Here is a 288358-nt window from a genome sequence, read left to right on the forward strand (position 1 = left end):
AATCTGCATGTGTTTATTTGGAGTTCTTTGAGGCCTATGCTGGAAAAGGAAATATCTTCATATAAAAACTAGATGGAAGCATTCTCAGAAGCTTCTTCGTGATGAGTTCATTCAACTCACAGAGTTGAACCTACCAATTGATAGAGAAGTTTGGAAACACTCTTTTTGTAGAATCTGCAAGTGGATATTTGGAGCCGTTTGAGGCCTGTGTTGGAAAAGGAAATATCTTCACATAAAAACTGAACAGAAGCATTCTCAGAAACTTCTTTGTGTTGAGTGCATTCAACTCACAGACTTGAACTTACCTATAGAAAGAGCAGTTTTGAAACACTCTTTTGGTAAAATCTGCAAGTGGTTATTTGGAGCACTTCCAGGCCTGTGCTGGGTTTTGGAATATCTTCACCTAAAAACTACAGAGAAGCATTCTCAGAAAGTTCTTCATGATGCATTCATTCAACTCACAGAGTTGAACCTTCCTTTTGATAGAACAGTTTTGAAACACTCTTTTTGTAGAATCTGCAAGAGGATATTTGGAGCGTTTTGAGGCCTATGCTGGAAAAGGAAATATCTTCACATAAAAACTGGACAGAAGCATTCTCAGAAACTTCTGTGTGATGAGTGCATTCAACTCACAGACCTGAACGTTCCTCTCGAAAGAGCAGTTTTGAAACACTCATTTTGTAGAATCTGCAAGTGTTTATTTGTAGCGATTTGAGGCCTATGTTGGAAAAGGAAATATCTTCACATAAAAACTAGACAGAAGCATTCTCAGAAACTTCTTTGTGATGAGTGCATTCTACTCACGGTGTTGAAGCTTGCTTTTGATAGAGCAGTTTTGAAACACTCTTTTTGTAGAATCTGCAAGTGGATATTTGGAGCGCTTTGAGGCCTATGCTGGAAAAGGAAATGTCTTCACATAAAAACTAGACAGAAGCATTCCAGGAAACTTCTGTATGATAAGTGCATTCAACTCACAGACTTGAACGTTCCTTTTGATAGAACTCTTTTGAAACACTCCTTTTGTAGAATTTGCAAGTGTTTATTTGGAGCGCTTTGAGGCCTATGCTGGAAAAGGAAATATCTTCACGTAAGAACTAGACAGAAGCATTCTCAGAAACTTCTTTGTGATGAGTGCATTCTACTCACAGTGTTGAAGCTTGCTTTTGATAGAGCAGTTTTGAAACCCTCTTTTTGTAGAATCTGCAAGTGGATATTTGGAGCGCTTTGAGGCCTATGCTGGAAAAGGAAATGTCTTCACATACAAACTAGACAGAAACATTCCAGGAAACTTCTGTATGATAAGTGCATTCAACTCACAGACTTGAACGTTCCTTTTGATAGAACTCTTTTGAAACACTCCTTTTGTAGAATTTGCAAGTGTTTATTTGGAGCGCTTTGAGGCCTAAGCTGGAAAAGGAAATATCTTCACGTAAGAACTAGACAGAAGCATTCTCAGAAACTTCTTTCTGATGAGTCCATTCAACACACAGACTTGAACCTTGCTTTTGAAAGAGCAGCTTTGAAACACACTTTTCGTAGAATCTGCAAGTGGATATTTGGAGCGCTTTGGGGCCTATGCTGGGAAATGAAATCTCTTCACCTAAAAACTAGACAGAAGCATTCTGAGAAACTTCTGTGTGATGAGTGCATTCAACTCACAGACTTGAACGTTCCCTTTGATAGAACAGTTTGGTAACACTCCTTTTATAGAATCTGCATGTGTTTATTTGGAGTTCTTTGAGGCCTATGCTGGAAAAGGAAATATCTTCATATAAAAACTAGATGGAAGCATTCTCAGAAGCTTCCTTGTGATGAGTTCATTCAACTCACAGAGTTGAACCTACCAATTGATAGAGAAGTTTGGAAACACTCTTTTTGTAGAATCTGCAAGTGGATATTTGGAGCCGTTTGAGGCCTGTGTTGGAAAAGGAAATATCTTCACATAAAAACTGAACAGAAGCATTCTCAGAAACTTCTTTGTGTTGAGTGCATTCAACTCACAGACTTGAACTTACCTATAGAAAGAGCAGTTTTGAAACACTCTTTTGGTAAAATCTGCAAGTGGTTATTTGGAGCACTTCCAGGCCTGTGCTGGGTTTTGGAATATCTTCACCTAAAAACTACAGAGAAGCATTCTCAGAAAGTTCTTCATGATGCATTCATTCAACTCACAGAGTTGAACCTTCCTTTTGATAGAACAGTTTTGAAACACTCTTTTTGTAGAATCTGCAAGAGGATATTTGGAGCGTTTTGAGGCCTATGCTGGAAAAGGAAATATCTTCACATAAAAACTGGACAGAAGCATTCTCAGAAACTTCTGTGTGATGAGTGCATTCAACTCACAGACCTGAACGTTCCTCTCGAAAGAGCAGTTTTGAAACACTCCTTTTGTAGAATCTGCAAGTGTTTATTTGGAGCGATTTGAGGCCTATGTTGGAAAAGGAAATATCTTCACATAAAAACTAGACAGAAGCATTCTCAGAAACTTCTTTGTGATGAGTGCATTCTACTCACAGTGTTGAAGCTTGCTTTTGATAGAGCAGTTTTGAAACACTCTTTTTGTAGAATCTGCAAGTGGATATTTGGAGCGCTTTGAGGCCTATGCTGGGAAAGGAAATGTCTTCACATAAAAACTAGACAGAAGCATTCCAGGAAACTTCTGTATGATAAGTGCATTCAACTCACAGACTTGAACGTTCCTTTTGATAGAACTCTTTTGAAACACTCCTTTTGTAGAATTTGCAAGTGTTTATTTGGAGCGCTTTGAGGCCTAAGCTGGAAAAGGAAATATCTTCACGTAAGAACTAGACAGAAGCATTCTCAGAAACTTCTTTGTGATGAGTGCATTCGACTCACAGTGTTGAAGCTTGCTTTTGATAGAGCAGTTTTGAAACACTCTTTTTGTAGAATCTGCAAGTGGATATTTGGAGCGCTTTGAGGCCTATGCTGGAAAAGGAAATGTCTTCACATAAAAACTAGACAGAAACATTCCAGGAAACTTCTGTAGGATAAGTGCATTCAACTCACAGACTTGAACGTTCCTTTTGATAGAACTCTTTTGAAACACTCCTTTTGTAGAATTTGCAAGTGTTTATTTGGAGCGCTTTGAGGCCTAAGCTGGAAAAGGAAATATCTTCACGTAAGAACTAGACAGAAGCATTCTCAGAAACTTCTTTGTGATGAGTGCATTCTACTCACAGTGTTGAAGCTTGCTTTTGATAGAGCAGTTTTGAAACACTCTTTTTGTAGAATCTGCAAGTGGATATTTGGAGCGCTTTGAGGCCTTTGCTGGAAAAGGAAATGTCTTCACATAAAAACTAGACAGAAACATTCCAGGAAACTTCTGTATGATAAGTGCATTCAACTCACAGACTTGAACGTTCCTTTTGATAGAACTCTTTTGAAACACTCCTTTTGTAGAATTTGCAAGTGTTTATTTGGAGCGCTTTGAGGCCTAAGCTGGAAAAGGAAATATCTTCACGTAAGAACTAGACAGAAGCATTCTCAGAAACTTCTTTGTGATGAGTGCATTCTACTCACAGTGTTGAAGCTTGCTTTTCATAGAGCAGTTTTGAAACACTCTTTTTGTAGAATCTGCAAGTGGATATTTGGAGCGCTTTGAGGCCTATGCTGGAAAAGGAAATGTCTTCACATAAAAACTAGACAGAAACATTCCAGGAAACTTCTGTATGATAAGTGCATTCAACTCACAGACTTGAACGTTCCTTTTGATAGAACTCTTTTGAAACACTCCTTTTGTAGAATTTGCAAGTGTTTATTTGGAGCGCTTTGAGGCCTAAGCTGGAAAAGGAAATATCTTCACCTAAGAACTAGACAGAAGCATTCTCAGAAACTTCTTTCTGATGAGTCCATTCAACACACAGACTTGAAACTTGCTTTTGAAAGAGCAGCTTTGAAACACACTTTTCGTAGAATCTGCAAGTGGATATTTGGAGCGCTTTGGGGCCTCTGCTGGGAAATGAAATCTCTTCACCTAAAAACTAGACAGAAGCATTCTGAGAAACTTCTGTGTGATGAGTGCATTCAACTCACAGACTTGAACGTTCCCTTTGATAGAACAGTTTGGAAACACTCCTTTTATAGAATCTGCATGTGTTTATTTGGAGTTCTTTGAGGCCTATGCTGGAAAAGGAAATATCTTCATATAAAAACTAGATGGAAGCATTCTCAGAAACTTCTTTGTGATGAGTTCATTCAACTCACAGAGTTGAACCTACCAATTGATAGAGAAGTTTGGAAACATTCTTTTTGTAGAATCTGCAAGTGGATATTTGGAGCCGTTTGAGGCCTGTGTTGGAAAAGGAAATATCTTCACATAAAAACTGAACAGAAGCATTCTCAGAAACTTCTTTGTGTTGAGTGCATTCAACTCACAGACTTGAACTTACCTATAGAAAGAGCAGTTTTGAAACACTCTTTTGGTAAACTCTGCAAGTGGTTATTTGGAGCACTTCGAGGCCTGTGCTGGGTTTTGGAATATCTTCACCTAAAAACTACAGAGAAGCATTCTCAGAAAGTTCTTCATGATGCATTCATTCAACTCACAGAGTTGAACCTTCCTTTTGATAGAACAGTTTTGAAACACTCTTTTTGTAGAATCTGCAAGAGGATATTTGGAGCGTTTTGAGGCCTATGCTGGAAAAGGAAATATCTTCACATAAAAACTAGACAGAAGCATTCTCAGATACTTCTGTGTGATGAGTGCATTCAACTCACAGACCTGAACGTTCGTCTCGAAAGAGCAGTTTTGAAACACTCCTTTTGTAGAATCTGCAAGTGTTTATTTGTAGCGATTTGAGGCCTATGTTTGAAAAGGAAATATCTTCACATAAAAACTAGACAGAAGCATTCTCAGAAACTTCTTTGTGATGAGTGCATTCTACTCACAGTGTTGAAGCTTGCTTTTGATAGAGCAGTTTTGAAACACTCTTTTTGTAGAATCTGCAAGTGGATATTTGGAGCGCTTTGAGGCCTATGCTGGAAAAGGAAATGTCTTCACATAAAAACTAGACAGAAGCATTCCAGGAAACTTCTGTATGATAAGTGCATTCAACTCACAGACTTGAACGTTCCTTTTGATAGAACTCTTTTGAAACACTCCTTTTGTAGAATTTGCAAGTGTTTATTTGGAGCGCTTTGAGGCCTAAGCTAGAAAAGGAAATATCTTCACCTAAGAACTAGACAGAAGCATTCTCAGAAACTTCTTTCTGATGAGTCCATTCAACACACAGACTTGAACCTTGCTTTTGAAAGAGCAGCTTTGAAACACACTTTTCGTAGAATCTGCAAGTGGATATTTGGAGCGCTTTGGGGCCTATGCTGGGAAATGAAATCTCTTCACCTAAAAACTAGACAGAAGCATTCTGAGAAACTTCTGTGAGATGAGTGCATTCAACTCACAGACTTGAACGTTCCCTTTGATAGAACAGTTTGGTAACACTCCTTTTATAGAATCTGCATGTGTTTATTTGGAGTTCTTTTAGGCCTATGCTGGAAAAGGAAATATCTTCATATAAAAACTAGATGGAAGCCTTCTCAGAAGCTTCTTTGTGATGAGTTCATTCAACTCACAGAGTTGAACCTACCAATTGATAGAGAAGTTTGGAAACACTCTTTATGTAGAATCTGCAAGTGGATATTTGGAGCCGTTTGAGGCCTGTGTTGGAAAAGGAAATATCTTCACATAAAAACTGAACAGAAACATTCTCAGAAACTTCTTTGTGTTGAGTGCATTCAACTCACAGACTTGAACTTACCTATAGAAAGAGCAGTTTTGAAACACTCTTTTGGTAAAATCTGCAAGTGGTTATTTGGAGCACTTCGAGGCCTGTGCTGGGTTTTGGAATATCTTCACCTAAAAACTACAGAGAAGCATTCTCAGAAAGTTCTTCATGATGCATTCATTCAACTCACAGTGTTGAACCTTCCTTTTGATAGAACAGTTTTGAAACACTCTTTTTGTAGAATCTGCAAGAGGATATTTGGAGCGTTTTGAGGCCTATGCTGGAAAAGGAAATATCTTCACATAAAAACTAGACAGAAGCATTCTCAGAAACTTCTGTGTGATGAGTGCATTCAACACACAGACCTGAACGTTCCTCTCGAAAGAGCAGTTTTGAAACACTCCTTTTGTAGAATCTGCAAGTGTTTATTTGGAGCGATTTGAGGCCTATGTTGGAAAAGGAAATATCTTCACATAAAAACTAGACAGAAGCATTCTCAGAAACTTCTTTGTGATGAGTGCATTCTACTCACAGTGTTGAAGCTTGCTTTTGATAGAGCAGTTTTGAAACACTCTTTTTGTAGAATCTGCAAGTGGATATTTGGAGCGCTTTGAGGCCTATGCTGGGAAAGGAAATGTCTTCACATAAAAACTAGACAGAAGCATTCCAGGAAACTTCTGTATGATAAGTACATTCAACTCACAGACTTGAACGTTCCTTTTGATAGAACTCTTTTGAAACACTCCTTTTGTAGAATTTGCAAGTGTTTATTTGGAGCGCTTTGAGGCCTAAGCTGGAAAAGGAAATATCTTCACGTAAGAACTAGACAGAAGCATTCTCAGCAACTTCTTTGTGATGAGTGCATTCGACTCACAGTGTTGAAGCTTGCTTTTGATAGAGCAGTTTTGAAACACTCTTTTTGTAGAATCTGCAAGTGGATATTTGGAGCGCTTTGAGGCCTTTGCTGGAAAAGGAAATGTCTTCACATAAAAACTAGACAGAAACATTCCAGGAAACTTCTGTATGATAAGTGCATTCAACTCACAGACTTGAACGTTCCTTTTGATAGAACTCTTTTGAAACACTCCTTTTGTAGAATTTGCAAGTGTTTATTTGGAGCGCTTTGAGGCCTAAGCTGGAAAAGGAAATATCTTCACGTAAGAACTAGACAGAAGCATTCTCAGAAACTTCTTTGTGATGAGTGCATTCTACTCACAGTGTTGAAGCTTGCTTTTCATAGAGCAGTTTTGAAACACTCTTTTTGTAGAATCTGCAAGTGGATATTTGGAGCGCTTTGAGGCCTATGCTGGAAAAGGAAATGTCTTCACATAAAAACTAGACAGAAACATTCCAGGAAACTTCTGTATGATAAGTGCATTCAACTCACAGACTTGAACGTTCCTTTTGATAGAACTCTTTTGAAACACTCCTTTTGTAGAATTTGCAAGTGTTTATTTGGAGCGCTTTGAGGCCTAAGCTGGAAAAGGAAATATCTTCACCTAAGAACTAGACAGAAGCATTCTCAGAAACTTCTTTCTGATGAGTCCATTCAACACACAGACTTGAAACTTGCTTTTGAAAGAGCAGCTTTGAAACACACTTTTCGTAGAATCTGCAAGTGGATATTTGGAGCGCTTTGGGGCCTCTGCTGGGAAATGAAATCTCTTCACCTAAAAACTAGACAGAAGCATTCTGAGAAACTTCTGTGTGATGAGTGCATTCAACTCACAGACTTGAACGTTCCCTTTGATAGAACAGTTTGGAAACACTCCTTTTATAGAATCTGCATGTGTTTATTTGGAGTTCTTTGAGGCCTATGCTGGAAAAGGAAATATCTTCATATAAAAACTAGATGGAAGCATTCTCAGAAACTTCTTTGTGATGAGTTCATTCAACTCACAGAGTTGAACCTACCAATTGATAGAGAAGTTTGGAAACATTCTTTTTGTAGAATCTGCAAGTGGATATTTGGAGCCGTTTGAGGCCTGTGTTGGAAAAGGAAATATCTTCACATAAAAACTGAACAGAAGCATTCTCAGAAACTTCTTTGTGTTGAGTGCATTCAACTCACAGACTTGAACTTACCTATAGAAAGAGCAGTTTTGAAACACTCTTTTGGTAAACTCTGCAAGTGGTTATTTGGAGCACTTCGAGGCCTGTGCTGGGTTTTGGAATATCTTCACCTAAAAACTACAGAGAAGCATTCTCAGAAAGTTCTTCATGATGCATTCATTCAACTCACAGAGTTGAACCTTCCTTTTGATAGAACAGTTTTGAAACACTCTTTTTGTAGAATCTGCAAGAGGATATTTGGAGCGTTTTGAGGCCTATGCTGGAAAAGGAAATATCTTCACATAAAAACTAGACAGAAGCATTCTCAGATACTTCTGTGTGATGAGTGCATTCAACTCACAGACCTGAACGTTCGTCTCGAAAGAGCAGTTTTGAAACACTCCTTTTGTAGAATCTGCAAGTGTTTATTTGTAGCGATTTGAGGCCTATGTTTGAAAAGGAAATATCTTCACATAAAAACTAGACAGAAGCATTCTCAGAAACTTCTTTGTGATGAGTGCATTCTACTCACAGTGTTGAAGCTTGCTTTTGATAGAGCAGTTTTGAAACACTCTTTTTGTAGAATCTGCAAGTGGATATTTGGAGCGCTTTGAGGCCTATGCTGGAAAAGGAAATGTCTTCACATAAAAACTAGACAGAAGCATTCCAGGAAACTTCTGTATGATAAGTGCATTCAACTCACAGACTTGAACGTTCCTTTTGATAGAACTCTTTTGAAACACTCCTTTTGTAGAATTTGCAAGTGTTTATTTGGAGCGCTTTGAGGCCTATGCTGGAAAAGGAAATATCTTCACGTAAGAACTAGACAGAAGCATTCTCAGAAACTTCTTTGTGATGAGTGCATTCTACTCACAGTGTTGAAGCTTGCTTTTGATAGAGCAGTTTTGAAACCCTCTTTTTGTAGAATCTGCAAGTGGATATTTGGAGCGCTTTGAGGCCTATGCTGGAAAAGGAAATGTCTTCACATACAAACTAGACAGAAACATTCCAGGAAACTTCTGTATGATAAGTGCATTCAACTCACAGACTTGAACGTTCCTTTTGATAGAACTCTTTTGAAACACTCCTTTTGTAGAATTTGCAAGTGTTTATTTGGAGCGCTTTGAGGCCTAAGCTGGAAAAGGAAATATCTTCACGTAAGAACTAGACAGAAGCATTCTCAGAAACTTCTTTCTGATGAGTCCATTCAACACACAGACTTGAACCTTGCTTTTGAAAGAGCAGCTTTGAAACACACTTTTCGTAGAATCTGCAAGTGGATATTTGGAGCGCTTTGGGGCCTATGCTGGGAAATGAAATCTCTTCACCTAAAAACTAGACAGAAGCATTCTGAGAAACTTCTGTGTGATGAGTGCATTCAACTCACAGACTTGAACGTTCCCTTTGATAGAACAGTTTGGAAACACTCCTTTTATAGAATCTGCATGTGTTTATTTGGAGTTCTTTGAGGCCTATGCTGGAAAAGGAAATATCTTCATATAAAAACTAGATGGAAGCATTCTCAGAAACTTCTTTGTGATGAGTTCATTCAACTCACAGAGTTGAACCTACCAATTGATAGAGAAGTTTGGAAACACTCTTTTTGTAGAATCTGCAAGTGGATATTTGGAGCCGTTTGAGGCCTGTGTTGGAAAAGGAAATATCTTCACATAAAAACTGAACAGAAGCATTCTCAGAAACTTCTTTGTGTTGAGTGCATTCAACTCACAGACTTGAACTTACCTATAGAAAGAGCAGTTTTGAAACACTCTTTTGGTAAAATCTGCAAGTGGTTATTTGGAGCACTTCGAGGCCTGTGCTGGGTTTTGGAATATCTTCACCTAAAAACTACAGAGAAGCATTCTCAGAAAGTTCTTCATGATGCATTCATTCAACTCACAGAGTTGAACCTTCCTTTTGATAGAACAGTTTTGAAACACTCTTTTTGTAGAATCTGCAAGAGGATATTTGGAGCGTTTTGAGGCCTATGCTGGAAAAGGAAATATCTTCACATAAAAACTAGACAGAAGCATTCTCAGAAACTTCTGTGTGATGAGTGCATTCAACTCACAGACCTGAACGTTCCTCTCGAAAGAGCAGTTTTGAAACACTCTTTTGTAGAATCTGCAAGTGTTTATTTGGAGCGATTTGAGGCCTATGTTGGAAAAGGAAATATCCTCACATAAAAACTAGACAGAAGCATTCTCAGAAACTTCTTTGTGATGGGTGCATTCTACTCACAGTGTTGAAGCTTGCTTTTGATAGAGCAGTTTTGAAACACTCTTTTTGTAGAATCTGCAAGTGGATATTTGGAGCGCTTTGAGACCTATGCTGGAAAAGGAAATGTCTTCACATAAAAACTAGACAGAAGCATTCCAGGAAACTTCTGTATGATAAGTGCATTCAACTCACAGACTTGAACGTTCCTTTTGATAGAACTCTTTTGAAACACTCCTTTTGTAGAATTTGCAAGTGTTTATTTGGAGCGCTTTGAGGCCTAAGCTGGAAAAGGAAATATCTTCACGTAAGAACTAGACAGAAGCATTCTCAGAAACTTCTTTGTGATGAGTGCATTCTACTCACAGTGTTGAAGCTTGCTTTTGATAGAGCAGTTTTGAAACACTCTTTTTGTAGAATCTGCAAGTGGATATTTGGAGCGCTTCGAGGCCTTTGCTGGAAAAGGAAATGTCTTCACATAAAAACTAGACAGAAACATTCCAGGAAACTTCTGTATGATAAGTGCATTCAACTCACAGACTTGAACGTTCCTTTTGATAGAACTCTTTTGAAACACTCCTTTTGTAGAATTTGCAAGTGTTTACTTGGAGCGCTTTGAGGCCTAAGCTGGAAAAGGAAATATCTTCACGTAAGAACTAGACAGAAGCATTCTCAGAAACTTCTTTGTGATGAGTGCATTCTACTCACAGTGTTGAAGCTTGCTTTTGATAGAGCAGTTTTGAAACACTCTTTTTGTAGAATCTGCAAGTGGATACTTGGAGCGCTTTGAGGCCTATGCTGGAAAAGGAAATGTCTTCACATAAAAACTAGACAGAAACATTCCAGGAAACCTCTGTATGATAAGTGCATTCAACTCACGGACTTGAACGTTCCTTTTGATAGAACTCTTTTGAAACACTCCTTTTGTAGAATTTGCAAGTGTTTATTTGGAGCGCTTTGAGGCCTAAGCTGGAAAAGGAAATATCTTCACGTAAGAACTAGACAGAAGCATTCTCAGAAACTTCTTTGTGATGAGTGCATTCTACTCACAGTGTTGAAGCTTGCTTTTCATAGAGCAGTTTTGAAACACTCTTTTTGTAGAATCTGCAAGTGGATATTTGGAGCGCTTTGAGGCCTATGCTGGAAAAGGAAATGTCTTCACATAAAAACTAGACAGAAACATTCCAGGAAACTTCTGTATGATAAGTGCATTCAACTCACAGACTTGAACGTTCCTTTTGATAGAACTCTTTTGAAACACTCCTTTTGTAGAATTTGCAAGTGTTTATTTGGAGCGCTTTGAGGCCTAAGCTGGAAAAGGAAATATCTTCACCTAAGAACTAGACAGAAGCATTCTCAGAAACTTCTTTCTGATGAGTCCATTCAACACACAGACTTGAACCTTGCTTTTGAAAGAGCAGCTTTGAAACACACTTTTCGTAGAATCTGCAAGTGGATATTTGGAGCGCTTTGGGGCCTCTGCTGGGAAATGAAATCTCTTCACCTAAAAACTAGACAGAAGCATTCTGAGAAACTTCTGTGTGATGAGTGCATTCAACTCACAGACTTGAACGTTCCCTTTGATAGAACAGTTTGGAAACACTCCTTTTATAGAATCTGCATGTGTTTATTTGGAGTTCTTTGAGGCCTATGCTGGAAAAGGAAATATCTTCATATAAAAACTAGATGGAAGCATTCTCAGAAACTTCTTTGTGATGAGTTCATTCAACTCACAGAGTTGAACCTACCAATTGATAGAGAAGTTTGGAAACATTCTTTTTGTAGAATCTGCAAGTGGATATTTGGAGCCGTTTGAGGCCTGTGTTGGAAAAGGAAATATCTTCACATAAAAACTGAACAGAAGCATTCTCAGAAACTTCTTTGTGTTGAGTGCATTCAACTCACAGACTTGAACTTACCTATAGAAAGAGCAGTTTTGAAACACTCTTTTGGTAAACTCTGCAAGTGGTTATTTGGAGCACTTCGAGGCCTGTGCTGGGTTTTGGAATATCTTCACCTAAAAACTACAGAGAAGCATTCTCAGAAAGTTCTTCATGATGCATTCATTCAACTCACAGAGTTGAACCTTCCTTTTGATAGAACAGTTTTGAAACACTCTTTTTGTAGAATCTGCAAGAGGATATTTGGAGCGTTTTGAGGCCTATGCTGGAAAAGGAAATATCTTCACATAAAAACTAGACAGAAGCATTCTCAGATACTTCTGTGTGATGAGTGCATTCAACTCACAGACCTGAACGTTCCTCTCGAAAGAGCAGTTTTGAAACACTCCTTTTGTAGAATCTGCAAGTGTTTATTTGTAGCGATTTGAGGCCTATGTTTGAAAAGGAAATATCTTCACATAAAAACTAGACAGAAGCATTCTCAGAAACTTCTTTGTGATGAGTGCATTCTACTCACAGTGTTGAAGCTTGCTTTTGATAGAGCAGTTTTGAAACACTCTTTTTGTAGAATCTGCAAGTGGATATTTGGAGCGCTTTGAGGCCTATGCTGGAAAAGGAAATGTCTTCACATAAAAACTAGACAGAAGCATTCCAGGAAACTTCTGTATGATAAGTGCATTCAACTCACAGACTTGAACGTTCCTTTTGATAGAACTCTTTTGAAACACTCCTTTTGTAGAATTTGCAAGTGTTTATTTGGAGCGCTTTGAGGCCTATGCTGGAAAAGGAAATATCTTCACGTAAGAACTAGACAGAAGCATTCTCAGAAACTTCTTTGTGATGAGTGCATTCTACTCACAGTGTTGAAGCTTGCTTTTGATAGAGCAGTTTTGAAACCCTCTTTTTGTAGAATCTGCAAGTGGATATTTGGAGCGCTTTGAGGCCTATGCTGGAAAAGGAAATGTCTTCACATACAAACTAGACAGAAACATTCCAGGAAACTTCTGTATGATAAGTGCATTCAACTCACAGACTTGAACGTTCCTTTTGATAGAACTCTTTTGAAACACTCCTTTTGTAGAATTTGCAAGTGTTTATTTGGAGCGCTTTGAGGCCTAAGCTGGAAAAGGAAATATCTTCACCTAAGAACTAGACAGAAGCATTCTCAGAAACTTCTTTCTGATGAGTCCATTCAACACACAGACTTGAACCTTGCTTTTGAAAGAGCAGCTTTGAAACACACTTTTCGTAGAATCTGCAAGTGGATATTTGGAGCGCTTTGGGGCCTATGCTGGGAAATGAAATCTCTTCACCTAAAAACTAGACAGAAGCATTCTGAGAAACTTCTGTGTGATGAGTGCATTCAACTCACAGACTTGAACGTTCCCTTTGATAGAACAGTTTGGAAACACTCCTTTTATAGAATCTGCATGTGTTTATTTGGAGTTCTTTGAGGCCTATGCTGGAAAAGGAAATATCTTCATATAAAAACTAGATGGAAGCATTCTCAGAAACTTCTTTGTGATGAGTTCATTCAACTCACAGAGTTGAACCTACCAATTGATAGAGAAGTTTGGAAACACTCTTTTTGTAGAATCTGCAAGTGGATATTTGGAGCCGTTTGAGGCCTGTGTTGGAAAAGGAAATATCTTCACATAAAAACTGAACAGAAGCATTCTCAGAAACTTCTTTGTGTTGAGTGCATTCAACTCACAGACTTGAACTTACCTATAGAAAGAGCAGTTTTGAAACACTCTTTTGGTAAAATCTGCAAGTGGTTATTTGGAGCACTTCGAGGCCTGTGCTGGGTTTTGGAATATCTTCACCTAAAAACTACAGAGAAGCATTCTCAGAAAGTTCTTCATGATGCATTCATTCAACTCACAGAGTTGAACCTTCCTTTTGATAGAACAGTTTTGAAACACTCTTTTTGTAGAATCTGCAAGAGGATATTTGGAGCGTTTTGAGGCCTATGCTGGAAAAGGAAATATCTTCACATAAAAACTAGACAGAAGCATTCTCAGAAACTTCTGTGTGATGAGTGCATTCAACTCACAGACCTGAACGTTCCTCTCGAAAGAGCAGTTTTGAAACACTCTTTTGTAGAATCTGCAAGTGTTTATTTGGAGCGATTTGAGGCCTATGTTGGAAAAGGAAATATCCTCACATAAAAACTAGACAGAAGCATTCTCAGAAACTTCTTTGTGATGGGTGCATTCTACTCACAGTGTTGAAGCTTGCTTTTGATAGAGCAGTTTTGAAACACTCTTTTTGTAGAATCTGCAAGTGGATATTTGGAGCGCTTTGAGACCTATGCTGGAAAAGGAAATGTCTTCACATAAAAACTAGACAGAAGCATTCCAGGAAACTTCTGTATGATAAGTGCATTCAACTCACAGACTTGAACGTTCCTTTTGATAGAACTCTTTTGAAACACTCCTTTTGTAGAATTTGCAAGTGTTTATTTGGAGCGCTTTGAGGCCTAAGCTGGAAAAGGAAATATCTTCACGTAAGAACTAGACAGAAGCATTCTCAGAAACTTCTTTGTGATGAGTGCATTCTACTCACAGTGTTGAAGCTTGCTTTTGATAGAGCAGTTTTGAAACACTCTTTTTGTAGAATCTGCAAGTGGATATTTGGAGCGCTTCGAGGCCTTTGCTGGAAAAGGAAATGTCTTCACATAAAAACTAGACAGAAACATTCCAGGAAACTTCTGTATGATAAGTGCATTCAACTCACAGACTTGAACGTTCCTTTTGATAGAACTCTTTTGAAACACTCCTTTTGTAGAATTTGCAAGTGTTTACTTGGAGCGCTTTGAGGCCTAAGCTGGAAAAGGAAATATCTTCACGTAAGAACTAGACAGAAGCATTCTCAGAAACTTCTTTGTGATGAGTGCATTCTACTCACAGTGTTGAAGCTTGCTTTTGATAGAGCAGTTTTGAAACACTCTTTTTGTAGAATCTGCAAGTGGATACTTGGAGCGCTTTGAGGCCTATGCTGGAAAAGGAAATGTCTTCACATAAAAACTAGACAGAAACATTCCAGGAAACCTCTGTATGATAAGTGCATTCAACTCACGGACTTGAACGTTCCTTTTGATAGAACTCTTTTGAAACACTCCTTTTGTAGAATTTGCAAGTGTTTATTTGGAGCGCTTTGAGGCCTAAGCTGGAAAAGGAAATATCTTCACCGAAGAACTAGACAGAAGCATTCTCAGAAACTTCTTTCTGATGAGTCCATTCAACACACAGACTTGAACCTTGCTTTTGAAGGAACAGCTTTGAAACACACTTTTCGTAGAATCTGCAAGTGGATATTTGGAGCGCTTTGGGGCCTATGCTGGGAAATGAAATCTCTTCACTTAAAAACTAGACAGAAGCATTCTGAGAAACTTCTGTGTGATGAGTGCATTCAACTCACAGACTTGAACGTTCCCTTTGATAGAACAGTTTGGAAACACTCCTTTTATAGAATCTGCATGTGTTTATTTGGAGTTCTTTGAGGCCTATGCTGGAAAAGGAAATATCTTCATATAAAAACTAGATGGAAGCATTCTCAGAAGCTTCTTTGTGATGAGTTCATTCAACTCACAGAGTTGAACCTACCAATTGATAGAGAAGTTTGGAAACACTCTTTTTGTAGAATCTGCAAGTGGATATTTGGAGCCGTTTGAGGCCTGTGTTGGAAAAGGAAATATCTTCACATAAAAACTGAACAGAAGCATTCTCAGAAACTTCTTTGTGTTGAGTGCATTCAACTCACAGACTTGAACTTACCTATAGAAAGAGCAGTTTTGAAACACTCTTTTGGTAAAATCTGCAAGTGGTTATTTGGAGCACTTCCAGGCCTGTGCTGGGTTTTGGAATATCTTCACCTAAAAACTACAGAGAAGCATTCTCAGAAAGTTCTTCATGATGCATTCATTCAACTCACAGAGTTGAACCTTCCTTTTGATAGAACAGTTTTGAAACACTCTTTTTGTAGAATCTGCAAGAGGATATTTGGAGCGTTTTGAGGCCTATGCTGGAAAAGGAAATATCTTCACATAAAAACTGGACAGAAGCATTCTCAGAAACTTCTGTGTGATGAGTGCATTCAACTCACAGACCTGAACGTTCCTCTCGAAAGAGCAGTTTTGAAACACTCCTTTTGTAGAATCTGCAAGTGTTTATTTGGAGCGATTTGAGGCCTATGTTGGAAAAGGAAATATCTTCACATAAAAACTAGACAGAAGCATTCTCAGAAACTTCTTTGTGATGAGTGCATTCTACTCACAGTGTTGAAGCTTGCTTTTGATAGAGCAGTTTTGAAACACTCTTTTTGTAGAATCTGCAAGTGGATATTTGGAGCGCTTTGAGGCCTATGCTGGGAAAGGAAATGTCTTCACATAAAAACTAGACAGAAGCATTCCAGGAAACTTCTGTATGATAAGTGCATTCAACTCACAGACTTGAACGTTCCTTTTGATAGAACTCTTTTGAAACACTCCTTTTGTAGAATTTGCAAGTGTTTATTTGGAGCGCTTTGAGGCCTATGCTGGAAAAGGAAATATCTTCACGTAAGAACTAGACAGAAGCATTCTCAGAAACTTCTTTGTGATGAGTGCATTCGACTCACAGTGTTGAAGCTTGCTTTTGATAGAGCAGTTTTGAAACACTCTTTTTGTAGAATCTGCAAGTGGATATTTGGAGCGCTTTGAGGCCTATGCTGGAAAAGGAAATGTCTTCACATAAAAACTAGACAGAAACATTCCAGGAAACTTCTGTAGGATAAGTGCATTCAACTCACAGACTTGAACGTTCCTTTTGATAGAACTCTTTTGAAACACTCCTTTTGTAGAATTTGCAAGTGTTTATTTGGAGCGCTTTGAGGCCTAAGCTGGAAAAGGAAATATCTTCACGTAAGAACTAGACAGAAGCATTCTCAGAAACTTCTTTGTGATGAGTGCATTCTACTCACAGTGTTGAAGCTTGCTTTTGATAGAGCAGTTTTGAAACACTCTTTTTGTAGAATCTGCAAGTGGATATTTGGAGCGCTTGGAGGCCTTTGCTGGAAAAGGAAATGTCTTCACATAAAAACTAGACAGAAACATTCCAGGAAACTTCTGTATGATAAGTGCATTCAACTCACAGACTTGAACGTTCCTTTTGATAGAACTCTTTTGAAACACTCCTTTTGTAGAATTTGCAAGTGTTTATTTGGAGCGCTTTGAGGCCTAAGCTGGAAAAGGAAATATCTTCACGTAAGAACTAGACAGAAGCATTCTCAGAAACTTCTTTGTGATGAGTGCATTCTACTCACAGTGTTGAAGCTTGCTTTTCATAGAGCAGTTTTGAAACACTCTTTTTGTAGAATCTGCAAGTGGATATTTGGAGCGCTTTGAGGCCTATGCTGGAAAAGGAAATGTCTTCACATAAAAACTAGACAGAAACATTCCAGGAAACTTCTGTATGATAAGTGCATTCAACTCACAGACTTGAACGTTCCTTTTGATAGAACTCTTTTGAAACACTCCTTTTGTAGAATTTGCAAGTGTTTATTTGGAGCGCTTTGAGGCCTAAGCTGGAAAAGGAAATATCTTCACCTAAGAACTAGACAGAAGCATTCTCAGAAACTTCTTTCTGATGAGTCCATTCAACACACAGACTTGAACCTTGCTTTTGAAAGAGCAGCTTTGAAACACACTTTTCGTAGAATCTGCAAGTGGATATTTGGAGCACTTTGGGGCCTCTGCTGGGAAATGAAATCTCTTCACCTAAAAACTAGACAGAAGCATTCTGAGAAACTTCTGTGTGATGAGTGCATTCAACTCACAGACTTGAACGTTCCCTTTGATAGAACAGTTTGGAAACACTCCTTTTATAGAATCTGCATGTGTTTATTTGGAGTTCTTTGAGGCCTATGCTGGAAAAGGAAATATCTTCATATAAAAACTAGATGGAAGCATTCTCAGAAACTTCTTTGTGATGAGTTCATTCAACTCACAGAGTTGAACCTACCAATTGATAGAGAAGTTTGGAAACATTCTTTTTGTAGAATCTGCAAGTGGATATTTGGAGCCGTTTGAGGCCTGTGTTGGAAAAGGAAATATCTTCACATAAAAACTGAACAGAAGCATTCTCAGAAACTTCTTTGTGTTGAGTGCATTCAACTCACAGACTTGAACTTACCTATAGAAAGAGCAGTTTTGAAACACTCTTTTGGTAAACTCTGCAAGTGGTTATTTGGAGCACTTCGAGGCCTGTGCTGGGTTTTGGAATATCTTCACCTAAAAACTACAGAGAAGCATTCTCAGAAAGTTCTTCATGATGCATTCATTCAACTCACAGAGTTGAACCTTCCTTTTGATAGAACAGTTTTGAAACACTCTTTTTGTAGAATCTGCAAGAGGATATTTGGAGCGTTTTGAGGCCTATGCTGGAAAAGGAAATATCTTCACATAAAAACTAGACAGAAGCATTCTCAGATACTTCTGTGTGATGAGTGCATTCAACTCACAGACCTGAACGTTCCTCTCGAAAGAGCAGTTTTGAAACACTCCTTTTGTAGAATCTGCAAGTGTTTATTTGTAGCGATTTGAGGCCTATGTTGGAAAAGGAAATATCTTCACATAAAAACTAGACAGAAGCATTCTCAGAAACTTCTTTGTGATGAGTGCATTCTACTCACAGTGTTGAAGCTTGCTTTTGATAGAGCAGTTTTGAAACACTCTTTTTGTAGAATCTGCAAGTGGATATTTGGAGCGCTTTGAGGCCTATGCTGGAAAAGGAAATGTCTTCACATAAAAACTAGACAGAAGCATTCCAGGAAACTTCTGTATGATAAGTGCATTCAACTCACAGACTTGAACGTTCCTTTTGATAGAACTCTTTTGAAACACTCCTTTTGTAGAATTTGCAAGTGTTTATTTGGAGCGCTTTGAGGCCTATGCTGGAAAAGGAAATATCTTCACGTAAGAACTAGACAGAAGCATTCTCAGAAACTTCTTTGTGATGAGTGCATTCTACTCACAGTGTTGAAGCTTGCTTTTGATAGAGCAGTTTTGAAACCCTCTTTTTGTAGAATCTGCAAGTGGATATTTGGAGCGCTTTGAGGCCTATGCTGGAAAAGGAAATGTCTTCACATACAAACTAGACAGAAACATTCCAGGAAACTTCTGTATGATAAGTGCATTCAACTCACAGACTTGAACGTTCCTTTTGATAGAACTCTTTTGAAACACTCCTTTTGTAGAATTTGCAAGTGTTTATTTGGAGCGCTTTGAGGCCTAAGCTGGAAAAGGAAATATCTTCACCTAAGAACTAGACAGAAGCATTCTCAGAAACTTCTTTCTGATGAGTCCATTCAACACACAGACTTGAACCTTGCTTTTGAAAGAGCAGCTTTGAAACACACTTTTCGTAGAATCTGCAAGTGGATATTTGGAGCGCTTTGGGGCCTATGCTGGGAAATGAAATCTCTTCACCTAAAAACTAGACAGAAGCATTCTGAGAAACTTCTGTGTGATGAGTGCATTCAACTCACAGACTTGAACGTTCCCTTTGATAGAACAGTTTGGAAACACTCCTTTTATAGAATCTGCATGTGTTTATTTGGAGTTCTTTGAGGCCTATGCTGGAAAAGGAAATATCTTCATATAAAAACTAGATGGAAGCATTCTCAGAAACTTCTTTGTGATGAGTTCATTCAACTCACAGAGTTGAACCTACCAATTGATAGAGAAGTTTGGAAACACTCTTTTTGTAGAATCTGCAAGTGGATATTTGGATCCGTTTGAGGCCTGTGTTGGAAAAGGAAATATCTTCACATAAAAACTGAACAGAAGCATTCTCAGAAACTTCTTTGTGTTGAGTGCATTCAACTCACAGACTTGAACTTACCTATAGAAAGAGCAGTTTTGAAACACTCTTTTGGTAAAATCTGCAAGTGGTTATTTGGAGCACTTCGAGGCCTGTGCTGGGTTTTGGAATATCTTCACCTAAAAACTACAGAGAAGCATTCTCAGAAAGTTCTTCATGATGCATTCATTCAACTCACAGAGTTGAACCTTCCTTTTGATAGAACAGTTTTGAAACACTCTTTTTGTAGAATCTGCAAGAGGATATTTGGAGCGTTTTGAGGCCTATGCTGGAAAAGGAAATATCTTCACATAAAAACTAGACAGAAGCATTCTCAGAAACTTCTGTGTGATGAGTGCATTCAACTCACAGACCTGAACGTTCCTCTCGAAAGAGCAGTTTTGAAACACTCTTTTGTAGAATCTGCAAGTGTTTATTTGGAGCGATTTGAGGCCTATGTTGGAAAAGGAAATATCCTCACATAAAAACTAGACAGAAGCATTCTCAGAAACTTCTTTGTGATGGGTGCATTCTACTCACAGTGTTGAAGCTTGCTTTTGATAGAGCAGTTTTGAAACACTCTTTTTGTAGAATCTGCAAGTGGATATTTGGAGCGCTTTGAGACCTATGCTGGAAAAGGAAATGTCTTCACATAAAAACTAGACAGAAGCATTCCAGGAAACTTCTGTATGATAAGTGCATTCAACTCACAGACTTGAACGTTCCTTTTGATAGAACTCTTTTGAAACACTCCTTTTGTAGAATTTGCAAGTGTTTATTTGGAGCGCTTTGAGGCCTAAGCTGGAAAAGGAAATATCTTCACGTAAGAACTAGACAGAAGCATTCTCAGAAACTTCTTTGTGATGAGTGCATTCTACTCACAGTGTTGAAGCTTGCTTTTGATAGAGCAGTTTTGAAACACTCTTTTTGTAGAATCTGCAAGTGGATATTTGGAGCGCTTCGAGGCCTTTGCTGGAAAAGGAAATGTCTTCACATAAAAACTAGACAGAAACATTCCAGGAAACTTCTGTATGATAAGTGCATTCAACTCACAGACTTGAACGTTCCTTTTGATAGAACTCTTTTGAAACACTCCTTTTGTAGAATTTGCAAGTGTTTACTTGGAGCGCTTTGAGGCCTAAGCTGGAAAAGGAAATATCTTCACGTAAGAACTAGACAGAAGCATTCTCAGAAACTTCTTTGTGATGAGTGCATTCTACTCACAGTGTTGAAGCTTGCTTTTGATAGAGCAGTTTTGAAACACTCTTTTTGTAGAATCTGCAAGTGGATACTTGGAGCGCTTTGAGGCCTATGCTGGAAAAGGAAATGTCTTCACATAAAAACTAGACAGAAACATTCCAGGAAACCTCTGTATGATAAGTGCATTCAACTCACGGACTTGAACGTTCCTTTTGATAGAACTCTTTTGAAACACTCCTTTTGTAGAATTTGCAAGTGTTTATTTGGAGCGCTTTGAGGCCTAAGCTGGAAAAGGAAATATCTTCACCTAAGAACTAGACAGAAGCATTCTCAGAAACTTCTTTCTGATGAGTCCATTCAACACACAGACTTGAACCTTGCTTTTGAAGGAACAGCTTTGAAACACACTTTTCGTAGAATCTGCAAGTGGATATTTGGAGCGCTTTGGGGCCTATGCTGGGAAATGAAATCTCTTCACTTAAAAACTAGACAGAAGCATTCTGAGAAACTTCTGTGTGATGAGTGCATTCAACTCACAGACTTGAACGTTCCCTTTGATAGAACAGTTTGGAAACACTCCTTTTATAGAATCTGCATGTGTTTATTTGGAGTTCTTTGAGGCCTATGCTGGAAAAGGAAATATCTTCATATAAAAACTAGATGGAAGCATTCTCAGAAACTTCTTTGTGATGAGTTCATTCAACTCACAGAGTTGAACCTACCAATTGATAGAGAAGTTTGGAAACATTCTTTTTGTAGAATCTGCAAGTGGATATTTGGAGCCGTTTGAGGCCTGTGTTGGAAAAGGAAATATCTTCACATAAAAACTGAACAGAAGCATTCTCAGAAACTTCTTTGTGTTGAGTGCATTCAACTCACAGACTTGAACTTACCTATAGAAAGAGCAGTTTTGAAACACTCTTTTGGTAAAATCTGCAAGTGGTTATTTGGAGCACTTCGAGGCCTGTGCTGGGTTTTGGAATATCTTCACCTAAAAACTACAGAGAAGCATTCTCAGAAAGTTCTTCATGATGCATTCATTCAACTCACAGAGTTGAACCTTCCTTTTGATAGAACAGTTTTGAAACACTCTTTTTGTAGAATCTGCAAGAGGATATTTGGAGCGCTTTGAGGCCTATGCTGGAAAAGGAAATATCTTCACATAAAAACTAGACAGAAGCATTCTCAGAAACTTCTGTGTGATCAGTGCATTCAACTCACAGACCTGAACGTTCCTCTCGAAAGAGCAGTTTTGAAACACTCCTTTTGTAGAATCTGCAAGTGTTTATTTGGAGCGATTTGAGGCCTATATTGGAAAAGGAAATATCTTCACATAAAAACTAGACAGAAGCATTCTCAGAAACTTCTTTGTGATGAGTGCATTCTACTCACAGTGTTGAAGCTTGCTTTTGATAGAGCAGTTTTGAAACACTCTTTTTGTAGAATCTGCAAGTGGATATTTGGAGCGCTTTGAGGCCTATGCTGGAAAAGGAAATGTCTTCACATAAAAACTAGACAGAAGCATTCCAGGAAACTTCTGTATGATAAGTGCATTCAACTCACAGACTTGAACGTTCCTTTTGATAGAACTCTTTTGAAACACTCCTTTTGTAGAATTTGCAAGTGTTTATTTGGAGCGCTTTGAGGCCTATGCTGGAAAAGGAAATATCTTCACGTAAGAACTAGACAGAAGCATTCTCAGAAACTTCTTTGTGATGAGTGCATTCTACTCACAGTGTTGAAGCTTGCTTTTGATAGAGCAGTTTTGAAACCCTCTTTTTGTAGAATCTGCAAGTGGATATTTGGAGCGCTTTGAGGCCTATGCTGGAAAAGGAAATGTCTTCACATACAAACTAGACAGAAACATTCCAGGAAACTTCTGTATGATAAGTGCATTCAACTCACAGACTTGAACGTTCCTTTTGATAGAACTCTTTTGAAACACTCCTTTTGTAGAATTTGCAAGTGTTTATTTGGAGCGCTTTGAGGCCTAAGCTGGAAAAGGAAATATCTTCACCTAAGAACTAGACAGAAGCATTCTCAGAAACTTCTTTCTGATGAGTCCATTCAACACACAGACTTGAACCTTGCTTTTGAAAGAGCAGCTTTGAAACACACTTTTCGTAGAATCTGCAAGTGAATATTTGGAGCGCTTTGGTGCCTATGCTGGGAAATGAAATCTCTTCACCTAAAAACTAGACAGAAGCATTCTGAGAAACTTCTGTGTGATGAGTGCATTCAACTCACAGACTTGAACGTTCCCTTTGATAGAACAGTTTGGTAACACTCCTTTTATAGAATCTGCATGTGTTTATTTGGAGTTCTTTGAGGCCTATGCTGGAAAAGGAAATATCTTCATATAAAAACTAGATGGAAGCATTCTCAGAAGCTTCTTTGTGATGAGTTCATTCAACTCACAGAGTTGAACCTACCAATTGATAGAGAAGTTTGGAAACACTCTTTTTGTAGAATCTGCAAGTGGATATTTGGAGCCGTTTGAGGCCTGTGTTGGAAAAGGAAATATCTTCACATAAAAACTGAACACAAGCATTCTCAGAAACTTCTTTGTGTTGAGTGCATTCAACTCACAGACTTGAACTTACCTATAGAAAGAGCAGTTTTGAAACACTCTTTTGGTAAAATCTGCAAGTGGTTATTTGGAGCACTTCCAGGCCTGTGCTGGGTTTTGGAATATCTTCACCTAAAAACTACAGAGAAGCATTCTCAGAAAGTTCTTCATGATGCATTCATTCAACTCACAGAGTTGAACCTTCCTTTTGATAGAACAGTTTTGAAACACTCTTTTTGTAGAATCTGCAAGAGGATATTTGGAGCGTTTTGAGGCCTATGCTGGAAAAGGAAATATCTTCACATAAAAACTAGACAGAAGCATTCTCAGAAACTTCTGTGTGATGAGTGCATTCAACTCACAGACCTGAACGTTCCTCTCGAAAGAGCAGTTTTGAAACACTCCTTTTGTAGAATCTGCAAGTGTTTATTTGGAGCGATTTGAGGCCTATGTTGGAAAAGGAAATATCTTCACATAAAAACTAGACAGAAGCATTCTCAGAAACTTCTTTGTGATGAGTGCATTCTACTCACAGTGTTGAAGCTTGCTTTTGATAGAGCAGTTTTGAAACACTCTTTTTGTAGAATCTGCAAGTGGATACTTGGAGCGCTTTGAGGCCTATGCTGGGAAAGGAAATGTCTTCACATAAAAACTAGACAGAAGCATTCCAGGAAACTTCTGTATGATAAGTGCATTCAACTCACAGACTTGAACGTTCCTTTTGATAGAACTCTTTTGAAACACTCCTTTTGTAGAATTTGCAAGTGTTTATTTGGAGCGCTTTGAGGCCTAAGCTGGAAAAGGAAATATCTTCACGTAAGAACTAGACAGAAGCATTCTCAGAAACTTCTTTGTGATGAGTGCATTCTACTCACAGTGTTGAAGCTTGCTTTTGATAGAGCAGTTTTGAAACACTCTTTTTGTAGAATCTGCAAGTGGATATTTGGAGCGCTTTGAGGCCTATGCTGGAAAAGGAAATGTCTTCACATAAAAACTAGACAGAAACATTCCAGGAAACTTCTGTAGGATAAGTGCATTCAACTCACAGACTTGAACGTTCCTTTTGATAGAACTCTTTTGAAACACTCCTTTTGTAGAATTTGCAAGTGATTATTTGGAGCGCTTTCAGGCCTAAGCTGGAAAAGGAAATATCTTCACGTAAGAACTAGACAGAAGCATTCTCAGAAACTTCTTTGTGATGAGTGCATTCTACTCACAGTGTTGAAGCTTGCTTTTGATAGAGCAGTTTTGAAACACTCTTTTTGTAGAATCTGCAAGTGGATATTTGGAGCGCTTTGAGGCCTTTGCTGGAAAAAGAAATGTCTTCACATAAAAACTAGACAGAAACATTCCAGGAAACTTCTGTATGATAAGTGCATTCAACTCACAGACTTGAACGTTCCTTTTGATAGAACTCTTTTGAAACACTCCTTTTGTAGAATTTGCAAGTGTTTATTTGGAGCGCTTTGAGGCCTAAGCTGGAAAAGGAAATATCTTCACGTAAGAACTAGACAGAAGCATTCTCAGAAACTTCTTTGTGATGAGTGCATTCTACTCACAGTGTTGAAGCTTGCTTTTGATAGAGCAGTTTTGAAACACTCTTTTTGTAGAATCTGCAAGTGGATATTTGGAGCGCTTTGAGGCCTATGCTGGAAAAGGAAATGTCTTCACATAAAAACTAGACAGAAACATTCCAGGAAACTTCTGTATGATAAGTGCATTCAACTCACAGACTTGAACGTTCCTTTTGATAGAACTCTTTGAAACACTCCTTTTGTAGAATTTGCAAGTGTTTATTTGGAGCGCTTTGAGGCCTAAGCTGGAAAAGGAAATATCTTCACCTAAGAACTAGACAGAAGCATTCTCAGAAACTTCTTTCTGATGAGTCCATTCAACACACAGACTTGAACCTTGCTTTTGAAAGAGCAGCTTTTAAACCCACTTTTCGTAGAATCTGCAAGTGGATATTTGGAGCGCTTTGGGGCCTATGCTGGGAAATGAAATCTCTTCACCTAAAAACTAGACAGAAGCATTCTGAGAAACTTCTGTGTGATGAGTGCATTCAACTCACAGACTTGAACGTTCCCTTTGATAGAACAGTTTGGAAACACTCCTTTTATAGAATCTGCATGTGTTTATTTGGAGTTCTTTGAGGCCTATGCTGGAAAAGGAAATATCTTCATATAAAAACTAGATGGAAGCATTCTCAGAAACTTCTTTGTGATGAGTTCATTCAACTCACAGAGTTGAACCTACCAATTGATAGAGAAGTTTGGAAACACTCTTTTTGTAGTATCTGCAAGTGGATATTTGGAGCCGTTTGAGGCCTGTGTTGGAAAAGGAAATATCTTCACATAAAAACTGAACAGAAGCATTCTCAGAAACTTCTTTGTGTTGAGTGCATTCAACTCACAGACTTGAACTTACCTATAGAAAGAGCAGTTTTGAAACACTCTTTTGGTAAAATCTGCAAGTGGTTATTTGGAGCACTTCGAGGCCTGTGCTGGGTTTTGGAATATCTTCACCTAAAAACTACAGAGAAGCATTCTCAGAAAGTTCTTCATGATGCATTCATTCAACTCACAGAGTTGAACCTTCCTTTTGATAGAACAGTTTTGAAACACTCTTTTTGTAGAATCTGCAAGAGGATATTTGGAGCGTTTTGAGGCCTATGCTGGAAAAGGAAATATCTTCACATAAAAACTAGACAGAAGCATTCTCAGAAACTTCTGTGTGATGAGTGCATTCAACTCACAGACCTGAACGTTCCTCTCGAAAGAGCAGTTTTGAAACACTCTTTTGTAGAATCTGCAAGTGTTTATTTGGAGCGATTTGAGGCCTATGTTGGAAAAGGAAATATCCTCACATAAAAACTAGACAGAAGCATTCTCAGAAACTTCTTTGTGATGGGTGCATTCTACTCACAGTGTTGAAGCTTGCTTTTGATAGAGCAGTTTTGAAACACTCTTTTTGTAGAATCTGCAAGTGGATATTTGGAGCGCTTTGAGACCTATGCTGGAAAAGGAAATGTCTTCACATAAAAACTAGACAGAAGCATTCCAGGAAACTTCTGTATGATAAGTGCATTCAACTCACAGACTTGAACGTTCCTTTTGATAGAACTCTTTTGAAACACTCCTTTTGTAGAATTTGCAAGTGTTTATTTGGAGCGCTTTGAGGCCTAAGCTGGAAAAGGAAATATCTTCACGTAAGAACTAGACAGAAGCATTCTCAGAAACTTCTTTGTGATGAGTGCATTCTACTCACAGTGTTGAAGCTTGCTTTTGATAGAGCAGTTTTGAAACACTCTTTTTGTAGAATCTGCAAGTGGATATTTGGAGCGCTTCGAGGCCTTTGCTGGAAAAGGAAATGTCTTCACATAAAAACTAGACAGAAACATTCCAGGAAACTTCTGTATGATAAGTGCATTCAACTCACAGACTTGAACGTTCCTTTTGATAGAACTCTTTTGAAACACTCCTTTTGTAGAATTTGCAAGTGTTTACTTGGAGCGCTTTGAGGCCTAAGCTGGAAAAGGAAATATCTTCACGTAAGAACTAGACAGAAGCATTCTCAGAAACTTCTTTGTGATGAGTGCATTCTACTCACAGTGTTGAAGCTTGCTTTTGATAGAGCAGTTTTGAAACACTCTTTTTGTAGAATCTGCAAGTGGATACTTGGAGCGCTTTGAGGCCTATGCTGGAAAAGGAAATGTCTTCACATAAAAACTAGACAGAAACATTCCAGGAAACCTCTGTATGATAAGTGCATTCAACTCACGGACTTGAACGTTCCTTTTGATAGAACTCTTTTGAAACACTCCTTTTGTAGAATTTGCAAGTGTTTATTTGGAGCGCTTTGAGGCCTAAGCTGGAAAAGGAAATATCTTCACCTAAGAACTAGACAGAAGCATTCTCAGAAACTTCTTTCTGATGAGTCCATTCAACACACAGACTTGAACCTTGCTTTTGAAGGAACAGCTTTGAAACACACTTTTCGTAGAATCTGCAAGTGGATATTTGGAGCGCTTTGGGGCCTATGCTGGGAAATGAAATCTCTTCACTTAAAAACTAGACAGAAGCATTCTGAGAAACTTCTGTGTGATGAGTGCATTCAACTCACAGACTTGAACGTTCCCTTTGATAGAACAGTTTGGAAACACTCCTTTTATAGAATCTGCATGTGTTTATTTGGAGTTCTTTGAGGCCTATGCTGGAAAAGGAAATATCTTCATATAAAAACTAGATGGAAGCATTCTCAGAAACTTCTTTGTGATGAGTTCATTCAACTCACAGAGTTGAACCTACCAATTGATAGAGAAGTTTGGAAACACTCTTTTTGTAGAATCTGCAAGTGGATATTTGGAGCCGTTTGAGGCCTGTGTTGGAAAAGGAAATATCTTCACATAAAAACTGAACAGAAGCATTCTCAGAAACTTCTTTGTGTTGAGTGCATTCAACTCACAGACTTGAACTTACCTATAGAAAGAGCAGTTTTGAAACACTCTTTTGGTAAAATCTGCAAGTGGTTATTTGGAGCACTTCGAGGCCTGTGCTGGGTTTTGGAATATCTTCACCTAAAAACTACAGAGAAGCATTCTCAGAAAGTTCTTCATGATGCATTCATTCAACTCACAGAGTTGAACCTTCCTTTTGATAGAACAGTTTTGAAACACTCTTTTTCTAGAATCTGCAAGAGGATATTTGGAGCGTTTTGAGGCCTATGCTGGAAAAGGAAATATCTTCACATAAAAACTAGACAGAAGCATTCTCAGAAACTTCTGTGTGATGAGTGCATTCAACTCACAGACCTGAACGTTCCTCTCAAAAGAGCAGTTTTGAAACACTCCTTTTGTAGAATCTGCAAGTGTTTATTTGGAGCGATTTGAGGCCTATGTTGGAAAAGGAAATATCTTCACATAAAAACTAGACAGAAGCATTCTCAGAAACTTCTTTGTGATGAGTGCATTCTACTCACAGTGTTGAAGCTTGCTTTTGATAGAGCAGTTTTGAAACACTCTTTTTGTAGAATCTGCAAGTGGATATTTGGAGCGCTTTGAGGCCTATGCTGGGAAAGGAAATGTCTTCACATAAAAACTAGACAGAAGCATTCCAGGAAACTTCTGTATGATAAGTGCATTCAACTCACAGACTTGAACGTTCCTTTTGATAGAACTCTTTTGAAACACTCCTTTTGTAGAATTTGCAAGTGTTTATTTGGAGCGCTTTGAGGCCTAAGCTGGAAAAGGAAATATCTTCACGTAAGAACTAGATAGAAGCATTCTTAGCAACTTCTTTGTGATGAGTGCATTCTACTCACAGTGTTGAAGCTTGCTTTTGATAGAGCAGTTTTGATACACTCTTTTTGTAGAATCTGCATTGGATATTTGGAGCGCTTTGAGGCCTATGCTGGAAAAGGAAATGTCTTCACATAAAAACTAGACAGAAACATTCCAGGAAACTTCTGTAGGATAAGTGCATTCAACTCACAGACTTGAACGTTCCTTTTGATAGAACTCTTTTGAAACACTCCTTTTGTAGAATTTGCAAGTGTTTATTTGGAGCGCTTTGAGGCCTAAGCTGGAAAAGGAAATATCTTCACGTAAGAACTAGACAGAAGCATTCTCAGAAACTTCTTTGTGATGAGTGCATTCTACTCACAGTGTTGAAGCTTGCTTTTGATAGAGCAGTTTTGAAACACTCTTTTTGTAGAATCTGCAAGTGGATATTTGGAGCGCTTTGAGGCCTTTGCTGGAAAAGGAAATGTCTTCACATAAAAACTAGACAGAAACATTCCAGGAAACTTCTGTATGATAAGTGCATTCAACTCACAGACTTGAACGTTCCTTTTGATAGAACTCTTTTGAAACACTCCTTTTGTAGAATTTGCAAGTGTTTATTTGGAGCGCTTTGAGGCCTAAGCTGGAAAAGGAAATATCTTCACGTAAGAACTAGACAGAAGCATTCTCAGAAACTTCTTTGTGATGAGTGCATTCTACTCACAGTGTTGAAGCTTGCTTTTGATAGAGCAGTTTTGAAACACTCTTTTTGTAGAATCTGCAAGTGGATATTTGGAGCGCTTTGAGGCCTATGCTGGAAAAGGAAATGTCTTCACATAAAAACTAGACAGAAACATTCCAGGAAACTTCTGTATGATAAGTGCATTCAACTCACAGACTTGAACGTTCCTTTTGATAGAACTCTTTTGAAACACTCCTTTTGTAGAATTTGCAAGTGTTTATTTGGAGCGCTTTGAGGCCTAAGCTGGAAAAGGAAATATCTTCACGTAAGAACTAGACAGAAGCATTCTCAGAAACTTCTTTCTGATGAGTCCATTCAACACACAGACTTGAACCTTGCTTTTGAAAGAGCAGCTTTGAAACACACTTTTCGTAGAATCTGCAAGTGGATATTTGGAGCGCTTTGGGGCCTCTGCTGGGAAATGAAATCTCTTCACCTAAAAACTAGACAGAAGCATTCTGAGAAACTTCTGTGTGATGAGTGCATTCAACTCACAGACTTGAACGTTCCCTTTGATAGAACAGTTTGGAAACACTCCTTTTATAGAATCTGCATGTGTTTATTTGGAGTTCTTTGAGGCCTATGCTGGAAAAGGAAATATCTTCATATAAAAACTAGATGGAAGCATTCTCAGAAACTTCTTTGTGATGAGTTCATTCAACTCACAGAGTTGAACCTACCAATTGATAGAGAAGTTTGGAAACATTCTTTTTGTAGAATCTGCAAGTGGATATTTGGAGCCGTTTGAGGCCTGTGTTGGAAAAGGAAATATCTTCACATAAAAACTGAACAGAAGCATTCTCAGAAACTTCTTTGTGTTGAGTGCATTCAACTCACAGACTTGAACTTACCTATAGAAAGAGCAGTTTTGAAACACTCTTTTGGTAAAATCTGCAAGTGGTTATTTGGAGCACTTTGAGGCCTGTGCTGGGTTTTGGAATATCTTCACCTAAAAACTACAGAGAAGCATTGTCAGAAAGTTCTTCATGATGCATTCATTCAACTCACAGAGTTGAACCTTCCTTTTGATAGAACAGTTTTGAAACACTCTTTTTGTAGAATCTGCAAGAGGATATTTGGAGCGTTTTGAGGCCTATGCTGGAAAAGGAAATATCTTCACATAAAAACTAGACAGAAGCATTCTCAGAAACTTCTGTGTGATGAGTGCATTCAACTCACAGACCTGAACGTTCCTCTCGAAAGAGCAGTTTTGAAACACTCCTTTTGTAGAATCTGCAAGTGTTTATTTGGAGCGATTTGAGGCCTATGTTGGAAAAGGAAATATCTTCACATAAAAACTAGACAGAAGCATTCTCAGAAACTTCTTTGTGATGAGTGCGCATTCTACTCACAGTGTTGAAGCTTGCTTTTGATAGAGCAGTTTTGAAACACTCTTTTTGTAGAATCTGCAAGTGGTTATTTGGAGCGATTTGAGGCCTATGCTGGAAAAGGAAATGTCTTCACATAAAAACTAGACAGAAGCATTCCAGGAAACTTCTGTATGATAAGTGCATTCAACTCACAGACTTGAACGTTCCTTTTGATAGAACTCTTTTGAAACACTCCTTTTGTAGAATTTGCAAGTGTTTATTTGGAGCGCTTTGAGGCCTAAGCTGGAAAAGCAAATATCTTCACGTAAGAACTAGACAGAAGCATTCTCAGAAACTTCTTTGTGATGAGTGCATTCTACTCACAGTGTTGAAGCTTGCTTTTGATAGAGCAGTTTTGAAACACTCTTTTTGTAGAATCTTCAAGTGGATATTTGGAGCGCTTTGAGGCCTATGCTGGAAAAGGAAATGTCTTCACATAAAAACTAGACAGAAGCATTCCAGGAAACTTCTGTATGATAAGTGCATTCAACTCACAGACTTGAACGTTCCTTTTGATAGAACTCTTTTGAAACACTCCTTTTGTAGAATTTGCAAGTGTTTATTTGGAGCGCTTTGAGGCCTATGCTGGAAAAGGAAATATCTTCACGTAAGAACTAGACAGAAGCATTCTCAGAAACTTCTTTGTGATGAGTGCATTCTACTCACAGTGTTGAAGCTTGCTTTTGATAGAGCAGTTTTGAAACACGCTTTTTGTAGAATCTGCAAGTGGATATTTGGAGCGCTTTGAGGCCTTTGCTGGAAAAGGAAATGTCTTCACATAAAAACTAGACAGAAACGTTCCAGGAAACTTCTGTATGATAAGTGCATTCAACTCACAGAATTGAACGTTCCTTTCGATAGAACTCTTTTGAAACACTCCTTTTGTAGAATTTGCAAGTGTTTATTTGGAGCGCTTTGAGGCCTAAGCTGGAAAAGGAAATATCTTCACGTAAGAACTAGACAGAAGCATTCTCAGAAACTTCTTTGTGATGAGTGCTTTCTACTCACAGGGTTGAAGCTTGCTTTTGATAGAGCAGTTTTGAAACACTCTTTTTGTAGAATCTGCAAGTGGATATTTGGAGCGCTTTGAGGCCTATGCTGGAAAAGGAAATGTCTTCACGTAAAAACTATACAGAAACATTCCAGGAAACTTCTGTATGATAAGTGCATTCAACTCACAGACTTGAACGTTCCTTTTGATAGAACTCTTTTGAAACACTCCTTTTGTAGAATTTGCAAGTGTTTATTTGGAGCGCTTTGAGGCCTAAGCTGGAAAAGGAAATATCTTCACGTAAGAACTAGACAGAAGCATTCTCAGAACCTTCTTTCTGATGAGTCCATTCAACACACAGACTTGAACCTTGCTTTTGAAAGAGCAGCTTTGAAACACACTTTTCGTAGAATCTGCAAGTGTATATTTGGAGCGCTTTGGGGCCTATGCTGGGAAATGAAATCTCTTCACCTAAAAACTAGACAGAAGCATTCTGAGAAACTTCTGTGTGATGAGTGCATTCAACTCACAGACTTGAACGTTCCCTTTGATAGAACAGTTTGGAAACACTCCTTTTATAGAATCTGCATGTGTTTATTTGGAGTTCTTTGAGGCCTATGCTGGAAAAGGAAATATCTTCATATAAAAACTAGATGGAAGCATTCTCAGAAACTTCTTTGTGATGAGTTCATTCAACTCACAGAGTTGAACCTACCAATTGATAGAGAAGTTTGGAAACACTCTTTTTGTAGAATCTGCAAGTGGATATTTGGAGCCGTTTGAGGCCTGTGTTGGAAAAGGAAATATCTTCACATAAAAACTGAACAGAAGCATTCTCAGAAACTTCTTTGTGTTGAGTGCATTCAACTCACAGACTTGAACTTACCTATAGAAAGAGCAGTTTTGAAACACTCTTTTGGTAAAATCTGCAAGTGGTTATTTGGAGCACTTCGAGGCCTGTGCTGGGTTTTGGAATATCTTCACCTAAAAACTACAGAGAAGCATTCTCAGAAAGTTCTTCATGATGCATTCATTCAACTCACAGAGTTGAACCTTCCTTTTGATAGAACAGTTTTGAAACACTCTTTTTGTAGAATCTGCAAGAGGATATTTGGAGCGTTTTGAGGCCTATGCTGGAAAAGGAAATATCTTCACATAAAAACTAGACAGAAGCATTCTCAGAAACTTCTGTGTGATGAGTGCATTCAACTCACAGACCTGAACGTTCCTCTCGAAAGAGCAGTTTTGAAACCCTCCTTTTGTAGAATCTGCAAGTGTTTATTTGGAGCGATTTGAGGCCTATGTTGGAAAAGGAAATATCCTCACATAAAAACTAGACAGAAGCATTCTCAGAAACTTCTTTGTGATGGGTGCATTCTACTCACAGTGTTGAAGCTTGCTTTTGATAGAGCAGTTTTGAAACACTCTTTTTGTAGAATCTGCAAGTGGATATTTGGAGCGCTTTGAGACCTATGCTGGAAAAGGAAATGTCTTCACATAAAAACTAGACAGAAGCATTCCAGGAAACTTCTGTATGATAAGTGCATTCAACTCACAGACTTGAACGTTCCTTTTGATAGAACTCTTTTGAAACACTCCTTTTGTAGAATTTGCAAGTGTTTATTTGGAGCGCTTTGAGGCCTAAGCTGGAAAAGGAAATATCTTCACGTAAGAACTAGACAGAAGCATTCTCAGAAACTTCTTTGTGATGAGTGCATTCTACTCACAGTGTTGAAGCTTGCTTTTGATAGAGCAGTTTTGAAACACTCTTTTTGTAGAATCTGCAAGTGGATATTTGGAGCGCTTTGAGGCCTATGCTGGAAAAGGAAATGTCTTCACGTAAAAACTAGACAGAAACATTCCAGGAAACTTCTGTATGATAAGTGCATTCAACTCACGGACTTGAACGTTCCTTTTGATAGAACTCTTTTGAAACACTCCTTTTGTAGAATTTGCAAGTGTTTATTTGGAGCGCTTTGAGGCCTAAGCTGGAAAAGGAAATATCTTCACCTAAGAACTAGACAGAAGCATTCTCAGAAACTTCTTTCTGATGAGTCCATTCAACACACAGACTTGAACCTTGCTTTTGAAGGAACAGCTTTGAAACACACTTTTCGTAGAATCTGCAAGTGGATATTTGGAGCGCTTTGGGGCCTATGCTGGGAAATGAAATCTCTTCACCTAAAAACTAGACAGAAGCATTCTGAGAAACTTCTGTGTGATGAGTGCATTCAACTCACAGACTTGAACGTTCCCTTTGATAGAACAGTTTGGAAACACTCCTTTTATAGAATCTGCATGTGTTTATTTGGAGTTCTTTGAGGCCTATGCTGGAAAAGGAAATATCTTCATATAAAAACTAGATGGAAGCATTCTCAGAAACTTCTTTGTGATGAGTTCATTCAACTCACAGAGTTGAACCTACCAATTGATAGAGAAGTTTGGAAACATTCTTTTTGTAGAATCTGCAAGTGGATATTTGGAGCCGTTTGAGGCCTGTGTTGGAAAAGGAAATATCTTCACATAAAAACTGAACAGAAGCATTCTCAGAAACTTCTTTGTGTTGAGTGCATTCAACTCACAGACTTGAACTTACCTATAGAAAGAGCAGTTTTGAAACACTCTTTTGGTAAACTCTGCAAGTGGTTATTTGGAGCACTTCGAGGCCTGTGCTGGGTTTTGGAATATCTTCACCTAAAAACTACAGAGAAGCATTCTCAGAAAGTTCTTCATGATGCATTCATTCAACTCACAGAGTTGAACCTTCCTTCTGATAGAACAGTTTTGAAACACTCTTTTTGTAGAATCTGCAAGAGGATATTTGGAGCGTTTTGAGGCCTATGCTGGAAAAGGAAATATCTTCACATAAAAACTAGACAGAAGCATTCTCAGATACTTCTGTGTGATGAGTGCATTCAACTCACAGACCTGAACGTTCCTCTCGAAAGAGCAGTTTTGAAACACTCCTTTTGTAGAATCTGCAAGTGTTTATTTGTAGCGATTTGAGGCCTATGTTGGAAAAGGAAATATCTTCACATAAAAACTAGACAGAAGCATTCTCAGAAACTTCTTTGTGATGAGTGCATTCTACTCACAGTGTTGAAGCTTGCTTTTGATAGAGCAGTTTTGAAACACTCTTTTTGTAGAATCTGCAAGTGGATATTTGGAGCGCTTTGAGGCCTATGCTGGAAAAGGAAATGTCTTCACATAAAAACTAGACAGAAGCATTCCAGGAAACTTCTGTATGATAAGTGCATTCAACTCACAGACTTGAACGTTCCTTTTGATAGAACTCTTTTGAAACACTCCTTTTGTAGAATTTGCAAGTGTTTATTTGGAGCGCTTTGAGGCCTATGCTGGAAAAGGAAATATCTTCACGTAAGAACTAGACAGAAGCATTCTCAGAAACTTCTTTGTGATGAGTGCATTCTACTCACAGTGTTGAAGCTTGCTTTTGATAGAGCAGTTTTGAAACCCTCTTTTTGTAGAATCTGCAAGTGGATATTTGGAGCGCTTTGAGGCCTATGCTGTAAAAGGAAATGTCTTCACATACAAACTAGACAGAAACATTCCAGGAAACTTCTGTATGATAAGTGCATTCAACTCACAGACTTGAACGTTCCTTTTGATAGAACTCTTTTGAAACACTCCTTTTGTAGAATTTGCAAGTGTTTATTTGGAGCGCTTTGAGGCCTAAGCTGGAAAAGGAAATATCTTCACCTAAGAACTAGACAGAAGCATTCTCAGAAACTTCTTTCTGATGAGTCCATTCAACACACAGACTTGAACCTTGCTTTTGAAAGAGCAGCTTTGAAACACACTTTTCGTAGAATCTGCAAGTGGATATTTGGAGCGCTTTGGGGCCTATGCTGGGAAATGAAATCTCTTCACCTAAAAACTAGACAGAAGCATTCTGAGAAACTTCTGTGTGATGAGTGCATTCAACTCACAGACTTGAACGTTCCCTTTGATAGAACAGTTTGGAAACACTCCTTTTATAGAATCTGCATGTGTTTATTTGGAGTTCTTTGAGGCCTATGCTGGAAAAGGAAATATCTTCATATAAAAACTAGATGGAAGCATTCTCAGAAACTTCTTTGTGATGAGTTCATTCAACTCACAGAGTTGAACCTACCAATTGATAGAGAAGTTTGGAAACACTCTTTTTGTAGAATCTGCAAGTGGATATTTGGATCCGTTTGAGGCCTGTGTTGGAAAAGGAAATATCTTCACATAAAAACTGAACAGAAGCATTCTCAGAAACTTCTTTGTGTTGAGTGCATTCAACTCACAGACTTGAACTTACCTATAGAAAGAGCAGTTTTGAAACACTCTTTTGGTAAAATCTGCAAGTGGTTATTTGGAGCACTTCGAGGCCTGTGCTGGGTTTTGGAATATCTTCACCTAAAAACTACAGAGAAGCATTCTCAGAAAGTTCTTCATGATGCATTCATTCAACTCACAGAGTTGAACCTTCCTTTTGATAGAACAGTTTTGAAACACTCTTTTTGTAGAATCTGCAAGAGGATATTTGGAGCGTTTTGAGGCCTATGCTGGAAAAGGAAATATCTTCACATAAAAACTAGACAGAAGCATTCTCAGAAACTTCTGTGTGATGAGTGCATTCAACTCACAGACCTGAACGTTCCTCTCGAAAGAGCAGTTTTGAAACACTCTTTTGTAGAATCTGCAAGTGTTTATTTGGAGCGATTTGAGGCCTATGTTGGAAAAGGAAATATCCTCACATAAAAACTAGACAGAAGCATTCTCAGAAACTTCTTTGTGATGGGTGCATTCTACTCACAGTGTTGAAGCTTGCTTTTGATAGAGCAGTTTTGAAACACTCTTTTTGTAGAATCTGCAAGTGGATATTTGGAGCGCTTTGAGACCTATGCTGGAAAAGGAAATGTCTTCACATAAAAACTAGACAGAAGCATTCCAGGAAACTTCTGTATGATAAGTGCATTCAACTCACAGACTTGAACGTTCCTTTTGATAGAACTCTTTTGAAACACTCCTTTTGTAGAATTTGCAAGTGTTTATTTGGAGCGCTTTGAGGCCTAAGCTGGAAAAGGAAATATCTTCACGTAAGAACTAGACAGAAGCATTCTCAGAAACTTCTTTGTGATGAGTGCATTCTACTCACAGTGTTGAAGCTTGCTTTTGATAGAGCAGTTTTGAAACACTCTTTTTGTAGAATCTGCAAGTGGATATTTGGAGCGCTTCGAGGCCTTTGCTGGAAAAGGAAATGTCTTCACATAAAAACTAGACAGAAACATTCCAGGAAACTTCTGTATGATAAGTGCATTCAACTCACAGACTTGAACGTTCCTTTTGATAGAACTCTTTTGAAACACTCCTTTTGTAGAATTTGCAAGTGTTTACTTGGAGCGCTTTGAGGCCTAAGCTGGAAAAGGAAATATCTTCACGTAAGAACTAGACAGAAGCATTCTCAGAAACTTCTTTGTGATGAGTGCATTCTACTCACAGTGTTGAAGCTTGCTTTTGATAGAGCAGTTTTGAAACACTCTTTTTGTAGAATCTGCAAGTGGATACTTGGAGCGCTTTGAGGCCTATGCTGGAAAAGGAAATGTCTTCACATAAAAACTAGACAGAAACATTCCAGGAAACCTCTGTATGATAAGTGCATTCAACTCACGGACTTGAACGTTCCTTTTGATAGAACTCTTTTGAAACACTCCTTTTGTAGAATTTGCAAGTGTTTATTTGGAGCGCTTTGAGGCCTAAGCTGGAAAAGGAAATATCTTCACCTAAGAACTAGACAGAAGCATTCTCAGAAACTTCTTTCTGATGAGTCCATTCAACACACAGACTTGAACCTTGCTTTTGAAGGAACAGCTTTGAAACACACTTTTCGTAGAATCTGCAAGTGGATATTTGGAGCGCTTTGGGGCCTATGCTGGGAAATGAAATCTCTTCACTTAAAAACTAGACAGAAGCATTCTGAGAAACTTCTGTGTGATGAGTGCATTCAACTCACAGACTTGAACGTTCCCTTTGATAGAACAGTTTGGAAACACTCCTTTTATAGAATCTGCATGTGTTTATTTGGAGTTCTTTGAGGCCTATGCTGGAAAAGGAAATATCTTCATATAAAAACTAGATGGAAGCATTCTCAGAAACTTCTTTGTGATGAGTTCATTCAACTCACAGAGTTGAACCTACCAATTGATAGAGAAGTTTGGAAACATTCTTTTTGTAGAATCTGCAAGTGGATATTTGGAGCCGTTTGAGGCCTGTGTTGGAAAAGGAAATATCTTCACATAAAAACTGAACAGAAGCATTCTCAGAAACTTCTTTGTGTTGAGTGCATTCAACTCACAGACTTGAACTTACCTATAGAAAGAGCAGTTTTGAAACACTCTTTTGGTAAAATCTGCAAGTGGTTATTTGGAGCACTTCGAGGCCTGTGCTGGGTTTTGGAATATCTTCACCTAAAAACTACAGAGAAGCATTCTCAGAAAGTTCTTCATGATGCATTCATTCAACTCACAGAGTTGAACCTTCCTTTTGATAGAACAGTTTTGAAACACTCTTTTTGTAGAATCTGCAAGAGGATATTTGGAGCGCTTTGAGGCCTATGCTGGAAAAGGAAATATCTTCACATAAAAACTAGACAGAAGCATTCTCAGAAACTTCTGTGTGATCAGTGCATTCAACTCACAGACCTGAACGTTCCTCTCGAAAGAGCAGTTTTGAAACACTCCTTTTGTAGAATCTGCAAGTGTTTATTTGGAGCGATTTGAGGCCTATATTGGAAAAGGAAATATCTTCACATAAAAACTAGACAGAAGCATTCTCAGAAACTTCTTTGTGATGAGTGCATTCTACTCACAGTGTTGAAGCTTGCTTTTGATAGAGCAGTTTTGAAACACTCTTTTTGTAGAATCTGCAAGTGGATATTTGGAGCGCTTTGAGGCCTATGCTGGAAAAGGAAATGTCTTCACATAAAAACTAGACAGAAGCATTCCAGGAAACTTCTGTATGATAAGTGCATTCAACTCACAGACTTGAACGTTCCTTTTGATAGAACTCTTTTGAAACACTCCTTTTGTAGAATTTGCAAGTGTTTATTTGGAGCGCTTTGAGGCCTATGCTGGAAAAGGAAATATCTTCACGTAAGAACTAGACAGAAGCATTCTCAGAAACTTCTTTGTGATGAGTGCATTCTACTCACAGTGTTGAAGCTTGCTTTTGATAGAGCAGTTTTGAAACCCTCTTTTTGTAGAATCTGCAAGTGGATATTTGGAGCGCTTTGAGGCCTATGCTGGAAAAGGAAATGTCTTCACATACAAACTAGACAGAAACATTCCAGGAAACTTCTGTATGATAAGTGCATTCAACTCACAGACTTGAACGTTCCTTTTGATAGAACTCTTTTGAAACACTCCTTTTGTAGAATTTGCAAGTGTTTATTTGGAGCGCTTTGAGGCCTAAGCTGGAAAAGGAAATATCTTCACCTAAGAACTAGACAGAAGCATTCTCAGAAACTTCTTTCTGATGAGTCCATTCAACACACAGACTTGAACCTTGCTTTTGAAAGAGCAGCTTTGAAACACACTTTTCGTAGAATCTGCAAGTGAATATTTGGAGCGCTTTGGTGCCTATGCTGGGAAATGAAATCTCTTCACCTAAAAACTAGACAGAAGCATTCTGAGAAACTTCTGTGTGATGAGTGCATTCAACTCACAGACTTGAACGTTCCCTTTGATAGAACAGTTTGGTAACACTCCTTTTATAGAATCTGCATGTGTTTATTTGGAGTTCTTTGAGGCCTATGCTGGAAAAGGAAATATCTTCATATAAAAACTAGATGGAAGCATTCTCAGAAGCTTCTTTGTGATGAGTTCATTCAACTCACAGAGTTGAACCTACCAATTGATAGAGAAGTTTGGAAACACTCTTTTTGTAGAATCTGCAAGTGGATATTTGGAGCCGTTTGAGGCCTGTGTTGGAAAAGGAAATCTCTTCACATAAAAACTGAACAGAAGCATTCTCAGAAACTTCTTTGTGTTGAGTGCATTCAACTCACAGACTTGAACTTACCTATAGAAAGAGCAGTTTTGAAACACTCTTTTGGTAAAATCTGCAAGTGGTTATTTGGAGCACTTCCAGGCCTGTGCTGGGTTTTGGAATATCTTCACCTAAAAACTACAGAGAAGCATTCTCAGAAAGTTCTTCATGATGCATTCATTCAACTCACAGAGTTGAACCTTCCTTTTGATAGAACAGTTTTGAAACACTCTTTTTGTAGAATCTGCAAGAGGATATTTGGAGCGTTTTGAGGCCTATGCTGGAAAAGGAAATATCTTCACATAAAAACTAGACAGAAGCATTCTCAGAAACTTCTGTGTGATGAGTGCATTCAACTCACAGACCTGAACGTTCCTCTCGAAAGAGCAGTTTTGAAACACTCCTTTTGTAGAATCTGCAAGTGTTTATTTGGAGCGATTTGAGGCCTATGTTGGAAAAGGAAATATCTTCACATAAAAACTAGACAGAAGCATTCTCAGAAACTTCTTTGTGATGAGTGCATTCTACTCACAGTGTTGAAGCTTGCTTTTGATAGAGCAGTTTTGAAACACTCTTTTTGTAGAATCTGCAAGTGGATACTTGGAGCGCTTTGAGGCCTATGCTGGGAAAGGAAATGTCTTCACATAAAAACTAGACAGAAGCATTCCAGGAAACTTCTGTATGATAAGTGCATTCAACTCACAGACTTGAACGTTCCTTTTGATAGAACTCTTTTGAAACACTCCTTTTGTAGAATTTGCAAGTGTTTATTTGGAGCGCTTTGAGGCCTAAGCTGGAAAAGGAAATATCTTCACGTTAGAACTAGACAGAAGCATTCTCAGAAACTTCTTTGTGATGAGTGCATTCTACTCACAGTGTTGAAGCTTGCTTTTGATAGAGCAGTTTTGAAACACTCTTTTTGTAGAATCTGCAAGTGGATATTTGGAGCGCTTTGAGGCCTATGCTGGAAAAGGAAATGTCTTCACATAAAAACTAGACAGAAACATTCCAGGAAACTTCTGTAGGATAAGTGCATTCAACTCACAGACTTGAACGTTCCTTTTGATAGAACTCTTTTGAAACACTCCTTTTGTAGAATTTGCAAGTGATTATTTGGAGCGCTTTCAGGCCTAAGCTGGAAAAGGAAATATCTTCACGTAAGAACTAGACAGAAGCATTCTCAGAAACTTCTTTGTGATGAGTGCATTCTACTCACAGTGTTGAAGCTTGCTTTTGATAGAGCAGTTTTGAAACACTCTTTTTGTAGAATCTGCAAGTGGATATTTGGAGCGCTTTGAGGCCTTTGCTGGAAAAAGAAATGTCTTCACATAAAAACTAGACAGAAACATTCCAGGAAACTTCTGTATGATAAGTGCATTCAACTCACAGACTTGAACGTTCCTTTTGATAGAACTCTTTTGAAACACTCCTTTTGTAGAATTTGCAAGTGTTTATTTGGAGCGCTTTGAGGCCTAAGCTGGAAAAGGAAATATCTTCACGTAAGAACTAGACAGAAGCATTCTCAGAAACTTCTTTGTGATGAGTGCATTCTACTCACAGTGTTGAAGCTTGCTTTTGATAGAGCAGTTTTGAAACACTCTTTTTGTAGAATCTGCAAGTGGATATTTGGAGCGCTTTGAGGCCTATGCTGGAAAAGGAAATGTCTTCACATAAAAACTAGACAGAAACATTCCAGGAAACTTCTGTATGATAAGTGCATTCAACTCACAGACTTGAACGTTCCTTTTGATAGAACTCTTTGAAACACTCCTTTTGTAGAATTTGCAAGTGTTTATTTGGAGCGCTTTGAGGCCTAAGCTGGAAAAGGAAATATCTTCACCTAAGAACTAGACAGAAGCATTCTCAGAAACTTCTTTCTGATGAGTCCATTCAACACACAGACTTGAACCTTGCTTTTGAAAGAGCAGCTTTTAAACCCACTTTTCGTAGAATCTGCAAGTGGATATTTGGAGCGCTTTGGGGCCTATGCTGGGAAATGAAATCTCTTCACCTAAAAACTAGACAGAAGCATTCTGAGAAACTTCTGTGTGATGAGTGCATTCAACTCACAGACTTGAACGTTCCCTTTGATAGAACAGTTTGGAAACACTCCTTTTATAGAATCTGCATGTGTTTATTTGGAGTTCTTTGAGGCCTATGCTGGAAAAGGAAATATCTTCATATAAAAACTAGATGGAAGCATTCTCAGAAACTTCTTTGTGATGAGTTCATTCAACTCACAGAGTTGAACCTACCAATTGATAGAGAAGTTTGGAAACACTCTTTTTGTAGTATCTGCAAGTGGATATTTGGAGCCGTTTGAGGCCTGTGTTGGAAAAGGAAATATCTTCACATAAAAACTGAACAGAAGCATTCTCAGAAACTTCTTTGTGTTGAGTGCATTCAACTCACAGACTTGAACTTACCTATAGAAAGAGCAGTTTTGAAACACTCTTTTGGTAAAATCTGCAAGTGGTTATTTGGAGCACTTCGAGGCCTGTGCTGGGTTTTGGAATATCTTCACCTAAAAACTACAGAGAAGCATTCTCAGAAAGTTCTTCATGATGCATTCATTCAACTCACAGAGTTGAACCTTCCTTTTGATAGAACAGTTTTGAAACACTCTTTTTGTAGAATCTGCAAGAGGATATTTGGAGCGTTTTGAGGCCTATGCTGGAAAAGGAAATATCTTCACATAAAAACTAGACAGAAGCATTCTCAGAAACTTCTGTGTGATGAGTGCATTCAACTCACAGACCTGAACGTTCCTCTCGAAAGAGCAGTTTTGAAACACTCTTTTGTAGAATCTGCAAGTGTTTATTTGGAGCGATTTGAGGCCTATGTTGGAAAAGGAAATATCCTCACATAAAAACTAGACAGAAGCATTCTCAGAAACTTCTTTGTGATGGGTGCATTCTACTCACAGTGTTGAAGCTTGCTTTTGATAGAGCAGTTTTGAAACACTCTTTTTGTAGAATCTGCAAGTGGATATTTGGAGCGCTTTGAGACCTATGCTGGAAAAGGAAATGTCTTCACATAAAAACTAGACAGAAGCATTCCAGGAAACTTCTGTATGATAAGTGCATTCAACTCACAGACTTGAATGTTCCTTTTGATAGAACTCTTTTGAAACACTCCTTTTGTAGAATTTGCAAGTGTTTATTTGGAGCGCTTTGAGGCCTAAGCTGGAAAAGGAAATATCTTCACGTAAGAACTAGACAGAAGCATTCTCAGAAACTTCTTTGTGATGAGTGCATTCTACTCACAGTGTTGAAGCTTGCTTTTGATAGAGCAGTTTTGAAACACTCTTTTTGTAGAATCTGCAAGTGGATATTTGGAGCGCTTCGAGGCCTTTGCTGGAAAAGGAAATGTCTTCACATAAAAACTAGACAGAAACATTCCAGGAAACTTCTGTATGATAAGTGCATTCAACTCACAGACTTGAACGTTCCTTTTGATAGAACTCTTTTGAAACACTCCTTTTGTAGAATTTGCAAGTGTTTACTTGGAGCGCTTTGAGGCCTAAGCTGGAAAAGGAAATATCTTCACGTAAGAACTAGACAGAAGCATTCTCAGAAACTTCTTTGTGATGAGTGCATTCTACTCACAGTGTTGAAGCTTGCTTTTGATAGAGCAGTTTTGAAACACTCTTTTTGTAGAATCTGCAAGTGGATACTTGGAGCGCTTTGAGGCCTATGCTGGAAAAGGAAATGTCTTCACATAAAAACTAGACAGAAACATTCCAGGAAACCTCTGTATGATAAGTGCATTCAACTCACGGACTTGAACGTTCCTTTTGATAGAACTCTTTTGAAACACTCCTTTTGTAGAATTTGCAAGTGTTTATTTGGAGCGCTTTGAGGCCTAAGCTGGAAAAGGAAATATCTTCACCTAAGAACTAGACAGAAGCATTCTCAGAAACTTCTTTCTGATGAGTCCATTCAACACACAGACTTGAACCTTGCTTTTGAAAGAGCAGCTTTGAAACACACTTTTCGTAGAATCTGCAAGTGAATATTTGGAGCGCTTTGGTGCCTATGCTGGGAAATGAAATCTCTTCACCTAAAAACTAGACAGAAGCATTCTGAGAAACTTCTGTGTGATGAGTGCATTCAACTCACAGACTTGAACGTTCCCTTTGATAGAACAGTTTGGTAACACTCCTTTTATAGAATCTGCATGTGTTTATTTGGAGTTCTTTGAGGCCTATGCTGGAAAAGGAAATATCTTCATATAAAAACTAGATGGAAGCATTCTCAGAAGCTTCTTTGTGATGAGTTCATTCAACTCACAGAGTTGAACCTACCAATTGATAGAGAAGTTTGGAAACACTCTTTTTGTAGAATCTGCAAGTGGATATTTGGAGCCGTTTGAGGCCTGTGTTGGAAAAGGAAATCTCTTCACATAAAAACTGAACAGAAGCATTCTCAGAAACTTCTTTGTGTTGAGTGCATTCAACTCACAGACTTGAACTTACCTATAGAAAGAGCAGTTTTGAAACACTCTTTTGGTAAAATCTGCAAGTGGTTATTTGGAGCACTTCCAGGCCTGTGCTGGGTTTTGGAATATCTTCACCTAAAAACTACAGAGAAGCATTCTCAGAAAGTTCTTCATGATGCATTCATTCAACTCACAGAGTTGAACCTTCCTTTTGATAGAACAGTTTTGAAACACTCTTTTTGTAGAATCTGCAAGAGGATATTTGGAGCGTTTTGAGGCCTATGCTGGAAAAGGAAATATCTTCACATAAAAACTAGACAGAAGCATTCTCAGAAACTTCTGTGTGATGAGTGCATTCAACTCACAGACCTGAACGTTCCTCTCGAAAGAGCAGTTTTGAAACACTCCTTTTGTAGAATCTGCAAGTGTTTATTTGGAGCGATTTGAGGCCTATGTTGGAAAAGGAAATATCTTCACATAAAAACTAGACAGAAGCATTCTCAGAAACTTCTTTGTGATGAGTGCATTCTACTCACAGTGTTGAAGCTTGCTTTTGATAGAGCAGTTTTGAAACACTCTTTTTGTAGAATCTGCAAGTGGATACTTGGAGCGCTTTGAGGCCTATGCTGGGAAAGGAAATGTCTTCACATAAAAACTAGACAGAAGCATTCCAGGAAACTTCTGTATGATAAGTGCATTCAACTCACAGACTTGAACGTTCCTTTTGATAGAACTCTTTTGAAACACTCCTTTTGTAGAATTTGCAAGTGTTTATTTGGAGCGCTTTGAGGCCTAAGCTGGAAAAGGAAATATCTTCACGTTAGAACTAGACAGAAGCATTCTCAGAAACTTCTTTGTGATGAGTGCATTCTACTCACAGTGTTGAAGCTTGCTTTTGATAGAGCAGTTTTGAAACACTCTTTTTGTAGAATCTGCAAGTGGATATTTGGAGCGCTTTGAGGCCTATGCTGGAAAAGGAAATGTCTTCACATAAAAACTAGACAGAAACATTCCAGGAAACTTCTGTAGGATAAGTGCATTCAACTCACAGACTTGAACGTTCCTTTTGATAGAACTCTTTTGAAACACTCCTTTTGTAGAATTTGCAAGTGATTATTTGGAGCGCTTTCAGGCCTAAGCTGGAAAAGGAAATATCTTCACGTAAGAACTAGACAGAAGCATTCTCAGAAACTTCTTTTTGATGAGTGCATTCTACTCACAGTGTTGAAGCTTGCTTTTGATAGAGCAGTTTTGAAACACTCTTTTTGTAGAATCTGCAAGTGGATATTTGGAGCGCTTTGAGGCCTTTGCTGGAAAAAGAAATGTCTTCACATAAAAACTAGACAGAAACATTCCAGGAAACTTCTGTATGATAAGTGCATTCAACTCACAGACTTGAACGTTCCTTTTGATAGAACTCTTTTGAAACACTCCTTTTGTAGAATTTGCAAGTGTTTATTTGGAGCGCTTTGAGGCCTAAGCTGGAAAAGGAAATATCTTCACGTAAGAACTAGACAGAAGCATTCTCAGAAACTTCTTTGTGATGAGTGCATTCTACTCACAGTGTTGAAGCTTGCTTTTGATAGAGCAGTTTTGAAACACTCTTTTTGTAGAATCTGCAAGTGGATATTTGGAGCGCTTTGAGGCCTATGCTGGAAAAGGAAATGTCTTCACATAAAAACTAGACAGAAACATTCCAGGAAACTTCTGTATGATAAGTGCATTCAACTCACAGACTTGAACGTTCCTTTTGATAGAACTCTTTGAAACACTCCTTTTGTAGAATTTGCAAGTGTTTATTTGGAGCGCTTTGAGGCCTAAGCTGGAAAAGGAAATATCTTCACCTAAGAACTAGACAGAAGCATTCTCAGAAACTTCTTTCTGATGAGTCCATTCAACACACAGACTTGAACCTTGCTTTTGAAAGAGCAGCTTTGAAACCCACTTTTCGTAGAATCTGCAAGTGGATATTTGGAGCGCTTTGGGGCCTATGCTGGGAAATGAAATCTCTTCACCTAAAAACTAGACAGAAGCATTCTGAGAAACTTCTGTGTGATGAGTGCATTCAACTCACAGACTTGAACGTTCCCTTTGATAGAACAGTTTGGAAACACTCCTTTTATAGAATCTGCATGTGTTTATTTGGAGTTCTTTGAGGCCTATGCTGGAAAAGGAAATATCTTCATATAAAAACTAGATGGAAGCATTCTCAGAAACTTCTTTGTGATGAGTTCATTCAACTCACAGAGTTGAACCTACCAATTGATAGAGAAGTTTGGAAACACTCTTTTTGTAGTATCTGCAAGTGGATATTTGGAGCCGTTTGAGGCCTGTGTTGGAAAAGGAAATATCTTCACATAAAAACTGAACAGAAGCATTCTCAGAAACTTCTTTGTGTTGAGTGCATTCAACTCACAGACTTGAACTTACCTATAGAAAGAGCAGTTTTGAAACACTCTTTTGGTAAAATCTGCAAGTGGTTATTTGGAGCACTTCGAGGCCTGTGCTGGGTTTTGGAATATCTTCACCTAAAAACTACAGAGAAGCATTCTCAGAAAGTTCTTCATGATGCATTCATTCAACTCACAGAGTTGAACCTTCCTTTTGATAGAACAGTTTTGAAACACTCTTTTTGTAGAATCTGCAAGAGGATATTTGGAGCGTTTTGAGGCCTATGCTGGAAAAGGAAATATCTTCACATAAAAACTAGACAGAAGCATTCTCAGAAACTTCTGTGTGATGAGTGCATTCAACTCACAGACCTGAACGTTCCTCTCGAAAGAGCAGTTTTGAAACACTCTTTTGTAGAATCTGCAAGTGTTTATTTGGAGCGATTTGAGGCCTATGTTGGAAAAGGAAATATCCTCACATAAAAACTAGACAGAAGCATTCTCAGAAACTTCTTTGTGATGGGTGCATTCTACTCACAGTGTTGAAGCTTGCTTTTGATAGAGCAGTTTTGAAACACTCTTTTTGTAGAATCTGCAAGTGGATATTTGGAGCGCTTTGAGACCTATGCTGGAAAAGGAAATGTCTTCACATAAAAACTAGACAGAAGCATTCCAGGAAACTTCTGTATGATAAGTGCATTCAACTCACAGACTTGAATGTTCCTTTTGATAGAACTCTTTTGAAACACTCCTTTTGTAGAATTTGCAAGTGTTTATTTGGAGCGCTTTGAGGCCTAAGCTGGAAAAGGAAATATCTTCACGTAAGAACTAGACAGAAGCATTCTCAGAAACTTCTTTGTGATGAGTGCATTCTACTCACAGTGTTGAAGCTTGCTTTTGATAGAGCAGTTTTGAAACACTCTTTTTGTAGAATCTGCAAGTGGATATTTGGAGCGCTTCGAGGCCTTTGCTGGAAAAGGAAATGTCTTCACATAAAAACTAGACAGAAACATTCCAGGAAACTTCTGTATGATAAGTGCATTCAACTCACAGACTTGAACGTTCCTTTTGATAGAACTCTTTTGAAACACTCCTTTTGTAGAATTTGCAAGTGTTTACTTGGAGCGCTTTGAGGCCTAAGCTGGAAAAGGAAATATCTTCACGTAAGAACTAGACAGAAGCATTCTCAGAAACTTCTTTGTGATGAGTGCATTCTACTCACAGTGTTGAAGCTTGCTTTTGATAGAGCAGTTTTGAAACACTCTTTTTGTAGAATCTGCAAGTGGATACTTGGAGCGCTTTGAGGCCTATGCTGGAAAAGGAAATGTCTTCACATAAAAACTAGACAGAAACATTCCAGGAAACCTCTGTATGATAAGTGCATTCAACTCACGGACTTGAACGTTCCTTTTGATAGAACTCTTTTGAAACACTCCTTTTGTAGAATTTGCAAGTGTTTATTTGGAGCGCTTTGAGGCCTAAGCTGGAAAAGGAAATATCTTCACCTAAGAACTAGACAGAAGCATTCTCAGAAACTTCTTTCTGATGAGTCCATTCAACACACAGACTTGAACCTTGCTTTTGAAGGAACAGCTTTGAAACACACTTTTCGTAGAATCTGCAAGTGGATATTTGGAGCGCTTTGGGGCCTATGCTGGGAAATGAAATCTCTTCACTTAAAAACTAGACAGAAGCATTCTGAGAAACTTCTGTGTGATGAGTGCATTCAACTCACAGACTTGAACGTTCCCTTTGATAGAACAGTTTGGAAACACTCCTTTTATAGAATCTGCATGTGTTTATTTGGAGTTCTTTGAGGCCTATGCTGGAAAAGGAAATATCTTCATATAAAAACTAGATGGAAGCATTCTCAGAAACTTCTTTGTGATGAGTTCATTCAACTCACAGAGTTGAACCTACCAATTGATAGAGAAGTTTGGAAACACTCTTTTTGTAGAATCTGCAAGTGGATATTTGGAGCCGTTTGAGGCCTGTGTTGGAAAAGGAAATATCTTCACATAAAAACTGAACAGAAGCATTCTCAGAAACTTCTTTGTGTTGAGTGCATTCAACTCACAGACTTGAACTTACCTATAGAAAGAGCAGTTTTGAAACACTCTTTTGGTAAAATCTGCAAGTGGTTATTTGGAGCACTTCGAGGCCTGTGCTGGGTTTTGGAATATCTTCACCTAAAAACTACAGAGAAGCATTCTCAGAAAGTTCTTCATGATGCATTCATTCAACTCACAGAGTTGAACCTTCCTTTTGATAGAACAGTTTTGAAACACTCTTTTTCTAGAATCTGCAAGAGGATATTTGGAGCGTTTTGAGGCCTATGCTGGAAAAGGAAATATCTTCACATAAAAACTAGACAGAAGCATTCTCAGAAACTTCTGTGTGATGAGTGCATTCAACTCACAGACCTGAACGTTCCTCTCAAAAGAGCAGTTTTGAAACACTCCTTTTGTAGAATCTGCAAGTGTTTATTTGGAGCGATTTGAGGCCTATGTTGGAAAAGGAAATATCTTCACATAAAAACTAGACAGAAGCATTCTCAGAAACTTCTTTGTGATGAGTGCATTCTACTCACAGTGTTGAAGCTTGCTTTTGATAGAGCAGTTTTGAAACACTCTTTTTGTAGAATCTGCAAGTGGATATTTGGAGCGCTTTGAGGCCTATGCTGGGAAAGGAAATGTCTTCACATAAAAACTAGACAGAAGCATTCCAGGAAACTTCTGTATGATAAGTGCATTCAACTCACAGACTTGAACGTTCCTTTTGATAGAACTCTTTTGAAACACTCCTTTTGTAGAATTTGCAAGTGTTTATTTGGAGCGCTTTGAGGCCTAAGCTGGAAAAGGAAATATCTTCACGTAAGAACTAGATAGAAGCATTCTTAGCAACTTCTTTGTGATGAGTGCATTCTACTCACAGTGTTGAAGCTTGCTTTTGATAGAGCAGTTTTGATACACTCTTTTTGTAGAATCTGCATTGGATATTTGGAGCGCTTTGAGGCCTATGCTGGAAAAGGAAATGTCTTCACATAAAAACTAGACAGAAACATTCCAGGAAACTTCTGTAGGATAAGTGCATTCAACTCACAGACTTGAACGTTCCTTTTGATAGAACTCTTTTGAAACACTCCTTTTGTAGAATTTGCAAGTGTTTATTTGGAGCGCTTTGAGGCCTAAGCTGGAAAAGGAAATATCTTCACGTAAGAACTAGACAGAAGCATTCTCAGAAACTTCTTTGTGATGAGTGCATTCTACTCACAGTGTTGAAGCTTGCTTTTGATAGAGCAGTTTTGAAACACTCTTTTTGTAGAATCTGCAAGTGGATATTTGGAGCGCTTTGAGGCCTTTGCTGGAAAAGGAAATGTCTTCACATAAAAACTAGACAGAAACATTCCAGGAAACTTCTGTATGATAAGTGCATTCAACTCACAGACTTGAACGTTCCTTTTGATAGAACTCTTTTGAAACACTCCTTTTGTAGAATTTGCAAGTGTTTATTTGGAGCGCTTTGAGGCCTAAGCTGGAAAAGGAAATATCTTCACGTAAGAACTAGACAGAAGCATTCTCAGAAACTTCTTTGTGATGAGTGCATTCTACTCACAGTGTTGAAGCTTGCTTTTGATAGAGCAGTTTTGAAACACTCTTTTTGTAGAATCTGCAAGTGGATATTTGGAGCGCTTTGAGGCCTATGCTGGAAAAGGAAATGTCTTCACATAAAAACTAGACAGAAACATTCCAGGAAACTTCTGTATGATAAGTGCATTCAACTCACAGACTTGAACGTTCCTTTTGATAGAACTCTTTTGAAACACTCCTTTTGTAGAATTTGCAAGTGTTTATTTGGAGCGCTTTGAGGCCTAAGCTGGAAAAGGAAATATCTTCACCTAAGAACTAGACAGAAGCATTCTCAGAAACTTCTTTCTGATGAGTCCATTCAACACACAGACTTGAACCTTGCTTTTGAAAGAGCAGCTTTGAAACACACTTTTCGTAGAATCTGCAAGTGGATATTTGGAGCGCTTTGGGGCCTCTGCTGGGAAATGAAATCTCTTCCCCTAAAAACTAGACAGAAGCATTCTGAGAAACTTCTGTGTGATGAGTGCATTCAACTCACAGACTTGAACGTTCCCTTTGATAGAACAGTTTGGAAACACTCCTTTTATAGAATCTGCATGTGTTTATTTGGAGTTCTTTGAGGCCTATGCTGGAAAAGGAAATATCTTCATATAAAAACTAGATGGAAGCATTCTCAGAAACTTCTTTGTGATGAGTTCATTCAACTCACAGAGTTGAACCTACCAATTGATAGAGAAGTTTGGAAACATTCTTTTTGTAGAATCTGCAAGTGGATATTTGGAGCCGTTTGAGGCCTGTGTTGGAAAAGGAAATATCTTCACATAAAAACTGAACAGAAGCATTCTCAGAAACTTCTTTGTGTTGAGTGCATTCAACTCACAGACTTGAACTTACCTATAGAAAGAGCAGTTTTGAAACACTCTTTTGGTAAAATCTGCAAGTGGTTATTTGGAGCACTTCGAGGCCTGTGCTGGGTTTTGGAATATCTTCACCTAAAAACTACAGAGAAGCATTGTCAGAAAGTTCTTCATGATGCATTCATTCAACTCACAGAGTTGAACCTTCCTTTTGATAGAACAGTTTTGAAACACTCTTTTTGTAGAATCTGCAAGAGGATATTTGGAGCGTTTTGAGGCCTATGCTGGAAAAGGAAATATCTTCACATAAAAACTAGACAGAAGCATTCTCAGAAACTTCTGTGTGATGAGTGCATTCAACTCACAGACCTGAACGTTCCTCTCGAAAGAGCAGTTTTGAAACACTCCTTTTGTAGAATCTGCAAGTGTTTATTTGGAGCGATTTGAGGCCTATGTTGGAAAAGGAAATATCTTCACATAAAAACTAGACAGAAGCATTCTCAGAAACTTCTTTGTGATGAGTGCGCATTCTACTCACAGTGTTGAAGCTTGCTTTTGATAGAGCAGTTTTGAAACACTCTTTTTGTAGAATCTGCAAGTGGTTATTTGGAGCGATTTGAGGCCTATGCTGGAAAAGGAAATGTCTTCACATAAAAACTAGACAGAAGCATTCCAGGAAACTTCTGTATGATAAGTGCATTCAACTCACAGACTTGAACGTTCCTTTTGATAGAACTCTTTTGAAACACTCCTTTTGTAGAATTTGCAAGTGTTTATTTGGAGCGCTTTGAGGCCTAAGCTGGAAAAGCAAATATCTTCACGTAAGAACTAGACAGAAGCATTCTCAGAAACTTCTTTGTGATGAGTGCATTCTACTCACAGTGTTGAAGCTTGCTTTTGATAGAGCAGTTTTGAAACACTCTTTTTGTAGAATCTTCAAGTGGATATTTGGAGCGCTTTGAGGCCTATGCTGGAAAAGGAAATGTCTTCACATAAAAACTAGACAGAAGCATTCCAGGAAACTTCTGTATGATAAGTGCATTCAACTCACAGACTTGAACGTTCCTTTTGATAGAACTCTTTTGAAACACTCCTTTTGTAGAATTTGCAAGTGTTTATTTGGAGCGCTTTGAGGCCTATGCTGGAAAAGGAAATATCTTCACGTAAGAACTAGACAGAAGCATTCTCAGAAACTTCTTTGTGATGAGTGCATTCTACTCACAGTGTTGAAGCTTGCTTTTGATAGAGCAGTTTTGAAACACGCTTTTTGTAGAATCTGCAAGTGGATATTTGGAGCGCTTTGAGGCCTTTGCTGGAAAAGGAAATGTCTTCACATAAAAACTAGACAGAAACGTTCCAGGAAACTTCTGTATGATAAGTGCATTCAACTCACAGAATTGAACGTTCCTTTTGATAGAACTCTTTTGAAACACTCCTTTTGTAGAATTTGCAAGTGTTTATTTGGAGCGCTTTGAGGCCTAAGCTGGAAAAGGAAATATCTTCACGTAAGAACTAGACAGAAGCATTCTCAGAAACTTCTTTGTGATGAGTGCTTTCTACTCACAGGGTTGAAGCTTGCTTTTGATAGAGCAGTTTTGAAACACTCTTTTTGTAGAATCTGCAAGTGGATATTTGGAGCGCTTTGAGGCCTATGCTGGAAAAGGAAATGTCTTCACATAAAAACTAGACAGAAACATTCCAGGAAACTTCTGTATGATAAGTGCATTCAACTCACAGACTTGAACGTTCCTTTTGATAGAACTCTTTGAAACACTCCTTTTGTAGAATTTGCAAGTGTTTATTTGGAGCGCTTTGAGGCCTAAGCTGGAAAAGGAAATATCTTCACCTAAGAACTAGACAGAAGCATTCTCAGAAACTTCTTTCTGATGAGTCCATTCAACACACAGACTTGAACCTTGCTTTTGAAAGAGCAGCTTTTAAACCCACTTTTCGTAGAATCTGCAAGTGGATATTTGGAGCGCTTTGGGGCCTATGCTGGGAAATGAAATCTCTTCACCTAAAAACTAGACAGAAGCATTCTGAGAAACTTCTGTGTGATGAGTGCATTCAACTCACAGACTTGAACGTTCCCTTTGATAGAACAGTTTGGAAACACTCCTTTTATAGAATCTGCATGTGTTTATTTGGAGTTCTTTGAGGCCTATGCTGGAAAAGGAAATATCTTCATATAAAAACTAGATGGAAGCATTCTCAGAAACTTCTTTGTGATGAGTTCATTCAACTCACAGAGTTGAACCTACCAATTGATAGAGAAGTTTGGAAACACTCTTTTTGTAGAATCTGCAAGTGGATATTTGGAGCCGTTTGAGGCCTGTGTTGGAAAAGGAAATATCTTCACATAAAAACTGAACAGAAGCATTCTCAGAAACTTCTTTGTGTTGAGTGCATTCAACTCACAGACTTGAACTTACCTATAGAAAGAGCAGTTTTGAAACACTCTTTTGGTAAAATCTGCAAGTGGTTATTTGGAGCACTTCGAGGCCTGTGCTGGGTTTTGGAATATCTTCACCTAAAAACTACAGAGAAGCATTCTCAGAAAGTTCTTCATGATGCATTCATTCAACTCACAGAGTTGAACCTTCCTTTTGATAGAACAGTTTTGAAACACTCTTTTTGTAGAATCTGCAAGAGGATATTTGGAGCGTTTTGAGGCCTATGCTGGAAAAGGAAATATCTTCACATAAAAACTAGACAGAAGCATTCTCAGAAACTTCTGTGTGATGAGTGCATTCAACTCACAGACCTGAACGTTCCTCTCGAAAGAGCAGTTTTGAAACCCTCCTTTTGTAGAATCTGCAAGTGTTTATTTGGAGCGATTTGAGGCCTATGTTGGAAAAGGAAATATCCTCACATAAAAACTAGACAGAAGCATTCTCAGAAACTTCTTTGTGATGGGTGCATTCTACTCACAGTGTTGAAGCTTGCTTTTGATAGAGCAGTTTTGAAACACTCTTTTTGTAGAATCTGCAAGTGGATATTTGGAGCGCTTTGAGACCTATGCTGGAAAAGGAAATGTCTTCACATAAAAACTAGACAGAAGCATTCCAGGAAACTTCTGTATGATAAGTGCATTCAACTCACAGACTTGAACGTTCCTTTTGATAGAACTCTTTTGAAACACTCCTTTTGTAGAATTTGCAAGTGTTTATTTGGAGCGCTTTGAGGCCTAAGCTGGAAAAGGAAATATCTTCACGTAAGAACTAGACAGAAGCATTCTCAGAAACTTCTTTGTGATGAGTGCATTCTACTCACAGTGTTGAAGCTTGCTTTTGATAGAGCAGTTTTGAAACACTCTTTTTGTAGAATCTGCAAGTGGATATTTGGAGCGCTTTGAGGCCTATGCTGGAAAAGGAAATGTCTTCACGTAAAAACTAGACAGAAACATTCCAGGAAACTTCTGTATGATAAGTGCATTCAACTCACGGACTTGAACGTTCCTTTTGATAGAACTCTTTTGAAACACTCCTTTTGTAGAATTTGCAAGTGTTTATTTGGAGCGCTTTGAGGCCTAAGCTGGAAAAGGAAATATCTTCACCTAAGAACTAGACAGAAGCATTCTCAGAAACTTCTTTCTGATGAGTCCATTCAACACACAGACTTGAACCTTGCTTTTGAAGGAACAGCTTTGAAACACACTTTTCGTAGAATCTGCAAGTGGATATTTGGAGCGCTTTGGGGCCTATGCTGGGAAATGAAATCTCTTCACCTAAAAACTAGACAGAAGCATTCTGAGAAACTTCTGTGTGATGAGTGCATTCAACTCACAGACTTGAACGTTCCCTTTGATAGAACAGTTTGGAAACACTCCTTTTATAGAATCTGCATGTGTTTATTTGGAGTTCTTTGAGGCCTATGCTGGAAAAGGAAATATCTTCATATAAAAACTAGATGGAAGCATTCTCAGAAACTTCTTTGTGATGAGTTCATTCAACTCACAGAGTTGAACCTACCAATTGATAGAGAAGTTTGGAAACACTCTTTTTGTAGAATCTGCAAGTGGATATTTGGAGCCGTTTGAGGCCTGTGTTGGAAAAGGAAATATCTTCACATAAAAACTGAACAGAAGCATTCTCAGAAACTTCTTTGTGTTGAGTGCATTCAACTCACAGACTTGAACTTACCTATAGAAAGAGCAGTTTTGAAACACTCTTTTGGTAAAATCTGCAAGTGGTTATTTGGAGCACTTCGAGGCCTGTGCTGGGTTTTGGAATATCTTCACCTAAAAACTACAGAGAAGCATTCTCAGAAAGTTCTTCATGATGCATTCATTCAACTCACAGAGTTGAACCTTCCTTTTGATAGAACAGTTTTGAAACACTCTTTTTGTAGAATCTGCAAGAGGATATTTGGAGCGCTTTGAGGCCTATGCTGGAAAAGGAAATATCTTCACATAAAAACTAGACAGAAGCATTCTCAGAAACTTCTGTGTGATGAGTGCATTCAACTCACAGACCTGAACGTTCCTCTCGAAAGAGCAGTTTTGAAACACTCCTTTTGTAGAATCTGCAAGTGTTTATTTGGAGCGATTTGAGGCCTATGTTGGAAAAGGAAATATCTTCACATAAAAACTAGACAGAAGCATTCTCAGAAACTTCTTTGTGATGAGTGCATTCTACTCACAGTGTTGAAGCTTGCTTTTGATAGAGCAGTTTTGAAACACTCTTTTTGTAGAATCTGCAAGTGGATATTTGGAGCGCTTTGAGGCCTATGCTGGGAAAGGAAATGTCTTCACATAAAAACTAGACAGAAGCATTCCAGGAAACTTCTGTATGATAAGTGCATTCAACTCACAGACTTGAACGTTCCTTTTGATAGAACTCTTTTGAAACACTCCTTTTGTAGAATTTGCAAGTGTTTATTTGGAGCGCTTTGAGGCCTAAGCTGGAAAAGGAAATATCTTCACCTTAGAACTAGACAGAAGCATTCTCAGAAACTTCTTTCTGATGAGTCCATTCAACACACAGACTTGAACCTTGCTTTTGAAAGAGCAGCTTTGAAACACACTTTTCGTGGAATCTGCAAGTGGATATTTGGAGCGCTTTGGGGCCTATGCTGGGAAATGAAATCTCTTCACCTAAAAACTAGACAGAAGCATTCTGAGAAACTTCTGTGTGATGAGTGCATTCAACTCACAGACTTGAAAGTTCCCTTTGATAGAACAGTTTGGAAACACTCCTTTTATAGAATCTGCATGTGTTTATTTGGAGTTCTTTGAGGCCTATGCTGGAAAAGGAAATATCTTCATATAAAAACTAGATGGAAGCATTCTCAGAAACTTCTTTGTGATGAGTTCATTCAACTCACAGAGTTGAACCTACCAATTGATAGAGAAGTTTGGAAACACTCTTTTTGTAGAATCTGCAAGTGGATATTTGGAGCCGTTTGAGGCCTTTGTTGGAAAAGGAAATATCTTCACATAAAAACTGAACAGAAGCATTCTCAGAAACTTCTTTGTGTTGAGTGCATTCAACTCACAGACTTGAACTTACCTATAGAAAGAGCAGTTTTGAAACACTCTTTTGGTAAAATCTGCAAGTGGTTATTTGGAGCACTTCGAGGCCTGTGCTGGGTTTTGGAATATCTTCACCTAAAAACTACAGAGAAGCATTCTCAGAAAGTTCTTCATGATGCATTCATTCAACTCACAGAGTTGAACCTTCCTTTTGATAGAACAGTTTTGAAACACTCTTTTTGTAGAATCTGCAAGAGGATATTTGGAGCGTTTTGAGGCCTATGCTGGAAAAGGAAATATTTTCACATAAAAACTAGACAGAAGCATTCTCAGAAACTTCTTTCTGATGAGTGCATTCAACACACAGACTTGAACCTTGCTTTTGAAAGAGCAGCTTTGAAACACACTTTTCGTAGAATCTGCAAGTGGATATTTGGAGCGCTTTGGGGCGTATGCTGGGAAATGAAATCTCTTCACCTAAAAACTAGACAGAAGCATTCTGAGAAACTTCTTTGTGATGAGTGCATTCAACTCACAGACTTGAACGTTCCCTTTGATAGAACAGTTTGGAAACACTCCTTTTATAGAATCTGCATGTGTTTATTTGGAGTTCTTTGAGGCCTATGCTGGAAAAGGAAATATCTTCATATAAAAACTAGATGTTAGCATTCTCAGAAACTTCTTTGTGATGAGTTCATTCAACTCACAGAGTTGAACCTACCAATTGATAGAGAAGTTTGGAAACACTCTTTTTGTAGAATCTGCAAGTGGATATTTGGAGCCGTTTGAGGCCTGTGTTGGAAAAGGAAATATCTTCACATAAAAACTGAACAGAAGCATTCTCAGAAACTTCTTTGTGTTGAGTGCATTCAACTCACAGACTTGAACTTACCTATAGAAAGAGCAGTTTTAAACACTCTTTTGGTAAAATCTGCAAGTGGTTATTTGGAGCACTTCGAGGCCTGTGCTGGGTTTTGGAATATCTTCACCTAAAAACTACAGAGAAGTATTCTCAGAAAGTTCTTCATGATGCATTCATTCAACTCACAGAGTTGAACCTTCCTTTTGATAGAACAGTTTTGAAACACTCTTTTTGTAGAATCTGCAAGAGGATATTTGGAGCGTTTTGAGGCCTATGCTGGAAAAGGAAATATCTTCACATAAAAACTAGACAGAAGCATTCTCAGAAACTTCTGTGTGATGAGTGCATTCAACTCACAGACCTGAACGTTCCTCTCGAAAGAGCAGTTTTGAAACACTCCTTTTGTAGAATCTGCAAGTGTTTATTTGGAGCGATTTGAGGCCTATGTTGGAAAAGGAAATATCTTCACATAAAAACTAGACAGAAGCATTCTCAGAAACTTCTTTGTGATGAGTGCATTCTACTCACAGTGTTGAAGCTTGCTTTTGATAGAGCAGTTTTGAAACACTCTTTTTGTAGAATCTGCAAGTGGATATTTGGAGCGCTTTGAGGCCTATGCTGGGAAAGGAAATGTTTTCACATAAAAACTAGACAGAAGCATTCCAGGAAACTTCTGTATGATAAGTGCATTCAACTCACAGACTTGAACGTTCCTTTTGATAGAACTCTTTTGAAACACTCCTTTTGTAGAATTTGCAAGTGTTTACTTGGAGCGCTTTGAGGCCTAAGCTGGAAAAGGAAATATCTTCACGTAAGAACTAGACAGAAGCATTCTCAGAAACTTCTTTGTGATGAGTGCATTCTACTCACAGTGTTGAAGCTTGCTTTTGATAGAGCAGTTTTGAAACACTCTTTTTGTAGAATCTGCAAGTGGATATTTGGAGCGCTTTGAGGCCTATGCTGGAAAAGGAAATGTCTTCACATAAAAACTAGACAGAAACATTCCAGGAAACTTCTGTATGATAAGTGCATTCAACTCACAGACTTGAACGTTCCTTTTGATAGAACTCTTTTGAAACACTCCTTTTGTAGAATTTGCAAGTGTTTATTTGGAGCGCTTTGAGGCCTAAGCTGGAAAAGGAAATATCTTCACCTAAGAACTAGACAGAAGCATTCTCAGAAACTTCTTTCTGATGAGTCCATTCAACACACAGACTTGAACCTTGCTTTTGAAAGAGCAGCTTTGAAACACACTTTTCGTGGAATCTGCAAGTGGATATTTGGAGCGCTTTGGGGCCTATGCTGGGAAATGAAATCTCTTCACCTAAAAACTAGACAGAAGCATTCTGAGAAACTTCTGTGTGATGAGTGCATTCAACTCACAGACTTGAAAGTTCCCTTTGATAGAACAGTTTGGAAACACTCCTTTTATAGAATCTGCATGTGTTTATTTGGAGTTCTTTGAGGCCTATGCTGGAAAAGGAAATATCTTCATATAAAAACTAGATGGAAGCATTCTCAGAAACTTCTTTGTGATGAGTTCATTCAACTCACAGAGTTGAACCTACCAATTGATAAAGAAGTTTGGAAACACTCTTTTTGTAGAATCTGCAAGTGGATATTTGGAGCCGTTTGAGGCCTTTGTTGGAAAAGGAAATATCTTCACATAAAAACTGAACAGAAGCATTCTCAGAAACTTCTTTGTGTTGAGTGCATTCAACTCACAGACTTGAACTTACCTATAGAAAGAGCAGTTTTGAAACACTCTTTTGGTAAAATCTGCAAGTGGTTATTTGGAGCACTTCGAGGCCTGTGCTGGGTTTTGGAATATCTTCACCTAAAAACTACAGAGAAGCATTCTCAGAAAGTTCTTCATGATGCATTCATTCAACTCACAGAGTTGAACCTTCCTTTTGATAGAACAGTTTTGAAACACTCTTTTTGTAGAATCTGCAAGAGGATATTTGGAGCGTTTTGAGGCCTATGCTGGAAAAGGAAATATTTTCACATAAAAACTAGACAGAAGCATTCTCAGAAACTTCTTTCTGATGAGTGCATTCAACACACAGACTTGAACCTTGCTTTTGAAAGAGCAGCTTTGAAACACACTTTTCGTAGAATCTGCAAGTGGATATTTGGAGCGCTTTGGGGCGTATGCTGGGAAATGAAATCTCTTCACCTAAAAACTAGACAGAAGCATTCTGAGAAACTTCTTTGTGATGAGTGCATTCAACTCACAGACTTGAACGTTCCCTTTGATAGAACAGTTTGGAAACACTCCTTTTATAGAATCTGCATGTGTTTATTTGGAGTTCTTTGAGGCCTATGCTGGAAAAGGAAATATCTTCATATAAAAACTAGATGTTAGCATTCTCAGAAACTTCTTTGTGATGAGTTCATTCAACTCACAGAGTTGAACCTACCAATTGATAGAGAAGTTTGGAAACACTCTTTTTGTAGAATCTGCAAGTGGATATTTGGAGCCGTTTGAGGCCTGTGTTGGAAAAGGAAATATCTTCACATAAAAACTGAACAGAAGCATTCTCAGAAACTTCTTTGTGTTGAGTGCATTCAACTCACAGACTTGAACTTACCTATAGAAAGAGCAGTTTTAAACACTCTTTTGGTAAAATCTGCAAGTGGTTATTTGGAGCACTTCGAGGCCTGTGCTGGGTTTTGGAATATCTTCACCTAAAAACTACAGAGAAGTATTCTCAGAAAGTTCTTCATGATGCATTCATTCAACTCACAGAGTTGAACCTTCCTTTTGATAGAACAGTTTTGAAACACTCTTTTTGTAGAATCTGCAAGAGGATATTTGGAGCGTTTTGAGGCCTATGCTGGAAAAGGAAATATCTTCACATAAAAACTAGACAGAAGCATTCTCAGAAACTTCTGTGTGATGAGTGCATTCAACTCACAGACCTGAACGTTCCTCTCGAAAGAGCAGTTTTGAAACACTCCTTTTGTAGAATCTGCAAGTGTTTATTTGGAGCGATTTGAGGCCTATGTTGGAAAAGGAAATATCTTCACATAAAAACTAGACAGAAGCATTCTCAGAAACTTCTTTGTGATGAGTGCATTCTACTCACAGTGTTGAAGCTTGCTTTTGATAGAGCAGTTTTGAAACACTCTTTTTGTAGAATCTGCAAGTGGATATTTGGAGCGCTTTGAGGCCTATGCTGGGAAAGGAAATGTCTTCACATAAAAACTAGACAGAAGCATTCCAGGAAACTTCTGTATGATAAGTGCATTCAACTCACGGACTTGAACGTTCCTTTTGATAGAACTCTTTTGAAACACTCCTTTTGTAGAATTTGCAAGTGTTTACTTGGAGCGCTTTGAGGCCTAAGCTGGAAAAGGAAATATCTTCACGTAAGAACTAGACAGAAGCATTCTCAGAAACTTCTTTGTGATGAGTGCATTCTACTCACAGTGTTGAAGCTTGCTTTTGATAGAGCAGTTTTGAAACACTCTTTTTGTAGAATCTGCAAGTGGATATTTGGAGCGCTTTGAGGCCTATGCTGGAAAAGGAAATGTCTTCACATAAAAACTAGACAGAAACATTCCAGGAAACTTCTGTATGATAAGTGCATTCAACTCACAGACTTGAACGTTCCTTTTGATAGAACTCTTTTGAAACACTCCTTTTGTAGAATTTGCAAGTGTTTATTTGGAGCGCTTTGAGGCCTAAGCTGGAAAAGGAAATATCTTCACCTAAGAACTAGACAGAAGCATTCTCAGAAACTTCTTTCTGATGAGTCCATTCAACACACAGACTTGAACCTTGCTTTTGAAAGAGCAGCTTTGAAACACACTTTTCGTAGAATCTGCAAGTGGATATTTGGAGCGCTTTGGGGCCTATGCTGGGAAATGAAATCTCTTCACCTAAAAACTAGACAGAAGCATTCTGAGAAACTTCTGTGTGATGAGTGCATTCAACTCACAGACTTGAACGTTGCCTTTGATAGAACAGTTTGGAAACACTCCTTTTATAGAATCTGCATGTGTTTATTTGGAGTTCTTTGAGGCCTATGCTGGAAAAGGAAATATCTTCATATAAAAACTAGATGGAAGCATTCTCAGAAACTTCTTTGTGATGAGTTCATTCAACTCACAGAGTTGAACCTACCAATTGATAGAGAAGTTTGGAAACATTCTTTTTGTAGAATCTGCAAGTGGATATTTGGAGCCGTTTGAGGCCTGTGTTGGAAAAGGAAATATCTTCACATAAAAACTGAACAGAAGCATTCTCAGAAACTTCTTTGTGTTGAGTGCATTCAACTCACAGACTTGAACTTACCTATAGAAAGAGCAGTTTTGAAACACTCTTTTGGTAAAATCTGCAAGTGGTTATTTGGAGCACTTCGAGGCCTGTGCTGGGTTTTGGAATATCTTCACCTAAAAAGTACAGAGAAGCATTCTCAGAAAGTTCTTCATGATGCATTCATTCAACTCACAGAGTTGAACCTTCCTTTTGATAGACAGAAGCATTCTCAGAAACTTCTTTGTGATGAGTGCATTCTACTCACAGTGTTGAAGCTTGCTTTTGATAGAGCAGTTTTGAAACACTCTTTTTGTAGAATCTGCAAGTGGATATTTGGAGCGCTTTGAGGCCTATGCTGGGAAAGGAAATGTCTTCACATAAAAACTAGACAGAAGCATTCCAGGAAACTTCTGTATGATAAGTGCATTCAACTCACAGACTTGAACGTTCCTTTTGATAGAACTCTTTTGAAACACTCCTTTTGTAGAATTTGCAAGTGTTTATTTGGAGCGCTTTGAGGCCTAAGCTGGAAAAGGAAATATCTTCACGTAAGAACTAGACAGAAGCATTCTCAGCAACTTCTTTGTGATGAGTGCATTCTACTCACAGTGTTGAAGCTTGCTTTTGATAGAGCAGTTTTGAAACACTCTTTTTGTAGAATCTGCAAGTGGATATTTGGAGCGCTTTGAGGCCTATGCTGGAAAGGGAAATGTCTTCAAATAAAAACTAGACAGAAACATTCCAGGAGACTTCTGTATGATAAGTGCATTCAACTCACAGACTTGAACGTTCCTTTTGATAGAACTCTTTTGAAACACTCCTTTTGTAGAATTTGCAAGTGTTTATTTGGAGCGCTTTGAGGCCTAAGCTGGAAAAGGAAATATCTTCACGTAAGAACTAGACAGAAGCATTCTCAGAAACTTCTTTGTGATGAGTGCATTCTACTCACAGTGTTGAAGCTTGCTTTTGATAGAGCAGTTTTGAAACACTCTTTTTGTAGGATCTGCAAGTGGATATTTGGAGCGCTTTGAGGCCTATGCTGGAAAAGGAAATGTCTTCACATAAAAACTAGACAGAAACATTCCAGGAAACTTCTGTATGATAAGTGCATTCAACTCACAGACTTGAACGTTCCTTTTGATAGAACTCTTTTGAAACACTCCTTTTGTAGAATTTGCAAGTGTTTATTTGGAGCGCTTTGAGGCCTAAGCTGGAAAAGGAAATATCTTCACCTAAGAACTAGACAGAAGCATTCTCAGAAACTTCTTTCTGATGAGTCCATTCAACACACAGACTTGAACCTTGCTTTTGAAAGAGCAGCTTTGAAACACACTTTTCGTAGAATCTGCAAGTGGATATTTGGAGCGCTTTGTGGCCTATGCTGGGAAATGAAATCTCTTCACCTAAAAACTAGACAGAAGCATTCTGAGAAACTTCTGTGTGATGAGTGCATTCAACTCACAGACTTGAACGTTCCCTTTGATAGAACAGTTTGGAAACACTCCTTTTATAGAATCTGCATGTGTTTATTTGGAGTTCTTTGAGGCCTATGCTGGAAAAGGAAATATCTTCATATAAAAACTAGATGGAAGCATTCTCAGAAACTTCTTTGTGATGAGTTCATTCAACTCACAGAGTTGAACCTACCAATTGATAGAGAAGTTTGGAAACATTCTTTTTGTAGAATCTGCAAGTGGATATTTGGAGCCGTTTGAGGCCTGTGTTGGAAAAGGAAATATCTTCACATAAAAACTGAACAGAAGCATTCTCAGAAACTTCTTTGTGTTGAGTGCATTCAACTCACAGACTTGAACTTACCTATAGAAAGAGCAGTTTTGAAACACTCTTTTGGTAAAATCTGCAAGTGGTTATTTGGAGCACTTCGAGGCCTGTGCTGGGTTTTGGAATATCTTCACCTAAAAACTACAGAGAAGCATTCTCAGAAAGTTATTCATGATGCATTCATTCAACTCACAGAGTTGAACCTTCCTTTTGATAGAACAGTTTTGAAACACTCTTTTTGTAGAATCTGCAAGAGGATATTTGGAGCGTTTTGAGGCCTATGCTGGAAAAGGAAATATCTTCACATAAAAACTAGACAGAAGCATTCTCAGATACTTCTGTGTGATGAGTGCATTCAACTCACAGACCTGAACGTTCCTCTCGAAAGAGCAGTTTTGAAACACTCCTTTTGTAGAATCTGCAAGTGTTTATTTGTAGCGATTTGAGGCCTATGTTGGAAAAGGAAATATCTTCACATAAAAACTAGACAGAAGCATTCTCAGAAACTTCTTTGTGATGAGTGCATTCTACTCACAGTGTTGAAGCTTGCTTTTGATAGAGCAGTTTTGAAACACTCTTTTTGTAGAATCTGCAAGTGGATATTTGGAGCGCTTTGAGGCCTATGCTGGAAAAGGAAATGTCTTCACATAAAAACTAGACAGAAGCATTCCAGGAAACTTCTGTATGATAAGTGCATTCAACTCACAGACTTGAACGTTCCTTTTGATAGAACTCTTTTGAAACACTCCTTTTGTAGAATTTGCAAGTGTTTATTTGGAGCGCTTTGAGGCCTATGCTGGAAAAGGAAATATCTTCACGTAAGAACTAGACAGAAGCATTCTCAGAAACTTCCTTGTGATGAGTGCATTCTACTCACAGTGTTGAAGCTTGCTTTTGATAGAGCAGTTTTGAAACCCTCTTTTTGTAGAATCTGCAAGTGGATATTTGGAGCGCTTTGAGGCCTATGCTGGAAAAGGAAATGTCTTCACATACAAACTAGACAGAAACATTCCAGGAAACTTCTGTATGATAAGTGCATTCAACTCACAGACTTGAACGTTCCTTTTGATAGAACTCTTTTGAAACACTCCTTTTGTAGAATTTGCAAGTGTTTATTTGGAGCGCTTTGAGGCCTAAGCTGGAAAAGGAAATATCTTCACGTAAGAACTAGACAGAAGCATTCTCAGAAACTTCTTTCTGATGAGTCCATTCAACACACAGACTTGAACCTTGCTTTTGAAAGAGCAGCTTTGAAACACACTTTTCGTAGAATCTGCAAGTGGATATTTGGAGCGCTTTGGGGCCTATGCTGGGAAATGAAATCTCTTCACCTAAAAACTAGACAGAAGCATTCTGAGAAACTTCTGTGTGATGAGTGCATTCAACTCACAGACTTGAACGTTCCCTTTGATAGAACAGTTTGGTAACACTCCTTTTATAGAATCTGCATGTGTTTATTTGGAGTTCTTTGAGGCCTATGCTGGAAAAGGAAATATCTTCATATAAAAACTAGATGGAAGCATTCTCAGAAGCTTCTTTGTGATGAGTTCATTCAACTCACAGAGTTGAACCTACCAATTGATAGAGAAGTTTGGAAACACTCTTTTTGTAGAATCTGCAAGTGGATATTTGGAGCCGTTTGAGGCCTGTGTTGGAAAAGGAAATATCTTCACATAAAAACTGAACAGAAGCATTCTCAGAAACTTCTTTGTGTTGAGTGCATTCAACTCACAGACTTGAACTTACCTATAGAAAGAGCAGTTTTGAAACACTCTTTTGGTAAAATCTGCAAGTGGTTATTTGGAGCACTTCCAGGCCTGTGCTGGGTTTTGGAATATCTTCACCTAAAAACTACAGAGAAGCATTCTCAGAAAGTTCTTCATGATGCATTCATTCAACTCACAGAGTTGAACCTTCCTTTTGATAGAACAGTTTTGAAACACTCTTTTTGTAGAATCTGCAAGAGGATATTTGGAGCGTTTTGAGACCTATGCTGGAAAAGGAAATATCTTCACATAAAAACTAGACAGAAGCATTCTCAGAAACTTCTGTGTGATGAGTGCATTCAACTCACAGACCTGAACGTTCCTCTCGAAAGAGCAGTTTTGAAACACTCCTTTTGTAGAATCTGCAAGTGTTTATTTGGAGCGATTTGAGGCCTATGTTGGAAAAGGAAATATCTTCACATAAAAACTAGACAGAAGCATTCTCAGAAACTTCTTTGTGATGAGTGCATTCTACTCACAGTGTTGAAGCTTGCTTTTGATAGAGCAGTTTTGAAACACTCTTTTTGTAGAATCTGCAAGTGGATATTTGGAGCGCTTTGAGGCCTATGCTGGAAAAGGAAATGTCTTCACATAAAAACTAGACAGAAACATTCCAGGAAACTTCTGTATGATAAGTGCATTCAACTCACAGACTTGAACGTTCCTTTTGATAGAACTCTTTTGAAACACTCCTTTTGTAGAATTTGCAAGTGTTTATTTGGAGCGCTTTGAGGCCTAAGCTGGAAAAGGAAATATCTTCACCTAAGAACTAGACAGAAGCATTCTCAGAAACTTCTTTCTGATGAGTCCATTCAACACACAGACTTGAACCTTGCTTTTGAAAGAGCAGCTTTGAAACACACTTTTCGTAGAATCTGCAAGTGGATATTTGGAGCGCTTTGGGGCCTATGCTGGGAAATGAAATCTCTTCACCTAAAAACTAGACAGAAGCATTCTGAGAAACTTCTGTGTGATGAGTGCATTCAACTCACAGACTTGAACGTTGCCTTTGATAGAACAGTTTGGAAACACTCCTTTTATAGAATCTGCATGTGTTTATTTGGAGTTCTTTGAGGCCTATGCTGGAAAAGGAAATATCTTCATATAAAAACTAGATGGAAGCATTCTCAGAAACTTCTTTGTGATGAGTTCATTCAACTCACAGAGTTGAACCTACCAATTGATAGAGAAGTTTGGAAACATTCTTTTTGTAGAATCTGCAAGTGGATATTTGGAGCCGTTTGAGGCCTGTGTTGGAAAAGGAAATATCTTCACATAAAAACTGAACAGAAGCATTCTCAGAAACTTCTTTGTGTTGAGTGCATTCAACTCACAGACTTGAACTTACCTATAGAAAGAGCAGTTTTGAAACACTCTTTTGGTAAAATCTGCAAGTGGTTATTTGGAGCACTTCGAGGCCTGTGCTGGGTTTTGGAATATCTTCACCTAAAAAGTACAGAGAAGCATTCTCAGAAAGTTCTTCATGATGCATTCATTCAACTCACAGAGTTGAACCTTCCTTTTGATAGACAGAAGCATTCTCAGAAACTTCTTTGTGATGAGTGCATTCTACTCACAGTGTTGAAGCTTGCTTTTGATAGAGCAGTTTTGAAACACTCTTTTTGTAGAATCTGCAAGTGGATATTTGGAGCGCTTTGAGGCCTATGCTGGGAAAGGAAATGTCTTCACATAAAAACTAGACAGAAGCATTCCAGGAAACTTCTGTATGATAAGTGCATTCAACTCACAGACTTGAACGTTCCTTTTGATAGAACTCTTTTGAAACACTCCTTTTGTAGAATTTGCAAGTGTTTATTTGGAGCGCTTTGAGGCCTAAGCTGGAAAAGGAAATATCTTCACGTAAGAACTAGACAGAAGCATTCTCAGCAACTTCTTTGTGATGAGTGCATTCTACTCACAGTGTTGAAGCTTGCTTTTGATAGAGCAGTTTTGAAACACTCTTTTTGTAGATTCTGCAAGTGGATATTTGGAGCGCTTTGAGGCCTATGCTGGAAAGGGAAATGTCTTCAAATAAAAACTAGACAGAAACATTCCAGGAGACTTCTGTATGATAAGTGCATTCAACTCACAGACTTGAACGTTCCTTTTGATAGAACTCTTTTGAAACACTCCTTTTGTAGAATTTGCAAGTGTTTATTTGGAGCGCTTTGAGGCCTAAGCTGGAAAAGGAAATATCTTCACGTAAGAACTAGACAGAAGCATTCTCAGAAACTTCTTTCTGATGAGTCCATTCAACACACAGACTTGAACCTTGCTTTTGAAAGAGCAGCTTTGAAACACACTTTTCGTAGAATCTGCAAGTGGATATTTGGAGCGCTTTGGGGCCTATGCTGGGAAATGAAATCTCTTCACCTAAAAACTAGACAGAAGCATTCTGAGAAACTTCTTTGTGATGAGTGCATTCAACTCACAGACTTGAACGTTCCCTTTGATAGAACAGTTTGGAAACACTCCTTTTATAGAATCTGCATGTGTTTATTTGGAGTTCTTTGAGGCCTATGCTGGAAAAGGAAATATCTTCATATAAAAACTAGATGTTAGCATTCTCAGAAACTTCTTTGTGATGAGTTCATTCAACTCACAGAGTTGAACCTACCAATTGATAGAGAAGTTTGGAAACACTCTTTTTGTAGAATCTGCAAGTGGATATTTGGAGCCGTTTGAGGCCTGTGTTGGAAAAGGAAATATCTTCACATAAAAACTGAACAGAAGCATTCTCAGAAACTTCTTTGTGTTGAGTGCATTCAACTCACAGACTTGAACTTACCTATAGAAAGAGCAGTTTTGAAACACTCTTTTGGTAAAATCTGCAAGTGGTTATTTGGAGCACTTCCAGGCCTGTGCTGGGTTTTGGAATATCTTCACCTAAAAACTACAGAGAAGCATTCTCAGAAAGTTCTTCATGATGCATTCATTCAACTCACAGAGTTGAACCTTCCTTTTGATAGAACAGTTTTGAAACACTATTTTTGTAGAATCTGCAAGAGGATATTTGGAGCGTTTTGAGGCCTATGCTGGAAAAGGAAATATCTTCACATAAAAACTAGACAGAAGCATTCTCAGAAACTTCTGTGTGATGAGTGCATTCAACTCACAGACCTGAACGTTCCTCTCGAAAGAGCAGTTTTGAAACACTCCTTTTGTAGAATCTGCAAGTGTTTATTTGGAGCGATTTGAGGCCTATGTTGGAAAAGGAAATATCTTCACATAAAAACTAGACAGAAGCATTCTCAGAAACTTCTTTGTGATGAGTGCATTCTACTCACAGTGTTGAAGCTTGCTTTTGATAGAGCAGTTTTGAAACACTCTTTTTGTAGAATCTGCAAGTGGATATTTGGAGCGCTTTGAGGCCTATGCTGGGAAAGGAAATGTCTTCACATAAAAACTAGACAGAAGCATTCCAGGAAACTTCTGTATGATAAGTGCATTCAACTCACAGACTTGAACGTTCCTTTTGATAGAACTCTTTTGAAACACTCCTTTTGTAGAATTTGCAAGTGTTTATTTGGAGCGCTTTGAGGCCTAAGCTGGAAAAGGAAATATCTTCACGTAAGAACTAGACAGAAGCATTCTCAGCAACTTCTTTGTGATGAGTGCATTCGACTCACAGTGTTGAAGCTTGCTTTTGATAGAGCAGTTTTGAAACACTCTTTTTGTAGAATCTGCAAGTGGATATTTGGAGCGCTTTGAGGCCTATGCTGGAAAAGGAAATGTCTTCACATAAAAACTAGACAGAAACATTCCAGGAAACTTCTATAGGATAAGTGCATTCAACTCACAGACTTGAACGTTCCTTTTGATAGAACTCTTTTGAAACACTCCTTTTGTAGAATTTGCAAGTGTTTATTTGGAGCGCTTTGAGGCCTAAGCTGGAAAAGGAAATATCTTCACGTAAGAACTAGACAGAAGCATTCTCAGAAACTTCTTTGTGATGAGTGCATTCTACTCACAGCGTTGAAGCTTGCTTTTGATAGAGCAGTTTTGAAACACTCTTTTTGTAGAATCTGCAAGTGGATATTTGGAGCGCTTTGAGGCCTTTGCTGGAAAAGGAAATGTCTTCACATAAAAACTAGACAGAAACATTCCAGGAAACTTCTGTATGATAAGTGCATTCAACTCACAGACTTGAACGTTCCTTTTGATAGAACTCTTTTGAAACACTCCTTTTGTAGAATTTGCAAGTGTTTATTTGGAGCGCTTTGAGGCCTAAGCTGGAAAAGGAAATATCTTCACGTAAGAACTAGACAGAAGCATTCTCAGAAACTTCTTTGTGATGAGTGCATTCTACTCACAGTGTTGAAGCTTGCTTTTGATAGAGCAGTTTTGAAACACTCTTTTTGTAGGATCTGCAAGTGGATATTTGGAGCGCTTTGAGGCCTATGCTGGAAAAGGAAATGTCTTCACATAAAAACTAGACAGAAACATTCCAGGAAACTTCTGTATGATAAGTGCATTCAACTCACAGACTTGAACGTTCCTTTTGATAGAACTCTTTTGAAACACTCCTTTTGTAGAATTTGCAAGTGTTTATTTGGAGCGCTTTGAGGCCTAAGCTGGAAAAGGAAATATCTTCACCTAAGAACTAGACAGAAGCATTCTCAGAAACTTCTTTCTGATGAGTCCATTCAACACACAGACTTGAACCTTGCTTTTGAAAGAGCAGCTTTGAAACACACTTTTCGTAGAATCTGCAAGTGGATATTTGGAGCGCTTTGGGGCCTATGCTGGGAAATGAAATCTCTTCACCTAAAAACTAGACAGAAGCATTCTGAGAAACTTCTGTGTGATGAGTGCATTCAACTCACAGACTTGAACGTTCCCTTTGATAGAACAGTTTGGAAACACTCCTTTTATAGAATCTGCATGTGTTTATTTGGAGTTCTTTGAGGCCTATGCTGGAAAAGGAAATATCTTCATATAAAAACTAGATGGAAGCATTCTCAGAAACTTCTTTGTGATGAGTTCATTCAACTCACAGAGTTGAACCTACCAATTGATAGAGAAGTTTGGAAACATTCTTTTTGTAGAATCTGCAAGTGGATATTTGGAGCCGTTTGAGGCCTGTGTTGGAAAAGGAAATATCTTCACATAAAAACTGAACAGAAGCATTCTCAGAAACTTCTTTGTGTTGAGTGCATTCAACTCACAGACTTGAACTTACCTATAGAAAGAGCAGTTTTGAAACACTCTTTTGGTAAAATCTGCAAGTGGTTATTTGGAGCACTTCGAGGCCTGTGCTGGGTTTTGGAATATCTTCACCTAAAAACTACAGAGAAGCATTCTCAGAAAGTTCTTCATGATGCATTCATTCAACTCACAGAGTTGAACCTTCCTTTTGATAGAACAGTTTTGAAACACTCTTTTTGTAGAATCTGCAAGAGGATATTTGGAGCGTTTTGAGGCCTATGCTGGAAAAGGAAATATCTTCACATAAAAACTAGACAGAAGCATTCTCAGATACTTCTGTGTGATGAGTGCATTCAACTCACAGACCTGAACGTTCCTCTCGAAAGAGCAGTTTTGAAACACTCCTTTTGTAGAATCTGCAAGTGTTTATTTGTAGCGATTTGAGGCCTATGTTGGAAAAGGAAATATCTTCACATAAAAACTAGACAGAAGCATTCTCAGAAACTTCTTTGTGATGAGTGCATTCTACTCACAGTGTTGAAGCTTGCTTTTGATAGAGCAGTTTTGAAACACTCTTTTTGTAGAATCTGCAAGTGGATATTTGGAGCGCTTTGAGGCCTATGCTGGAAAAGGAAATGTCTTCACATAAAAACTAGACAGAAGCATTCCAGGAAACTTCTGTATGATAAGTGCATTCAACTCACAGACTTGAACGTTCCTTTTGATAGAACTCTTTTGAAACACTCCTTTTGTAGAATTTGCAAGTGTTTATTTGGAGCGCTTTGAGGCCTATGCTGGAAAAGGAAATATCTTCACGTAAGAACTAGACAGAAGCATTCTCAGAAACTTCCTTGTGATGAGTGCATTCTACTCACAGTGTTGAAGCTTGCTTTTGATAGAGCAGTTTTGAAACCCTCTTTTTGTAGAATCTGCAAGTGGATATTTGGAGCGCTTTGAGGCCTATGCTGGAAAAGGAAATGTCTTCACATACAAACTAGACAGAAACATTCCAGGAAACTTCTGTATGATAAGTGCATTCAACTCACAGACTTGAACGTTCCTTTTGATAGAACTCTTTTGAAACACTCCTTTTGTAGAATTTGCAAGTGTTTATTTGGAGCGCTTTGAGGCCTAAGCTGGAAAAGGAAATATCTTCACGTAAGAACTAGACAGAAGCATTCTCAGAAACTTCTTTCTGATGAGTCCATTCAACACACAGACTTGAACCTTGCTTTTGAAAGAGCAGCTTTGAAACACACTTTTCGTAGAATCTGCAAGTGGATAATTGGAGCGCTTTGGGGCCTATGCTGGGAAATGAAATCTCTTCACCTAAAAACTAGACAGAAGCATTCTGAGAAACTTCTGTGTGATGAGTGCATTCAACTCACAGACTTGAACGTTCCCTTTGATAGAACAGTTTGGTAACACTCCTTTTATAGAATATGCATGTGTTTATTTGGAGTTCTTTGAGGCCTATGCTGGAAAAGGAAATATCTTCATATAAAAACTAGATGGAAGCATTCTCAGAAGCTTCTTTGTGATGAGTTCATTCAACTCACAGAGTTGAACCTACCAATTGATAGAGAAGTTTGGAAACACTCTTTTTGTAGAATCTGCAAGTGGATATTTGGAGCCGTTTGAGGCCTGTGTTGGAAAAGGAAATATCTTCACATAAAAACTGAACAGAAGCATTCTCAGAAACTTCTTTGTGTTGAGTGCATTCAACTCACAGACTTGAACTTACCTATAGAAAGAGCAGTTTTGAAACACTCTTTTGGTAAAATCTGCAAGTGGTTATTTGGAGCACTTCCAGGCCTGTGCTGGGTTTTGGAATATCTTCACCTAAAAACTACAGAGAAGCATTCTCAGAAAGTTCTTCATGATGCATTCATTCAACTCACAGAGTTGAACCTTCCTTTTGATAGAACAGTTTTGAAACACTCTTTTTGTAGAATCTGCAAGAGGATATTTGGAGCGTTTTGAGGCCTATGCTGGAAAAGGAAATATCTTCACATAAAAACTAGACAGAAGCATTCTCAGAAACTTCTGTGTGATGAGTGCATTCAACTCACAGACCTGAACGTTCCTCTCGAAAGAGCAGTTTTGAAACACTCCTTTTGTAGAATCTGCAAGTGTTTATTTGGAGCGATTTGAGGCCTATGTTGGAAAAGGAAATATCTTCACATAAAAACTAGACAGAAGCATTCTCAGAAACTTCTTTGTGATGAGTGCATTCTACTCACAGTGTTGAAGCTTGCTTTTGATAGAGCAGTTTTGAAACACTCTTTTTGTAGAATCTGCAAGTGGATATTTGGAGCGCTTTGAGGCCTATGCTGGGAAAGGAAATGTCTTCACATAAAAACTAGACAGAAGCATTCCAGGAAACTTCTGTATGATAAGTGCATTCAACTCACAGACTTGAACGTTCCTTTTGATAGAACTCTTTTGAAACACTCCTTTTGTAGAATTTGCAAGTGTTTATTTGGAGCGCTTTGAGGCCTAAGCTGGAAAAGGAAATATCTTCACGAAAGAACTAGACAGAAGCATTCTCAGCAACTTCTTTGTGATGAGTGCATTCGACTCACAGTGTTGAAGCTTGCTTTTGATAGAGCAGTTTTGAAACACTCTTTTTGTAGAATCTGCAAGTGGATATTTGGAGCGCTTTGAGGCCTATGCTGGAAAAGGAAATGTCTTCACATAAAAACTAGACAGAAACATTCCAGGAAACTTCTGTAGGATAAGTGCATTCAACTCACAGACTTGAACGTTCCTTTTGATAGAACTCTTTTGAAACACTCCTTTTGTAGAATTTGCAAGTGTTTATTTGGAGCGCTTTGAGGCCTAAGCTGGAAAAGGAAATATCTTCACCTAAGAACTAGACAGAAGCATTCTCAGAAACTTCTTTCTGATGAGTCCATTCAACACACAGACTTGAACCTTGCTTTTGAAAGAGCAGCTTTGAAACACACTTTTCGTAGAATCTGCAAGTGGATATTTGGAGCGCTTTGGGGCCTATGCTGGGAAATGAAATCTCTTCACCTAAAAACTAGACAGAAGCATTCTGAGAAACTTCTGTGTGATGAGTGCATTCAACTCACAGACTTGAACGTTCCCTTTGATAGAACAGTTTGGTAACACTCCTTTTATAGAATCTGCATGTGTTTATTTGGAGTTCTTTGAGGCCTATGCTGGAAAAGGAAATATCTTCATATAAAAACTAGATGGAAGCATTCTCAGAAGCTTCTTTGTGATGAGTTCATTCAACTCACAGAGTTGAACCTACCAATTGATAGAGAAGTTTGGAAACACTCTTTTTGTAGAATCTGCAAGTGGATATTTGGAGCCGTTTGAGGCCTGTGTTGGAAAAGGAAATATCTTCACATAAAAACTGAACAGAAGCATTCTCAGAAACTTCTTTGTGTTGAGTGCATTCAACTCACAGACTTGAACTTACCTATAGAAAGAGCAGTTTTGAAACACTCTTTTGGTAAAATCTGCAAGTGGTTATTTGGAGCACTTCCAGGCCTGTGCTGGGTTTTGGAATATCTTCACCTAAAAACTACAGAGAAGCATTCTCAGAAAGTTCTTCATGATGCATTCATTCAACTCACAGAGTTGAACCTTCCTTTTGATAGAACAGTTTTGAAACACTCTTTTTGTAGAATCTGCAAGAGGATATTTGGAGCGTTTTGAGGCCTATGCTGGAAAAGGAAATATCTTCACATAAAAACTAGACAGAAGCATTCTCAGAAACTTCTGTGTGATGAGTGCATTCAACTCACAGACCTGAACGTTCCTCTCGAAAGAGCAGTTTTGAAACACTCCTTTTGTAGAATCTGCAAGTGTTTATTTGGAGCGATTTGAGGCCTATGTTGGAAAAGGAAATATCTTCACATAAAAACTAGACAGAAGCATTCTCAGAAACTTCTTTGTGATGAGTGCATTCTACTCACAGTGTTGAAGCTTGCTTTTGATAGAGCAGTTTTGAAACACTCTTTTTGTAGAATCTGCAAGTGGATATTTGGAGCGCTTTGAGGCCTATGCTGGGAAAGGAAATGTCTTCACATAAAAACTAGACAGAAGCATTCCAGGAAACTTCTGTATGATAAGTGCATTCAACTCACAGACTTGAACGTTCCTTTTGATAGAACTCTTTTGAAACACTCCTTTTGTAGAATTTGCAAGTGTTTATTTGGAGCGCTTTGAGGCCTAAGCTGGAAAAGGAAATATCTTCACGTAAGAACTAGACAGAAGCATTCTCAGCAACTTCTTTGTGATGAGTGCATTCGACTCACAGTGTTGAAGCTTGCTTTTGATAGAGCAGTTTTGAAACACTCTTTTTGTAGAATCTGCAAGTGGATATTTGGAGCGCTTTGAGGCCTATGCTGGAAAAGGAAATGTCTTCACATAAAAACTAGACAGAAACATTCCAGGAAACTTCTGTAGGATAAGTGCATTCAACTCACAGACTTGAACGTTCCTTTTGATAGAACTCTTTTGAAACACTCCTTTTGTAGAATTTGCAAGTGTTTATTTGGAGCGCTTTGAGGCCTAAGCTGGAAAAGGAAATATCTTCACGTAAGAACTAGACAGAAGCATTCTCAGAAACTTCTTTGTGATGAGTGCATTCTACTCACAGTGTTGAAGCTTGCTTTTGATAGAGCAGTTTTGAAACACTCTTTTTATAGAATCTGCAAGTGGATATTTGGAGCGCTTTGAGGCCTTTGCTGGAAAAGGAAATGTCTTCACATAAAAACTAGACAGAAACATTCCAGGAAACTTCTGTATGATAAGTGCATTCAACTCACAGACTTGAACGTTCCTTTTGATAGAACTCTTTTGAAACACTCCTTTTGTAGAATTTGCAAGTGTTTATTTGGAGCGCTTTGAGGCCTAAGCTGGAAAAGGAAATATCTTCACGTAAGAACTAGACAGAAGCATTCTCAGAAACTTCTTTGTGATGAGTGCATTCTACTCACAGTGTTGAAGCTTGCTTTTGATAGAGCAGTTTTGAAACACTCTTTTTGTAGAATCTGCAAGTGGATATTTGGAGCGCTTTGAGGCCTATGCTGGAAAAGGAAATGTCTTCACATAAAAACTAGACAGAAACATTCCAGGAAACTTCTGTATGATAAGTGCATTCAACTCACAGACTTGAACGTTCCTTTTGATAGAACTCTTTTGAAACACTCCTTTTGTAGAATTTGCAAGTGTTTATTTGGAGCGCTTTGAGGCCTAAGCTGGAAAAGGAAATATCTTCACCTAAGAACTAGACAGAAGCATTCTCAGAAACTTCTTTCTGATGAGTCCATTCAACACACAGACTTGAACCTTGCTTTTGAAAGAGCAGCTTTGAAACACACTTTTCGTAGAATCTGCAAGTGGATATTTGGAGCGCTTTGGGGCCTCTGCTGGGAAATGAAATCTCTTCACCTAAAAACTAGACAGAAGCATTCTGAGAAACTTCTGTGTGATGAGTGCATTCAACTCACAGACTTGAACGTTCCCTTTGATAGAACAGTTTGGAAACACTCCTTTTATAGAATCTGCATGTGTTTATTTGGAGTTCTTTGAGGCCTATGCTGGAAAAGGAAATATCTTCATATAAAAACTAGATGGAAGCATTCTCAGAAACTTCTTTGTGATGAGTTCATTCAACTCACAGAGTTGAACCTACCAATTGATAGAGAAGTTTGGAAACATTCTTTTTGTAGAATCTGCAAGTGGATATTTGGAGCCGTTTGAGGCCTGTGTTGGAAAAGGAAATATCTTCACATAAAAACTGAACAGAAGCATTCTCAGAAACTTCTTTGTGTTGAGTGCATTCAACTCACAGACTTGAACTTACCTATAGAAAGAGCAGTTTTGAAACAATCTTTTGGTAAAATCTGCAAGTGGTTATTTGGAGCACTTCGAGGCCTGTGCTGGGTTTTGGAATATCTTCACCTAAAAACTACAGAGAAGCATTCTCAGAAAGTTCTTCATGATGCATTCATTCAACTCACAGAGTTGAACCTTCCTTTTGATAGAACAGTTTTGAAACACTCTTTTTGTAGAATCTGCAAGAGGATATTTGGAGCGTTTTGAGGCCTATGCTGGAAAAGGAAATATCTTCACATAAAAACTAGACAGAAGCATTCTCAGATACTTCTGTGTGATGAGTGCATTCAACTCACAGACCTGAACGTTCCTCTCGAAAGAGCAGTTTTGAAACACTCCTTTTGTAGAATCTGCAAGTGTTTATTTGTAGCGATTTGAGGCCTATGTTGGAAAAGGAAATATCTTCACATAAAAACTAGACAGAAGCATTCTCAGAAACTTCTTTGTGATGAGTGCATTCTACTCACAGTGTTGAAGCTTGCTTTTGATAGAGCAGTTTTGAAACCCTCTTTTTGTAGAATCTGCAAGTGGATATTTGGAGCGCTTTGAGGCCTATGCTGGAAAAGGAAATGTCTTCACATACAAACTAGACAGAAACATTCCAGGAAACTTCTGTATGATAAGTGCATTCAACTCACAGACTTGAACGTTCCTTTTGATAGAACTCTTTTGAAACACTCCTTTTGTAGAATTTGCAAGTGTTTATTTGGAGCGCTTTGAGGCCTAAGCTGGAAAAGGAAATATCTTCACGTAAGAACTAGACAGAAGCATTCTCAGAAACTTCTTTCTGATGAGTCCATTCAACACACAGACTTGAACCTTGCTTTTGAAAGAGCAGCTTTGAAACACACTTTTCGTAGAATCTGCAAGTGGATATTTGGAGCGCTTTGGGGCCTATGCTGGGAAATGAAATCTCTTCACCTAAAAACTAGACAGAAGCATTCTGAGAAACTTCTGTGTGATGAGTGCATTCAACTCACAGACTTGAACGTTCCCTTTGATAGAACAGTTTGGTAACACTCCTTTTATAGAATCTGCATGTGTTTATTTGGAGTTCTTTGAGGCCTATGCTGGAAAAGGAAATATCTTCATATAAAAACTAGATGGAAGCATTCTCAGAAGCTTCTTTGTGATGAGTTCATTCAACTCACAGAGTTGAACCTACCAATTGATAGAGAAGTTTGGAAACACTCTTTTTGTAGAATCTGCAAGTGGATATTTGGAGCCGTTTGAGGCCTGTGTTGGAAAAGGAAATATCTTCACATAAAAACTGAACAGAAGCATTCTCAGAAACTTCTTTGTGTTGAGTGCATTCAACTCACAGACTTGAACTTACCTATAGAAAGAGCAGTTTTGAAACACTCTTTTGGTAAAATCTGCAAGTGGTTATTTGGAGCACTTCCAGGACTGTGCTGGGTTTTGGAATATCTTCACCTAAAAACTACAGAGAAGCATTCTCAGAAAGTTCTTCATGATGCATTCATTCAACTCACAGAGTTGAACCTTCCTTTTGATAGAACAGTTTTGAAACACTCTTTTTGTAGAATCTGCAAGAGGATATTTGGAGCGTTTTGAGGCCTATGCTGGAAAAGGAAATATCTTCACATAAAAACTAGACAGAAGCATTCTCAGAAACTTCTGTGTGATGAGTGCATTCAACTCACAGACCTGAACGTTCCTCTCGAAAGAGCAGTTTTGAAACACTCCTTTTGTAGAATCTGCAAGTGTTTATTTGGAGCGATTTGAGGCCTATGTTGGAAAAGGAAATATCTTCACATAAAAACTAGACAGAAGCATTCTCAGAAACTTCTTTGTGATGAGTGCATTCTACTCACAGTGTTGAAGCTTGCTTTTGATAGAGCAGTTTTGAAACACTCTTTTTGTAGAATCTGCAAGTGGATATTTGGAGCGCTTTGAGGCCTATGCTGGGAAAGGAAATGTCTTCACATAAAAACTAGACAGAAGCATTCCAGGAAACTTCTGTATGATAAGTGCATTCAACTCACAGACTTGAACGTTCCTTTTGATAGAACTCTTTTGAAACACTCCTTTTGTAGAATTTGCAAGTGTTTATTTGGAGCGATTTGAGGCCTATGTTGGAAAAGGAAATATCTTCACATAAAAACTAGACAGAAGCATTCTCAGAAACTTCTTTGTGATGAGTGCATTCTACTCACAGTGTTGAAGCTTGCTTTTGATAGAGCAGTTTTGAAACACTCTTTTTGTAGAATCTGCAAGTGGATATTTGGAGCGCTTTGAGGCCTATGCTGGAAAAGGAAATGTCTTCACATAAAAACTAGACAGAAACATTCCAGGAAACTTCTGTAGGATAAGTGCATTCAACTCACAGACTTGAACGTTCCTTTTGATAGAACTCTTTTGAAACACTCCTTTTGTAGAATTTGCAAGTGTTTATTTGGAGCGCTTTGAGGCCTAAGCTGGAAAAGGAAATATCTTCACGTAAGAACTAGACAGAAGCATTCTCAGAAACTTCTTTGTGATGAGTGCATTCTACTCACAGTGTTGAAGCTTGCTTTTGATAGAGCAGTTTTGAAACACTCTTTTTATAGAATCTGCAAGTGGATATTTGGAGCGCTTTGAGGCCTTTGCTGGAAAAGGAAATGTCTTCACATAAAAACTAGACAGAAACATTCCAGGAAACTTCTGTATGATAAGTGCATTCAACTCACAGACTTGAACGTTCCTTTTGATAGAACTCTTTTGAAACACTCCTTTTGTAGAATTTGCAAGTGTTTATTTGGAGCGCTTTGAGGCCTAAGCTGGAAAAGGAAATATCTTCACGTAAGAACTAGACAGAAGCATTCTCAGAAACTTCTTTGTGATGAGTGCATTCTACTCACAGTGTTGAAGCTTGCTTTTGATAGAGCAGTTTTGAAACACTCTTTTTGTAGAATCTGCAAGTGGATATTTGGAGCGCTTTGAGGCCTATGCTGGAAAAGGAAATGTCTTCACATAAAAACTAGACAGAAACATTCCAGGAAACTTCTGTATGATAAGTGCATTCAACTCACAGACTTGAACGTTCCTTTTGATAGAACTCTTTTGAAACACTCCTTTTGTAGAATTTGCAAGTGTTTATTTGGAGCGCTTTGAGGCCTAAGCTGGAAAAGGAAATATCTTCACCTAAGAACTAGACAGAAGCATTCTCAGAAACTTCTTTCTGATGAGTCCATTCAACACACAGACTTGAACCTTGCTTTTGAAAGAGCAGCTTTGAAACACACTTTTCGTAGAATCTGCAAGTGGATATTTGGAGCGCTTTGGGGCCTCTGCTGGGAAATGAAATCTCTTCACCTAAAAACTAGACAGAAGCATTCTGAGAAACTTCTGTGTGATGAGTGCATTCAACTCACAGACTTGAACGTTCCCTTTGATAGAACAGTTTGGAAACACTCCTTTTATAGAATCTGCATGTGTTTATTTGGAGTTCTTTGAGGCCTATGCTGGAAAAGGAAATATCTTCATATAAAAACTAGATGGAAGCATTCTCAGAAACTTCTTTGTGATGAGTTCATTCAACTCACAGAGTTGAACCTACCAATTGATAGAGAAGTTTGGAAACATTCTTTTTGTAGAATCTGCAAGTGGATATTTGGAGCCGTTTGAGGCCTGTGTTGGAAAAGGAAATATCTTCACATAAAAACTGAACAGAAGCATTCTCAGAAACTTCTTTGTGTTGAGTGCATTCAACTCACAGACTTGAACTTACCTATAGAAAGAGCAGTTTTGAAACAATCTTTTGGTAAAATCTGCAAGTGGTTATTTGGAGCACTTCGAGGCCTGTGCTGGGTTTTGGAATATCTTCACCTAAAAACTACAGAGAAGCATTCTCAGAAAGTTCTTCATGATGCATTCATTCAACTCACAGAGTTGAACCTTCCTTTTGATAGAACAGTTTTGAAACACTCTTTTTGTAGAATCTGCAAGAGGATATTTGGAGCGTTTTGAGGCCTATGCTGGAAAAGGAAATATCTTCACATAAAAACTAGACAGAAGCATTCTCAGATACTTCTGTGTGATGAGTGCATTCAACTCACAGACCTGAACGTTCCTCTCGAAAGAGCAGTTTTGAAACACTCCTTTTGTAGAATCTGCAAGTGTTTATTTGTAGCGATTTGAGGCCTATGTTGGAAAAGGAAATATCTTCACATAAAAACTAGACAGAAGCATTCTCAGAAACTTCTTTGTGATGAGTGCATTCTACTCACAGTGTTGAAGCTTGCTTTTGATAGAGCAGTTTTGAAACCCTCTTTTTGTAGAATCTGCAAGTGGATATTTGGAGCGCTTTGAGGCCTATGCTGGAAAAGGAAATGTCTTCACATACAAACTAGACAGAAACATTCCAGGAAACTTCTGTATGATAAGTGCATTCAACTCACAGACTTGAACGTTCCTTTTGATAGAACTCTTTTGAAACACTCCTTTTGTAGAATTTGCAAGTGTTTATTTGGAGCGCTTTGAGGCCTAAGCTGGAAAAGGAAATATCTTCACGTAAGAACTAGACAGAAGCATTCTCAGAAACTTCTTTCTGATGAGTCCATTCAACACACAGACTTGAACCTTGCTTTTGAAAGAGCAGCTTTGAAACACACTTTTCGTAGAATCTGCAAGTGGATATTTGGAGCGCTTTGGGGCCTATGCTGGGAAATGAAATCTCTTCACCTAAAAACTAGACAGAAGCATTCTGAGAAACTTCTGTGTGATGAGTGCATTCAACTCACAGACTTGAACGTTCCCTTTGATAGAACAGTTTGGTAACACTCCTTTTATAGAATCTGCATGTGTTTATTTGGAGTTCTTTGAGGCCTATGCTGGAAAAGGAAATATCTTCATATAAAAACTAGATGGAAGCATTCTCAGAAGCTTCTTTGTGATGAGTTCATTCAACTCACAGAGTTGAACCTACCAATTGATAGAGAAGTTTGGAAACACTCTTTTTGTAGAATCTGCAAGTGGATATTTGGAGCCGTTTGAGGCCTGTGTTGGAAAAGGAAATATCTTCACATAAAAACTGAACAGAAGCATTCTCAGAAACTTCTTTGTGTTGAGTGCATTCAACTCACAGACTTGAACTTACCTATAGAAAGAGCAGTTTTGAAACACTCTTTTGGTAAAATCTGCAAGTGGTTATTTGGAGCACTTCCAGGCCTGTGCTGGGTTTTGGAATATCTTCACCTAAAAACTACAGAGAAGCATTCTCAGAAAGTTCTTCATGATGCATTCATTCAACTCACAGAGTTGAACCTTCCTTTTGATAGAACAGTTTTGAAACACTCTTTTTGTAGAATCTGCAAGAGGATATTTGGAGCGTTTTGAGGCCTATGCTGGAAAAGGAAATATCTTCACATAAAAACTAGACAGAAGCATTCTCAGAAACTTCTGTGTGATGAGTGCATTCAACTCACAGACCTGAACGTTCCTCTCGAAAGAGCAGTTTTGAAACACTCCTTTTGTAGAATCTGCAAGTGTTTATTTGGAGCGATTTGAGGCCTATGTTGGAAAAGGAAATATCTTCACATAAAAACTAGACAGAAGCATTCTCAGAAACTTCTTTGTGATGAGTGCATTCTACTCACAGTGTTGAAGCTTGCTTTTGATAGAGCAGTTTTGAAACACTCTTTTTGTAGAATCTGCAAGTGGATATTTGGAGCGCTTTGAGGCCTATGCTGGGAAAGGAAATGTCTTCACATAAAAACTAGACAGAAGCATTCCAGGAAACTTCTGTATGATAAGTGCATTCAACTCACAGACTTGAACGTTCCTTTTGATAGAACTCTTTTGAAACACTCCTTTTGTAGAATTTGCAAGTGTTTATTTGGAGCGCTTTGAGGCCTAAGCTGGAAAAGGAAATATCTTCACGTAAGAACTAGACAGAAGCATTCTCAGCAACTTCTTTGTGATGAGTGCATTCGACTCACAGTGTTGAAGCTTGCTTTTGATAGAGCAGTTTTGAAACACTCTTTTTGTAGAATCTGCAAGTGGATATTTGGAGCGCTTTGAGGCCTATGCTGGAAAAGGAAATGTCTTCACATAAAAACTAGACAGAAACATTCCAGGAAACTTCTGTAGGATAAGTGCATTCAACTCACAGACTTGAACGTTCCTTTTGATAGAACTCTTTTGAAACACTCCTTTTGTAGAATTTGCAAGTGTTTATTTGGAGCGCTTTGAGGCCTAAGCTGGAAAAGGAAATATCTTCACGTAAGAACTAGACAGAAGCATTCTCAGAAACTTCTTTGTGATGAGTGCATTCTACTCACAGTGTTGAAGCTTGCTTCTGATAGAGCAGTTTTGAAACACTCTTTTTGTAGAATCTGCAAGTGGATATTTGGAGCGCTTTGAGGCCTTTGCTGGAAAAGGAAATGTCTTCACATAAAAACTAGACAGAAACATTCCAGGAAACTTCTGTATGATAAGTGCATTCAACTCACAGACTTGAACGTTCCTTTTGATAGAACTCTTTTGAAACACTCCTTTTGTAGAATTTGCAAGTGTTTATTTGGAGCGCTTTGAGGCCTAAGCTGGAAAAGGAAATATCTTCACGTAAGAACTAGACAGAAGCATTCTCAGAAACTTCTTTGTGATGAGTGCATTCTACTCACAGTGTTGAAGCTTGCTTTTGATAGAGCAGTTTTGAAACACTCTTTTTGTAGAATCTGCAAGTGGATATTTGGAGCGCTTTGAGGCCTATGCTGGAAAAGGAAATGTCTTCACATAAAAACTAGACAGAAACATTCCAGGAAACTTCTGTATGATAAGTGCATTCAACTCACAGACTTGAACGTTCCTTTTGATAGAACTCTTTTGAAACACTCCTTTTGTAGAATTTGCAAGTGTTTATTTGGAGCGCTTTGAGGCCTAAGCTGGAAAAGGAAATATCTTCACCTAAGAACTAGACAGAAGCATTCTCAGAAACTTCTTTCTGATGAGTCCATTCAACACACAGACTTGAACCTTGCTTTTGAAAGAGCAGCTTTGAAACACACTTTTCGTAGAATCTGCAAGTGGATATTTGGAGCGCTTTGGGGCCTCTGCTGGGAAATGAAATCTCTTCACCTAAAAACTAGACAGAAGCATTCTGAGAAACTTCTGTGTGATGAGTGCATTCAACTCACAGACTTGAACGTTCCCTTTGATAGAACAGTTTGGAAACACTCCTTTTATAGAATCTGCATGTGTTTATTTGGAGTTCTTTGAGGCCTATGCTGGAAAAGGAAATATCTTCATATAAAAACTAGATGGAAGCATTCTCAGAAACTTCTTTGTGATGAGTTCATTCAACTCACAGAGTTGAACCTACCAATTGATAGAGAAGTTTGGAAACATTCTTTTTGTAGAATCTGCAAGTGGATATTTGGAGCCGTTTGAGGCCTGTGTTGGAAAAGGAAATATCTTCACATAAAAACTGAACAGAAGCATTCTCAGAAACTTCTTTGTGTTGAGTGCATTCAACTCACAGACTTGAACTTACCTATAGAAAGAGCAGTTTTGAAACACTCTTTTGGTAAAATCTGCAAGTGGTTATTTGGAGCACTTCGAGGCCTGTGCTGGGTTTTGGAATATCTTCACCTAAAAACTACAGAGAAGCATTCTCAGAAAGTTCTTCATGATGCATTCATTCAACTCACAGAGTTGAACCTTCCTTTTGATAGAACAGTTTTGAAACACTCTTTTTGTAGAATCTGCAAGAGGATATTTGGAGCGTTTTGAGGCCTATGCTGGAAAAGGAAATATCTTCACATAAAAACTAGACAGAAGCATTCTCAGATACTTCTGTGTGATGAGTGCATTCAACTCACAGACCTGAACGTTCCTCTCGAAAGAGCAGTTTTGAAACACTCCTTTTGTAGAATCTGCAAGTGTTTATTTGGAGCGATTTGAGGCCTATGTTGGAAAAGGAAATATCTTCACATAAAAACTAGACAGAAGCATTCTCAGAAACTTCTTTGTGATGAGTGCATTCTACTCACAGTGTTGAAGCTTGCTTTTGATAGAGCAGTTTTGAAACACTCTTTTTGTAGAATCTGCAAGTGGATATTTGGAGCGCTTTGAGGCCTATGCTGGAAAAGGAAATGTCTTCACATAAAAACTAGACAGAAGCATTCCAGGAAACTTCTGTATGATAAGTGCATTCAACTCACAGACTTGAACGTTCCTTTTGATAGAACTCTTTTGAAACACTCCTTTTGTAGAATTTGCAAGTGTTTATTTGGAGCGCTTTGAGGCCTATGCTGGAAAAGGAAATATCTTCACGTAAGAACTAGACAGAAGCATTCTCAGAAACTTCTTTGTGATGAGTGCATTCTACTCACAGTGTTGAAGCTTGCTTTTGATAGAGCAGTTTTGAAACCCTCTTTTTGTAGAATCTGCAAGTGGATATTTGGAGCGCTTTGAGGCCTATGCTGGAAAAGGAAATGTCTTCACATACAAACTAGACAGAAACATTCCAGGAAACTTCTGTATGATAAGTGCATTCAACTCACAGACTTGAACGTTCCTTTTGATAGAACTCTTTTGAAACACTCCTTTTGTAGAATTTGCAAGTGTTTATTTGGAGCGCTTTGAGGCCTAAGCTGGAAAAGGAAATATCTTCACGTAAGAACTAGACAGAAGCATTCTCAGAAACTTCTTTCTGATGAGTCCATTCAACACACAGACTTGAACCTTGCTTTTGAAAGAGCAGCTTTGAAACACACTTTTCGTAGAATCTGCAAGTGGATATTTGGAGCGCTTTGGGTCCTATGCTGGGAAATGAAATCTCTTCACCTAAAAACTAGACAGAAGCATTCTGAGAAACTTCTGTGTGATGAGTGCATTCAACTCACAGACTTGAACGTTCCCTTTGATAGAACAGTTTGGTAACACTCCTTTTATAGAATCTGCATGTGTTTATTTGGAGTTCTTTGAGGCCTATGCTGGAAAAGGAAATATCTTCATATAAAAACTAGATGGAAGCATTCTCAGAAGCTTCTTTGTGATGAGTTCATTCAACTCACAGAGTTGAACCTACCAATTGATAGAGAAGTTTGGAAACACTCTTTTTGTAGAATCTGCAAGTGGATATTTGGAGCCGTTTGAGGCCTGTGTTGGAAAAGGAAATATCTTCACATAAAAACTGAACAGAAGCATTCTCAGAAACTTCTTTGTGTTGAGTGCATTCAACTCACAGACTTGAACTTACCTATAGAAAGAGCAGTTTTGAAACACTCTTTTGGTAAAATCTGCAAGTGGTTATTTGGAGCACTTCGAGGCCTGTGCTGGGTTTTGGAATATCTTCACCTAAAAACTACAGAGAAGCATTCTCAGAAAGTTCTTCATGATGCATTCATTCAACTCACAGAGTTGAACCTTCCTTTTGATAGAACAGTTTTGAAACACTCTTTTTGTAGAATCTGCAAGAGGATATTTGGAGCGCTTTGAGGCCTATGCTGGAAAAGGAAATATCTTCACATAAAAACTAGACAGAAGCATTCTCAGAAACTTCTGTGTGATGAGTGCATTCAACTCACAGACCTGAACGTTCCTCTCGAAAGAGCAGTTTTGAAACACTCCTTTTGTAGAATCTGCAAGTGTTTATTTGGAGCGATTTGAGGCCTATGTTGGAAAAGGAAATATCTTCACATAAAAACTAGACAGAAGCATTCTCAGAAACTTCTTTGTGATGAGTGCATTCTACTCACAGTGTTGAAGCTTGCTTTTGATAGAGCAGTTTTGAAACACTCTTTTTGTAGAATCTGCAAGTGGATATTTGGAGCGCTTTGAGGCCTATGCTGGGAAAGGAAATGTCTTCACATAAAAACTAGACAGAAGCATTCCAGGAAACTTCTGTATGATAAGTGCATTCAACTCACAGACTTGAACGTTCCTTTTGATAGAACTCTTTTGAAACACTCCTTTTGTAGAATTTGCAAGTGTTTATTTGGAGCGCTTTGAGGCCTAAGCTGGAAAAGGAAATATCTTCACCTAAGAACTAGACAGAAGCATTCTCAGAAACTTCTTTCTGATGAGTCCATTCAACACACAGACTTGAACCTTGCTTTTGAAAGAGCAGCTTTGAAACACACTTTTCGTGGAATCTGCAAGTGGATATTTGGAGCGCTTTGGGGCCTATGCTGGGAAATGAAATCTCTTCACCTAAAAACTAGACAGAAGCATTCTGAGAAACTTCTGTGTGATGAGTGCATTCAACTCACAGACTTGAAAGTTCCCTTTGATAGAACAGTTTGGAAACACTCCTTTTATAGAATCTGCATGTGTTTATTTGGAGTTCTTTGAGGCCTATGCTGGAAAAGGAAATATCTTCATATAAAAACTAGATGGAAGCATTCTCAGAAACTTCTTTGTGATGAGTTCATTCAACTCACAGAGTTGAACCTACCAATTGATAGAGAAGTTTGGAAACACTCTTTTTGTAGAATCTGCAAGTGGATATTTGGAGCCGTTTGAGGCCTTTGTTGGAAAAGGAAATATCTTCACATAAAAACTGAACAGAAGCATTCTCAGAAACTTCTTTGTGTTGAGTGCATTCAACTCACAGACTTGAACTTACCTATAGAAAGAGCAGTTTTGAAACACTCTTTTGGTAAAATCTGCAAGTGGTTATTTGGAGCACTTCGAGGCCTGTGCTGGGTTTTGGAATATCTTCACCTAAAAACTACAGAGAAACATTCTCAGAAAGTTCTTCATGATGCATTCATTCAACTCACAGAGTTGAACCTTCCTTTTGATAGAACAGTTTTGAAACACTCTTTTTGTAGAATCTGCAAGAGGATATTTGGAGCGTTTTGAGGCCTATGCTGGAAAAGGAAATATTTTCACATAAAAACTAGACAGAAGCATTCTCAGAAACTTCTTTCTGATGAGTGCATTCAACACACAGACTTGAACCTTGCTTTTGAAAGAGCAGCTTTGAAATACACTTTTCGTAGAATCTGCAAGTGGATATTTGGAGCGCTTTGGGGCGTATGCTGGGAAATGAAATCTCTTCACCTAAAAACTAGACAGAAGCATTCTGAGAAACTTCTTTGTGATGAGTGCATTCAACTCACAGACTTGAACGTTCCCTTTGATAGAACAGTTTGGAAACACTCCTTTTATAGAATCTGCATGTGTTTATTTGGAGTTCTTTGAGGCCTATGCTGGAAAAGGAAATATCTTCATATAAAAACTAGATGTTAGCATTCTCAGAAACTTCTTTGTGATGAGTTCATTCAACTCACAGAGTTGAACCTACCAATTGATAGAGAAGTTTGGAAACACTCTTTTTGTAGAATCTGCAAGTGGATATTTGGAGCCGTTTGAGGCCTGTGTTGGAAAAGGAAATATCTTCACATAAAAACTGAACAGAAGCATTCTCAGAAACTTCTTTGTGTTGAGTGCATTCAACTCACAGACTTGAACTTACCTATAGAAAGAGCAGTTTTAAACACTCTTTTGGTAAAATCTGCAAGTGGTTATTTGGAGCACTTCGAGGCCTGTGCTGGGTTTTGGAATATCTTCACCTAAAAACTACAGAGAAGTATTCTCAGAAAGTTCTTCATGATGCATTCATTCAACTCACAGAGTTGAACCTTCCTTTTGATAGAACAGTTTTGAAACACTCTTTTTGTAGAATCTGCAAGAGGATATTTGGAGCGTTTTGAGGCCTATGCTGGAAAAGGAAATATCTTCACATAAAAACTAGACAGAAGCATTCTCAGAAACTTCTGTGTGATGAGTGCATTCAACTCACAGACCTGAACGTTCCTCTCGAAAGAGCAGTTTTGAAACACTCCTTTTGTAGAATCTGCAAGTGTTTATTTGGAGCGATTTGAGGCCTATGTTGGAAAAGGAAATATCTTCACATAAAAACTAGACAGAAGCATTCTCAGAAACTTCTTTGTGATGAGTGCATTCTACTCACAGTGTTGAAGCTTGCTTTTGATAGAGCAGTTTTGAAACACTCTTTTTGTAGAATCTGCAAGTGGATATTTGGAGCGCTTTGAGGCCTATGCTGGGAAAGGAAATGTTTTCACATAAAAACTAGACAGAAGCATTCCAGGAAACTTCTGTATGATAAGTGCATTCAACTCACAGACTTGAACGTTCCTTTTGATAGAACTCTTTTGAAACACTCCTTTTGTAGAATTTGCAAGTGTTTACTTGGAGCGCTTTGAGGCCTAAGCTGGAAAAGGAAATATCTTCACGTAAGAACTAGACAGAAGCATTCTCAGAAACTTCTTTGTGATGAGTGCATTCTACTCACAGTGTTGAAGCTTGCTTTTGATAGAGCAGTTTTGAAACACTCTTTTTGTAGAATCTGCAAGTGGATATTTGGAGCGCTTTGAGGCCTATGCTGGAAAAGGAAATGTCTTCACATAAAAACTAGACAGAAACATTCCAGGAAACTTCTGTATGATAAGTGCATTCAACTCACAGACTTGAACGTTCCTTTTGATAGAACTCTTTTGAAACACTCCTTTTGTAGAATTTGCAAGTGTTTATTTGGAGCGCTTTGAGGCCTAAGCTGGAAAAGGAAATATCTTCACCTAAGAACTAGACAGAAGCATTCTCAGAAACTTCTTTCTGATGAGTCCATTCAACACACAGACTTGAACCTTGCTTTTGAAAGAGCAGCTTTGAAACACACTTTTCGTGGAATCTGCAAGTGGATATTTGGAGCGCTTTGGGGCCTATGCTGGGAAATGAAATCTCTTCACCTAAAAACTAGACAGAAGCATTCTGAGAAACTTCTGTGTGATGAGTGCATTCAACTCACAGACTTGAAAGTTCCCTTTGATAGAACAGTTTGGAAACACTCCTTTTATAGAATCTGCATGTGTTTATTTGGAGTTCTTTGAGGCCTATGCTGGAAAAGGAAATATCTTCATATAAAAACTAGATGGAAGCATTCTCAGAAACTTCTTTGTGATGAGTTCATTCAACTCACAGAGTTGAACCTACCAATTGATAAAGAAGTTTGGAAACACTCTTTTTGTAGAATCTGCAAGTGGATATTTGGAGCCGTTTGAGGCCTTTGTTGGAAAAGGAAATATCTTCACATAAAAACTGAACAGAAGCATTCTCAGAAACTTCTTTGTGTTGAGTGCATTCAACTCACAGACTTGAACTTACCTATAGAAAGAGCAGTTTTGAAACACTCTTTTGGTAAAATCTGCAAGTGGTTATTTGGAGCACTTCGAGGCCTGTGCTGGGTTTTGGAATATCTTCACCTAAAAACTACAGAGAAGCATTCTCAGAAAGTTCTTCATGATGCATTCATTCAACTCACAGAGTTGAACCTTCCTTTTGATAGAACAGTTTTGAAACACTCTTTTTGTAGAATCTGCAAGAGGATATTTGGAGCGTTTTGAGGCCTATGCTGGAAAAGGAAATATTTTCACATAAAAACTAGACAGAAGCATTCTCAGAAACTTCTTTCTGATGAGTGCATTCAACACACAGACTTGAACCTTGCTTTTGAAAGAGCAGCTTTGAAACACACTTTTCGTAGAATCTGCAAGTGGATATTTGGAGCGCTTTGGGGCGTATGCTGGGAAATGAAATCTCTTCACCTAAAAACTAGACAGAAGCATTCTGAGAAACTTCTTTGTGATGAGTGCATTCAACTCACAGACTTGAACGTTCCCTTTGATAGAACAGTTTGGAAACACTCCTTTTATAGAATCTGCATGTGTTTATTTGGAGTTCTTTGAGGCCTATGCTGGAAAAGGAAATATCTTCATATAAAAACTAGATGGAAGCATTCTCAGAAACTTCTTTGTGATGAGTTCATTCAACTCACAGAGTTGAACCTACCAATTGATAGAGAAGTTTGGAAACACTCTTTTTGTAGAATCTGCAAGTGGATATTTGGAGCCGTTTGAGGCCTGTGTTGGAAAAGGAAATATCTTCACATAAAAACTGAACAGAAGCATTCTCAGAAACTTCTTTGTGTTGAGTGCATTCAACTCACAGACTTGAACTTACCTATAGAAAGAGCAGTTTTAAACACTCTTTTGGTAAAATCTGCAAGTGGTTATTTGGAGCACTTCGAGGCCTGTGGTGGGTTTTGGAATATCTTCACCTAAAAACTACAGAGAAGTATTCTCAGAAAGTTCTTCATGATGCATTCATTCAACTCACAGAGTTGAACCTTCCTTTTGATAGAACAGTTTTGAAACACTCTTTTTGTAGAATCTGCAAGAGGATATTTGGAGCGTTTTGAGGCCTATGCTGGAAAAGGAAATATCTTCACATAAAAACTAGACAGAAGCATTCTCAGAAACTTCTGTGTGATGAGTGCATTCAACTCACAGACCTGAACGTTCCTCTCGAAAGAGCAGTTTTGAAACACTCCTTTTGTAGAATCTGCAAGTGTTTATTTGGAGCGATTTGAGGCCTATGTTGGAAAAGGAAATATCTTCACATAAAAACTAGACAGAAGCATTCTCAGAAACTTCTTTGTGATGAGTGCATTCTACTCACAGTGTTGAAGCTTGCTTTTGATAGAGCAGTTTTGAAACACTCTTTTTGTAGAATCTGCAAGTGGATATTTGGAGCGCTTTGAGGCCTATGCTGGGAAAGGAAATGTCTTCACATAAAAACTAGACAGAAGCATTCCAGGAAACTTCTGTATGATAAGTGCATTCAACTCACGGACTTGAACGTTCCTTTTGATAGAACTCTTTTGAAACACTCCTTTTGTAGAATTTGCAAGTGTTTACTTGGAGCGCTTTGAGGCCTAAGCTGGAAAAGGAAATATCTTCACGTAAGAACTAGACAGAAGCATTCTCAGAAACTTCTTTGTGATGAGTGCATTCTACTCACAGTGTTGAAGCTTGCTTTTGATAGAGCAGTTTTGAAACACTCTTTTTGTAGAATCTGCAAGTGGATATTTGGAGCGCTTTGAGGCCTATGCTGGAAAAGGAAATGTCTTCACATAAAAACTAGACAGAAACATTCCAGGAAACTTCTGTATGATAAGTGCATTCAACTCACAGACTTGAACGTTCCTTTTGATAGAACTCTTTTGAAACACTCCTTTTGTAGAATTTGCAAGTGTTTATTTGGAGCGCTTTGAGGCCTAAGCTGGAAAAGGAAATATCTTCACGTAAGAACTAGACAGAAGCATTCTCAGAAACTTCTTTCTGATGAGTCCATTCAACACACAGACTTGAACCTTGCTTTTGAAAGAGCAGCTTTGAAACACACTTTTCGTAGAATCTGCAAGTGGATATTTGGAGCGCTTTGGGGCCTCTGCTGGGAAATGAAATCTCTTCACCTAAAAACTAGACAGAAGCATTCTGAGAAACTTCTGTGTGATGAGTGCATTCAACTCACAGACTTGAACGTTGCCTTTGATAGAACAGTTTGGAAAAACTCCTTTTATAGAATCTGCATGTGTTTATTTGGAGTTCTTTGAGGCCTATGCTGGAAAAGGAAATATCTTCATATAAAAACTAGATGGAAGCATTCTCAGAAACTTCTTTGTGATGAGTTCATTCAACTCACAGAGTTGAACCTACCAATTGATAGAGAAGTTTGGAAACATTCTTTTTGTAGAATCTGCAAGTGGATATTTGGAGCCGTTTGAGGCCTGTGTTGGAAAAGGAAATATCTTCACATAAAAACTGAACAGAAGCATTCTCAGAAACTTCTTTGTGTTGAGTGCATTCAACTCACAGACTTGAACTTACCTATAGAAAGAGCAGTTTTGAAACACTCTTTTGGTAAAATCTGCAAGTGGTTATTTGGAGCACTTCGAGGCCTGTGCTGGGTTTTGGAATATCTTCACCTAAAAAGTACAGAGAAGCATTCTCAGAAAGTTCTTCATGATGCATTCATTCAACTCACAGAGTTGAACCTTCCTTTTGATAGACAGAAGCATTCTCAGAAACTTCTTTGTGATGAGTGCATTCTACTCACAGTGTTGAAGCTTGCTTTTGATAGAGCAGTTTTGAAACACTCTTTTTGTAGAATCTGCAAGTGGATATTTGGAGCGCTTTGAGGCCTATGCTGGGAAAGGAAATGTCTTCACATAAAAACTAGACAGAAGCATTCCAGGAAACTTCTGTATGATAAGTGCATTCAACTCACAGACTTGAACGTTCCTTTTGATAGAACTCTTTTGAAACACTCCTTTTGTAGAATTTGCAAGTGTTTATTTGGAGCGCTTTGAGGCCTAAGCTGGAAAAGGAAATATCTTCACGTAAGAACTAGACAGAAGCATTCTCAGCAACTTCTTTGTGATGAGTGCATTCTACTCACAGTGTTGAAGCTTGCTTTTGATAGAGCAGTTTTGAAACACTCTTTTTGTAGAATCTGCAAGTGGATATTTGGAGCGCTTTGAGGCCTATGCTGGAAAGGGAAATGTCTTCAAATAAAAACTAGACAGAAACATTCCAGGAGACTTCTGTATGATAAGTGCATTCAACTCACAGACTTGAACGTTCCTTTTGATAGAACTCTTTTGAAACACTCCTTTTGTAGAATTTGCAAGTGTTTATTTGGAGCGCTTTGAGGCCTAAGCTGGAAAAGGAAATATCTTCACGTAAGAACTAGACAGAAGCATTCTCAGAAACTTCTTTGTGATGAGTGCATTCTACTCACAGTGTTGAAGCTTGCTTTTGATAGAGCAGTTTTGAAACACTCTTTTTGTAGGATCTGCAAGTGGATATTTGGAGCGCTTTGAGGCCTATGCTGGAAAAGGAAATGTCTTCACATAAAAACTAGACAGAAACATTCCAGGAAACTTCTGTATGATAAGTGCATTCAACTCACAGACTTGAACGTTCCTTTTGATAGAACTCTTTTGAAACACTCCTTTTGTAGAATTTGCAAGTGTTTATTTGGAGCGCTTTGAGGCCTAAGCTGGAAAAGGAAATATCTTCACCTAAGAACTAGACAGAAGCATTCTCAGAAACTTCTTTCTGATGAGTCCATTCAACACACAGACTTGAACCTTGCTTTTGAAAGAGCAGCTTTGAAACACACTTTTCGTAGAATCTGCAAGTGGATATTTGGAGCGCTTTGTGGCCTATGCTGGGAAATGAAATCTCTTCACCTAAAAACTAGACAGAAGCATTCTGAGAAACTTCTGTGTGATGAGTGCATTCAACTCACAGACTTGAACGTTCCCTTTGATAGAACAGTTTGGAAACACTCCTTTTATAGAATCTGCATGTGTTTATTTGGAGTTCTTTGAGGCCTATGCTGGAAAAGGAAATATCTTCATATAAAAACTAGATGGAAGCATTCTCAGAAACTTCTTTGTGATGAGTTCATTCAACTCACAGAGTTGAACCTACCAATTGATAGAGAAGTTTGGAAACATTCTTTTTGTAGAATCTGCAAGTGGATATTTGGAGCCGTTTGAGGCCTGTGTTGGAAAAGGAAATATCTTCACATAAAAACTGAACAGAAGCATTCTCAGAAACTTCTTTGTGTTGAGTGCATTCAACTCACAGACTTGAACTTACCTATAGAAAGAGCAGTTTTGAAACACTCTTTTGGTAAAATCTGCAAGTGGTTATTTGGAGCACTTCGAGGCCTGTGCTGGGTTTTGGAATATCTTCACCTAAAAACTACAGAGAAGCATTCTCAGAAAGTTCTTCATGATGCATTCATTCAACTCACAGAGTTGAACCTTCCTTTTGATAGAACAGTTTTGAAACACTCTTTTTGTAGAATCTGCAAGAGGATATTTGGAGCGTTTTGAGGCCTATGCTGGAAAAGGAAATATCTTCACATAAAAACTAGACAGAAGCATTCTCAGATACTTCTGTGTGATGAGTGCATTCAACTCACAGACCTGAACGTTCCTCTCGAAAGAGCAGTTTTGAAACACTCCTTTTGTAGAATCTGCAAGTGTTTATTTGTAGCGATTTGAGGCCTATGTTGGAAAAGGAAATATCTTCACATAAAAACTAGACAGAAGCATTCTCAGAAACTTCTTTGTGATGAGTGCATTCTACTCACAGTGTTGAAGCTTGCTTTTGATAGAGCAGTTTTGAAACACTCTTTTTGTAGAATCTGCAAGTGGATATTTGGAGCGCTTTGAGGCCTATGCTGGAAAAGGAAATGTCTTCACATAAAAACTAGACAGAAGCATTCCAGGAAACTTCTGTATGATAAGTGCATTCAACTCACAGACTTGAACGTTCCTTTTGATAGAACTCTTTTGAAACACTCCTTTTGTAGAATTTGCAAGTGTTTATTTGGAGCGCTTTGAGGCCTATGCTGGAAAAGGAAATATCTTCACGTAAGAACTAGACAGAAGCATTCTCAGAAACTTCCTTGTGATGAGTGCATTCTACTCACAGTGTTGAAGCTTGCTTTTGATAGAGCAGTTTTGAAACCCTCTTTTTGTAGAATCTGCAAGTGGATATTTGGAGCGCTTTGAGGCCTATGCTGGAAAAGGAAATGTCTTCACATACAAACTAGACAGAAACATTCCAGGAAACTTCTGTATGATAAGTGCATTCAACTCACAGACTTGAACGTTCCTTTTGATAGAACTCTTTTGAAACACTCCTTTTGTAGAATTTGCAAGTGTTTATTTGGAGCGCTTTGAGGCCTAAGCTGGAAAAGGAAATATCTTCACGTAAGAACTAGACAGAAGCATTCTCAGAAACTTCTTTCTGATGAGTCCATTCAACACACAGACTTGAACCTTGCTTTTGAAAGAGCAGCTTTGAAACACACTTTTCGTAGAATCTGCAAGTGGATATTTGGAGCGCTTTGGGGCCTATGCTGGGAAATGAAATCTCTTCACCTAAAAACTAGACAGAAGCATTCTGAGAAACTTCTGTGTGATGAGTGCATTCAACTCACAGACTTGAACGTTCCCTTTGATAGAACAGTTTGGTAACACTCCTTTTATAGAATCTGCATGTGTTTATTTGGAGTTCTTTGAGGCCTATGCTGGAAAAGGAAATATCTTCATATAAAAACTAGATGGAAGCATTCTCAGAAGCTTCTTTGTGATGAGTTCATTCAACTCACAGAGTTGAACCTACCAATTGATAGAGAAGTTTGGAAACACTCTTTTTGTAGAATCTGCAAGTGGATATTTGGAGCCGTTTGAGGCCTGTGTTGGAAAAGGAAATATCTTCACATAAAAACTGAACAGAAGCATTCTCAGAAACTTCTTTGTGTTGAGTGCATTCAACTCACAGACTTGAACTTACCTATAGAAAGAGCAGTTTTGAAACACTCTTTTGGTAAAATCTGCAAGTGGTTATTTGGAGCACTTCCAGGCCTGTGCTGGGTTTTGGAATATCTTCACCTAAAAACTACAGAGAAGCATTCTCAGAAAGTTCTTCATGATGCATTCATTCAACTCACAGAGTTGAACCTTCCTTTTGATAGAACAGTTTTGAAACACTCTTTTTGTAGAATCTGCAAGAGGATATTTGGAGCGTTTTGAGACCTATGCTGGAAAAGGAAATATCTTCACATAAAAACTAGACAGAAGCATTCTCAGAAACTTCTGTGTGATGAGTGCATTCAACTCACAGACCTGAACGTTCCTCTCGAAAGAGCAGTTTTGAAACACTCCTTTTGTAGAATCTGCAAGTGTTTATTTGGAGCGATTTGAGGCCTATGTTGGAAAAGGAAATATCTTCACATAAAAACTAGACAGAAGCATTCTCAGAAACTTCTTTGTGATGAGTGCATTCTACTCACAGTGTTGAAGCTTGCTTTTGATAGAGCAGTTTTGAAACACTCTTTTTGTAGAATCTGCAAGTGGATATTTGGAGCGCTTTGAGGCCTATGCTGGAAAAGGAAATGTCTTCACATAAAAACTAGACAGAAACATTCCAGGAAACTTCTGTATGATAAGTGCATTCAACTCACAGACTTGAACGTTCCTTTTGATAGAACTCTTTTGAAACACTCCTTTTGTAGAATTTGCAAGTGTTTATTTGGAGCGCTTTGAGGCCTAAGCTGGAAAAGGAAATATCTTCACCTAAGAACTAGACAGAAGCATTCTCAGAAACTTCTTTCTGATGAGTCCATTCAACACACAGACTTGAACCTTGCTTTTGAAAGAGCAGCTTTGAAACACACTTTTCGTAGAATCTGCAAGTGGATATTTGGAGCGCTTTGGGGCCTATGCTGGGAAATGAAATCTCTTCACCTAAAAACTAGACAGAAGCATTCTGAGAAACTTCTGTGTGATGAGTGCATTCAACTCACAGACTTGAACGTTGCCTTTGATAGAACAGTTTGGAAACACTCCTTTTATAGAATCTGCATGTGTTTATTTGGAGTTCTTTGAGGCCTATGCTGGAAAAGGAAATATCTTCATATAAAAACTAGATGGAAGCATTCTCAGAAACTTCTTTGTGATGAGTTCATTCAACTCACAGAGTTGAACCTACCAATTGATAGAGAAGTTTGGAAACATTCTTTTTGTAGAATCTGCAAGTGGATATTTGGAGCCGTTTGAGGCCTGTGTTGGAAAAGGAAATATCTTCACATAAAAACTGAACAGAAGCATTCTCAGAAACTTCTTTGTGTTGAGTGCATTCAACTCACAGACTTGAACTTACCTATAGAAAGAGCAGTTTTGAAACACTCTTTTGGTAAAATCTGCAAGTGGTTATTTGGAGCACTTCGAGGCCTGTGCTGGGTTTTGGAATATCTTCACCTAAAAAGTACAGAGAAGCATTCTCAGAAATTTCTTCATGATGCATTCATTCAACTCACAGAGTTGAACCTTCCTTTTGATAGACAGAAGCATTCTCAGAAACTTCTTTGTGATGAGTGCATTCTACTCACAGTGTTGAAGCTTGCTTTTGATAGAGCAGTTTTGAAACACTCTTTTTGTAGAATCTGCAAGTGGATATTTGGAGCGCTTTGAGGCCTATGCTGGGAAAGGAAATGTCTTCACATAAAAACTAGACAGAAGCATTCCAGGAAACTTCTGTATGATAAGTGCATTCAACTCACAGACTTGAACGTTCCTTTTGATAGAACTCTTTTGAAACACTCCTTTTGTAGAATTTGCAAGTGTTTATTTGGAGCGCTTTGAGGCCTAAGCTGGAAAAGGAAATATCTTCACGTAAGAACTAGACAGAAGCATTCTCAGCAACTTCTTTGTGATGAGTGCATTCTACTCACAGTGTTGAAGCTTGCTTTTGATAGAGCAGTTTTGAAACACTCTTTTTGTAGATTCTGCAAGTGGATATTTGGAGCGCTTTGAGGCCTATGCTGGAAAGGGAAATGTCTTCAAATAAAAACTAGACAGAAACATTCCAGGAGACTTCTGTATGATAAGTGCATTCAACTCACAGACTTGAACGTTCCTTTTGATAGAACTCTTTTGAAACACTCCTTTTGTAGAATTTGCAAGTGTTTATTTGGAGCGCTTTGAGGCCTAAGCTGGAAAAGGAAATATCTTCACGTAAGAACTAGACAGAAGCATTCTCAGAAACTTCTTTCTGATGAGTCCATTCAACACACAGACTTGAACCTTGCTTTTGAAAGAGCAGCTTTGAAACACACTTTTCGTAGAATCTGCAAGTGGATATTTGGAGCGCTTTGGGGCCTATGCTGGGAAATGAAATCTCTTCACCTAAAAACTAGACAGAAGCATTCTGAGAAACTTCTTTGTGATGAGTGCATTCAACTCACAGACTTGAACGTTCCCTTTGATAGAACAGTTTGGAAACACTCCTTTTATAGAATCTGCATGTGTTTATTTGGAGTTCTTTGAGGCCTATGCTGGAAAAGGAAATATCTTCATATAAAAACTAGATGTTAGCATTCTCAGAAACTTCTTTGTGATGAGTTCATTCAACTCACAGAGTTGAACCTACCAATTGATAGAGAAGTTTGGAAACACTCTTTTTGTAGAATCTGCAAGTGGATATTTGGAGCCGTTTGAGGCCTGTGTTGGAAAAGGAAATATCTTCACATAAAAACTGAACAGAAGCATTCTCAGAAACTTCTTTGTGTTGAGTGCATTCAACTCACAGACTTGAACTTACCTATAGAAAGAGCAGTTTTGAAACACTCTTTTGGTAAAATCTGCAAGTGGTTATTTGGAGCACTTCCAGGCCTGTGCTGGGTTTTGGAATATCTTCACCTAAAAACTACAGAGAAGCATTCTCAGAAAGTTCTTCATGATGCATTCATTCAACTCACAGAGTTGAACCTTCCTTTTGATAGAACAGTTTTGAAACACTATTTTTGTAGAATCTGCAAGAGGATATTTGGAGCGTTTTGAGGCCTATGCTGGAAAAGGAAATATCTTCACATAAAAACTAGACAGAAGCATTCTCAGAAACTTCTGTGTGATGAGTGCATTCAACTCACAGACCTGAACGTTCCTCTCGAAAGAGCAGTTTTGAAACACTCCTTTTGTAGAATCTGCAAGTGTTTATTTGGAGCGATTTGAGGCCTATGTTGGAAAAGGAAATATCTTCACATAAAAACTAGACAGAAGCATTCTCAGAAACTTCTTTGTGATGAGTGCATTCTACTCACAGTGTTGAAGCTTGCTTTTGATAGAGCAGTTTTGAAACACTCTTTTTGTAGAATCTGCAAGTGGATATTTGGAGCGCTTTGAGGCCTATGCTGGGAAAGGAAATGTCTTCACATAAAAACTAGACAGAAGCATTCCAGGAAACTTCTGTATGATAAGTGCATTCAACTCACAGACTTGAACGTTCCTTTTGATAGAACTCTTTTGAAACACTCCTTTTGTAGAATTTGCAAGTGTTTATTTGGAGCGCTTTGAGGCCTAAGCTGGAAAAGGAAATATCTTCACGTAAGAACTAGACAGAAGCATTCTCAGCAACTTCTTTGTGATGAGTGCATTCGACTCACAGTGTTGAAGCTTGCTTTTGATAGAGCAGTTTTGAAACACTCTTTTTGTAGAATCTGCAAGTGGATATTTGGAGCGCTTTGAGGCCTATGCTGGAAAAGGAAATGTCTTCACATAAAAACTAGACAGAAACATTCCAGGAAACTTCTGTAGGATAAGTGCATTCAACTCACAGACTTGAACGTTCCTTTTGATAGAACTCTTTTGAAACACTCCTTTTGTAGAATTTGCAAGTGTTTATTTGGAGCGCTTTGAGGCCTAAGCTGGAAAAGGAAATATCTTCACGTAAGAACTAGACAGAAGCATTCTCAGAAACTTCTTTGTGATGAGTGCATTCTACTCACAGCGTTGAAGCTTGCTTTTGATAGAGCAGTTTTGAAACACTCTTTTTGTAGAATCTGCAAGTGGATATTTGGAGCGCTTTGAGGCCTTTGCTGGAAAAGGAAATGTCTTCACATAAAAACTAGACAGAAACATTCCAGGAAACTTCTGTATGATAAGTGCATTCAACTCACAGACTTGAACGTTCCTTTTGATAGAACTCTTTTGAAACACTCCTTTTGTAGAATTTGCAAGTGTTTATTTGGAGCGCTTTGAGGCCTAAGCTGGAAAAGGAAATATCTTCACGTAAGAACTAGACAGAAGCATTCTCAGAAACTTCTTTGTGATGAGTGCATTCTACTCACAGTGTTGAAGCTTGCTTTTGATAGAGCAGTTTTGAAACACTCTTTTTGTAGGATCTGCAAGTGGATATTTGGAGCGCTTTGAGGCCTATGCTGGAAAAGGAAATGTCTTCACATAAAAACTAGACAGAAACATTCCAGGAAACTTCTGTATGATAAGTGCATTCAACTCACAGACTTGAACGTTCCTTTTGATAGAACTCTTTTGAAACACTCCTTTTGTAGAATTTGCAAGTGTTTATTTGGAGCGCTTTGAGGCCTAAGCTGGAAAAGGAAATATCTTCACCTAAGAACTAGACAGAAGCATTCTCAGAAACTTCTTTCTGATGAGTCCATTCAACACACAGACTTGAACCTTGCTTTTGAAAGAGCAGCTTTGAAACACACTTTTCGTAGAATCTGCAAGTGGATATTTGGAGCGCTTTGGGGCCTATGCTGGGAAATGAAATCTCTTTACCTAAAAACTAGACAGAAGCATTCTGAGAAACTTCTGTGTGATGAGTGCATTCAACTCACAGACTTGAACGTTCCCTTTGATAGAACAGTTTGGAAACACTCCTTTTATAGAATCTGCATGTGTTTATTTGGAGTTCTTTGAGGCCTATGCTGGAAAAGGAAATATCTTCATATAAAAACTAGATGGAAGCATTCTCAGAAACTTCTTTGTGATGAGTTCATTCAACTCACAGAGTTGAACCTACCAATTGATAGAGAAGTTTGGAAACATTCTTTTTGTAGAATCTGCAAGTGGATATTTGGAGCCGTTTGAGGCCTGTGTTGGAAAAGGAAATATCTTCACATAAAAACTGAACAGAAGCATTCTCAGAAACTTCTTTGTGTTGAGTGCATTCAACTCACAGACTTGAACTTACCTATAGAAAGAGCAGTTTTGAAACACTCTTTTGGTAAAATCTGCAAGTGGTTATTTGGAGCACTTCGAGGCCTGTTCTGGGTTTTGGAATATCTTCACCTAAAAACTACAGAGAAGCATTCTCAGAAAGTTCTTCATGATGCATTCATTCAACTCACAGAGTTGAACCTTCCTTTTGATAGAACAGTTTTGAAACACTCTTTTTGTAGAATCTGCAAGAGGATATTTGGAGCGTTTTGAGGCCTATGCTGGAAAAGGAAATATCTTCACATAAAAACTAGACAGAAGCATTCTCAGATACTTCTGTGTGATGAGTGCATTCAACTCACAGACCTGAACGTTCCTCTCGAAAGAGCAGTTTTGAAACACTCCTTTTGTAGAATCTGCAAGTGTTTATTTGTAGCGATTTGAGGCCTATGTTGGAAAAGGAAATATCTTCACATAAAAACTAGACAGAAGCATTCTCAGAAACTTCTTTGTGATGAGTGCATTCTACTCACAGTGTTGAAGCTTGCTTTTGATAGAGCAGTTTTGAAACACTCTTTTTGTAGAATCTGCAAGTGGATATTTGGAGCGCTTTGAGGCCTATGCTGGAAAAGGAAATGTCTTCACATAAAAACTAGACAGAAGCATTCCAGGAAACTTCTGTATGATAAGTGCATTCAACTCACAGACTTGAACGTTCCTTTTGATAGAACTCTTTTGAAACACTCCTTTTGTAGAATTTGCAAGTGTTTATTTGGAGCGCTTTGAGGCCTATGCTGGAAAAGGAAATATCTTCACGTAAGAACTAGACAGAAGCATTCTCAGAAACTTCCTTGTGATGAGTGCATTCTACTCACAGTGTTGAAGCTTGCTTTTGATAGAGCAGTTTTGAAACCCTCTTTTTGTAGAATCTGCAAGTGGATATTTGGAGCGCTTTGAGGCCTATGCTGGAAAAGGAAATGTCTTCACATACAAACTAGACAGAAACATTCCAGGAAACTTCTGTATGATAAGTGCATTCAACTCACAGACTTGAACGTTCCTTTTGATAGAACTCTTTTGAAACACTCCTTTTGTAGAATTTGCAAGTGTTTATTTGGAGCGCTTTGAGGCCTAAGCTGGAAAAGGAAATATCTTCACGTAAGAACTAGACAGAAGCATTCTCAGAAACTTCTTTCTGATGAGTCCATTCAACACACAGACTTGAACCTTGCTTTTGAAAGAGCAGCTTTGAAACACACTTTTCGTAGAATCTGCAAGTGGATAATTGGAGCGCTTTGGGGCCTATGCTGGGAAATGAAATCTCTTCACCTAAAAACTAGACAGAAGCATTCTGAGAAACTTCTGTGTGATGAGTGCATTCAACTCACAGACTTGAACGTTCCCTTTGATAGAACAGTTTGGTAACACTCCTTTTATAGAATCTGCATGTGTTTATTTGGAGTTCTTTGAGGCCTATGCTGGAAAAGGAAATATCTTCATATAAAAACTAGATGGAAGCATTCTCAGAAGCTTCTTTGTGATGAGTTCATTCAACTCACAGAGTTGAACCTACCAATTGATAGAGAAGTTTGGAAACACTCTTTTTGTAGAATCTGCAAGTGGATATTTGGAGCCGTTTGAGGCCTGTGTTGGAAAAGGAAATATCTTCACATAAAAACTGAACAGAAGCATTCTCAGAAACTTCTTTGTGTTGAGTGCATTCAACTCACAGACTTGAACTTACCTATAGAAAGAGCAGTTTTGAAACACTCTTTTGGTAAAATCTGCAAGTGGTTATTTGGAGCACTTCCAGGCCTGTGCTGGGTTTTGGAATATCTTCACCTAAAAACTACAGAGAAGCATTCTCAGAAAGTTCTTCATGATGCATTCATTCAACTCACAGAGTTGAACCTTCCTTTTGATAGAACAGTTTTGAAACACTCTTTTTGTAGAATCTGCAAGAGGATATTTGGAGCGTTTTGAGGCCTATGCTGGAAAAGGAAATATCTTCACATAAAAACTAGACAGAAGCATTCTCAGAAACTTCTGTGTGATGAGTGCATTCAACTCACAGACCTGAACGTTCCTCTCGAAAGAGCAGTTTTGAAACACTCCTTTTGTAGAATCTGCAAGTGTTTATTTGGAGCGATTTGAGGCCTATGTTGGAAAAGGAAATATCTTCACATAAAAACTAGACAGAAGCATTCTCAGAAACTTCTTTGTGATGAGTGCATTCTACTCACAGTGTTGAAGCTTGCTTTTGATAGAGCAGATTTGAAACACTCTTTTTGTAGAATCTGCAAGTGGATATTTGGAGCGCTTTGAGGCCTATGCTGGGAAAGGAAATGTCTTCACATAAAAACTAGACAGAAGCATTCCAGGAAACTTCTGTATGATAAGTGCATTCAACTCACAGACTTGAACGTTCCTTTTGATAGAACTCTTTTGAAACACTCCTTTTGTAGAATTTGCAAGTGTTTATTTGGAGCGCTTTGAGGCCTAAGCTGGAAAAGGAAATATCTTCACGAAAGAACTAGACAGAAGCATTCTCAGCAACTTCTTTGTGATGAGTGCATTCGACTCACAGTGTTGAAGCTTGCTTTTGATAGAGCAGTTTTGAAACACTCTTTTTGTAGAATCTGCAAGTGGATATTTGGAGCGCTTTGAGGCCTATGCTGGAAAAGGAAATGTCTTCACATAAATACTAGACAGAAACATTCCAGGAAACTTCTGTAGGATAAGTGCATTCAACTCACAGACTTGAACGTTCCTTTTGATAGAACTCTTTTGAAACACTCCTTTTGTAGAATTTGCAAGTGTTTATTTGGAGCGCTTTGAGGCCTAAGCTGGAAAAGGAAATATCTTCACGTAAGAACTAGACAGAAGCATTCTCAGAAACTTCTTTCTGATGAGTCCATTCAACACACAGACTTGAACCTTGCTTTTGAAAGAGCAGCTTTGAAACACACTTTTCGTAGAATCTGCAAGTGGATATTTGGAGCGCTTTGGGGCCTATGCTGGGAAATGAAATCTCTTCACCTAAAAACTAGACAGAAGCATTCTGAGAAACTTCTGTGTGATGAGTGCATTCAACTCACAGACTTGAACGTTCCCTTTGATAGAACAGTTTGGTAACACTCCTTTTATAGAATCTGCATGTGTTTATTTGGAGTTCTTTGAGGCCTATGCTGGAAAAGGAAATATCTTCATATAAAAACTAGATGGAAGCATTCTCAGAAGCTTCTTTGTGATGAGTTCATTCAACTCACAGAGTTGAACCTACCAATTGATAGAGAAGTTTGGAAACACTCTTTTTGTAGAATCTGCAAGTGGATATTTGGAGCCGTTTGAGGCCTGTGTTGGAAAAGGAAATATCTTCACATAAAAACTGAACAGAAGCATTCTCAGAAACTTCTTTGTGTTGAGTGCATTCAACTCACAGACTTGAACTTACCTATAGAAAGAGCAGTTTTGAAACACTCTTTTGGTAAAATCTGCAAGTGGTTATTTGGAGCACTTCCAGGCCTGTGCTGGGTTTTGGAATATCTTCACCTAAAAACTACAGAGAAGCATTCTCAGAAAGTTCTTCATGATGCATTCATTCAACTCACAGAGTTGAACCTTCCTTTTGATAGAACAGTTTTGAAACACTCTTTTTGTAGAATCTGCAAGAGGATATTTGGAGCGTTTTGAGGCCTATGCTGGAAAAGGAAATATCTTCACATAAAAACTAGACAGAAGCATTCTCAGAAACTTCTGTGTGATGAGTGCATTCAACTCACAGACCTGAACGTTCCTCTCGAAAGAGCAGTTTTGAAACACTCCTTTTGTAGAATCTGCAAGTGTTTATTTGGAGCGATTTGAGGCCTATGTTGGAAAAGGAAATATCTTCACATAAAAACTAGACAGAAGCATTCTCAGAAACTTCTTTGTGATGAGTGCATTCTACTCACAGTGTTGAAGCTTGCTTTTGATAGAGCAGTTTTGAAACACTCTTTTTGTAGAATCTGCAAGTGGATATTTGGAGCGCTTTGAGGCCTATGCTGGGAAAGGAAATGTCTTCACATAAAAACTAGACAGAAGCATTCCAGGAAACTTCTGTATGATAAGTGCATTCAACTCACAGACTTGAACGTTCCTTTTGATAGAACTCTTTTGAAACACTCCTTTTGTAGAATTTGCAAGTGTTTATTTGGAGCGCTTTGAGGCCTAAGCTGGAAAAGGAAATATCTTCACGTAAGAACTAGACAGAAGCATTCTCAGCAACTTCTTTGTGATGAGTGCATTCGACTCACAGTGTTGAAGCTTGCTTTTGATAGAGCAGTTTTGAAACACTCTTTTTGTAGAATCTGCAAGTGGATATTTGGAGCGCTTTGAGGCCTATGCTGGAAAAGGAAATGTCTTCACATAAAAACTAGACAGAAACATTCCAGGAAACTTCTGTAGGATAAGTGCATTCAACTCACAGACTTGAACGTTCCTTTTGATAGAACTCTTTTGAAACACTCCTTTTGTAGAATTTGCAAGTGTTTATTTGGAGCGCTTTGAGGCCTAAGCTGGAAAAGGAAATATCTTCACGTAAGAACTAGACAGAAGCATTCTCAGAAACTTCTTTGTGATGAGTGCATTCTACTCACAGTGTTGAAGCTTGCTTTTGATAGAGCAGTTTTGAAACACTCTTTTTATAGAATCTGCAAGTGGATATTTGGAGCGCTTTGAGGCCTTTGCTGGAAAAGGAAATGTCTTCACATAAAAACTAGACAGAAACATTCCAGGAAACTTCTGTATGATAAGTGCATTCAACTCACAGACTTGAACGTTCCTTTTGATAGAACTCTTTTGAAACACTCCTTTTGTAGAATTTGCAAGTGTTTATTTGGAGCGCTTTGAGGCCTAAGCTGGAAAAGGAAATATCTTCACGTAAGAACTAGACAGAAGCATTCTCAGAAACTTCTTTGTGATGAGTGCATTCTACTCACAGTGTTGAAGCTTGCTTTTGATAGAGCAGTTTTGAAACACTCTTTTTGTAGAATCTGCAAGTGGATATTTGGAGCGCTTTGAGGCCTATGCTGGAAAAGGAAATGTCTTCACATAAAAACTAGACAGAAACATTCCAGGAAACTTCTGTATGATAAGTGCATTCAACTCACAGACTTGAACGTTCCTTTTGATAGAACTCTTTTGAAACACTCCTTTTGTAGAATTTGCAAGTGTTTATTTGGAGCGCTTTGAGGCCTAAGCTGGAAAAGGAAATATCTTCACCTAAGAACTAGACAGAAGCATTCTCAGAAACTTCTTTCTGATGAGTCCATTCAACACACAGACTTGAACCTTGCTTTTGAAAGAGCAGCTTTGAAACACACTTTTCGTAGAATCTGCAAGTGGATATTTGGAGCGCTTTGGGGCCTCTGCTGGGAAATGAAATCTCTTCACCTAAAAACTAGACAGAAGCATTCTGAGAAACTTCTGTGTGATGAGTGCATTCAACTCACAGACTTGAACGTTCCCTTTGATAGAACAGTTTGGAAACACTCCTTTTATAGAATCTGCATGTGTTTATTTGGAGTTCTTTGAGGCCTATGCTGGAAAAGGAAATATCTTCATATAAAAACTAGATGGAAGCATTCTCAGAAACTTCTTTGTGATGAGTTCATTCAACTCACAGAGTTGAACCTACCAATTGATAGAGAAGTTTGGAAACACTCTTTTTGTAGAATCTGCAAGTGGATATTTGGAGCCGTTTGAGGCCTGTGTTGGAAAAGGAAATATCTTCACATAAAAACTGAACAGAAGCATTCTCAGAAACTTCTTTGTGTTGAGTGCATTCAACTCACAGACTTGAACTTACCTATAGAAAGAGCAGTTTTGAAACACTCTTTTGGTAAAATCTGCAAGTGGTTATTTGGAGCACTTCGAGGCCTGTGCTGGGTTTTGGAATATCTTCACCTAAAAACTACAGAGAAGCATTCTCAGAAAGTTCTTCATGATGCATTCATTCAACTCACAGAGTTGAACCTTCCTTTTGATAGAACAGTTTTGAAACACTCTTTTTGTAGAATCTGCAAGAGGATATTTGGAGCGTTTTGAGGCCTATGCTGGAAAAGGAAATATCTTCACATAAAAACTAGACAGAAGCATTCTCAGATACTTCTGTGTGATGAGTGCATTCAACTCACAGACCTGAACGTTCCTCTTGAAAGAGCAGTTTTGAAACACTCCTTTTGTAGAATCTGCAAGTGTTTATTTGTAGCGATTTGAGGCCTATGTTGGAAAAGGAAATATCTTCACATAAAAACTAGACAGAAGCATTCTCAGAAACTTCTTTGTGATGAGTGCATTCTACTCACAGTGTTGAAGCTTGCTTTTGATAGAGCAGTTTTGAAACCCTCTTTTTGTAGAATCTGCAAGTGGATATTTGGAGCGCTTTGAGGCCTATGCTGGAAAAGGAAATGTCTTCACATACAAACTAGACAGAAACATTCCAGGAAACTTCTGTATGATAAGTGCATTCAACTCACAGACTTGAACGTTCCTTTTGATAGAACTCTTTTGAAACACTCCTTTTGTAGAATTTGCAAGTGTTTATTTGGAGCGCTTTGAGGCCTAAGCTGGAAAAGGAAATATCTTCACGTAAGAACTAGACAGAAGCATTCTCAGAAACTTCTTTCTGATGAGTCCATTCAACACACAGACTTGAACCTTGCTTTTGAAAGAGCAGCTTTGAAACACACTTTTCGTAGAATCTGCAAGTGGATATTTGGAGCGCTTTGGGGCCTATGCTGGGAAATGAAATCTCTTCACCTAAAAACTAGACAGAAGCATTCTGAGAAACTTCTGTGTGATGAGTGCATTCAACTCACAGACTTGAACGTTCCCTTTGATAGAACAGTTTGGTAACACTCCTTTTATAGAATCTGCATGTGTTTATTTGGAGTTCTTTGAGGCCTATGCTGGAAAAGGAAATATCTTCATATAAAAACTAGATGGAAGCATTCTCAGAAGCTTCTTTGTGATGAGTTCATTCAACTCACAGAGTTGAACCTACCAATTGATAGAGAAGTTTGGAAACACTCTTTTTGTAGAATCTGCAAGTGGATATTTGGAGCCGTTTGAGGCCTGTGTTGGAAAAGGAAATATCTTCACATAAAAACTGAACAGAAGCATTCTCAGAAACTTCTTTGTGTTGAGTGCATTCAACTCACAGACTTGAACTTACCTATAGAAAGAGCAGTTTTGAAACACTCTTTTGGTAAAATCTGCAAGTGGTTATTTGGAGCACTTCCAGGACTGTGCTGGGTTTTGGAATATCTTCACCTAAAAACTACAGAGAAGCATTCTCAGAAAGTTCTTCATGATGCATTCATTCAACTCACAGAGTTGAACCTTCCTTTTGATAGAACAGTTTTGAAACACTCTTTTTGTAGAATCTGCAAGAGGATATTTGGAGCGTTTTGAGGCCTATGCTGGAAAAGGAAATATCTTCACATAAAAACTAGACAGAAGCATTCTCAGAAACTTCTGTGTGATGAGTGCATTCAACTCACAGACCTGAACGTTCCTCTCGAAAGAGCAGTTTTGAAACACTCCTTTTGTAGAATCTGCAAGTGTTTATTTGGAGCGATTTGAGGCCTATGTTGGAAAAGAAAATATCTTCACATAAAAACTAGACAGAAGCATTCTCAGAAACTTCTTTGTGATGAGTGCATTCTACTCACAGTGTTGAAGCTTGCTTTTGATAGAGCAGTTTTGAAACACTCTTTTTGTAGAATCTGCAAGTGGATATTTGGAGCGCTTTGAGGCCTATGCTGGGAAAGGAAATGTCTTCACATAAAAACTAGACAGAAGCATTCCAGGAAACTTCTGTATGATAAGTGCATTCAACTCACAGACTTGAACGTTCCTTTTGATAGAACTCTTTTGAAACACTCCTTTTGTAGAATTTGCAAGTGTTTATTTGGAGCGCTTTGAGGCCTAAGCTGGAAAAGGAAATATCTTCACGTAAGAACTAGACAGAAGCATTCTCAGCAACTTCTTTGTGATGAGTGCATTCGACTCACAGTGTTGAAGCTTGCTTTTGATAGAGCAGTTTTGAAACCCTCTTTTTGTAGAATCTGCAAGTGGATATTTGGAGCGCTTTGAGGCCTATGCTGGAAAAGGAAATGTCTTCACATAAAAACTAGACAGAAACATTCCAGGAAACTTCTGTATGATAAGTGCATTCAACTCACAGACTTGAACGTTCCTTTTGATAGAACTCTTTTGAAACACTCCTTTTGTAGAATTTGCAAGTGTTTATTTGGAGCGCTTTGAGGCCTAAGCTGGAAAAGGAAATATCTTCACCTAAGAACTAGACAGAAGCATTCTCAGAAACTTCTTTCTGATGAGTCCATTCAACACACAGACTTGAACCTTGCTTTTGAAAGAGCAGCTTTGAAACACACTTTTCGTAGAATCTGCAAGTGGATATTTGGAGCGCTTTGGGGCCTATGCTGGGAAATGAAATCTCTTCACCTAAAAACTAGACAGAAGCATTCTGAGAAACTTCTGTGTGATGAGTGCATTCAACTCACAGACTTGAACGTTGCCTTTGATAGAACAGTTTGGAAACACTCCTTTTATAGAATCTGCATGTGTTTATTTGGAGTTCTTTGAGGCCTATGCTGGAAAAGGAAATATCTTCATATAAAAACTAGATGGAAGCATTCTCAGAAACTTCTTTGTGATGAGTTCATTCAACTCACAGAGTTGAACCTACCAATTGATAGAGAAGTTTGGAAACATTCTTTTTGTAGAATCTGCAAGTGGATATTTGGAGCCGTTTGAGGCCTGTGTTGGAAAAGGAAATATCTTCACATAAAAACTGAACAGAAGCATTCTCAGAAACTTCTTTGTGTTGAGTGCATTCAACTCACAGACTTGAACTTACCTATAGAAAGAGCAGTTTTGAAACACTCTTTTGGTAAAATCTGCAAGTGGTTATTTGGAGCACTTCGAGGCCTGTGCTGGGTTTTGGAATATCTTCACCTAAAAAGTACAGAGAAGCATTCTCAGAAAGTTCTTCATGATGCATTCATTCAACTCACAGAGTTGAACCTTCCTTTTGATAGACAGAAGCATTCTCAGAAACTTCTTTGTGATGAGTGCATTCTACTCACAGTGTTGAAGCTTGCTTTTGATAGAGCAGTTTTGAAACACTCTTTTTGTAGAATCTGCAAGTGGATATTTGGAGCGCTTTGAGGCCTATGCTGGGAAAGGAAATGTCTTCACATAAAAACTAGACAGAAGCATTCCAGGAAACTTCTGTATGATAAGTGCATTCAACTCACAGACTTGAACGTTCCTTTTGATAGAACTCTTTTGAAACACTCCTTTTGTAGAATTTGCAAGTGTTTATTTGGAGCGCTTTGAGGCCTAAGCTGGAAAAGGAAATATCTTCACGTAAGAACTAGACAGAAGCATTCTCAGCAACTTCTTTGTGATGAGTGCATTCTACTCACAGTGTTGAAGCTTGCTTTTGATAGAGCAGTTTTGAAACACTCTTTTTGTAGATTCTGCAAGTGGATATTTGGAGCGCTTTGAGGCCTATGCTGGAAAGGGAAATGTCTTCAAATAAAAACTAGACAGAAACATTCCAGGAGACTTCTGTATGATAAGTGCATTCAACTCACAGACTTGAACGTTCCTTTTGATAGAACTCTTTTGAAACACTCCTTTTGTAGAATTTGCAAGTGTTTATTTGGAGCGCTTTGAGGCCTAAGCTGGAAAAGGAAATATCTTCACGTAAGAACTAGACAGAAGCATTCTCAGAAACTTCTTTCTGATGAGTCCATTCAACACACAGACTTGAACCTTGCTTTTGAAAGAGCAGCTTTGAAACACACTTTTCGTAGAATCTGCAAGTGGATATTTGGAGCGCTTTGGGGCCTATGCTGGGAAATGAAATCTCTTCACCTAAAAACTAGACAGAAGCATTCTGAGAAACTTCTTTGTGATGAGTGCATTCAACTCACAGACTTGAACGTTCCCTTTGATAGAACAGTTTGGAAACACTCCTTTTATAGAATCTGCATGTGTTTATTTGGAGTTCTTTGAGGCCTATGCTGGAAAAGGAAATATCTTCATATAAAAACTAGATGTTAGCATTCTCAGAAACTTCTTTGTGATGAGTTCATTCAACTCACAGAGTTGAACCTACCAATTGATAGAGAAGTTTGGAAACACTCTTTTTGTAGAATCTGCAAGTGGATATTTGGAGCCGTTTGAGGCCTGTGTTGGAAAAGGAAATATCTTCACATAAAAACTGAACAGAAGCATTCTCAGAAACTTCTTTGTGTTGAGTGCATTCAACTCACAGACTTGAACTTACCTATAGAAAGAGCAGTTTTGAAACACTCTTTTGGTAAAATCTGCAAGTGGTTATTTGGAGCACTTCCAGGCCTGTGCTGGGTTTTGGAATATCTTCACCTAAAAACTACAGAGAAGCATTCTCAGAAAGTTCTTCATGATGCATTCATTCAACTCACAGAGTTGAACCTTCCTTTTGATAGAACAGTTTTGAAACACTATTTTTGTAGAATCTGCAAGAGGATATTTGGAGCGTTTTGAGGCCTATGCTGGAAAAGGAAATATCTTCACATAAAAACTAGACAGAAGCATTCTCAGAAACTTCTGTGTGATGAGTGCATTCAACTCACAGACCTGAACGTTCCTCTCGAAAGAGCAGTTTTGAAACACTCCTTTTGTAGAATCTGCAAGTGTTTATTTGGAGCGATTTGAGGCCTATGTTGGAAAAGGAAATATCTTCACATAAAAACTAGACAGAAGCATTCTCAGAAACTTCTTTGTGATGAGTGCATTCTACTCACAGTGTTGAAGCTTGCTTTTGATAGAGCAGTTTTGAAACACTCTTTTTGTAGAATCTGCAAGTGGATATTTGGAGCGCTTTGAGGCCTATGCTGGGAAAGGAAATGTCTTCACATAAAAACTAGACAGAAGCATTCCAGGAAACTTCTGTATGATAAGTGCATTCAACTCACAGACTTGAACGTTCCTTTTGATAGAACTCTTTTGAAACACTCCTTTTGTAGAATTTGCAAGTGTTTATTTGGAGCGCTTTGAGGCCTAAGCTGGAAAAGGAAATATCTTCACGTAAGAACTAGACAGAAGCATTCTCAGCAACTTCTTTGTGATGAGTGCATTCGACTCACAGTGTTGAAGCTTGCTTTTGATAGAGCAGTTTTGAAACACTCTTTTTGTAGAATCTGCAAGTGGATATTTGGAGCGCTTTGAGGCCTATGCTGGAAAAGGAAATGTCTTCACATAAAAACTAGACAGAAACATTCCAGGAAACTTCTGTAGGATAAGTGCATTCAACTCACAGACTTGAACGTTCCTTTTGATAGAACTCTTTTGAAACACTCCTTTTGTAGAATTTGCAAGTGTTTATTTGGAGCGCTTTGAGGCCTAAGCTGGAAAAGGAAATATCTTCACGTAAGAACTAGACAGAAGCATTCTCAGAAACTTCTTTGTGATGAGTGCATTCTACTCACAGCGTTGAAGCTTGCTTTTGATAGAGCAGTTTTGAAACACTCTTTTTGTAGAATCTGCAAGTGGATATTTGGAGCGCTTTGAGGCCTTTGCTGGAAAAGGAAATGTCTTCACATAAAAACTAGACAGAAACATTCCAGGAAACTTCTGTATGATAAGTGCATTCAACTCACAGACTTGAACGTTCCTTTTGATAGAACTCTTTTGAAACACTCCTTTTGTAGAATTTGCAAGTGTTTATTTGGAGCGCTTTGAGGCCTAAGCTGGAAAAGGAAATATCTTCACGTAAGAACTAGACAGAAGCATTCTCAGAAACTTCTTTGTGATGAGTGCATTCTACTCACAGTGTTGAAGCTTGCTTTTGATAGAGCAGTTTTGAAACACTCTTTTTGTAGGATCTGCAAGTGGATATTTGGAGCGCTTTGAGGCCTATGCTGGAAAAGGAAATGTCTTCACATAAAAACTAGACAGAAACATTCCAGGAAACTTCTGTATGATAAGTGCATTCAACTCACAGACTTGAACGTTCCTTTTGATAGAACTCTTTTGAAACACTCCTTTTGTAGAATTTGCAAGTGTTTATTTGGAGCGCTTTGAGGCCTAAGCTGGAAAAGGAAATATCTTCACCTAAGAACTAGACAGAAGCATTCTCAGAAACTTCTTTCTGATGAGTCCATTCAACACACAGACTTGAACCTTGCTTTTGAAAGAGCAGCTTTGAAACACACTTTTCGTAGAATCTGCAAGTGGATATTTGGAGCGCTTTGGGGCCTATGCTGGGAAATGAAATCTCTTCACCTAAAAACTAGACAGAAGCATTCTGAGAAACTTCTGTGTGATGAGTGCATTCAACTCACAGACTTGAACGTTCCCTTTGATAGAACAGTTTGGAAACACTCCTTTTATAGAATCTGCATGTGTTTATTTGGAGTTCTTTGAGGCCTATGCTGGAAAAGGAAATATCTTCATATAAAAACTAGATGGAAGCATTCTCAGAAACTTCTTTGTGATGAGTTCATTCAACTCACAGAGTTGAACCTACCAATTGATAGAGAAGTTTGGAAACATTCTTTTTGTAGAATCTGCAAGTGGATATTTGGAGCCGTTTGAGGCCTGTGTTGGAAAAGGAAATATCTTCACATAAAAACTGAACAGAAGCATTCTCAGAAACTTCTTTGTGTTGAGTGCATTCAACTCACAGACTTGAACTTACCTATAGAAAGAGCAGTTTTGAAACACTCTTTTGGTAAAATCTGCAAGTGGTTATTTGGAGCACTTCGAGGCCTGTGCTGGGTTTTGGAATATCTTCACCTAAAAACTACAGAGAAGCATTCTCAGAAAGTTCTTCATGATGCATTCATTCAACTCACAGAGTTGAACCTTCCTTTTGATAGAACAGTTTTGAAACACTCTTTTTGTAGAATCTGCAAGAGGATATTTGGAGCGTTTTGAGGCCTATGCTGGAAAAGGAAATATCTTCACATAAAAACTAGACAGAAGCATTCTCAGATACTTCTGTGTGATGAGTGCATTCAACTCACAGACCTGAACGTTCCTCTCGAAAGAGCAGTTTTGAAACACTCCTTTTGTAGAATCTGCAAGTGTTTATTTGTAGCGATTTGAGGCCTATGTTGGAAAAGGAAATATCTTCACATAAAAACTAGACAGAAGCATTCTCAGAAACTTCTTTGTGATGAGTGCATTCTACTCACAGTGTTGAAGCTTGCTTTTGATAGAGCAGTTTTGAAACACTCTTTTTGTAGAATCTGCAAGTGGATATTTGGAGCGCTTTGAGGCCTATGCTGGAAAAGGAAATGTCTTCACATAAAAACTAGACAGAAGCATTCCAGGAAACTTCTGTATGATAAGTGCATTCAACTCACAGACTTGAACGTTCCTTTTGATAGAACTCTTTTGAAACACTCCTTTTGTAGAATTTGCAAGTGTTTATTTGGAGCGCTTTGAGGCCTATGCTGGAAAAGGAAATATCTTCACGTAAGAACTAGACAGAAGCATTCTCAGAAACTTCCTTGTGATGAGTACATTCTACTCACAGTGTTGAAGCTTGCTTTTGATAGAGCAGTTTTGAAACCCTCTTTTTGTAGAATCTGCAAGTGGATATTTGGAGCGCTTTGAGGCCTATGCTGGAAAAGGAAATGTCTTCACATACAAACTAGACAGAAACATTCCAGGAAACTTCTGTATGATAAGTGCATTCAACTCACAGACTTGAACGTTCCTTTTGATAGAACTCTTTTGAAACACTCCTTTTGTAGAATTTGCAAGTGTTTATTTGGAGCGCTTTGAGGCCTAAGCTGGAAAAGGAAATATCTTCACGTAAGAACTAGACAGAAGCATTCTCAGAAACTTCTTTCTGATGAGTCCATTCAACACACAGACTTGAACCTTGCTTTTGAAAGAGCAGCTTTGAAACACACTTTTCGTAGAATCTGCAAGTGGATAATTGGAGCGCTTTGGGGCCTATGCTGGGAAATGAAATCTCTTCACCTAAAAACTAGACAGAAGCATTCTGAGAAACTTCTGTGTGATGAGTGCATTCAACTCACAGACTTGAACGTTCCCTTTGATAGAACAGTTTGGTAACACTCCTTTTATAGAATATGCATGTGTTTATTTGGAGTTCTTTGAGGCCTATGCTGGAAAAGGAAATATCTTCATATAAAAACTAGATGGAAGCATTCTCAGAAGCTTCTTTGTGATGAGTTCATTCAACTCACAGAGTTGAACCTACCAATTGATAGAGAAGTTTGGAAACACTCTTTTTGTAGAATCTGCAAGTGGATATTTGGAGCCGTTTGAGGCCTGTGTTGGAAAAGGAAATATCTTCACATAAAAACTGAACAGAAGCATTCTCAGAAACTTCTTTGTGTTGAGTGCATTCAACTCACAGACTTGAACTTACCTATAGAAAGAGCAGTTTTGAAACACTCTTTTGGTAAAATCTGCAAGTGGTTATTTGGAGCACTTCCAGGCCTGTGCTGGGTTTTGGAATATCTTCACCTAAAAACTACAGAGAAGCATTCTCAGAAAGTTCTTCATGATGCATTCATTCAACTCACAGAGTTGAACCTTCCTTTTGATAGAACAGTTTTGAAACACTCTTTTTGTAGAATCTGCAAGAGGATATTTGGAGCGTTTTGAGGCCTATGCTGGAAAAGGAAATATCTTCACATAAAAACTAGACAGAAGCATTCTCAGAAACTTCTGTGTGATGAGTGCATTCAACTCACAGACCTGAACGTTCCCCTCGAAAGAGCAGTTTTGAAACACTCCTTTTGTAGAATCTGCAAGTGTTTATTTGGAGCGATTTGAGGCCTATGTTGGAAAAGGAAATATCTTCACATAAAAACTAGACAGAAGCATTCTCAGAAACTTCTTTGTGATGAGTGCATTCTACTCACAGTGTTGAAGCTTGCTTTTGATAGAGCAGTTTTGAAACACTCTTTTTGTAGAATCTGCAAGTGGATATTTGGAGCGCTTTGAGGCCTATGCTGGGAAAGGAAATGTCTTCACATAAAAACTAGACAGAAGCATTCCAGGAAACTTCTGTATGATAAGTGCATTCAACTCACAGACTTGAACGTTCCTTTTGATAGAACTCTTTTGAAACACTCCTTTTGTAGAATTTGCAAGTGTTTATTTGGAGCGCTTTGAGGCCTAAGCTGGAAAAGGAAATATCTTCACGAAAGAACTAGACAGAAGCATTCTCAGCAACTTCTTTGTGATGAGTGCATTCGACTCACAGTGTTGAAGCTTGCTTTTGATAGAGCAGTTTTGAAACACTCTTTTTGTAGAATCTGCAAGTGGATATTTGGAGCGCTTTGAGGCCTATGCTGGAAAAGGAAATGTCTTCACATAAAAACTAGACAGAAACATTCCAGGAAACTTCTGTAGGATAAGTGCATTCAACTCACAGACTTGAACGTTCCTTTTGATAGAACTCTTTTGAAACACTCCTTTTGTAGAATTTGCAAGTGTTTATTTGGAGCGCTTTGAGGCCTAAGCTGGAAAAGGAAATATCTTCACCTAAGAACTAGACAGAAGCATTCTCAGAAACTTCTTTCTGATGAGTCCATTCAACACACAGACTTGAACCTTGCTTTTGAAAGAGCAGCTTTGAAACACACTTTTCGTAGAATCTGCAAGTGGATATTTGGAGCGCTTTGGGGCCTATGCTGGGAAATGAAATCTCTTCACCTAAAAACTAGACAGAAGCATTCTGAGAAACTTCTGTGTGATGAGTGCATTCAACTCACAGACTTGAACGTTCCCTTTGATAGAACAGTTTGGTAACACTCCTTTTATAGAATCTGCATGTGTTTATTTGGAGTTCTTTGAGGCCTATGCTGGAAAAGGAAATATCTTCATATAAAAACTAGATGGAAGCATTCTCAGAAGCTTCTTTGTGATGAGTTCATTCAACTCACAGAGTTGAACCTACCAATTGATAGAGAAGTTTGGAAACACTCTTTTTGTAGAATCTGCAAGTGGATATTTGGAGCCGTTTGAGGCCTGTGTTGGAAAAGGAAATATCTTCACATAAAAACTGAACAGAAGCATTCTCAGAAACTTCTTTGTGTTGAGTGCATTCAACTCACAGACTTGAACTTACCTATAGAAAGAGCAGTTTTGAAACACTCTTTTGGTAAAATCTGCAAGTGGTTATTTGGAGCACTTCCAGGCCTGTGCTGGGTTTTGGAATATCTTCACCTAAAAACTACAGAGAAGCATTCTCAGAAAGTTCTTCATGATGCATTCATTCAACTCACAGAGTTGAACCTTCCTTTTGATAGAACAGTTTTGAAACACTCTTTTTGTAGAATCTGCAAGAGGATATTTGGAGCGTTTTGAGGCCTATGCTGGAAAAGGAAATATCTTCACATAAAAACTAGACAGAAGCATTCTCAGAAACTTCTGTGTGATGAGTGCATTCAACTCACAGACCTGAACGTTCCTCTCGAAAGAGCAGTTTTGAAACACTCCTTTTGTAGAATCTGCAAGTGTTTATTTGGAGCGATTTGAGGCCTATGTTGGAAAAGGAAATATCTTCACATAAAAACTAGACAGAAGCATTCTCAGAAACTTCTTTGTGATGAGTGCATTCTACTCACAGTGTTGAAGCTTGCTTTTGATAGAGCAGTTTTGAAACACTCTTTTTGTAGAATCTGCAAGTGGATATTTGGAGCGCTTTGAGGCCTATGCTGGGAAAGGAAATGTCTTCACATAAAAACTAGACAGAAGCATTCCAGGAAACTTCTGTATGATAAGTGCATTCAACTCACAGACTTGAACGTTCCTTTTGATAGAACTCTTTTGAAACACTCCTTTTGTAGAATTTGCAAGTGTTTATTTGGAGCGCTTTGAGGCCTAAGCTGGAAAAGGAAATATCTTCACGTAAGAACTAGACAGAAGCATTCTCAGCAACTTCTTTGTGATGAGTGCATTCGACTCACAGTGTTGAAGCTTGCTTTTGATAGAGCAGTTTTGAAACACTCTTTTTGTAGAATCTGCAAGTGGATATTTGGAGCGCTTTGAGGCCTATGCTGGAAAAGGAAATGTCTTCACATAAAAACTAGACAGAAACATTCCAGGAAACTTCTGTAGGATAAGTGCATTCAACTCACAGACTTGAACGTTCCTTTTGATAGAACTCTTTTGAAACACTCCTTTTGTAGAATTTGCAAGTGTTTATTTGGAGCGCTTTGAGGCCTAAGCTGGAAAAGGAAATATCTTCACGTAAGAACTAGACAGAAGCATTCTCAGAAACTTCTTTGTGATGAGTGCATTCTACTCACAGTGTTGAAGCTTGCTTTTGATAGAGCAGTTTTGAAACACTCTTTTTATAGAATCTGCAAGTGGATATTTGGAGCGCTTTGAGGCCTTTGCTGGAAAAGGAAATGTCTTCACATAAAAACTAGACAGAAACATTCCAGGAAACTTCTGTATGATAAGTGCATTCAACTCACAGACTTGAACGTTCCTTTTGATAGAACTCTTTTGAAACACTCCTTTTGTAGAATTTGCAAGTGTTTATTTGGAGCGCTTTGAGGCCTAAGCTGGAAAAGGAAATATCTTCACGTAAGAACTAGACAGAAGCATTCTCAGAAACTTCTTTGTGATGAGTGCATTCTACTCACAGTGTTGAAGCTTGCTTTTGATAGAGCAGTTTTGAAACACTCTTTTTGTAGAATCTGCAAGTGGATATTTGGAGCGCTTTGAGGCCTATGCTGGAAAAGGAAATGTCTTCACATAAAAACTAGACAGAAACATTCCAGGAAACTTCTGTATGATAAGTGCATTCAACTCACAGACTTGAACGTTCCTTTTGATAGAACTCTTTTGAAACACTCCTTTTGTAGAATTTGCAAGTGTTTATTTGGAGCGCTTTGAGGCCTAAGCTGGAAAAGGAAATATCTTCACCTAAGAACTAGACAGAAGCATTCTCAGAAACTTCTTTCTGATGAGTCCATTCAACACACAGACTTGAACCTTGCTTTTGAAAGAGCAGCTTTGAAACACACTTTTCGTAGAATCTGCAAGTGGATATTTGGAGCGCTTTGGGGCCTCTGCTGGGAAATGAAATCTCTTCACCTAAAAACTAGACAGAAGCATTCTGAGAAACTTCTGTGTGATGAGTGCATTCAACTCACAGACTTGAACGTTCCCTTTGATAGAACAGTTTGGAAACACTCCTTTTATAGAATCTGCATGTGTTTATTTGGAGTTCTTTGAGGCCTATGCTGGAAAAGGAAATATCTTCATATAAAAACTAGATGGAAGCATTCTCAGAAACTTCTTTGTGATGAGTTCATTCAACTCACAGAGTTGAACCTACCAATTGATAGAGAAGTTTGGAAACATTCTTTTTGTAGAATCTGCAAGTGGATATTTGGAGCCGTTTGAGGCCTGTGTTGGAAAAGGAAATATCTTCACATAAAAACTGAACAGAAGCATTCTCAGAAACTTCTTTGTGTTGAGTGCATTCAACTCACAGACTTGAACTTACCTATAGAAAGAGCAGTTTTGAAACAATCTTTTGGTAAAATCTGCAAGTGGTTATTTGGAGCACTTCGAGGCCTGTGCTGGGTTTTGGAATATCTTCACCTAAAAACTACAGAGAAGCATTCTCAGAAAGTTCTTCATGATGCATTCATTCAACTCACAGAGTTGAACCTTCCTTTTGATAGAACAGTTTTGAAACACTCTTTTTGTAGAATCTGCAAGAGGATATTTGGAGCGTTTTGAGGCCTATGCTGGAAAAGGAAATATCTTCACATAAAAACTAGACAGAAGCATTCTCAGATACTTCTGTGTGATGAGTGCATTCAACTCACAGACCTGAACGTTCCTCTCGAAAGAGCAGTTTTGAAACACTCCTTTTGTAGAATCTGCAAGTGTTTATTTGTAGCGATTTGAGGCCTATGTTGGAAAAGGAAATATCTTCACATAAAAACTAGACAGAAGCATTCTCAGAAACTTCTTTGTGATGAGTGCATTCTACTCACAGTGTTGAAGCTTGCTTTTGATAGAGCAGTTTTGAAACCCTCTTTTTGTAGAATCTGCAAGTGGATATTTGGAGCGCTTTGAGGCCTATGCTGGAAAAGGAAATGTCTTCACATACAAACTAGACAGAAACATTCCAGGAAACTTCTGTATGATAAGTGCATTCAACTCACAGACTTGAACGTTCCTTTTGATAGAACTCTTTTGAAACACTCCTTTTGTAGAATTTGCAAGTGTTTATTTGGAGCGCTTTGAGGCCTAAGCTGGAAAAGGAAATATCTTCACGTAAGAACTAGACAGAAGCATTCTCAGAAACTTCTTTCTGATGAGTCCATTCAACACACAGACTTGAACCTTGCTTTTGAAAGAGCAGCTTTGAAACACACTTTTCGTAGAATCTGCAAGTGGATATTTGGAGCGCTTTGGGGCCTATGCTGGGAAATGAAATCTCTTCACCTAAAAACTAGACAGAAGCATTCTGAGAAACTTCTGTGTGATGAGTGCATTCAACTCACAGACTTGAACGTTCCCTTTGATAGAACAGTTTGGTAACACTCCTTTTATAGAATCTGCATGTGTTTATTTGGAGTTCTTTGAGGCCTATGCTGGAAAAGGAAATATCTTCATATAAAAACTAGATGGAAGCATTCTCAGAAGCTTCTTTGTGATGAGTTCATTCAACTCACAGAGTTGAACCTACCAATTGATAGAGAAGTTTGGAAACACTCTTTTTGTAGAATCTGCAAGTGGATATTTGGAGCCGTTTGAGGCCTGTGTTGGAAAAGGAAATATCTTCACATAAAAACTGAACAGAAGCATTCTCAGAAACTTCTTTGTGTTGAGTGCATTCAACTCACAGACTTGAACTTACCTATAGAAAGAGCAGTTTTGAAACACTCTTTTGGTAAAATCTGCAAGTGGTTATTTGGAGCACTTCCAGGACTGTGCTGGGTTTTGGAATATCTTCACCTAAAAACTACAGAGAAGCATTCTCAGAAAGTTCTTCATGATGCATTCATTCAACTCACAGAGTTGAACCTTCCTTTTGATAGAACAGTTTTGAAACACTCTTTTTGTAGAATCTGCAAGAGGATATTTGGAGCGTTTTGAGGCCTATGCTGGAAAAGGAAATATCTTCACATAAAAACTAGACAGAAGCATTCTCAGAAACTTCTGTGTGATGAGTGCATTCAACTCACAGACCTGAACGTTCCTCTCGAAAGAGCAGTTTTGAAACACTCCTTTTGTAGAATCTGCAAGTGTTTATTTGGAGCGATTTGAGGCCTATGTTGGAAAAGGAAATATCTTCACATAAAAACTAGACAGAAGCATTCTCAGAAACTTCTTTGTGATGAGTGCATTCTACTCACAGTGTTGAAGCTTGCTTTTGATAGAGCAGTTTTGAAACACTCTTTTTGTAGAATCTGCAAGTGGATATTTGGAGCGCTTTGAGGCCTATGCTGGGAAAGGAAATGTCTTCACATAAAAACTAGACAGAAGCATTCCAGGAAACTTCTGTATGATAAGTGCATTCAACTCACAGACTTGAACGTTCCTTTTGATAGAACTCTTTTGAAACACTCCTTTTGTAGAATTTGCAAGTGTTTATTTGGAGCGCTTTGAGGCCTAAGCTGGAAAAGGAAATATCTTCACGTAAGAACTAGACAGAAGCATTCTCAGCAACTTCTTTGTGATGAGTGCATTCGACTCACAGTGTTGAAGCTTGCTTTTGATAGAGCAGTTTTGAAACACTCTTTTTGTAGAATCTGCAAGTGGATATTTGGAGCGCTTTGAGGCCTATGCTGGAAAAGGAAATGTCTTCACATAAAAACTAGACAGAAACATTCCAGGAAACTTCTGTAGGATAAGTGCATTCAACTCACAGACTTGAACGTTCCTTTTGATAGAACTCTTTTGAAACACTCCTTTTGTAGAATTTGCAAGTGTTTATTTGGAGCGCTTTGAGGCCTAAGCTGGAAAAGGAAATATCTTCACGTAAGAACTAGACAGAAGCATTCTCAGAAACTTCTTTGTGATGAGTGCATTCTACTCACAGTGTTGAAGCTTGCTTCTGATAGAGCAGTTTTGAAACACTCTTTTTGTAGAATCTGCAAGTGGATATTTGGAGCGCTTTGAGGCCTTTGCTGGAAAAGGAAATGTCTTCACATAAAAACTAGACAGAAACATTCCAGGAAACTTCTGTATGATAAGTGCATTCAACTCACAGACTTGAACGTTCCTTTTGATAGAACTCTTTTGAAACACTCCTTTTGTAGAATTTGCAAGTGTTTATTTGGAGCGCTTTGAGGCCTAAGCTGGAAAAGGAAATATCTTCACGTAAGAACTAGACAGAAGCATTCTCAGAAACTTCTTTGTGATGAGTGCATTCTACTCACAGTGTTGAAGCTTGCTTTTGATAGAGCAGTTTTGAAACACTCTTTTTGTAGAATCTGCAAGTGGATATTTGGAGCGCTTTGAGGCCTATGCTGGAAAAGGAAATGTCTTCACATAAAAACTAGACAGAAACATTCCAGGAAACTTCTGTATGATAAGTGCATTCAACTCACAGACTTGAACGTTCCTTTTGATAGAACTCTTTTGAAACACTCCTTTTGTAGAATTTGCAAGTGTTTATTTGGAGCGCTTTGAGGCCTAAGCTGGAAAAGGAAATATCTTCACCTAAGAACTAGACAGAAGCATTCTCAGAAACTTCTTTCTGATGAGTCCATTCAACACACAGACTTGAACCTTGCTTTTGAAAGAGCAGCTTTGAAACACACTTTTCGTAGAATCTGCAAGTGGATATTTGGAGCGCTTTGGGGCCTCTGCTGGGAAATGAAATCTCTTCACCTAAAAACTAGACAGAAGCATTCTGAGAAACTTCTGTGTGATGAGTGCATTCAACTCACAGACTTGAACGTTCCCTTTGATAGAACAGTTTGGAAACACTCCTTTTATAGAATCTGCATGTGTTTATTTGGAGTTCTTTGAGGCCTATGCTGGAAAAGGAAATATCTTCATATAAAAACTAGATGGAAGCATTCTCAGAAACTTCTTTGTGATGAGTTCATTCAACTCACAGAGTTGAACCTACCAATTGATAGAGAAGTTTGGAAACATTCTTTTTGTAGAATCTGCAAGTGGATATTTGGAGCCGTTTGAGGCCTGTGTTGGAAAAGGAAATATCTTCACATAAAAACTGAACAGAAGCATTCTCAGAAACTTCTTTGTGTTGAGTGCATTCAACTCACAGACTTGAACTTACCTATAGAAAGAGCAGTTTTGAAACATTCTTTTGGTAAAATCTGCAAGTGGTTATTTGGAGCACTTCGAGGCCTGTGCTGGGTTTTGGAATATCTTCACCTAAAAACTACAGAGAAGCATTCTCAGAAAGTTCTTCATGATGCATTCATTCAACTCACAGAGTTGAACCTTCCTTTTGATAGAACAGTTTTGAAACACTCTTTTTGTAGAATCTGCAAGAGGATATTTGGAGCGTTTTGAGGCCTATGCTGGAAAAGGAAATATCTTCACATAAAAACTAGACAGAAGCATTCTCAGATACTTCTGTGTGATGAGTGCATTCAACTCACAGACCTGAACGTTCCTCTCGAAAGAGCAGTTTTGAAACACTCCTTTTGTAGAATCTGCAAGTGTTTATTTGGAGCGATTTGAGGCCTATGTTGGAAAAGGAAATATCTTCACATAAAAACTAGACAGAAGCATTCTCAGAAACTTCTTTGTGATGAGTGCATTCTACTCACAGTGTTGAAGCTTGCTTTTGATAGAGCAGTTTTGAAACACTCTTTTTGTAGAATCTGCAAGTGGATATTTGGAGCGCTTTGAGGCCTATGCTGGAAAAGGAAATGTCTTCACATAAAAACTAGACAGAAGCATTCCAGGAAACTTCTGTATGATAAGTGCATTCAACTCACAGACTTGAACGTTCCTTTTGATAGAACTCTTTTGAAACACTCCTTTTGTAGAATTTGCAAGTGTTTATTTGGAGCGCTTTGAGGCCTATGCTGGAAAAGGAAATATCTTCACGTAAGAACTAGACAGAAGCATTCTCAGAAACTTCTTTGTGATGAGTGCATTCTACTCACAGTGTTGAAGCTTGCTTTTGATAGAGCAGTTTTGAAACCCTCTTTTTGTAGAATCTGCAAGTGGATATTTGGAGCGCTTTGAGGCCTATGCTGGAAAAGGAAATGTCTTCACATACAAACTAGACAGAAACATTCCAGGAAACTTCTGTATGATAAGTGCATTCAACTCACAGACTTGAACGTTCCTTTTGATAGAACTCTTTTGAAACACTCCTTTTGTAGAATTTGCAAGTGTTTATTTGGAGCGCTTTGAGGCCTAAGCTGGAAAAGGAAATATCTTCACGTAAGAACTAGACAGAAGCATTCTCAGAAACTTCTTTCTGATGAGTCCATTCAACACACAGACTTGAACCTTGCTTTTGAAAGAGCAGCTTTGAAACACACTTTTCGTAGAATCTGCAAGTGGATATTTGGAGCGCTTTGGGTCCTATGCTGGGAAATGAAATCTCTTCACCTAAAAACTAGACAGAAGCATTCTGAGAAACTTCTGTGTGATGAGTGCATTCAACTCACAGACTTGAACGTTCCCTTTGATAGAACAGTTTGGTAACACTCCTTTTATAGAATCTGCATGTGTTTATTTGGAGTTCTTTGAGGCCTATGCTGGAAAAGGAAATATCTTCATATAAAAACTAGATGGAAGCATTCTCAGAAGCTTCTTTGTGATGAGTTCATTCAACTCACAGAGTTGAACCTACCAATTGATAGAGAAGTTTGGAAACACTCTTTTTGTAGAATCTGCAAGTGGATATTTGGAGCCGTTTGAGGCCTGTGTTGGAAAAGGAAATATCTTCACATAAAAACTGAACAGAAGCATTCTCAGAAACTTCTTTGTGTTGAGTGCATTCAACTCACAGACTTGAACTTACCTATAGAAAGAGCAGTTTTGAAACACTCTTTTGGTAAAATCTGCAAGTGGTTATTTGGAGCACTTCGAGGCCTGTGCTGGGTTTTGGAATATCTTCACCTAAAAACTACAGAGAAGCATTCTCAGAAAGTTCTTCATGATGCATTCATTCAACTCACAGAGTTGAACCTTCCTTTTGATAGAACAGTTTTGAAACACTCTTTTTGTAGAATCTGCAAGAGGATATTTGGAGCGCTTTGAGGCCTATGCTGGAAAAGGAAATATCTTCACATAAAAACTAGACAGAAGCATTCTCAGAAACTTCTGTGTGATGAGTGCATTCAACTCACAGACCTGAACGTTCCTCTCGAAAGAGCAGTTTTGAAACACTCCTTTTGTAGAATCTGCAAGTGTTTATTAGGAGCGATTTGAGGCCTATGTTGGAAAAGGAAATATCTTCACATAAAAACTAGACAGAAGCATTCTCAGAAACTTCTTTGTGATGAGTGCATTCTACTCACAGTGTTGAAGCTTGCTTTTGATAGAGCAGTTTTGAAACACTCTTTTTGTAGAATCTGCAAGTGGATATTTGGAGCGCTTTGAGGCCTATGCTGGGAAAGGAAATGTCTTCACATAAAAACTAGACAGAAGCATTCCAGGAAACTTCTGTATGATAAGTGCATTCAACTCACAGACTTGAACGTTCCTTTTGATAGAACTCTTTTGAAACACTCCTTTTGTAGAATTTGCAAGTGTTTATTTGGAGCGCTTTGAGGCCTAAGCTGGAAAAGGAAATATCTTCACCTAAGAACTAGACAGAAGCATTCTCAGAAACTTCTTTCTGATGAGTCCATTCAACACACAGACTTGAACCTTGCTTTTGAAAGAGCAGCTTTGAAACACACTTTTCGTGGAATCTGCAAGTGGATATTTGGAGCGCTTTGGGGCCTATGCTGGGAAATGAAATCTCTTCACCTAAAAACTAGACAGAAGCATTCTGAGAAACTTCTGTGTGATGAGTGCATTCAACTCACAGACTTGAAAGTTCCCTTTGATAGAACAGTTTGGAAACACTCCTTTTATAGAATCTGCATGTGTTTATTTGGAGTTCTTTGAGGCCTATGCTGGAAAAGGAAATATCTTCATATAAAAACTAGATGGAAGCATTCTCAGAAACTTCTTTGTGATGAGTTCATTCAACTCACAGAGTTGAACCTACCAATTGATAGAGAAGTTTGGAAACACTCTTTTTGTAGAATCTGCAAGTGGATATTTGGAGCCGTTTGAGGCCTTTGTTGGAAAAGGAAATATCTTCACATAAAAACTGAACAGAAGCATTCTCAGAAACTTCTTTGTGTTGAGTGCATTCAACTCACAGACTTGAACTTACCTATAGAAAGAGCAGTTTTGAAACACTCTTTTGGTAAAATCTGCAAGTGGTTATTTGGAGCACTTCGAGGCCTGTGCTGGGTTTTGGAATATCTTCACCTAAAAACTACAGAGAAGCATTCTCAGAAAGTTCTTCATGATGCATTCATTCAACTCACAGAGTTGAACCTTCCTTTTGATAGAACAGTTTTGAAACACTCTTTTTGTAGAATCTGCAAGAGGATATTTGGAGCGTTTTGAGGCCTATGCTGGAAAAGGAAATATTTTCACATAAAAACTAGACAGAAGCATTCTCAGAAACTTCTTTCTGATGAGTGCATTCAACACACAGACTTGAACCTTGCTTTTGAAAGAGCAGCTTTGAAACACACTTTTCGTAGAATCTGCAAGTGGATATTTGGAGCGCTTTGGGGCGTATGCTGGGAAATGAAATCTCTTCACCTAAAAACTAGACAGAAGCATTCTGAGAAACTTCTTTGTGATGAGTGCATTCAACTCACAGACTTGAACGTTCCCTTTGATAGAACAGTTTGGAAACACTCCTTTTATAGAATCTGCATGTGTTTATTTGGAGTTCTTTGAGGCCTATGCTGGAAAAGGAAATATCTTCATATAAAAACTAGATGTTAGCATTCTCAGAAACTTCTTTGTGATGAGTTCATTCAACTCACAGAGTTGAACCTACCAATTGATAGAGAAGTTTGGAAACACTCTTTTTGTAGAATCTGCAAGTGGATATTTGGAGCCGTTTGAGGCCTGTGTTGGAAAAGGAAATATCTTCACATAAAAACTGAACAGAAGCATTCTCAGAAACTTCTTTGTGTTGAGTGCATTCAACTCACAGACTTGAACTTACCTATAGAAAGAGCAGTTTTAAACACTCTTTTGGTAAAATCTGCAAGTGGTTATTTGGAGCACTTCGAGGCCTGTGCTGGGTTTTGGAATATCTTCACCTAAAAACTACAGAGAAGTATTCTCAGAAAGTTCTTCATGATGCATTCATTCAACTCACAGAGTTGAACCTTCCTTTTGATAGAACAGTTTTGAAACACTCTTTTTGTAGAATCTGCAAGAGGATATTTGGAGCGTTTTGAGGCCTATGCTGGAAAAGGAAATATCTTCACATAAAAACTAGACAGAAGCATTCTCAGAAACTTCTGTGTGATGAGTGCATTCAACTCACAGACCTGAACGTTCCTCTCGAAAGAGCAGTTTTGAAACACTCCTTTTGTAGAATCTGCAAGTGTTTATTTGGAGCGATTTGAGGCCTATGTTGGAAAAGGAAATATCTTCACATAAAAACTAGACAGAAGCATTCTCAGAAACTTCTTTGTGATGAGTGCATTCTACTCACAGTGTTGAAGCTTGCTTTTGATAGAGCAGTTTTGAAACACTCTTTTTGTAGAATCTGCAAGTGGATATTTGGAGCGCTTTGAGGCCTATGCTGGGAAAGGAAATGTTTTCACATAAAAACTAGACAGAAGCATTCCAGGAAACTTCTGTATGATAAGTGCATTCAACTCACAGACTTGAACGTTCCTTTTGATAGAACTCTTTTGAAACACTCCTTTTGTAGAATTTGCAAGTGTTTACTTGGAGCGCTTTGAGGCCTAAGCTGGAAAAGGAAATATCTTCACGTAAGAACTAGACAGAAGCATTCTCAGAAACTTCTTTGTGATGAGTGCATTCTACTCACAGTGTTGAAGCTTGCTTTTGATAGAGCAGTTTTGAAACACTCTTTTTGTAGAATCTGCAAGTGGATATTTGGAGCGCTTTGAGGCCTATGCTGGAAAAGGAAATGTCTTCACATAAAAACTAGACAGAAACATTCCAGGAAACTTCTGTATGATAAGTGCATTCAACTCACAGACTTGAACGTTCCTTTTGATAGAACTCTTTTGAAACACTCCTTTTGTAGAATTTGCAAGTGTTTATTTGGAGCGCTTTGAGGCCTAAGCTGGAAAAGGAAATATCTTCACCTAAGAACTAGACAGAAGCATTCTCAGAAACTTCTTTCTGATGAGTCCATTCAACACACAGACTTGAACCTTGCTTTTGAAAGAGCAGCTTTGAAACACACTTTTCGTGGAATCTGCAAGTGGATATTTGGAGCGCTTTGGGGCCTATGCTGGGAAATGAAATCTCTTCACCTAAAAACTAGACAGAAGCATTCTGAGAAACTTCTGTGTGATGAGTGCATTCAACTCACAGACTTGAAAGTTCCCTTTGATAGAACAGTTTGGAAACACTCCTTTTATAGAATCTGCATGTGTTTATTTGGAGTTCTTTGAGGCCTATGCTGGAAAAGGAAATATCTTCATATAAAAACTAGATGGAAGCATTCTCAGAAACTTCTTTGTGATGAGTTCATTCAACTCACAGAGTTGAACCTACCAATTGATAAAGAAGTTTGGAAACACTCTTTTTGTAGAATCTGCAAGTGGATATTTGGAGCCGTTTGAGGCCTTTGTTGGAAAAGGAAATATCTTCACATAAAAACTGAACAGAAGCATTCTCAGAAACTTCTTTGTGTTGAGTGCATTCAACTCACAGACTTGAACTTACCTATAGAAAGAGCAGTTTTGAAACACTCTTTTGGTAAAATCTGCAAGTGGTTATTTGGAGCACTTCGAGGCCTGTGCTGGGTTTTGGAATATCTTCACCTAAAAACTACAGAGAAGCATTCTCAGAAAGTTCTTCATGATGCATTCATTCAACTCACAGAGTTGAACCTTCCTTTTGATAGAACAGTTTTGAAACACTCTTTTTGTAGAATCTGCAAGAGGATATTTGGAGCGTTTTGAGGCCTATGCTGGAAAAGGAAATATTTTCACATAAAAACTAGACAGAAGCATTCTCAGAAACTTCTTTCTGATGAGTGCATTCAACACACAGACTTGAACCTTGCTTTTGAAAGAGCAGCTTTGAAACACACTTTTCGTAGAATCTGCAAGTGGATATTTGGAGCGCTTTGGGGCGTATGCTGGGAAATGAAATCTCTTCACCTAAAAACTAGACAGAAGCATTCTGAGAAACTTCTTTGTGATGAGTGCATTCAACTCACAGACTTGAACGTTCCCTTTGATAGAACAGTTTGGAAACACTCCTTTTATAGAATCTGCATGTGTTTATTTGGAGTTCTTTGAGGCCTATGCTGGAAAAGGAAATATCTTCATATAAAAACTAGATGTTAGCATTCTCAGAAACTTCTTTGTGATGAGTTCATTCAACTCACAGAGTTGAACCTACCAATTGATAGAGAAGTTTGGAAACACTCTTTTTGTAGAATCTGCAAGTGGATATTTGGAGCCGTTTGAGGCCTGTGTTGGAAAAGGAAATATCTTCACATAAAAACTGAACAGAAGCATTCTCAGAAACTTCTTTGTGTTGAGTGCATTCAACTCACAGACTTGAACTTACCTATAGAAAGAGCAGTTTTAAACACTCTTTTGGTAAAATCTGCAAGTGGTTATTTGGAGCACTTCGAGGCCTGTGCTGGGTTTTGGAATATCTTCACCTAAAAACTACAGAGAAGTATTCTCAGAAAGTTCTTCATGATGCATTCATTCAACTCACAGAGTTGAACCTTCCTTTTGATAGAACAGTTTTGAAACACTCTTTTTGTAGAATCTGCAAGAGGATATTTGGAGCGTTTTGAGGCCTATGCTGGAAAAGGAAATATCTTCACATAAAAACTAGACAGAAGCATTCTCAGAAACTTCTGTGTGATGAGTGCATTCAACTCACAGACCTGAACGTTCCTCTCGAAAGAGCAGTTTTGAAACACTCCTTTTGTAGAATCTGCAAGTGTTTATTTGGAGCGATTTGAGGCCTATGTTGGAAAAGGAAATATCTTCACATAAAAACTAGACAGAAGCATTCTCAGAAACTTCTTTGTGATGAGTGCATTCTACTCACAGTGTTGAAGCTTGCTTTTGATAGAGCAGTTTTGAAACACTCTTTTTGTAGAATCTGCAAGTGGATATTTGGAGCGCTTTGAGGCCTATGCTGGGAAAGGAAATGTCTTCACATAAAAACTAGACAGAAGCATTCCAGGAAACTTCTGTATGATAAGTGCATTCAACTCACGGACTTGAACGTTCCTTTTGATAGAACTCTTTTGAAACACTCCTTTTGTAGAATTTGCAAGTGTTTACTTGGAGCGCTTTGAGGCCTAAGCTGGAAAAGGAAATATCTTCACGTAAGAACTAGACAGAAGCATTCTCAGAAACTTCTTTGTGATGAGTGCATTCTACTCACAGTGTTGAAGCTTGCTTTTGATAGAGCAGTTTTGAAACACTCTTTTTGTAGAATCTGCAAGTGGATATTTGGAGCGCTTTGAGGCCTATGCTGGAAAAGGAAATGTCTTCACATAAAAACTAGACAGAAACATTCCAGGAAACTTCTGTATGATAAGTGCATTCAACTCACAGACTTGAACGTTCCTTTTGATAGAACTCTTTTGAAACACTCCTTTTGTAGAATTTGCAAGTGTTTATTTGGAGCGCTTTGAGGCCTAAGCTGGAAAAGGAAATATCTTCACGTAAGAACTAGACAGAAGCATTCTCAGAAACTTCTTTCTGATGAGTCCATTCAACACACAGACTTGAACCTTGCTTTTGAAAGAGCAGCTTTGAAACACACTTTTCGTAGAATCTGCAAGTGGATATTTGGAGCGCTTTGGGGCCTCTGCTGGGAAATGAAATCTCTTCACCTAAAAACTAGACAGAAGCATTCTGAGAAACTTCTGTGTGATGAGTGCATTCAACTCACAGACTTGAACGTTGCCTTTGATAGAACAGTTTGGAAAAACTCCTTTTATAGAATCTGCATGTGTTTATTTGGAGTTCTTTGAGGCCTATGCTGGAAAAGGAAATATCTTCATATAAAAACTAGATGGAAGCATTCTCAGAAACTTCTTTGTGATGAGTTCATTCAACTCACAGAGTTGAACCTACCAATTGATAGAGAAGTTTGGAAACATTCTTTTTGTAGAATCTGCAAGTGGATATTTGGAGCCGTTTGAGGCCTGTGTTGGAAAAGGAAATATCTTCACATAAAAACTGAACAGAAGCATTCTCAGAAACTTCTTTGTGTTGAGTGCATTCAACTCACAGACTTGAACTTACCTATAGAAAGAGCAGTTTTGAAACACTCTTTTGGTAAAATCTGCAAGTGGTTATTTGGAGCACTTCGAGGCCTGTGCTGGGTTTTGGAATATCTTCACCTAAAAAGTACAGAGAAGCATTCTCAGAAAGTTCTTCATGATGCATTCATTCAACTCACAGAGTTGAACCTTCCTTTTGATAGACAGAAGCATTCTCAGAAACTTCTTTGTGATGAGTGCATTCTACTCACAGTGTTGAAGCTTGCTTTTGATAGAGCAGTTTTGAAACACTCTTTTTGTAGAATCTGCAAGTGGATATTTGGAGCGCTTTGAGGCCTATGCTGGGAAAGGAAATGTCTTCACATAAAAACTAGACAGAAGCATTCCAGGAAACTTCTGTATGATAAGTGCATTCAACTCACAGACTTGAACGTTCCTTTTGATAGAACTCTTTTGAAACACTCCTTTTGTAGAATTTGCAAGTGTTTATTTGGAGCGCTTTGAGGCCTAAGCTGGAAAAGGAAATATCTTCACGTAAGAACTAGACAGAAGCATTCTCAGCAACTTCTTTGTGATGAGTGCATTCTACTCACAGTGTTGAAGCTTGCTTTTGATAGAGCAGTTTTGAAACACTCTTTTTGTAGAATCTGCAAGTGGATATTTGGAGTGCTTTGAGGCCTATGCTGGAAAGGGAAATGTCTTCAAATAAAAACTAGACAGAAACATTCCAGGAGACTTCTGTATGATAAGTGCATTCAACTCACAGACTTGAACGTTCCTTTTGATAGAACTCTTTTGAAACACTCCTTTTGTAGAATTTGCAAGTGTTTATTTGGAGCGCTTTGAGGCCTAAGCTGGAAAAGGAAATATCTTCACGTAAGAACTAGACAGAAGCATTCTCAGAAACTTCTTTGTGATGAGTGCATTCTACTCACAGTGTTGAAGCTTGCTTTTGATAGAGGAGTTTTGAAACACTCTTTTTGTAGGATCTGCAAGTGGATATTTGGAGCGCTTTGAGGCCTATGCTGGAAAAGGAAATGTCTTCACATAAAAACTAGACAGAAACATTCCAGGAAACTTCTGTATGATAAGTGCATTCAACTCACAGACTTGAACGTTCCTTTTGATAGAACTCTTTTGAAACACTCCTTTTGTAGAATTTGCAAGTGTTTATTTGGAGCGCTTTGAGGCCTAAGCTGGAAAAGGAAATATCTTCACCTAAGAACTAGACAGAAGCATTCTCAGAAACTTCTTTCTGATGAGTCCATTCAACACACAGACTTGAACCTTGCTTTTGAAAGAGCAGCTTTGAAACACACTTTTCGTAGAATCTGCAAGTGGATATTTGGAGCGCTTTGTGGCCTATGCTGGGAAATGAAATCTCTTCACCTAAAAACTAGACAGAAGCATTCTGAGAAACTTCTGTGTGATGAGTGCATTCAACTCACAGACTTGAACGTTCCCTTTGATAGAACAGTTTGGAAACACTCCTTTTATAGAATCTGCATGTGTTTATTTGGAGTTCTTTGAGGCCTATGCTGGAAAAGGAAATATCTTCATATAAAAACTAGATGGAAGCATTCTCAGAAACTTCTTTGTGATGAGTTCATTCAACTCACAGAGTTGAACCTACCAATTGATAGAGAAGTTTGGAAACATTCTTTTTGTAGAATCTGCAAGTGGATATTTGGAGCCGTTTGAGGCCTGTGTTGGAAAAGGAAATATCTTCACATAAAAACTGAACAGAAGCATTCTCAGAAACTTCTTTGTGTTGAGTGCATTCAACTCACAGACTTGAACTTACCTATAGAAAGAGCAGTTTTGAAACACTCTTTTGGTAAAATCTGCAAGTGGTTATTTGGAGCACTTCGAGGCCTGTGCTGGGTTTTGGAATATCTTCACCTAAAAACTACAGAGAAGCATTCTCAGAAAGTTCTTCATGATGCATTCATTCAACTCACAGAGTTGAACCTTCCTTTTGATAGAACAGTTTTGAAACACTCTTTTTGTAGAATCTGCAAGAGGATATTTGGAGCGTTTTGAGGCCTATGCTGGAAAAGGAAATATCTTCACATAAAAACTAGACAGAAGCATTCTCAGATACTTCTGTGTGATGAGTGCATTCAACTCACAGACCTGAACGTTCCTCTCGAAAGAGCAGTTTTGAAACACTCCTTTTGTAGAATCTGCAAGTGTTTATTTGTAGCGATTTGAGGCCTATGTTGGAAAAGGAAATATCTTCACATAAAAACTAGACAGAAGCATTCTCAGAAACTTCTTTGTGATGAGTGCATTCTACTCACAGTGTTGAAGCTTGCTTTTGATAGAGCAGTTTTGAAACACTCTTTTTGTAGAATCTGCAAGTGGATATTTGGAGCGCTTTGAGGCCTATGCTGGAAAAGGAAATGTCTTCACATAAAAACTAGACAGAAGCATTCCAGGAAACTTCTGTATGATAAGTGCATTCAACTCACAGACTTGAACGTTCCTTTTGATAGAACTCTTTTGAAACACTCCTTTTGTAGAATTTGCAAGTGTTTATTTGGAGCGCTTTGAGGCCTATGCTGGAAAAGGAAATATCTTCACGTAAGAACTAGACAGAAGCATTCTCAGAAACTTCCTTGTGATGAGTGCATTCTACTCACAGTGTTGAAGCTTGCTTTTGATAGAGCAGTTTTGAAACCCTCTTTTTGTAGAATCTGCAAGTGGATATTTGGAGCGCTTTGAGGCCTATGCTGGAAAAGGAAATGTCTTCACATACAAACTAGACAGAAACATTCCAGGAAACTTCTGTATGATAAGTGCATTCAACTCACAGACTTGAACGTTCCTTTTGATAGAACTCTTTTGAAACACTCCTTTTGTAGAATTTGCAAGTGTTTATTTGGAGCGCTTTGAGGCCTAAGCTGGAAAAGGAAATATCTTCACGTAAGAACTAGACAGAAGCATTCTCAGAAACTTCTTTCTGATGAGTCCATTCAACACACAGACTTGAACCTTGCTTTTGAAAGAGCAGCTTTGAAACACACTTTTCGTAGAATCTGCAAGTGGATATTTGGAGCGCTTTGGGGCCTATGCTGGGAAATGAAATCTCTTCACCTAAAAACTAGACAGAAGCATTCTGAGAAACTTCTGTGTGATGAGTGCATTCAACTCACAGACTTGAACGTTCCCTTTGATAGAACAGTTTGGTAACACTCCTTTTATAGAATCTGCATGTGTTTATTTGGAGTTCTTTGAGGCCTATGCTGGAAAAGGAAATATCTTCATATAAAAACTAGATGGAAGCATTCTCAGAAGCTTCTTTGTGATGAGTTCATTCAACTCACAGAGTTGAACCTACCAATTGATAGAGAAGTTTGGAAACACTCTTTTTGTAGAATCTGCAAGTGGATATTTGGAGCCGTTTGAGGCCTGTGTTGGAAAAGGAAATATCTTCACATAAAAACTGAACAGAAGCATTCTCAGAAACTTCTTTGTGTTGAGTGCATTCAACTCACAGACTTGAACTTACCTATAGAAAGAGCAGTTTTGAAACACTCTTTTGGTAAAATCTGCAAGTGGTTATTTGGAGCACTTCCAGGCCTGTGCTGGGTTTTGGAATATCTTCACCTAAAAACTACAGAGAAGCATTCTCAGAAAGTTCTTCATGATGCATTCATTCAACTCACAGAGTTGAACCTTCCTTTTGATAGAACAGTTTTGAAACACTCTTTTTGTAGAATCTGCAAGAGGATATTTGGAGCGTTTTGAGACCTATGCTGGAAAAGGAAATATCTTCACATAAAAACTAGACAGAAGCATTCTCAGAAACTTCTGTGTGATGAGTGCATTCAACTCACAGACCTGAACGTTCCTCTCGAAAGAGCAGTTTTGAAACACTCCTTTTGTAGAATCTGCAAGTGTTTATTTGGAGCGATTTGAGGCCTATGTTGGAAAAGGAAATATCTTCACATAAAAACTAGACAGAAGCATTCTCAGAAACTTCTTTGTGATGAGTGCATTCTACTCACAGTGTTGAAGCTTGCTTTTGATAGAGCAGTTTTGAAACACTCTTTTTGTAGAATCTGCAAGTGGATATTTGGAGCGCTTTGAGGCCTATGCTGGAAAAGGAAATGTCTTCACATAAAAACTAGACAGAAACATTCCAGGAAACTTCTGTATGATAAGTGCATTCAACTCACAGACTTGAACGTTCCTTTTGATAGAACTCTTTTGAAACACTCCTTTTGTAGAATTTGCAAGTGTTTATTTGGAGCGCTTTGAGGCCTAAGCTGGAAAAGGAAATATCTTCACCTAAGAACTAGACAGAAGCATTCTCAGAAACTTCTTTCTGATGAGTCCATTCAACACACAGACTTGAACCTTGCTTTTGAAAGAGCAGCTTTGAAACACACTTTTCGTAGAATCTGCAAGTGGATATTTGGAGCGCTTTGGGGCCTATGCTGGGAAATGAAATCTCTTCACCTAAAAACTAGACAGAAGCATTCTGAGAAACTTCTGTGTGATGAGTGCATTCAACTCACAGACTTGAACGTTGCCTTTGATAGAACAGTTTGGAAACACTCCTTTTATAGAATCTGCATGTGTTTATTTGGAGTTCTTTGAGGCCTATGCTGGAAAAGGAAATATCTTCATATAAAAACTAGATGGAAGCATTCTCAGAAACTTCTTTGTGATGAGTTCATTCAACTCACAGAGTTGAACCTACCAATTGATAGAGAAGTTTGGAAACATTCTTTTTGTAGAATCTGCAAGTGGATATTTGGAGCCGTTTGAGGCCTGTGTTGGAAAAGGAAATATCTTCACATAAAAACTGAACAGAAGCATTCTCAGAAACTTCTTTGTGTTGAGTGCATTCAACTCACAGACTTGAACTTACCTATAGAAAGAGCAGTTTTGAAACACTCTTTTGGTAAAATCTGCAAGTGGTTATTTGGAGCACTTCGAGGCCTGTGCTGGGTTTTGGAATATCTTCACCTAAAAAGTACAGAGAAGCATTCTCAGAAAGTTCTTCATGATGCATTCATTCAACTCACAGAGTTGAACCTTCCTTTTGATAGACAGAAGCATTCTCAGAAACTTCTTTGTGATGAGTGCATTCTACTCACAGTGTTGAAGCTTGCTTTTGATAGAGCAGTTTTGAAACACTCTTTTTGTAGAATCTGCAAGTGGATATTTGGAGCGCTTTGAGGCCTATGCTGGGAAAGGAAATGTCTTCACATAAAAACTAGACAGAAGCATTCCAGGAAACTTCTGTATGATAAGTGCATTCAACTCACAGACTTGAACGTTCCTTTTGATAGAACTCTTTTGAAACACTCCTTTTGTAGAATTTGCAAGTGTTTATTTGGAGCGCTTTGAGGCCTAAGCTGGAAAAGGAAATATCTTCACGTAAGAACTAGACAGAAGCATTCTCAGCAACTTCTTTGTGATGAGTGCATTCTACTCACAGTGTTGAAGCTTGCTTTTGATAGAGCAGTTTTGAAACACTCTTTTTGTAGATTCTGCAAGTGGATATTTGGAGCGCTTTGAGGCCTATGCTGGAAAGGGAAATGTCTTCAAATAAAAACTAGACAGAAACATTCCAGGAGACTTCTGTATGATAAGTGCATTCAACTCACAGACTTGAACGTTCCTTTTGATAGAACTCTTTTGAAACACTCCTTTTGTAGAATTTGCAAGTGTTTATTTGGAGCGCTTTGAGGCCTAAGCTGGAAAAGGAAATATCTTCACGTAAGAACTAGACAGAAGCATTCTCAGAAACTTCTTTCTGATGAGTCCATTCAACACACAGACTTGAACCTTGCTTTTGAAAGAGCAGCTTTGAAACACACTTTTCGTAGAATCTGCAAGTGGATATTTGGAGCGCTTTGGGGCCTATGCTGGGAAATGAAATCTCTTCACCTAAAAACTAGACAGAAGCATTCTGAGAAACTTCTTTGTGATGAGTGCATTCAACTCACAGACTTGAACGTTCCCTTTGATAGAACAGTTTGGAAACACTCCTTTTATAGAATCTGCATGTGTTTATTTGGAGTTCTTTGAGGCCTATGCTGGAAAAGGAAATATCTTCATATAAAAACTAGATGTTAGCATTCTCAGAAACTTCTTTGTGATGAGTTCATTCAACTCACAGAGTTGAACCTACCAATTGATAGAGAAGTTTGGAAACACTCTTTTTGTAGAATCTGCAAGTGGATATTTGGAGCCGTTTGAGGCCTGTGTTGGAAAAGGAAATATCTTCACATAAAAACTGAACAGAAGCATTCTCAGAAACTTCTTTGTGTTGAGTGCATTCAACTCACAGACTTGAACTTACCTATAGAAAGAGCAGTTTTGAAACACTCTTTTGGTAAAATCTGCAAGTGGTTATTTGGAGCACTTCCAGGCCTGTGCTGGGTTTTGGAATATCTTCACCTAAAAACTACAGAGAAGCATTCTCAGAAAGTTCTTCATGATGCATTCATTCAACTCACAGAGTTGAACCTTCCTTTTGATAGAACAGTTTTGAAACACTCTTTTTGTAGAATCTGCAAGAGGATATTTGGAGCGTTTTGAGGCCTATGCTGGAAAAGGAAATATCTTCACATAAAAACTAGACAGAAGCATTCTCAGATACTTCTGTGTGATGAGTGCATTCAACTCACAGACCTGAACGTTCCTCTCGAAAGAGCAGTTTTGAAACACTCCTTTTGTAGAATCTGCAAGTGTTTATTTGTAGCGATTTGAGGCCTATGTTGGAAAAGGAAATATCTTCACATAAAAACTAGACAGAAGCATTCTCAGAAACTTCTTTGTGATGAGTGCATTCTACTCACAGTGTTGAAGCTTGCTTTTGATAGAGCAGTTTTGAAACACTCTTTTTGTAGAATCTGCAAGTGGATATTTGGAGCGCTTTGAGGCCTATGCTGGAAAAGGAAATGTCTTCACATAAAAACTAGACAGAAGCATTCCAGGAAACTTCTGTATGATAAGTGCATTCAACTCACAGACTTGAACGTTCCTTTTGATAGAACTCTTTTGAAACACTCCTTTTGTAGAATTTGCAAGTGTTTATTTGGAGCGCTTTGAGGCCTATGCTGGAAAAGGAAATATCTTCACGTAAGAACTAGACAGAAGCATTCTCAGAAACTTCCTTGTGATGAGTGCATTCTACTCACAGTGTTGAAGCTTGCTTTTGATAGAGCAGTTTTGAAACCCTCTTTTTGTAGAATCTGCAAGTGGATATTTGGAGCGCTTTGAGGCCTATGCTGGAAAAGGAAATGTCTTCACATACAAACTAGACAGAAACATTCCAGGAAACTTCTGTATGATAAGTGCATTCAACTCACAGACTTGAACGTTCCTTTTGATAGAACTCTTTTGAAACACTCCTTTTGTAGAATTTGCAAGTGTTTATTTGGAGCGCTTTGAGGCCTAAGCTGGAAAAGGAAATATCTTCACGTAAGAACTAGACAGAAGCATTCTCAGAAACTTCTTTCTGATGAGTCCATTCAACACACAGACTTGAACCTTGCTTTTGAAAGAGCAGCTTTGAAACACACTTTTCGTAGAATCTGCAAGTGGATATTTGGAGCGCTTTGGGGCCTATGCTGGGAAATGAAATCTCTTCACCTAAAAACTAGACAGAAGCATTCTGAGAAACTTCTGTGTGATGAGTGCATTCAACTCACAGACTTGAACGTTCCCTTTGATAGAACAGTTTGGTAACACTCCTTTTATAGAATCTGCATGTGTTTATTTGGAGTTCTTTGAGGCCTATGCTGGAAAAGGAAATATCTTCATATAAAAACTAGATGGAAGCATTCTCAGAAGCTTCTTTGTGATGAGTTCATTCAACTCACAGAGTTGAACCTACCAATTGATAGAGAAGTTTGGAAACACTCTTTTTGTAGAATCTGCAAGTGGATATTTGGAGCCGTTTGAGGCCTGTGTTGGAAAAGGAAATATCTTCACATAAAAACTGAACAGAAGCATTCTCAGAAACTTCTTTGTGTTGAGTGCATTCAACTCACAGACTTGAACTTACCTATAGAAAGAGCAGTTTTGAAACACTCTTTTGGTAAAATCTGCAAGTGGTTATTTGGAGCACTTCCAGGCCTGTGCTGGGTTTTGGAATATCTTCACCTAAAAACTACAGAGAAGCATTCTCAGAAAGTTCTTCATGATGCATTCATTCAACTCACAGAGTTGAACCTTCCTTTTGATAGAACAGTTTTGAAACACTCTTTTTGTAGAATCTGCAAGAGGATATTTGGAGCGTTTTGAGACCTATGCTGGAAAAGGAAATATCTTCACATAAAAACTAGACAGAAGCATTCTCAGAAACTTCTGTGTGATGAGTGCATTCAACTCACAGACCTGAACGTTCCTCTCGAAAGAGCAGTTTTGAAACACTCCTTTTGTAGAATCTGCAAGTGTTTATTTGGAGCGATTTGAGGCCTATGTTGGAAAAGGAAATATCTTCACATAAAAACTAGACAGAAGCATTCTCAGAAACTTCTTTGTGATGAGTGCATTCTACTCACAGTGTTGAAGCTTGCTTTTGATAGAGCAGTTTTGAAACACTCTTTTTGTAGAATCTGCAAGTGGATATTTGGAGCGCTTTGAGGCCTATGCTGGAAAAGGAAATGTCTTCACATAAAAACTAGACAGAAACATTCCAGGAAACTTCTGTATGATAAGTGCATTCAACTCACAGACTTGAACGTTCCTTTTGATAGAACTCTTTTGAAACACTCCTTTTGTAGAATTTGCAAGTGTTTATTTGGAGCGCTTTGAGGCCTAAGCTGGAAAAGGAAATATCTTCACCTAAGAACTAGACAGAAGCATTCTCAGAAACTTCTTTCTGATGAGTCCATTCAACACACAGACTTGAACCTTGCTTTTGAAAGAGCAGCTTTGAAACACACTTTTCGTAGAATCTGCAAGTGGATATTTGGAGCGCTTTGGGGCCTATGCTGGGAAATGAAATCTCTTCACCTAAAAACTAGACAGAAGCATTCTGAGAAACTTCTGTGTGATGAGTGCATTCAACTCACAGACTTGAACGTTGCCTTTGATAGAACAGTTTGGAAACACTCCTTTTATAGAATCTGCATGTGTTTATTTGGAGTTCTTTGAGGCCTATGCTGGAAAAGGAAATATCTTCATATAAAAACTAGATGGAAGCATTCTCAGAAACTTCTTTGTGATGAGTTCATTCAACTCACAGAGTTGAACCTACCAATTGATAGAGAAGTTTGGAAACATTCTTTTTGTAGAATCTGCAAGTGGATATTTGGAGCCGTTTGAGGCCTGTGTTGGAAAAGGAAATATCTTCACATAAAAACTGAACAGAAGCATTCTCAGAAACTTCTTTGTGTTGAGTGCATTCAACTCACAGACTTGAACTTACCTATAGAAAGAGCAGTTTTGAAACACTCTTTTGGTAAAATCTGCAAGTGGTTATTTGGAGCACTTCGAGGCCTGTGCTGGGTTTTGGAATATCTTCACCTAAAAAGTACAGAGAAGCATTCTCAGAAAGTTCTTCATGATGCATTCATTCAACTCACAGAGTTGAACCTTCCTTTTGATAGACAGAAGCATTCTCAGAAACTTCTTTGTGATGAGTGCATTCTACTCACAGTGTTGAAGCTTGCTTTTGATAGAGCAGTTTTGAAACACTCTTTTTGTAGAATCTGCAAGTGGATATTTGGAGCGCTTTGAGGCCTATGCTGGGAAAGGAAATGTCTTCACATAAAAACTAGACAGAAGCATTCCAGGAAACTTCTGTATGATAAGTGCATTCAACTCACAGACTTGAACGTTCCTTTTGATAGAACTCTTTTGAAACACTCCTTTTGTAGAATTTGCAAGTGTTTATTTGGAGCGCTTTGAGGCCTAAGCTGGAAAAGGAAATATCTTCACGTAAGAACTAGACAGAAGCATTCTCAGCAACTTCTTTGTGATGAGTGCATTCTACTCACAGTGTTGAAGCTTGCTTTTGATAGAGCAGTTTTGAAACACTCTTTTTGTAGATTCTGCAAGTGGATATTTGGAGCGCTTTGAGGCCTATGCTGGAAAGGGAAATGTCTTCAAATAAAAACTAGACAGAAACATTCCAGGAGACTTCTGTATGATAAGTGCATTCAACTCACAGACTTGAACGTTCCTTTTGATAGAACTCTTTTGAAACACTCCTTTTGTAGAATTTGCAAGTGTTTATTTGGAGCGCTTTGAGGCCTAAGCTGGAAAAGGAAATATCTTCACGTAAGAACTAGACAGAAGCATTCTCAGAAACTTCTTTCTGATGAGTCCATTCAACACACAGACTTGAACCTTGCTTTTGAAAGAGCAGCTTTGAAACACACTTTTCGTAGAATCTGCAAGTGGATATTTGGAGCGCTTTGGGGCCTATGCTGGGAAATGAAATCTCTTCACCTAAAAACTAGACAGAAGCATTCTGAGAAACTTCTTTGTGATGAGTGCATTCAACTCACAGACTTGAACGTTCCCTTTGATAGAACAGTTTGGAAACACTCCTTTTATAGAATCTGCATGTGTTTATTTGGAGTTCTTTGAGGCCTATGCTGGAAAAGGAAATATCTTCATATAAAAACTAGATGTTAGCATTCTCAGAAACTTCTTTGTGATGAGTTCATTCAACTCACAGAGTTGAACCTACCAATTGATAGAGAAGTTTGGAAACACTCTTTTTGTAGAATCTGCAAGTGGATATTTGGAGCCGTTTGAGGCCTGTGTTGGAAAAGGAAATATCTTCACATAAAAACTGAACAGAAGCATTCTCAGAAACTTCTTTGTGTTGAGTGCATTCAACTCACAGACTTGAACTTACCTATAGAAAGAGCAGTTTTGAAACACTCTTTTGGTAAAATCTGCAAGTGGTTATTTGGAGCACTTCCAGGCCTGTGCTGGGTTTTGGAATATCTTCACCTAAAAACTACAGAGAAGCATTCTCAGAAAGTTCTTCATGATGCATTCATTCAACTCACAGAGTTGAACCTTCCTTTTGATAGAACAGTTTTGAAACACTATTTTTGTAGAATCTGCAAGAGGATATTTGGAGCGTTTTGAGGCCTATGCTGGAAAAGGAAATATCTTCACATAAAAACTAGACAGAAGCATTCTCAGAAACTTCTGTGTGATGAGTGCATTCAACTCACAGACCTGAACGTTCCTCTCGAAAGAGCAGTTTTGAAACACTCCTTTTGTAGAATCTGCAAGTGTTTATTTGGAGCGATTTGAGGCCTATGTTGGAAAAGGAAATATCTTCACATAAAAACTAGACAGAAGCATTCTCAGAAACTTCTTTGTGATGAGTGCATTCTACTCACAGTGTTGAAGCTTGCTTTTGATAGAGCAGTTTTGAAACACTCTTTTTGTAGAATCTGCAAGTGGATATTTGGAGCGCTTTGAGGCCTATGCTGGGAAAGGAAATGTCTTCACATAAAAACTAGACAGAAGCATTCCAGGAAACTTCTGTATGATAAGTGCATTCAACTCACAGACTTGAACGTTCCTTTTGATAGAACTCTTTTGAAACACTCCTTTTGTAGAATTTGCAAGTGTTTATTTGGAGCGCTTTGAGGCCTAAGCTGGAAAAGGAAATATCTTCACGTAAGAACTAGACAGAAGCATTCTCAGCAACTTCTTTGTGATGAGTGCATTCGACTCACAGTGTTGAAGCTTGCTTTTGATAGAGCAGTTTTGAAACACTCTTTTTGTAGAATCTGCAAGTGGATATTTGGAGCGCTTTGAGGCCTATGCTGGAAAAGGAAATGTCTTCACATAAAAACTAGACAGAAACATTCCAGGAAACTTCTGTAGGATAAGTGCATTCAACTCACAGACTTGAACGTTCCTTTTGATAGAACTCCTTTGAAACACTCCTTTTGTAGAATTTGCAAGTGTTTATTTGGAGCGCTTTGAGGCCTAAGCTGGAAAAGGAAATATCTTCACGTAAGAACTAGACAGAAGCATTCTCAGAAACTTCTTTGTGATGAGTGCATTCTACTCACAGCGTTGAAGCTTGCTTTTGATAGAGCAGTTTTGAAACACTCTTTTTGTAGAATCTGCAAGTGGATATTTGGAGCGCTTTGAGGCCTTTGCTGGAAAAGGAAATGTCTTCACATAAAAACTAGACAGAAACATTCCAGGAAACTTCTGTATGATAAGTGCATTCAACTCACAGACTTGAACGTTCCTTTTGATAGAACTCTTTTGAAACACTCCTTTTGTAGAATTTGCAAGTGTTTATTTGGAGCGCTTTGAGGCCTAAGCTGGAAAAGGAAATATCTTCACGTAAGAACTAGACAGAAGCATTCTCAGAAACTTCTTTGTGATGAGTGCATTCTACTCACAGTGTTGAAGCTTGCTTTTGATAGAGCAGTTTTGAAACACTCTTTTTGTAGGATCTGCAAGTGGATATTTGGAGCGCTTTGAGGCCTATGCTGGAAAAGGAAATGTCTTCACATAAAAACTAGACAGAAACATTCCAGGAAACTTCTGTATGATAAGTGCATTCAACTCACAGACTTGAACGTTCCTTTTGATAGAACTCTTTTGAAACACTCCTTTTGTAGAATTTGCAAGTGTTTATTTGGAGCGCTTTGAGGCCTAAGCTGGAAAAGGAAATATCTTCACCTAAGAACTAGACAGAAGCATTCTCAGAAACTTCTTTCTGATGAGTCCATTCAACACACAGACTTGAACCTTGCTTTTGAAAGAGCAGCTTTGAAACACACTTTTCGTAGAATCTGCAAGTGGATATTTGGAGCGCTTTGGGGCCTATGCTGGGAAATGAAATCTCTTCACCTAAAAACTAGACAGAAGCATTCTGAGAAACTTCTGTGTGATGAGTGCATTCAACTCACAGACTTGAACGTTCCCTTTGATAGAACAGTTTGGAAACACTCCTTTTATAGAATCTGCATGTGTTTATTTGGAGTTCTTTGAGGCCTATGCTGGAAAAGGAAATATCTTCATATAAAAACTAGATGGAAGCATTCTCAGAAACTTCTTTGTGATGAGTTCATTCAACTCACAGAGTTGAACCTACCAATTGATAGAGAAGTTTGGAAACATTCTTTTTGTAGAATCTGCAAGTGGATATTTGGAGCCGTTTGAGGCCTGTGTTGGAAAAGGAAATATCTTCACATAAAAACTGAACAGAAGCATTCTCAGAAACTTCTTTGTGTTGAGTGCATTCAACTCACAGACTTGAACTTACCTATAGAAAGAGCAGTTTTGAAACACTCTTTTGGTAAAATCTGCAAGTGGTTATTTGGAGCACTTCGAGGCCTGTGCTGGGTTTTGGAATATCTTCACCTAAAAACTACAGAGAAGCATTCTCAGAAAGTTCTTCATGATGCATTCATTCAACTCACAGAGTTGAACCTTCCTTTTGATAGAACAGTTTTGAAACACTCTTTTTGTAGAATCTGCAAGAGGATATTTGGAGCGTTTTGAGGCCTATGCTGGAAAAGGAAATATCTTCACATAAAAACTAGACAGAAGCATTCTCAGATACTTCTGTGTGATGAGTGCATTCAACTCACAGACCTGAACGTTCCTCTCGAAAGAGCAGTTTTGAAACACTCCTTTTGTAGAATCTGCAAGTGTTTATTTGTAGCGATTTGAGGCCTATGTTGGAAAAGGAAATATCTTCACATAAAAACTAGACAGAAGCATTCTCAGAAACTTCTTTGTGATGAGTGCATTCTACTCACAGTGTTGAAGCTTGCTTTTGATAGAGCAGTTTTGAAACACTCTTTTTGTAGAATCTGCAAGTGGATATTTGGAGCGCTTTGAGGCCTATGCTGGAAAAGGAAATGTCTTCACATAAAAACTAGACAGAAGCATTCCAGGAAACTTCTGTATGATAAGTGCATTCAACTCACAGACTTGAACGTTCCTTTTGATAGAACTCTTTTGAAACACTCCTTTTGTAGAATTTGCAAGTGTTTATTTGGAGCGCTTTGAGGCCTATGCTGGAAAAGGAAATATCTTCACGTAAGAACTAGACAGAAGCATTCTCAGAAACTTCCTTGTGATGAGTGCATTCTACTCACAGTGTTGAAGCTTGCTTTTGATAGAGCAGTTTTGAAACCCTCTTTTTGTAGAATCTGCAAGTGGATATTTGGAGCGCTTTGAGGCCTATGCTGGAAAAGGAAATGTCTTCACATACAAACTAGACAGAAACATTCCAGGAAACTTCTGTATGATAAGTGCATTCAACTCACAGACTTGAACGTTCCTTTTGATAGAACTCTTTTGAAACACTCCTTTTGTAGAATTTGCAAGTGTTTATTTGGAGCGCTTTGAGGCCTAAGCTGGAAAAGGAAATATCTTCACGTAAGAACTAGACAGAAGCATTCTCAGAAACTTCTTTCTGATGAGTCCATTCAACACACAGACTTGAACCTTGCTTTTGAAAGAGCAGCTTTGAAACACACTTTTCGTAGAATCTGCAAGTGGATAATTGGAGCGCTTTGGGGCCTATGCTGGGAAATGAAATCTCTTCACCTAAAAACTAGACAGAAGCATTCTGAGAAACTTCTGTGTGATGAGTGCATTCAACTCACAGACTTGAACGTTCCCTTTGATAGAACAGTTTGGTAACACTCCTTTTATAGAATCTGCATGTGTTTATTTGGAGTTCTTTGAGGCCTATGCTGGAAAAGGAAATATCTTCATATAAAAACTAGATGGAAGCATTCTCAGAAGCTTCTTTGTGATGAGTTCATTCAACTCACAGAGTTGAACCTACCAATTGATAGAGAAGTTTGGAAACACTCTTTTTGTAGAATCTGCAAGTGGATATTTGGAGCCGTTTGAGGCCTGTGTTGGAAAAGGAAATATCTTCACATAAAAACTGAACAGAAGCATTCTCAGAAACTTCTTTGTGTTGAGTGCATTCAACTCACAGACTTGAACTTACCTATAGAAAGAGCAGTTTTGAAACACTCTTTTGGTAAAATCTGCAAGTGGTTATTTGGAGCACTTCCAGGCCTGTGCTGGGTTTTGGAATATCTTCACCTAAAAACTACAGAGAAGCATTCTCAGAAAGTTCTTCATGATGCATTCATTCAACTCACAGAGTTGAACCTTCCTTTTGATAGAACAGTTTTGAAACACTCTTTTTGTAGAATCTGCAAGAGGATATTTGGAGCGTTTTGAGGCCTATGCTGGAAAAGGAAATATCTTCACATAAAAACTAGACAGAAGCATTCTCAGAAACTTCTGTGTGATGAGTGCATTCAACTCACAGACCTGAACGTTCCTCTCGAAAGAGCAGTTTTGAAACACTCCTTTTGTAGAATCTGCAAGTGTTTATTTGGAGCGATTTGAGGCCTATGTTGGAAAAGGAAATATCTTCACATAAAAACTAGACAGAAGCATTCTCAGAAACTTCTTTGTGATGAGTGCATTCTACTCACAGTGTTGAAGCTTGCTTTTGATAGAGCAGTTTTGAAACACTCTTTTTGTAGAATCTGCAAGTGGATATTTGGAGCGCTTTGAGGCCTATGCTGGAAAAGGAAATGTCTTCACATAAAAACTAGACAGAAACATTCCAGGAAACTTCTGTATGATAAGTGCATTCAACTCACAGACTTGAACGTTCCTTTTGATAGAACTCTTTTGAAACACTCCTTTTGTAGAATTTGCAAGTGTTTATTTGGAGCGCTTTGAGGCCTAAGCTGGAAAAGGAAATATCTTCACCTAAGAACTAGACAGAAGCATTCTCAGAAACTTCTTTCTGATGAGTCCATTCAACACACAGACTTGAACCTTGCTTTTGAAAGAGCAGCTTTGAAACACACTTTTCGTAGAATCTGCAAGTGGATATTTGGAGCGCTTTGGGGCCTATGCTGGGAAATGAAATCTCTTCACCTAAAAACTAGACAGAAGAATTCTGAGAAACTTCTGTGTGATGAGTGCATTCAACTCACAGACTTGAACGTTGCCTTTGATAGAACAGTTTGGAAACACTCCTTTTATAGAATCTGCATGTGTTTATTTGGAGTTCTTTGAGGCCTATGCTGGAAAAGGAAATATCTTCATATAAAAACTAGATGGAAGCATTCTCAGAAACTTCTTTGTGATGAGTTCATTCAACTCACAGAGTTGAACCTACCAATTGATAGAGAAGTTTGGAAACATTCTTTTTGTAGAATCTGCAAGTGGATATTTGGAGCCGTTTGAGGCCTGTGTTGGAAAAGGAAATATCTTCACATAAAAACTGAACAGAAGCATTCTCAGAAACTTCTTTGTGTTGAGTGCATTCAACTCACAGACTTGAACTTACCTATAGAAAGAGCAGTTTTGAAACACTCTTTTGGTAAAATCTGCAAGTGGTTATTTGGAGCACTTCGAGGCCTGTGCTGGGTTTTGGAATATCTTCACCTAAAAAGTACAGAGAAGCATTCTCAGAAAGTTCTTCATGATGCATTCATTCAACTCACAGAGTTGAACCTTCCTTTTGATAGACAGAAGCATTCTCAGAAACTTCTTTGTGATGAGTGCATTCTACTCACAGTGTTGAAGCTTGCTTTTGATAGAGCAGTTTTGAAACACTCTTTTTGTAGAATCTGCAAGTGGATATTTGGAGCGCTTTGAGGCCTATGCTGGGAAAGGAAATGTCTTCACATAAAAACTAGACAGAAGCATTCCAGGAAACTTCTGTATGATAAGTGCATTCAACTCACAGACTTGAACGTTCCTTTTGATAGAACTCTTTTGAAACACTCCTTTTGTAGAATTTGAAAGTGTTTATTTGGAGCGCTTTGAGGCCTAAGCTGGAAAAGGAAATATCTTCACGTAAGAACTAGACAGAAGCATTCTCAGCAACATCTTTGTGATGAGTGCATTCTACTCACAGTGTTGAAGCTTGCTTTTGATAGAGCAGTTTTGAAACACTCTTTTTGTAGATTCTGCAAGTGGATATTTGGAGCGCTTTGAGGCCTATGCTGGAAAGGGAAATGTCTTCAAATAAAAACTAGACAGAAACATTCCAGGAGACTTCTGTATGATAAGTGCATTCAACTCACAGACTTGAACGTTCCTTTTGATAGAACTCTTTTGAAACACTCCTTTTGTAGAATTTGCAAGTGTTTATTTGGAGCGCTTTGAGGCCTAAGCTGGAAAAGGAAATATCTTCACGTAAGAACTAGACAGAAGCATTCTCAGAAACTTCTTTCTGATGAGTCCATTCAACACACAGACTTGAACCTTGCTTTTGAAAGAGCAGCTTTGAAACACACTTTTCGTAGAATCTGCAAGTGGATATTTGGAGCGCTTTGGGGCCTATGCTGGGAAATGAAATCTCTTCACCTAAAAACTAGACAGAAGCATTCTGAGAAACTTCTTTGTGATGAGTGCATTCAACTCACAGACTTGAACGTTCCCTTTGATAGAACAGTTTGGAAACACTCCTTTTATAGAATCTGCATGTGTTTATTTGGAGTTCTTTGAGGCCTATGCTGGAAAAGGAAATATCTTCATATAAAAACTAGATGTTAGCATTCTCAGAAACTTCTTTGTGATGAGTTCATTCAACTCACAGAGTTGAACCTACCAATTGATAGAGAAGTTTGGAAACACTCTTTTTGTAGAATCTGCAAGTGGATATTTGGAGCCGTTTGAGGCCTGTGTTGGAAAAGGAAATATCTTCACATAAAAACTGAACAGAAGCATTCTCAGAAACTTCTTTGTGTTGAGTGCATTCAACTCACAGACTTGAACTTACCTATAGAAAGAGCAGTTTTGAAACACTCTTTTGGTAAAATCTGCAAGTGGTTATTTGGAGCACTTCCAGGCCTGTGCTGGGTTTTGGAATATCTTCACCTAAAAACTACAGAGAAGCATTCTCAGAAAGTTCTTCATGATGCATTCATTCAACTCACAGAGTTGAACCTTCCTTTTGATAGAACAGTTTTGAAACACTATTTTTGTAGAATCTGCAAGAGGATATTTGGAGCGTTTTGAGGCCTATGCTGGAAAAGGAAATATCTTCACATAAAAACTAGACAGAAGCATTCTCAGAAACTTCTGTGTGATGAGTGCATTCAACTCACAGACCTGAACGTTCCTCTCGAAAGAGCAGTTTTGAAACACTCCTTTTGTAGAATCTGCAAGTGTTTATTTGGAGCGATTTGAGGCCTATGTTGGAAAAGGAAATATCTTCACATAAAAACTAGACAGAAGCATTCTCAGAAACTTCTTTGTGATGAGTGCATTCTACTCACAGTGTTGAAGCTTGCTTTTGATAGAGCAGTTTTGAAACACTCTTTTTGTAGAATCTGCAAGTGGATATTTGGAGCGCTTTGAGGCCTATGCTGGGAAAGGAAATGTCTTCACATAAAAACTAGACAGAAGCATTCCAGGAAACTTCTGTATGATAAGTGCATTCAACTCACAGACTTGAACGTTCCTTTTGATAGAACTCTTTTGAAACACTCCTTTTGTAGAATTTGCAAGTGTTTATTTGGAGCGCTTTGAGGCCTAAGCTGGAAAAGGAAATATCTTCACGTAAGAACTAGACAGAAGCATTCTCAGCAACTTCTTTGTGATGAGTGCATTCGACTCACAGTGTTGAAGCTTGCTTTTGATAGAGCAGTTTTGAAACACTCTTTTTGTAGAATCTGCAAGTGGATATTTGGAGCGCTTTGAGGCCTATGCTGGAAAAGGAAATGTCTTCACATAAAAACTAGACAGAAACATTCCAGGAAACTTCTGTAGGATAAGTGCATTCAACTCACAGACTTGAACGTTCCTTTTGATAGAACTCTTTTGAAACACTCCTTTTGTAGAATTTGCAAGTGTTTATTTGGAGCGCTTTGAGGCCTAAGCTGGAAAAGGAAATATCTTCACGTAAGAACTAGACAGAAGCATTCTCAGAAACTTCTTTGTGATGAGTGCATTCTACTCACAGCGTTGAAGCTTGCTTTTGATAGAGCAGTTTTGAAACACTCTTTTTGTAGAATCTGCAAGTGGATATTTGGAGCGCTTTGAGGCCTTTGCTGGAAAAGGAAATGTCTTCACATAAAAACTAGACAGAAACATTCCAGGAAACTTCTGTATGATAAGTGCATTCAACTCACAGACTTGAACGTTCCTTTTGATAGAACTCTTTTGAAACACTCCTTTTGTAGAATTTGCAAGTGTTTATTTGGAGCGCTTTGAGGCCTAAGCTGGAAAAGGAAATATCTTCACGTAAGAACTAGACAGAAGCATTCTCAGAAACTTCTTTGTGATGAGTGCATTCTACTCACAGTGTTGAAGCTTGCTTTTGATAGAGCAGTTTTGAAACACTCTTTTTGTAGGATCTGCAAGTGGATATTTGGAGCGCTTTGAGGCCTATGCTGGAAAAGGAAATGTCTTCACATAAAAACTAGACAGAAACATTCCAGGAAACTTCTGTATGATAAGTGCATTCAACTCACAGACTTGAACGTTCCTTTTGATAGAACTCTTTTGAAACACTCCTTTTGTAGAATTTGCAAGTGTTTATTTGGAGCGCTTTGAGGCCTAAGCTGGAAAAGGAAATATCTTCACCTAAGAACTAGACAGAAGCATTCTCAGAAACTTCTTTCTGATGAGTCCATTCAACACACAGACTTGAACCTTGCTTTTGAAAGAGCAGCTTTGAAACACACTTTTCGTAGAATCTGCAAGTGGATATTTGGAGCGCTTTGGGGCCTATGCTGGGAAATGAAATCTCTTCACCTAAAAACTAGACAGAAGCATTCTGAGAAACTTCTGTGTGATGAGTGCATTCAACTCACAGACTTGAACGTTCCCTTTGATAGAACAGTTTGGAAACACTCCTTTTATAGAATCTGCATGTGTTTATTTGGAGTTCTTTGAGGCCTATGCTGGAAAAGGAAATATCTTCATATAAAAACTAGATGGAAGCATTCTCAGAAACTTCTTTGTGATGAGTTCATTCAACTCACAGAGTTGAACCTACCAATTGATAGAGAAGTTTGGAAACATTCTTTTTGTAGAATCTGCAAGTGGATATTTGGAGCCGTTTGAGGCCTGTGTTGGAAAAGGAAATATCTTCACATAAAAACTGAACAGAAGCATTCTCAGAAACTTCTTTGTGTTGAGTGCATTCAACTCACAGACTTGAACTTACCTATAGAAAGAGCAGTTTTGAAACACTCTTTTGGTAAAATCTGCAAGTGGTTATTTGGAGCACTTCGAGGCCTGTGCTGGGTTTTGGAATATCTTCACCTAAAAACTACAGAGAAGCATTCTCAGAAAGTTCTTCATGATGCATTCATTCAACTCACAGAGTTGAACCTTCCTTTTGATAGAACAGTTTTGAAACACTCTTTTTGTAGAATCTGCAAGAGGATATTTGGAGCGTTTTGAGGCCTATGCTGGAAAAGGAAATATCTTCACATAAAAACTAGACAGAAGCATTCTCAGATACTTCTGTGTGATGAGTGCATTCAACTCACAGACCTGAACGTTCCTCTCGAAAGAGCAGTTTTGAAACACTCCTTTTGTAGAATCTGCAAGTGTTTATTTGTAGCGATTTGAGGCCTATGTTGGAAAAGGAAATATCTTCACATAAAAACTAGACAGAAGCATTCTCAGAAACTTCTTTGTGATGAGTGCATTCTACTCACAGTGTTGAAGCTTGCTTTTGATAGAGCAGTTTTGAAACACTCTTTTTGTAGAATCTGCAAGTGGATATTTGGAGCGCTTTGAGGCCTATGCTGGAAAAGGAAATGTCTTCACATAAAAACTAGACAGAAGCATTCCAGGAAACTTCTGTATGATAAGTGCATTCAACTCACAGACTTGAACGTTCCTTTTGATAGAACTCTTTTGAAACACTCCTTTTGTAGAATTTGCAAGTGTTTATTTGGAGCGCTTTGAGGCCTAAGCTGGAAAAGGAAATATCTTCACGTAAGAACTAGACAGAAGCATTCTCAGCAACTTCTTTGTGATGAGTGCATTCGACTCACAGTGTTGAAGCTTGCTTTTGATAGAGCAGTTTTGAAACACTCTTTTTGTAGAATCTGCAAGTGGATATTTGGAGCGCTTTGAGGCCTATGCTGGAAAAGGAAATGTCTTCACATAAAAACTAGACAGAAACATTCCAGGAAACTTCTGTAGGATAAGTGCATTCAACTCACAGACTTGAACGTTCCTTTTGATAGAACTCTTTTGAAACACTCCTTTTGTAGAATTTGCAAGTGTTTATTTGGAGCGCTTTGAGGCCTAAGCTGGAAAAGGAAATATCTTCACGTAAGAACTAGACAGAAGCATTCTCAGAAACTTCTTTGTGATGAGTGCATTCTACTCACAGCGTTGAAGCTTGCTTTTGATAGAGCAGTTTTGAAACACTCTTTTTGTAGAATCTGCAAGTGGATATTTGGAGCGCTTTGAGGCCTTTGCTGGAAAAGGAAATGTCTTCACATAAAAACTAGACAGAAACATTCCAGGAAACTTCTGTATGATAAGTGCATTCAACTCACAGACTTGAACGTTCCTTTTGATAGAACTCTTTTGAAACACTCCTTTTGTAGAATTTGCAAGTGTTTATTTGGAGCGCTTTGAGGCCTAAGCTGGAAAAGGAAATATCTTCACGTAAGAACTAGACAGAAGCATTCTCAGAAACTTCTTTGTGATGAGTGCATTCTACTCACAGTGTTGAAGCTTGCTTTTGATAGAGCAGTTTTGAAACACTCTTTTTGTAGGATCTGCAAGTGGATATTTGGAGCGCTTTGAGGCCTATGCTGGAAAAGGAAATGTCTTCACATAAAAACTAGACAGAAACATTCCAGGAAACTTCTGTATGATAAGTGCATTCAACTCACAGACTTGAACGTTCCTTTTGATAGAACTCTTTTGAAACACTCCTTTTGTAGAATTTGCAAGTGTTTATTTGGAGCGCTTTGAGGCCTAAGCTGGAAAAGGAAATATCTTCACCTAAGAACTAGACAGAAGCATTCTCAGAAACTTCTTTCTGATGAGTCCATTCAACACACAGACTTGAACCTTGCTTTTGAAAGAGCAGCTTTGAAACACACTTTTCGTAGAATCTGCAAGTGGATATTTGGAGCGCTTTGGGGCCTATGCTGGGAAATGAAATCTCTTCACCTAAAAACTAGACAGAAGCATTCTGAGAAACTTCTGTGTGATGAGTGCATTCAACTCACAGACTTGAACGTTCCCTTTGATAGAACAGTTTGGAAACACTCCTTTTATAGAATCTGCATGTGTTTATTTGGAGTTCTTTGAGGCCTATGCTGGAAAAGGAAATATCTTCATATAAAAACTAGATGGAAGCATTCTCAGAAACTTCTTTGTGATGAGTTCATTCAACTCACAGAGTTGAACCTACCAATTGATAGAGAAGTTTGGAAACATTCTTTTTGTAGAATCTGCAAGTGGATATTTGGAGCCGTTTGAGGCCTGTGTTGGAAAAGGAAATATCTTCACATAAAAACTGAACAGAAGCATTCTCAGAAACTTCTTTGTGTTGAGTGCATTCAACTCACAGACTTGAACTTACCTATAGAAAGAGCAGTTTTGAAACACTCTTTTGGTAAAATCTGCAAGTGGTTATTTGGAGCACTTCGAGGCCTGTGCTGGGTTTTGGAATATCTTCACCTAAAAACTACAGAGAAGCATTCTCAGAAAGTTCTTCATGATGCATTCATTCAACTCACAGAGTTGAACCTTCCTTTTGATAGAACAGTTTTGAAACACTCTTTTTGTAGAATCTGCAAGAGGATATTTGGAGCGTTTTGAGGCCTATGCTGGAAAAGGAAATATCTTCACATAAAAACTAGACAGAAGCATTCTCAGATACTTCTGTGTGATGAGTGCATTCAACTCACAGACCTGAACGTTCCTCTCGAAAGAGCAGTTTTGAAACACTCCTTTTGTAGAATCTGCAAGTGTTTATTTGTAGCGATTTGAGGCCTATGTTGGAAAAGGAAATATCTTCACATAAAAACTAGACAGAAGCATTCTCAGAAACTTCTTTGTGATGAGTGCATTCTACTCACAGTGTTGAAGCTTGCTTTTGATAGAGCAGTTTTGAAACACTCTTTTTGTAGAATCTGCAAGTGGATATTTGGAGCGATTTGAGGCCTATGCTGGAAAAGGAAATGTCTTCACATAAAAACTAGACAGAAGCATTCCAGGAAACTTCTGTATGATAAGTGCATTCAACTCACAGACTTGAACGTTCCTTTTGATAGAACTCTTTTGAAACACTCCTTTTGTAGAATTTGCAAGTGTTTATTTGGAGCGCTTTGAGGCCTATGCTGGAAAAGGAAATATCTTCACGTAAGAACTAGACAGAAGCATTCTCAGAAACTTCCTTGTGATGAGTGCATTCTACTCACAGTGTTGAAGCTTGCTTTTGATAGAGCAGTTTTGAAACCCTCTTTTTGTAGAATCTGCAAGTGGATATTTGGAGCGCTTTGAGGCCTATGCTGGAAAAGGAAATGTCTTCACATACAAACTAGACAGAAACATTCCAGGAAACTTCTGTATGATAAGTGCATTCAACTCACAGACTTGAACGTTCCTTTTGATAGAACTCTTTTGAAACACTCCTTTTGTAGAATTTGCAAGTGTTTATTTGGAGCGCTTTGAGGCCTAAGCTGGAAAAGGAAATATCTTCACGTAAGAACTAGACAGAAGCATTCTCAGAAACTTCTTTCTGATGAGTCCATTCAACACACAGACTTGAACCTTGCTTTTGAAAGAGCAGCTTTGAAACACACTTTTCGTAGAATCTGCAAGTGGATAATTGGAGCGCTTTGGGGCCTATGCTGGGAAATGAAATCTCTTCACCTAAAAACTAGACAGAAGCATTCTGAGAAACTTCTGTGTGATGAGTGCATTCAACTCACAGACTTGAACGTTCCCTTTGATAGAACAGTTTGGTAACACTCCTTTTATAGAATCTGCATGTGTTTATTTGGAGTTCTTTGAGGCCTATGCTGGAAAAGGAAATATCTTCATATAAAAACTAGATGGAAGCATTCTCAGAAGCTTCTTTGTGATGAGTTCATTCAACTCACAGAGTTGAACCTACCAATTGATAGAGAAGTTTGGAAACACTCTTTTTGTAGAATCTGCAAGTGGATATTTGGAGCCGTTTGAGGCCTGTGTTGGAAAAGGAAATATCTTCACATAAAAACTGAACAGAAGCATTCTCAGAAACTTCTTTGTGTTGAGTGCATTCAACTCACAGACTTGAACTTACCTATAGAAAGAGCAGTTTTGAAACACTCTTTTGGTAAAATCTGCAAGTGGTTATTTGGAGCACTTCCAGGCCTGTGCTGGGTTTTGGAATATCTTCACCTAAAAACTACAGAGAAGCATTCTCAGAAAGTTCTTCATGATGCATTCATTCAACTCACAGAGTTGAACCTTCCTTTTGATAGAACAGTTTTGAAACACTCTTTTTGTAGAATCTGCAAGAGGATATTTGGAGCGTTTTGAGGCCTATGCTGGAAAAGGAAATATCTTCACATAAAAACTAGACAGAAGCATTCTCAGAAACTTCTGTGTGATGAGTGCATTCAACTCACAGACCTGAACGTTCCTCTCGAAAGAGCAGTTTTGAAACACTCCTTTTGTAGAATCTGCAAGTGTTTATTTGGAGCGATTTGAGGCCTATGTTGGAAAAGGAAATATCTTCACATAAAAACTAGACAGAAGCATTCTCAGAAACTTCTTTGTGATGAGTGCATTCTACTCACAGTGTTGAAGCTTGCTTTTGATAGAGCAGTTTTGAAACACTCTTTTTGTAGAATCTGCAAGTGGATATTTGGAGCGCTTTGAGGCCTATGCTGGGAAAGGAAATGTCTTCACATAAAAACTAGACAGAAGCATTCCAGGAAACTTCTGTATGATAAGTGCATTCAACTCACAGACTTGAACGTTCCTTTTGATAGAACTCTTTTGAAACACTCCTTTTGTAGAATTTGCAAGTGTTTATTTGGAGCGCTTTGAGGCCTAAGCTGGAAAAGGAAATATCTTCACGAAAGAACTAGACAGAAGCATTCTCAGCAACTTCTTTGTGATGAGTGCATTCGACTCACAGTGTTGAAGCTTGCTTTTGATAGAGCAGTTTTGAAACACTCTTTTTGTAGAATCTGCAAGTGGATATTTGGAGCGCTTTGAGGCCTATGCTGGAAAAGGAAATGTCTTCACATAAAAACTAGACAGAAACATTCCAGGAAACTTCTGTAGGATAAGTGCATTCAACTCACAGACTTGAACGTTCCTTTTGATAGAACTCTTTTGAAACACTCCTTTTGTAGAATTTGCAAGTGTTTATTTGGAGCGCTTTGAGGCCTAAGCTGGAAAAGGAAATATCTTCACGTAAGAACTAGACAGAAGCATTCTCAGAAACTTCTTTCTGATGAGTCCATTCAACACACAGACTTGAACCTTGCTTTTGAAAGAGCAGCTTTGAAACACACTTTTCGTAGAATCTGCAAGTGGATATTTGGAGCGCTTTGGGGCCTATGCTGGGAAATGAAATCTCTTCACCTAAAAACTAGACAGAAGCATTCTGAGAAACTTCTGTGTGATGAGTGCATTCAACTCACAGACTTGAACGTTCCCTTTGATAGAACAGTTTGGTAACACTCCTTTTATAGAATCTGCATGTGTTTATTTGGAGTTCTTTGAGGCCTATGCTGGAAAAGGAAATATCTTCATATAAAAACTAGATGGAAGCATTCTCAGAAGCTTCTTTGTGATGAGTTCATTCAACTCACAGAGTTGAACCTACCAATTGATAGAGAAGTTTGGAAACACTCTTTTTGTAGAATCTGCAAGTGGATATTTGGAGCCGTTTGAGGCCTGTGTTGGAAAAGGAAATATCTTCACATAAAAACTGAACAGAAGCATTCTCAGAAACTTCTTTGTGTTGAGTGCATTCAACTCACAGACTTGAACTTACCTATAGAAAGAGCAGTTTTGAAACACTCTTTTGGTAAAATCTGCAAGTGGTTATTTGGAGCACTTCCAGGCCTGTGCTGGGTTTTGGAATATCTTCACCTAAAAACTACAGAGAAGCATTCTCAGAAAGTTCTTCATGATGCATTCATTCAACTCACAGAGTTGAACCTTCCTTTTGATAGAACAGTTTTGAAACACTCTTTTTGTAGAATCTGCAAGAGGATATTTGGAGCGTTTTGAGGCCTATGCTGGAAAAGGAAATATCTTCACATAAAAACTAGACAGAAGCATTCTCAGAAACTTCTGTGTGATGAGTGCATTCAACTCACAGACCTGAACGTTCCTCTCGAAAGAGCAGTTTTGAAACACTCCTTTTGTAGAATCTGCAAGTGTTTATTTGGAGCGATTTGAGGCCTATGTTGGAAAAGGAAATATCTTCACATAAAAACTAGACAGAAGCATTCTCAGAAACTTCTTTGTGATGAGTGCATTCTACTCACAGTGTTGAAGCTTGCTTTTGATAGAGCAGTTTTGAAACACTCTTTTTGTAGAATCTGCAAGTGGATATTTGGAGCGCTTTGAGGCCTATGCTGGGAAAGGAAATGTCTTCACATAAAAACTAGACAGAAGCATTCCAGGAAACTTCTGTATGATAAGTGCATTCAACTCACAGACTTGAACGTTCCTTTTGATAGAACTCTTTTGAAACACTCCTTTTGTAGAATTTGCAAGTGTTTATTTGGAGCGCTTTGAGGCCTAAGCTGGAAAAGGAAATATCTTCACGTAAGAACTAGACAGAAGCATTCTCAGCAACTTCTTTGTGATGAGTGCATTCGACTCACAGTGTTGAAGCTTGCTTTTGATAGAGCAGTTTTGAAACACTCTTTTTGTAGAATCTGCAAGTGGATATTTGGAGCGCTTTGAGGCCTATGCTGGAAAAGGAAATGTCTTCACATAAAAACTAGACAGAAACATTCCAGGAAACTTCTGTAGGATAAGTGCATTCAACTCACAGACTTGAACGTTCCTTTTGATAGAACTCTTTTGAAACACTCCTTTTGTAGAATTTGCAAGTGTTTATTTGGAGCGCTTTGAGGCCTAAGCTGGAAAAGGAAATATCTTCACGTAAGAACTAGACAGAAGCATTCTCAGAAACTTCTTTGTGATGAGTGCATTCTACTCACAGTGTTGAAGCTTGCTTTTGATAGAGCAGTTTTGAAACACTCTTTTTATAGAATCTGCAAGTGGATATTTGGAGCGCTTTGAGGCCTTTGCTGGAAAAGGAAATGTCTTCACATAAAAACTAGACAGAAACATTCCAGGAAACTTCTGTATGATAAGTGCATTCAACTCACAGACTTGAACGTTCCTTTTGATAGAACTCTTTTGAAACACTCCTTTTGTAGAATTTGCAAGTGTTTATTTGGAGCGCTTTGAGGCCTAAGCTGGAAAAGGAAATATCTTCACGTAAGAACTAGACAGAAGCATTCTCAGAAACTTCTTTGTGATGAGTGCATTCTACTCACAGTGTTGAAGCTTGCTTTTGATAGAGCAGTTTTGAAACACTCTTTTTGTAGAATCTGCAAGTGGATATTTGGAGCGCTTTGAGGCCTATGCTGGAAAAGGAAATGTCTTCACATAAAAACTAGACAGAAACATTCCAGGAAACTTCTGTATGATAAGTGCATTCAACTCACAGACTTGAACGTTCCTTTTGATAGAACTCTTTTGAAACACTCCTTTTGTAGAATTTGCAAGTGTTTATTTGGAGCGCTTTGAGGCCTAAGCTGGAAAAGGAAATATCTTCACCTAAGAACTAGACAGAAGCATTCTCAGAAACTTCTTTCTGATGAGTCCATTCAACACACAGACTTGAACCTTGCTTTTGAAAGAGCAGCTTTGAAACACACTTTTCATAGAATCTGCAAGTGGATATTTGGAGCGCTTTGGGGCCTCTGCTGGGAAATGAAATCTCTTCACCTAAAAACTAGACAGAAGCATTCTGAGAAACTTCTGTGTGATGAGTGCATTCAACTCACAGACTTGAACGTTCCCTTTGATAGAACAGTTTGGAAACACTCCTTTTATAGAATCTGCATGTGTTTATTTGGAGTTCTTTGAGGCCTATGCTGGAAAAGGAAATATCTTCATATAAAAACTAGATGGAAGCATTCTCAGAAACTTCTTTGTGATGAGTTCATTCAACTCACAGAGTTGAACCTACCAATTGATAGAGAAGTTTGGAAACATTCTTTTTGTAGAATCTGCAAGTGGATATTTGGAGCCGTTTGAGGCCTGTGTTGGAAAAGGAAATATCTTCACATAAAAACTGAACAGAAGCATTCTCAGAAACTTCTTTGTGTTGAGTGCATTCAACTCACAGACTTGAACTTACCTATAGAAAGAGCAGTTTTGAAACAATCTTTTGGTAAAATCTGCAAGTGGTTATTTGGAGCACTTCGAGGCCTGTGCTGGGTTTTGGAATATCTTCACCTAAAAACTACAGAGAAGCATTCTCAGAAAGTTCTTCATGATGCATTCATTCAACTCACAGAGTTGAACCTTCCTTTTGATAGAACAGTTTTGAAACACTCTTTTTGTAGAATCTGCAAGAGGATATTTGGAGCGTTTTGAGGCCTATGCTGGAAAAGGAAATATCTTCACATAAAAACTAGACAGAAGCATTCTCAGATACTTCTGTGTGATGAGTGCATTCAACTCACAGACCTGAACGTTCCTCTCGAAAGAGCAGTTTTGAAACACTCCTTTTGTAGAATCTGCAAGTGTTTATTTGTAGCGATTTGAGGCCTATGTTGGAAAAGGAAATATCTTCACATAAAAACTAGACAGAAGCATTCTCAGAAACTTCTTTGTGATGAGTGCATTCTACTCACAGTGTTGAAGCTTGCTTTTGATAGAGCAGTTTTGAAACCCTCTTTTTGTAGAATCTGCAAGTGGATATTTGGAGCGCTTTGAGGCCTATGCTGGAAAAGGAAATGTCTTCACATACAAACTAGACAGAAACATTCCAGGAAACTTCTGTATGATAAGTGCATTCAACTCACAGACTTGAACGTTCCTTTTGATAGAACTCTTTTGAAACACTCCTTTTGTAGAATTTGCAAGTGTTTATTTGGAGCGCTTTGAGGCCTAAGCTGGAAAAGGAAATATCTTCACGTAAGAACTAGACAGAAGCATTCTCAGAAACTTCTTTCTGATGAGTCCATTCAACACACAGACTTGAACCTTGCTTTTGAAAGAGCAGCTTTGAAACACACTTTTCGTAGAATCTGCAAGTGGATATTTGGAGCGCTTTGGGGCCTATGCTGGGAAATGAAATCTCTTCACCTAAAAACTAGACAGAAGCATTCTGAGAAACTTCTGTGTGATGAGTGCATTCAACTCACAGACTTGAACGTTCCCTTTGATAGAACAGTTTGGTAACACTCCTTTTATAGAATCTGCATGTGTTTATTTGGAGTTCTTTGAGGCCTATGCTGGAAAAGGAAATATCTTCATATAAAAACTAGATGGAAGCATTCTCAGAAGCTTCTTTGTGATGAGTTCATTCAACTCACAGAGTTGAACCTACCAATTGATAGAGAAGTTTGGAAACACTCTTTTTGTAGAATCTGCAAGTGGATATTTGGAGCCGTTTGAGGCCTGTGTTGGAAAAGGAAATATCTTCACATAAAAACTGAACAGAAGCATTCTCAGAAACTTCTTTGTGTTGAGTGCATTCAACTCACAGACTTGAACTTACCTATAGAAAGAGCAGTTTTGAAACACTCTTTTGGTAAAATCTGCAAGTGGTTATTTGGAGCACTTCCAGGACTGTGCTGGGTTTTGGAATATCTTCACCTAAAAACTACAGAGAAGCATTCTCAGAAAGTTCTTCATGATGCATTCATTCAACTCACAGAGTTGAACCTTCCTTTTGATAGAACAGTTTTGAAACACTCTTTTTGTAGAATCTGCAAGAGGATATTTGGAGCGTTTTGAGGCCTATGCTGGAAAAGGAAATATCTTCACATAAAAACTAGACAGAAGCATTCTCAGAAACTTCTGTGTGATGAGTGCATTCAACTCACAGACCTGAACGTTCCTCTCGAAAGAGCAGTTTTGAAACACTCCTTTTGTAGAATCTGCAAGTGTTTATTTGGAGCGATTTGAGGCCTATGTTGGAAAAGGAAATATCTTCACATAAAAACTAGACAGAAGCATTCTCAGAAACTTCTTTGTGATGAGTGCATTCTACTCACAGTGTTGAAGCTTGCTTTTGATAGAGCAGTTTTGAAACACTCTTTTTGTAGAATCTGCAAGTGGATATTTGGAGCGCTTTGAGGCCTATGCTGGGAAAGGAAATGTCTTCACATAAAAACTAGACAGAAGCATTCCAGGAAACTTCTGTATGATAAGTGCATTCAACTCACAGACTTGAACGTTCCTTTTGATAGAACTCTTTTGAAACACTCCTTTTGTAGAATTTGCAAGTGTTTATTTGGAGCGCTTTGAGGCCTAAGCTGGAAAAGGAAATATCTTCACGTAAGAACTAGACAGAAGCATTCTCAGCAACTTCTTTGTGATGAGTGCATTCGACTCACAGTGTTGAAGCTTGCTTTTGATAGAGCAGTTTTGAAACACTCTTTTTGTAGAATCTGCAAGTGGATATTTGGAGCGCTTTGAGGCCTATGCTGGAAAAGGAAATGTCTTCACATAAAAACTAGACAGAAACATTCCAGGAAACTTCTGTAGGATAAGTGCATTCAACTCACAGACTTGAACGTTCCTTTTGATAGAACTCTTTTGAAACACTCCTTTTGTAGAATTTGCAAGTGTTTATTTGGAGCGCTTTGAGGCCTAAGCTGGAAAAGGAAATATCTTCACGTAAGAACTAGACAGAAGCATTCTCAGAAACTTCTTTGTGATGAGTGCATTCTACTCACAGTGTTGAAGCTTGCTTCTGATAGAGCAGTTTTGAAACACTCTTTTTGTAGAATCTGCAAGTGGATATTTGGAGCGCTTTGAGGCCTTTGCTGGAAAAGGAAATGTCTTCACATAAAAACTAGACAGAAACATTCCAGGAAACTTCTGTATGATAAGTGCATTCAACTCACAGACTTGAACGTTCCTTTTGATAGAACTCTTTTGAAACACTCCTTTTGTAGAATTTGCAAGTGTTTATTTGGAGCGCTTTGAGGCCTAAGCTGGAAAAGGAAATATCTTCACGTAAGAACTAGACAGAAGCATTCTCAGAAACTTCTTTGTGATGAGTGCATTCTACTCACAGTGTTGAAGCTTGCTTTTGATAGAGCAGTTTTGAAACACTCTTTTTGTAGAATCTGCAAGTGGATATTTGGAGCGCTTTGAGGCCTATGCTGGAAAAGGAAATGTCTTCACATAAAAACTAGACAGAAACATTCCAGGAAACTTCTGTATGATAAGTGCATTCAACTCACAGACTTGAACGTTCCTTTTGATAGAACTCTTTTGAAACACTCCTTTTGTAGAATTTGCAAGTGTTTATTTGGAGCGCTTTGAGGCCTAAGCTGGAAAAGGAAATATCTTCACCTAAGAACTAGACAGAAGCATTCTCAGAAACTTCTTTCTGATGAGTCCATTCAACACACAGACTTGAACCTTGCTTTTGAAAGAGCAGCTTTGAAACACACTTTTCGTAGAATCTGCAAGTGGATATTTGGAGCGCTTTGGGGCCTCTGCTGGGAAATGAAATCTCTTCACCTAAAAACTAGACAGAAGCATTCTGAGAAACTTCTGTGTGATGAGTGCATTCAACTCACAGACTTGAACGTTCCCTTTGATAGAACAGTTTGGAAACACTCCTTTTATAGAATCTGCATGTGTTTATTTGGAGTTCTTTGAGGCCTATGCTGGAAAAGGAAATATCTTCATATAAAAACTAGATGGAAGCATTCTCAGAAACTTCTTTGTGATGAGTTCATTCAACTCACAGAGTTGAACCTACCAATTGATAGAGAAGTTTGGAAACATTCTTTTTGTAGAATCTGCAAGTGGATATTTGGAGCCGTTTGAGGCCTGTGTTGGAAAAGGAAATATCTTCACATAAAAACTGAACAGAAGCATTCTCAGAAACTTCTTTGTGTTGAGTGCATTCAACTCACAGACTTGAACTTACCTATAGAAAGAGCAGTTTTGAAACACTCTTTTGGTAAAATCTGCAAGTGGTTATTTGGAGCACTTCGAGGCCTGTGCTGGGTTTTGGAATATCTTCACCTAAAAACTACAGAGAAGCATTCTCAGAAAGTTCTTCATGATGCATTCATTCAACTCACAGAGTTGAACCTTCCTTTTGATAGAACAGTTTTGAAACACTCTTTTTGTAGAATCTGCAAGAGGATATTTGGAGCGTTTTGAGGCCTATGCTGGAAAAGGAAATATCTTCACATAAAAACTAGACAGAAGCATTCTCAGATACTTCTGTGTGATGAGTGCATTCAACTCACAGACCTGAACGTTCCTCTCGAAAGAGCAGTTTTGAAACACTCCTTTTGTAGAATCTGCAAGTGTTTATTTGGAGCGATTTGAGGCCTATGTTGGAAAAGGAAATATCTTCACATAAAAACTAGACAGAAGCATTCTCAGAAACTTCTTTGTGATGAGTGCATTCTACTCACAGTGTTGAAGCTTGCTTTTGATAGAGCAGTTTTGAAACACTCTTTTTGTAGAATCTGCAAGTGGATATTTGGAGCGCTTTGAGGCCTATGCTGGAAAAGGAAATGTCTTCACATAAAAACTAGACAGAAGCATTCCAGGAAACTTCTGTATGATAAGTGCATTCAACTCACAGACTTGAACGTTCCTTTTGATAGAACTCTTTTGAAACACTCCTTTTGTAGAATTTGCAAGTGTTTATTTGGAGCGCTTTGAGGCCTATGCTGGAAAAGGAAATATCTTCACGTAAGAACTAGACAGAAGCATTCTCAGAAACTTCTTTGTGATGAGTGCATTCTACTCACAGTGTTGAAGCTTGCTTTTGATAGAGCAGTTTTGAAACCCTCTTTTTGTAGAATCTGCAAGTGGATATTTGGAGCGCTTTGAGGCCTATGCTGGAAAAGGAAATGTCTTCACATACAAACTAGACAGAAACATTCCAGGAAACTTCTGTATGATAAGTGCATTCAACTCACAGACTTGAACGTTCCTTTTGATAGAACTCTTTTGAAACACTCCTTTTGTAGAATTTGCAAGTGTTTATTTGGAGCGCTTTGAGGCCTAAGCTGGAAAAGGAAATATCTTCACGTAAGAACTAGACAGAAGCATTCTCAGAAACTTCTTTCTGATGAGTCCATTCAACACACAGACTTGAACCTTGCTTTTGAAAGAGCAGCTTTGAAACACACTTTTCGTAGAATCTGCAAGTGGATATTTGGAGCGCTTTGGGTCCTATGCTGGGAAATGAAATCTCTTCACCTAAAAACTAGACAGAAGCATTCTGAGAAACTTCTGTGTGATGAGTGCATTCAACTCACAGACTTGAACGTTCCCTTTGATAGAACAGTTTGGTAACACTCCTTTTATAGAATCTGCATGTGTTTATTTGGAGTTCTTTGAGGCCTATGCTGGAAAAGGAAATATCTTCATATAAAAACTAGATGGAAGCATTCTCAGAAGCTTCTTTGTGATGAGTTCATTCAACTCACAGAGTTGAACCTACCAATTGATAGAGAAGTTTGGAAACACTCTTTTTGTAGAATCTGCAAGTGGATATTTGGAGCCGTTTGAGGCCTGTGTTGGAAAAGGAAATATCTTCACATAAAAACTGAACAGAAGCATTCTCAGAAACTTCTTTGTGTTGAGTGCATTCAACTCACAGACTTGAACTTACCTATAGAAAGAGCAGTTTTGAAACACTCTTTTGGTAAAATCTGCAAGTGGTTATTTGGAGCACTTCCAGGCCTGTGCTGGGTTTTGGAATATCTTCACCTAAAAACTACAGAGAAGCATTCTCAGAAAGTTCTTCATGATGCATTCATTCAACTCACAGAGTTGAACCTTCCTTTTGATAGAACAGTTTTGAAACACTCTTTTTGTAGAATCTGCAAGAGGATATTTGGAGCGTTTTGAGGCCTATGCTGGAAAAGGAAATATCTTCACATAAAAACTAGACAGAAGCATTCTCAGAAACTTCTGTGTGATGAGTGCATTCAACTCACAGACCTGAACGTTCCTCTCGAAAGAGCAGTTTTGAAACACTCCTTTTGTAGAATCTGCAAGTGTTTATTTGGAGCGATTTGAGGCCTATGTTGGAAAAGGAAATATCTTCACATAAAAACTAGACAGAAGCATTCTCAGAAACTTCTTTGTGATGAGTGCATTCTACTCACAGTGTTGAAGCTTGCTTTTGATAGAGCAGTTTTGAAACACTCTTTTTGTAGAATCTGCAAGTGGATATTTGGAGCGCTTTGAGGCCTATGCTGGAAAAGGAAATGTCTTCACATAAAAACTAGACAGAAACATTCCAGGAAACTTCTGTAGGATAAGTGCATTCAACTCACAGACTTGAACGTTCCTTTTGATAGAACTCTTTTGAAACACTCCTTTTGTAGAATTTGCAAGTGTTTATTTGGAGCGCTTTGAGGCCTAAGCTGGAAAAGGAAATATCTTCACGTAAGAACTAGACAGAAGCATTCTCAGAAACTTCTTTGTGATGAGTGCATTCTACTCACAGCGTTGAAGCTTGCTTTTGATAGAGCAGTTTTGAAACCCTCTTTTTGTAGAATCTGCAAGTGGATATTTGGAGCGCTTTGAGGCCTATGCTGGAAAAGGAAATGTCTTCACATACAAACTAGACAGAAACATTCCAGGAAACTTCTGTATGATAAGTGCATTCAACTCACAGACTTGAACGTTCCTTTTGATAGAACTCTTTTGAAACACTCCTTTTGTAGAATTTGCAAGTGTTTATTTGGAGCGCTTTGAGGCCTAAGCTGGAAAAGGAAATATCTTCACGTAAGAACTAGACAGAAGCATTCTCAGAAACTTCTTTGTGATGAGTGCATTCTACTCACAGTGTTGAAGCTTGCTTTTGATAGAGCAGTTTTGAAACACTCTTTTTGTAGGATCTGCAAGTGGATATTTGGAGTGCTTTGAGGCCTATGCTGGAAAAGGAAATGTCTTCACATAAAAACTAGACAGAAACATTCCAGGAAACTTCTGTATGATAAGTGCATTCAACTCACAGACTTGAACGTTCCTTTTGATAGAACTCTTTTGAAACACTCCTTTTGTAGAATTTGCAAGTGTTTATTTGGAGCGCTTTGAGGCCTAAGCTGGAAAAGGAAATATCTTCACCTAAGAACTAGACAGAAGCATTCTCAGAAACTTCTTTCTGATGAGTCCATTCAACACACAGACTTGAACCTTGCTTTTGAAAGAGCAGCTTTGAAACACACTTTTCGTAGAATCTGCAAGTGGATATTTGGAGCGCTTTGGGGCCTATGCTGGGAAATGAAATCTCTTCACCTAAAAACTAGACAGAAGCATTCTGAGAAACTTCTGTGTGATGAGTGCATTCAACTCACAGACTTGAACGTTCCCTTTGATAGAACAGTTTGGAAACACTCCTTTTATAGAATCTGCATGTGTTTATTTGGAGTTCTTTGAGGCCTATGCTGGAAAAGGAAATATCTTCATATAAAAACTAGATGGAAGCATTCTCAGAAACTTCTTTGTGATGAGTTCATTCAACTCACAGAGTTGAACCTACCAATTGATAGAGAAGTTTGGAAACATTCTTTTTGTAGAATCTGCAAGTGGATATTTGGAGCCGTTTGAGGCCTGTGTTGGAAAAGGAAATATCTTCACATAAAAACTGAACAGAAGCATTCTCAGAAACTTCTTTGTGTTGAGTGCATTCAACTCACAGACTTGAACTTACCTATAGAAAGAGCAGTTTTGAAACACTCTTTTGGTAAAATCTGCAAGTGGTTATTTGGAGCACTTCGAGGCCTGTGCTGGGTTTTGGAATATCTTCACCTAAAAACTACAGAGAAGCATTCTCAGAAAGTTCTTCATGATGCATTCATTCAACTCACAGAGTTGAACCTTCCTTTTGATAGAACAGTTTTGAAACACTCTTTTTGTAGAATCTGCAAGAGGATATTTGGAGCGTTTTGAGGCCTATGCTAGAAAAGGAAATATCTTCACATAAAAACTAGACAGAAGCATTCTCAGATACTTCTGTGTGATGAGTGCATTCAACTCACAGACCTGAAAGTTCCTCTCGAAAGAGCAGTTTTGAAACACTCCTTTTGTAGAATCTGCAAGTGTTTATTTGTAGCGATTTGAGGCCTATGTTGGAAAAGGAAATATCTTCACATAAAAACTAGACAGAAGCATTCTCAGAAACTTCTTTGTGATGAGTGCATTCTACTCACAGTGTTGAAGCTTGCTTTTGATAGAGCAGTTTTGAAACACTCTTTTTGTAGAATCTGCAAGTGGATATTTGGAGCGCTTTGAGGCCTATGCTGGAAAAGGAAATGTCTTCACATAAAAACTAGACAGAAGCATTCCAGGAAACTTCTGTATGATAAGTGCATTCAACTCACAGACTTGAACGTTCCTTTTGATAGAACTCTTTTGAAACACTCCTTTTGTAGAATTTGCAAGTGTTTATTTGGAGCGCTTTGAGGCCTATGCTGGAAAAGGAAATATCTTCACGTAAGAACTAGACAGAAGCATTCTCAGAAACTTCCTTGTGATGAGTGCATTCTACTCACAGTGTTGAAGCTTGCTTTTGATAGAGCAGTTTTGAAACCCTCTTTTTGTAGAATCTGCAAGTGGATATTTGGAGCGCTTTGAGGCCTATGCTGGAAAAGGAAATGTCTTCACATACAAACTAGACAGAAACATTCCAGGAAACTTCTGTATGATAAGTGCATTCAACTCACAGACTTGAACGTTCCTTTTGATAGAACTCTTTTGAAACACTCCTTTTGTAGAATTTGCAAGTGTTTATTTGGAGCGCTTTGAGGCCTAAGCTGGAAAAGGAAATATCTTCACGTAAGAACTAGACAGAAGCATTCTCAGAAACTTCTTTCTGATGAGTCCATTCAACACACAGACTTGAACCTTGCTTTTGAAAGAGCAGCTTTGAAACACACTTTTCGTAGAATCTGCAAGTGGATATTTGGAGCGCTTTGGGGCCTATGCTGGGAAATGAAATCTCTTCACCTAAAAACTAGACAGAAGCATTCTGAGAAACTTCTGTGCGATGAGTGCATTCAACTCACAGACTTGAACGTTCCCTTTGATAGAACAGTTTGGTAACACTCCTTTTATAGAATCTGCATGTGTTTATTTGGAGTTCTTTGAGGCCTATGCTGGAAAAGGAAATATCTTCATATAAAAACTAGATGGAAGCATTCTCAGAAGCTTCTTTGTGATGAGTTCATTCAACTCACAGAGTTGAACCTACCAATTGATAGAGAAGTTTGGAAACACTCTTTTTGTAGAATCTGCAAGTGGATATTTGGAGCCGTTTGAGGCCTGTGTTGGAAAAGGAAATATCTTCACATAAAAACTGAACAGAAGCATTCTCAGAAACTTCTTTGTGTTGAGTGCATTCAACTCACAGACTTGAACTTACCTATAGAAAGAGCAGTTTTGAAACACTCTTTTGGTAAAATCTGCAAGTGGTTATTTGGAGCACTTCGAGGCCTGTGCTGGGTTTTGGAATATCTTCACCTAAAAACTACAGAGAAGCATTCTCAGAAAGTTCTTCATGATGCATTCATTCAACTCACAGAGTTGAACCTTCCTTTTGATAGAACAGTTTTGAAACACTCTTTTTGTAGAATCTGCAAGAGGATATTTGGAGCGTTTTGAGGCCTATGCTGGAAAAGGAAATATCTTCACATAAAAACTAGACAGAAGCATTCTCAGAAACTTCTGTGTGATGAGTGCATTCAACTCACAGACCTGAACGTTCCTCTCGAAAGAGCAGTTTTGAAACACTCCTTTTGTAGAATCTGCAAGTGTTTATTTGGAGCGATTTGAGGCCTATGTTGGAAAAGGAAATATCTTCACATAAAAACTAGACAGAAGCATTCTCAGAAACTTCTTTGTGATGAGTGCATTCTACTCACAGTGTTGAAGCTTGCTTTTGATAGAGCAGTTTTGAAACACTCTTTTTGTAGAATCTGCAAGTGGATATTTGGAGCGCTTTGAGGCCTATGCTGGGAAAGGAAATGTCTTCACATAAAAACTAGACAGAAGCATTCCAGGAAACTTCTGTATGATAAGTGCATTCAACTCACAGACTTGAACGTTCCTTTTGATAGAACTCTTTTGAAACACTCCTTTTGTAGAATTTGCAAGTGTTTATTTGGAGCGCTTTGAGGCCTAAGCTGGAAAAGGAAATATCTTCACGTAAGAACTAGACAGAAGCATTCTCAGCAACTTCTTTGTGATGAGTGCATTCGACTCACAGTGTTGAAGCTTGCTTTTGATAGAGCAGTTTTGAAACACTCTTTTTGTAGAATCTGCAAGTGGATATTTGGAGCGCTTTGAGGCCTATGCTGGAAAAGGAAATGTCTTCACATAAAAACTAGACAGAAACATTCCAGGAAACTTCTGTAGGATAAGTGCATTCAACTCACAGACTTGAACGTTCCTTTTGATAGAACTCTTTTGAAACACTCCTTTTGTAGAATTTGCAAGTGTTTATTTGGAGCGCTTTGAGGCCTAAGCTGGAAAAGGAAATATCTTCACGTAAGAACTAGACAGAAGCATTCTCAGAAACTTCTTTGTGATGAGTGCATTCTACTCACAGTGTTGAAGCTTGCTTTTGATAGAGCAGTTTTGAAACACTCTTTTTGTAGAATCTGCAAGTGGATATTTGGAGCGCTTTGAGGCCTTTGCTGGAAAAGGAAATGTCTTCACATAAAAACTAGACAGAAACATTCCAGGAAACTTCTGTATGATAAGTGCATTCAACTCACAGACTTGAACGTTCCTTTTGATAGAACTCTTTTGAAACACTCCTTTTGTAGAATTTGCAAGTGTTTATTTGGAGCGCTTTGAGGCCTAAGCTGGAAAAGGAAATATCTTCACGTAAGAACTAGACAGAAGCATTCTCAGAAACTTCTTTGTGATGAGTGCATTCTACTCACAGTGTTGAAGCTTGCTTTTGATAGAGCAGTTTTGAAACACTCTTTTTGTAGAATCTGCAAGTGGATATTTGGAGCGCTTTGAGGCCTATGCTGGAAAAGGAAATGTCTTCACATAAAAACTAGACAGAAACATTCCAGGAAACTTCTGTATGATAAGTGCATTCAACTCACAGACTTGAACGTTCCTTTTGATAGAACTCTTTTGAAACACTCCTTTTGTAGAATTTGCAAGTGTTTATTTGGAGCGCTTTGAGGCCTAAGCTGGAAAAGGAAATATCTTCACGTAAGAACTAGACAGAAGCATTCTCAGAAACTTCTTTCTGATGAGTCCATTCAACACACAGACTTGAACCTTGCTTTTGAAAGAGCAGCTTTGAAACACACTTTTCGTAGAATCTGCAAGTGGATATTTGGAGCGCTTTGGGGCCTCTGCTGGGAAATGAAATCTCTTCACCTAAAAACTAGACAGAAGCATTCTGAGAAACTTCTGTGTGATGAGTGCATTCAACTCACAGACTTGAACGTTCCCTTTGATAGAACAGTTTGGAAACACTCCTTTTATAGAATCTGCATGTGTTTATTTGGAGTTCTTTGAGGCCTATGCTGGAAAAGGAAATATCTTCATATAAAAACTAGATGGAAGCATTCTCAGAAACTTCTTTGTGATGAGTTCATTCAACTCACAGAGTTGAACCTACCAATTGATAGAGAAGTTTGGAAACATTCTTTTTGTAGAATCTGCAAGTGGATATTTGGAGCCGTTTGAGGCCTGTGTTGGAAAAGGAAATATCTTCACATAAAAACTGAACAGAAGCATTCTCAGAAACTTCTTTGTGTTGAGTGCATTCAACTCACAGACTTGAACTTACCTATAGAAAGAGCAGTTTTGAAACACTCTTTTGGTAAAATCTGCAAGTGGTTATTTGGAGCACTTCGAGGCCTGTGCTGGGTTTTGGAATATCTTCACCTAAAAACTACAGAGAAGCATTCTCAGAAAGTTCTTCATGATGCATTCATTCAACTCACAGAGTTGAACCTTCCTTTTGATAGAACAGTTTTGAAACACTCTTTTTGTAGAATCTGCAAGAGGATATTTGGAGCGTTTTGAGGCCTATGCTGGAAAAGGAAATATCTTCACATAAAAACTAGACAGAAGCATTCTCAGATACTTCTGTGTGATGAGTGCATTCAACTCACAGACCTGAACGTTCCTCTCGAAAGAGCAGTTTTGAAACACTCCTTTTGTAGAATCTGCAAGTGTTTATTTGTAGCGATTTGAGGCCTATGTTGGAAAAGGAAATATCTTCACATAAAAACTAGACAGAAGCATTCTCAGAAACTTCTTTGTGATGAGTGCATTCTACTCACAGTGTTGAAGCTTGCTTTTGATAGAGCAGTTTTGAAACACTCTTTTTGTAGAATCTGCAAGTGGATATTTGGAGCGCTTTGAGGCCTATGCTGGAAAAGGAAATGTCTTCACATAAAAACTAGACAGAAGCATTCCAGGAAACTTCTGTATGATAAGTGCATTCAACTCACAGACTTGAACGTTCCTTTTGATAGAACTCTTTTGAAACACTCCTTTTGTAGAATTTGCAAGTGTTTATTTGGAGCGCTTTGAGGCCTAAGCTGGAAAAGGAAATATCTTCACGTAAGAACTAGACAGAAGCATTCTCAGAAACTTCTTTGTGATGAGTGCATTCTACTCACAGTGTTGAAGCTTGCTTTTGATAGAGCAGTTTTGAAACACTCTTTTTGTAGAATCTGCAAGTGGATATTTGGAGCGCTTTGAGGCCTATGCTGGAAAAGGAAATGTCTTCACATACAAACTAGACAGAAACATTCCAGGAAACTTCTGTATGATAAGTGCATTCAACTCACAGACTTGAACGTTCCTTTTGATAGAACTCTTTTGAAACACTCCTTTTGTAGAATTTGCAAGTGTTTATTTGGAGCGCTTTGAGGCCTAAGCTGGAAAAGGAAATATCTTCACCTAAGAACTAGACAGAAGCATTCTCAGAAACTTCTTTCTGATGAGTCCATTCAACACACAGACTTGAACCTTGCTTTTGAAAGAGCAGCTTTGAAACACACTTTTCGTAGAATCTGCAAGTGGATATTTGGAGCGCTTTGGGGCCTATGCTGGGAAATGAAATCTCTTCACCTAAAAACTAGACAGAAGCATTCTGAGAAACTTCTGTGTGATGAGTGCATTCAACTCACAGACTTGAACGTTCCCTTTGATAGAACAGTTTGGTAACACTCCTTTTATAGAATCTGCATGTGTTTATTTGGAGTTCTTTGAGGCCTATGCTGGAAAAGGAAATATCTTCATATAAAAACTAGATGGAAGCATTCTCAGAAGCTTCTTTGTGATGAGTTCATTCAACTCACAGAGTTGAACCTACCAATTGATAGAGAAGTTTGGAAACACTCTTTTTGTAGAATCTGCAAGTGGATATTTGGAGCCGTTTGAGGCCTGTGTTGGAAAAGGAAATATCTTCACATAAAAACTGAACAGAAGCATTCTCAGAAACTTCTTTGTGTTGAGTGCATTCAACTCACAGACTTGAACTTACCTATAGAAAGAGCAGTTTTGAAACACTCTTTTGGTAAAATCTGCAAGTGGTTATTTGGAGCACTTCCAGGCCTGTGCTGGGTTTTGGAATATCTTCACCTAAAAACTACAGAGAAGCATTCTCAGAAAGTTCTTCATGATGCATTCATTCAACTCACAGAGTTGAACCTTCCTTTTGATAGAACAGTTTTGAAACACTCTTTTTGTAGAATCTGCAAGAGGATATTTGGAGCGTTTTGAGGCCTATGCTGGAAAAGGAAATATCTTCACATAAAAACTAGACAGAAGCATTCTCAGAAACTTCTGTGTGATGAGTGCATTCAACTCACAGACCTGAACGTTCCTCTCAAAAGAGCAGTTTTGAAACACTCCTTTTGTAGAATCTGCAAGTGTTTATTTGGAGCGATTTGAGGCCTATGTTGGAAAAGGAAATATCTTCACATAAAAACTAGACAGAAGCATTCTCAGAAACTTCTTTGTGATGAGAGCATTCTACTCACAGTGTTGAAGCTTGCTTTTGATAGAGCAGTTTTGAAACACTCTTTTTGTAGAATCTGCAAGTGGATATTTGGAGCGCTTTGAGGCCTATGCTGGGAAAGGAAATGTCTTCACATAAAAACTAGACAGAAGCATTCCAGGAAACTTCTGTATGATAAGTGCATTCAACTCACAGACTTGAACGTTCCTTTTGATAGAACTCTTTTGAAACACTCCTTTTGTAGAATTTGCAAGTGTTTATTTGGAGCGCTTTGAGGCCTAACCTGGAAAAGGAAATAGCTTCACGTAAGAACTAGACAGAAGCATTCTCAGCAACTTCTTTGTGATGAGTGCATTCTACTCACAGTGTTGAAGCTTGCTTTTGATAGAGCAGTTTTGAAACACTCTTTTTGTAGAATCTGCAAGTGGATATTTGGAGTGCTTTGAGGCCTATGCTGGAAAAGCAAATGTCTTCACATACAAACTAGACAGAAACATTCCAGGAAACTTCTGTAGGATAAGTGCATTCAACTCACAGACTTGAACGTTCCTTTTGATAGAACTCTTTTGAAACACTCCTTTTGTAGAATTTGCAAGTGTTTATTTGGAGCGCTTTGAGGCCTAAGCTGGAAAAGGAAATATCTTCACCTAAGAACTAGACAGAAGCATTCTCAGAAACTTCTTTCTGATGAGTCCATTCAACACACAGACTTGAACCTTGCTTTTGAAAGAGCAGCTTTGAAACACACTTTTCGTAGAATCTGCAAGTGGATATTTGGAGCGCTTTGGGGCCTATGCTGGGAAATGAAATCTCTTCACCTAAAAACTAGACAGAAGCATTCTGAGAAACTTCTGTGTGATGAGTGCATTCAACTCACAGACTTGAACGTTCCCTTTGATAGAACAGTTTGGTAACACTCCTTTTATAGAATCTGCATGTGTTTATTTGGAGTTCTTTGAGGCCTATGCTGGAAAAGGAAATATCTTCATATAAAAACTAGATGGAAGCATTCTCAGAAGCTTCTTTGTGATGAGTTCATTCAACTCACAGAGTTGAACCTACCAATTGATAGAGAAGTTTGGAAACACTCTTTTTGTAGAATCTGCAAGTGGATATTTGGAGCCGTTTGAGGCCTGTGTTGGAAAAGGAAATATCTTCACATAAAAACTGAACAGAAGCATTCTCAGAAACTTCTTTGTGTTGAGTGCATTCAACTCACAGACTTGAACTTACCTATAGAAAGAGCAGTTTTGAAACACTCTTTTGGTAAAATCTGCAAGTGGTTATTTGGAGCACTTCCAGGCCTGTGCTGGGTTTTGGAATATCTTCACCTAAAAACTACAGAGAAGCATTCTCAGAAAGTTCTTCATGATGCATTCATTCAACTCACAGAGTTGAACCTTCCTTTTGATAGAACAGTTTTGAAACACTCTTTTTGTAGAATCTGCAAGAGGATATTTGGAGCGTTTTGAGGCCTATGCTGGAAAAGGAAATATCTTCACATAAAAACTAGACAGAACCATTCTCAGAAACTTCTGTGTGATGAGTGCATTCAACTCACAGACCTGAACGTTCCTCTCGAAAGAGCAGTTTTGAAACACTCCTTTTGTAGAATCTGCAAGTGTTTATTTGGAGCGATTTGAGGCCTATGTTGGAAAAGGAAATATCTTCACATAAAAACTAGACAGAAGCATTCTCAGAAACTTCTTTGTGATGAGTGCATTCTACTCACAGTGTTGAAGCTTGCTTTTGATAGAGCAGTTTTGAAACACTCTTTTTGTAGAATCTGCAAGTGGATATTTGGAGCGCTTTGAGGCCTATGCTGGGAAAGGAAATGTCTTCACATAAAAACTAGACAGAAGCATTCCAGGAAACTTCTGTATGATAAGTGCATTCAACTCACAGACTTGAACGTTCCTTTTGATAGAACTCTTTTGAAACACTCCTTTTGTAGAATTTGCAAGTGTTTATTTGGAGCGCTTTGAGGCCTAACCTGGAAAAGGAAATAGCTTCACGTAAGAACTAGACAGAAGCATTCTCAGCAACTTCTTTGTGATGAGTGCATTCTACTCACAGTGTTGAAGCTTGCTTTTGATAGAGCAGTTTTGAAACACTCTTTTTGTAGAATCTGCAAGTGGATATTTGGAGCGCTTTGAGGCCTATGCTGGAAAAGCAAATGTCTTCACATAAAAACTAGACAGAAACATTCCAGGAAACTTCTGTAGGATAAGTGCATTCAACTCACAGACTTGAACGTTCCTTTTGATAGAACTCTTTTGAAACACTCCTTTTGTAGAATTTGCAAGTGTTTATTTGGAGCGCTTTGAGGCCTAAGCTGGAAAAGGAAATATCTTCACCTAAGAACTAGACAGAAGCATTCTCAGAAACTTCTTTCTGATGAGTCCATTCAACACACAGACTTGAACCTTGCTTTTGAAAGAGCAGCTTTGAAACACACTTTTCGTAGAATCTGCAAGTGGATATTTGGAGCGCTTTGTGGCCTATACTGGGAAATGAAATCTCTTCACCTTAAAACTAGACAGAAGCATTCTGAGAAACTTCTGTGTGATGAGTGCATTCAACTCACAGACTTGAACGTTCCCTTTGATAGAACAGTTTGGAAACACTCCTTTTATAGAATCTGCATGTGTTTATTTGGAGTTCTTTGAGGCCTATGCTGGAAAAGGATATATCTTCATATAAAAACTAGATGGAAGCATTCTCAGAAACTTCTTTGTCATGAGTTCATTCAACTCACAGAGTTGAACCTACCAATTGATAGAGAAGTTTGGAAACACTCTTTTTGTAGAATCTGCAAGTGGATATTTGGAGCCGTTTGAGGCCTGTGTTGGAAAAGGAAATATCTTCACATAAAAACTGAACAGAAGCATTCTCAGAAACTTCTTTGTGTTGAGTGCATTCAACTCACAGACTTGAACTTACCTATAGAAAGAGCAGTTTTGAAACACTCTTTTGGTAAAATCTGCAAGTGGTTATTTGGAGCACTTCGAGGCCTGTGCTGGGTTTTGGAATATCTTCACCTAAAAACTACAGAGAAGCATTCTCAGAAAGTTCTTCATGATGCATTCATTCAACTCACAGAGTTGAACCTTCCTTTTGATAGAACAGTTTTGAAACACTCTTTTTGTAGAATCTGCAAGAGGATATTTGGAGCGTTTTGAGGCCTATGCTGGAAAAGGAAATATCTTCACATAAAAACTAGACAGAAGCATTCTCAGAAACTTCTGTGTGATGAGTGCATTCAACTCACAGACCTGAACGTTCCTCTCGAAAGAGCAGTTTTGAAACACTCCTTTTGTAGAATCTGCAAGTGTTTATTTGGAGCGATTTGAGGCCTATGTTGGAAAAGGAAATATCTTCACATAAAAACTAGACAGAAGCATTCTCAGAAACTTCTTTGTGATGAGTGCATTCTACTCACAGTGTTGAAGCTTGCTTTTGATAGAGCAGTTTTGAAACACTCTTTTTGTAGAATCTGCAAGTGGATATTTGGAGCGCTTTGAGGCCTTTGCTGGAAAAGGAAATGTCTTCACATAAAAACTAGACAGAAGCATTCCAGGAAACTTCTGTATGATAAGTGCATTCAACTCACAGACTTGAACGTTCCTTTTGATAGAACTCTTTTGAAACACTCCTTTTGTAGAATTTGCAAGTGTTTATTTGGAGCGCTTTGAGGCCTAAGCTGGAAAAGGAAATATCTTCACGTAAGAACTAGACAGAAGCATTCTCAGAAACTTCTTTGTGATGAGTGCATTCTACTCACAGTGTTGAAGCTTGCTTTTGATAGAGCAGTTTTGAAACCCTCTTTTTGTAGAATCTGCAAGTGGATATTTGGAGCGCTTTGAGGCCTATGCTGGAAAAGGAAATGTCTTCACATACAAACTAGACAGAAACATTCCAGGAAACTTCTGTATGATAAGTGCATTCAACTCACAGACTTGAACGTTCCTTTTGATAGAACTCTTTTGAAACACTCCTTTTGTAGAATTTGCAAGTGTTTATTTGGAGCGCTTTGAGGCCTAACTGGAAAAGGAAATATCTTCACGTAAGAACTAGACAGAAGCATTCTCAGAAACTTCTTCCTGATGAGTCCATTCAACACACAGACTTGAACCTTGCTTTTGAAAGAGCAGCTTTGAAACACACTTTTCGTAGAATCTGCAAGTGGATATTTGGAGCGCTTTGGGGCCTATGCTGGGAAATGAAATCTCTTCACCTAAAAACTAGACAGAAGCATTCTGAGAAACTTCTGTGTGATGAGTGCATTCAACTCACAGACTTGAACGTTCCCTTTGATAGAACAGTTTGGTAACACTCCTTTTATAGAATCTGCATGTGTTTATTTGGAGTTCTTTGAGGCCTATGCTGGAAAAGGAAATATCTTCATATAAAAAGTAGATGGAAGCATTCTCAGAAGCTTCTTTGTGATGAGTTCATTCAACTCACAGAGTTGAACCTACCAATTGATAGAGAAGTTTGGAAACACTCTTTTTGTAGAATCTGCAAGTGGATATTTGGAGCCGTTTGAGGCCTGTGTTGGAAAAGCAAATATCTTCACATAAAAACTGAACAGAAGCATTCTCAGAAACTTCTTTGTGTTGAGTGCATTCAACTCACAGACTTGAACTTACCTATAGAAAGAGCAGTTTTGAAACACTCTTTTGGTAAAATCTGCAAGTGGTTATTTGGAGCACTTCGAGGCCTGTGCTGGGTTTTGGAATATCTTCACCTAAAAACTACAGAGAAGCATTCTCAGAAAGTTCTTCATGATGCATTCATTCAACTCACAGAGTTGAACCTTCCTTTTGATAGAACAGTTTTGAAACACTCTTTTTGTAGAATCTGCAAGAGGATATTTGGAGCGTTTTGAGGCCTATGCTGGAAAAGGAAATATCTTCACATAAAAACTAGACAGAAGCATTCTCAGAAACTTCTGTGTGATGAGTGCATTGAACTCACAGACCTGAACGTTCCTCTCGAAAGAGCAGTTTTGAAACACTCCTTTTGTAGAATCTGCAAGTGTTTATTTGGAGCGATTTGAGGCCTATGTTGGAAAAGGAAATATCTTCACATAAAAACTAGACAGAAGCATTCTCAGAAACTTCTTTGTGATGAGTGCATTCTACTCACAGTGTTGAAGCTTGCTTTTGATAGAGCAGTTTTGAAACACTCTTTTTGTAGAATCTGCAAGTGGATATTTGGAGCGCTTTGAGGCCTATGCTGGGAAAGGAAATGTCTTCACATAAAAACTAGACAGAAGCATTCCAGGAAACTTCTGTATGATAAGTGCATTCAACTCACAGACTTGAACGTTCCTTTTGATAGAACTCTTTTGAAACACTCCTTTTGTAGAATTTGCAAGTGTTTATTTGGAGCGCTTTGAGGCCTAAGCTGGAAAAGGAAATATCTTCACGTAAGAACTAGACAGAAGCATTCTCAGCAACTTCTTTGTGATGAGTGCATTCGACTCACAGTGTTGAAGCTTGCTTTTGATAGAGCAGTTTTGAAACACTCTTTTTGTAGAATCTGCAAGTGGATATTTGGAGCGCTTTGAGGCCTATGCTGGAAAAGGAAATGTCTTCACATAAAAACTAGACAGAAACATTCCAGGAAACTTCTGTAGGATAAGTGCATTCAACTCACAGACTTGAACGTTCCTTTTGATAGAACTCTTTTGAAACACTCCTTTTGTAGAATTTGCAAGTGTTTATTTGGAGCGCTTTGAGGCCTAAGCTGGGAAAGGAAATATCTTCACGTAAGAACTAGACAGAAGCATTCTCAGAAACTTCTTTGTGATGAGTGCATTCTACTCACAGCGTTGAAGCTTGCTTTTGATAGAGCAGTTTTGAAACACACTTTTCGTAGAATCTGCAAGTGGATATTTGGAGCGCTTTGGGGCCTATGCTGGGAAATGAAATCTCTTCACCTAAAAACTAGACAGAAGCATTCTGAGAAACTTCTGTGTGATGAGTGCATTCAACTCACAGACTTGAACGTTCCCTTTGATAGAACAGTTTGGTAACACTCCTTTTATAGAATCTGCATGTGTTTATTTGGAGTTCTTTGAGGCCTATGCTGGAAAAGGAAATATCTTCATATAAAAACTAGATGGAAGCATTCTCAGAAGCTTCTTTGTGATGAGTTCATTCAACTCACAGAGTTGAACCTACCAATTGATAGAGAAGTTTGGAAACACTCTTTTTGTAGAATCTGCAAGTGGATATTTGGAGCCGTTTGAGGCCTGTGTTGGAAAAGGAAATATCTTCACATAAAAACTGAACAGAAGCATTCTCAGAAACTTCTTTGTGTTGAGTGCATTCAACTCACAGACTTGAACTTACCTATAGAAAGAGCAGTTTTGAAACACTCTTTTGGTAAAATCTGCAAGTGGTTATTTGGAGCACTTCCAGGCCTGTGCTGGGTTTTGGAATATCTTCACCTAAAAACTACAGAGAAGCATTCTCAGAAAGTTCTTCATGATGCATTCATTCAACTCACAGAGTTGAACCTTCCTTTTGATAGAACAGTTTTGAAACACTCTTTTTGTAGAATCTGCAAGAGGATATTTGGAGCGTTTTGAGGCCTATGCTGGAAAAGGAAATATCTTCACATAAAAACTAGACAGAAGCATTCTCAGAAACTTCTGTGTGATGAGTGCATTCAACTCACAGACCTGAACGTTCCTCTCGAAAGAGCAGTTTTGAAACACTCCTTTTGTAGAATCTGCAAGTGTTTATTTGGAGCGATTTGAGGCCTATGTTGGAAAAGGAAATATCTTCACATAAAAACTAGACAGAAGCATTCTCAGAAACTTCTTTGTGATGAGTGCATTCTACTCACAGTGTTGAAGCTTGCTTTTGATAGAGCAGTTTTGAAACACTCTTTTTGTAGAATCTGCAAGTGGATATTTGGAGCGCTTTGAGGCCTATGCTGGGAAAGGAAATGTCTTCACATAAAAACTAGACAGAAGCATTCCAGGAAACTTCTGTATGATAAGTGCATTCAACTCACAGACTTGAACGTTCCTTTTGATAGAACTCTTTTGAAACACTCCTTTTGTAGAATTTGCAAGTGTTTATTTGGAGCGCTTTGAGGCCTAAGCTGGAAAAGGAAATATCTTCACGTAAGAACTAGACAGAAGCATTCTCAGCAACTTCTTTGTGATGAGTGCATTCGACTCACAGTGTTGAAGCTTGCTTTTGATAGAGCAGTTTTGAAACACTCTTTTTGTAGAATCTGCAAGTGGATATTTGGAGCGCTTTGAGGCCTATGCTGGAAAAGGAAATGTTTTCACATAAAAACTAGACAGAAACATTCCAGGAAACTTCTGTAGGATAAGTGCATTCAACTCACAGACTTGAACGTTCCTTTTGATAGAACTCTTTTGAAACACTCCTTTTGTAGAATTTGCAAGTGTTTATTTGGAGCGCTTTGAGGCCTAAGCTGGAAAAGGAAATATCTTCAAGTAAGAACTAGACAGAAGCATTCTCAGAAACTTCTTTGTGATGAGTGCATTCTACTCACAGTGTTGAAGCTTGCTTTTGATAGAGCAGTTTTGAAACACTCTTTTTGTAGAATCTGCAAGTGGATATTTGGAGCGCTTTGAGGCCTTTGCTGGAAAAGGAAATGTCTTCACATAAAAACTAGACAGAAACATTCCAGGAAACTTCTGTATGATAAGTGCATTCAACTCACAGACTTGAACGTTCCTTTTGATAGAACTCTTTTGAAACACTCCTTTTGTAGAATTTGCAAGTGTTTATTTGGAGCGCTTTGAGGCCTAAGCTGGAAAAGGAAATATCTTCACGTAAGAACTAGACAGAAGCATTCTCAGAAACTTCTTTGTGATGAGTGCATTCTACTCACAGTGTTGAAGCTTGCTTTTGATAGAGCAGTTTTGAAACACTCTTTTTGTAGAATCTGCAAGTGGATATTTGGAGCGCTTTGAGGCCTATGCTGGAAAAGGAAATGTCTTCACATAAAAACTAGACAGAAACATTCCAGGAAACTTCTGTATGATAAGTTCATTCAACTCACAGACTTGAACGTTCCTTTTGATAGAACTCTTTTGAAACACTCCTTTTGTAGAATTTGCAAGTGTTTATTTGGAGCGCTTTGAGGCCTAAGCTGGAAAAGGAAATATCTTCACCTAAGAACTAGACAGAAGCATTCTCAGAAACTTCTTTCTGATGAGTCCATTCAACACACAGACTTGAACCTTGCTTTTGAAAGAGCAGCTTTGAAACACACTTTTCGTAGAATCTGCAAGTGGATATTTGGAGCGCTTTTGGGCCTATGCTGGGAAATGAAATCTGTTCACCTAAAAACTAGACAGAAGCATTCTGAGAAACTTCTGTGTGATGAGTGCATTCAACTCACAGACTTGAACGTTCCCTTTGATAGAACAGTTTGGAAACACTCCTTTTATAGAATCTGCATGTGTTTATTTGGAGTTCTTTGAGGCCTATGCTGGAAAAGGAAATATCTTCATATAAAAACTAGATGGAAGCATTCTCAGAAACTTCTTTGTGATGAGTTCATTCAACTCACAGAGTTGAACCTACCAATTGATAGAGAAGTTTGGAAACATTCTTTTTGTAGAATCTGCAAGTGGATATTTGGAGCCGTTTGAGGCCTGTGTTGGAAAAGGAAATATCTTCACATAAAAACTGAACAGAAGCATTCTCAGAAACTTCTTTGTGTTGAGTGCATTCAACTCACAGACTTGAACTTACCTATAGAAAGAGCAGTTTTGAAACACTCTTTTGGTAAAATCTGCAAGTGGTTATTTGGAGCACTTCGAGGCCTGTGCTGGGTTTTGGAATATCTTCACCTAAAAACTACAGAGAAGCATTCTCAGAAAGTTCTTCATGATGCATTCATTCAACTCACAGAGTTGAACCTTCCTTTTGATAGAACAGTTTTGAAACACTCTTTTTGTAGAATCTGCAAGAGGATATTTGGAGCGTTTTGAGGCCTATGCTGGAAAAGGAAATATCTTCACATAAAAACTAGACAGAAGCATTCTCAGATACTTCTGTGTGATGAGTGCATTCAACTCACAGACCTGAACGTTCCTCTCGAAAGAGCAGTTTTGAAACACTCCTTTTGTAGAATCTGCAAGTGTTTATTTGTAGCGATTTGAGGCCTATGTTGGAAAAGGAAATATCTTCACATAAAAACTAGACAGAAGCATTCTCAGAAACTTCTTTGTGATGAGTGCATTCTACTCACAGTGTTGAAGCTTGCTTTTGATAGAGCAGTTTTGAAACACTCTTTTTGTAGAATCTGCAAGTGGATATTTGGAGCGCTTTGAGGCCTATGCTGGAAAAGGAAATGTCTTCACATAAAAACTAGACAGAAGCATTCCAGGAAACTTCTGTATGATAAGTGCATTCAACTCACAGACTTGAACGTTCCTTTTGATAGAACTCTTTTGAAACACTCCTTTTGTAGAATTTGCAAGTGTTTATTTGGAGCGCTTTGAGGCCTATGCTGGAAAAGGAAATATCTTCACGTAAGAACTAGACAGAAGCATTCTCAGAAACTTCTTTGTGATGAGTGCATTCTACTCACAGTGTTGAAGCTTGCTTTTGATAGAGCAGTTTTGAAACCCTCTTTTTGTAGAATCTGCAAGTGGATATTTGGAGCGCTTTGAGGCCTATGCTGGAAAAGGAAATGTCTTCACATACAAACTAGACAGAAACATTCCAGGAAACTTCTGTATGATAAGTGCATTCAACTCACAGACTTGAACGTTCCTTTTGATAGAACTCTTTTGAAACACTCCTTTTGTAGAATTTGCAAGTGTTTATTTGGAGCGCTTTGAGGCCTAAGCTGGAAAAGGAAATATCTTCACCTAAGAACTAGACAGAAGCATTCTCAGAAACTTCTTTCTGATGAGTCCATTCAACACACAGACTTGAACCTTGCTTTTGAAAGAGCAGCTTTGAAACACACTTTTCGTAGAATCTGCAAGTGGATATTTGGAGCGCTTTGGGGCCTATGCTGGGAAATGAAATCTCTTCACCTAAAAACTAGACAGAAGCATTCTGAGAAACTTCTGTGTGATGAGTGCATTCAACTCACAGACTTGAACGTTCCCTTTGATAGAACAGTTTGGTAACACTCCTTTTATAGAATCTGCATGTGTTTATTTGGAGTTCTTTGAGGCCTATGCTGGAAAAGGAAATATCTTCATATAAAAACTAGATGGAAGCCTTCTCAGAAGCTTCTTTGTGATGAGTTCATTCAACTCACAGAGTTGAACCTACCAATTGATAGAGAAGTTTGGAAACACTCTTTTTGTAGAATCTGCAAGTGGATATTTGGAGCCGTTTGAGGCCTGTGTTGGAAAAGGAAATATCTTCACATAAAAACTGAACAGAAGCATTCTCAGAAACTTCTTTGTGTTGAGTGCATTCAACTCACAGACTTGAACTTACCTATAGAAAGAGCAGTTTTGAAACACTCTTTTGGTAAAATCTGCAAGTGGTTATTTGGAGCACTTCCAGGCCTGTGCTGGGTTTTGGAATATCTTCACCTAAAAACTACAGAGAAGCATTCTCAGAAAGTTCTTCATGATGCATTCATTCAACTCACAGAGTTGAACCTTCCTTTTGATAGAACTGTTTTGAAACACTCTTTTTGTAGAATCTGCAAGAGGATATTTGGAGCGTTTTGAGGCCTATGCTGGAAAAGGAAATATCTTCACATAAAAACTAGACAGAAGCATTCTCAGAAACTTCTGTGTGATGAGTGCATTCAACTCACAGACCTGAACGTTCCTCTCGAAAGAGCAGTTTTGAAACACTCCTTTTGTAGAATCTGCAAGTGTTTATTTGGAGCGATTTGAGGCTTATGTTGGAAAAGGAAATATCTTCACATAAAAACTAGACAGAAGCATTCTCAGAAACTTCTTTGTGATGAGTGCATTCTACTCACAGTGTTGAAGCTTGCTTTTGATAGAGCAGTTTTGAAACACTCTTTTTGTAGAATCTGCAAGTGGATATTTGGAGCGCTTTGAGGCCTATGCTGGGAAAGGAAATGTCTTCACATAAAAACTAGACAGAAGCATTCCAGGAAACTTCTGTATGATAAGTGCATTCAACTCACAGACTTGAACGTTCCTTTTGATAGAACTCTTTTGAAACACTCCTTTTGTAGAATTTGCAAGTGTTTATTTGGAGCGCTTTGAGGCCTAAGCTGGAAAAGGAAATATCTTCAATTAAGAACTAGACAGAAGCATTCTCAGCAACTTCTTTGTGATGAGTGCATTCGACTCACAGTGTTGAAGCTTGCTTTTGATAGAGCAGTTTTGAAACACTCTTTTTGTAGAATCTGCAAGTGGATATTTGGAGCGCTTTGAGGCCTATGCTGGAAAAGGAAATGTCTTCACATAAAAACTAGACAGAAACATTCCAGGAAACTTCTGTAGGATAAGTGCATTCAACTCACAGACTTGAACGTTCCTTTTGATAGAACTCTTTTGAAACACTCCTTTTGTAGAATTTGCAAGTGTTTATTTGGAGCGCTTTGAGGCCTAAGCTGGAAAAGGAAATATCTTCACGTAAGAACTAGACAGAAGCATTCTCAGAAACTTCTTTGTGATGAGTGCATTCTACTCACAGTGTTGAAGCTTGCTTTTGATAGTGCAGTTTTGAAACACTCTTTTTGTAGAATCTGCAAGTGGATATTTGAAGCGCTTTGAGGCCTTTGCTGGAAAAGGAAATGTCTTCACATAAAAACTAGACAGAAACATTCCAGGAAACTTCTGTATGATAAGTGCATTCAACTCACAGACTTGAACGTTCCTTTTGATAGAACTCTTTTGAAACACTCCTTTTGTAGAATTTGCAAGTGTTTATTTGGAGCGCTTTGAGGCCTAAGCTGGAAAAGGAAATATCTTCACGTAAGAACTAGACAGAAGCATTCTCAGAAACTTCTTTGTGATGAGTGCATTCTACTCACAGTGTTGAAGCTTGCTTTTGATAGAGCAGTTTTGAAACACTCTTTTTGTAGAATCTGCAAGTGGATATTTGGAGCGCTTTGAGGCCTATGCTGGAAAAGGAAATGTCTTCACATAAAAACTAGACAGAAACATTCCAGGAAACTTCTGTATGATAAGTGCATTCAACTCACAGACTTGAACGTTCCTTTTTATAGAACTCTTTTGAAACACTCCTTTTGTAGAATTTGCAAGTGTTTATTTGGAGCGCTTTGAGGCCTAAGCTGGAAAAGGAAATATCTTCACCTAAGAACTAGACAGAAGCATTCTCAGAAACTTCTTTCTGATGAGTCCATTCAACACACAGACTTGAACCTTGCTTTTGAAAGAGCAGCTTTGAAACACACTTTTCGTAGAATCTGCAAGTGGATATTTGGAGCGCTTTGGGGCCTATGCTGGGAAATGAAATCTCTTCACCTAAAAACTAGACAGAAGCATTCTGAGAAACTTCTGTGTGATGAGTGCATTCAACTCACAGACTTGAACGTTCCCTTTGATAGAACAGTTTGGTAACACTCCTTTTATAGAATCTGCATGTGTTTATTTGGAGTTCTTTGAGGCCTATGCTGGAAAAGGAAATATCTTCATATAAAAACTAGATGGAAGCATTCTCAGAAACTTCTTTGTGATGAGTTCATTCAACTCACAGAGTTGAACCTACCAATTGATAGAGAAGTTTGGAAACATTCTTTTTGTAGAATCTGCAAGTGGATATTTGGAGCCGTTTGAGGCCTGTGTTGGAAAAGGAAATATCTTCACATAAAAACTGAACAGAAGCATTCTCAGAAACTTCTTTGTGTTGAGTGCATTCAACTCACAGACTTGAACTTACCTATAGAAAGAGCAGTTTTGAAACACTCTTTTGGTAAAATCTGCAAGTGGTTATTTGGAGCACTTCGAGGCCTGTGCTGGGTTTTGGAATATCTTCACCTAAAAACTACAGAGAAGCATTCTCAGAAAGTTCTTCATGATGCATTCATTCAACTCACAGAGTTGAACCTTCCTTTTGAGAGAACAGTTTTGAAACACTCTTTTTGTAGAATCTGCAAGAGGATATTTGGAGCGTTTTGAGGCCTATGCTGGAAAAGGAAATATCTTCACATAAAAACTAGACAGAAGCATTCTCAGATACTTCTGTGTGATGAGTGCATTCAACTCACAGACCTGAACGTTCCTCTCGAAAGAGCAGTTTTGAAACACTCCTTTTGTAGAATCTGCAAGTGTTTATTTGTAGCGATTTGAGGCCTATGTTGGAAAAGGAAATATCTTCACATAAAAACTAGACAGAAGCATTCTCAGAAACTTCTTTGTGATGAGTGCATTCTACTCACAGTGTTGAAGCTTGCTTTTGATAGAGCAGTTTTGAAACACTCTTTTTGTAGAATCTGCAAGTGGATATTTGGAGCGCTTTGAGGCCTATGCTGGAAAAGGAAATGTCTTCACATAAAAACTAGACAGAAGCATTCCAGGAAACTTCTGTATGATAAGTGCATTCAACTCACAGACTTGAACGTTCCTTTTGATAGAACTCTTTTGAAACACTCCTTTTGTAGAATTTGCAAGTGTTTATTTGGAGCGCTTTGAGGCCTATGCTGGAAAAGGAAATATCTTCACGTAAGAACTAGACAGAAGCATTCTCAGAAACTTCTTTGTGATGAGTGCATTCTACTCACAGTGTTGAAGCTTGCTTTTGATAGAGCAGTTTTGAAACCCTCTTTTTGTAGAATCTGCAAGTGGATATTTGGAGCGCTTTGAGGCCTATGCTGGAAAAGGAAATGTCTTCACATACAAACTAGACAGAAACATTCCAGGAAACTTCTGTATGATAAGTGCATTCAACTCACAGACTTGAACGTTCCTTTTGATAGAACTCTTTTGAAACACTCCTTTTGTAGAATTTGCAAGTGTTTATTTGGAGCGCTTTGAGGCCTAAGCTGGAAAAGGAAATATCTTCATCTAAGAACTAGACAGAAGCATTCTCAGAAACTTCTTTCTGATGAGTCCATTCAACACACAGACTTGAACCTTGCTTTTGAAAGAGCAGCTTTGAAACACACTTTTCGTAGAATCTGCAAGTGGATATTTGGAGCGCTTTGGGGCCTATGCTGGGAAATGAAATCTCTTCACCTAAAAACTAGACAGAAGCATTCTGAGAAACTTCTGTGTGATGAGTGCATTCAACTCACAGACTTGAACGTTCCCTTTGATAGAACAGTTTGGTAACACTCCTTTTATAGAATCTGCATGTGTTTATTTGGAGTTCTTTGAGGCCTATGCTGGAAAAGGAAATATCTTCATATAAAAACTAGATGGAAGCCTTCTCAGAAGCTTCTTTGTGATGAGTTCATTCAACTCACAGAGTTGAACCTACCAATTGATAGAGAAGTTTGGAAACACTCTTTTTGTAGAATCTGCAAGTGGATATTTGGAGCCGTTTGAGGCCTGTGTTGGAAAAGGAAATATCTTCACATAAAAACTGAACAGAAGCATTCTCAGAAACTTCTTTGTGTTGAGTGCATTCAACTCACAGACTTGAACTTACCTATAGAAAGAGCAGTTTTGAAACACTCTTTTGGTAAAATCTGCAAGTGGTTATTTGGAGCACTTCCAGGCCTGTGCTGGGTTTTGGAATATCTTCACCTAAAAACTACAGAGAAGCATTCTCAGAAAGTTCTTCATGATGCATTCATTCAACTCACAGAGTTGAACCTTCCTTTTGATAGAACAGTTTTGAAACACTCTTTTTGTAGAATCTGCAAGAGGATATTTGGAGCGTTTTGAGGCCTATGCTGGAAAAGGAAATATCTTCACATAAAAACTAGACAGAAGCATTCTCAGAAACTTCTGTGTGATGAGTGCATTCAACTCACAGACCTGAACGTTCCTCTCGAAAGAGCAGTTTTGAAACACTCCTTTTGTAGAATCTGCAAGTGTTTATTTGGAGCGATTTGAGGCCTATGTTGGAAAAGGAAATATCTTCACATAAAAACTAGACAGAAGCATTCTCAGAAACTTCTTTGTGATGAGTGCATTCTACTCACAGTGTTGAAGCTTGCTTTTGATAGAGCAGTTTTGAAACACTCTTTTTGTAGAATCTGCAAGTGGATATTTGGAGCGCTTTGAGGCCTATGCTGGGAAAGGAAATGTCTTCACATAAAAACTAGACAGAAGCATTCCAGGAAACTTCTGTATGATAAGTGCATTCAACTCACAGACTTGAACGTTCCTTTTGATAGAACTCTTTTGAAACACTCCTTTTGTAGAATTTGCAAGTGTTTATTTGGAGCGCTTTGAGGCCTAAGCTGGAAAAGGAAATATCTTCACGTAAGAACTAGACAGAAGCATTCTCAGAAACTTCTTTGTGATGAGTGCATTCGACTCACAGTGTTGAAGCTTGCTTTTGATAGAGCAGTTTTGAAACACTCTTTTTGTAGAATCTGCAAGTGGATATTTGGAGCGCTTTGAGGCCTATGCTGGAAAAGGAAATGTCTTCACATAAAAACTAGACAGAAACATTCCAGGAAACTTCTGTAGGATAAGTGCATTCAACTCACAGACTTGAACGTTCCTTTTGATAGAACTCTTTTGAAACACTCCTTTTGTAGAATTTGCAAGTGTTTATTTGGAGCGCTTTGAGGCCTAAGCTGGAAAAGGAAATATCTTCACGTAAGAACTAGACAGAAGCATTCTCAGAAACTTCTTTGTGATGAGTGCATTCTACTCACAGTGTTGAAGCTTGCTTTTGATAGAGCAGTTTTGAAACACTCTTTTTGTAGAATCTGCAAGTGGATATTTGGAGCGCTTTGAGGCCTTTGCTGGAAAAGGAAATGTCTTCACATAAAAACTAGACAGAAACATTCCAGGAAACTTCTGTATGATAAGTGCATTCAACTCACAGACTTGAACGTTCCTTTTGATAGAACTCTTTTGAAACACTCCTTTTGTAGAATTTGCAAGTGTTTATTTGGAGCGCTTTGAGGCCTAAGCTGGAAAAGGAAATATCTTCACGTAAGAACTAGACAGAAGCATTCTCAGAAACTTCTTTGTGATGAGTGCATTCTACTCACAGTGTTGAAGCTTGCTTTTGATAGAGCAGTTTTGAAACCCTCTTTTTGTAGAATCTGCAAGTGGATATTTGGAGCGCTTTGAGGCCTATGCTGGAAAAGGAAATGTCTTCACATAAAAACTAGACAGAAACATTCCAGGAAACTTCTGTATGATAAGTGCATTCAACTCACAGACTTGAACGTTCCTTTTGATAGAACTCTTTTGAAACACTCCTTTTGTAGAATTTGCAAGTGTTTATTTGGAGCGCTTTGAGGCCTAAGCTGGAAAAGGAAATATCTTCACCTAAGAACTAGACAGAAGCATTCTCAGAAACTTCTTTCTGATGAGTCCATTCAACACACAGACTTGAACCTTGCTTTTGAAAGAGCAGCTTTGAAACACACTTTTCGTAGAATCTGCAAGTGGATATTTGGAGCGCTTTGGGGCCTATGCTGGGAAATGAAATCTCTTCACCTAAAAACTAGACAGAAGCATTCTGAGAAACTTCTGTGTGATGAGTGCATTCAACTCACAGACTTGAACGTTCCCTTTGATAGAACAGTTTGGTAACACTCCTTTTATAGAATCTGCATGTGTTTATTTGGAGTTCTTTGAGGCCTATGCTGGAAAAGGAAATATCTTCATATAAAAACTAGATGGAAGCATTCTCAGAAGCTTCTTTGTGATGAGTTCATTCAACTCACAGAGTTGAACCTACCAATTGATAGAGAAGTTTGGAAACACTCTTTTTGTAGAATCTGCAAGTGGATATTTGGAGCCGTTTGAGGCCTGTGTTGGAAAAGGAAATATCTTCACATAAAAACTGAACAGAAGCATTCTCAGAAACTTCTTTGTGTTGAGTGCATTCAACTCACAGACTTGAACTTACCTATAGAAAGAGCAGTTTTGAAACACTCTTTTGGTAAAATCTGCAAGTGGTTATTTGGAGCACTTCCAGGCCTGTGCTGGGTTTTGGAATATCTTCACCTAAAAACTACAGAGAAGCATTCTCAGAAAGTTCTTCATGATGCATTCATTCAACTCACAGAGTTGAACCTTCCTTTTGATAGAACAGTTTTGAAACACTCTTTTTGTAGAATCTGCAAGAGGATATTTGGAGCGTTTTGAGGCCTATGCTGGAAAAGGAAATATCTTCACATAAAAACTAGACAGAAGCATTCTCAGAAACTTCTGTGTGATGAGTGCATTCAACTCACAGACCTGAACGTTCCTCTCGAAAGAGCAGTTTTGAAACACTCCTTTTGTAGAATCTGCAAGTGTTTATTTGGAGCGATTTGAGGCCTATGTTGGAAAAGGAAATATCTTCACATAAAAACTAGACAGAAGCATTCTCAGAAACTTCTTTGTGATGAGTGCATTCTACTCACAGTGTTGAAGCTTGCTTTTGATAGAGCAGTTTTGAAACACTCTTTTTGTAGAATCTGCAAGTGGATATTTGGAGCGCTTTGAGGCCTATGCTGGGAAAGGAAATGTCTTCACATAAAAACTAGACAGAAGCATTCCAGGAAACTTCTGTATGATAAGTGCATTCAACTCACAGACTTGAACGTTCCTTTTGATAGAACTCTTTTGAAACACTCCTTTTGTAGAATTTGCAAGTGTTTATTTGGAGCGCTTTGAGGCCTAAGCTGGAAAAGGAAATATCTTCACGTAAGAACTAGACAGAAGCATTCTCAGCAACTTCTTTGTGATGAGTGCATTCGACTCACAGTGTTGAAGCTTGCTTTTGATAGAGCAGTTTTGAAACACTCTTTTTGTAGAATCTGCAAGTGGATATTTGGAGCGCTTTGAGGCCTATGCTGGAAAAGGAAATGTCTTCACATAAAAACTAGACAGAAACATTCCAGGAAACTTCTGTAGGATAAGTGCATTCAACTCACAGACTTGAACGTTCCTTTTGATAGAACTCTTTTGAAACACTCCTTTTGTAGAATTTGCAAGTGTTTATTTGGAGCGCTTTGAGGCCTAAGCTGGAAAAGGAAATATCTTCACGTAAGAACTAGACAGAAGCATTCTCAGAAACTTCTTTGTGATGAGTGCATTCTACTCACAGTGTTGAAGCTTGCTTTTGATAGAGCAGTTTTGAAACACTCTTTTTGTAGAATCTGCAAGTGGATATTTGGAGCGCTTTGAGGCCTTTGCTGGAAAAGGAAATGTCTTCACATAAAAACTAGACAGAAACATTCCAGGAAACTTCTGTATGATAAGTGCATTCAACTCACAGACTTGAACGTTCCTTTTGATAGAACTCTTTTGAAACACTCCTTTTGTAGAATTTGCAAGTGTTTATTTGGAGCGCTTTGAGGCCTAAGCTGGAAAAGGAAATATCTTCACGTAAGAACTAGACAGAAGCATTCTCAGAAACTTCTTTGTGATGAGTGCATTCTACTCACAGTGTTGAAGCTTGCTTTTGATAGAGCAGTTTTGAAACACTCTTTTTGTAGAATCTGCAAGTGGATATTTGGAGCGCTTTGAGGCCTATGCTGGAAAAGGAAATGTCTTCACATAAAAACTAGACAGAAACATTCCAGGAAACTTCTGTATGATAAGTGCATTCAACTCACAGACTTGAACGTTCCTTTTGATAGAACTCTTTTGAAACACTCCTTTTGTAGAATTTGCAAGTGTTTATTTGGAGCGCTTTGAGGCCTAAGCTGGAAAAGGAAATATCTTCACCTAAGAACTAGACAGAAGCATTCTCAGAAACTTCTTTCTGATGAGTCCATTCAACACACAGACTTGAACCTTGCTTTTGAAAGAGCAGCTTTGAAACACACTTTTCGTAGAATCTGCAAGTGGATATTTGGAGCGCTTTGGGGCCTCTGCTGGGAAATGAAATCTCTTCACCTAAAAACTAGACAGAAGCATTCTGAGAAACTTCTGTGTGATGAGTGCATTCAACTCACAGACTTGAACGTTCCCTTTGATAGAACAGTTTGGAATCACTCCTTTTATAGAATCTGCATGTGTTTATTTGGAGTTCTTTGAGGCCTATGCTGGAAAAGGAAATATCTTCATATAAAAACTAGATGGAAGCATTCTCAGAAACTTCTTTGTGATGAGTTCATTCAACTCACAGAGTTGAACCTACCAATTGATAGAGAAGTTTGGAAACATTCTTTTTGTAGAATCTGCAAGTGGATATTTGGAGCCGTTTGAGGCCTGTGTTGGAAAAGGAAATATCTTCACATAAAAACTGAACAGAAGCATTCTCAGAAACTTCTTTGTGTTGAGTGCATTCAACTCACAGACTTGAACTTACCTATAGAAAGAGCAGTTTTGAAACACTCTTTTGGTAAAATCTGCAAGTGGTAATTTGGAGCACTTCGAGGCCTGTGCTGGGTTTTGGAATATCTTCACCTAAAAACTACAGAGAAGCATTCTCAGAAAGTTCTTCATGATGCATTCATTCAACTCACAGAGTTGAACCTTCCTTTTGATAGAACAGTTTTGAAACACTCTTTTTGTAGAATCTGCAAGAGGATATTTGGAGCGTTTTGAGGCCTATGCTGGAAAAGGAAATATCTTCACATAAAAACTAGACAGAAGCATTCTCAGATACTTCTGTGTGATGAGTGCATTCAACTCACAGACCTGAACGTTCCTCTCGAAAGAGGAGTTTTGAAACACTCCTTTTGTAGAATCTGCAAGTGTTTATTTGTAGCGATTTGAGGCCTATGTTGGAAAAGGAAATATCTTCACATAAAAACTAGACAGAAGCATTCTCAGAAACTTCTTTGTGATGAGTGCATTCTACTCACAGTGTTGAAGCTTGCTTTTGATAGAGCAGTTTTGAAACACTCTTTTTGTAGAATCTGCAAGTGGATATTTGGAGCGCTTTGAGGCCTATGCTGGAAAAGGAAATGTCTTCACATAAAAACTAGACAGAAGCATTCCAGGAAACTTCTGTATGATAAGTGCATTCAACTCACAGACTTGAACGTTCCTTTTGATAGAACTCTTTTGAAACACTCCTTTTGTAGAATTTGCAAGTGTTTATTTGGAGCGCTTTGAGGCCTATGCTGGAAAAGGAAATATCTTCACGTAAGAACTAGACAGAAGCATTCTCAGAAACTTCTTTGTGATGAGTGCATTCTACTCACAGTGTTGAAGCTTGCTTTTGATAGAGCAGTTTTGAAACCCTCTTTTTGTAGAATCTGCAAGTGGATATTTGGAGCGCTTTGAGGCCTATGCTGGAAAAGGAAATGTCTTCACATACAAACTAGACAGAAACATTCCAGGAAACTTCTGTATGATAAGTGCATTCAACTCACAGACTTGAACGTTCCTTTTGATAGAACTCTTTTGAAACACTCCTTTTGTAGAATTTGCAAGTGTTTATTTGGAGCGCTTTGAGGCCTAAGCTGGAAAAGGAAATATCTTCACCTAAGAACTAGACAGAAGCATTCTCAGAAACTTCTTTCTGATGAGTCCATTCAACACACAGACTTGAACCTTGCTTTTGAAAGAGCAGCTTTGAAACACACTTTTCGTAGAATCTGCAAGTGGATATTTGGAGCGCTTTGGGGCCTATGCTGGGAAATGAAATCTCTTCACCTAAAAACTAGACAGAAGCATTCTGAGAAACTTCTGTGTGATGAGTGCATTCAACTCACAGACTTGAACGTTCCCTTTGATAGAACAGTTTGGTAACACTCCTTTTATAGAATCTGCATGTGTTTATTTGGAGTTCTTTGAGGCCTATGCTGGAAAAGGAAATATCTTCATATAAAAACTAGATGGAAGCATTCTCAGAAGCTTCTTTGTGATGAGTTCATTCAACTCACAGAGTTGAACCTACCAATTGATAGAGAAGTTTGGAAACACTCTTTTTGTAGAATCTGCAAGTGGATATTTGGAGCCGTTTGAGGCCTGTGTTGGAAAAGGAAATATCTTCACATAAAAACTGAACAGAAGCATTCTCAGAAACTTCTTTGTGTTGAGTGCATTCAACTCACAGACTTGAACTTACCTATAGAAAGAGCAGTTTTGAAACACTCTTTTGGTAAAATCTGCAAGTGGTTATTTGGAGCACTTCCAGGCCTGTGCTGGGTTTTGGAATATCTTCACCTAAAAACTACAGAGAAGCATTCTCAGAAAGTTCTTCATGATGCATTCATTCAACTCACAGAGTTGAACCTTCCTTTTGATAGAACAGTTTTGAAACACTCTTTTTGTAGAATCTGCAAGAGGATATTTGGAGCGTTTTGAGGCCTATGCTGGAAAAGGAAATATCTTCACATAAAAACTAGACAGAAGCATTCTCAGAAACTTCTGTGTGATGAGTGCATTCAACTCACAGACCTGAACGTTCCTCTCGAAAGAGCAGTTTTGAAACACTCCTTTTGTAGAATCTGCAAGTGTTTATTTGGAGCGATTTGAGGCCTATGTTGGAAAAGGAAATATCTTCACATAAAAACTAGACAGAAGCATTCTCAGAAACTTCTTTGTGATGAGTGCATTCTACTCACAGTGTTGAAGCTTGCTTTTGATAGAGCAGTTTTGAAACACTCTTTTTGTAGAATCTGCAAGTGGATATTTGGAGCGCTTTGAGGCCTATGCTGGGAAAGGAAATGTCTTCACATAAAAACTAGACAGAAGCATTCCAGAAAACTTCTGTATGATAAGTGCATTCAACTCACAGACTTGAACGTTCCTTTTGATAGAACTCTTTTGAAACACTCCTTTTGTAGAATTTGCAAGTGTTTATTTGGAGCGCTTTGAGGCCTAAGCTGGAAAAGGAAATATCTTCACGTAAGAACTAGACAGAAGCATTCTCAGCAACTTCTTTGTGATGAGTGCATTCGACTCACAGTGTTGAAGCTTGCTTTTGATAGAGCAGTTTTGAAACCCTCTTTTTGTAGAATCTGCAAGTGGATATTTGGAGCGCTTTGAGGCCTATGCTGGAAAAGGAAATGTCTTCACATAAAAACTAGACAGAAACATTCCAGGAAACTTCTGTATGATAAGTGCATTCAACTCACAGACTTGAACGTTCCTTTTGATAGAACTCTTTTGAAACACTCCTTTTGTAGAATTTGCAAGTGTTTATTTGGAGCGCTTTGAGGCCTAAGCTGGAAAAGGAAATATCTTCACCTAAGAACTAGACAGAAGCATTCTCAGAAACTTCTTTCTGATGAGTCCATTCAACACACAGACTTGAACCTTGCTTTTGAAAGAGCAGCTTTGAAACACACTTTTCGTAGAATCTGCAAGTGGATATTTGGAGCGCTTTGGGGCCTATGCTGGGAAATGAAATCTCTTCACCTAAAAACTAGACAGAAGCATTCTGAGAAACTTCTGTGTGATGAGTGCATTCAACTCACAGACTTGAACGTTCCCTTTGATAGAAGAGTTTGGAAACACTCCTTTTATAGAATCTGCATGTGTTTATTTGGAGTTCTTTGAGGCCTATGCTGGAAAAGGAAATATCTTCATATAAAAACTAGATGGAAGCATTCTCAGAAGCTTCTTTGTGATGAGTTCATTCAACTCACAGAGTTGAACCTACCAATTGATAGAGAAGTTTGGAAACACTCTTTTTGTAGAATCTGCAAGTGGATATTTGGAGCCGTTTGAGGCCTGTGTTGGAAAAGGAAATATCTTCACATAAAAACTGAACAGAAGCATTCTCAGAAACTTCTTTGTGTTGAGTGCATTCAACTCACAGACTTGAACTTACCTATAGAAAGAGCAGTTTTGAAACACTCTTTTGGTAAAATCTGCAAGTGGTTATTTGGAGCACTTCCAGGCCTGTGCTGGGTTTTGGAATATCTTCACCTAAAAACTACAGAGAAGCATTCTCAGAAAGTTCTTCATGATGCATTCATTCAACTCACAGAGTTGAACCTTCCTTTTGATAGATCAGTTTTGAAACACTCTTTTTGTAGAATCTGCAAGAGGATATTTGGAGCGTTTTGAGGCCTATGCTGGAAAAGGAAATATCTTCACATAAAAACTAGACAGAAGCATTCTCAGAAACTTCTGTGTGATGAGTGCATTCAACTCACAGACCTGAACGTTCCTCTCGAAAGAGCAGTTTTGAAACACTCCTTTTGTAGAATCTGCAAGTGTTTATTTGGAGCGATTGGAGGCCTATGTTGGAAAAGGAAATATCTTCACATAAAAACTAGACAGAAGCATTCTCAGAAACTTCTTTGTGATGAGTGCATTCTACTCACAGTGTTGAAGCTTGCTTTTGATAGAGCAGTTTTGAAACACTCTTTTTGTAGAATCTGCAAGTGGATATTTGGAGCGCTTTGAGGCCTATGCTGGGAAAGGAAATGTCTTCACATAAAAACTAGACAGAAGCATTCCAGGAAACTTCTGTATGATAAGTGCATTCAACTCACCGACTTGATCGTTCCTTTTGATAGAACTCTTTTGAAACACTCCTTTTGTAGAATTTGCAAGTGTTTATTTGGAGCGCTTTGAGGCCTAAGCTGGAAAAGGAAATATCTTCACGTAAGAACTAGACAGAAGCATTCTCAGCAACTTCTTTGTGATGAGTGCATTCGACTCACAGTGTTGAAGCTTGCTTTTGATAGAGCAGTTTTGAAACACTCTTTTTGTAGAATCTGCAAGTGGATATTTGGAGCGCTTTGAGGCCTATGCTGGAAAAGGAAATGTCTTCACATAAAAACTAGACAGAAACATTCCAGGAAACTTCTGTAGGATAAGTGCATTCAACTCACAGACTTGAACGTTCCTTTTGATAGAACTCTTTTGAAACACTCCTTTTGTAGAATTTGCAAGTGTTTATTTGGAGCGCTTTGAGGCCTAAGCTGGAAAAGGAAATATCTTCACGTAAGAACTAGACAGAAGCATTCTCAGCAACTTCTTTGTGATGAGTGCATTCGACTCACAGTGTTGAAGCTTGCTTTTGATAGAGCAGTTTTGAAACACTCTTTTTGTAGAATCTGCAAGTGGATATTTGGAGCGCTTTGAGGCCTATGCTGGAAAAGGAAATGTCTTCACATAAAAACTAGACAGAAACATTCCAGGAAACTTCTGTAGGATAAGTGCATTCAACTCACAGACTTGAACGTTCCTTTTGATAGAACTCTTTTGAAACACTCCTTTTGTAGAATTTGCAAGTGTTTATTTGGAGCGCTTTGAGGCCTAAGCTGGAAAAGGAAATATCTTCACGTAAGAACTAGACAGAAGCATTCTCAGCAACTTCTTTGTGATGAGTGCATTCGACTCACAGTGTTGAAGCTTGCTTTTGATAGAGCAGTTTTGAAACACTCTTTTTGTAGAATCTGCAAGTGGATATTTGGAGCGCTTTGAGGCCTATGCTGGAAAAGGAAATGTCTTCACATAAAAACTAGACAGAAACATTCCAGGAAACTTCTGTAGGATAAGTGCATTCAACTCACAGACTTGAACGTTCCTTTTGATAGAACTCTTTTGAAACACTCCTTTTGTAGAATTTGCAAGTGTTTATTTGGAGCGCTTTGAGGCCTAAGCTGGAAAAGGAAATATCTTCACGTAAGAACTAGACAGAAGCATTCTCAGAAACTTCTTTGTGATGAGTGCATTCTACTCACAGTGTTGAAGCTTGCTTTTGATAGAGCAGTTTTGAAACACTCTTTTTGTAGAATCTGCAAGTGGATATTTGGAGCGCTTTGAGGCCTTTGCTGGAAAAGGAAATGTCTTCACATAAAAACTAGACAGAAACATTCCAGGAAACTTCTGTATGATAAGTGCATTCAACTCACAGACTTGAACGTTCCTTTTGATAGAACTCTTTTGAAACACTCCTTTTGTAGAATTTGCAAGTGTTTATTTGGAGCGCTTTGAGGCCTAAGCTGGAAAAGGAAATATCTTCACCTAGGAACTAGACAGAAGCATTCTCAGAAACTTCTTTCTGATGAGTCCATTCAACACACAGACTTGAACCTTGCTTTTGAAAGAGCAGCTTTGAAACACACTTTTCGTAGAATCTGCAAGTGGATATTTGGAGCGCTTTGGGGCCTATGCTGGGAAATGAAATCTCTTCACCTAAAAACTAGACAGAAGCATTCTGAGAAACTTCTGTGAGATGAGTGCATTCAACTCACAGACTTGAACGTTCCCTTTGATAGAACAGTTTGGTAACACTCCTTTTATAGAATCTGCATGTGTTTATTTGGAGTTCTTTGAGGCCTATGCTGGAAAAGGAAATATCTTCATATAAAAACTAGATGGAAGCCTTCTCAGAAGCTTCTTTGTGATGAGTTCATTCAACTCACAGAGTTGAACCTACCAATTGATAGAGAAGTTTGGAAACACTCTTTATGTAGAATCTGCAAGTGGATATTTGGAGCCGTTTGAGGCCTGTGTTGGAAAAGGAAATATCTTCACATAAAAACTGAACAGAAGCATTCTCAGAAACTTCTTTGTGTTGAGTGCATTCAACTCACAGACTTGAACTTACCTATAGAAAGAGCAGTTTTGAAACACTCTTTTGGTAAAATCTGCAAGTGGTTATTTGGAGCACTTCGAGGCCTGTGCTGGGTTTTGGAATATCTTCACCTAAAAACTACAGAGAAGCATTCTCAGAAAGTTCTTCATGATGCATTCATTCAACTCACAGAGTTGAACCTTCCTTTTGATAGAACAGTTTTGAAACACTCTTTTTGTAGAATCTGCAAGAGGATATTTGGAGCGTTTTGAGGCCTATGCTGGAAAAGGAAATATCTTCACATAAAAACTAGACAGAAGCATTCTCAGAAACTTCTGTGTGATGAGTGCATTCAACTCACAGACCTGAACGTTCCTCTCGAAAGAGCAGTTTTGAAACACTCCTTTTGTAGAATCTGCAAGTGTTTATTTGGAGCGATTTGAGGCCTATGTTGGAAAAGGAAATATCTTCACATAAAAACTAGACAGAAGCATTCTCAGAAACTTCTTTGTGATGAGTGCATTCTACTCACAGTGTTGAAGCTTGCTTTTGATAGAGCAGTTTTGAAACACTCTTTTTGTAGAATCTGCAAGTGGATATTTGGAGCGCTTTGAGGCCTATGCTGGGAAAGGAAATGTCTTCACATAAAAACTAGACAGAAGCATTCCAGGAAACTTCTGTATGATAAGTACATTCAACTCACAGACTTGAACGTTCCTTTTGATAGAACTCTTTTGAAACACTCCTTTTGTAGAATTTGCAAGTGTTTATTTGGAGCGCTTTGAGGCCTAAGCTGGAAAAGGAAATATCTTCACGTAAGAACTAGACAGAAGCATTCTCAGCAACTTCTTTGTGATGAGTGCATTCGACTCACAGTGTTCAAGCTTGCTTTTGATAGAGCAGTTTTGAAACACTCTTTTTGTAGAATCTGCAAGTGGATATTTGGAGCGCTTTGAGGCCTATGCTGGAAAAGGAAATGTCTTCACATAAAAACTAGACAGAAACATTCCAGGAAACTTCTGTAGGATAAGTGCATTCAACTCACAGACTTGAACGTTCCTTTTGATAGAACTCTTTTGAAACACTCCTTTTGTAGAATTTGCAAGTGTTTATTTGGAGCGCTTTGAGGCCTAAGCTGGAAAAGGAAATATCTTCACGTAAGAACTAGACAGAAGCATTCTCAGAAACTTCTTTGTGATGAGTGCATTCTACTCACAGTGTTGAAGCTTGCTTTTGATAGAGCAGTTTTGAAACACTCTTTTTGTAGAATCTGCAAGTGGATATTTGGAGCGCTTTGAGGCCTTTGCTGGAAAAGGAAATGTCTTCACATAAAAACTAGACAGAAACATTCCAGGAAACTTCTGTATGATAAGTGCATTCAACTCACAGACTTGAACGTTCCTTTTGATAGAACTCTTTTGAAACACTCCTTTTGTAGAATTTGCAAGTGTTTATTTGGAGCGCTTTGAGGCCTAAGCTGGAAAAGGAAATATCTTCACGTAAGAACTAGACAGAAGCATTCTCAGAAACTTCTTTGTGATGAGTGCATTCTACTCACAGTGTTGAAGCTTGCTTTTCATAGAGCAGTTTTGAAACACTCTTTTTGTAGAATCTGCAAGTGGATATTTGGAGCGCTTTGAGGCCTATGCTGGAAAAGGAAATGTCTTCACATAAAAACTAGACAGAAACATTCCAGGAAACTTCTGTATGATAAGTGCATTCAACTCACAGACTTGAACGTTCCTTTTGATAGAACTCTTTTGAAACACTCCTTTTGTAGAATTTGCAAGTGTTTATTTGGAGCGCTTTGAGGCCTAAGCTGGAAAAGGAAATATCTTCACCTAAGAACTAGACAGAAGCATTCTCAGAAACTTCTTTCTGATGAGTCCATTCAACACACAGACTTGAACCTTGCTTTTGAAAGAGCAGCTTTGAAACACACTTTTCGTAGAATCTGCAAGTGGATATTTGGAGCGCTTTGGGGCCTCTGCTGGGAAATGAAATCTCTTCACCTAAAAACTAGACAGAAGCATTCTGAGAAACTTCTGTGTGATGAGTGCATTCAACTCACAGACATGAACGTTCCCTTTGATAGAACAGTTTGGAAACACTCCTTTTATAGAATCTGCATGTGTTTATTTGGAGTTCTTTGAGGCCTATGCTGGAAAAGGAAATATCTTCATATAAAAACTAGATGGAAGCATTCTCAGAAACTTCTTTGTGATGAGTTCATTCAACTCACAGAGTTGAACCTACCAATTGATAGAGAAGTTTGGTAACATTCTTTTTGTAGAATCTGCAAGTGGATATTTGGAGCCGTTTGAGGCCTGTGTTGGAAAAGGAAATATCTTCACATAAAAACTGAACAGAAGCATTCTCAGAAACTTCTTTGTGTTGAGTGCATTCAACTCACAGACTTGAACTTACCTATAGAAAGAGCAGTTTTGAAACACTCTTTTGGTAAAATCTGCAAGTGGTTATTTGGAGCACTTCGAGGCCTGTGCTGGGTTTTGGAATATCTTCACCCAAAAACTACAGAGAAGCATTCTCAGAAAGTTCTTCATGATGCATTCATTCAACTCACAGAGTTGAACCTTCCTTTTGATAGAACAGTTTTGAAACACTCTTTTTGTAGAATCTGCAAGAGGATATTTGGAGCGTTTTGAGGCCTATGCTGGAAAAGGAAATATCTTCACATAAAAACTAGACAGAAGCATTCTCAGAAACTTCTGTGTGATGAGTGCATTCAACTCACAGACCTGAACGTTCCTCTCGAAAGAGCAGTTTTGAAACACTCTTTTGTAGAATCTGCAAGTGTTTATTTGGAGCGATTTGAGGCCTATGTTGGAAAAGGAAATATCCTCACATAAAAACTAGACAGAAGCATTCTCAGAAACTTCTTTGTGATGGGTGCATTCTACCCACAGTGTTGAAGCTTGCTTTTGATAGAGCAGTTTTGAAACACTCTTTTTGTAGAATCTGCAAGTGGATATTTGGAGCGCTTTGAGACCTATGCTGGAAAAGGAAATGTCTTCACATAAAAACTAGACAGAAGCATTCCAGGAAACTTCTGTATGATAAGTGCATTCAACTCACAGACTTGAACGTTCCTTTTGATAGAACTCTTTTGAAACACTCCTTTTGTAGAATTTGCAAGTGTTTATTTGGAGCGCTTTGAGGCCTAAGCTGGAAAAGGAAATATCTTCACGTAAGAACTAGACAGAAGCATTCTCAGAAACTTCTTTGTGATGAGTGCATTCTACTCACAGTGTTGAAGCTTGCTTTTGATAGAGCAGTTTTGAAACACTCTTTTTGTAGAATCTGCAAGTGGATATTTGGAGCGCTTCGAGGCCTTTGCTGGAAAAGGAAATGTCTTCACATAAAAACTAGACAGAAACATTCCAGGAAACTTCTGTATGATAAGTGCATTCAACTCACAGACTTGAACGTTCCTTTTGATAGAACTCTTTTGAAACACTCCTTTTGTAGAATTTGCAAGTGTTTACTTGGAGCGCTTTGAGGCCTAAGCTGGAAAAGGAAATATCTTCACGTAAGAACTAGACAGAAGCATTCTCAGAAACTTCTTTGTGATGAGTGCATTCTACTCACAGTGTTGAAGCTTGCTTTTGATAGAGCAGTTTTGAAACACTCTTTTTGTAGAATCTGCAAGTGGATACTTGGAGCGCTTTGAGGCCTATGCTGGAAAAGGAAATGTCTTCACATAAAAACTAGACAGAAACATTCCAGGAAACCTCTGTATGATAAGTGCATTCAACTCACGGACTTGAACGTTCCTTTTGATAGAACTCTTTTGAAACACTCCTTTTGTAGAATTTGCAAGTGTTTATTTGGAGCGCTTTGAGGCCTAAGCTGGAAAAGGAAATATCTTCACCTAAGAACTAGACAGAAGCATTCTCAGAAACTTCTTTCTGATGAGTCCATTCAACACACAGACTTGAACCTTGCTTTTGAAGGAACAGCTTTGAAACACACTTTTCGTAGAATCTGCAAGTGGATATTTGGAGCGCTTTGGGGCCTATGCTGGGAAATGAAATCTCTTCACTTAAAAACTAGACAGAAGCATTCTGAGAAACTTCTGTGTGATGAGTGCATTCAACTCACAGACTTGAACGTTCCCTTTGATAGAACAGTTTGGAAACACTCCTTTTATAGAATCTGCATGTGTTTATTTGGAGTTCTTTGAGGCCTATGCTGGAAAAGGAAATATCTTCATATAAAAACTAGATGGAAGCATTCTGAGAAACTTCTTTGTGATGAGTTCATTCAACTCACAGAGTTGAACCTACCAATTGATAGAGAAGTTTGGAAACATTCTTTTTGTAGAATCTGCAAGTGGATATTTGGAGCCGTTTGAGGCCTGTGTTGGAAAAGGAAATATCTTCACATAAAAACTGAACAGAAGCATTCTCAGAAACTTCTTTGTGTTGAGTGCATTCAACTCACAGACTTGAACTTACCTATAGAAAGAGCAGTTTTGAAACACTCTTTTGGTAAAATCTGCAAGTGGTTATTTGGAGCACTTCGAGGCCTGTGCTGGGTTTTGGAATATCTTCACCTAAAAACTACAGAGAAGCATTCTCAGAAAGTTCTTCATGATGCATTCATTCAACTCACAGAGTTGAACCTTCCTTTTGATAGAACAGTTTTGAAACACTCTTTTTGTAGAATCTGCAAGAGGATATTTGGAGCGCTTTGAGGCCTATGCTGGAAAAGGAAATATCTTCACATAAAAACTAGACAGAAGCATTCTCAGAAACTTCTGTGTGATCAGTGCATTCAACTCACAGACCTGAACGTTCCTCTCGAAAGAGCAGTTTTGAAACACTCCTTTTGTAGAATCTGCAAGTGTTTATTTGGAGCGATTTGAGGCCTATATTGGAAAAGGAAATATCTTCACATAAAAACTAGACAGAAGCATTCTCAGAAACTTCTTTGTGATGAGTGCATTCTACTCACAGTGTTGAAGCTTGCTTTTGATAGAGCAGTTTTGAAACACTCTTTTTGTAGAATCTGCAAGTGGATATTTGGAGCGCTTTGAGGCCTATGCTGGAAAAGGAAATGTCTTCACATAAAAACTAGACAGAAGCATTCCAGGAAACTTCTGTATGATAAGTGCATTCAACTCACAGGCTTGAACGTTCCTTTTGATAGAACTCTTTTGAAACACTCCTTTTGTAGAATTTGCAAGTGTTTATTTGGAGCGCTTTGAGGCCTATGCTGGAAAAGGAAATATCTTCACGTAAGAACTAGACAGAAGCATTCTCAGAAACTTCTTTGTGATGAGTGCATTCTACTCACAGTGTTGAAGCTTGCTTTTGATAGAGCAGTTTTGAAACCCTCTTTTTGTAGAATCTGCAAGTGGATATTTGGAGCGCTTTGAGGCCTATGCTGGAAAAGGAAATGTCTTCACATACAAACTAGACAGAAACATTCCAGGAAACTTCTGTATGATAAGTGCATTCAACTCACAGACTTGAACGTTCCTTTTGATAGAACTCTTTTGAAACACTCCTTTTGTAGAATTTGCAAGTGTTTATTTGGAGCGCTTTGAGGCCTAAGCTGGAAAAGGAAATATCTTCACCTAAGAACTAGACAGAAGCATTCTCAGAAACTTCTTTCTGATGAGTCCATTCAACACACAGACTTGAACCTTGCTTTTGAAAGAGCAGCTTTGAAACACACTTTTCGTAGAATCTGCAAGTGGATATTTGGAGCGCTTTGGGGCCTATGCTGGGAAATGAAATCTCTTCACCTAAAAACTAGACAGAAGCATTCTGAGAAACTTCTGTGTGATGAGTGCATTCAACTCACAGACTTGAACGTTCCCTTTGATAGAACAGTTTGGTAACACTCCTTTTATAGAATCTGCATGTGTTTATTTGGAGTTCTTTGAGGCCTATGCTGGAAAAGGAAATATCTTCATATAAAAACTAGATGGAAGCATTCTCAGAAGCTTCTTTGTGATGAGTTCATTCAACTCACAGAGTTGAACCTACCAATTGATAGAGAAGTTTGGAAACACTCTTTTTGTAGAATCTGCAAGTGGATATTTGGAGCCGTTTGAGGCCTGTGTTGGAAAAGGAAATATCTTCACATAAAAACTGAACACAAGCATTCTCAGAAACTTCTTTGTGTTGAGTGCATTCAACTCACAGACTTGAACTTACCTATAGAAAGAGCAGTTTTGAAACACTCTTTTGGTAAAATCTGCAAGTGGTTATTTGGAGCACTTCCAGGCCTGTGCTGGGTTTTGGAATATCTTCACCTAAAAACTACAGAGAAGCATTCTCAGAAAGTTCTTCATGATGCATTCATTCAACTCACAGAGTTGAACCTTCCTTTTGATAGAACAGTTTTGAAACACTCTTTTTGTAGAATCTGCAAGAGGATATTTGGAGCGTTTTGAGGCCTATGCTGGAAAAGGAAATATCTTCACATAAAAACTAGACAGAAGCATTCTCAGAAACTTCTGTGTGATGAGTGCATTCAACTCACAGACCTGAACGTTCCTCTCGAAAGAGCAGTTTTGAAACACTCCTTTTGTAGAATCTGCAAGTGTTTATTTGGAGCGATTTGAGGCCTATGTTGGAAAAGGAAATATCTTCACATAAAAACTAGACAGAAGCATTCTCAGAAACTTCTTTGTGATGAGTGCATTCTACTCACAGTGTTGAAGCTTGCTTTTGATAGAGCAGTTTTGAAACACTCTTTTTGTAGAATCTGCAAGTGGATACTTGGAGCGCTTTGAGGCCTATGCTGGGAAAGGAAATGTCTTCACATAAAAACTAGACAGAAGCATTCCAGGAAACTTCTGTATGATAAGTGCATTCAACTCACAGACTTGAACGTTCCTTTTGATAGAACTCTTTTGAAACACTCCTTTTGTAGAATTTGCAAGTGTTTATTTGGAGCGCTTTGAGGCCTAAGCTGGAAAAGGAAATATCTTCACGTAAGAACTAGACAGAAGCATTCTCAGAAACTTCTTTGTGATGAGTGCATTCTACTCACAGTGTTGAAGCTTGCTTTTGATAGAGCAGTTTTGAAACACTCTTTTTGTAGAATCTGCAAGTGGATATTTGGAGCGCTTTGAGGCCTATGCTGGAAAAGGAAATGTCTTCACATAAAAACTAGACAGAAACATTCCAGGAAACTTCTGTAGGATAAGTGCATTCAACTCACAGACTTGAACGTTCCTTTTGATAGAACTCTTTTGAAACACTCCTTTTGTAGAATTTGCAAGTGTTTATTTGGAGCGCTTTCAGGCCTAAGCTGGAAAAGGAAATATCTTCACGTAAGAACTAGACAGAAGCATTCTCAGAAACTTCTTTGTGATGAGTGCATTCTACTCACAGTGTTGAAGCTTGCTTTTGATAGAGCAGTTTTGAAACACTCTTTTTGTAGAATCTGCAAGTGGATATTTGGAGCGCTTTGAGGCCTTTGCTGGAAAAAGAAATGTCTTCACATAAAAACTAGACAGAAACATTCCAGGAAACTTCTGTATGATAAGTGCATTCAACTCACAGACTTGAACGTTCCTTTTGATAGAACTCTTTTGAAACACTCCTTTTGTAGAATTTGCAAGTGTTTATTTGGAGCGCTTTGAGGCCTAAGCTGGAAAAGGAAATATCTTCACGTAAGAACTAGACAGAAGCATTCTCAGAAACTTCTTTGTGATGAGTGCATTCTACTCACAGTGTTGAAGCTTGCTTTTGATAGAGCAGTTTTGAAACACTCTTTTTGTAGAATCTGCAAGTGGATATTTGGAGCGCTTTGAGGCCTATGCTGGAAAAGGAAATGTCTTCACCTAAAAACTAGACAGAAACATTCCAGGAAACTTCTGTATGATAAGTGCATTCAACTCACAGACTTGAACGTTCCTTTTGATAGAACTCTTTGAAACACTCCTTTTGTAGAATTTGCAAGTGTTTATTTGGAGCGCTTTGAGGCCTAAGCTGGAAAAGGAAATATCTTCACCTAAGAACTAGACAGAAGCATTCTCAGAAACTTCTTTCTGATGAGTCCATTCAACACACAGACTTGAACCTTGCTTTTGAAAGAGCAGCTTTGAAACACACTTTTCGTAGAATCTGCAAGTGGATATTTGGAGCGCTTTGGGGCCTATGCTGGGAAATGAAATCTCTTCACCTAAAAACTAGACAGAAGCATTCTGAGAAACTTCTGTGTGATGAGTGCATTCAACTCACAGACTTGAACGTTCCCTTTGATAGAACAGTTTGGAAACACTCCTTTTATAGAATCTGCATGTGTTTATTTGGAGTTCTTTGAGGCCTATGCTGGAAAAGGAAATATCTTCATATAAAAACTAGATGGAAGCATTCTCAGAAACTTCTTTGTGATGAGTTCATTCAACTCACAGAGTTGAACCTACCAATTGATAGAGAAGTTTGGAAACACTCTTTTTGTAGAATCTGCAAGTGGATATTTGGAGCCGTTTGAGGCCTGTGTTGGAAAAGGAAATATCTTCACATAAAAACTGAACAGAAGCATTCTCAGAAACTTCTTTGTGTTGAGTGCATTCAACTCACAGACTTGAACTTACCTATAGAAAGAGCAGTTTTGAAACACTCTTTTGGTAAAATCTGCAAGTGGTTATTTGGAGCACTTCGAGGCCTGTGCTGGGTTTTGGAATATCTTCACCTAAAAACTACAGAGAAGCATTCTCAGAAAGTTCTTCATGATGCATTCATTCAACTCACAGAGTTGAACCTTCCTTTTGATAGAACAGTTTTGAAACACTCTTTTTGTAGAATCTGCAAGAGGATATTTGGAGCGTTTTGAGGCCTATGCTGGAAAAGGAAATATCTTCACATAAAAACTAGACAGAAGCATTCTCAGAAACTTCTGTGTGATGAGTGCATTCAACTCACAGACCTGAACGTTCCTCTCGAAAGAGCAGTTTTGAAACACTCTTTTGTAGAATCTGCAAGTGTTTATTTGGAGCGATTTGAGGCCTATGTTGGAAAAGGAAATATCCTCACATAAAAACTAGACAGAAGCATTCTCAGAAACTTCTTTGTGATGGGTGCATTCTACTCACAGTGTTGAAGCTTGCTTTTGATAGAGCAGTTTTGAAACACTCTTTTTGTAGAATCTGCAAGTGGATATTTGGAGCGCTTTGAGACCTATGCTGGAAAAGGAAATGTCTTCACATAAAAACTAGACAGAAGCATTCCAGGAAACTTCTGTATGATAAGTGCATTCAACTCACAGACTTGAACGTTCCTTTTGATAGAACTCTTTTGAAACACTCCTTTTGTAGAATTTGCAAGTGTTTATTTGGAGCGCTTTGAGGCCTAAGCTGGAAAAGGAAATATCTTCACGTAAGAACTAGACAGAAGCATTCTCAGAAACTTCTTTGTGATGAGTGCATTCTACTCACAGTGTTGAAGCTTGCTTTTGATAGAGCAGTTTTGAAACACTCTTTTTGTAGAATCTGCAAGTGGATATTTGGAGCGCTTCGAGGCCTTTGCTGGAAAAGGAAATGTCTTCACATAAAAACTAGACAGAAACATTCCAGGAAACTTCTGTATGATAAGTGCATTCAACTCACAGACTTGAACGTTCCTTTTGATAGAACTCTTTTGAAACACTCCTTTTGTAGAATTTGCAAGTGTTTACTTGGAGCGCTTTGAGGCCTAAGCTGGAAAAGGAAATATCTTCACGTAAGAACTAGACAGAAGCATTCTCAGAAACTTCTTTGTGATGAGTGCATTCTACTCACAGTGTTGAAGCTTGCTTTTGATAGAGCAGTTTTGAAACACTCTTTTTGTAGAATCTGCAAGTGGATACTTGGAGCGCTTTGAGGCCTATGCTGGAAAAGGAAATGTCTTCACATAAAAACTAGACAGAAACATTCCAGGAAACCTCAGTATGATAAGTGCATTCAACTCACGGTCTTGAACGTTCCTTTTGATAGAACTCTTTTGAAACACTCCTTTTGTAGAATTTGCAAGTGTTTATTTGGAGCGCTTTGAGGCCTAAGCTGGAAAAGGAAATATCTTCACCTAAGAACTAGACAGAAGCATTCTCAGAAACTTCTTTCTGATGAGTCCATTCAACACACAGACTTGAACCTTGCTTTTGAAGGAACAGCTTTGAAACACACTTTTCGTAGAATCTGCAAGTGGATATTTGGAGCGCTTTGGGGCCTATGCTGGGAAATGAAATCTCTTCACTTAAAAACTAGACAGAAGCATTCTGAGAAACTTCTGTGTGATGAGTGCATTCAACTCACAGACTTGAACGTTCCCTTTGATAGAACAGTTTGGAAACACTCCTTTTATAGAATCTGCATGTGTTTATTTGGAGTTCTTTGAGGCCTATGCTGGAAAAGGAAATATCTTCATATAAAAACTAGATGGAAGCATTCTCAGAAACTTCTTTGTGATGAGTTCATTCAACTCACAGAGTTGAACCTACCAATTGATAGAGAAGTTTGGAAACACTCTTTTTGTAGAATCTGCAAGTGGATATTTGGAGCCGTTTGAGGCCTGTGTTGGAAAAGGAAATATCTTCACATAAAAACTGAACAGAAGCATTCTCAGAAACTTCTTTGTGTTGAGTGCATTCAACTCACAGACTTGAACTTACCTATAGAAAGAGCAGTTTTGAAACACTCTTTTGGTAAAATCTGCAAGTGGTTATTTGGAGCACTTCGAGGCCTGTGCTGGGTTTTGGAATATCTTCACCTAAAAACTACAGAGAAGCATTCTCAGAAAGTTCTTCATGATGCATTCATTCAACTCACAGAGTTGAACCTTCCTTTTGATAGAACAGTTTTGAAACACTCTTTTTGTAGAATCTGCAAGAGGATATTTGGAGCGTTTTGAGGCCTATGCTGGAAAAGGAAATATCTTCACATAAAAACTAGACAGAAGCATTCTCAGAAACTTCTGTGTGATCAGTGCATTCAACTCACAGACCTGAACGTTCCTCTCGAAAGAGCAGTTTTGAAACACTCCTTTTGTAGAATCTGCAAGTGTTTATTTGGAGCGATTTGAGGCCTATGTTGGAAAAGGAAATATCTTCACATAAAAACTAGACAGAAGCATTCTCAGAAACTTCTTTGTGATGAGTGCATTCTACTCACAGTGTTGAAGCTTGCTTTTGATAGAGCAGTTTTGAAACACTCTTTTTGTAGAATCTGCAAGTGGATATTTGGAGCGCTTTGAGGCCTATGCTGGGAAAGGAAATGTCTTCACATAAAAACTAGACAGAAGCATTCCAGGAAACTTCTGTATGATAAGTGCATTCAACTCACAGACTTGAACGTTCCTTTTGATAGAACTCTTTTGAAACACTCCTTTTGTAGAATTTGCAAGTGTTTATTTGGAGCGCTTTGAGGCCTAAGCTGGAAAAGGAAATATCTTCACGTAAGAACTAGATAGAAGCATTCTTAGCAACTTCTTTGTGATGAGTGCATTCTACTCACAGTGTTGAAGCTTGCTTTTGATAGAGCAGTTTTGATACACTCTTTTTGTAGAATCTGCAAGTGGATATTTGGAGCGCTTTGAGGCCTTTGCTGGAAAAGGAAATGTCTTCACATAAAAACTAGACAGAAACATTCCAGGAAACTTCTGTAGGATAAGTGCATTCAACTCACAGACTTGAACGTTCCTTTTGATAGAACTCTTTTGAAACACTCCTTTTGTAGAATTTGCAAGTGTTTATTTGGAGCGCTTTGAGGCCTAAGCTGGAAAAGGAAATATCTTCACGTAAGAACTAGACAGAAGCATTCTCAGAAACTTCTTTGTGATGAGTGCATTCTACTCACAGTGTTGAAGCTTGCTTTTGATAGAGCAGTTTTGAAACACTCTTTTTGTAGAATCTGCAAGTGGATATTTGGAGCGCTTTGAGGCCTTTGCTGGAAAAGGAAATGTCTTCACATAAAAACTAGACAGAAACATTCCAGGAAACTTCTGTATGATAAGTGCATTCAACTCACAGACTTGAACGTTCCTTTTGATAGAACTCTTTTGAAACACTCCTTTTGTAGAATTTGCAAGTGTTTATTTGGAGCGCTTTGAGGCCTAAGCTGGAAAAGGAAATATCTTCACGTAAGAACTAGACAGAAGCATTCTCAGAAACTTCTTTGTGATGAGTGCATTCTACTCACAGTGTTGAAGCTTGCTTTTGATAGAGCAGTTTTGAAACACTCTTTTTGTAGAATCTGCAAGTGGATATTTGGAGCGCTTTGAGGCCTATGCTGGAAAAGGAAATGTCTTCACATAAAAACTAGACAGAAACATTCCAGGAAACTTCTGTATGATAAGTGCATTCAACTCACAGACTTGAACGTTCCTTTTGATAGAACTCTTTTGAAACACTCCTTTTGTAGAATTTGCAAGTGTTTATTTGGAGCGCTTTGAGGCCTAAGCTGGAAAAGGAAATATCTTCACCTAAGAACTAGACAGAAGCATTCTCAGAAACTTCTTTCTGATGAGTCCATTCAACACACAGACTTGAACCTTGCTTTTGAAAGAGCAGCTTTGAAACACACTTTTCGTAGAATCTGCAAGTGGATATTTGGAGCGCTTTGGGGCCTATGCTGGGAAATGAAATCTCTTCACCTAAAAACTAGACAGAAGCATTCTGAGAAACTTCTGTGTGATGAGTGCATTCAACTCACAGACTTGAACGTTCCCTTTGATAGAACAGTTTGGAAACACTCCTTTTATAGAATCTGCATGTGTTTATTTGGAGTTCTTTGAGGCCTATGCTGGAAAAGGAAATATCTTCATATAAAAACTAGATGGAAGCATTCTCAGAAACTTCTTTGTGATGAGTTCATTCAACTCACAGAGTTGAACCTACCAATTGATAGAGAAGTTTGGAAACATTCTTTTTGTAGAATCTGCAAGTGGATATTTGGAGCCGTTTGAGGCCTGTGTTGGAAAAGGAAATATCTTCACATAAAAACTGAACAGAAGCATTCTCAGAAACTTCTTTGTGTTGAGTGCATTCAACTCACAGACTTGAACTTACCTATAGAAAGAGCAGTTTTGAAACACTCTTTTGGTAAAATCTGCAAGTGGTTATTTGGAGCACTTCGAGGCCTGTGCTGGGTTTTGGAATATCTTCACCTAAAAACTACAGAGAAGCATTGTCAGAAAGTTCTTCATGATGCATTCATTCAACTCACAGAGTTGAACCTTCCTTTTGATAGAACAGTTTTGAAACACTCTTTTTGTAGAATCTGCAAGAGGATATTTGGAGCGTTTTGAGGCCTATGCTGGAAAAGGAAATATCTTCACATAAAAACTAGACAGAAGCATTCTCAGAAACTTCTGTGTGATGAGTGCATTCAACTCACAGACCTGAACGTTCCTCTCGAAAGAGCAGTTTTGAAACACTCCTTTTGTAGAATCTGAAAGTGTTTATTTGGAGCGATTTGAGGCCTATGTTGGAAAAGGAAATATCTTCACATAAAAACTAGACAGAAGCATTCTCAGAAACTTCTTTGTGATGAGTGCATTCTACTCACAGTGTTGAAGCTTGCTTTTGATAGAGCAGTTTTGAAACACTCTTTTTGTAGGATCTTCAAGTGCATATTTGGAGCGCTTTGAGGCCTATGCTGGAAAAGGAAATGTCTTCACATAAAAACTAGAAAGAAGCATTCCAGGAAACTTCTGTATGATAAGTGCATTCAACTCACAGACTTGAACGTTCCTTTTGATAGAACTCTTTTGAAACACTCCTTTTGTAGAATTTGCAAGTGTTTATTTGGAGCGCTTTGAGGCCTATGCTGGAAAAGGAAATATCTTCACGTAAGAACTAGACAGAAGCATTCTCAGAAACTTCTTTGTGATGAGTGCATTCTACTCACAGTGTTGAAGCTTGCTTTTGATAGAGCAGTTTTGAAACACGCTTTTTGTAGAATCTGCAAGTGGATATTTGGAGCGCTTTGAGGCCTTTGCTGGAAAAGGAAATGTCTTCACATAAAAACTAGACAGAAACGTTCCAGGAAACTTCTGTATGATAAGTGCATTCAACTCACAGAATTGAACGTTCCTTTCGATAGAACTCTTTTGAAACACTCCTTTTGTAGAATTTGCAAGTGTTTATTTGGAGCGCTTTGAGGCCTAAGCTGGAAAAGGAAATATCTTCACGTAAGAACTAGACAGAAGCATTCTCAGAAACTTCTTTGTGATGAGTGCTTTCTACTCACAGGGTTGAAGCTTGCTTTTGATAGAGCAGTTTTGAAACACTCTTTTTGTAGAATCTGCAAGTGGATATTTGGAGCGCTTTGAGGCCTATGCTGGAAAAGGAAATGTCTTCACGTAAAAACTAGACAGAAACATTCCAGGAAACTTCTGTATGATAAGTGCATTCAACTCACAGACTTGAACGTTCCTTTTGATAGAACTCTTTTGAAACACTCCTTTTGTAGAATTTGCAAGTGTTTATTTGGAGCGCTTTGAGGCCTAAGCTGGAAAAGGAAATATCTTCACGTAAGAACTAGACAGAAGCATTCTCAGAACCTTCTTTCTGATGAGTCCATTCAACACACAGACTTGAACCTTGCTTTTGAAAGAGCAGCTTTGAAACACACTTTTCGTAGAATCTGCAAGTGTATATTTGGAGCGCTTTGGGGCCTATGCTGGGAAATGAAATCTCTTCACCTAAAAACTAGACAGAAGCATTCTGAGAAACTTCTGTGTGATGAGTGCATTCAACTCACAGACTTGAACGTTCCCTTTGATAGAACAGTTTGGAAACACTCCTTTTATAGAATCTGCATGTGTTTATTTGGAGTTCTTTGAGGCCTATGCTGGAAAAGGAAATATCTTCATATAAAAACTAGATGGAAGCATTCTCAGAAACTTCTTTGTGATGAGTTCATTCAACTCACAGAGTTGAACCTACCAATTGATAGAGAAGTTTGGAAACACTCTTTTTGTAGAATCTGCAAGTGGATATTTGGAGCCGTTTGAGGCCTGTGTTGGAAAAGGAAATATCTTCACATAAAAACTGAACAGAAGCATTCTCAGAAACTTCTTTGTGTTGAGTGCATTCAACTCACAGACTTGAACTTACCTATAGAAAGAGCAGTTTTGAAACACTCTTTTGGTAAAATCTGCAAGTGGTTATTTGGAGCACTTCGAGGCCTGTGCTGGGTTTTGGAATATCTTCACCTAAAAAGTACAGAGAAGCATTCTCAGAAAGTTCTTCATGATGCATTCATTCAACTCACAGAGTTGAACCTTCCTTTTGATAGACAGAAGCATTCTCAGAAACTTCTTTGTGATGAGTGCGTTCTACTCACAGTGTTGAAGCTTGCTTTTGATAGAGCAGTTTTGAAACACTCTTTTTGTAGAATCTGCAAGTGGATATTTGGAGCGCTTTGAGGCCTATGCTGGGAAAGGAAATGTCTTCACATAAAAACTAGACAGAAGCATTCCAGGAAACTTCTGTATGATAAGTGCATTCAACTCACAGACTTGAACGTTCCTTTTGATAGAACTCTTTTGAAACACTCCTTTTGTAGAATTTGCAAGTGTTTATTTGGAGCGCTTTGAGGCCTAAGCTGGAAAAGGAAATATCTTCACGTAAGAACTAGACAGAAGCATTCTCAGCAACTTCTATGTGATGAGTGCATTCTACTCACAGTGTTGAAGCTTGCTTTTGATAGAGCAGTTTTGAAACACTCTTTTTGTAGAATCTGCAAGTGGATATTTGGAGCGCTTTGAGGCTTATGCTGGAAAGGGAAATGTCTTCAAATAAAAACTAGACAGAAACATTCCAGGAGACTTCTGTATGATAAGTGCATTCAACTCACAGACTTGAACGTTCCTTTTGATAGAACTCTTTTGAAACACTCCTTTTGTAGAATTTGCAAGTGTTTATTTGGAGCGCTTTGAGGCCTAAGCTGGAAAAGGAAATATCTTCACGTAAGAACTAGACAGAAGCATTCTCAGAAACTTCTTTCTGATGAGTCCATTCAACACACAGACTTGAACCTTGCTTTTGAAAGAGCAGCTTTGAAACACACTTTTCGTAGAATCTGCAAGTGGATATTTGGAGCGCTTTGGGGCCTATGCTGGGAAATGAAATCTCTTCACCTAAAAACTAGACAGAAGCATTCTGAGAAACTTCTTTGTGATGAGTGCATTCAACTCACAGACTTGAACGTTCCCTTTGATAGAACAGTTTGGAAACACTCCTTTTATAGAATCTGCATGTGTTTATTTGGAGTTCTTTGAGGCCTATGCTGGAAAAGGAAATATCTTCATATAAAAACTAGATGTTAGCATTCTCAGAAACTTCTTTTTGATGAGTTCATTCAACTCACAGAGTTGAACCTACCAATTGATAGAGAAGTTTGGAAACATTCTTTTTGTAGAATCTGCAAGTGGATATTTGGAGCCGTTTGAGGCCTGTGTTGGAAAAGGAAATATCTTCACATAAAAACTGAACAGAAGCATTCTCAGAAACTTCTTTGTGTTGAGTGCATTCAACTCACAGACTTGAACTTACCTATAGAAAGAGCAGTTTTAAACACTCTTTTGGTAAAATCTGCAAGTGGTTATTTGGAGCACTTCGAGGCCTGTGCTGGGTTTTGGAATATCTTCACCTAAAAACTACAGAGAAGCATTCTCAGAAAGTTCTTCATGATGCATTCATTCAACTCACAGAGTTGAACCTTCCTTTTGATAGAACAGTTTTGAAACACTCTTTTTGTAGAATCTGCAAGAGGATATTTGGAGCGTTTTGAGGCCTATGCTGGAAAAGGAAATATCTTCACATAAAAACTAGACAGAAGCATTCTCAGAAACTTCTGTGTGATGAGTGCATTCAACTCACAGACCTGAACGTTCCTCTCGAAAGAGCAGTTTTGAAACACTCCTTTTGTAGAATCTGCAAGTGTTTATTTGGAGCGATTTGAGGCCTATGTTGGAAAAGGAAATATCTTCACATAAAAACTAGACAGAAGCATTCTCAGAAACTTCTTTGTGATGAGTGCATTCTACTCACAGTGTTGAAGCTTGCTTTTGATAGAGCAGTTTTGAAACACTCTTTTTGTAGAATCTGCAAGTGGATATTTGGAGCACTTTGAGGCCTATGCTGGGAAAGGAAATGTCTTCACATAAAAACTAGACAGAAGCATTCCAGGAAACTTCTGTATGATAAGTGCATTCAACTCACAGACTTGAACGTTCCTTTTGATAGAACTCTTTTGAAACACTCCTTTTGTAGAATTTGCAAGTGTTTACTTGGAGCGCTTTGAGGCCTAAGCTGGAAAAGGAAATATCTTCACGTAAGAACTAGACAGAAGCATTCTCAGAAACTTCTTTGTGATGAGTGCATTCTACTCACAGTGTTGAAGCTTGCTTTTGATAGAGCAGTTATGAAACACTCTTTTTGTAGAATCTGCAAGTGGATATTTGGAGCGCTTTGAGGCCTATGCTGGAAAGGGAAATGCCTTCACATAAAAACTAGACAGAAACATTCCAGGAAACTTCTGTATGATAAGTGCATTCAACTCACAGACTTGAACGTTCCTTTTGATAGAACTCTTTTGAAACACTCCTTTTGTAGAATTTGCAAGTGTTTATTTGGAGCGCTTTGAGGCCTAAGCTGGAAAAGGAAATATCTTCACCTAAGAACTAGACAGAAGCATTCTCAGAAACTTCTTTCTGATGAGTCCATTCAACACACAGACTTGAACCTTGCTTTTGAAAGAGCAGCTTTGAAACACACTTTTCGTAGAATCTGCAAGTGGATATTTGGAGCGCTTTGGGGCCTATGCTGGGAAATGAAATCTCTTCACCTAAAAACTAGACAGAAGCATTCTGAGAAACTTCTGTGTGATGAGTGCATTCAACTCACAGACTTGAACGTTGCCTTTGATAGAACAGTTTGGAAACTCTCCTTTTATAGAATCTGCATGTGTTTATTTGGAGTTCTTTGAGGCCTATGCTGGAAAAGGAAATATCTTCATATAAAAACTAGATGGAAGCATTCTCAGATACTTCTTTGTGATGAGTTCATTCAACACACAGAGTTGAACCTACCAATTGATAGAGAAGTTTGGAAACATTCTTTTGTAGAATCTGCAAGTGGATATTTGGAGCCGTTTGAGGCCTGTGTTGGAAAAGGAAATATCTTCACATAAAAACTGAACAGAAGCATTCTCAGAAACTTCTTTGTGTTGAGTGCATTCAACTCACAGACTTGAACTTACCTATAGAAAGAGCAGTTTTGAAACACTCTTTTGGTAAAATCTGCAAGTGGTTATTTGGAGCACTTCGAGGCCTGTGCTGGGTTTTGGAACATCTTCACCTAAAAACTACAGAGAAGCATTCTCAGAAAGTTCTTCATGATGCATTCATTCAACTCACAGAGTTGAACCTTCCTTTTGATAGAACACTTTTGAAACACTCTTTTTGTAGAATCTGCAAGAGGATATTTGGAGCGTTTTGAGGCCTATGCTGGAAAAGGAAATATCTTCACGTAAGAACTAGACAGAAGCATTCTCAGAAACTTCTTTGTGATGAGTGCATTCTACTCACAGTGTTGAAGCTTGCTTTTGATAGAGCAGTTTTGAAACACTCTTTTTGTAGAATCTGCAAGTGGATATTTGGAGCGCTTTGAGGCCTATGCTGGAAAAGGAAATGTCTTCACATAAAAACTAGACAGAAACATTCCAGGAAACTTCTGTATGATAAGTGCATTCAACTCAGAGACTTGAACGTTCCTTTTGATAGAACTCTTTTGAAACACTCCTTTTGTAGAATTTGCAAGTGTTTATTTGGAGCGCTTTGAGGCCTAAGCTGGAAAAGGAAATATCTTCACGTAAGAACTAGACAGAAGCATTCTCAGAAACTTCTTTCTGATGAGTCCATTCAACACACAGACTTGAACCTTGCTTTTGAAAGAGCAGCTTTGTAACACACTTTTCGTAGAATCTGCAAGTGGATATTTGGAGCGCTTTGGGGCCTATGTTGGGAAATGAAATCTCTTCACCTAAAAACTAGACAGAAGCATTCTGAGAAACTTCTGTGTGATGAGTGCATTCAACTCACAGACCTGAACGTTCCTCTCGAAAGAGCAGTTTTGAAACACTCCTTTTGTAGAATCTGCAAGTGTTTATTTGGAGCGATTTGAGGCCTATGTTGGAAAAGGAAATATCTTCACATAAAAACTAGACAGAAGCATTCTCAGAAACTTCTTTGTGATGAGTGCGTTCTACTCACAGTGTTGAAGCTTGCTTTTGATAGAGCAGTTTTGAAACACTCTTTTTGTAGAATCTGCAAGTGGATATTTGGAGCGCTTTGAGGCCTATGCTGGGAAAGGAAATGTCTTCACATAAAAACTAGACAGAAGCATTCCAGGAAACTTCTGTATGATAAGTGCATTCAACTCACAGACTTGAACGTTGCTTTTGATAGAACTCTTTTGAAACACTCCTTTTGTAGAATTTGCAAGTGTTTATTTGGAGCGCTTTGAGGCCTAAGCTGGAAAAGGAAATATCTTCACGTAAGAACTAGACAGAAGCATTCTCAGCAACTTCTTTGTGATGAGTGCATTCTACTCACAGTGTTGAAGCTTGCTTTTGATAGAGCAGTTTTGAAACACTCTTTTTGTAGAATCTGCAAGTGGATATTTGGAGCGCTTTGAGGCTTATGCTGGAAAGGGAAATGTCTTCAAATAAAAACTAGACAGAAACATTCCAGGAGACTTCTGTATGATAAGTGCATTCAACTCACAGACTTGAACGTTCCTTTTGATAGAACTCTTTTGAAACACTCCTTTTGTAGAATTTGCAAGTGTTTATTTGGAGCGCTTTGAGGCCTAAGCTGGAAAAGGAAATATCTTCACGTAAGAACTAGACAGAAGCATTCTCAGAAACTTCTTTCTGATGAGTCCATTCAACACACAGACTTGAACCTTGCTTTTGAAAGAGCAGCTTTGAAACACACTTTTCGTAGAATCTGCAAGTGGATATTTGGAGCGCTTTGGGGCCTATGCTGGGAAATGAAATCTCTTCACCTAAAAACTAGACAGAAGCATTCTGAGAAACTTCTTTGTGATGAGTGCATTCAACTCACAGACTTGAACGTTCCCTTTGATAGAACAGTTTGGAAACACTCCTTTTATAGAATCTGCATGTGTTTATTTGGAGTTCTTTGAGGCCTATGCTGGAAAAGGAAATATCTTCATATAAAAACTAGATGTTAGCATTCTCAGAAACTTCTTTTTGATGAGTTCATTCAACTCACAGAGTTGAACCTACCAATTGATAGAGAAGTTTGGAAACATTCTTTTTGTAGAATCTGCAAGTGGATATTTGGAGCCGTTTGAGGCCTGTGTTGGAAAAGGAAATATCTTCACATAAAAACTGAACAGAAGCATTCTCAGAAACTTCTTTGTGTTGAGTGCATTCAACTCACAGACTTGAACTTACCTATAGAAAGAGCAGTTTTAAACACTCTTTTGGTAAAATCTGCAAGTGGTTATTTGGAGCACTTCGAGGCCTGTGCTGGGTTTTGGAATATCTTCACCTAAAAACTACAGAGAAGCATTCTCAGAAAGTTCTTCATGATGCATTCATTCAACTCACAGAGTTGAACCTTCCTTTTGATAGAACAGTTTTGAAACACTCTTTTTGTAGAATCTGCAAGAGGATATTTGGAGCGTTTTGAGGCCTATGCTGGAAAAGGAAATATCTTCACATAAAAACTAGACAGAAGCATTCTCAGAAACTTCTGTGTGATGAGTGCATTCAACTCACAGACCTGAACGTTCCTCTCGAAAGAGCAGTTTTGAAACACTCCTTTTGTAGAATCTGCAAGTGTTTATTTGGAGCGATTTGAGGCCTATGTTGGAAAAGGAAATATCTTCACATAAAAACTAGACAGAAGCATTCTCAGAAACTTCTTTGTGATGAGTGCATTCTACTCACAGTGTTGAAGCTTGCTTTTGATAGAGCAGTTTTGAAACACTCTTTTTGTAGAATCTGCAAGTGGATATTTGGAGCGCTTTGAGGCCTATGCTGGGAAAGGAAATGTCTTCACATAAAAACTAGACAGAAGCATTCCAGGAAACTTCTGTATGATAAGTGCATTCAACTCACAGACTTGAACGTTCCTTTTGATAGAACTCTTTTGAAACACTCCTTTTGTAGAATTTGCAAGTGTTTACTTGGAGCGCTTTGAGGCCTAAGCTGGAAAAGGAAATATCTTCACGTAAGAACTAGACAGAAGCATTCTCAGAAACTTCTTTGTGATGAGTGCATTCTACTCACAGTGTTGAAGCTTGCTTTTGATAGAGCAGTTATGAAACACTCTTTTTGTAGAATCTGCAAGTGGATATTTGGAGCGCTTTGAGGCCTATGCTGGAAAGGGAAATGCCTTCACATAAAAACTAGACAGAAACATTCCAGGAAACTTCTGTATGATAAGTGCATTCAACTCACAGACTTGAACGTTCCTTTTGATAGAACTCTTTTGAAACACTCCTTTTGTAGAATTTGCAAGTGTTTATTTGGAGCGCTTTGAGGCCTAAGCTGGAAAAGGAAATATCTTCACCTAAGAACTAGACAGAAGCATTCTCAGAAACTTCTTTCTGATGAGTCCATTCAACACACAGACTTGAACCTTGCTTTTGAAAGAGCAGCTTTGAAACACACTTTTCGTAGAATCTGCAAGTGGATATTTGGAGCGCTTTGGGGCCTATGCTGGGAAATGAAATCTCTTCACCTAAAAACTAGACAGAAGCATTCTGAGAAACTTCTGTGTGATGAGTGCATTCAACTCACAGACTTGAACGTTGCCTTTGATAGAACAGTTTGGAAACTCTCCTTTTATAGAATCTGCATGTGTTTATTTGGAGTTCTTTGAGGCCTATGCTGGAAAAGGAAATATCTTCATATAAAAACTAGATGGAAGCATTCTCAGAAACTTCTTTGTGATGAGTTCATTCAACACACAGAGTTGAACCTACCAATTGATAGAGAAGTTTGGAAACATTCTTTTGTAGAATCTGCAAGTGGATATTTGGAGCCGTTTGAGGCCTGTGTTGGAAAAGGAAATATCTTCACATAAAAACTGAACAGAAGCATTCTCAGAAACTTCTTTGTGTTGAGTGCATTCAACTCACAGACTTGAACTTACCTATAGAAAGAGCAGTTTTGAAACACTCTTTTGGTAAAATCTGCAAGTGGTTATTTGGAGCACTTCGAGGCCTGTGCTGGGTTTTGGAACATCTTCACCTAAAAACTACAGAGAAACATTCTCAGAAAGTTCTTCATGATGCATTCATTCAACTCACAGAGTTGAACCTTCCTTTTGATAGAACAGTTTTGAAACACTCTTTTTGTAGAATCTGCAAGAGGATATTTGGAGCGTTTTGAGGCCTATGCTGGAAAAGGAAATATCTTCACATAAAAACTAGACAGAAGCATTCTCAGAAACTTCTGTGTGATGAGTGCATTCAACTCACAGACCTGAACGTTCCTCTCGAAAGAGCAGTTTTGAAACACTCCTTTTGTAGAATCTGCAAGTGTTTATTTGGAGCGATTTGAGGCCTATGTTGGAAAAGGAAATATCTTCACATAAAAACTAGACAGAAGCATTCTCAGAAACTTCTTTGTGATGAGTGCATTCTACTCACAGTGTTGAAGCTTGCTTTTGATAGAGCAGTTTTGAAACACTCTTTTTGTAGAATCTGCAAGTGGATATTTGGAGCGCTTTGAGGCCTATGCTGGGAAAGGAAATGTCTTCACATAAAAACTAGACAGAAGCATTCCAGGAAACTTCTGTATGATAAGTGCATTCAACTCACAGACTTGAACGTTCCTTTTGATAGAACTCTTTTGAAACACTCCTTTTGTAGAATTTGCAAGTGTTTATTTGGAGCGCTTTGAGGCCTAAGCTGGAAAAGGAAATATCTTCACCTAAGAACTAGACAGAAGCATTCTCAGAAACTTCTTTCTGATGAGTCCATTCAACACACAGACTTGAACCTTGCTTTTGAAAGAGCAGCTTTGAAACACACTTTTCGTGGAATCTGCAAGTGGATATTTGGAGCGCTTTGGGGCCTATGCTGGGAAATGAAATCTCTTCACCTAAAAACTAGACAGAAGCCTTCTGAGAAACTTCTGTGTGATGAGTGCATTCAACTCACAGACTTGAACGTTCCCTTTGATAGAACAGTTTGGAAACACTCCTTTTATAGAATCTGCATGTGTTTATTTGGAGTTCTTTGAGGCCTATGCTGGAAAAGGAAATATCTTCATATAAAAACTAGATGGAAGCATTCTCAGAAACTTCTTTGTGATGAGTTCATTCAACTCACAGAGTTGAACCTACCAATTGATAGAGAAGTTTGGAAACACTCTTTTTGTAGAATCTGCAAGTGGATATTTGGAGCCGTTTGAGGCCTTTGTTGGAAAAGGAAATATCTTCACATAAAAACTGAACAGAAGCATTCTCAGAAACTTCTTTGTGTTGAGTGCATTCAACTCACAGACTTGAACTTACCTATAGAAAGAGCAGTTTTGAAACACTCTTTTGGTAAAATCTGCAAGTGGTTATTTGGAGCACTTCGAGGCCTGTGCTGGATTTTGGAATATCTTCACCTAAAAACTACAGAGAAGCATTCTCAGAAAGTTCTTCATGATGCATTCATTCAACTCACAGAGTTGAACCTTCCTTTTGATAGAACAGTTTTGAAACACTCTTTTTGTAGAATCTGCAAGAGGATATTTGGAGCGTTTTGAGGCCTATGCTGGAAAAGGAAATATTTTCACATAAAAACTAGACAGAAGCATTCTCAGAAACTTCTTTCTGATGAGTGCATTCAACACACAGACTTGAACCTTGCTTTTGAAAGAGCAGCTTTGAAACACACTTTTCGTAGAATCTGCAAGTGGATATTTGGAGCGCTTTGGGGCGTATGCTGGGAAATGAAATCTCTTCACCTAAAAACTAGACAGAAGCATTCTGAGAAACTTCTTTGTGATGAGTGCATTCAACTCACAGACTTGAACGTTCCCTTTGATAGAACAGTTTGGAAACACTCCTTTTATAGAATCTGCATGTGTTTATTTGGAGTTCTTTGAGGCCTATGCTGGAAAAGGAAATATCTTCATATAAAAACTAGATGTTAGCATTCTCAGAAACTTCTTTGTGATGAGTTCATTCAACTCACAGAGTTGAACCTACCAATTGATAGAGAAGTTTGGAAACACTCTTTTTGTAGAATCTGCAAGTGGATATTTGGAGCCGTTTGAGGCCTGTGTTGGAAAAGGAAATATCTTCACATAAAAACTGAACAGAAGCATTCTCAGAAACTTCTTTGTGTTGAGTGCATTCAACTCACAGACTTGAACTTACCTATAGAAAGAGCAGTTTTAAACACTCTTTTGGTAAAATCTGCAAGTGGTTATTTGGAGCACTTCGAGGCCTGTGCTGGGTTTTGGAATATCTTCACCTAAAAACTACAGAGAAGCATTCTCAGAAAGTTCTTCATGATGCATTCATTCAACTCACAGAGTTGAACCTTCCTTTTGATAGAACAGTTTTGAAACACTCTTTTTGTAGAATCTGCAAGAGGATATTTGGAGCGTTTTGAGGCCTATGCTGGAAAAGGAAATATCTTCACATAAAAACTAGACAGAAGCATTCTCAGAAACTTCTGTGTGATGAGTGCATTCAACTCACAGACCTGAACGTTCCTCTCGAAAGAGCAGTTTCGAAACACTCCTTTTGTAGAATCTGCAAGTGTTTATTTGGAGCGATTGGAGGCCTATGTTGGAAAAGGAAATATCTTCACATAAAAACTAGACAGAAGCATTCTCAGAAACTTCTTTGTGATGAGTGCATTCTACTCACAGTGTTGAAGCTTGCTTTTGATAGAGCAGTTTTGAAACACTCTTTTTGTAGAATCTGCAAGTGGTTATTTGGAGCGCTTTGAGGCCTATGCTGGGAAAGGAAATGTCTTCACATAAAAACTAGACAGAAGCATTCCAGGAAACTTCTGTATGATAAGTGCATTCAACTCACAGACTTGAACGTTCCTTTTGATAGAACTCTTTTGAAACACTCCTTTTGTAGAATTTGCAAGTGTTTACTTGGAGCGCTTTGAGGCCTAAGCTGGAAAAGGAAATATCTTCACGTAAGAACTAGACAGAAGCATTCTCAGAAACTTCTTTGTGATGAGTGCATTCTACTCACAGTGTTGAAGCTTGCTTTTGATAGAGCAGTTTTGAAACACTCTTTTTGTAGAATCTGCAAGTGGATATTTGGAGCGCTTTGAGGCCTTTGCTGGAAAAGGAAATGTCTTCACATAAAAACTAGACAGAAACATTCCAGGAACCTTCTGTATGATAAGTGCATTCAACTCACAGACTTGAACGTTCCTTTTGATAGAACTCTTTTGAAACACTCCTTTTGTAGAATTTGCAAGTGTTTATTTGGAGCGCTTTGAGGCCTAAGCTGGAAAAGGAAATATCTTCACCTAAGAACTAGACAGAAGCATTCTCAGAAACTTCTTTCTGATGAGTCCATTCAACACACAGACTTGAACCTTGCTTTTGAAAGAGCAGCTTTGAAACACACTTTTCGTAGAATCTGCAAGTGGATATTTGGAGCGCTTTGGGGCCTATGCTGGGAAATGAAATCTCTTCACCTAAAAACTAGACAGAAGCATTCTGAGAAACTTCTGTGTGATGAGTGCATTCAACTCACAGACTTGAACGTTGCCTTTGATAGAACAGTTTGGAAACACTCCTTTTATAGAATCTGCATGTGTTTATTTGGAGTTCTTTGAGGCCTATGCTGGAAAAGGAAATATCTTCATATAAAAACTAGATGGAAGCATTCTCAGAAACTTCTTTGTGATGAGTTCATTCAACTCACAGAGTTGAACCTACCAATTGATAGAGAAGTTTGGAAACATTCTTTTTGTAGAATCTGCAAGTGGATATTTGGAGCCGTTTGAGGCCTGTGTTGGAAAAGGAAATATCTTCACATAAAAACTGAACAGAAGCATTCTCAGAAACTTCTTTGTGTTGAGTGCATTCAACTCACAGACTTGAACTTACCTATAGAAAGAGCAGTTTTGAAACACTCTTTTGGTAAAATCTGCAAGTGGTTATTTGGAGCACTTCGAGGCCTGTGCTGGGTTTTGGAATATCTTCACCTAAAAACTACAGAGAAGCATTCTCAGAAAGTTCTTCATGATGCATTCATTCAACTCACAGAGTTGAACCTTCCTTTTGATAGAACACTTTTGAAACACTCTTTTTGTAGAATCTGCAAGAGGATATTTGGAGCGTTTTGAGGCCTATGCTGGAAAAGGAAATATCTTCACATAAAAACTAGACAGAAGCATTCTCAGAAACTTCTGTGTGATGAGTGCATTCAACTCACAGACCTGAACGTTCCTCTCGAAAGAGCAGTTTTGAAACACTCCTTTTGTAGAATCTGCAAGTGTTTATTTGGAGCGATTTGAGGCCTATGTTGGAAAAGGAAATATCTTCACATAAAAACTAGACAGAAGCATTCTCAGAAACTTCTTTGTGATGAGTGCATTCTACTCACAGTGTTGAAGCTTGCTTTTGATAGAGCAGTTTTGAAACACTCTTTTTGTAGAATCTGCAAGTGGATATTTGGAGCGCTTTGAGGCCTATGCTGGGAAAGGAAATGTCTTCACATAAAAACTAGACAGAAGCATTCCAGGAAACTTCTGTATGATAAGTGCATTCAACTCACAGACTTGAACGTTCCTTTTGATAGAACTCTTTTGAAACACTCCTTTTGTAGAATTTGCAAGTGTTTATTTGGAGCGCTTTGAGGCCTAAGCTGGAAAAGGAAATATCTTCACGTAAGAACTAGACAGAAGCATTCTCAGAAACTTCTTTGTGATGAGTGCATTCTACTCACAGTGTTGAAGCTTGCTTTTGATAGAGCAGTTTTGAAACACTCTTTTTGTAGAATCTGCAAGTGGATATTTGGAGCGCTTTGAGGCCTTTGCTGGAAAAGGAAATGTCTTCACATAAAAACTAGACAGAAACATTCCAGGAAACTTCTGAATGATAAGTGCATTCAACTCACAGACTTGAACGTTCCTTTTGATAGAACTCTTTTGAAACACTCCTTTTGTAGAATTTGCAAGTGTTTATTTGGAGCGCTTTGAGGCCTAAGCTGGAAAAGGAAATATCTTCACGTAAGAACTAGACAGAAGCATTCTCAGAAACTTCTTTGTGATGAGTGCATTCTACTCACAGTATTGAAGCTTGCTTTTGATAGAGCAGTTTTGAAACACTCTTTTTGTAGAATCTGCAAGTGGATATTTGGAGCGCTTTGAGGCCTATGCTGGAAAAGGAAATGTCTTCACATAAAAACTAGACAGAAACATTCCAGGAAACTTCTGTATGATAAGTGCATTCAACTCACAGACTTGAACGTTCCTTTTGATAGAACTCTTTTGAAACACTCCTTTTGTAGAATTTGCAAGTGTTTATTTTGAGCGCTTTGAGGCCTAAGCTGGAAAAGGAAATATCTTCACGTAAGAACTAGACAGAAGCATTCTCAGAAACTTCTTTCTGATGAGTCCATTCAACACACAGACTTGAACCTTGCTTTTGAAAGAGCAGCTTTGAAACACACTTTTCGTAGAATCTGCAAGTGGATATTTGGAGCGCTTTGGGGCCTATGCTGGGAAATGAAGTCTCTTCACCTAAAAACTAGACAGAAGCATTCTGAGAAACTTCTGTGTGATGAGTGCATTCAACTCACAGACTTGAACGTTCCCTTTGATAGAACAGTTTGGAAACACTCCTTTTATAGAATCTGCATGTGTTTATTTGGAGTTCTTTGAGGCCTATGCTGGAAAAGGAAATATCTTCATATAAAAACTAGATGGAAGCATTCTCAGAAACTTCTTTGTGATGAGTTCATTCAACTCACAGAGTTGAACCTACCAATTGATAGAGAAGTTTGGAAACACTCTTTTTGTAGAATCTGCAAGTGGATATTTGGAGCCGTTTGAGGCCTGTGTTGGAAAAGGAAATATCTTCACATAAAAACTGAACAGAAGCATTCTCAGAAACTTCTTTGTGTTGAGTGCATTCAACTCACAGACTTGAACTTACCTATAGAAAGAGCAGTTTTGAAACACTCTTTTGGTAAAATCTGCAAGTGGTTATTTGGAGCACTTCGAGGCCTGTGCTGGGTTTTGGAATATCTTCACCTAAAAACTACAGAGAAGCATTCTCAGAAAGTTCTTCATGATGCATTCATTCAACTCACAGAGTTGAACCTTCCTTTTGATAGAACAGTTTTGAAACACTCTTTTTGTAGAATCTGCAAGAGGATATTTGGAGCGTTTTGAGGCCTATGCTGGAAAAGGAAATATCTTCACATAAAAACTAGACAGAAGCATTCTCAGAAACTTCTGTGTGATGAGTGCATTCAACTCACGGACCTGAACGTTCCTCTTGAAAGAGCAGTTTTGAAACACTCCTTTTGTAGAATCTGCAAGTGTTTATTTGGAGCGATTTGAGGCCTATGTTGGAAATGGAAATATCTTCACATAAAAACTAGACAGAAGCATTCTCAGAAACTTCTTTGTGATGAGTGCATTCTACTCACAGTGTTGAAGCTTGCTTTTGATAGAGCAGTTTTGAAACACTCTTTTTGTAGAATCTGCAAGTGGATATTTGGAGCGCTTTGAGGCCTATGCTGGGAAAGGAAATGTCTTCACATAAAAACTAGACAGAAGCATTCCAGGAAACTTCTGTATGATAAGTGCATTCAACTCACAGACTTGAACGTTCCTTTTGATAGAACTCTTTTGAAACACTCCTTTTGTAGAATTTGCAAGTGTTTATTTGGAGCGCTTTGAGGCCTAAGCTGGAAAAGGAAATATCTTCACGTAAGAACTAGACAGAAGCATTCTCAGCAACTTCTTTGTGATGAGTGCATTCTACTCACAGTGTTGAAGCTTGCTTTTGATAGAGCAGTTTTGAAACACTCTTTTTGTAGAATCTGCAAGTGGATATTTGGAGTGCTTTGAGGCCTATGCTGGAAAAGGAAATGTCTTCACATAAAAACTAGACAGAAACATTCCAGGAAACTTCTGTAGGATAAGTGCATTCAACTCACAGACTTGAACGTTCCTTTTGATAGAACTCTTTTGAAACACTCCTTTTGTAGAATTTGCAAGTGTTTATTTGGAGCGCTTTGAGGCCTAAGCTGGAAAAGGAAATATCTTCACGTAAGAACTAGACAGAAGCATTCTCAGAAACTTCTTTGTGATGAGTGCATTCTACTCACAGTGTTGAAGCTTGCTTTTGATAGAGCAGTTTTGAAACACTCTTTTTGTAGAATCTGCAAGTGGATATTTGGAGCGCTTTGAGGCCTTTGCTGGAAAAGGAAATGTCTTCACATAAAAACTATACAGAAACATTCCAGGAAACTTCTGTATGATAAGTGCATTCAACTCACAGACTTGAACGTTCCTTTTGATAGAACTCTTTTGAAACACTCCTTTTGTAGAATTTGCAAGTGTTTATTTGGAGCGCTTTGAGGCCTAAGCTGGAAAAGGAAATATCTTCACGTAAGAACTAGACAGAAGCATTCTCAGAAACTTCTTTGTGATGAGTGCATTCTACTCACAGTGTTGAAGCTTGCTTTTGATAGAGCAGTTTTGAAACACTCTTTTTGTAGAATCTGCAAGTGGATATTTGGAGCGCTTTGAGGCCTATGCTGGAAAAGGAAATGTCTTCACATAAAAACTAGACAGAAACATTCCAGGAAACTTCTGTATGATAAGTGCATTCAACTCACAGACTTGAACGTTCCTTTTGATAGAACTCTTTTGAAACACTCCTTTTGTAGAATTTGCAAGTGTTTATTTGGAGCGCTTTGAGGCCTAAGCTGGAAAAGGAAATATCTTCACCTAAGAACTAGACAGAAGCATTCTCAGAAACTTCTTTCTGATGAGTCCATTCAACACACAGACTTGAACCTTGCTTTTGAAAGAGCAGCTTTGAAACACACTTTTCGTAGAATCTGCAAGTGGATATTTGGAGCGCTTTGGGGCCTATGCTGGGAAATGAAATCTCTTCACCTAAAAACTAGACAGAAGCATTCTGAGAAACTTCTGTGTGATGAGTGCATTCAACTCACAGACTTGAACGTTCCCTTTGATAGAACAGTTTGGAAACACTCCTTTTATAGAATCTGCATGTGTTTATTTGGAGTTCTTTGAGGCCTATGCTGGAAAAGGAAATATCTTCATATAAAAACAAGATGGAAGCATTCTCAGAAACTTCTTTGTGATGAGTTCATTCAACTCACATAGTTGAACCTACCAATTGATAGAGAAGTTTGGAAACATTCTTTTTGTAGAATCTGCAAGTGGATATTTGGAGCCGTTTGAGGCCTGTGTTGGAAAAGGAAATATCTTCACATAAAAACTGAACAGAAGCATTCTCAGAAACTTGTTTGTGTTGAGTGCATTCAACTCACAGACTTGAACTTACCTATAGAAAGAGCAGTTTTGAAACACTCTTTTGGTAAAATCTGCAAGTGGTTATTTGGAGCACTTCGAGGCCTGTGCTGGGTTTTGGAATATCTTCACCTAAAAACTACAGAGAAGCATTGTCAGAAAGTTCTTCATGATGCATTCATTCAACTCACAGAGTTGAACCTTCCTTTTGATAGAACAGTTTTGAAACACTCTTTTTGTAGAATCTGCAAGAGGATATTTGGAGCGTTTTGAGGCCTATGCTGGAAAAGGAAATATCTTCACATAAAAACTAGACAGAAGCATTCTCAGAAACTTCTGTGTGATGAGTGCATTCAACTCACAGACCTGAACGTTCCTCTCGAAAGAGCAGTTTTGAAACACTCCTTTTGTAGAATCTGCAAGTGTTTATTTGGAGCGATTTGAGGCCTATGTTGGAAAAGGAAATATCTTCACATAAAAACTAGACAGAAGCATTCTCAGAAACTTCTTTGTGATGAGTGCATTCTACTCACAGTGTTGAAGCTTGCTTTTGATAGAGCAGTTTTGAAACACTCTTTTTGTAGAATCTGCAAGTGGATATTTGGAGCGCTTTGAGGCCTATGCTGGGAAAGGAAATGTCTTCACATAAAAACTAGACAGAAGCATTCCAGGAAACTTCTGTATGATAAGTGCATTCAACTCACAGACTTGAACGTTCCTTTTGATAGAACTCTTTTGAAACACTCCTTTTGTAGAATTTGCAAGTGTTTATTTGGAGCGCTTTGAGGCCTAAGCTGGAAATGGAAATATCTTCACGTAAGAACTAGACAGAAGCATTCTCAGAAACTTCTTTGTGATGAGTGCATTCTACTCACAGTGTTGAAGCTTGCTTTTGATAGAGCAGTTTTGAAACACTCTTTTTGTAGAATCTGCAAGTGGATATTTGGAGCGCTTTGAGGCCTTTGCTGGAAAAGGAAATGTCTTCACATAAAAACTAGACAGAAACATTCCAGGAAACTTCTGTATGATAAGTGCATTCAACTCACAGACTTGAACGTTCCTTTTGATAGAACTCTTTTGAAACACTCCTTTTGTAGAATTTGCAAGTGTTTATTTGGAGCGCTTTGAGGCCTAAGCTGGAAAAGGAAATATCTTCACGTAAGAACTAGACAGAAGCATTCTCAGAAACTTCTTTGTGATGAGTGCATTCTACTCACAGTGTTGAAGCTTGCTTTTGATAGAGCAGTTTTGAAACACTCTTTTTGTAGAATCTGCAAGTGGATATTTGGAGCGCTTTGAGGCCTATGCTGGAAAAGGAAATGTCTTCACATAAAAACTAGACAGAAACATTCCAGGAAACTTCTGTATGATAAGTGCATTCAACTCACAGACTTGAACGTTCCTTTTGATAGAACTCTTTTGAAACACTCCTTTTGTAGAATTTGCAAGTGTTTATTTTGAGCGCTTTGAGGCCTAAGCTGGAAAAGGAAATATCTTCACGTAAGAACTAGACAGAAGCATTCTCAGAAACTTCTTTCTGATGAGTCCATTCAACACACCGACTTGAACCTTGCTTTTGAAAGAGCAGCTTTGAAACACACTTTTCGTAGAATCTGCAAGTGGATATTTGGAGCGCTTTGGGGCCTATGCTGGGAAATGAAGTCTCTTCACCTAAAAACTGGACAGAAGCATTCTGAGAAACTTCTGTGTGATGAGTGCATTCAACTCACAGACTTGAACGTTCCCTTTGATAGAACAGTTTGGAAACACTCCTTTTATAGAATCTGCATGTGTTTATTTGGAGTTCTTTGAGGCCTATGCTGGAAAAGGAAATATCTTCATATAAAAACTAGATGGAAGCATTCTCAGAAACTTCTTTGTGATGAGTTCATTCAACTCACAGAGTTGAACCTACCAATTGATAGAGAAGTTTGGAAACACTCTTTTTGTAGAATCTGCAAGTGGATATTTGGAGCCGTTTGAGGCCTGTGTTGGAAAAGGAAATATCTTCACATAAAAACTGAACAGAAGCATTCTCAGAAACTTCTTTGTGTTGAGTGCATTCAACTCACAGACTTGAACTTACCTATAGAAAGAGCAGTTTTGAAACACTCTTTTGGTAAAATCTGCAAGTGGTTATTTGGAGCACTTCGAGGCCTGTGCTGGGTTTTGGAATATCTTCACCTAAAAACTACAGAGAAGCATTCTCAGAAAGTTCTTCATGATGCATTCATTCAACTCACAGAGTTGAACCTTCCTTTTGATAGAACAGTTTTGAAACACTCTTTTTGTAGAATCTGCAAGAGGATATTTGGAGCGTTTTGAGGCCTATGCTGGAAAAGGAAATATCTTCACATAAAAACTAGACAGAAGCATTCTCAGAAACTTCTGTGTGATGAGTGCATTCAACTCACGGACCTGAACGTTCCTCTCGAAAGAGCAGTTTTGAAACACTCCTTTTGTAGTATCTGCAAGTGTTTATTTGGAGCGATTTGAGGCCTATGTTGGAAATGGAAATATCTTCACATAAAAACTAGACAGAAGCATTCTCAGAAACTTCTTTGTGATGAGTGCATTCTACTCACAGTGTTGAAGCTTGCTTTTGATAGAGCAGTTTTGAAACACTCTTTTTGTAGAATCTGCAAGTGGATATTTGGAGCGCTTTGAGGCCTATGCTGGGAAAGGAAATGTCTTCACATAAAAACTAGACAGAAGCATTCCAGGAAACTTCTGTATGATAAGTGCATTCAACTCACAGACTTGAACGTTCCTTTTGATAGAACTCTTTTGAAACACTCCTTTTGTAGAATTTGCAAGTGTTTATTTGGAGCGCTTTGAGGCCTAAGCTGGAAAAGGAAATATCTTCACGTAAGAACTAGACAGAAGCATTCTCAGCAACTTCTTTGTGATGAGTGCATTCTACTCACAGTGTTGAAGCTTGCTTTTGATAGAGCAGTTTTGAAACACTCTTTTTGTAGAATCTGCAAGTGGATATTTGGAGCGCTTTGAGGCCTATGCTGGAAAAGGAAATGTCTTCACATAAAAACTAGACAGAAACATTCCAGGAAACTTCTGTAGGATAAGTGCATTCAACTCACAGACTTGAACGTTCCTTTTGATAGAACTCTTTTGAAACACTCCTTTTGTAGAATTTGCAAGTGTTTATTTGGAGCGCTTTGAGGCCTAAGCTGGAAAAGGAAATATCTTCACGTAAGAACTAGACAGAAGCATTCTCAGAAACTTCTTTGTGATGAGTGCATTCTACTCACAGTGTTGAAGCTTGCTTTTGATAGAGCAGTTTTGAAACACTCTTTTTGTAGAATCTGCAAGTGGATATTTGGAGCGCTTTGAGGCCTTTGCTGGAAAAGGAAATGTCTTCACATAAAAACTAGACAGAAACATTCCAGGAAACTTCTGTATGATAAGTGCATTCAACTCACAGACTTCAACGTTCCTTTTGATAGAACTCTTTTGAAACACTCCTTTTGTAGAATTTGCAAGTGTTTATTTGGAGCGCTTTGAGGCCTAAGCTGGAAAAGGAAATATCTTCACCTAAGAACTAGACAGAAGCATTCTCAGAAACTTCTTTCTGATGAGTCCATTCAACACACAGACTTGAACCTTGCTTTTGAAAGAGCAGCTTTGAAACACACTTTTCGTAGAATCTGCAAGTGGATATTTGGAGCGCTTTGGGGCCTATCCTGGGAAATGAAATCTCTTCACCTTAAAACTAGACAGAAGCATTCTGAGAAACTTCTGTGTGATGAGTGCATTCAACTCACAGACTTGAACGTTCCCTTTGATAGAACAGTTTGGAAACACTCCTTTTATAGAATCTGCATGTGTTTATTTGGAGTTCTTTGAGGCCTATGCTGGAAAAGGAAATATCTTCATATAAAAACTAGATGGAAGCATTCTCAGAAACTTCTTTGTGATGAGTTCATTCAACTCACAGAGTTGAACCTACCAATTGATAGAGAAGTTTGGAAACACTCTTTTTGTAGAATCTGCAAGTGGATATTTGGAGCCGTTTGAGGCCTGTGTTGGAAAAGGCAATATCTTCACATAAAAACTGAACAGAAGCATTCTCAGAAACTTCTTTGTGTTGAGTGCATTCAACTCACAGACTTGAACTTACCTATAGAAAGAGCAGTTTTGAAACACTCTTTTGGTAAAATCTGCAAGTGGTTATTTGGAGCACTTCGAGGCCTGTGCTGGGTTTTGGAATATCTTCACCTAAAAACTACAGAGAAGCATTCTCAGAAAGTTCTTCATGATGCATTCATTCAACTCACAGAGTTGAACCTTCCTTTTGATAGAACAGTTTTGAAACACTCTTTTTGTAGAATCTGCAAGAGGATATTTGGAGCGTTTTGAAGCCTATGCTGGAAAAGGAAATATCTTCACATAAAAACTAGACAGAAGCATTCTCAGAAACTTCTGTGTGATGAGTGCATTCAACTCACAGACCTGAACGTTCCTCTCGAAAGAGCAGTTTTGAAACACTCCTTTTGTAGAATCTGCAAGTGTTTATTTGGAGCGATTTGAGGCCTATGTTGGAAAAGGAAATATCTTCACATAAAAACTAGACAGAAGCATTCTCAGAAACTTCTTTGTGATGAGTGCATTCTACTCACAGTGTTGAAGCTTGCTTTTGATAGAGCAGTTTTGAAACACTCTTTTTGTAGAATCTGCAAGTGGATATTTGGAGCGCTTTGAGGCCTATGCTGGGAAAGGAAATGTCTTCACAAAAAACTAGACAGAAGCATTCCAGGAAACTTCTGTATGATAAGTGCATTCAACTCACGGACTTGAACGTTCCTTTTGATAGAACTCTTTTGAAACACTCCTTTTGTAGAATTTGCAAGTGTTTATTTGGAGCGCTTTGAGGCCTAAGCTGGAAAAGGAAATATCTTCACGTAAGAACTAGACAGAAGCATTCTCAGAAACTTCTTTGTGATGAGTGCATTCTACTCACAGTGTTGAAGCTTGCTTTTGATAGAGCAGTTTTGAAACACTCTTTTTGTAGAATCTGCAAGTGGATATTTGGAGCGCTTTGAGGCCTTTGCTGGAAAAGGAAATGTCTTCACATAAAAACTAGACAGAAACATTCCAGGAAACTTCTGTATGATAAGTGCATTCAACTCACAGACTTGAACGTTCCTTTTGATAGAACTCTTTTGAAACACTCCTTTTGTAGAATTTGCAAGTGTTTATTTGGAGCGCTTTGAGGCCTAAGCTGGAAAAGGAAATATCTTCACGTAAGAACTAGACAGAAGCATTCTCAGAAACTTCTTTGTGATGAGTGCATTCTACTCACAGTGTTGAAGCTTGCTTTTGATAGAGCAGTTTTGAAACACTCTTTTTGTAGAATCTGCAAGTGGATATTTGGAGCGCTTTGAGGCCTATGCTGGAAAAGGAAATGTCTTCACATAAAAACTAGACAGAAACATTCCAGGAAACTTCTGTATGATAAGTGCATTCAACTCACAGACTTGAACGTTCCTTTTGATAGAACTCTTTTGAAACACTCCTTTTGTAGAATTTGCAAGTGTTCATTTGGAGCACTTTGAGGCCTAAGCTGGAAAAGGAAATATCTTCACGTAAGAACTAGACAGAAGCATTCTCAGAAACTTCTTTCTGATGAGTGCATTCAACACACAGACTTGAACCTTACTTTTGAAAGAGCAGCTTTGAAACACACTTTTCGTAGAATCTGCAAGTGGATATTTGGAGCGCTTTGGGGCCTATGCTGGGAAATGAAATCTCTTCACCCAAAAACTGGACAGAAGCATTCTGAGAAACTTCTGTGTGATGAGTGCATTCAACTCACAGACTTGAACGTTCCCTTTGATAGAACAGTTTGGAAACACTCCTTTTATAGAATCTGCATGTGTTTATTTGGAGTTCTTTGAGGCCTATGCTGGAAAAGGAAATATCTTCATATAAAAACTAGATGGAAGCATTCTCAGAAACTTCTTTGTGATGAGTTCATTCAACTCACAGAGTTGAACCTACCAATTGATAGAGAAGTTTGGAAACACTCTTTTTGTAGAATCTGCAAGTGGATATTTGGAGCCGTTTGAGGTCTGTGTTGGAAAAGGAAATATCTTCACATAAAAACTGAACAGAAGCATTCTCAGAAACTTCTTTGTGTTGAGTGCATTCAACTCACAGACTTGAACTTACCTATAGAAAGAGCAGTTTTGAAACACTCTTTTGGTAAAATCTGCAAGTGGTTATTTGGAGCACTTCGAGGCCTGTGCTGGGTTTTGGAATATCTTCACCTAAAAACTACAGAGAAGCATTCTCAGAAAGTTCTTCATGATGCATTCATTCAACTCACAGAGTTGAACCTTCCTTTTGATAGAAGAGTTTTGAAACACTCTTTTTGTAGAATCTGCAAGAGGATATTTGGAGCGTTTTGAGGCCTATGCTGGAAAAGGAAATATCTTCACATAAAAACTAGACAGAAGCATTCTCAGAAACTTCTGTGTGATGAGTGCATTCAACTCACAGACCTGAACGTTCCTCTCGAAAGAGCAGTTTTGAAACACTCCTTTTGTAGAATCTGCAAGTGTTTATTTGGAGCGCTTTGAGGCCTATGTTGGAAAAGGAAATATCTTCACATAAAAACTAGACAGAAGCATTCTCAGAAACTTCTTTGTGATGAGTGCATTCTACTCACAGTGTTGAAGCTTGCTTTTGATAGAGCAGTTTCGAAACACTCTTTTTGTAGAATCTGCAAGTGGATATTTGGAGCGCTTTGAGGCCTATGCTGGAAAAGGAAATGTCTTCACATAAAAACTAGACAGAAGCATTCCAGGAAACTTCTGTATGATAAGTGCATTCAACTCACAGACTTGAACGTTCCTTTTGATAGAACTCTTTTGAAACACTCCTTTTGTAGAATTTGCAAGTGTTTATTTGGAGCGCTTTGAGGCCTAAGCTGGAAAAGGAATTATCTTCACGTAAGAACTAGACAGAAGCATTCTCAGAAACTTCTCTGTGATGAGTGCATTCTACTCACAGTGTTGAAGCTTCCTTTTGATAGAGCAGTTTTGAAACACTCTTTTTGTAGAATCTCCAAGTGGATATTTGGAGCGCTTTGAGGCCTATGCTGGAAAAGGAAATGTCTTCACATAAAAACTAGACAGAAACATTCCAGGAAACTTCTGTATGATAAGTGCATTCAACTCACAGACTTGAACGTTCCTTTTGATAGAACTCTTTTGAAACACTCCTTTTGTAGAATTTGCAAGTGTTTATTTGGAGCGCTTTGAGGCCTAAGCTGGAAAAGGAAATATCTTCACGTAAGAACTAGACAGAAGCATTCTCAGAAACTTCTTTGTGATGAGTGCCTTCTACTCACAGTGTTGAAGCTTGCTTTTGATAGAGCAGTTTTGAAAGACTCTTTTTGTAGAATCTGCAAGTAGATATTTTGAGCGCTTTGAGACCTATGCTGGAAAAGGAAATGTCTTCACATAAAAACTAGACAGAAACATTCCAGGAAACTTCAGTATGATAAGTGCATTCAACTCACAGAGTTGAACGTTCCTTTTGATAGAACTCTTTTGAAACACTCCTTTTGTAGAATTTGCAAGTGTTTATTTGGAGGGCTTTGAGGCCTAAGCTGGAAAAGGAAATATCTTCACCTAAGAACTAGACAGAAGCATTCTCAGAAACTTCTTTCTGATGAGTGCATTCAACACACAGAATTGAACCTTGCTTTTGAAAGAGCAGCTTTGAACCACACTTTTCGTAGAATCTGCAAGTGGATATTTGGAGCGCTTTGAGGCCTATGCTGGGAAATGAAATCTCTTCACCTAAAAACTAGACAGAAGCATTCTGAGAAACTTCTGTGTGATGAGTGCATTCAACTCACAGACTTGAACGTTCCCTTTGATAGAACAGTTTGGAAACACTCCTTTTATAGAATCTGCATGTGTTTATTTGGAGTTCTTTGAGGCCTATGCTGGAAAAGGAAATATCTTCATATAAAAACTAGATGGAAGCATTCTCAGAAACTTCTTTGTGATGAGTTCATTCAACTCACAGAGTTGAACCTACCAATTGATAGAGAAGCTTGGAAACACTCTTTTTGTAGAATCTGCAAGTGGATATTTGGAGCCGTTTGAGGCCTATGCTGGAAAAATGAAATATCTTAACATAAAAACTGAACAGAAGCATTCTCAGAAACTTCTTTGTGTTGAGTGCATTCAATTCACAGACTTGAACTTACCTATAGAAAGAGCAGTTTTGAAACACTCTTTTGGTAAAATCTGCAGGTGGTTATTTGGAGCACTTGGAGGCCTGTGCTGGGTTTTGGAATATCTTCACCTAAAAACTACAGAGAAACATTCTCAGAAAGTACTTCATGATGCGTTCATTCAACTCACAGAGTTGAACCTTCCTTTTGATAGAATAGTTTTGAAACACTCTTTTTCTAGAATCTGCAAGAGGATATTTGGAGCGTTTTGAGGCCTATGCTGGAAAAGGAAATATCTTCACATAAAAACTAGACAGAAGCATTCTCAGAAACTTCTGTGTGATGAGTGCATTCAACTCACAGACCTGAACGTTCCTCTTGAAAGAGCAGTTTTGAAACACTCCTTTTGTAGAATCTGCAAGTGTTTATTTGGAGCGATTTGAGGCCTATGTTGGAAAAGGAAATATCTTCACATAAAAACTAGACAGAAGCATTCTCAGAAACTTCTTTGTGATGAGTGCGCATTCTACTCACAGTGTTGAAGCTTGCTTTTGATAGAGCAGTTTTGAAACACTCTTTTTGTAGAATCTGCAAGTGGTTATTTGGAGCGATTTGAGGCCTATGCTGGAAAAGGAAATGTCTTCACATAAAAACTAGACAGAAGCATTCCAGGAAACTTCTGTATGATAAGTGCATTCAACTCACAGACTTGAACGTTCCTTTTGATAGAACTCTTTTGAAACACTCCTTTTGTAGAATTTGCAAGTGTTTATTTGGAGCGCTTTGAGGCCTAAGCTGGAAAAGGAAATATCTTCACGTAAGAACTAGACAGAAGCATTCTCAGAAACTTCTTTGTGATGAGTGCATTCTACTCGCAGTGTTGGAGCTTACTTTTGATAGAGCAGTTTTGAAACACTCTTTTTGTAGAATCTGCAAGTGGATATTTGGAGCGCTTTGAGGCCTTTGCTGGAAAAGGAAATGTCTTCACATAAAAACTAGACAGAAACATTCCAGGAAACTTCTGTAGGATAAGTGCATTCAACTCACAGACTTGAACTTTTCTTTTGATAGAACTCTTTTGAAACACTCCTTTTGTAGAATTTGCAAGTGTTTATTTGGAGCGCTTTGAGGCCTAAGCTGGAAAAGGAAATATCTTCACGTAAGAAGTAGACAGAAGCATTCTCAGAAACTTCTTTGTGATGAGTGCATTCTACTCACAGTGTTGAAGCTTGCTTTTGATAGAGCAGTTTTGAAACACTCTTTTTGTAGACTCTGCAAGTGGATATTTGGAGCGCTGTGAGGCCTTTGCTGGAAAAGGAAATGTCTTCACATAAAAACTAGACAGAAACATTCCAGGAAACTTCTGTATGATAAGTGCATTCAACTCACAGACTTGAACGTTCCTTTTGATAGAACACTTTTGAAACACTCCTTTTGTAGAATTTGCAAGTGTTTATTTGGAGCGCTTTGAGGCCTAAGCTGGAAAAGGAAATATCTTCACGTAAGAACTAGACAGAAGCATTCTCAGAAACTTCTTTGTGATGAGTGCATTCTACTCACAGTGTTGAAGCTTGCTTTTGATAGAGCAGTTTTGAAACACTCTTTTTGTAGAATCTGCAAGTGGATATTTGGACCGCTTTGAGGCCTATGCTGGAAAAGGAAATGTCTTCACATAAAAACTAGACAGAAACATTCCAGGAAACTTCTGTATGATAAGTGCATTCAACTCACAGACTTGAACGTTCCTTTTGATAGAACTCTTTTGAAACACTCCTTTTGTAGAATTTGCAAGTGTTTATTTGGAGCGCTTTGAGGCCTAAGCTGGAAAAGGAAATATCTTCACGTAAGAACTAGACAGAAGCATTCTCAGAAACTACTTTCTGATGAGTGCGTTCAACACACAGACTTGAACCTTGCTTTTGAAAGAGCAGCTTTGAAACACACTTTTCGTAGAATCTGCAAGTGGATATTTGGAGCGCTTTGAGGCCTATGCTGGGGAATGAAATCTCTTCACCTAAAAACTAGACAGAAGCATTCTGAGAAACTTCTGTGTGATGAGTGCATTCAACTCACAGACTTGAACGTTCCCTTTGATAGAACAGTTTGGAAACACTCCTTTTATAGAATCTGCATGTGTTTATTTGGAGTTCTTTGAGGCCTATGCTGGAAAAGGAAATATCTTCATATAAAAACTAGATGGAAGCATTCTCAGAAACTTCTTTGTGATGAGTTCATTCAACTCACAGAGTTGAACCTACCAATTGATAGACAAGTTTGGAAACACTCTTTTTGTAGAATCTGCAAGTGGATATTTGGAGCCGTTTGAGGCCTGTGTTGGAAAAGGAAATATCTTCACATAAAAACTGAACAGAAGCATTCTCAGAAACTTCTTTGTGTTGAGTGCATTCAACTCACAGACTTGAACTTACCTATAGAAAGAGCAGTTTTGAAACACTCTTTTGGTAAAATCTGCAAGTGGTTATTTGGAGCACTTCGAGGCCTGTGCTGGGTTTTGGAATATCTTCACCTAAAAACTACAGAGAAGCATTCTCAGAAAGTTCTTCATGATGCATTCATTCAACTCACAGAGTTGAACCTTCCTTTTGATAGAACACTTTTGAAACACTCTTTTTGTAGAATCTGCAAGAGGATATTTGGAGCGCTTTGAGGCCTATGCTGGAAAAGGAAATACCTTCACATAAAAACTAGACAGAAGCATTCTCAGAAACTTCTGTGTGATGAGTGCATTCAACTCACAGACTTGAACGTTCCTTTTGAAAGAGCAGTTTTGAAACACTCCTTTTGTAGAATCTGCAAGTGTTTATTTGGAGCGATTGGAGGCCTATGTTGGAAAAGGAAATATCTTCACATAAAAATTAGACAGAAGCATTCTCAGAAACTTCTTTGTGATGAGTGCATTCTACTCACAGTGTTGAAGCTTGCTTTTGATAGAGCAGTTTTGAAACACTTTTTTTGTAGAATCTGCAAGTGGATATTTGGAGCGCTTTGAGGCCTATGCTGGAAAAGGAAATGTCTTCACATAAAAACTAGACAGAAGCATTCCAGGAAACTTCTGTATGATAAGTGCATTCAACTCACAGACTTGAACGTTCCTTTTGATAGAACTCTTTTGAAACACTCCTTTTGTAGAATTTGCAAGTGTTTATTTGGAGCGCTTTGAGGCCTATGCTGGAAAAGGAAATATCTTCACGTAAGAACTAGACAGAAGCAGTCTCAGAAACTTCTTTGTGATGAGTGCATTCTACTCACAGTGTTGAAGCTTGCTTTTGATAGAGCAGTTTTGAAACACTCTTTTTGTAGAATCTGCAAGTGGATATTTGGAGCGCTTTGCGGCCTATGCTGGAAAAGGAAATGTCTTCACATAAAAACTAGACAGAAACATTCCAGGAAACTTCTGTAGGACAAGTGCATTCAACTCACAGACTTGAACGTTCCTTTTGATAGAACTCTTTTGAAACACTCCTTCTGTAGAATTTGCAAGTGTTTATTTGGAGCGCTTTGAGGCCTAAGCTGGAAAAGGAAATATCTTCACGTAAGAACTAGACAGAAGCATTCTCAGAAACTTCTTTGTGATGAGTGCATTCTACTCACAGTGTTGAAGCTTGCTTTTGATAGAGCAGTTTTGAAACACTCTTTTTGTAGAATCTGCAAGTGGATATTTGGAGCGCTTTGAGGCCTATGCTGGAAAAGGAAATGTCTTCACATAAAAACTAGACAGAAACATTCCAGGAAACTTCTGTATGATAAGTGCATTCAACTCACAGACTTGAACGTTCCTTTTGATAGAACTCTTTTGAAACACTCCTTTTGTAGAATTTGCAAGTGTTTATTTGGAGCGCTTTGAGGCCTAAGCTGGAAAAGGAAATATCTTCACGTAAGAACTAGACAGAAGCATTCTCAGAAACTTCTTTGTGATGAGTGCATTCTACTCACAGTGTTGAAGCTTGCTTTTGATAGAGCAGTTTTGAAACACTCTTTTTGTAGAATCTGCAAGTGGATACTTGGAGCGCTTTGAGGCCTATGCTGGAAAAGGAAATGTCTTCACATAAAAACTAGACAGAAACATTCCAGGAAACCTCTGTATGATAAGTGCATTCAACTCACGGACTTGAACGTTCCTTTTGATAGAACTCTTTTGAAACACTCCTTTTGTAGAATTTGCAAGTGTTTATTTGGAGCGCTTTGAGGCCTAAGCTGGAAAAGGAAATATCTTCACCTAAGAACTAGACAGAAGCATTCTCAGAAACTTCTTTCTGATGAGTCCATTCAACACACAGACTTGAACCTTGCTTTTGAAGGAACAGCTTTGAAACACACTTTTCGTAGAATCTGCAAGTGGATATTTGGAGCGCTTTGGGGCCTATGCTGGGAAATGAAATCTCTTCACCTAAAAACTAGACAGAAGCATTCTGAGAAACTTCTGTGTGATGAGTGCATTCAACTCACAGACTTGAACGTTCCCTTTGATAGAACAGTTTGGAAACACTCCTTTTATAGAATCTGCATGTGTTTATTTGGAGTTCTTTGAGGCCTATGCTGGAAAAGGAAATATCTTCATATAAAAACTAGATGGAAGCATTCTCAGAAACTTCTTTGTGATGAGTTCATTCAACTCACAGAGTTGAACGTACCAATTGATAGAGAAGTTTGGAAACACTCTTTTTGTAGAATCTGCAAGTGGATATTTGGAGCCGTTTGAGGCCTGTGTTGGAAAAGGAAATATCTTCACATAAAAACTGAACAGAAGCATTCTCAGAAACTTCTTTGTGTTGAGTGCATTCAACTCACAGACTTGAACTTACCTATAGAAAGAGCAGTTTTGAAACACTCTTTTGGTAAAATCTGCAAGTGGTTATTTGGAGCACTTCGAGGCCTGTGCTGGGTTTTGGAATATCTTCACCTAAAAACTACAGAGAAGCATTCTCAGAAAGTTCTTCATGATGCATTCATTCAACTCACAGAGTTGAACCTTCCTTTTGATAGAACAGTTTTGAAACACTCTTTTTGTAGAATCTGCAAGAGGATATTTGGAGCGCTTTGAGGCCTATGCTGGAAAAGGAAATATCTTCACATAAAAACTAGACAGAAGCATTCTCAGAAACTTCTGTGTGATGAGTGCATTCAACTCACAGACCTGAACGTTCCTCTCGAAAGAGCAGTTTTGAAACACTCCTTTTGTAGAATCTGCAAGTGTTTATTTGGAGCGATTTGAGGCCTATGTTGGAAAAGGAAATATCTTCACATAAAAACTAGACAGAAGCATTCTCAGAAACTTCTTTGTGATGAGTGCATTCTACTCACAGTGTTGAAGCTTGCTTTTGATAGAGCAGTTTTGAAACACTCTTTTTGTAGAATCTGCAAGTGGATATTTGGAGCGCTTTGAGGCCTATGCTGGGAAAGGAAATGTCTTCACATAAAAACTAGACAGAAGCATTCCAGGAAACTTCTGTATGATAAGTGCATTCAACTCACGGACTTGAACGTTCCTTTTGATAGAACTCTTTTGAAACACTCCTTTTGTAGAATTTGCAAGTGTTTATTTGGAGCGCTTTGAGGCCTAAGCTGGAAAAGGAAATATCTTCACGTAAGAACTAGACAGAAGCATTCTCAGAAACTTCTTTGTGATGAGTGCATTCTACTCACAGTGTTGAAGCTTGCTTTTGATAGAGCAGTTTTGAAACACTCTTTTTGTAGAATCTGCAAGTGGATATTTGGAGCGCTTTGAGGCCTTTGCTGGAAAAGGAAATGTCTTCACATAAAAACTAGACAGAAACATTCCAGGAAACTTCTGTATGATAAGTGCATTCAACTCACAGACTTGAACGTTCCTTTTGATAGAACTCTTTTGAAACACTCCTTTTGTAGAATTTGCAAGTGTTTATTTGGAGCGCTTTGAGGCCTAAGCTGGAAAAGGAAATATCTTCACGTAAGAACTAGACAGAAGCATTCTCAGAAACTTCTTTGTGATGAGTGCATTCTACTCACAGTGTTGAAGCTTGCTTTTGATAGAGCAGTTTTGAAACACTCTTTTTGTAGAATCTGCAAGTGGATATTTGGAGCGCTTTGAGGCCTATGCTGGAAAAGGAAATGTCTTCACATAAAAACTAGACAGAAACATTCCAGGAAACTTCTGTATGATAAGTGCATTCAACTCACAGACTTGAACGTTCCTTTTGATAGAACTCTTTTGAAACACTCCTTTTGTAGAATTTGCAAGTGTTCATTTGGAGCACTTTGAGGCCTAAGCTGGAAAAGGAAATATCTTCACGTAAGAACTAGACAGAAGCATTCTCAGAAACTTCTTTCTGATGAGTGCATTCAACACACAGACTTGAACCTTACTTTTGAAAGAGCAGCTTTGAAACACACTTTTCGTAGAATCTGCAAGTGGATATTTGGAGCGCTTTGGGGCCTATGCTGGGAAATGAAATCTCTTCACCCAAAAACTGGACAGAAGCATTCTGAGAAACTTCTGTGTGATGAGTGCATTCAACTCACAGACTTGAACGTTCCCTTTGATAGAACAGTTTGGAAACACTCCTTTTATAGAATCTGCATGTGTTTATTTGGAGTTCTTTGAGGCCTATGCTGGAAAAGGAAATATCTTCATATAAAAACTAGATGGAAGCATTCTCAGAAACTTCTTTGTGATGAGTTCATTCAACTCACAGAGTTGAACCTACCAATTGATAGAGAAGTTTGGAAACACTCTTTTTGTAGAATCTGCAAGTGGATATTTGGAGCCGTTTGAGGTCTGTGTTGGAAAAGGAAATATCTTCACATAAAAACTGAACAGAAGCATTCTCAGAAACTTCTTTGTGTTGAGTGCATTCAACTCACAGACTTGAACTTACCTATAGAAAGAGCAGTTTTGAAACACTCTTTTGGTAAAATCTGCAAGTGGTTATTTGGAGCACTTCGAGGCCTGTGCTGGGTTTTGGAATATCTTCACCTAAAAACTACAGAGAAGCATTCTCAGAAAGTTCTTCATGATGCATTCATTCAACTCACAGAGTTGAACCTTCCTTTTGATAGAAGAGTTTTGAAACACTCTTTTTGTAGAATCTGCAAGAGGATATTTGGAGCGTTTTGAGGCCTATGCTGGAAAAGGAAATATCTTCACATAAAAACTAGACAGAAGCATTCTCAGAAACTTCTGTGTGATGAGTGCATTCAACTCACAGACCTGAACGTTCCTCTCGAAAGAGCAGTTTTGAAACACTCCTTTTGTAGAATCTGCAAGTGTTTATTTGGAGCGCTTTGAGGCCTATGTTGGAAAAGGAAATATCTTCACATAAAAACTAGACAGAAGCATTCTCAGAAACTTCTTTGTGATGAGTGCATTCTACTCACAGTGTTGAAGCTTGCTTTTGATAGAGCAGTTTCGAAACACTCTTTTTGTAGAATCTGCAAGTGGATATTTGGAGCGCTTTGAGGCCTATGCTGGAAAAGGAAATGTCTTCACATAAAAACTAGACAGAAGCATTCCAGGAAACTTCTGTATGATAAGTGCATTCAACTCACAGACTTGAACGTTCCTTTTGATAGAACTCTTTTGAAACACTCCTTTTGTAGAATTTGCAAGTGTTTATTTGGAGCGCTTTGAGGCCTAAGCTGGAAAAGGAATTATCTTCACGTAAGAACTAGACAGAAGCATTCTCAGAAACTTCTCTGTGATGAGTGCATTCTACTCACAGTGTTGAAGCTTCCTTTTGATAGAGCAGTTTTGAAACACTCTTTTTGTAGAATCTCCAAGTGGATATTTGGAGCGCTTTGAGGCCTATGCTGGAAAAGGAAATGTCTTCACATAAAAACTAGACAGAAACATTCCAGGAAACTTCTGTATGATAAGTGCATTCAACTCACAGACTTGAACGTTCCTTTTGATAGAACTCTTTTGAAACACTCCTTTTGTAGAATTTGCAAGTGTTTATTTGGAGCGCTTTGAGGCCTAAGCTGGAAAAGGAAATATCTTCACGTAAGAACTAGACAGAAGCATTCTCAGAAACTTCTTTGTGATGAGTGCCTTCTACTCACAGTGTTGAAGTTTGCTTTTGATAGAGCAGTTTTGAAAGACTCTTTTTGTAGAATCTGCAAGTAGATATTTGGAGCGCTTTGAGACCTATGCTGGAAAAGGAAATGTCTTCACATAAAAACTAGACAGAAACATTCCAGGAAACTTCAGTATGATAAGTGCATTCAACTCACAGAGTTGAACGTTCCTTTTGATAGAACTCTTTTGAAACACTCCTTTTGTAGAATTTGCAAGTGTTTATTTGGAGGGCTTTGAGGCCTAAGCTGGAAAAGGAAATATCTTCACCTAAGAACTAGACAGAAGCATTCTCAGAAACTTCTTTCTGATGAGTGCATTCAACACACAGAATTGAACCTTGCTTTTGAAAGAGCAGCTTTGAACCACACTTTTCGTAGAATCTGCAAGTGGATATTTGGAGCGCTTTGAGGCCTATGCTGGGAAATGAAATCTCTTCACCTAAAAACTAGACAGAAGCATTCTGAGAAACTTCTGTGTGATGAGTGCATTCAACTCACAGACTTGAACGTTCCCTTTGATAGAACAGTTTGGAAACACTCCTTTTATAGAATCTGCATGTGTTTATTTGGAGTTCTTTGAGGCCTATGCTGGAAAAGGAAATATCTTCATATAAAAACTAGATGGAAGCATTCTCAGAAACTTCTTTGTGATGAGTTCATTCAACTCACAGAGTTGAACCTACCAATTGATAGAGAAGCTTGGAAACACTCTTTTTGTAGAATCTGCAAGTGGATATTTGGAGCCGTTTGAGGCCTATGCTGGAAAAATGAAATATCTTAACATAAAAACTGAACAGAAGCATTCTCAGAAACTTCTTTGTGTTGAGTGCATTCAATTCACAGACTTGAACTTACCTATAGAAAGAGCAGTTTTGAAACACTCTTTTGGTAAAATCTGCAGGTGGTTATTTGGAGCACTTGGAGGCCTGTGCTGGGTTTTGGAATATCTTCACCTAAAAACTACAGAGAAACATTCTCAGAAAGTTCTTCATGATGCGTTCATTCAACTCACAGAGTTGAACCTTCCTTTTGATAGAATAGTTTTGAAACACTCTTTTTCTAGAATCTGCAAGAGGATATTTGGAGCGTTTTGAGGCCTATGCTGGAAAAGGAAATATCTTCACATAAAAACTAGACAGAAGCATTCTCAGAAACTTCTGTGTGATGAGTGCATTCAACTCACAGACCTGAACGTTCCTCTTGAAAGAGCAGTTTTGAAACACTCCTTTTGTAGAATCTGCAAGTGTTTATTTGGAGCGATTTGAGGCCTATGTTGGAAAAGGAAATATCTTCACATAAAAACTAGACAGAAGCATTCTCAGAAACTTCTTTGTGATGAGTGCGCATTCTACTCACAGTGTTGAAGCTTGCTTTTGATAGAGCAGTTTTGAAACACTCTTTTTGTAGAATCTGCAAGTGGTTATTTGGAGCGATTTGAGGCCTATGCTGGAAAAGGAAATGTCTTCACATAAAAACTAGACAGAAGCATTCCAGGAAACTTCTGTATGATAAGTGCATTCAACTCACAGACTTGAACGTTCCTTTTGATAGAACTCTTTTGAAACACTCCTTTTGTAGAATTTGCAAGTGTTTATTTGGAGCGCTTTGAGGCCTAAGCTGGAAAAGGAAATATCTTCACGTAAGAACTAGACAGAAGCATTCTCAGAAACTTCTTTGTGATGAGTGCATTCTACTCACAGTGTTGGAGCTTACTTTTGATAGAGCAGTTTTGAAACACTCTTTTTGTAGAATCTGCAAGTGGATATTTGGAGCGCTTTGAGGCCTTTGCTGGAAAAGGAAATGTCTTCACATAAAAACTAGACAGAAACATTCCAGGAAACTTCTGTAGGATAAGTGCATTCAACTCACAGACTTGAACTTTTCTTTTGATAGAACTCTTTTGAAACACTCCTTTTGTAGAATTTGCAAGTGTTTATTTGGAGCGCTTTGAGGCCTAAGCTGGAAAAGGAAATATCTTCACGTAAGAAGTAGACAGAAGCATTCTCAGAAACTTCTTTGTGATGAGTGCATTCTACTCACAGTGTTGAAGCTTGCTTTTGATAGAGCAGTTTTGAAACACTCTTTTTGTAGACTCTGCAAGTGGATATTTGGAGCGCTGTGAGGCCTTTGCTGGAAAAGGAAATGTCTTCACATAAAAACTAGACAGAAACATTCCAGGAAACTTCTGTATGATAAGTGCATTCAACTCACAGACTTGAACGTTCCTTTTGATAGAACACTTTTGAAACACTCCTTTTGTAGAATTTGCAAGTGTTTATTTGGAGCGCTTTGAGGCCTAAGCTGGAAAAGGAAATATCTTCACGTAAGAACTAGACAGAAGCATTCTCAGAAACTTCTTTGTGATGAGTGCATTCTACTCACAGTGTTGAAGCTTGCTTTTGATAGAGCAGTTTTGAAACACTCTTTTTGTAGAATCTGCAAGTGGATATTTGGAGCGCTTTGAGGCCTATGCTGGAAAAGGAAATGTCTTCACATAAAAACTAGACAGAAACATTCCAGGAAACTTCTGTATGATAAGTGCATTCAACTCACAGACTTGAACGTTCCTTTTGATAGAACTCTTTTGAAACACTCCTTTTGTAGAATTTGCAAGTGTTTATTTGGAGCGCTTTGAGGCCTAAGCTGGAAAAGGAAATATCTTCACGTAAGAACTAGACAGAAGCATTCTCAGAAACTACTTTCTGATGAGTGCGTTCAACACACAGACTTGAACCTTGCTTTTGAAAGAGCAGCTTTGAAACACACTTTTCGTAGAATCTGCAAGTGGATATTTGGAGCGCTTTGAGGCCTATGCTGGGGAATGAAATCTCTTCACCTAAAAACTAGACAGAAGCATTCTGAGAAACTTCTGTGTGATGAGTGCATTCAACTCACAGACTTGAACGTTCCCTTTGATAGAACAGTTTGGAAACACTCCTTTTATAGAATCTGCATGTGTTTATTTGGAGTTCTTTGAGGCCTATGCTGGAAAAGGAAATATCTTCATATAAAAACTAGATGGAAGCATTCTCAGAAACTTCTTTGTGATGAGTTCATTCAACTCACAGAGTTGAACCTACCAATTGATAGACAAGTTTGGAAACACTCTTTTTGTAGAATCTGCAAGTGGATATTTGGAGCCGTTTGAGGCCTGTGTTGGAAAAGGAAATATCTTCACATAAAAACTGAACAGAAGCATTCTCAGAAACTTCTTTGTGTTGAGTGCATTCAACTCACAGACTTGAACTTACCTATAGAAAGAGCAGTTTTGAAACACTCTTTTGGTAAAATCTGCAAGTGGTTATTTGGAGCACTTCGAGGCCTGTGCTGGGTTTTGGAATATCTTCACCTAAAAACTACAGAGAAGCATTCTCAGAAAGTTCTTCATGATGCATTCATTCAACTCACAGAGTTGAACCTTCCTTTTGATAGAACACTTTTGAAACACTCTTTTTGTAGAATCTGCAAGAGGATATTTGGAGCGCTTTGAGGCCTATGCTGGAAAAGGAAATACCTTCACATAAAAACTAGACAGAAGCATTCTCAGAAACTTCTGTGTGATGAGTGCATTCAACTCACAGACTTGAACGTTCCTTTTGAAAGAGCAGTTTTGAAACACTCCTTTTGTAGAATCTGCAAGTGTTTATTTGGAGCGATTGGAGGCCTATGTTGGAAAAGGAAATATCTTCACATAAAAATTAGACAGAAGCATTCTCAGAAACTTCTTTGTGATGAGTGCATTCTACTCACAGTGTTGAAGCTTGCTTTTGATAGAGCAGTTTTGAAACACTCTTTTTGTAGAATCTGCAAGTGGATATTTGGAGCGCTTTGAGGCCTATGCTGGAAAAGGAAATGTCTTCACATAAAAACTAGACAGAAGCATTCCAGGAAACTTCTGTATGATAAGTGCATTCAACTCACAGACTTGAACGTTCCTTTTGATAGAACTCTTTTGAAACACTCCTTTTGTAGAATTTGCAAGTGTTTATTTGGAGCGCTTTGAGGCCTATGCTGGAAAAGGAAATATCTTCACGTAAGAACTAGACAGAAGCAGTCTCAGAAACTTCTTTGTGATGAGTGCATTCTACTCACAGTGTTGAAGCTTGCTTTTGATAGAGCAGTTTTGAAACACTCTTTTTGTAGAATCTGCAAGTGGATATTTGGAGCGCTTTGCGGCCTATGCTGGAAAAGGAAATGTCTTCACATAAAAACTAGACAGAAACATTCCAGGAAACTTCTGTAGGACAAGTGCATTCAACTCACAGACTTGAACGTTCCTTTTGATAGAACTCTTTTGAAACACTCCTTCTGTAGAATTTGCAAGTGTTTATTTGGAGCGCTTTGAGGCCTAAGCTGGAAAAGGAAATATCTTCACGTAAGAACTAGACAGAAGCATTCTCAGAAACTTCTTTGTGATGAGTGCATTCTACTCACAGTGTTGAAGCTTGCTTTTGATAGAGCAGTTTTGAAACACTCTTTTTGTAGAATCTGCAAGTGGATATTTGGAGCGCTTTGAGGCCTATGCTGGAAAAGGAAATGTCTTCACATAAAAACTAGACAGAAACATTCCAGGAAACTTCTGTATGATAAGTGCATTCAACTCACAGACTTGAACGTTCCTTTTGATAGAACTCTTTTGAAACACTCCTTTTGTAGAATTTGCAAGTGTTTATTTGGAGCGCTTTGAGGCCTAAGCTGGAAAAGGAAATATCTTCACGTAAGAACTAGACAGAAGCATTCTCAGAAACTTCTTTGTGATGAGTGCATTCTACTCACAGTGTTGAAGCTTGCTTTTGATAGAGCAGTTTTGAAACACTCTTTTTGTAGAATCTGCAAGTGGATACTTGGAGCGCTTTGAGGCCTATGCTGGAAAAGGAAATGTCTTCACATAAAAACTAGACAGAAACATTCCAGGAAACCTCTGTATGATAAGTGCATTCAACTCACGGACTTGAACGTTCCTTTTGATAGAACTCTTTTGAAACACTCCTTTTGTAGAATTTGCAAGTGTTTATTTGGAGCGCTTTGAGGCCTAAGCTGGAAAAGGAAATATCTTCACCTAAGAACTAGACAGAAGCATTCTCAGAAACTTCTTTCTGATGAGTCCATTCAACACACAGACTTGAACCTTGCTTTTGAAGGAACAGCTTTGAAACACACTTTTCGTAGAATCTGCAAGTGGATATTTGGAGCGCTTTGGGGCCTATGCTGGGAAATGAAATCTCTTCACCTAAAAACTAGACAGAAGCATTCTGAGAAACTTCTGTGTGATGAGTGCATTCAACTCACAGACTTGAACGTTCCCTTTGATAGAACAGTTTGGAAACACTCCTTTTATAGAATCTGCATGTGTTTATTTGGAGTTCTTTGAGGCCTATGCTGGAAAAGGAAATATCTTCATATAAAAACTAGATGGAAGCATTCTCAGAAACTTCTTTGTGATGAGTTCATTCAACTCACAGAGTTGAACGTACCAATTGATAGAGAAGTTTGGAAACACTCTTTTTGTAGAATCTGCAAGTGGATATTTGGAGCCGTTTGAGGCCTGTGTTGGAAAAGGAAATATCTTCACATAAAAACTGAACAGAAGCATTCTCAGAAACTTCTTTGTGTTGAGTGCATTCAACTCACAGACTTGAACTTACCTATAGAAAGAGCAGTTTTGAAACACTCTTTTGGTAAAATCTGCAAGTGGTTATTTGGAGCACTTCGAGGCCTGTGCTGGGTTTTGGAATATCTTCACCTAAAAACTACAGAGAAGCATTCTCAGAAAGTTCTTCATGATGCATTCATTCAACTCACAGAGTTGAACCTTCCTTTTGATAGAACAGTTTTGAAACACTCTTTTTGTAGAATCTGCAAGAGGATATTTGGAGCGCTTTGAGGCCTATGCTGGAAAAGGAAATATCTTCACATAAAAACTAGACAGAAGCATTCTCAGAAACTTCTGTGTGATGAGTGCATTCAACTCACAGACCTGAACGTTCCTCTCGAAAGAGCAGTTTTGAAACACTCCTTTTGTAGAATCTGCAAGTGTTTATTTGGAGCGATTTGAGGCCTATGTTGGAAAAGGAAATATCTTCACATAAAAACTAGACAGAAGCATTCTCAGAAACTTCTTTGTGATGAGTGCATTCTACTCACAGTGTTGAAGCTTGCTTTTGATAGAGCAGTTTTGAAACACTCTTTTTGTAGAATCTGCAAGTGGATATTTGGAGCGCTTTGAGGCCTATGCTGGGAAAGGAAATGTCTTCACATAAAAACTAGACAGAAGCATTCCAGGAAACTTCTGTATGATAAGTGCATTCAACTCACGGACTTGAACGTTCCTTTTGATAGAACTCTTTTGAAACACTCCTTTTGTAGAATTTGCAAGTGTTTATTTGGAGCGCTTTGAGGCCTAAGCTGGAAAAGGAAATATCTTCACGTAAGAACTAGACAGAAGCATTCTCAGAAACTTCTTTGTGATGAGTGCATTCTACTCACAGTGTTGAAGCTTGCTTTTGATAGAGCAGTTTTGAAACACTCTTTTTGTAGAATCTGCAAGTGGATATTTGGAGCGCTTTGAGGCCTTTGCTGGAAAAGGAAATGTCTTCACATAAAAACTAGACAGAAACATTCCAGGAAACTTCTGTATGATAAGTGCATTCAACTCACAGACTTGAACGTTCCTTTTGATAGAACTCTTTTGAAACACTCCTTTTGTAGAATTTGCAAGTGTTTATTTGGAGCGCTTTGAGGCCTAAGCTGGAAAAGGAAATATCTTCACGTAAGAACTAGACAGAAGCATTCTCAGAAACTTCTTTGTGATGAGTGCATTCTACTCACAGTGTTGAAGCTTGCTTTTGATAGAGCAGTTTTGAAACACTCTTTTTGTAGAATCTGCAAGTGGATATTTGGAGCGCTTTGAGGCCTATGCTGGAAAAGGAAATGTCTTCACATAAAAACTAGACAGAAACATTCCAGGAAACTTCTGTATGATAAGTGCATTCAACTCACAGACTTGAACGTTCCTTTTGATAGAACTCTTTTGAAACACTCCTTTTGTAGAATTTGCAAGTGTTCATTTGGAGCACTTTGAGGCCTAAGCTGGAAAAGGAAATATCTTCACGTAAGAACTAGACAGAAGCATTCTCAGAAACTTCTTTCTGATGAGTGCATTCAACACACAGACTTGAACCTTACTTTTGAAAGAGCAGCTTTGAAACACACTTTTCGTAGAATCTGCAAGTGGATATTTGGAGCGCTTTGGGGCCTATGCTGGGAAATGAAATCTCTTCACCCAAAAACTGGACAGAAGCATTCTGAGAAACTTCTGTGTGATGAGTGCATTCAACTCACAGACTTGAACGTTCCCTTTGATAGAACAGTTTGGAAACACTCCTTTTATAGAATCTGCATGTGTTTATTTGGAGTTCTTTGAGGCCTATGCTGGAAAAGGAAATATCTTCATATAAAAACTAGATGGAAGCATTCTCAGAAACTTCTTTGTGATGAGTTCATTCAACTCACAGAGTTGAACCTACCAATTGATAGAGAAGTTTGGAAACACTCTTTTTGTAGAATCTGCAAGTGGATATTTGGAGCCGTTTGAGGTCTGTGTTGGAAAAGGAAATATCTTCACATAAAAACTGAACAGAAGCATTCTCAGAAACTTCTTTGTGTTGAGTGCATTCAACTCACAGACTTGAACTTACCTATAGAAAGAGCAGTTTTGAAACACTCTTTTGGTAAAATCTGCAAGTGGTTATTTGGAGCACTTCGAGGCCTGTGCTGGGTTTTGGAATATCTTCACCTAAAAACTACAGAGAAGCATTCTCAGAAAGTTCTTCATGATGCATTCATTCAACTCACAGAGTTGAACCTTCCTTTTGATAGAAGAGTTTTGAAACACTCTTTTTGTAGAATCTGCAAGAGGATATTTGGAGCGTTTTGAGGCCTATGCTGGAAAAGGAAATATCTTCACATAAAAACTAGACAGAAGCATTCTCAGAAACTTCTGTGTGATGAGTGCATTCAACTCACAGACCTGAACGTTCCTCTCGAAAGAGCAGTTTTGAAACACTCCTTTTGTAGAATCTGCAAGTGTTTATTTGGAGCGCTTTGGGGCCTATGTTGGAAAAGGAAATATCTTCACATAAAAACTAGACAGAAGCATTCTCAGAAACTTCTTTGTGATGAGTGCATTCTACTCACAGTGTTGAAGCTTGCTTTTGATAGAGCAGTTTCGAAACACTCTTTTTGTAGAATCTGCAAGTGGATATTTGGAGCGCTTTGAGGCCTATGCTGGAAAAGGAAATGTCTTCACATAAAAACTAGACAGAAGCATTCCAGGAAACTTCTGTATGATAAGTGCATTCAACTCACAGACTTGAACGTTCCTTTTGATAGAACTCTTTTGAAACACTCCTTTTGTAGAATTTGCAAGTGTTTATTTGGAGCGCTTTGAGGCCTAAGCTGGAAAAGGAATTATCTTCACGTAAGAACTAGACAGAAGCATTCTCAGAAACTTCTCTGTGATGAGTGCATTCTACTCACAGTGTTGAAGCTTCCTTTTGATAGAGCAGTTTTGAAACACTCTTTTTGTAGAATCTCCAAGTGGATATTTGGAGCGCTTTGAGGCCTATGCTGGAAAAGGAAATGTCTTCACATAAAAACTAGACAGAAACATTCCAGGAAACTTCTGTATGATAAGTGCATTCAACTCACAGACTTGAACGTTCCTTTTGATAGAACTCTTTTGAAACACTCCTTTTGTAGAATTTGCAAGTGTTTATTTGGAGCGCTTTGAGGCCTAAGCTGGAAAAGGAAATATCTTCACGTAAGAACTAGACAGAAGCATTCTCAGAAACTTCTTTGTGATGAGTGCCTTCTACTCACAGTGTTGAAGCTTGCTTTTGATAGAGCAGTTTTGAAAGACTCTTTTTGTAGAATCTGCAAGTAGATATTTGGAGCGCTTTGAGACCTATGCTGGAAAAGGAAATGTCTTCACATAAAAACTAGACAGAAACATTCCAGGAAACTTCAGTATGATAAGTGCATTCAACTCACAGAGTTGAACGTTCCTTTTGATAGAACTCTTTTGAAACACTCCTTTTGTAGAATTTGCAAGTGTTTATTTGGAGGGCTTTGAGGCCTAAGCTGGAAAAGGAAATATCTTCACCTAAGAACTAGACAGAAGCATTCTCAGAAACTTCTTTCTGATGAGTGAATTCAACACACAGAATTGAACCTTGCTTTTGAAAGAGCAGCTTTGAACCACACTTTTCGTAGAATCTGCAAGTGGATATTTGGAGCGCTTTGAGGCCTATGCTGGGAAATGAAATCTCTTCACCTAAAAACTAGACAGAAGCATTCTGAGAAACTTCTGTGTGATGAGTGCATTCAACTCACAGACTTGAACGTTCCCTTTGATAGAACAGTTTGGAAACACTCCTTTTATAGAATCTGCATGTGTTTATTTGGAGTTCTTTGAGGCCTATGCTGGAAAAGGAAATATCTTCATATAAAAACTAGATGGAAGCATTCTCAGAAACTTCTTTGTGATGAGTTCATTCAACTCACAGAGTTGAACCTACCAATTGATAGAGAAGCTTGGAAACACTCTTTTTGTAGAATCTGCAAGTGGATATTTGGAGCCGTTTGAGGCCTATGCTGGAAAAATGAAATATCTTAACATAAAAACTGAACAGAAGCATTCTCAGAAACTTCTTTGTGTTGAGTGCATTCAACTCACAGACTTGAACTTACCTATAGAAAGAGCAGTTTTGAAACACTCTTTTGGTAAAATCTGCAGGTGGTTATTTGGAGCACTTGGAGGCCTGTGCTGGGTTTTGGAATATCTTCACCTAAAAACTACAGAGAAACATTCTCAGAAAGTTCTTCATGATGCGTTCATTCAACTCACAGAGTTGAACCTTCCTTTTGATAGAATAGTTTTGAAACACTCTTTTTCTAGAATCTGCAAGAGGATATTTGGAGCGTTTTGAGGCCTATGCTGGAAAAGGAAATATCTTCACATAAAAACTAGACAGAAGCATTCTCAGAAACTTCTGTGTGATGAGTGCATTCAACTCACAGACCTGAACGTTCCTCTTGAAAGAGCAGTTTTGAAACACTCCTTTTGTAGAATCTGCAAGTGTTTATTTGGAGCGATTTGAGGCCTATGTTGGAAAAGGAAATATCTTCACATAAAAACTAGACAGAAGCATTCTCAGAAACTTCTTTGTGATGAGTGCGCATTCTACTCACAGTGTTGAAGCTTGCTTTTGATAGAGCAGTTTTGAAACACTCTTTTTGTAGAATCTGCAAGTGGTTATTTGGAGCGATTTGAGGCCTATGCTGGAAAAGGAAATGTCTTCACATAAAAACTAGACAGAAGCATTCCAGGAAACTTCTGTATGATAAGTGCATTCAACTCACAGACTTGAACGTTCCTTTCGATAGAACTCTTTTGAAACACTCCTTTTGTAGAATTTGCAAGTGTTTATTTGGAGCGCTTTGAGGCCTAAGCTGGAAAAGGAAATATCTTCACGTAAGAACTAGACAGAAGCATTCTCAGAAACTTCTTTGTGATGAGTGCATTCTACTCACAGTGTTGAAGCTTGCTTTTGATAGAGCAGTTTTGAAACACTCTTTTTGTAGAATCTGCAAGTGGATATTTGGAGCGCTTTGAGGCCTTTGCTGGAAAAGGAAATGTCTTCACATAAAAACTAGACAGAAACATTCCAGGAAACTTCTGTAGGATAAGTGCATTCAACTCACAGACTTGAACTTTTCTTTTGATAGAACTCTTTTGAAACACTCCTTTTGTAGAATTTGCAAGTGTTTATTTGGAGCGCTTTGAGGCCTAAGCTGGAAAAGGAAATATCTTCACGTAAGAAGTAGACAGAAGCATTCTCAGAAACTTCTTTGTGATGAGTGCATTCTACTCACAGTGTTGAAGCTTGCTTTTGATAGAGCAGTTTTGAAACACTCTTTTTGTAGAATCTGCAAGTGGATATTTGGAGCGCTGTGAGGCCTTTGCTGGAAAAGGAAATGTCTTCACATAAAAACTAGACAGAAACATTCCAGGAAACTTCTGTATGATAAGTGCATTCAACTCACAGACTTGAACGTTCCTTTTGATAGAACTCTTTTGAAACACTCCTTTTGTAGAATTTGCAAGTGTTTATTTGGAGCGCTTTGAGGCCTAAGCTGGAAAAGGAAATATCTTCACGTAAGAACTAGACAGAAGCATTCTCAGAAACTTCTTTGTGATGAGTGCATTCTACTCACAGTGTTGAAGCTTGCTTTTGATAGAGCAGTTTTGAAACACTCTTTTTGTAGAATCTGCAAGTGGATATTTGGAGCGCTTTGAGGCCTATGCTGGAAAAGGAAATGTCTTCACATAAAAACTAGACAGAAACATTCCAGGAAACTTCTGTATGATAAGTGCATTCAACTCACAGACTTGAACGTTCCTTTTGATAGAACTCTTTTGAAACACTCCTTTTGTAGAATTTGCAAGTGTTTATTTGGAGCGCTTTGAGGCCTAAGCTGGAAAAGGAAATATCTTCACGTAAGAACTAGACAGAAGCATTCTCAGAAACTACTTTCTGATGAGTGCGTTCAACACACAGACTTGAACCTTGCTTTTGAAAGAGCAGCTTTGAAACACACTTTTCGTAGAATCTGCAAGTGGATATTTGGAGCGCTTTGAGGCCTATGCTGGGGAATGAAATCTCTTCACCTAAAAACTAGACAGAAGCATTCTGAGAAACTTCTGTGTGATGAGTGCATTCAACTCACAGACTTGAACGTTCCCTTTGATAGAACAGTTTGGAAACACTCCTTTTATAGAATCTGCATGTGTTTATTTGGAGTTCTTTGAGGCCTATGCTGGAAAAGGAAATATCTTCATATAAAAACTAGATGGAAGCATTCTCAGAAACTTCTTTGTGATGAGTTCATTCAACTCACAGAGTTGAACCTACCAATTGATAGACAAGTTTGGAAACACTCTTTTTGTAGAATCTGCAAGTGGATATTTGGAGCCGTTTGAGGCCTGTGTTGGAAAAGGAAATATCTTCACATAAAAACTGAACAGAAGCATTCTCAGAAACTTCTTTGTGTTGAGTGCATTCAACTCACAGACTTGAACTTACCTATAGAAAGAGCAGTTTTGAAACACTCTTTTGGTAAAATCTGCAAGTGGTTATTTGGAGCACTTCGAGGCCTGTGCTGGGTTTTGGAATATCTTCACCTAAAAACTACAGAGAAGCATTCTCAGAAAGTTCTTCATGATGCATTCATTCAACTCACAGAGTTGAACCTTCCTTTTGATAGAACACTTTTGAAACACTCTTTTTGTAGAATCTGCAAGAGGATATTTGGAGCGCTTTGAGGCCTATGCTGGAAAAGGAAATACCTTCACATAAAAACTAGACAGAAGCATTCTCAGAAACTTCTGTGTGATGAGTGCATTCAACTCACAGACTTGAACGTTCCTTTTGAAAGAGCAGTTTCGAAACACTCCTTTTGTAGAATCTGCAAGTGTTTATTTGGAGCGATTGGAGGCCTATGTTGGAAAAGGAAATATCTTCACATAAAAATTAGACAGAAGCATTCTCAGAAACTTCTTTGTGATGAGTGCATTCTACTCACAGTGTTGAAGCTTGCTTTTGATAGAGCAGTTTTGAAACACTCTTTTTGTAGAATCTGCAAGTGGATATTTGGAGCGCTTTGAGGCCTATGCTGGAAAAGGAAATGTCTTCACATAAAAACTAGACAGAAGCATTCCAGGAAACTTCTGTATGATAAGTGCATTCAACTCACAGACTTGAACGTTCCTTTTGATAGAACTCTTTTGAAACACTCCTTTTGTAGAATTTGCAAGTGTTTATTTGGAGCGCTTTGAGGCCTATGCTGGAAAAGGAAATATCTTCACGTAAGAACTAGACAGAAGCAGTCTCAGAAACTTCTTTGTGATGAGTGCATTCTACTCACAGTGTTGAAGCTTGCTTTTGATAGAGCAGTTTTGAAACACTCTTTTTGTAGAATCTGCAAGTGGATATTTGGAGCGCTTTGCGGCCTATGCTGGAAAAGGAAATGTCTTCACATAAAAACTAGACAGAAACATTCCAGGAAACTTCTGTAGGACAAGTGCATTCAACTCACAGACTTGAACGTTCCTTTTGAGAGAACTCTTTTGAAACACTCCTTCTGTAGAATTTGCAAGTGTTTATTTGGAGCGCTTTGAGGCCTAAGCTGGAAAAGGAAATATCTTCACGTAAGAACTAGACAGAAGCATTCTCAGAAACTTCTTTGTGATGAGTGCATTCTACTCACAGTGTTGAAGCTTGCTTTTGATAGAGCAGTTTTGAAACACTCTTTTTGTAGAATCTGCAAGTGGATATTTGGAGCGCTTTGAGGCCTATGCTGGAAAAGGAAATGTCTTCACATAAAAACTAGACAGAAACATTCCAGGAAACTTCTGTATGATAAGTGCATTCAACTCACAGACTTGAACGTTCCTTTTGATAGAACTCTTTTGAAACACTCCTTTTGTAGAATTTGCAAGTGTTTATTTGGAGCGCTTTGAGGCCTAAGCTGGAAAAGGAAATATCTTCACGTAAGAACTAGACAGAAGCATTCTCAGAAACTTCTTTGTGATGAGTGCATTCTACTCACAGTGTTGAAGCTTGCTTTTGATAGAGCAGTTTTGAAACACTCTTTTTGTAGAATCTGCAAGTGGATACTTGGAGCGCTTTGAGGCCTATGCTGGAAAAGGAAATGTCTTCACATAAAAACTAGACAGAAACATTCCAGGAAACCTCTGTATGATAAGTGCATTCAACTCACGGACTTGAACGTTCCTTTTGATAGAACTCTTTTGAAACACTCCTTTTGTAGAATTTGCAAGTGTTTATTTGGAGCGCTTTGAGGCCTAAGCTGAAAAAGGAAATATCTTCACCTAAGAACTAGACAGAAGCATTCTCAGAAACTTCTTTCTGATGAGTCCATTCAACACACAGACTTGAACCTTGCTTTTGAAGGAACAGCTTTGAAACACACTTTTCGTAGAATCTGCAAGTGGATATTTGGAGCGCTTTGGGGCCTATGCTGGGAAATGAAATCTCTTCACCTAAAAACTAGACAGAAGCATTCTGAGAAACTTCTGTGTGATGAGTGCATTCAACTCACCGACTTGAACGTTCCCTTTGATAGAACAGTTTGGAAACACTCCTTTTATAGAATCTGCATGTGTTTATTTGGAGTTCTTTGAGGCCTATGCTGGAAAAGGAAATATCTTCATATAAAAACTAGATGGAAGCATTCTCAGAAACTTCTTTGTGATGAGTTCATTCAACTCACAGAGTTGAACCTACCAATTGATAGAGAAGTTTGGAAACACTCTTTTTGTAGAATCTGCAAGTGGATATTTGGAGCCGTTTGAGGCCTGTGTTGGAAAAGGAAATATCTTCACATAAAAACTGAACAGAAGCATTCTCAGAAACTTCTTTGTGTTGAGTGCATTCAACTCACAGACTTGAACTTACCTATAGAAAGAGCAGTTTTGAAACACTCTTTTGGTAAAATCTGCAAGTGGTTATTTGGAGCACTTCGAGGCCTGTGCTGGGTTTTGGAATATCTTCACCTAAAAACTACAGAGAAGCATTCTCAGAAAGTTCTTCATGATGCATTCATTCAACTCACAGAGTTGAACCTTCCTTTTGATAGAACAGTTTTGAAACACTCTTTTTGTAGAATCTGCAAGAGGATATTTGGAGCGCTTTGAGGCCTATGCTGGAAAAGGAAATATCTTCACATAAAAACTAGACAGAAGCATTCTCAGAAACTTCTGTGTGATCAGTGCATTCAACTCACAGACCTGAACGTTCCTCTCGAAAGAGCAGTTTTGAAACACTCCTTTTGTAGAATCTGCAAGTGTTTATTTGGAGCGATTTGAGGCCTATGTTGGAAAAGGAAATATCTTCACATAAAAACTAGACAGAAGCATTCTCAGAAACTTCTTTGTGATGAGTGCATTCTACTCACAGTGTTGAAGCTTGCTTTTGATAGAGCAGTTTTGAAACACTCTTTTTGTAGAATCTGCAAGTGGATATTTGGAGCGCTTTGAGGCCTATGCTGGGAAAGGAAATGTCTTCACATAAAAACTAGACAGAAGCATTCCAGGAAACTTCTGTATGATAAGTGCATTCAACTCACAGACTTGAACGTTCCTTTTGATAGAACTCTTTTGAAACACTCCTTTTGTAGAATTTGCAAGTGTTTATTTGGAGCGCTTTGAGGCCTAAGCTGGAAAAGGAAATATCTTCACCTAAGAACTAGACAGAAGCATTCTCAGAAACTTCTTTCTGATGAGTCCATTCAACACACAGACTTGAACCTTGCTTTTGAAAGAGCAGCTTTGAAACACACTTTTCGTGGAATCTGCAAGTGGATATTTGGAGCGATTTGGGGCCTATGCTGGGAAATGAAATCTCTTCACCTAAAAACTAGACAGAAGCATTCTGAGAAACTTCTGTGTGATGAGTGCATTCAACTCACAGACTTGAACGTTCCCTTTGATAGAACAGTTTGGAAACACTCCTTTTATAGAATCTGCATGTGTTTATTTGGAGTTCTTTGAGGCCTATGCTGGAAAAGGAAATATCTTCATATAAAAACTAGATGGAAGCATTCTCAGAAACTTCTTTGTGATGAGTTCATTCAACTCACAGAGTTGAACCTACCAATTGATAGAGAAGTTTGGAAACACTCTTTTTGTAGAATCTGCAAGTGGATATTTGGAGCCGTTTGAGGCCTTTGTTGGAAAAGGAAATATCTTCACATAAAAACTGAACAGATGCATTCTCAGAAACTTCTTTGTGTTGAGTGCATTCAACTCACAGACTTGAACTTACCTATAGAAAGAGCAGTTTTGAAACACTCTTTTGGTAAAATCTGCAAGTGGTTATTTGGAGCACTTCGAGGCCTGTGCTGGGTTTTGGAATATCTTCACCTAAAAACTACAGAGAAGCATTCTCAGAAAGTTCTTCATGATGCATTCATTCAACTCACAGAGTTGAACCTTCCTTTTGATAGAACAGTTTTGAAACACTCTTTTTGTAGAATCTGCAAGAGGATATTTGGAGCGTTTGGAGGCCTATGCTGGAAAAGGAAATATTTTCACATAAAAACTAGACAGAAGCATTCTCAGAAACTTCTTTCTGATGAGTGCATTCAACACACAGACTTGAACCTTGCTTTTGAAAGAGCAGCTTTGAAACACACTTTTCGTAGAATCTGCAAGTGGATATTTGGAGCGCTTTGGGGCCTATGCTGGGAAATGAAATCTCTTCACCTAAAAACTAGACAGAAGCATTCTGAGAAACTTCTTTGTGATGAGTGCATTCAACTCACAGACTTGAACGTTCCCTTTGATAGAACAGTTTGGAAACACTCCTTTTATAGAATCTGCATGTGTTTATTTGGAGTTCTTTGAGGCCTATGCTGGAAAAGGAAATATCTTCATATAAAAACTAGATGTTAGCATTCTCAGAAACTTCTTTGTGATGAGTTCATTCAACTCACAGAGTTGAACCTACCAATTGATAGAGAAGTTTGGAAACACTCTTTTTGTAGAATCTGCAAGTGGATATTTGGAGCCGTTTGAGGCCTGTGTTGGAAAAGGAAATATCTTCACATAAAAACTGAACAGAAGCATTCTCAGAAACTTCTTTGTGTTGAGTGCATTCAACTCACAGACTTGAACTTACCTATAGAAAGAGCAGTTTTAAACACTCTTTTGGTAAAATCTGCAAGTGGTTATTTGGAGCACTTCGAGGCCTGTGCTGGGTTTTGGAATATCTTCACCTAAAAACTACAGAGAAGCATTCTCAGAAAGTTCTTCATGATGCATTCATTCAACTCACAGAGTTGAACCTTCCTTTTGATAGAACAGTTTTGAAACACTCTTTTTGTAGAATCTGCAAGAGGATATTTGGAGCGTTTTGAGGCCTATGCTGGAAAAGGAAATATCTTCACATAAAAACTAGACAGAAGCATTCTCAGAAACTTCTGTGTGATGAGTGCATTCAACTCACAGACCTGAACGTTCCTCTCGAAAGAGCAGTTTTGAAACACTCCTTTTGTAGAATCTGCAAGTGTTTATTTGGAGCGATTTGAGGCCTATGTTGGAAAAGGAAATATCTTCACATAAAAACTAGACAGAAGAATTCTCAGAAACTTCTTTGTGATGAGTGCATTCTACTCACAGTGTTGAAGCTTGCTTTTGATAGAGCAGTTTTGAAACACTCTTTTTGTAGAATCTGCAAGTGGATATTTGGAGCGCTTTGAGGCCTATGCTGGGAAAGGAAATGTCTTCACATAAAAACTAGACAGAAGCATTCCAGGAAACTTCTGTATGATAAGTGCATTCAACTCACAGACTTGAACGTTCCTTTTGATAGAACTCTTTTGAAACACTCCTTTTGTAGAATTTGCAAGTGTTTACTTGGAGCGCTTTGAGGCCTAAGCTGGAAAAGGAAATATCTTCACGTAAGAACTAGACAGAAGCATTCTCAGAAACTTCTTTGTGATGAGTGCATTCTACTCACAGTGTTGAAGCTTGCTTTTGATAGAGCAGTTTTGAAACACTCTTTTTGTAGAATCTGCAAGTGGATATTTGGAGTGCTTTGAGGCCTATGCTGGAAAAGGAAATGTCTTCACATAAAAACTAGACAGAAACATTCCAGGAAACTTCTGTAGGATAAGTGCATTCAACTCACAGACTTGAACGTTCCTTTTGATAGAACTCTTTTGAAACACTCCTTTTGTAGAATTTGCAAGTGTTTATTTGGAGCGCTTTGAGGCCTAAGCTGGAAAAGGAAATATCTTCACGTAAGAACTAGACAGAAGCATTCTCAGAAACTTCTTTGTGATGAGTGCATTCTACTCACAGTGTTGAAGCTTGCTTTTGATAGAGCAGTTTTGAAACACTCTTTTTGTAGAATCTGCAAGTGGATATTTGGAGCGCTTTGAGGCCTTTGCTGGAAAAGGAAATGTCTTCACATAAAAACTATACAGAAACATTCCAGGAAACTTCTGTATGATAAGTGCATTCAACTCACAGACTTGAACGTTCCTTTTGATAGAACTCTTTTGAAACACTCCTTTTGTAGAATTTGCAAGTGTTTATTTGGAGCGCTTTGAGGCCTAAGCTGGAAAAGGAAATATCTTCACGTAAGAACTAGACAGAAGCATTCTCAGAAACTTCTTTGTGATGAGTGCATTCTACTCACAGTGTTGAAGCTTGCTTTTGATAGAGCAGTTTTGAAACACTCTTTTTGTAGAATCTGCAAGTGGATATTTGGAGCGCTTTGAGGCCTATGCTGGAAAAGGAAATGTCTTCACATAAAAACTAGACAGAAACATTCCAGGAAACTTCTGTATGATAAGTGCATTCAACTCACAGACTTGAACGTTCCTTTTGATAGAACTCTTTTGAAACACTCCTTTTGTAGAATTTGCAAGTGTTTATTTGGAGCGCTTTGAGGCCTAAGCTGGAAAAGGAAATATCTTCACCTAAGAACTAGACAGAAGCATTCTCAGAAACTTCTTTCTGATGAGTCCATTCAACACACAGACTTGAACCTTGCTTTTGAAAGAGCAGCTTTGAAACACACTTTTCGTAGAATCTGCAAGTGGATATTTGGAGCGCTTTGGGGCCTATGCTGGGAAATGAAATCTCTTCACCTAAAAACTAGACAGAAGCATTCTGAGAAACTTCTGTGTGATGAGTGCATTCAACTCACAGACTTGAACGTTCCCTTTGATAGAACAGTTTGGAAACACTCCTTTTATAGAATCTGCATGTGTTTATTTGGAGTTCTTTGAGGCCTATGCTGGAAAAGGAAATATCTTCATATAAAAACAAGATGGAAACATTCTCAGAAACTTCTTTGTGATGAGTTCATTCAACTCACATAGTTGAACCTACCAATTGATAGAGAAGTTTGGAAACATTCTTTTTGTAGAATCTGCAAATGGATATTTGGAGCCGTTTGAGGCCTGTGTTGGAAAAGGAAATATCTTCACATAAAAACTGAACAGAAGCATTCTCAGAAACTTCTTTGTGTTGAGTGCATTCAACTCACAGACTTGAACTTACCTATAGAAAGAGCAGTTTTGAAACACTCTTTTGGTAAAATCTGCAAGTGGTTATTTGGAGCACTTCGAGGCCTGTGCTGGGTTTTGGAATATCTTCACCTAAAAACTACAGAGAAGCATTGTCAGAAAGTTCTTCATGATGCATTCATTCAACTCACAGAGTTGAACCTTCCTTTTGATAGAACAGTTTTGAAACACTCTTTTTGTAGAATCTGCAAGAGGATATTTGGAGCGTTTTGAGGCCTATGCTGGAAAAGGAAATATCTTCACATAAAAACTAGACAGAAGCATTCTCAGAAACTTCTGTGTGATGAGTGCATTCAACTCACAGACCTGAACGTTCCTCTCGAAAGAGCAGTTTTGAAACACTCCTTTTGTAGAATCTGCAAGTGTTTATTTGGAGCGATTTGAGGCCTATGTTGGAAAAGGAAATATCTTCACATAAAAACTAGACAGAAGCATTCTCAGAAACTTCTTTGTGATGAGTGCATTCTACTCACAGTGTTGAAGCTTGCTTTTGATAGAGCAGTTTTGAAACACTCTTTTTGTAGAATCTGCAAGTGGATATTTGGAGCGCTTTGAGGCCTATGCTGGGAAAGGAAATGTCTTCACATAAAAACTAGACAGAAGCATTCCAGGAAACTTCTGTATGATAAGTGCATTCAACTCACAGACTTGAACGTTCCTTTTGATAGAACTCTTTTGAAACACTCCTTTTGTAGAATTTGCAAGTGTTTATTTGGAGCGCTTTGAGGCCTAAGCTGGAAATGGAAATATCTTCACGTAAGAACTAGACAGAAGCATTCTCAGAAACTTCTTTGTGATGAGTGCATTCTACTCACAGTGTTGAAGCTTGCTTTTGATAGAGCAGTTTTGAAACACTCTTTTTGTAGAATCTGCAAGTGGATATTTGGAGCGCTTTGAGGCCTTTGCTGGAAAAGGAAATGTCTTCACATAAAAACTAGACAGAAACATTCCAGGAAACTTCTGTATGATAAGTGCATTCAACTCACAGACTTGAACGTTCCTTTTGATAGAACTCTTTTGAAACACTCCTTTTGTAGAATTTGCAAGTGTTTATTTGGAGCGCTTTGAGGCCTAAGCTGGAAAAGGAAATATCTTCACGTAAGAACTAGACAGAAGCATTCTCAGAAACTTCTTTGTGATGAGTGCATTCTACTCACAGTGTTGAAGCTTGCTTTTGATAGAGCAGTTTTGAAACACTCTTTTTGTAGAATCTGCAAGTGGATATTTGGAGCGCTTTGAGGCCTATGCTGGAAAAGGAAATGTCTTCACATAAAAACTAGACAGAAACATTCCAGGAAACTTCTGTATGATAAGTGCATTCAACTCACAGACTTGAACGTTCCTTTTGATAGAACTCTTTTGAAACACTCCTTTTGTAGAATTTGCAAGTGTTTATTTTGAGCGCTTTGAGGCCTAAGCTGGAAAAGGAAATATCTTCACGTAAGAACTAGACAGAAGCATTCTCAGAAACTTCTTTCTGATGAGTCCATTCAACACACCGACTTGAACCTTGCTTTTGAAAGAGCAGCTTTGAAACACACTTTTCGTAGAATCTGCAAGTGGATATTTGGAGCGCTTTGGGGCCTATGCTGGGAAATGAAGTCTCTTCACCTAAAAACTAGACAGAAGCATTCTGAGAAACTTCTGTGTGATGAGTGCATTCAACTCACAGACTTGAACGTTCCCTTTGATAGAACAGTTTGGAAACACTCCTTTTATAGAATCTGCATGTGTTTATTTGGAGTTCTTTGAGGCCTATGCTGGAAAAGGAAATATCTTCATATAAAAACTAGATGGAAGCATTCTCAGAAACTTCTTTGTGATGAGTTCATTCAACTCACAGAGTTGAACCTACCAATTGATAGAGAAGTTTGGAAACACTCTTTTTGTAGAATCTGCAAGTGGATATTTGGAGCCGTTTGAGGCCTGTGTTGGAAAAGGAAATATCTTCACATAAAAACTGAACAGAAGCATTCTCAGAAACTTCTTTGTGTTGAGTGCATTCAACTCACAGACTTGAACTTACCTATAGAAAGAGCAGTTTTGAAACACTCTTTTGGTAAAATCTGCAAGTGGTTATTTGGAGCACTTCGAGGCCTGTGCTGGGTTTTGGAATATCTTCACCTAAAAACTACAGAGAAGCATTCTCAGAAAGTTCTTCATGATGCATTCATTCAACTCACAGAGTTGAACCTTCCTTTTGATAGAACAGTTTTGAAACACTCTTTTTGTAGAATCTGCAAGAGGATATTTGGAGCGTTTTGAGGCCTATGCTGGAAAAGGAAATATCTTCACATAAAAACTAGACAGAAGCATTCTCAGAAACTTCTGTGTGATGAGTGCATTCAACTCACGGACCTGAACGTTCCTCTCGAAAGAGCAGTTTTGAAACACTCCTTTTGTAGAATCTGCAAGTGTTTATTTGGAGCGATTTGAGGCCTATGTTGGAAATGGAAATATCTTCACATAAAAACTAGACAGAAGCATTCTCAGAAACTTCTTTGTGATGAGTGCATTCTACTCACAGTGTTGAAGCTTGCTTTTGATAGAGCAGTTTTGAAACACTCTTTTTGTAGAATCTGCAAGTGGATATTTGGAGCGCTTTGAGGCCTATGCTGGGAAAGGAAATGTCTTCACATAAAAACTAGACAGAAGCATTCCAGGAAACTTCTGTATGATAAGTGCATTCAACTCACAGACTTGAACGTTCCTTTTGATAGAACTCTTTTGAAACACTCCTTTTGTAGAATTTGCAAGTGTTTATTTGGAGCGCTTTGAGGCCTAAGCTGGAAAAGGAAATATCTTCACGTAAGAACTAGACAGAAGCATTCTCAGCAACTTCTTTGTGATGAGTGCATTCTACTCACAGTGTTGAAGCTTGCTTTTGATAGAGCAGTTTTGAAACACTCTTTTTGTAGAATCTGCAAGTGGATATTTGGAGCGCTTTGAGGCCTATGCTGGAAAAGGAAATGTCTTCACATAAAAACTAGACAGAAACATTCCAGGAAACTTCTGTAGGATAAGTGCATTCAACTCACAGACTTGAACGTTCCTTTTGATAGAACTCTTTTGAAACACTCCTTTTGTAGAATTTGCAAGTGTTTATTTGGAGCGCTTTGAGGCCTAAGCTGGAAAAAGAAATATCTTCACGTAAGAACTAGACAGAAGCATTCTCAGAAACTTCTTTGTGATGAGTGCATTCTACTCACAGTGTTGAAGCTTGCTTTTGATAGAGCAGTTTTGAAACACTCTTTTTGTAGAATCTGCAAGTGGATATTTGGAGCGCTTTGAGGCCTATGCTGGAAAAGGAAATGTCTTCACATAAAAACTAGACAGAAACATTCCAGGAAACTTCTGTATGATAAGTGCATTCAACTCACAGACTTGAACGTTCCTTTTGATAGAACTCTTTTGAAACACTCCTTTTGTAGAATTTGCAAGTGTTTATTTGGAGCGCTTTGAGGCCTAAGCTGGAAAAGGAAATATCTTCACGTAAGAACTAGACAGAAGCATTCTCAGAAACTACTTTCTGATGAGTGCGTTCAACACACAGACTTGAACCTTGCTTTTGAAAGAGCAGCTTTGAAACACACTTTTCGTAGAATCTGCAAGTGGATATTTGGAGCGCTTTGAGGCCTATGCTGGGGAATGAAATCTCTTCACCTAAAAACTAGACAGAAGCATTCTGAGAAACTTCTGTGTGATGAGTGCATTCAACTCACAGACTTGAACGTTCCCTTTGATAGAACAGTTTGGAAACACTCCTTTTATAGAATCTGCATGTGTTTATTTGGAGTTCTTTGAGGCCTATGCTGGAAAAGGAAATATCTTCATATAAAAACTAGATGGAAGCATTCTCAGAAACTTCTTTGTGATGAGTTCATTCAACTCACAGAGTTGAACCTACCAATTGATAGAGAAGTTTGGAAACACTCTTTTTGTAGAATCTGCAAGTGGATATTTGGAGCCGTTTGAGGCCTGTGTTGGAAAAGGAAATATCTTCACATAAAAACTGAACAGAAGCATTCTCAGAAACTTCTTTGTGTTGAGTGCATTCAACTCACAGACTTGAACTTACCTATAGAAAGAGCAGTTTTGAAACACTCTTTTGGTAAAATCTGCAAGTGGTTATTTGGAGCACTTCGAGGCCTGTGCTGGGTTTTGGAATATCTTCACCTAAAAACTACCGAGAAGCATTCTCAGAAAGTTCTTCATGATGCATTCATTCAACTCACAGAGTTGAACCTTCCTTTTGATAGAACACTTTTGAAACACTCTTTTTGTAGAATCTGCAAGAGGATATTTGGAGCGTTTTGAGGCCTATGCTGGAAAAGGAAATACCTTCACATAAAAACTAGACAGAAGCATTCTCAGAAACTTCTGTGTGATGAGTGCATTCAACTCACAGACTTGAACGTTCCTTTTGAAAGAGCAGTTTTGAAACACTCCTTTTGTAGAATCTGCAAGTGTTTATTTGGAGCGATTGGAGGCCTATGTTGGAAAAGGAAATATCTTCACATAAAAATTAGACAGAAGCATTCTCAGAAACTTCTTTGTGATGAGTGCATTCTACTCACAGTGTTGAAGCTTGCTTTTGATAGAGCAGTTTTGAAACACTCTTTTTGTAGAATCTGCAAGTGGATATTTGGAGCGCTTTGAGGCCTATGCTGGAAAAGGAAATGTCTTCACATAAAAACTAGACAGAAGCATTCCAGGAAACTTCTGTATGATAAGTGCATTCAACTCACAGACTTGAACGTTCCTTTTGATAGAACTCTTTTGAAACACTCCTTTTGTAGAATTTGCAAGTGTTTATTTGGAGCGCTTTGAGGCCTATGCTGGAAAAGGAAATATCTTCACGTAAGAACTAGACAGAAGCAGTCTCAGAAACTTCTTTGTGATGAGTGCATTCTACTCACAGTGTTGAAGCTTGCTTTTGATAGAGCAGTTTTGAAACACTCTTTTTGTAGAATCTGCAAGTGGATATTTGGAGCGCTTTGCGGCCTATGCTGGAAAAGGAAATGTCTTCACATAAAAACTAGACAGAAACATTCCAGGAAACTTCTGTAGGACAAGTGCATTCAACTCACAGACTTGAACGTTCCTTTTGATAGAACTCTTTTGAAACACTCCTTCTGTAGAATTTGCAAGTGTTTATTTGGAGCGCTTTGAGGCCTAAGCTGGAAAAGGAAATATCTTCACGTAAGAACTAGACAGAAGCATTCTCAGAAACTTCTTTGTGATGAGTGCATTCTACTCACAGTGTTGAAGCTTGCTTTTGATAGAGCAGTTTTGAAACACTCTTTTTGTAGAATCTGCAAGTGGATATTTGGAGCGCTTTGAGGCCTATGCTGGAAAAGGAAATGTCTTCACATAAAAACTAGACAGAAACATTCCAGGAAACTTCTGTATGATAAGTGCATTCAACTCACAGACTTGAACGTTCCTTTTGATAGAACTCTTTTGAAACACTCCTTTTGTAGAATTTGCAAGTGTTTATTTGGAGCGCTTTGAGGCCTAAGCTGGAAAAGGAAATATCTTCACGTAAGAACTAGACAGAAGCATTCTCAGAAACTTCTTTGTGATGAGTGCATTCTACTCACAGTGTTGAAGCTTGCTTTTGATAGAGCAGTTTTGAAACACTCTTTTTGTAGAATCTGCAAGTGGATACTTGGAGCGCTTTGAGGCCTATGCTGGAAAAGGAAATGTCTTCACATAAAAACTAGACAGAAACATTCCAGGAAACCTCTGTATGATAAGTGCATTCAACTCACGGACTTGAACGTTCCTTTTGATAGAACTCTTTTGAAACACTCCTTTTGTAGAATTTGCAAGTGTTTATTTGGAGCGCTTTGAGGCCTAAGCTGGAAAAGGAAATATCTTCACCTAAGAACTAGACAGAAGCATTCTCAGAAACTTCTTTCTGATGAGTCCATTCAACACACAGACTTGAACATTGCTTTTGAAGGAACAGCTTTGAAACACACTTTTCGTAGAATCTGCAAGTGGATATTTGGAGCGCTTTGGGGCCTATGCTGGGAAATGAAATCTCTTCACCTAAAAACTAGACAGAAGCATTCTGAGAAACTTCTGTGTGATGAGTGCATTCAACTCACAGACTTGAACGTTCCCTTTGATAGAACAGTTTGGAAACACTCCTTTTATAGAATCTGCATGTGTTTATTTGGAGTTCTTTGAGGCCTATGCTGGAAAAGGAAATATCTTCATATAAAAACTAGATGGAAGCATTCTCAGAAACTTCTTTGTGATGAGTTCATTCAACTCACAGAGTTGAACCTACCAATTGATAGAGAAGTTTGGAAACACTCTTTTTGTAGAATCTGCAAGTGGATATTTGGAGCCGTTTGAGGCCTGTGTTGGAAAAGGAAATATCTTCACATAAAAACTGAACAGAAGCATTCTCAGAAACTTCTTTGTGTTGAGTGCATTCAACTCACAGACTTGAACTTACCTATAGAAAGAGCAGTTTTAAACACTCTTTTGGTAAAATCTGCAAGTGGTTATTTGGAGCACTTCGAGGCCTGTGCTGGGTTTTGGAATATCTTCACCTAAAAACTACAGAGAAGCATTCTCAGAAAGTTCTTCATGATGCATTCATTCAACTCACAGAGTTGAACCTTCCTTTTGATAGAACAGTTTTGAAACACTCTTTTTGTAGAATCTGCAAGAGGATATTTGGAGCGTTTTGAGGCCTATGCTGGAAAAGGAAATATCTTCACATAAAAACTAGACAGAAGCATTCTCAGAAACTTCTGTGTGATGAGTGCATTCAACTCACAGACCTGAACGTTCCTCTCGAAAGAGCAGTTTTGAAACACTCCTTTTGTAGAATCTGCAAGTGTTTATTTGGAGCGATTTGAGGCCTATGTTGGAAAAGGAAATATCTTCACATAAAAACTAGACAGAAGAATTCTCAGAAACATCTTTGTGATGAGTGCATTCTACTCACAGTGTTGAAGCTTGCTTTTGATAGAGCAGTTTTGAAACACTCTTTTTGTAGAATCTGCAAGTGGATATTTGGAGCGCTTTGAGGCCTATGCTGGGAAAGGAAATGTCTTCACATAAAAACTAGACAGAAGCATTCCAGGAAACTTCTGTATGATAAGTGCATTCAACTCACAGACTTGAACGTTCCTTTTGATAGAACTCTTTTGAAACACTCCTTTTGTAGAATTTGCAAGTGTTTACTTGGAGCGCTTTGAGGCCTAAGCTGGAAAAGGAAATATCTTCACGTAAGAACTAGACAGAAGCATTCTCAGAAACTTCTTTGTGATGAGTGCATTCTACTCACAGTGTTGAAGCTTGCTTTTGATAGAGCAGTTTTGAAACACTCTTTTTGTAGAATCTGCAAGTGGATATTTGGAGCGCTTTGAGGCCTATGCTGGAAAAGGAAATGTCTTCACATAAAAACTAGACAGAAACATTCCAGGAAACTTCTGTATGATAAGTGCATTCAACTCACAGACTTGAACGTTCCTTTTGATAGAACTCTTTTGAAACACTCCTTTTGTAGAATTTGCAAGTGTTTATTTGGAGCGCTTTGAGGCCTAAGCTGGAAAAGGAAATATCTTCACCTAAGAACTAGACAGAAGCATTCTCAGAAACTTCTTTCTGATGAGTCCATTCAACACACAGACTTGAACCTTGCTTTTGAAAGAGCAGCTTTGAAACACACTTTTCGTAGAATCTGCAAGTGGATATTTGGAGCGCTTTGGGGCCTATGCTGGGAAATGAAATCTCTTCACCTAAAAACTAGACAGAAGCATTCTGAGAAACTTCTGTGTGATGAGTGCATTCAACTCACAGACTTGAACGTTGCCTTTGATAGAACAGTTTGGAAACACTCCTTTTATAGAATCTGCATGTGTTTATTTGGAGTTCTTTGAGGCCTATGCTGGAAAAGGAAATATCTTCATATAAAAACTAGATGTTAGCATTCTCAGAAACTTCTTTGTGATGAGTTCATTCAACTCACAGAGTTGAACCTACCAATTGATAGAGAAGTTTGGAAACACTCTTTTTGTAGAATCTGCAAGTGGATATTTGGAGCCGTTTGAGGCCTGTGTTGGAAAAGGAAATATCTTCACATAAAAACTGAACAGAAGCATTCTCAGAAACTTCTTTGTGTTGAGTGCATTCAACTCACAGACTTGAACTTACCTATAGAAAGAGCAGTTTTAAACACTCTTTTGGTAAAATCTGCAAGTGGTTATTTGGAGCACTTCGAGGCCTGTGCTGGGTTTTGGAATATCTTCACCTAAAAACTACAGAGAAGCATTCTCAGAAAGTTCTTCATGATGCATTCATTCAACTCACAGAGTTGAACCTTCCTTTTGATAGAACAGTTTTGAAACACTCTTTTTGTAGAATCTGCAAGAGGATATTTGGAGCGTTTTGAGGCCTATGCTGGAAAAGGAAATATCTTCACATAAAAACTAGACAGAAGCATTCTCAGAAACTTCTGTGTGATGAGTGCATTCAACTCACAGACCTGAACGTTCCTCTCGAAAGAGCAGTTTTGAAACACTCCTTTTGTAGAATCTGCAAGTGTTTATTTGGAGCGATTTGAGGCCTATGTTGGAAAAGGAAATATCTTCACATAAAAACTAGACAGAAGCATTCTCAGAAACTTCTTTGTGATGAGTGCATTCTACTCACAGTGTTGAAGCTTGCTTTTGATAGAGCAGTTTTGAAACACTCTTTTTGTAGAATCTGCAAGTGGATATTTGGAGCGCTTTGAGGCCTATGCTGGGAAAGGAAATGTCTTCACATAAAAACTAGACAGAAGCATTCCAGGAAACTTCTGTATGATAAGTGCATTCAACTCACAGACTTGAACGTTCCTTTTGATAGAACTCTTTTGAAACACTCCTTTTGTAGAATTTGCAAGTGTTTACTTGGAGCGCTTTGAGGCCTAAGCTGGAAAAGGAAATATCTTCACGTAAGAACTAGACAGAAGCATTCTCAGAAACTTCTTTGTGATGAGTGCATTCTACTCACAGTGTTGAAGCTTGCTTTTGATAGAGCAGTTTTGAAACACTCTTTTTGTAGAATCTGCAAGTGGATATTTGGAGCGCTTTGAGGCCTATGCTGGAAAAGGAAATGTCTTCACATAAAAACTAGACAGAAACATTCCAGGAAACTTCTGTATGATAAGTGCATTCAACTCACAGACTTGAACGTTCCTTTTGATAGAACTCTTTTGAAACACTCCTTTTGTAGAATTTGCAAGTGTTTATTTGGAGCGCTTTGAGGCCTAAGCTGGAAAAGGAAATATCTTCACCTAAGAACTAGACAGAAGCATTCTCAGAAACTTGTTTCTGATGAGTCCATTCAACACACAGACTTGAACCTTGCTTTTGAAAGAGCAGCTTTGAAACACACTTTTCGTAGAATCTGCAAGTGGATATTTGGAGCGCTTTGGGGCCTATGCTGGGAAATGAAATCTCTTCACCTAAAAACTAGACAGAAGCATTCTGAGAAACTTCTGTGTGATGAGTGCATTCAACTCACAGACTTGAACGTTGCCTTTGATAGAACAGTTTGGAAACACTCCTTTTATAGAATCTGCATGTGTTTATTTGGAGTTCTTTGAGGCCTATGCTGGAAAAGGAAATATCTTCATATAAAAACTAGATGGAAGCATTCTCAGAAACTTCTTTGTGATGAGTTCATTCAACTCACAGAGTTGAACCTACCAATTGATAGAGAAGTTTGGAAACATTCTTTTTGTAGAATCTGCAAGTGGATATTTGGAGCCGTTTGAGGCCTGTGTTGGAAAAGGAAATATCTTCACATAAAAACTGAACAGAAGCATTCTCAGAAACTTCTTTGTGTTGAGTGCATTCAACTCACAGACTTGAACTTACCTATAGAAAGAGCAGTTTTGAAACACTCTTTTGGTAAAATCTGCAAGTGGTTATTTGGAGCAGTTCGAGGCCTGTGCTGGGTTTTGGAATATCTTCACCTAAAAAGTACAGAGAAGCATTCTCAGAAAGTTCTTCATGATGCATTCATTCAACTCACAGAGTTGAACCTTCCTTTTGATAGACAGAAGCATTCTCAGAAACTTCTTTGTGATGAGTGCATTCTACTCACAGTGTTGAAGCTTGCTTTTGATAGAGCAGTTTTGAAACACTCTTTTTGTAGAATCTGCAAGTGGATATTTGGAGCGCTTTGAGGCCTATGCTGGGAAAGGAAATGTCTTCACATAAAAACTAGACAGAAGCATTCCAGGAAACTTCTGTATGATAAGTGCATTCAACTCACAGACTTGAACGTTCCTTTTGATAGAACTCTTTTGAAACACTCCTTTTGTAGAATTTGCAAGTGTTTACTTGGAGCGCTTTGAGGCCTAAGCTGGAAAAGGAAATATCTTCACGTAAGAACTAGACAGAAGCATTCTCAGAAACTTCTTTGTGATGAGTGCATTCTACTCACAGTGTTGAAGCTTGCTTTTGATAGAGCAGTTTTGAAACACTCTTTTTGTAGAATCTGCAAGTGGATATTTGGAGCGCTTTGAGGCCTATGCTGGAAAGGGAAATGTCTTCACATAAAAACTAGACAGAAACATTCCAGGAAACTTCTGTATGATAAGTGCATTCAACTCACAGACTTGAACGTTCCTTTTGATAGAACTCTTTTGAAACACTCCTTTTGTAGAATTTGCAAGTGTTTATTTGGAGCGCTTTGAGGCCTAAGCTGGAAAAGGAAATATCTTCACCTAAGAACTAGACAGAAGCATTCTCAGAAACTTCTTTCTGATGAGTCCATTCAACACACAGACTTGAACCTTGCTTTTGAAAGAGCAGCTTTGAAACACACTTTTCGTAGAATCTGCAAGTGGATATTTGGAGCGCTTTGGGGCCTATGCTGGGAAATGAAATCTCTTCACCTAAAAACTAGACAGAAGCATTCTGAGAAACTTCTGTGTGATGAGTGCATTCAACTCACAGACTTGAACGTTGCCTTTGATAGAACAGTTTGGAAACTCTCCTTTTATAGAATCTGCATGTGTTTATTTGGAGTTCTTTGAGGCCTATGCTGGAAAAGGAAATATCTTCATATAAAAACTAGATGGAAGCATTCTCAGAAACTTCTTTGTGATGAGTTCATTCAACTCACAGAGTTGAACCTACCAATTGATAGAGAAGTTTGGAAACATTCTTTTTGTAGAAACTGCAAGTGGATATTTGGAGCCGTTTGAGGCCTGTGTTGGAAAAGGAAATATCTTCACATAAAAACTGAACAGAAGCATTCTCAGAAACTTCTTTGTGTTGAGTGCATTCAACTCACAGACTTGAACTTACCTATAGAAAGAGCAGTTTTGAAACACTCTTTTGGTAAAATCTGCAAGTGGTTATTTGGAGCACTTCGAGGCCTGTGCTGGGTTTTGGAACATCTTCACCTAAAAACTACAGAGAAGCATTCTCAGAAAGTTCTTCATGATGCATTCATTCAACTCACAGAGTTGAACCTTCCTTTTGATAGAACACTTTTGAAACACTCTTTTTGTAGAATCTGCAAGAGGATATTTGGAGCGTTTTGAGGCCTATGCTGGAAAAGGAAATATCTTCACGTAAGAACTAGACAGAAGCATTCTCAGAAACTTCTTTGTGATGAGTGCATTCTACTCACAGTGTTGAAGCTTGCTTTTGATAGAGCAGTTTTGAAACACTCTTTTTGTAGAATCTGCAAGTGGATATTTGGAGCGCTTTGAGGCCTATGCTGGAAAAGGAAATGTCTTCACATAAAAACTAGACAGAAACATTCCAGGAAACTTCTGTATGATAAGTGCATTCAACTCACAGACTTGAACGTTCCTTTTGATAGAACTCTTTTGAAACACTCCTTTTGTAGAATTTGCAAGTGTTTATTTGGAGCGCTTTGAGGCCTAAGCTGGAAAAGGAAATATCTTCACGTAAGAACTAGACAGAAGCATTCTCAGAAACTTCTTTCTGATGAGTGCATTCAACACACAGACTTGAACCTTGCTTTTGAAAGAGCAGCTTTGAAACACACTTTTCGTAGAATCTGCAAGTGGATATTTGGAGCGCTTTGGGGCCTATGCTGGGAAATGAAATCTCTTCACCTAAAAACTAGACAGAAGCATTCTGAGAAACTTCTTTGTGATGAGTGCATTCAACTCACAGACTTGAACGTTCCCTTTGATAGAACAGTTTGGAAACACTCCTTTTATAGAATCTGCATGTGTTTATTTGGAGTTCTTTGAGGCCTATGCTGGAAAAGGAAATATCTTCATATAAAAACTAGATGTTAGCATTCTCAGAAACTTCTTTGTGATGAGTTCATTCAACTCACAGAGTTGAACCTACCAATTGATAGAGAAGTTTGGAAACACTCTTTTTGTAGAATCTGCAAGTGGATATTTGGAGCCGTTTGAGGCCTGTGTTGGAAAAGGAAATATCTTCACATAAAAACTGAACAGAAGCATTCTCAGAAACTTCTTTGTGTTGAGTGCATTCAACTCACAGACTTGAACTTACCTATAGAAAGAGCAGTTTTAAACACTCTTTTGGTAAAATCTGCAAGTGGTTATTTGGAGCACTTCGAGGCCTGTGCTGGGTTTTGGAATATCTTCACCTAAAAATTACAGAGAAGCATTCTCAGAAAGTTCTTCATGATGCATTCATTCAACTCACAGAGTTGAACCTTCCTTTTGATAGAACAGTTTTGAAACACTCTTTTTGTAGAATCTGCAAGAGGATATTTGGAGCGTTTTGAGGCCTATGCTGGAAAAGGAAATATCTTCACATAAAAACTAGACAGAAGCATTCTCAGAAACTTCTGTGTGATGAGTGCATTCAACTCACAGACCTGAACGTTCCTCTCGAAAGAGCAGTTTTGAAACACTCCTTTTGTAGAATCTGCAAGTGTTTATTTGGAGCGATTTGAGGCCTATGTTGGAAAAGGAAATATCTTCACATAAAAACTAGACAGAAGCATTCTCAGAAACTTCTTTGTGATGAGTGCATTCTACTCACAGTGTTGAAGCTTGCTTTTGATAGAGCAGTTTTGAAACACTCTTTTTGTAGAATCTGCAAGTGGATATTTGGAGCGCTTTGAGGCCTATGCTGGGAAAGGAAATGTCTTCACATAAAAACTAGACAGAAGCATTCCAGGAAACTTCTGTACGATAAGTGCATTCAACTCACAGACTTGAACGTTCCTTTTGATAGAACTCTTTTGAAACACTCCTTTTGTAGAATTTGCAAGTGTTTACTTCGAGCGCTTTGAGGCCTAAGCTGGAAAAGGAAATATCTTCACGTAAGAACTAGACAGAAGCATTCTCAGAAACTTCTTTGTGATGAGTGCATTCTACTCACAGTGTTGAAGCTTGCTTTTGATAGAGCAGTTTTGAAACACTCTTTTTGTAGAATCTGCAAGTGGATATTTGTAGCGCTTTGAAGCCTATGCTGGAAAAGGAAATGTCTTCACATAAAAACTAGACAGAAACATTCCAGGAACCTTCTGTATGATAAGTGCATTCAACTCACAGACTTGAACGTTCCTTTTGATAGAACTCTTTTGAAACACTCCTTTTGTAGAATTTGCAAGTGTTTATTTGGAGCGCTTTGAGGCCTAAGCTGGAAAAGGAAATATCTTCACCTAAGAACTAGACAGAAGCATTCTCAGAAACTTCTTTCTGATGAGTCCATTCAACACACAGACTTGAACCTTGCTTTTGAAAGAGCAGCTTTGAAACACACTTTTCGTAGAATCTGCAAGTGGATATTTGGAGCGCTTTGGGGCCTATGCTGGGAAATGAAATCTCTTCACCTAAAAACTAGACAGAAGCATTCTGAGAAACTTCTGTGTGATGAGTGCATTCAACTCACAGACTTGAACGTTGCCTTTGATAGAACAGTTTGGAAACACTCCTTTTATAGAATCTGCATGTGTTTATTTGGAGTTCTTTGAGGCCTATGCTGGAAAAGGAAATATCTTCATATAAAAACTAGATGGAAGCATTCTCAGAAACTTCTTTGTGATGAGTTCATTCAACTCACAGAGTTGAACCTACCAATTGATAGAGAAGTTTGGAAACATTCTTTTTGTAGAATCTGCAAGTGGATATTTGGAGCCGTTTGAGGCCTGTGTTGGAAAAGGAAATATCTTCACATAAAAACTGAACAGAAGCATTCTCAGAAACTTCTTTGTGTTGAGTGCATTCAACTCACAGACTTGAACTTACCTATAGAAAGAGCAGTTTTGAAACACTCTTTCGGTAAAATCTGCAAGTGGTTATTTGGAGCACTTCGAGGCCTGTGCTGGGTTTTGGAATATCTTCACCTAAAAACTACAGAGAAGCATTCTCAGAAAGTTCTTCATGATGCATTCATTCAACTCACAGAGTTGAACCTTCCTTTTGATAGAACACTTTTGAAACACTCTTTTTGTAGAATCTGCAAGAGGATATTTGGAGCGTTTTGAGGCCTAAGCTGGAAAAGGAAATATCTTCACGTAAGAACTAGACAGAAGCATTCTCAGAAACTTCTTTGTGATGAGTGCATTCTACTCACAGTGTTGAAGCTTGCTTTTGATAGAGCAGTTTTGAAACAATCTTTTTGTAGAATCTGCAAGTGGATATTTGGAGCGCTTTGAGGCCTATGCTGGAAAAGGAAATGTCTTCACATAAAAACTAGACAGAAACATTCCAGGAAACTTCTGTATGATAAGTGCATTCAACTCACAGACTTGAACGTTCCTTTTGATAGAACTCTTTTGAAACACTCCTTTTGTAGAATTTGCAAGTGTTTATTTGGAGCGCTTTGAGGCCTAAGCTGGAAAAGGAAATATCTTCACGTAAGAACTAGACAGAAGCATTCTCAGAAATTTCTTTCAGATGATTCCATTCAACACACAGACTTGAACCTTGCTTTTGAAAGAGCAGCTTTGAAACACACTTTTCGTAGAATCTGCAAGTGGATATTTGGAGCGCTTTGGGGCCTATGTTGGGAAATGAAATCTCTTCACCTAAAAACTAGACAGAAGCATTCTGAGAAACTTCTGTGTGATGAGTGCATTCAACTCACAGACCTGAACGTTCCTCTCGAAAGAGCAGTTTTGAAACACTCCTTTTGTAGAATCTGCAAGTGTTTATTTGGAGCGATTTGAGGCCTATGTTGGAAAAGGAAATATCTTCACATAAAAACTAGACAGAAGCATTCTCAGAAACTTCTTTGTGATGAGTGCATTCTACTCACAGTGTTGAAGCTTGCTTTTGATAGAGCAGTTTTGAAACACTCTTTTTGTAGAATCTGCAAGTGGATATTTGGAGCGCTTTGAGGCCTATGCTGGGAAAGGAAATGTCTTCACATAAAAACTAGACAGAAGCATTCCAGGAAACTTCTGTATGATAAGTGCATTCAACTCACAGACTTGAACGTTCCTTTTGATAGAACTCTTTTGAAACACTCCTTTTGTAGAATTTGCAAGTGTTTATTTGGAGCGCTTTGAGGCCTAAGCTGGAAAAGGAAATATCTTCACGTAAGAACTAGACAGAAGCATTCTCAGCAACTTCTTTGTGATGAGTGCATTCTACTCACAGTGTTGAAGCTTGCTTTTGATAGAGCAGTTTTGAAACACTCTTTTTGTAGAATCTGCAAGTGGATATTTGGAGCGCTTTGAGGCCTATGCTGGAAAGGGAAATGTCTTCAAATAAAAACTAGACAGAAACATTCCAGGAGACTTCTGTATGATAAGTGCATTCAACTCACAGACTTGAACGTTCCTTTTGATAGAACTCTTTTGAAACACTCCTTTTGTAGAATTTGCAAGTGTTTATTTGGAGCGCTTTGAGGCCTAAGCTGGAAAAGGAAATATCTTCACGTAAGAACTAGACAGAAGCATTCTCAGAAACTTCTTTCTGATGAGTGCATTCAACACACAGACTTGAACATTGCTTTTGAAAGAGCAGCTTTGAAACACACTTTTCGTAGAATCTGCAAGTGGATATTTGGAGCGCTTTGGGGCCTAGGCTGGGAAATGAAATCACTTCACCTAAAAACTAGACAGAAGCATTCTGAGAAACTTCTTTGTGATGAGTGCATTCAACTCACAGACTTGAACGTTCCCTTTGATAGAACAGTTTGGAAACACTCCTTTTATAGAATCTGCATGTGTTTATTTGGAGTTCTTTGAGGCCTATGCTGGAAAAGGAAATATCTTCATATAAAAACTAGATGGAAGCATTCTCAGAAACTTCTTTGTGATGAGTTCATTCAACTCACAGAGTTGAACCTACCAATTGATAGAGAAGTTTGGAAACACTCTTTTTGTAGAATCTGCAAGTGGATATTTGGAGCCGTTTGAGGCCTGTGTTGGAAAAGGAAATATCTTCACATAAAAACTGAACAGAAGCATTCTCAGAAACTTCTTTGTGTTGAGTGCATTCAACTCACAGACTTGAACTTACCTATAGAAAGAGCAGTTTTAAACACTCTTTTGGTAAAATCTGCAAGTGGTTATTTGGAGCACTTCGAGGCCTGTGCTGGGTTTTGGAATATCTTCACCTAAAAATTACAGAGAAGCATTCTCAGAAAGTTCTTCATGATGCATTCATTCAACTCACAGAGTTGAACCTTCCTTTTGATAGAACAGTTTTGAAACACTCTTTTTGTAGAATCTGCAAGAGGATATTTGGAGCGTTTTGAGGCCTATGCTGGAAAAGGAAATATCTTCACATAAAAACTAGACAGAAGCATTCTCAGAAACTTCTGTGTGATGAGTGCATTCAACTCACAGACCTGAACGTTCCTCTCGAAAGAGCAGTTTTGAAACACTCCTTTTGTAGAATCTGCAAGTGTTTATTTGGAGCGATTTGAGGCCTATGTTGGAAAAGGAAATATCTTCACATAAAAACTAGACAGAAGCATTCTCAGAAACTTCTTTGTGATGAGTGCATTCTACTCACAGTGTTGAAGCTTGCTTTTGATAGAGCAGTTTTGAAACACTCTTTTTGTAGAATCTGCAAGTGGATATTTGGAGCGCTTTGAGGCCTATGCTGGGAAAGGAAATGTCTTCACATAAAAACTAGACAGAAGCATTCCAGGAAACTTCTGTATGATAAGTGCATTCAACTCACAGACTTGAACGTTCCTTTTGATAGAACTCTTTTGAAACACTCCTTTTGTAGAATTTGCAAGTGTTTACTTGGAGCGCTTTGAGGCCTAAGCTGGAAAAGGAAATATCTTCACGTAAGAACTAGACAGAAGCATTCTCAGAAACTTCTTTGTGATGAGTGCATTCTACTCACAGTGTTGAAGTTTGCTTTTGATAGAGCAGTTTTGAAACACTCTTTTTGTAGAATCTGCAAGTGGATATTTGGAGCGCTTTGAGGCCTATGCTGGAAAAGGAAATGTCTTCACATAAAAACTAGACAGAAACATTCCAGGAAACTTCTGTATGATAAGTGCATTCAACTCACAGACTTGAACGTTCCTTTTGATAGAACTCTTTTGAAACACTCCTTTTGTAGAATTTGCAAGTGTTTATTTGGAGCGCTTTGAGGCCTAAGCTGGAAAAGGAAATATCTTCACGTAAGAACTAGACAGAAGCATTCTCAGAAACTTCTTTCTGATGAGTCCATTCAACACACAGACTTGAACCTTGCTTTTGAAAGAGCAGCTTTGAAACACACTTTTCGTAGAATCTGCAAGTGGATATTTGGAGCGCTTTGGGGCCTATGCTGGGAAATGAAGTCTCTTCACCTAAAAACTAGACAGAAGCATTCTGAGAAACTTCTGTGTGATGAGTGCATTCAACTCACAGACTTGAACGTTCCCTTTGATAGAACAGTTTGGAAACACTCCTTTTATAGAATCTGCATGTGTTTATTTGGAGTTCTTTGAGGCCTATGCTGGAAAAGGAAATATCTTCATATAAAAACTAGATGGAAGCATTCTCAGAAACTTCTTTGTGATGAGTTCATTCAACTCACAGAGTTGAACCTACCAATTGATAGAGAAGTTTGGAAACACTCTTTTTGTAGAATCTGCAAGTGGATATTTGGAGCCGTTTGAGGCCTGTGTTGGAAAAGGAAATATCTTCACATAAAAACTGAACAGAAGCATTCTCAGAAACTTCTTTGTGTTGAGTGCATTCAACTCACAGACTTGAACTTACCTATAGAAAGAGCAGTTTTGAAACACTCTTTTGGTAAAATCTGCAAGTGGTTATTTGGAGCACTTCGAGGCCTGTGCTGGGTTTTGGAATATCTTCACCTAAAAACTACAGAGAAGCATTCTCAGAAAGTTCTTCATGATGCATTCATTCAACTCACAGAGTTGAACCTTCCTTTTGATAGAACAGTTTTGAAACACTCTTTTTGTAGAATCTGCAAGAGGATATTTGGAGCGTTTTGAGGCCTATGCTGGAAAAGGAAATATCTTCACATAAAAACTAGACAGAAGCATTCTCAGAAACTTCTGTGTGATGAGTGCATTCAACTCACGGACCTGAACGTTCCTCTCGAAAGAGCAGTTTTGAAACACTCCTTTTGTAGAATCTGCAAGTGTTTATTTGGAGCGATTTGAGGCCTATGTTGGAAATGGAAATATCTTCACATAAAAACTAGACAGAAGCATTCTCAGAAACTTCTTTGTGATGAGTGCATTCTACTCACAGTGTTGAAGCTTGCTTTTGATAGAGCAGTTTTGAAACACTCTTTTTGTAGAATCTGCAAGTGGATATTTGGAGCGCTTTGAGGCCTATGCTGGGAAAGGAAATGTCTTCACATAAAAACTAGACAGAAGCATTCCAGGAAACTTCTGTATGATAAGTGCATTCAACTCACAGACTTGAACGTTCCTTTTGATAGAACTCTTTTGAAACACTCCTTTTGTAGAATTTGCAAGTGTTTATTTGGAGCGCTTTGAGGCCTAAGCTGGAAAAGGAAATATCTTCACGTAAGAACTAGACAGAAGCATTCTCAGCAACTTCTTTGTGATGAGTGCATTCTACTCACAGTGTTGAAGCTTGCTTTTGATAGAGCAGTTTTGAAACACTCTTTTTGTAGAATCTGCAAGTGGATATTTGGAGTGCTTTGAGGCCTATGCTGGAAAAGGAAATGTCTTCACATAAAAACTAGACAGAAACATTCCAGGAAACTTCTGTAGGATAAGTGCATTCAACTCACAGACTTGAACGTTCCTTTTGATAGAACTCTTTTGAAACACTACTTTTGTAGAATTTGCAAGTGTTTATTTGGAGCGCTTTGAGGCCTAAGCTGGAAAAGGAAATATCTTCACGTAAGAACTAGACAGAAGCATTCTCAGAAACTTCTTTGTGATGAGTGCATTCTACTCACAGTGTTGAAGCTTGCTTTTGATAGAGCAGTTTTGAAACACTCTTTTTGTAGAATCTGCAAGTGGATATTTGGAGCGCTTTGAGGCCTTTGCTGGAAAAGGAAATGTCTTCACATAAAAACTATACAGAAACATTCCAGGAAACTTCTGTATGATAAGTGCATTCAACTCACAGACTTGAACGTTCCTTTTGATAGAACTCTTTTGAAACACTCCTTTTGTAGAATTTGCAAGTGTTTATTTGGAGCGCTTTGAGGCCTAAGCTGGAAAAGGAAATATCTTCACGTAAGAACTAGACAGAAGCATTCTCAGAAACTTCTTTGTGATGAGTGCATTCTACTCACAGTGTTGAAGCTTGCTTTTGATAGAGCAGTTTTGAAACACTCTTTTTGTAGAATCTGCAAGTGGATATTTGGAGCGCTTTGAGGCCTATGCTGGAAAAGGAAATGTCTTCACATAAAAACTAGACAGAAACATTCCAGGAAACTTCTGTATGATAAGTGCATTCAACTCACAGACTTGAACGTTCCTTTTGATAGAACTCTTTTGAAACACTCCTTTTGTAGAATTTGCAAGTGTTTATTTGGAGCGCTTTGAGGCCTAAGCTGGAAAAGGAAATATCTTCACCTAAGAACTAGACAGAAGCATTCTCAGAAACTTCTTTCTGATGAGTCCATTCAACACACAGACTTGAACCTTGCTTTTGAAAGAGCAGCTTTGAAACACACTTTTCGTAGAATCTGCAAGTGGATATTTGGAGCGCTTTGGGGCCTATGCTGGGAAATGAAATCTCTTCACCTAAAAACTAGACAGAAGCATTCTGAGAAACTTCTGTGTGATGAGTGCATTCAACTCACAGACTTGAACGTTCCCTTTGATAGAACAGTTTGGAAACACTCCTTTTATAGAATCTGCATGTGTTTATTTGGAGTTCTTTGAGGCCTATGCTGGAAAAGGAAATATCTTCATATAAAAACAAGATGGAAGCATTCTCAGAAACTTCTTTGTGATGAGTTCATTCAACTCACATAGTTGAACCTACCAATTGATAGAGAAGTTTGGAAACATTCTTTTTGTAGAATCTGCAAGTGGATATTTGGAGCCGTTTGAGGCCTGTGTTGGAAAAGGAAATATCTTCACATAAAAACTGAACAGAAGCATTCTCAGAAACTTCTTTGTGTTGAGTGCATTCAACTCACAGACTTGAACTTACCTATAGAAAGAGCAGTTTTGAAACACTCTTTTGGTAAAATCTGCAAGTGGTTATTTGGAGCACTTCGAGGCCTGTGCTGGGTTTTGGAATATCTTCACCTAAAAACTACAGAGAAGCATTCTCAGAAAGTTCTTCATGATGCATTCATTCAACTCACAGAGTTGAACCTTCCTTTTGATAGAACAGTTTTGAAACACTCTTTTTGTAGAATCTGCAAGAGGATATTTGGAGCGTTTTGAGGCCTATGCTGGAAAAGGAAATATCTTCACATAAAAACTAGACAGAAGCATTCTCAGAAACTTCTGTGTGATGAGTGCATTCAACTGACGGACCTGAACGTTCCTCTCAAAAGAGCAGTTTTGAAACACTCCTTTTGTAGAATCTGCAAGTGTTTATTTGGAGCGATTTGAGGCCTATGTTGGAAATGGAAATATCTTCACATAAAAACTAGACAGAAGCATTCTCAGAAACTTCTTTGTGATGAGTGAATTCTACTCACAGTGTTGAAGCTTGCTTTTGATAGAGCAGTTTTGAAACACTCTTTTTGTAGAATCTGCAAGTGGATATTTGGAGCGCTTTGAGGCCTATGCTGGGAAAGGAAATGTCTTCACATAAAAACTAGACAGAAGCATTCCAGGAAACTTCTGTATGATAAGTGCATTCAACTCACAGACTTGAACGTTCCTTTTGATAGAACTCTTTTGAAACACTCCTTTTGTAGAATTTGCAAGTGTTTATTTGGAGCGCTTTGAGGCCTAAGCTGGAAAAGGAAATATCTTCACGTAAGAACTAGACAGAAGCATTCTCAGAAACTTCTTTGTGATGAGTGCATTCTACTCACAGTGTTGAAGCTTGCTTTTGATAGAGCAGTTTTGAAACACTCTTTTTGTAGAATCTGCAAGTGGATATTTGGAGCGCTTTGAGGCCTTTGCTGGAAAAGGAAATGTCTTCACATAAAAACTAGACAGAAACATTCCAGGAAACTTCTGTATGATAAGTGCATTCAACTCACAGACTTCAACGTTCCTTTTGATAGAACTCTTTTGAAACACTCCTTTTGTAGAATTTGCAAGTGTTTATTTGGAGCGCTTTGAGGCCTAAGCTGGAAAAGGAAATATCTTCACCTAAGAACTAGACAGAAGCATTCTCAGAAACTTCTTTCTGATGAGTCCATTCAACACACAGACTTGAACCTTGCTTTTGAAAGAGCAGCTTTGAAACACACTTTTCGTAGAATCTGCAAGTGGATATTTGGAGCGCTTTGGGGCCTATCCTGGGAAATGAAATCTCTTCACCTTAAAACTAGACAGAAGCATTCTGAGAAACTTCTGTGTGATGAGTGCATTCAACTCACAGACTTGAACGTTCCCTTTGATAGAACAGTTTGGAAACACTCCTTTTATAGAATCTGCATGTGTTTATTTGGAGTTCTTTGAGGCCTATGCTGGAAAAGGAAATATCTTCATATAAAAACTAGATGGAAGCATTCTCAGAAACTTCTTTGTGATGAGTTCATTCAACTCACAGAGTTGAACCTACCAATTGATAGAGAAGTTTGGAAACACTCTTTTTGTAGAATCTGCAAGTGGATATTTGGAGCCGTTTGAGGCCTGTGTTGGAAAAGGCAATATCTTCACATAAAAACTGAACAGAAGCATTCTCAGAAACTTCTTTGTGTTGAGTGCATTCAACTCACAGACTTGAACTTACCTATAGAAAGAGCAGTTTTGAAACACTCTTTTGGTAAAATATGCAAGTGGTTATTTGGAGCACTTCGAGGCCTGTGCTGGGTTTTGGAATATCTTCACCTAAAAACTACAGAGAAGCATTCTCAGAAAGTTCTTCATGATGCATTCATTCAACTCACAGAGTTGAACCTTCCTTTTGATAGAACAGTTTTGAAACACTCTTTTTGTAGAATCTGCAAGAGGATATTTGGAGCGTTTTGAAGCCTATGCTGGAAAAGGAAATATCTTCACATAAAAACTAGACAGAAGCATTCTCAGAAACTTCTGTGTGATGAGTGCATTCAACTCACAGACCTGAACGTTCCTCTCGAAAGAGCAGTTTTGAAACACTCCTTTTGTAGAATCTGCAAGTGTTTATTTGGAGCGATTTGAGGCCTATGTTGGAAAAGGAAATATCTTCACATAAAAACTAGACAGAAGCATTCTCAGAAACTTCTTTGTGATGAGTGCATTCTACTCACAGTGTTGAAGCTTGCTTTTGATAGAGCAGTTTTGAAACACTCTTTTTGTAGAATCTGCAAGTGGATATTTGGAGCGCTTTGAGGCCTATGCTGGGAAAGGAAATGTCTTCACATAAAAACTAGACAGAAGCATTCCAGGAAACTTCTGTATGATAAGTGCATTCAACTCACGGACTTGAACGTTCCTTTTGATAGAACTCTTTTGAAACACTCCTTTTGTAGAATTTGCAAGTGTTTATTTGGAGCGCTTTGAGGCCTAAGCTGGAAAAGGAAATATCTTCACGTAAGAACTAGACAGAAGCATTCTCAGAAACTTCTTTGTGATGAGTGCATTCTACTCACAGTGTTGAAGCTTGCTTTTGATAGAGCAGTTTTGAAACACTCTTTTTGTAGAATCTGCAAGTGGATATTTGGAGCGCTTTGAGGCCTTTGCTGGAAAAGGAAATGTCTTCACATAAAAACTAGACAGAAACATTCCAGGAAACTTCTGTATGATAAGTGCATTCAACTCACAGACTTGAACGTTCCTTTTGATAGAACTCTTTTGAAACACTCCTTTTGTAGAATTTGCAAGTGTTTATTTGGAGCGCTTTGAGGCCTAAGCTGGAAAAGGAAATATCTTCACGTAAGAACTAGACAGAAGCATTCTCAGAAACTTCTTTGTGATGAGTGCATTCTACTCACAGTGTTGAAGCTTGCT

The sequence above is a fragment of the Pongo pygmaeus genome, chromosome 15 (assembly GCF_028885625.2).
Source record: "Pongo pygmaeus isolate AG05252 chromosome 15, NHGRI_mPonPyg2-v2.0_pri, whole genome shotgun sequence".
In the NCBI taxonomy this organism is placed as follows: Eukaryota; Metazoa; Chordata; class Mammalia; order Primates; family Hominidae; genus Pongo; species Pongo pygmaeus.